Source organism: Ornithorhynchus anatinus, chromosome 6 (genome assembly GCF_004115215.2).
Source record: "Ornithorhynchus anatinus isolate Pmale09 chromosome 6, mOrnAna1.pri.v4, whole genome shotgun sequence".
Taxonomy (NCBI): Eukaryota; Metazoa; Chordata; class Mammalia; order Monotremata; family Ornithorhynchidae; genus Ornithorhynchus; species Ornithorhynchus anatinus.
Window position 1 is genome coordinate 21,053,486 of NC_041733.1, and position 219,316 is coordinate 21,272,801.

General features: G+C 48.0%; 5 protein-coding genes, 1 long non-coding RNA gene and 2 other non-coding genes across 18 annotated transcripts in view; 7 read left to right on the forward strand and 1 right to left on the reverse strand.

The window, feature by feature from the left end:
• Positions 1-5,464: 5,464 nt before the first annotated feature.
• Positions 5,465-38,093, forward strand: PHF8 (PHD finger protein 8). Of its 3 annotated transcripts, none has more exons than XM_001508479.4 (21): positions 5,465-6,180; positions 13,748-13,833; positions 17,551-17,671; positions 18,100-18,260; positions 19,670-19,811; positions 20,518-20,704; positions 21,362-21,524; positions 22,313-22,400; positions 23,047-23,153; positions 23,906-23,997; positions 24,363-24,452; positions 25,950-26,255; positions 27,378-27,493; positions 28,032-28,219; positions 28,607-28,692; positions 29,027-29,160; positions 30,273-30,577; positions 31,163-31,258; positions 32,941-33,050; positions 33,977-34,286; positions 34,631-38,093. In XM_001508479.4, the coding sequence occupies exons 1-21, from the start codon at positions 6,083-6,085 to the stop codon at positions 34,717-34,719; spliced, it is 3,075 nt and encodes a 1,024-aa protein (XP_001508529.2). In that variant the 5' UTR covers positions 5,465-6,082; the 3' UTR covers positions 34,720-38,093. The 3 variants fall into 3 exon arrangements, with proteins under 3 accessions (XP_001508529.2, XP_007667876.2, XP_028923194.1); XM_007669686.3 differs by having other exon boundaries at positions 5,466-6,180; positions 28,029-28,219; XM_029067361.1 differs by lacking the exons at positions 5,465-6,180; positions 13,748-13,833; positions 17,551-17,671; positions 18,100-18,260 and adding an exon at positions 20,154-20,277 and having other exon boundaries at positions 19,697-19,811; positions 28,029-28,219.
• An 11,326-nt stretch (positions 38,094-49,419) lies between these two features.
• On the forward strand, positions 49,420-174,786 carry HUWE1 (HECT, UBA and WWE domain containing E3 ubiquitin protein ligase 1). Of its 7 annotated transcripts, XM_029068096.2 has the most exons (84): positions 49,772-49,888; positions 53,203-53,343; positions 81,143-81,212; positions 82,153-82,251; positions 82,481-82,687; positions 82,796-82,948; positions 88,035-88,097; positions 89,992-90,069; positions 91,103-91,150; positions 91,231-91,299; positions 92,633-92,732; positions 97,578-97,678; positions 97,994-98,144; positions 98,240-98,367; positions 98,636-98,776; positions 99,367-99,472; positions 99,792-99,920; positions 101,307-101,408; positions 102,412-102,492; positions 102,775-102,881; positions 103,785-103,962; positions 104,855-104,946; positions 105,700-105,911; positions 109,274-109,331; positions 112,920-113,096; positions 113,877-114,122; positions 117,777-117,910; positions 118,058-118,158; positions 118,362-118,553; positions 119,960-120,176; positions 120,558-120,680; positions 121,273-121,507; positions 121,933-122,163; positions 129,502-129,624; positions 130,171-130,266; positions 130,489-130,758; positions 131,373-131,525; positions 132,418-132,545; positions 132,772-132,853; positions 133,490-133,666; positions 134,718-134,877; positions 135,512-135,870; positions 136,374-136,569; positions 137,852-138,019; positions 138,390-138,535; positions 140,163-140,229; positions 140,645-140,859; positions 141,462-141,673; positions 142,211-142,393; positions 143,351-143,523; positions 144,128-144,276; positions 145,883-145,958; positions 147,385-147,483; positions 148,040-148,173; positions 148,791-148,959; positions 150,121-150,349; positions 150,789-150,967; positions 151,437-151,526; positions 152,181-152,335; positions 152,989-153,034; positions 154,404-154,676; positions 154,948-155,203; positions 155,596-155,729; positions 155,911-156,125; positions 156,244-156,532; positions 156,727-156,829; positions 157,396-157,942; positions 158,553-159,159; positions 159,478-159,596; positions 159,699-159,855; positions 160,759-160,891; positions 161,331-161,533; positions 162,483-162,610; positions 164,053-164,149; positions 165,025-165,180; positions 165,317-165,562; positions 166,276-166,393; positions 168,025-168,165; positions 168,885-169,172; positions 169,712-169,817; positions 170,364-170,481; positions 171,952-172,133; positions 173,035-173,225; positions 173,535-174,786. In XM_029068096.2, the coding sequence occupies exons 3-84, from the start codon at positions 81,168-81,170 to the stop codon at positions 173,635-173,637; spliced, it is 13,248 nt and encodes a 4,415-aa protein (XP_028923929.1). In that variant the 5' UTR covers positions 49,772-49,888; positions 53,203-53,343; positions 81,143-81,167; the 3' UTR covers positions 173,638-174,786. The 7 variants fall into 7 exon arrangements, with proteins under 7 accessions (XP_028923931.1, XP_028923929.1, XP_028923928.1 ...); XM_029068098.2 differs by lacking the exons at positions 49,772-49,888; positions 53,203-53,343 and adding an exon at positions 49,420-49,486; XM_029068095.2 differs by lacking the exon at positions 53,203-53,343.
• LOC120638439 lies at positions 147,879-150,123 on the reverse strand. The gene is made up of 2 exons (XR_005660095.1): positions 150,039-150,123; positions 147,879-149,095 (listed from the first exon to the last, which is right to left on the reverse strand). It is a non-coding gene; the product is annotated as an uncharacterized LOC120638439 (long non-coding RNA).
• Positions 153,129-153,258, forward strand: MIRLET7F-2 (microRNA let-7f-2). The gene has a single exon (NR_034852.1). It is a non-coding gene; the product is annotated as a microRNA let-7f-2 (primary transcript).
• MIR98 (microRNA mir-98) lies at positions 153,866-154,014 on the forward strand. Its single transcript, NR_034851.1, has one exon. It is a non-coding gene; the product is annotated as a microRNA mir-98 (primary transcript).
• An 8,722-nt stretch (positions 174,787-183,508) lies between the features above and the next one.
• LOC103170676 (protein FAM71A-like) lies at positions 183,509-193,489 on the forward strand. Of its 2 annotated transcripts, XM_007669685.4 has the most exons (8): positions 183,513-183,589; positions 185,867-185,988; positions 186,705-186,888; positions 187,600-187,793; positions 188,336-188,606; positions 189,174-189,964; positions 192,414-192,457; positions 193,120-193,489. In XM_007669685.4, exons 3-8 carry the CDS (start codon positions 186,733-186,735, stop codon positions 193,260-193,262), a joined length of 1,599 nt encoding a protein of 532 aa, XP_007667875.2. In that variant the 5' UTR covers positions 183,513-183,589; positions 185,867-185,988; positions 186,705-186,732; the 3' UTR covers positions 193,263-193,489. The 2 variants fall into 2 exon arrangements, with proteins under 2 accessions (XP_007667874.2, XP_007667875.2); XM_007669684.4 differs by lacking the exon at positions 185,867-185,988 and having other exon boundaries at positions 183,509-183,589.
• An 85-nt stretch (positions 193,490-193,574) lies between these two features.
• LOC100078881 lies at positions 193,575-209,734 on the forward strand. 2 transcript variants are annotated; one of them, XM_039912329.1, is made up of 13 exons: positions 193,575-193,805; positions 194,132-194,294; positions 194,563-194,828; positions 198,270-198,415; positions 199,046-200,603; positions 201,274-201,442; positions 202,019-202,278; positions 202,630-202,760; positions 203,363-203,585; positions 204,250-204,385; positions 205,706-205,950; positions 207,589-207,719; positions 209,194-209,734. In XM_039912329.1, exons 1-13 carry the CDS (start codon positions 193,748-193,750, stop codon positions 209,470-209,472), a joined length of 3,765 nt encoding a protein of 1,254 aa, XP_039768263.1. In that variant the 5' UTR covers positions 193,575-193,747; the 3' UTR covers positions 209,473-209,734. The 2 variants fall into 2 exon arrangements, with proteins under 2 accessions (XP_039768263.1, XP_039768264.1); XM_039912330.1 differs by lacking the exon at positions 209,194-209,734 and adding an exon at positions 208,972-209,147.
• A 4,848-nt stretch (positions 209,735-214,582) lies between these two features.
• LOC100088910 (protein Wnt-7a-like) overlaps positions 214,583-219,316 on the forward strand; it is a 9,102-nt gene continuing 4,368 nt past the window's right edge. The window contains exons 1-2 of the mRNA XM_029068108.2: positions 214,583-214,783; positions 215,100-215,237. Of these exons, the coding sequence (XP_028923941.1) occupies positions 215,164-215,237 (74 nt within the window). The 5' untranslated portion in view covers positions 214,583-214,783; positions 215,100-215,163. The remainder of the gene's footprint in view (positions 214,784-215,099; positions 215,238-219,316) is intronic.

A 219,316-nucleotide genomic window follows, 5' to 3' on the forward strand; every position in this document is an offset into this window, starting at 1 on the left:
ACCAGAGTGGAGAAACCACAGCCGGAGCAGACGAGGCACTGGGTTCCACCTCTTCCCGCGGGTTGGTCCTCTAATGTGGGAATGGCAAGAATCAGCCCCTCAACCCTGGAGGCACAAATTAGTGGCCGCTTCTTGTCTCACCTTCCAGGTGCTGCTTCTCTTCCTTGACCCTGGCGTGCTTTCCTCCTCTGGATGTATGCGGGTGGAGGGAATGAAGACTGTGAGCCCCACGTGGGACAACCTGATCACCTTGTATCCCCCAGCAATTAGAACAGTGATTTGCACATAGTAAGCGCCAAATACCAGCATTATTATCATTATTATTAGGAGTGGGGTGGGGCTGGATTGGCCTCTTCCAGTTTGGCCTCTTCCAGTTTGGCCACTTTGGGGAATAGACTAAACTCGTTGTGGGCAGGGAATGTGTCTCTCAACTGTGGTGTACTGTACTCTCCCAAGGTGGTCCGCACACGGGAAGCGCTCGGTGGGCACCATCGATTGATTGAATGGAGCTGCGGCCAAAATGCCCCTGAAGGTGGGTCACTGAACACGGTCTTCTATCTTGCAACGGTCGCCCTGCTTGTGAAAAGGAAATCAGTGGACTACCTCCCCGGGAGAGGGCTCAGATAGAGAAGCAGTGTGGCTCCAGGCCTTGGGAGTCAGAGGTCGCGGGTTCTAATCCCGCCTCCGCCACTTAGCTGTGTGACTTTGGGCAAGTCATTTACCTTCTCGGGGCCTCAGTGACCTCATTGGTAAAATGGGAATTAAGACTGTGAGCCTATGTGAGACAACTTACCCTCTATCTACCCCCGTGTTTAGAACAGTGCTTGGCAAATAGTAAGCGCGTGGCTTAGTGGAAAGAGGATGGGCTGGGGAGTCAGAGATCATGGGTTCAAATCCAGGCTCTGCTGCTTGTCGGCTGTGTGACTTTGAGCAAGTCACCTAACTTCTCTCTGCCTCAGTTCCCTCAATTGTAAAATGGGGATTAAGGCCGTGAGCCCACGTGAGACAACCTGATCACCTTGTATCCTCCCCGGCGATTAGAAGATGGATTTGAACCCATGACCTCTGACTCCCAAGCCCGGGGTCTTTCCACTGAGGCACGCTGCTTCTCTCTTTATCCTTTAAAGCCTGCCTGAGCCCCCGCAAACCTTAATCAATCAATCAGTCACTGGTGGCCGAGCGCTTACTGTGGCCAGAGTACAATACAACAAACCTGTATTAACCCATTGAATGCTTAAATACCTTAAATAATAATGTTGGTATTTGTTAAGCGCTTGCTATGTGCAGAGCACTGTCCTAAGCACTGGGGGAGATACGGGGTGATCAGGTTGTCCCACGTGAGGCTCGTGGTTAATCCCCATTTTACAGATGAGGGAACTGAGGCACAGAGAAGGTAAGTCACTTGCCCACAGTCACACAGCTGACAAGTGACAGAGTCAGAATTCAAACCCATGACGTCTGACTCCCAAGCCCAGGCTCTTTCCATTGAGCCATGCTGCTTCTCCAAGGAACATCAGTGGTATTTACTAAGCGCTCACTTGTGTACGCAGCACTTTACCAGAGAAGCAACGTGGTTTAGTGGTAAAAGCCCGGGCTTGGGAGTCAGAGGTCACGGGTTCGAATCCCCGCTCCCTCACATGTCAGCTGTGTGACTTTGGGCGAATCAGTTCCCTTGTCTGTACAATGGGCATTAAGACTGTGAGCCCCACGTGGAATTACCTTGTATCTACCCCAGCGCTTAGAACAGTGCTTAGCACAGAGTAAGCGCTTAACAAATACCAAGGTTATTATTACAACTAAGTGCTTGGAAGAATACAGTATAACAAAGTTGGGAGACATGTTCCCTGCCCACAATGAATTTAGGATCTACAGGGGATATATATATAGATATATAGAGAGATATATATGTATATGTGCATAGATATATATATACATATATATATAACCGATTTTATAAAATATTTTTAAAAATACATATTGATCGGAAGTGTCCAAATAGGTGTGGTTTTGTAAGCACGGTTAAGGGTTTGATTGATGTGGGTTATGTGCATATGGGGTGGGGAAAGGAGAATAATGTAGATAAAGAATAATAATAATAAGGCAATTATGGTACTATGTGCCAAGCATTGTTCTAAGCACTAAGGTAGATACAAATCAATTAGGTTGGACATGGTGCCCGTCCCACAGGGGCTCCCACTCTTAATCCCCATTTTCCAGATGAGGTAGAGAAGCAGCGGGGCTCCGTGGAAAAAGCCTGGGCTTGGGAATCAGAGGTCATGGGTTCTAATCCCGGCTCCGCCACTTATCAGCTGTGTGACTCTGGGCAAGTCACTTGACTTCTCTGGGCCTCAGTTACCTCATCTGTAAAATGGGGATGAAGATTGTGAGCCCCACGTGGACAACCTAATTACCTTTTATCTCCCCAGCACTTAAAAGAGTGCTTGGCACATAGTAAGCGCTTAACAAATACCAAAATTATTATTATTATTATTATTCTAATCTCGGCTCTGCTCCTGGTCTGCTGGTGACCTTGGGCAAGTCACTTCACTTTTCTGGGCCTCAGTTCCCTCATCTGTAAAATGGGGATGAAGACTGTGAGCCCCACGTGGGACAACCTGATGAACTGGTATCCACCCCAGCGCTTAAAGCAGTGCTTGGCACAGAGTAAGCGCTTAACAAATAGCACCATTATTATTGTTTGAGAAGCAGCGTGGCTCAGTGGAAACAGCACGGACTTTGGAGTCAGAGGTCATGGGTTCGAATCCCGGCTCTGCCACGTGTCAGCTGTGTGACTGTGGGCAAGTCACTTCACTTCTCGGTGCCTCAGTTACCTCATCTGTAAAATGGGGATCAAGACTGTGAGCCCCAGGTGGGACAATCTGATTCCCCTGTGTCTACCCCAATGCTTAGAACAGTGCTCTGCACATAGTAAGCGCTTAACAAATACCAACATTATTATTAACTGAGGCCCAGAGCAGTGAAGTGACTTAACCAAGGTCACACAGTGGGACACACGTGATGGAGCGGGATTAGAACCCAAGTCCTTCTCCCAGGCCCGTGCTCTGTCCACTGAGCCACACTGCTTCGCAGAGTGTAAAGGTGTCTATTGGGGGATGGCAGGGGGTGCTGAGGACCAAGAAAGATTGAGAGATCCCGCTTTGTCAGGAGATTCGTTTCTCCAGGAGACTAATCTGGTGACTGTTCCCGTTACTGGAGAAGCAGCGGGGCTCAGTGGTAAGAAAGAGCTCGGGTTTAGGAGTCAGAGGTCATGGGTTCTAATCCCGCCTCCGCCACGTGTCAGCTGGGTGACTTTGGGCAAGTCACTTCACTTCTTGGGGCCTCAGTGACCTCATCTGGAAAACAGGAATGAAAAGTGTGAGCCCCACATGAGACCACCTGATGACCCTGTTTCTAACCTGGTGCTTAGAACAGTGCTCGGCACATAGTAAGCGCTTAACAAAATACCAACATTATTATTACTGTTGTATTTCCCTCTCCCAAGCTCTTAGTTCTGCACTCCGCACCTAGCTCAGTAAAGCGCTCAGTAAATAGGACCGATTGATCCCTAATCTCAGGTAATAATAGTTTATAATATATAATTGTTACACTGCAACAATAATTTATAATAAAATAATAATTCAATATTATTTAAATTCATGCACTGTTATTAAAGTATTATAATATCAATATTATCATTATATTATATCGTACCTATTTATATTATGATATGCACATAGTATACAACTATTATAACAATGATATATAATGAAATAATAATTCGATATTATTCATATTCACATAGTTATATGCTTAATAATAATAGTAATTATTATACTAATAATGCCATTCTATTATATATTTTTTCTAATATTTATATTATTCATAATACACTTATAATATTATATTATAGCAATACTTTATAATGCAATAATTCAATATTATTTATATTCATACATTATGTTACTAAATTATTATATCAATAATACGGTTAATATATATTTATATTATTTATGGCACGCTTATAATATATAACGGTTATAACAATAATTTATAATAAAATCGTAATTCAATATCATTTATATTTATACATTGTTATTAAATTATTATAATATCAATACTACATTTCCTAATACTTCTTTTCTATATAATTTATAATACACTTATAATGTAATCATATCATAACAATAATTTATAATAAAATAACAATTCAATAACTGATATTTGTGCATTCATTATTAAATTATCATAATATTAATGATACGATTATATTATTCATTCAGTAGTACTTATTGAGCTCTTACTATGTGCAGACCGCTGTACCAAGCGCTTGAATTATTATGATCTATCACATCTATTATTTACATTACTTACAACACGCTTATAATTCTTATATTGTAACAATAATTTATATTATAATTCAATATTGTTTCTATTCATATAGCATTATGTTATTACAATATTAATGATAGTATATTATAATGTTTATCTGTTATGGCTCAGTGGAAAGAGCCCGGGCTTGGGAGTCAGAGGTCATGGGTTCGAATCCCAGCTCTACCACTTGGCAGTTGGGGGACTGTGGGCAGGTCACTTCCCTACTCTGGGCCTCAGTTCCCTCATCTGTAAAATGGGGATGAAGACTGTGAGTCTCACGGGGGACAACCTGATGACCCTGGATCTCCCCCAGCGCTTAGAACAGGCGCTTAACAAATACCCACATTATTACTATAGAGAAGCAGCGTGGCTCAGTAGAAAGAGCCTGGGCTTGGGAGTCAGAGGTCATGGGTTCGAATCCCGGCTCTGCCACTGGTCAGCTGCGTGACTTGGGGCAAGTCACTTCACTTCTCTGGGCCTCAGTGACCTCATCTGTCAAATGGGGATGAAGACCGGGAGCCTCACGGGGGACAACCTGATGACCCTGTCTCTCCCCCAGCGCTTAGAACAGCCCTCGGCATATAGTAAGCGCTTAACAAATACCAACATTATCATTTATTAATTCCGGCCCCGCCACTTGTCAGCTGTGTGACTTTGGGCCGGTCACTTGACTTCTCTGGGCCTCGGTGACCTCATCTGTCAAATGGGGCTGAAGCCAGGGAGCCTCAACCTGATGACCCTGGATCTCCCCCCGGCGCTTAGAACAGTGGTCGGCACAGAGTAAGCGCTTAACAAACACCCACATTATCATTTATATTTAATGCAATCATTATCATCGTCATTTGCTGCGCGCTTAGACGGCGCCAAGCAGGGTCGTCGGGGCCCGTCGAGGCCGGTCCTGCCCCTCCCAAGATGGCGTCCCCGTCCTCCCTCTCGACGCCCCTCTCAAGATGGCGCCCGCGCATGCGCGCTTCCACAAATGGGGGATCCGCCACACCTAAGATGGCAGCCACGCCCCCCCCCCCGAGCCCCGGGGCCGCCCATAGGGGCCACTCTCAAGATGGCGCCCGCTCGGCCTCCCCCCTCCCCCCGGGCCTCTTATTTTGAATAAACTTTATTGGGCCCCCGGAGCAGCGGCCGCCGCGTCCCCCGGGGCTTCTCCGCGGACTTTTCGGTTGGTGTCACCCCCCCCCCCCCGAGAGGAGCGGGAGAGGGGCAGACCTTCCCTCCGCTTCCCGCTTTTCCCCTCACCGCTTCAGGGCGTCGGGGCGCCGAGGCCTTCGCCGCCGAGTAGGCCTCAGCCCCGGCCTCGCGTAGCGGCGCGCGGGGCCTCGAAGGGCCCAACTCCCCTTCCCGGCCTTCGGGGGACGCCCAGAGGAAGGGCGGGATTGGGAGAGGAAGGGAGGGAGGGAGCGCCGAGGGACGGTGGCGGGGGGGGAAAGAGGACCGTCACCCCGTCCCTCAACTTTGGGTGAGCGTGGGGGTCGTCGTCGGTCCCGGGGGAGCGGGGGAAGGGGCGTCCCGTCGAGGGGCCCTTCCAGCATATAGGCCGCCGTCCGAGGAGGCGTCTCCCCCACAGCCCCCGAGGCTGAATGCGGCCCCCGCGGCGGCCAGGGGCTCGGCCCCCTGAGGCGGGCGGACCCTCGCTGCCCTGAACGGCCGGACTTTTTCGGGCGGCCCGCCAAGGCCCCCGCCGCCCCCGCCCCCGAAGATGGCCTCCGTCCCCGTCTATTGTCTCTGCCGCCTGCCCTACGATGTCACCCGCTTCATGATCGAGTGCGACGTCTGCCAGGACTGGTTCCACGGCAGGTAAGCGGGGGGACGGGGGAACAAGCGCCCCTGCCTGCCTGCCTTCCTACTGATGGACCGCTTACTCTGCGCGGCCCACCCTAATCGTCAGCGTGATACCGATGTGGGTATTTCTTAGGCGCTGATAATGCACGGCCCACTCTAATCATCAGCGTGATACTGATGTGGGTATTTCTTAGGCGCTTACAATGCACGGCCCACTCTAATCATCAGGGTAATACTGAGGTGGGCATTTGTTAAGCGCTTACTCTGCGCGGCCCACTCTAATCATCAGGGTAATACAGAGGTGGGCATTTCTTAAGCGCTTACTCTGGGCAGGTCACTCGAATCATCAGGGTAATACTGACGTGGGCATTTCTTAAGCGCTTACTCTGGGCAGGTCACTCTGATCACCAGCGTGATACTGATGAGGGTATTTCTTAAGCGCTCACAATGCACGGCCCACTCTAATCATCAGGGTAATACTGATGTGGGCATTTCTTAAGCGCTTACTCTGTGCAGGTCACTCGAGTCACCAACGTGATACTGATGAGGGTATTTCTTAAGCGCTCACAATGCACGGCCCACTGTAATCATCAGGGTAATACTGATGTGGGTATTTGTTAAGCGCTTACTCTGCGCAGCCCACTGTAATCCACAGCGGGATACTGATGTGGGTATTTCTTAAGCGCTTACAATGCACGGCCCACTCTAATCATCAGCATGATAGTGATGTGGGTATTTGCTAAGTGCTTACTCTGCGCGGCCCACTGTAATCATCAGGGTAATACTGATGTGGGCATTTCTTAAGCGCTTACTCTGCGCGGTCCACTGTAATCACCTTGTTTTTGTCTGTCCGTCTCCCCCGATTAGACTGAGCCTGTCATTGGGCAGGGATTGTCTCTATCTGTTGCCCAATTGTACATTCCAAGCGCTTAGTACGGTGCTCTGCACATAGTAAGGTCTCAATAAATACAATTGAATGAATGAGTCAGCGTGATACTCATGTGGGAATTTCTTAAGCGCTTACAATGTGCAGCCCACTCTAATCATCAGCGTGATACTGATGTGGGCATTTCTGAAGGACATACTCTGCACGGCCCACTAATCCTCAGCATGATACTGATGTGGGCATTTCTTAAGCGCTTACTCTGTGCAGGTCACTCTGATCATCAGTGTGATACTGATGTAGGCATTTCTTAAGCGCTTACTCTACGCAGCCCACTCTAATCATCAGCGTGATACTGATGTGGATATTTCTTAAGCGCTTACTATGCGCCGGGCACCGTTCTAAGCACTGGGAGAGATACAAGGTCATCAGGTGTTCCCACGTGGGGCTCACAGTCGTCATCCCCATTTGGCAGAGGAGCTCACTGAGGTTCAGAGAAGTTAATAATAATGTTGGTATTTAAGCGCTTACTATATGCCGAGCACCGTTCTAAGCGCCGAGGGAGATAGAGGGTCATTAGGTGTTCCCACGTGGGGCTCACAGTCATCATCCCCATTTGGCAGAGGAGGGAACTGAGGCACAGAAAAGTTAATAGTTATGTCGGAAGATGAGGTAACTGACCCATAGAGAATAATAATGATGGTATTTGGTAAGCCCTTATTATGTTCAAAGCAGTGTTCTATACCCTGGGGGGGATACAAGGTGATCAGGTTGTCCCACGTGGGGCTCACAGTCTTCATCCCTGTTTGACAGTTGAGGGAACTGAGGCACAGAGAAAAATAATAATGTTGGTATTTGTTAAGCGCTTACTATGTGCCGAGCGCCATTCTCAGCGCTGGGGTAGGTACAGGGTCATCAGGTGGTCCCACATGGGGCTCACAGTCTTCATCACCATTTTACAGATGAGGTCACTGAAGAACAGAGAAGTTAATAGTAGTGTTGGTATTTGTGAAGCACTTACTATGTGCCGAGCACTGTTGCTGGGGGACATACAAGGTGATCAGATTGTCCCATGTGGGGCTCACAGTCTTTATCCCCATTTGACAGATGAGGGAACTGAGGCCCAGAGAAGTGAAATGACTTGCCCAAGGTCATACCGCAGATGAGTGGTGGAGCCGGGATTAGAACCCATGACCTCTGACTCCCAAGCCCGGGCTCTTAACACTAAGCCACGTTTCTTCTTAATTATAATGTTGGTATTTGTTAAGCGCTTACTATGTGCCCAGCACTGTTCTAAGCAGTGAGGTAGATACATTCCCTCATATTTAGTGAGCGCTTACTGTGTGCAGAGCTCTGTACTGAGCGCTTGGAAAGTACAGTTCGGCAACAGGGACAGCCATTCCCCAACATCAGGCTCACAGCCTCCCTCTACGCACAGTATTGTCCATCGTTGTTCCCCCAATAACTGCAGCCTAACCTCCAACTTCTCCCCCGCCCCTTAATAATAATAATAATTATTATTATTGTTATGGTATTTGTTAATAACGATAATAATGATGGTATCTATTAAGCGCTTACTGTGTGCCAAACACTGTTCTAAGCACTGGGGAAGACACAAGGAAATCGGGTCGTCCCACGTGGAGCTCACAGTCGTAATCCCCAGTTTACAGAGGAGGGAACTGAGGCCCAGAGAAGTTAAGGGACTTGCCCGAATTCACACAGCTGACCGGTGGTGGAGCCGGGATTAGAACCCACAACCTCTGTCTCCCAAACCCCGGGCTCTTTCCCCTAAGCCACGCTGCTGCAGCCTCTTGTTTCATATCAGAATCCTTATTGAAAGTTTTATGATTCTAAAATTCTCCCACACCACGCAGGTGCCGTCTTTTCTCTCCCCATAGCCCATCCCGCAGCTCCAATTAATCAATCGTATTCACTGAGTGCTTACTATGTGCGGAGCCCTGTACTAAGTGCTTGGGAGAGTACAATATAACAGTACAGCTCCCTTGTACCTCCAGAGGTCAGGTCTCCTTTATAAACCTCTTATTTCTCAACCTCTGGTTGAGTTTTCATTCTCTTCCTCATCTCCACTCAAATCTCTCTCTGCCGTGGTTTTGCCGTGACTTTGAAATGTGGAGAGTGGAGATGGGATCCAACTGCTGCTGCTGAGGTAAATTCCTTGCAGAGACATCGTCGTTGGCCTGCAGAGTCCAATTATGAGTTATTCAGAGTTAAACGAGGAAGCAAAATTAACTGAAACCCTGAGGTTAAATCAATACGCGTCTTTAAAAAATCTGAATCTAAGCCAATCATCCTTAAGTAGGAGTAGAGTACGCTTATCCAAAGCTGGGAGACTGAAGAAATAAATGTTATTCTGTTACTGCATTCATCATTTTTAACTCAGGAAAAAGTCCCAGATCAGTGGATTGCACAGGTTCCAACTCTTGCCTGCTGGGGGACGTTGGGCAAGTCATTTAATTTCTCTGCACTTCAGTTTCCTCCTCTGTAAAATGGGGATTAAATACCCGTTTGCCCTCCCCTTTAGACTGTGGGACAGGCACTCTGTCCAACCTGATGATCTGGTGTCTGCTCTTAGTTTGGTGCTTGGCACAGGGTAAGTAATTATAGGTACTGTAATCATTACTATTAATAATATTAATAATTTCATGAGACCATCTGGCAGTCAGTGGCAGAAGTAGTTCAAAGCCTGATCCTGTGGTCTAGTATTTTGTGCCTCAAAGACAATCAGCAGCTTCTAAGAGAGTCATGATTTGGAGACCATGTTCACATTAAAATTGGGAATGGTTGAACAAATTCTGTTTTGAGCAACAGCCATCATCATCGCCATCCTCCCCACAGTATTTTTTGTGTACTGAATATTCCTCCTCTGAATGGTTGAAAGTAGAGGCAATGGGAATAGATGGGAATAAAAGAAAGAGTGAAAGTTTTTCCAGACTTCAGCCTGCCACTCTGACTCCATGGGCACTGATCCCGGCAGGATTTTCTCAGTGTCCTGCTGATTCGCCCCGGAGGAATTTACAGTCTAACCGAGAAAGGCCGGGCTACGGTACATTAATGGAAAAACATGACACGTAATAAATACCGGGGAAAGAGGAGTATATTAGTAGGAGAGTCATCAGGGAATTCCTCTTGGGGAAGGTGGATTTTTAGAAGGATTTTGAAGATGGGAGGGAAATGGTTTGACAAAACTAAATGGAGATTTTTTTCATTTGTGGCAGAATGTCATGAACAGTGGATTGAAGGTGGAAAAGTTAGGAATGAGGAGATTTGCTGGGAAGAAGAGGAGGGCAGAGAGTGGAATGTAGTGGGAGAAAGAGGGGCTAGCTGGGTCAGCCGTAAATTCAGTGGTCAGGAGTTATTGTTTTATGCAGTGGAGAATTCTTGGAGGTTCTGAAGCGGGGAAGGATGGGCTCCTATTGGTGGGTGACTCGTATGTTTGTAAGAGAAAGTGAAGACTGTAAGATCCCTGGAGGCCGGGGTTGTCTATTCGTCTTCTGTTTCTGTATTTATTAAGCGCTTACTTTGTGCCGATCACTGTGCAGGGAGAGAGATTCAGATGTAACAGATGAGAGACAGTCCCTTTCCCACATGGGACTTGCAGCGTCAGTTAGGGTAGAGGAGGGTTGCAGTGTGTTGCTATGGCAACAGGAGCCCGTCAACAAGCCAAGAAAGGATCTTGGAGGTGAGAATCTTCACACTCAACAGTCCTTCGTTTGTCTACTTTCCCGAGTGCCCAGTACATTGGTTTGCATCTAGTAGGTGCTCAATAAATCCCACTGATTGACTGCAGGTAGATGAATGAGGCTGTTATATGTAAGGAGGCGAGTAGGTCCTTAATATGGTCGCGACAGACAGGGTGGAGATAATGGTGATGGTATTTGTTAAGGGCTTACTATGTGCCAAGCACTGCTCTAAGCACTGGGGTAGATACAAGGTAAGCAGGTTGTCCCTCGTGGGGCTCCCAGTCTTCATCCCCGTTTCACAGATGAGGTAACTGAGGCACAGAGAAGTTAAGTGGCTCGCCCAAAGCCCCACAGCATGATGGTGTTCGTTAAGTGCTTACTACGTGCCAGATACTGTACTAAGCGCTGGGGTGGATACAAGCAAATCGAGTCGGACACAGTCCCAGTCCCATGTGGGGGCTCACAGTCTCAGTACCCACTTTACAGATGAGGTCACCGAGGCCCAGAGAAGTGAAGTGGCTTGCCCAGGGTCCCACAGCAGCCATGTGGCACAACTGGGATTATGAAATGTTACTGAAGAATTATCAGCAGGGCTTTAGAGATTGACTGTGGAAATATATCAGGAGGGGGGGGTCAGAGATGATGCTGAAAATTGCAGGTTCATGGGCCTGAGAGGAATGGTAATAGTAGTGGGAAGGTTAGGAAGTGCGGTGGCTTTAGGACAGAAAAAGAAAATTTCAGTTTTAGCTGTGCTGCGGTTGTCTAGATAGAAATGCCCTGGAGGGAGAAGTGGTGTGGCCTAGTGGATAGCCCGGGCTTGGAAGTCAGTGGACCTGTGTTCTAATTCTGGCTCTTCCACTTCTCTGCTGTGTGACCTTGGGCAAGTCATGTACCTTCCCAGCGCCGCAGTTTCCTCATCTGTAAAGTGATGATTAAAACCGTGAGCTCCATGGAGGACATCGGACTTTGTCCAACCAGGTTAGCTTGTATCCATCTCAGTGATTAGTACAGTGCCTGGCACATATCAAGCACTTAAATACCATAAAACAAAAACAAAAAAAGGGAAACACGAGATCAGGGCTGGAAATAGAGAGTTGGGAATCATTTGAATAGTTGAAACCATGCGAGCTGATGAGCTCCCCTTTCGAGAGATCCCCAGAGTTGGAGGGTGAGAGGTAGAGCAGCCAGGAAAAAAAAGAAAAAAGACGGGTTGGAGAGTTAGTGTGAGGACCAGGTTTTCCTGTGTCCGTGAAACTCAAGCAGAACGTTGCTTCTTCCCTGCCTAAGGTGCCAACTTGGGGCTCAGGTCCATGGTTCGCCCTGCCAAGGGGATGAAACCAGAATGGGATGTGACTCTTCTTGGCGTGGGGTGAAGTCAGCCTGGTTCTTTCATTTTTCAAGATAAAAAGGGGCTGTGGGGTTTGGCTTTCTGCAGTACAGGAAGTGAGGGGAGGCCGTGGCCTGATGAGGCTTCTCACTCAAGTAGCAGATCAGGAGTTAGTTTATACATTGGTCGAGTCCGATTTAAACTTCAGTGTCGAGCGGCATATTTAGCTGGATTGGATTGGGTGGTTTCCTCTTCCACCTCGAAGCTTCAGATTTCCATTCAGGTCAGCGATGACGACAGAGTTGTTTCTACCTGCCTAGGGTTAAGGTTACCTATTAGAAATGGCTAGGGCTTCTGCTCCGGAGAGTGCAGGAGCACAGTCAACCAATTAACAGAATTTACTAAGTACCTACTCTATGCAGAGCATAGAAGGACTAACTGCTTGAGAGAATAAAGAAGAATAGGCACAGACCCTTGCCTTCTATTTAATAATAGGGGCTCCAGGCAGACCTTATTAAGTCCAGATAGTTGGAGCAGGTAAAAGACCGGGGGCAACTGGCAAGGGAAAGGGACTAGAAAGATAAATAGATGAATAAATGTGTGTGTCACCCAATATGCTCATAATTGCTGAGGATAACTGTATATGCATTAAGTGCTGCTATTGGCTTTGGGAACAACCTGACCTCGGGTAGAGGAAATTAATCGGAGAAATCTCCCTGGAGGAGGCCTAGAAGGTGGAAGAGCCAGAGTCTGGTGGGTTTGAAGAGGTGGGAGAAGCAACATGGAGCAGCAATGAGGCTTGGGAGTCAGAGGTCGTGGGTTCTAATCCCGGCTATGTGGCACTGGACAAGTCACTTCACTTCTCTGGGCCTCAGGTACCTCATCCGTAAAATGGGGATTAAAAGTGTGAGCCCCATGTGAGACAGGGACTGTGTCCACCCTGATTGACTTGTATCTACCCCAGTGCTTAGAGTAGTGCTTGGCACAGAGTAATCACTTAGCAAGTACCATTATAATTATTATTGTTATAATGGCAGTCCAAATCACAGAATCCTTTCTGGACTTCAATGAGAAGCAGTGTTGCTTAGTGGATAGGGCCTGGCCTTGGGACTCAGAGGAGCTGGGTTCTAATCTCGGCTCCCCCCCCCCCCCCCCGCTGTGTGACCTTGGGCAAGTCGCCGAACTTTTCAGTGCCTCAGTTTCCTCATCTGTAAAATGGGAATTAAATACTAGTCCCCCCCTCCTACATAGGCTGCAAGCCCCATGTAGGATAGGGACTCTGTCCAACCTGATTATCTCGTATCTACCCCAGTGCTTATTACAGTGCTTGGCACATAATGAGTGCTTAATGAATACTATGGTTCTTCTCCTTATTAATATTATTATTGCTTCTACCCTTCCTTAAAAGGAAGACTGATGGCTCAAATGAATACCGGAGGGGATTCCATAAATACTGACTGCTTCCTGATCTAATGTAGCTCTCAGGACAGTTATAAGGATAAGTATCTTCCAGGCAAATGCTTGAACAGAGTGCTAGGTGAAGAGAAAAGGGATGAGGGATTGCAAAAGACTTTGAGAGAAGAGTTAGAGAAAAGGGCTTGTTACTGTTGCATCTTACTGGCCAGAAGCAACTTTTAACCTTGAGCACAAATTGTTTCACTTTTCCCCCAGTTGTGTTGGAGTGGAAGAGGAGAAGGCGGCTGACATCGACCTCTACCACTGTCCCAATTGTGAGATCCTTCATGGACCATCTGTCAGTAAGTAACTCTTTTCCAAAAGTGGGTCAGGGTAGGGCTAGAGGACCCTACTGATTACTCCCCAGCCTATCCCAATAATCCTTTATATTTCCAAGACAAGGATGAGGCGGCGACCTCATCCCCATCGCCAACCACAATTGAATGGCTATCGGCTATAGGGCATCGAGGACACTGACCAGAGAAGAATAAGGCCCCAGTAGCTTACAAAGTAAAGGGGGAAGAGAAGCGCACGTACATTGATGCCTAGAATATAGTTGAAAAAAACATGATAGAGATAAAAATTATAACTACAAGCAGATAAACGAACACCAGAATCAGTAGGTGACCCAAGCACGATTAAGTGACTGAAGTGAAAGCATGATAAGGATAATGGGGAATTAATCAAGATATACCTCATGGAGGCAATAGTTTTTTAAGAAGGGTTTTGAAGGAAGGGAGGGGTACGGTTTGGTGAATTTGAATTGGAAGGGTGTTTCGGTCAGGGAGAAATGGGCATCTCTGCCCAAGAGGATTTCTCAAGCAACCAGGCAATTCCAGTTGACTGGTTAGGTCTTAGTTTCCTTCTTCATAAAAAAAATGCCTGTGGGGACTTGGGGGACCAGCAATCCACAGAAATATTTGGCAGTTGGATAGAGTGAATGGTGTGTAATTCCTAGCCCCAGATCATCATTTTGCCTTCCAGCCAAGGATATCCCATGGGCCTCAGTCCTGGGGGAATCTTTGACAGTTTGTTACCTGGGGAGTGGCACCTTATGTTGATTCTCCTCCTTGCTAAGTAAGTTCTTCCAACTAGAGTTGGCATATCCATGTACAGTTGTCTGTATGCCATTTTGTCTACCATGGTACGTCATTTTGAGTAACCACAGTTTTCCATGTCTGTGGAGAGCAGTGCATTGAGGTTTTCACTCTATGTTTGGTTAGAATTTGGCAGCAAATTAGGGCATGGTCTTCCTGCAACATGCTTCCACCTGGACATGGGGTGATGCAGTAGTAGAAACTACAAGGTGAATTTCCCTGAACATAGAATCGTGCAAGCATGCAACTGTGTTAGTACAGGAGAATGGGACACACCTGTCATTTCAAGCCAGCGGGGCTCTTCTGTGCAATCTTCTGCACCAAGGTCACGTTATATTTCTCCACGATTGTATCAGTCGTTGGCTGTTGTTACCCAGAGAACTTAAGGGTGTTCAGGTTCTTGAGAGCTTACAACAGAAGCAAAACATACGTTCCTTGACTTTTATTCTCATGGGGCAGTTAGTTTTCTACAATTAATAAGAAGAGGAGGAAGAACAAATATATATATTGGGTAATAGTATGAATCTGCCACGATGAAATAAGTGAATAAACAATTGAATATACATTAAGTGCTGAAAGTGAGCATAAAATACAGAAGTGCTCAGGGCAGCTGTTGCATTGGTGGACTATTTATCAGTCGATTTTATTTACTGAGCCCTTACCATGAGCAGAGCATTTTACTAAGTACTTGGGAGAGTACAGTATAGCAGAGTTGGTAGATGTGTTCTCTGTCCACAAAGAGCTTACAGTAGAGAAGGGAAGATAGACATTGACTTCACTCCTCTAATGCTAAACTCACTGTACCTCAATTTCATCTATCTTGCTGCTGACCTCTTGCCCACTCTCTGCCTCTGGGCTGGAACGCCCTCCCACTTCTTATTCAACAGACTTTCTCCAACTTTAACGCCGTATTGAGGGCACGTCTCCTCCAAGAGGCCTTCCCTGACTAAGTCCTCCTTTCCTCTTCTCCCATTCCCTTCTGTGTCACTCTGATTTGCTCCCTTTATTCATCCCCACTCCCAGTCCCTTCAGCATGTATTGTGTGCAGAGCATTATACTAAGTGGTTGGAAGAGCACAGTATAACAGAGTTGGTAGACGTATTCCCTGCCCATAACGAGCAACCTGGAGAAAAGCAAAAAAAAACAAGAATGAAAAAGCACCAGCAGGAGAAAAAGACGTGCAAGCCACTAGATAGGCTGGACTCTGAAAGCAGCAGGAGAATCAGAGCGGAGCATGTGCAGACGAGGCTGGTTGTTTCAGGGGACAGTGTAGGATCACCAGACCATCACTTCCATCTCCAGACAGATTGGGAAGGACTGCTCCCAACCAGGATCTGACAGCAGAATCCTCCTACCCACCAAGCCACTGCTCCAGTGAGGAGAGACCTTTTCCTAGGAGGGTGTGTTCAACACCAGTGTTTGAAAGCCTCCCTTCATCACACGGTGAAGCTTTGCCTCTCCCTCACCAGGAACAAGTTATTGTCTCGCTCTCCTTTCCTCCTCTTTCATTCATTCACTGTCGTACTAAGCGCTTACTATGTGCCTTCTTTCCTCCTCTCCTTCCCTTATTCTTCCTCCTGTTTATTTAAATTGTACAGTTGGTTCTTTGCACCCCAGCTGCTCAAAGATTTCATTTTTGCTTGTCTCTTATGCATGAAAAGGTTACAAGACCTTTGGAGCAGAGGAAGGCCTTCCATCAGAAGCCTCCCTTTTCAGAATTAGGCTGCTTGCTGCCCTCCTGCTATCTGGTCTTCCTGTAGACTCCGAGCTCCTTGTTGGCAGGGGACGCGTCTACCAACTTTGTTGTATCGTATTTCCCTAAATTGCTGATTGATTGGTCCCGGAACTGGCACTCATAAATAGGCATATTTACTGTATGTATATACATATATATCCATATAATTATAGCAGTATACTAATGTATAGCCCAGTGCTGGTGACAGCACATGAGAGTTCAGGCAGCTTGAAACAAGCATAAAAAGATTTTTTGTTCTCCTCTGACAAATGTCATTTAATTGTACCTGGCATAATAGAAACCAGGGAAACACTGTGGCCTAAAAAGAGAACAAGGGCCTGGGAGTCAGAGGACCCAAGTTCTAATCCCGCCTCTGCCACTTGCCTGCTGTGTGACCCTGCGCATGTTACTTAACTTCTCTTGGCCTCAGTTTCCGCTTCAGTAGAATGGGAGTGATATCTTACTCTCTCCTGGTACTGTGAGCCCTATGTAGGACAGGGACTGTGTCCAACCTTATTGTCTTGTATCTTCTCCAGTACTTAATACTTGGCATATAGTAAGCTCTTAATACTGTAATTATAATTAATTATCATTGACCTCATTTCTCCCACGACTTTGGTCTTACCAGCTATGGTTTTGCCGACTGTAGGTTTTTCTGTATTATTTGTTAATGTTATCATTACCATTTCTTACCATTATCAAGTGCTTTCTTTGTGCAAAACACTGTACTAAGGGCTGGGAAAATGATCAGCGAGCTTAATCTTTGTGGATGGCAAGGAAAATCTGAACTCCATTATCTCGGGGAATTGGAGAACTTGTTTGTGGGGCGTGGTTTAGGGTAAGGGCATTATTTGTTTATATGTGTAAATTACCTCACAGAACCACCACCTGGGAAAAACCCGCTTTGCTTGTATCCACCCCAGTGTTTAGTACAGTGCCTGGTACACAGTAAGTGCTTAAACACCAGAATTATTATTATGAATAAAACCAGAGGTCAATATGTGAGAAAAGTTCCTAAGAGGCAACGTTAGTTCAGCACTCTCCAAGAAAAAAGCCTTCAGAAAGTCACAAGGGTCTCTTCCCGACCCTGCTGTTCCTTTCCAAATTCACTGCTGCTCCCCAAAGACCAAATACTGCCCGTCATCTGCCCAACCTCATACGTATGTCTGTCTCTCTTCCCAATTCAGTGAAAAGGCGAAGAGGGGCTCAGAAGGTGCAAGACCTGTTGGTGAATAAAGAAGTGGGGAAGACGATCCAAACTGGGAGCCCCATATTCATTCAGGAACTGCGGAGCAGAACATTCCATAGGTGAGAGCCGTGGATCTCATGGATCTTCCCTTCGAACTTGGGAAGGGTCCGAAATCTGCCTTTACTTGCAGGCTCCTTTGAGTTGTCCTACTGGTCCTCTTTTTACAGTTTACTTTATTCTTTTTCTTCTTTCATTCTTGCTCTCCCTTCCCCTTCATCCACTCCCCCTACTTTTAATCTCCATGTGATTCTCCTCTTTTTTGAGGAACCTCCCCACTCCACCCCACCAATATCAAACAACTACAGGGCAGATTGCTGGTTTTGACATTGACTTGCTCCCTCATTTTACGGTTTTCTCTCGTGGTTGGCTTTGTTCTCTCCTAAGAGATTCTGGCCTGATTGGATTGATGAGGCTTTTTGGTTTGGAAGCCATAGGAGTTTGGTAGTCATTTTCTCTTATGACTTGAATTTTTCTTTTGGGATTTCAGTGCAGATGAGGTGATCTTGAAGCCCACGGGGACCCAGCTGACTGTGGAGTACTTGGAGGAGAACAGCTTCAGTGTGCCCATCCTTGTACTGAAGAAGGATGGGCTGGGGATGACCCTGCCTTCACCAACATTCACCGTGAGAGATGTGGAATACTATGTTGGTGAGTCAGAAGGACCTGCGTTCTCATCCCAGCTCTGCCACATTTCTGCCTTGAAAAAGTCACTTAACTTTTCTGGGCCTTAGTTACCTCATCTGTAAAAATGGGGATTAAAAGTGTGAACCTCATGTGGGACAGGGATTGAGTCGGGACCTTATTGACTTGTATCTACTCCAGCACTTAGAACAGTGCTTGACACATAGGAAGCACTTAAGTACCATGATAATAATAACTACTACTATTATTACTAATAGTAATAAGACAGGGGTTCTAATACCCCCCATCACCCTTCACACGTGCTTTCCTAACTGTCCCTCGCTGTTGTGTCAGATAAAGGTCAGACGTAGCCCTTCCTACCCCTCATGTCACCTTAGAAGCTGTACAGCGACTCTTATAAAAACACCTTGATTTTATATAGCATTTTTATTCCCAAAGCACTTTTAATGTGTGTATCACATTTTTGTCCTCACAACATTGTGAAGTTTGAAGAAGTAGGTATGATTATTGTTATTATTATTTTTATCTATAGACTCTAAGATCCTTGTGGGCAGGGATTGCATCTGCTAACTCTATAGTGTACTTTCCCAAGCGCTTAGTACAGTGCTCTTCACACAGAGAGCAGCATGGCCTAGTGGATAGATCACAGGCCTGGGAGTCAGAAAGACCTGGGTTCTAATCCTGGCTCCACCACTTATCTACTGTGTGACCTTGGGCAGGGCACTTCAATTCTCTGGGCCTCATTTAGAGAAGCAGCGTGGCTTAGTGGAAAGAGCCCGGGCTTGGGAGTCAGAGGTCATGGGTTCGAATCCCGGCGCTGCCACTTGTCAGCTGTGTGACTGTGGGCAAGTCACTTAACTTCTCTGTGCCTCAGTTATCTCATCTGTAAAATGGGGATTAAGACTGTGAGCCTCACATGGGACAACCTGATTACCCTGTATCTATCCCAGCGCTTAGAACAGTGCTTTGCACAGAGTAAGCACTTAACAAATACCAATATTATTATTATTATTATTTTCCTCCTCTGTAAAATGAGAATGAAAACCGTGAGCCCCATGTGGGACGTGGACTGTGTCCAACCTGATTAGCTGGTATCTAATCAGTGCCTAGTCTGTAGTAAGTGCTTCACAAATACCATTTAAAAAAAAGTAAGCACTCAAATGCCATTGACCATTGATATTATTCTCCCCATTTTACAGTTGAGGAATTGAAGCCTAGAGAAGTTAAAGGATTTGCACAAAATCACCAGCAGGCCCCCAATCCTCCAACTCCCCAGACCCGTACTCTTCCCATCCCACCATGCTGTCTCCATAAAGAGTGAATAAGAGGGTCCACTCTGTGGTCTGGGAAGGCATCTTGGATTCTGCCTTGTCGTAATGAACCTCTCCGATCCAGATGTGATATCTCTGCCCCAGGTTCCGACAAAGAGATCGACGTGATTGACGTGACCCGACAAGCCGACTGTAAGATGAAACTTGGGGATTTTGTGAAGTATTACTGCAGTGGAAAAAGGGAGAAAGTTCTCAATGTCATCAGCTTGGAGTTCTCCGAGACCAGGTGAGGAGAGTCTGGCAGAGGCCTTCAGGCAGCCAAGCCGATATTTTTTTTCCGCCCATTGGGTCCACATTACTGGAGGATTGTCAAGAAGGACAGTCGTCATACTGCTCCTCTAAGTAACCTTTATTGCCATTGTCGGGGATGGGATTCTCTCATTTCTTGTGTTCTTACAGTTTGGCAGTTCAGACCTGGCGTGCTGCCAGCTTTGTCAGTTTTCTGTAGCCAGCAACTGGGGGAAAATCCAGTGGTGAGATTGGGGCTCAGGCCAAGGCAGTGGTCTAGGAGCTCTGTCAACAAATCATTCCACTGACTGAACCTCTCCTGTTGCCCTCTGCCCGTCAGAAGTGGCCCTGGTTGAAACCCGGAAGGGAGGCCGCAAACCGAGGGGCTGCCCGGGCTTGCCAGACCTCTTCAGCGCCAGTCCTGGGTACCCCAGGTTGCCAGACCTCTTCAGTGCCAGCCCTGGGTACGTTCTAGGGGGGCTGGCCCATTTTCCCTCTTCCTGGTGTAGGGCACCACTATTACTAGACCCGGTGGATAAATGCTACAAATTAATATTTCTACTGTTACAACTGCCTCTGGTCTTACTCCTCCTTCTATGTCTACGTTCACCTGGGGAGTCCCCGAAGGTGATTGAGGTAAATGCTCTGATTGCAGAAGGGCTCTCCCACCGTGGTTCACCTTGGTCTCTCTCCTCCTCCTCCAGACTCTCTAACCTAGTGGAGACCCCCAAGATTGTGCGGAAGCTCTCCTGGGTGGAGAACCTGTGGCCGGAGGAGTCTGTGTTTGAAAGGCCCAACGTCCAGAAGTACTGCCTGATGGGGGTGAGAGACAGCTACACCGATTTCCACATTGACTTCGGGGGAACCTCTGTCTGGTATCACGTCCTCAAGGTAGGTGGCAGAGGCATCACCCCGCAGGGCTGGCAGGCGTTCGGGCTTCTTACTCTGGCTGCCACGGGAGGACCCCTTTCGGAAGCCCCCCCCACCCTAGGTTAGAAACTTCCTGAGAACAGGCCCTGGTCTCCTCTGGCCTTTTTTCACAGACTTAGGTCAGTGCCTCCTCATTTGACGAATTTGTAGGTTTAGGAAGGGCTAGTAACCCACAGCCACCAGACTGTAACTGGGTGTACCACAGGGTCGTCTTATTGCTAGGGCCAAAGGGACCCTTGCCTCAGACTGGTTTCCCTGATAGGGAATTCACAGGTGGCCCCTGAGAGCCACGTCACAATCCTGCTGGCACCGTTTCCTCTAGTACTTCTGCTGCGGTTGCCCATCTGGGCTAGAAAATAGCCACAGCAGGGTTGTGGTGGGCGGTGTGAGCCTGGAAGTCGAGAGCTGTGCATAGGGAGAGCTGAATGTTCGCCCCAAGGATAAATTCTGCCACCCTCCAGCCCAGGATTCTGCACTTGCTCCGGTCCTTAATTTGGCCCATGTAAAACTTGTGGCAAACCACGCTACGTACAAATCACCGTCAAACTAAAAGCCTCGGCTTGAATCATTTGTTCATAGGCCTTTGGTTCCCCAATCTCTCATCCATCTTTCTTCCAGGGCGAGAAGATCTTCTACCTGGTCCGCCCTAGCAGTGCCAACCTGGCCCTGTTTGAATGCTGGAGCAGCTCCTCCAACCAGAACGAGATGTTTTTTGGAGACCAGGTGGACAAGTGCTACAAATGTTCTGTGAAGCAGGGACAGACCCTCTTCATCCCCACAGGTGTCCCTCAAGCTCCACCTGGGAAGGGTGGAGGGAGGGGAGGACTGGAGGGAGTCAGTGTGAGAGTCGGTGTGGTTCTGCATAAATAGGCGTCCTTACCCACCCACTTCACATTGGGCCAGGAGTGAGATGGGAATGTGTTCAAACCTGGGGAGCAGCGTGGCCTTGTGGAAAGAGCAAGGGCGCGGGAGTCAGAGAACTGATTTCTAATCCCAGCTCCATCACTTGTCTGCTGTGTGGCCTTGAGCAAGTTCCTTAACTTTTCTGTGCCCCAATTCCCTCATCTGTAAAATGGGGATTAAAACCTACTCCCTCCTGCTTATACTGTGAGCCCTGCTGGGGCAACTCACTGTGTATGGCCTGATTGTTTTGCGTCTTAGTACACTGCTTGGCACAGAGCAAGACTTAACAAATACCATTATCAGTATCATAGTAAATGCTTAACCAGTACCAACAACAACAACAAAAAAAACCCAACAGCAAGAAATCCTGATCCGTCTTCATGTGGAGCTGGGTTTAAGATCAGATCAATAGATCAATCAACCAATCAGTGGTATTTATTGAGTGCTTACTGTGTGCAGAGCACTATTCTAAGCACTTGGGATGGAACAGTTTAACAGTTGATAGACATATTTCCTGCCCTCAGTGAGCTTATAGTTAATTCTTCCAGTGATGAGGGAGCAGGATGATTTAGGTTTCCCCAGTGGTCTCCCTCCCCAGCTGTCCTGCTGAAGCACCTTACGGCTCTGGACCCCTGACTGGAAATGCCTCGCCTTGTTTTCCCGTAGGCTGGATCCACGCTGTCCTGACATCCGTTGATTGCCTTGCCTTTGGAGGAAACTTCCTCCACAGCCTCAACATCGAAATGCAGCTCAAGTGAGTCTCAGTTATCCAAGGTCAGGTTTTAAACCAGTAACGCAAAGGAACACGGCCAAACTTGCCATGTATGGATCCCTAGGCTGAGACCAAACACTTGGCCACAATCGAACAGAGATTTCTGTTGGATGTGAGGAAGAACTGCTTGCATGGTAAAGCACTGAAACAGACTTCCAAGAGAGATCTCGAGCAAAGGAAAGACAACCATTGGACTGGATGATTTTAGTTATTTGCCCGGCTAATGACGGGCTGGTTGGATGATGCCCTCTTCATGTTCCTTACTTTTTAAGATTGGATTCTCTGATTTCATGAGGCCCAGCAGGATGCTTTAGGAGTACGGCCGGGTCTTCTGCCGGTTTTTTTTTCCTTTTTCCTTTGCCTTATGTGCCCATCTGTTTTCTCTACCCTCTCCTTTGTTTGTCCTGTACTCGATTTATGGTTAATTCAGAGTGGGGAGAAGGAGATTCTGGGAAACGCTTTGGGTTTCCAGTCATGATATTCCTGCTGGGTAGGAAATCCCTTAGCTAGAGGATAATGGGAATAGCTCTACCATGGATCTTGATGATCTTTCTCCAGATTTCTAAAAGATCCAGGTGCCTTTCGTATAGTGAACCAGTGATCTCTTGCTCTCTCTCACTCTCCCCAGGGCCTATGAGATTGAGAAGAGGCTGAGCACCGCTGACCTCTTTAAGTTCCCCAACTTTGAAACCATCTGTTGGTACGTGGGGAAGCACATCCTGGACATCTTCCGAGGTGGGGAGCCCTTCGCCGCCATTGTCGTCAGTTCTTCCTGCCCATGCTGCATCATTTCCCCCCCACCCCCCTGCCCCCAATTCTTCTAATAGTAATTTCCGAGTTGCCCCATCTTCCACTAGCTTTTGATGTAATTACAAAGGAGGACTTGATGTCTGAGCGGGTTTGGTGTATCAAGTATAGGGGAGTGGGTGGTAGAATTTGTGGCATGAAGTTTTTGTTTGTTTCCATTTGGCTGAGGGTGTGGGATGACTCTCATGGAGTGAAGTGATCCTTTTGCTCTTTTATTCGGAGAACCCTGCAGGGCTAGAAGAATAAAGCCCCCATTATTTTTTCCTTATCTGTTGGATTTCACCTTAGAGCCATTAAGGAAGTCCTCTCACTGCATTCAGTTTTCCTTGAGCTGGTACATCACCTCTGCATGCCCCATGTTGACTCTTCAAGCAGCATCTGGATGGAAAGCAGTTTGACCAGTCAGTCAGGCAGTTAGTCGTATTTATTGAGTGCTTACTGCATGCAGGGCACTGTACTAAACGCTTGGGAGAGTACAATATGGCAGTATAACAGACACATTCCCTGCCCACAACGATCTCGCAGTCTAGAGAATGGTCACCATAAAGCGAACTTCCAGGAGGAAGGAATGGGGAATCAGAGGAGGGAAAGTCAGGCGGCATGAGGAGTCGGAAGGCGGGATCTGGTAACTGTTTTCACAAGTCAGTCGTCATCGCTCTGCCTTTCCGTCCCCCATTTAGGTTTACGGGAGAATAGAAGACACCCTGCCTCTTACCTCGTCCATGGAGCCAAAGCCTTGAACACGGCCTTCAGGTCTTGGACCAAGAAAGAAGTAATGTACTTGTTTATAATACCTTGTCTCCTTATTCTGTAGCTCTCCCCTTTAAGGCGATGGAGGCAGAGGGCCTTGAAGGGAAGGCGAAAAACACTCAAGGAGAATTGTGGAATCAAAAGATACGGCAGACCTGGGGTGCCGGGACTAGTCTCCTCCATCTTCTTCCTGAATCTCCTGCTGATTTATAGTCTGGCCTGTGCATGAAATCTAAAAGATTTGCCCTGACTTGCCAGAGTAGAGTTGAGAGGCCAGCCCTTCACAGGAAGCACCTGCTTCTGTCTCCAAGGAGGGTCTCGGGCGGTGAGCGGCCCTTGGGCTTCAGGACGGGGGTGCTGAGGAACGTCTCCCTTCTGGTTTGGCAGGCGCTCCCGGAGCATGAAGATGAGATCCCCGAAACGGTGCGGACGGTACAGCTCATCAAAGACTTGGCCAAGGAGATCCGCCTAGTGGAAGTAAGAGATGACTCGGGGATATTACCCATTGCAGCGCTCTCCCCCGGGGCTACTGACTTTACTAACGGTGTGGTAGTTGTGAAATACGCCGCGCCAGTCACCGTACTAAGTGCTGGGGTAGATGCAGTCAGATCGGACATTGCCCCTCTCCCACGTGGGGCTCGCAGCTCGAGGATTGTATACTTGCAGCGAGCCTCGTGCGAGGGCCCTGAGAGCACTGTGGTTGAGTAGCTCCTCTGAGGACATGTCTGCTTCCCCTTAAAAGTTCTGGATTGGTTTACATTGGCACACCATTCTTAATGAATTGAATTTACACAACTATGTATAGACCAGAAGCATTGGGCTGGCATTCGCCTCCCAATAAGACTACTGACCCAGCTGGGTGATCTGAAACAAATCATGGAGAAAAATAGAGATGTCAGGTGCCGTTTTTTCCCCAGATGGGATCACAAGATCCATTTTTCCAGGCTAGTGTTCTCAAAATTTGTTTCTTCTAACCTGTTTCATTTTGTATCCCATTCTCATCCCACCACCCGTAAGGCCCATGTGGGGGGAAAAAAAAGGATTTTATGTCCTTTGTTTGCTCCCAGAAAGAGGGGCATAGGGATGGTTTTGATAATAGGAGGTGGGGGAAGAGCTCAACTGGGGAGCAGCATAGTCTAGTGGAAAGAGCATGGGCCTAGGAGTCAGAGGAGTTGAGTTCTAATCGTGGCTCTGCCACTTGCCTAAAGTGTGACCTTGGGCGAATCACCTCACTTCTCTGTGCCTCGGTTTCCTGATCACTAAAGTGCGGATTCAGTATCCCGTCATTGGGCAGGGATTGTCTCTATCTGTTGCCAAATTGTACATTCCAAGCACTTAGTACAGTGCTCTGCACCTAGTAAGTGCTCAATAAATACTATTGAATGAATGAATGAGTGAATGTTCTCCCTCCTACGTGAACCCCAAGGGGAATGGGACTGTGCCCGACTTGATTAACTTGTATTTACGCCAGTGCTTAGAACAATGCTTGGCACATAGTAATCAATCAATCAGTCGCATTTATTAAGACCTTACTGTGTGCAGAGCACTGTTCTAAGCGCTTAACAGATACCATAATAATAACAGCTAAACTTCCTAGGTTAAAGAGATCAATGGTGGTTGAGAAGATTGAACCAGGGTCAAAACAGTAGTTTTAAATTCTGCGTCAGACCTTTCCTCAACTCCTTAGAGAGATAGAACTCCAGTTTAAAAGCCTCAGGGCCACAGTGCCTCAGTCCTGGCAACTTGTAGGGGACTATAGCAGAGAAAAGTGGAGGAGCAATCAATCACTCAGTGGTATTTACTGAGTACCTACTGTGTGCGGAGCATCATACTAAGCACTTAGGAGTACAGTAGAGTTGGTAGACACGATCCCTGCCCTCAAGGAGCTTACAAATCTAGGGAACTTATTTCCTTGAGGTTAACCACTAGGGAAATTCTTGCCCTCCTAGTGATAAAGCACGGACTTTTTTGCAGGATATCTTCCATCAGAACATAGGAAAGACTGGCAGCCCCTTTGGGCTGCAGAGAAGCACCCCAGCCACAACCACCATGCCCCCAACTAAACCAACTTCCACACCTTCAGTGCCCACACCCAAACTGTCACCAGCCTCCAAAGGGGGAGCCAAGAAGAAAAGTCTAAAGCCCAAAGAAGCAACAAAGAAGGCAGAGCGCAGGGGAAAAGAGAGCTTGCCTACTGCAGTCAGAGAGCTGGACCTCGATCTGCTAGACAAATACACACAGCAAACACTGAAGAAGATGAGCGGCTCCCAGAAAGGGAAGGTTGGTGATATCTCCATGACAACCCTAAACGCTTCTTTTCTCCACCATTCGTGGGAATGGGGCCATCACCCCCTGCTTTCATCTTCCAGCCCCCGGGTTTGATTGCCTTATATCTCCATCCCCAAGCCTGCCCTTGAAGGGGGGCGGGGGGAGGGAATCCGACCGGCCGCGCCTCTGGGTTTGGGGAAGGCCCGTTCTGCTCGAGCTCACCCTCCTGCTGCCGCCTCTGGATGGGGTGTGGGACTGGCCAGTGGTTAAGAAAGGGTGAGGGAGAATCATGGTTAGTGGTATCCCCTCCCGGCAGCCAGTCTCTGTCCCTCACCTAACCAGGAGGCCTGCATTTTCACCCTTGGCCCAGACCTCAAGCACAACCTTAAAACAGCGTCACGGAAGCTGCCTGCGTATAAACATTTGCCTCTAGCTCTCCACCTGTTTTGTGATGTCAAGGACCATGATTTTCCAGAAGAGAAAAGTACTATTTGCAAAGGTCATCATTTCAATTTCTGTTGAAATCCCTGGATGCCTGAATGTAGCCCGATTTGTGTCGTCTGATTGCTTTTAGGCCCAGTACGACTTTGCAGTTGATTTGAGTCATTAAAGAACAGAGGGCTTTAATTTGCAGAATTTCTGTTTATTGGAGACAGTTTTGGAATATTTCCAGCGTCAGGCTTGAACAGAGACCAGAATCTGGCTAGTTTGGAAATTCCTAATGAGTTAGAGGATTTTCACTTTAGGGGGGAGAAATACTCAAAGATTCTTCAGTTAGAGGGCTCCTTGAGTGCTAGATACCTGCTCATGTGACACTTGCTGATTCCTACGCACGACCCAGCTGCCGAGGAAAGGTTCTTGGCATCTTCAGTGTGTGCGGGCTTCCTTCTGGCTGAGACACTGGCTTCTGCCGCTGTGGGCCGTAGGCTGGCAGCTGGAGGAAATGTGGGCCTAGGTGCATCCTTCCCCTCAGATGCCGAATTCCTAATGCCAAAGCAGTCCACAGCCTCAGCCCAAGTTCAGATGTTCCACCCTTCAGGCCAGGGCTCTAAAACTCGCAGGTTCAGCAAAGCCCGCATGGGCCCCTGCGAAGAATCCCCAGCCATCGCCCAGTTGAATCATTTTATGTTCCAGGTCAGTGTCCCCGCCTCCTTAACCGACACCGAGGAAGACTCACCGGACCCAAGCCCGAAAGATGAGCTGGATGAGAGCAAACTGAAGCTGGGGCTGTCCAATGGCAAATCTGCTGGGTGAGGAAGGAGGGGGCACGGGGCGAGTGAAGGGGTCAAGTCCCCAACAATCGGTGGAACTTTACAGCCGAGAGATCGGGAAATAGAGTTCCCCTTTTGTTTTGGAGAATCAAATCACTGATGCTAGTAGAGCACTGCCCCAGTGGAGCTTTGTAAGCCCAGCCCTTGAGGAAATGAGAATTTGATGGGATCCAAAAAGGGAGAGTTTTCATTCTATGGTTTCTTTCCCCCTTGTCCGCTTCAGACAGTTTCTCATCATAACTGGCCCAGTGCTTCCTCTTAGCATATCGTATCCCAGAGGCAAAACGGAAATTGCCGGGAACTGGCAGGAGACAGAATCAAGATGATAGTGTGAAAGGGGAAGGGATGGAACAGCTCAAAGGTAGAAAACTGCCTGGGCAGGGAATGGTTTTCTGAGGCCAGATGGTTCAAACGAGCCCTGTTGACTGTCACCAAGAGTCGAGGAGCCGGGATAAATAGGGTACGTGTTGTCCCTGTTGTAAATCTGGGGCACAGCTATGTGTTTTCTTCTCAGTAGCAAGAAGGTCAAGGCCTCTACCAGGTCCCGTAGTTCCAAAGCCACAGCGAGGAAAGCCGCCAAGGCCAAGCTTCATCCGGAACTTGTGATCAAGGAAGAGTTTGACCTGGATTCTGAGGAGGATCTGCAGATTGATGAAACCCCACGCAAGGAGAAAAAGATCCTAGCACCCCGGAAAAAGTTACCAAGTGCGTTTCATCCTCTTTTCCTCTTGTTCTGCCCCGGCAACTGTCACAAGCCTCTGTCTCAGGTAGAGGTATGTGGCAGCCCTCAGTTTCTAGGGTGCGAGGTTTCTTGATGCTTCCATTTAGAGAGAGCCTTCCCAGCTAGGAGAAGCCATTAAGCAAGGTATTGAAAAATGAAAGGCATGTACAGTTTCTCAGTGCACGCCTAAGACCGCAGCCTCATCATCCCTATAGTTTGATTCTCCTTCCGGCCTTTGTTACCAGGTGGTCGGTGATCACCTTTAACCGATTTCTCATCTGTCCAAGCAGACGGGGTTTATCCTCCGTTCCGAGGTCGTGTCTCCTTCGATGCCCCCGGTTCATGCCAGGAATTTTATGTTTGCTTTGTAGAATTTCCCCGGAAGTTGCCCCGGGCCAAGCCCTGCTCTGATCCCAACCGAGTGCGTGAGCCAGGAGAGGTGGAGTTTGACATCGAGGTAAGAGCTGCCTTTTTTCTGGGCAGCCGAGCTCAACGAACGGATTCTCTCTTTTCCTCCCATTGCTTTCCCAGATTGTAAGGCCCTTAGGGGTCAGTTTTCCAAGGGTCAGTTGGGTCGGTTTTGCTTGTGAAGCCCCTGGGAGCCTGCCGTTATGGGCTGGTGGGAAAGGGTGCCCTTTCTCCTAAGGGTGGGAGGTTGAGGTGGGTGAGTATGGAGAGCTGCCTGGGAAGTCAACTAGCTTCCCAGCAGCTCTCTGTGTCTGGATCGGCCAGACCCCAAAGGACACATGTCCCTCTCCTAAGTGAAGCCAATATTTCCTTTCCCAAAACAGGAAGATTACACGACGGATGAGGAAATGGTGGAAGGGGCCAAGGACAAGCTGGGGGTCAGCAGTGGGGCGGGCGGGATTCTTGACCTTCTCAAGGCCAGCAGACAGGTGGGGGGACCAGACTACGCGACCCTGAAGTAAGTACTAGATTTGGCGTCTGTTTCCTGAATGGCCTTTCTTTATCCTAACTTGGGGCTGTGAAACAACCACTGTCTCCCCTCCCCCTCTCACCTTAGGCAATGCATTCTAACATGGGATTGTCCATTGAAACTGGTCAGCTGGGAACTGGGGTGGACGGAGGTGGGGCTTGAGGACTGGGTGGTCAGGCTCAACAAAGTGTTTTGTGGCTGGAATTTGTATCTGAAAGTACAGTGCCCTCTCTTGCCTGCTCAGAAAGTGGCCTTCAGTTGGCTAACACATCCTGGGCCATAAAGGGAGGGTCTCTGAACTGAAATAATAATAATAATAATGTTGGTATTTGTTAAGCGCTTACTATATGCAGAGCACTGTTCTAAGTTCTGGGGTAGACACAGGGTAATCAGATTGTCCCATGTGAAGCTCACAGTCTTACCCATTTTACAGATGAGGTAACTGAGGCACAGAGAAGTGAAGTGACTTGCCCACAGTCACACAGCTGACTAGTGGCAGAGCCGGAATTCGAATCCATGACCCCTGACTCCCAAGCCCATGCTCTTTCCACAGAGCCATGCTGCTTCCCGTCCAACAGGGCTCCCCCAGAGAGAGGCCATAGAGAGACTCTCCCTTGGCAGAGTGGCCAAGCCATGGGTGAGCGGCCTTTCTCAGTGGAAAATGGAGCCCTGGACATTTTTTGATCTTCATCTGAATTATGTTGGCATTTATTAAGCGCTTACTATGTGCAAAGCACTGTTCTAAGCACTGGGAAGAATACAAGGTGATCAGGTTGTCCCACGTGGGGCTGACAGTCTTAATCCCCATTTTCCAGATGAGGAAACAGAGGCACAGAGAAGTGACTTGCCCAAAGTCACACAGCTGACAAGCGGCAGAGCCGGGATTTGAACTCATGATCTCTGACTCCCTAGCCCGGCTCTTTCCACTGAGCCAAGCTGCTTTTTCACTTGAGGTGGGGGTGTTATCCGGTCTCCCAGTCAGACTTCATCTTGTCTCTCTTCCTCTCACCCTAAGCATTATTCTTCGCTGGTCTTGCTGGGTGGCAGATACCCCTGACCCAGGAGGACTCCCTTCAGTGATTCTCCCTTGTCCCCTGCAGTGAAGCCCCTGCCTCGCCCAGCACCCAGGAAGCCATCCAGGGGATGTTGTGCATGGCCAACCTGCAGTCCTCCTCATCCTCCCCTGCCACCTCCAGTCTCCAGGCTTGGTGGGCCGCGGGCCAGGAACGGAGCAGTGGGGGCTCTGTTAGCAGTAAAGGTGGAGGAGCCAGCGGGCCGGCCAGTCAGAGGTCTCCAGGGAAGCGACCGGCGAAGCGGCCTGCCCACCACAGCACAGAGAGTGAGGAGGAGGCCAGCATGGATGAACAGGAGAGCCTGGGGACCTGCTTCAAAGATGCAGAGTACAGTAAGGATCCCTCTTCTGTTGCCGCTTCGTTTCCGCAACCCAGGACCCTCTATTTCCCAGTCTTAGCCGAGGTCTGACCGAAGGCCTCCGGGGCCAGCGCGGGATGCTTGTCCTTTGACCGGAAGGGAGAACGCGTGGAGTGATTGTGATTTCCCCCAGAGGCCGCTCAACGGGTGGGGCTAAGGAATCTGGTCTCCTGGCCAGGCTCAGAAATGAACGGCTGCTTCTGGGTGTCCTGTTACAGTCGCCAGCAGCAACGTAACTCGAAAGCCTCTCGGTGGACCGGTCTTTCCTGGGTCCAGCTGGGCAGCGAGCATACCTTTTGGCTTTCATTTGAGGTTCTTTAGTTGCCCTTTCACCTCAGGGAAAGTTACTCAAGGAAGGAGAGAGCCCGGGGCTCCCTGTCCCAGGGTGTCTGGAGTGTCTCCCTGCCCGCTGCTTCAGGCTACCTCTCAAGGCTGGGGAAACATCTACACCTTTCCAAGTGGATCACTTTCATCCCGTGAAGTCCGGGAGTGGGTGAATGTCTTAATGCGTAGGTGCGTGTGAGTTGTGCCCTCAGCTGGCTGTTCCTCCTTTCTGCAGTATACCCATCCCTGGAGTCAGACGAAGATGACCCCGCTTTGAAATCTCGACCAAAGAAAAAGAAGAACACGGACGATGCACCATGGAGTCCTAAAGGTGTTCCCACCCTTGCCCCCAGGTTGCCAGGTTCTCAGGGGTGAGGGTTCCCCGGTACCCCAGTCAGAGGTGTGATTTTCATAAGCAGATTCTATTGGCATCAGGAGCCCTGATATAATTTTTTTTCAAGGCTCACTGTCCTGCCTTACAGGCTTCTTTCTGCCCCCAGATCATGCTTGGTGCTGTTCATTTATTTTTGAGATTATCTAATTAAGGACTCATAGAAAGCAAAGAGAGGGAGAAATGCGGCTTGGCATTTAATAATAATAACTGTGGTATTTAAGCACTTACTATGTGCCAAGCACTGTACTAAGCTTTAGGGTCATTACAAGATAATCAGGCCCCAGAAGATCTCACTGCCTGAGTAGGAGGGAGAACAGGTATTGAAATCCCCATTTGGCAGATGAGAGAACAGAGGCACAGAGAAGTTAAGTGACTTGTCTGCAGTCACACAGCAGGCAAGTGGAGGAGCCAGGCTTAGAACCCACGTCCTGTGACTCACAAGCCTGTGCTATTTCCACTAAACCACATTGCTTCTCACAATGTAGCGGATTGTAGGACCTCATATACCTCGTAGCTAAGAGAGACCATGTCATTGGGCTGAAAAGTGGAGAGAGTATTTTCTCTTCTCACTCCAGTTGATTTTTTACCTGGAGGGAGTTGTGTAATGTCAGTCACTCAGTGTCCCTCAAGCTTTGTAGTGTAATGTTAAAATATGAGCGAGCTGGCTGTGTGAAGGGATGGGAGAAGTTCTTTTTAAGAAAGAGACTGGGGACTCACTCCTGGGCTCCTCCTCCTCCTTGTCATTAATATTAATATAACAGTGGCATTCGATATTTACTATTTGCTACGCACTGTACTAAATGTGCTGGTAAATATAAGATAATCACACCAGTCCTTATTCCACATGGCCTCTCACCCCAAGAGGGAGGGAGAACAGGTATTTTATTTCCCTTTTATAGGTGAGGAAACTGTGAGAGAGAAGATAAGGGGCTTGTCTGAGGTCCCATAGCAGGCGTGTAAGCAGAATCAGGATTAGAACCCACATCTCCTGACTCTCAGTACCGTGTTCTTTCCACTGGGCTAGTCTGCTGCTCTGGCAGAGGTCTGCACAGACCCAGGCCACTGATTAACTAGCCTAAGTCAGACAGATGTCTCTAATTTCCTCACGGGTGGGCTGATGCTGAACCTTTTTTTCTTTTTTTTTTTTTTTAAACCTAAGCAAACTTTACAATTTCAGCTCCCTTCCACCCCTCAGGATGTCCTAGAGTTCTCTCTCACAAAAGGCCCCCAGTGGCACGGCCACACACCGCACAAGCCTAAGTGGATTTTTTCCCTGAGTTTCCTGCAGGATGGGTTCTCCTTTTGTTGTAAAATGATGGTGGTGCGTGCCAGGCCAAAAGCCTTAGAAGGCCCAAAGTAGACCCCGTAGCCAGGCCCGGGCCGAACCCAAACCTGCCTGTTTCTGTGTTAGCGGCCCCAAGCCTTGTCCAAGGATGTATTTCTGCTTCCTGGAGTTTGTGTTGTAGTCTCCTGGTCTTTAAGGTTGGTGTCAGTTTTAGTCATCTGAATCCCAGCCTGGGAGGGGGCGGCGGGAGGCGGTGCTCAGTCATGGGCAAAAGTTGAACTCCTCGCCTTCTTATCAGTCAGTAAAAAAATGACACCCCCCCTTTCCCTTACAGCCCGTGTGACCCCAACCCTCCCGAAACAGGACCGCCCTGTGAGAGAGGGAACCCGCGTGGCCTCCATAGAGACGGGGCTAGCTGCAGCAGCAGCCAAACTGGCTCAACAGGTATGTGACCGATGGTCTACAAAGCCACTTCGGCTTCACGTTTCTAATCCCACCCATCTCCAGCAATTGCCAGTCTCACCGGGGAAAGGGAAGACCTATAGGTTTTGGATACCCCCAGTATCTCGTAAATGGGTTCAGAGTGCTAACACTTATCTCAGCCCATTTGGTGAAGAGGAAAGCTGGCCTGGCAAGCCTTGCATTGGGAGTGGAGAAGGCAGAAGGACCTTGGAGGTCAGAATAAGTTCCAGGACCCCCTTCCATTACCTTGGGAAGTTGTTTTCAACTTCTCGATAAGTTTCCAGGAAGCCTGTTCGGGTATTCTTTAAGGGAAAAAAGGCGTTAGAAAAATATACTAAGGTAGTAGAAGTCTTGGAGCATCTTGAATATCACAGTGGCCTGGATCAGCCCCTCCTTCTCTGCCTCCTGGCCCACTGGCTTTGTCAAGTTTCAAGAGCTCAGCAAAGTTAGAATTGGTGAGTCATCCGTGGAAGACTCCCAAAGACAAACCATTCAGGCTGCAAGGCGTGGTGGAGGGTGGGAACCCTCAGACCTGAGCCCCATCCCAGTATCCCTGGGCATTACCGGTGGCTTTGGACTGAAGAAGGCAAAAAACCAAAGTCCCAACAGTCAGAGTCAGAAGGGTTCTTCTGCTTCTCTTCTTACGAACCTGGTTTGTGTGTTGGCTGTTCCTACCATCTAGTCCCTAGATGATGATTATTACATGGATCTCTTCATTTCTGATCCTGAAGTTATGTGAACAGGGCCACGTGAATGGATCCTGGGTACCGTCCTGAGAGAGCGGCATTTAACGGTTAAGATTATCCCTTCGGATTCCCAAACTAGTGTACTCTGCCTCCCTGTTCTCTCTGTAGACATTCCCTCCTTTTTTACTCTGAATTTGCTCTTTCGCACGGCCTGTGTTTCAGGAGCATCAGAAGATACAGAAACGGAAATATTTCAAGAAGAAATCATCCCCGAAAGATGTGGAGCCCGCGCCTTCCTCACAGGACAGCGAGCCCAGTGAGCCCAGTGTGCCAGTGCCTCCCAGCCCCCCACCTCCCGCTGAGCCAAAGCAGGAGCCCTTTGCCGGCAGCCTGGCCGATCACGAGTACACAGCGCGGCCCAGTGTCTTCGGGATGGCCCAGATGAACCGGGGCACCACACCCATGGCCCCCGGCGTCTTCTTGTCCCAGCGGCGCCCTTCCGCCGGCTCCCAGGGCTGTCAGTCGGCACAAGGTAAAGGACACTGGTCTCCACCAGCCCTCCGGTGTTTGCTGGCCACACGTGATGGGGAGAGTGTCCAAAGTGTCCTGTTGGGAACTCTCCAGAAATGGGAGGGGATAAAGAGGGGGAACTCTGGGGCTCATGTGGCAGTGGGGAGCGTGGGCTTCCCGTAAACTCCCTCAGGGTACTAGTGCTGTGGGGAAAGAAACACTGACCCCGGTTACGAGCTTTAGGGCTGTAATGCTGTTATCTCTGGAAGCGGGAGATCGGGCTGGACGGAAGCAAAGTGGCCGGAGCCCCCTGTCCAGAGAGGGAGGTGCGCTCCACTCATTTCTCTCCTCTTCTTCCCCCATCAGGAAAACGGCCCAAGAAAGGCTTGGCCACCGCAAAGCAGCGGTTGGGGCGGATCCTGAAAATCCACAGAAATGGCAAACTCCTGCTGTGAGCTCATCTTCCCCATCCCTGCCCCTCCCCGCACCCCGCTTGGTCTCCCCACCAGCTTCTGAGACAATATTCTTTATCTGGGGTGGTTGTTTTTTGGGAGACTACCAAGGGGCCTCCTCAGTTCCAGTTCACTCCCCCTCTGCAGGACAGACTAGGGCTTCGGTGCTCCCTCCTGCGTGGGGATTTCAGTTTGGAGCAGTGTTAGAAGTGACCTCCTAAAGTCCGGGCAGCTGGGGCCGAAGCAGACTGTGCCGGACAGGTGTGGCACCTGGTCTGTGCTTTCCCAGAGCAGCCAGCCGGCTGGCATCCAGCAATACGACTCCCTCAAGATAAAGGGGAGCAGAGCTCCAGCCTCCCCTGAAACCTCCTCGTCACCCGTTGCGGCAGTGGAGATGCCCAGGCCCCAGGCGTCTCCCTGTCGTCCCTTCGGACTCCGGTTGGGAGATGGAAAGCCCCAAGAAGCGGTCGGAGCGAGCAGCTAAAACTATTCAGGGAGTTCGTCAGTTATTCACTGTCGGTTTACAGGGAAGCAGTAACAGAGGGTTTCTTGTGTTCAGTCCTTACTCCTTTTCCTCCCACCCCACCTTGTTTTCCAGCAGCAGAGCGATATCAGGGGAGGGTGTGGTGACATTGCAGACAGCTTGGCTTGTTGAAGGGACAGGCCCTGTTCGCTCCCGAAAAGAGAGGTACGGCGAGATCAGACTCGGCGTTGGTAGTCCCGACCAGAACCAGTGACAAAAGGCTCTGAGGGGAATTAGGATCTGGAGCGGCGTCTCTTAACCAGATGCCAGGCATTAGCTACACCCCGAGCCCTTCGTTCGCTGGGTGTGTACGTGCATCGCAGCTACAGAGGCCTTCCTAGGTCCATCCCCTATGACGGAAGCTGCAGGCACTTGTAATTCCTGCCTCCCTGGCCTTTGCCGTATTTAGGATTGTAGAAGCTGGTGGCTTTTGCCAAATTAATCTGGGAAGTGAGATCGGGTTCTGGCATACTTTCCTCCCAGTCCTTGGGCTTTCTCTAGCAGGACGAGGGGAACGGAGAGGGCCAGGCCATAACCGCAAGTTGGGGTGGAAGACGAATAACCATCTAGAGCTTTAGCCGAAGACGTTGCTGCCTTGCCTGGCTCTTTCCGGGCTCAGTTTCTGGAGGGACCAGGCGGTTAGCTGTAAATAAGGGACGGCCATTCTAGAAGTACTAATAGCACAGTTCTTCCCGATCCCTTCCAATCCTCCCACCCCATTCCTGGCTCTGGGTTTGTCCTGGGGGGGTACGATGACTCTGATATCCTGGTGAAGACCTTCCCGAAAAGGCCTGTGGAAACTCTTGCTCCAGGAGGCGAGGAACACTCTCCCAAGCAAACACAGAACCATCCAAAACGGGAAACTGCAGCAGTACCTCCACACTTGAACCTTTATCCACCCTGAACCCTCACCTCTGTCTCTCGATCACCCAAGAGTTCCGAGAGGGTCAGAAAAGACATTTTCTAAGGACGAAGGGCCGTCAAGCTGAATATTTCGGCAGCATCGGGTCTTTGGGTGTCAGCTCCAGCAGAACGGGTCTGTCAATTGCTGCTCACTTAGACTTTTCCCTTTAGGGAAAGGTGGGTGTTAGTGTGGGGGGAAAAAAACCTACTCTCTAACTCTGAAGGAAATGAGGCCAATGAAGGGATTATCAAAGCCGCATCTGGAAGAGGCCCCTCTCCTAATCTGCTGACCAGATAAGAGGAGACCAAAAGGCAAGTTCTGGGCTCAGCAACCTCCCTTCACTGCCCTCTTTCCTTGTTGCTGCCTTCCTAGATCCTTCTTCACTAAATGGGAGATTCTGGACGCTAGAATGGAGAAGGGCTCCTTTCTCCTTGGCTCTAAGCTGTTTGACTGAATTGCCCGTATCGCTATCACAGTGACTTTAGGGGCATCTTGGTGTTTTCTAGCACAGGGTTTAAAATCAGAGGAGGAGAGGCCTGAGTTTCACCCTGATCTGACTGGCAAGTGGCAAGTCCTACTCCTCGAAGTGAACTGCTCCATGGAGTCCTGTCTCTACAGTTTCAGGAGAGCAGTTCATGAATGTAGTGCTGTGTGTGGAAGGGGAAAAATGTCCAGGAAAAGGTCCCAAATGGGCTTACTGATCCTTTACCTTTACCTCTTCTCCCTAAAATGGGACCAGTGCTTAGGTAGGGGGAGCACATAGGGTCTCTGCTCCCTATAGGTTTGTTCTTCGCTCCCACATCATTGGTTTCATTGTTTGGCTTTTTCCCTGGCCTCTCCAGTGACAGATTTTTGTTCCTTCCCACCTCCATCCCCTTCCCCTTTAGGGAACCGTAGCCACAGCTGTGGTACTCTGGCGGGACAGAGCTGGCCCTGGCCTCTTGAGTTCCGGAAAGGCTCATCCCTCCCGCCTACCCAAATTTTCAATTGGCTTCCTTCTCCTTGGGAGAGGCCTTCTGTCCAGTGACTGTCCAGTGATCCAAGCAAGGAGCTATGTTCCTCCCAAATGTTTTTCCCATCCCGCCCCTCCTTCACGTGTTTGGTGAAGGGGCTCTGAGTGATTCGGGCTTTGGTCCCCTTAGGTCCTGGTTTATAGTTTTTATCGGTAGTCGAGGGAGAGAACCGACGTCCAGACTCAGCAAAACTAAGTTTCCAACTACCGTACGCGTTTCTCCTGAAGCCTTTTTGAACAGTGATTTCTGTTGTTAACAGGCCCAAGGCTCTTCTAATCGTCCTTCCCCATCACCTCATCTTGCTTTTCCAAAGGCAGCTAATTGTTAGCAGAACCCCGCCTGGTTTGGGGGGCTGTCTCTCTGGCCCCATTTCTCTTTGAAGTAAGGGTTCAGGGAACCAAAACCCAACATTAATCGGACTGTTTTGTTTATTTTCCCTCCTCTGGTTTTGTGTCGTTTTTAATGAAGGAAAGAATTTCACCCTCAGAGCCTTTGAGCTTCTTGAAGAGGCTTGTGTGGATTTGACTTTTCAGGTTATTAATGTTTTAGGAAAGCTGGGAGGGAGGAAAGGGCATTGGTTCAGAGCAAAGTGAGGAATGCGTCTGTTCTCTGTTGCCCCAGGGATGGGGAAGCGGGTTGAGGGTGGGCTCGGAAGAAAGGATTTCTACTCATCTGTAATATATTTTTACAAAAACAAACTTTAAAAACAAAAACCCACCATGCTTCTGTACATGTTTAAATATATTTTTAGAAGTGGGTAGAATTGTGTATTTCCAATGCAGAGACTTTTTATATGCAGGTTAAGAGTGACACCAGACTTCTCTGTGGTTGGTTTTTGGGTTTTTTCTGTTTTTTTTCTATTTTGTGTTACTAATGTAATTTATATTTTTTTTAGATCCTCCCTTTCCTAGAAAGATAAAGTGATATATTGTTGGAATCTTCTTTCCCTGGCTTTTTTTTTGATGGGGGGGAGTGGCGTGGGAGGGGAGGGTGTTCCACCCTCTCACTGACTTGCCCCAGGATTCGACTACTTGTATAACTTGGTTTCATTTTTCATTTTATCCTCTTCAAGCCCCTGGTTCGTGGTACATTCTACACTTAATTTTCCACATGCATTTGAGTTTGGGAGATTAAAATTGGAAAGCTTGTGGGGAGGTGAATCAGGTGTCCTATGAGTCAAAACCATCACTGCTCTGATCCCAGAATGATTCCGTGCCAGGCAGCCTCTGCCCCGCACGTTACCCACTTCCCTACAAGTCGAGGGCAGTCTCACTTGTCATAATTATTGCTTTGCATCATCCCATAGAAAATGAAGTGCAAGGCAGGCCGGGGTTTGGAAGCAGGTTTCCAAGCTCAGGCCTCTGATGTTGACTTTCCCCATCATCCAGCGGCCGAGAGACTCTCATCCGCCCAGTGTCTCATTCTCCTCAGTGTTGAAGAGAATCACATACTCCTCGGGCTGGAAGGAAATGCAATAGGTATCAAGCGGCAGTGTACCCAGCCAGCTTGTACTGTGTGTCCCAGAGAAACTCCTTAGCCCAGGATGCCCAGGATGCAGAGGCTCCTTCGATACTGGGCGTTGCAGACAAGATGGAACGGGCACAAGGGGAAATATTTGCAGGATTTGGGGGGTGCGGGACTTAACAAATTTCCACATGAAACCAGGATTCGCTTCTTGCCTAACACAATGGAAAGCACTCAGGGGCCAAGGGCCACTTCAAGGCCATCCTGGTGCTGGGTTTCAGGATTCCCTTTTTTCTTTGGTGAAATGCACCGATTTGAGCTTTGTTAGGTCCCACTGAGAGAAAACTATTCCATCGGCCTCTCTAGAGTGCACCCACTCTACAAGAAGCAGCGTGGCCTAGTGGATAGAGCACGGGCCTGGGATTTAGAAGGACCGGGGTTCTACTCTGGGATCTGCTACTTGGGTACTGTGTGGATTTGGGCAAGTCACTTCACTTCTGTGTCCCTCGGTCCCTCATCTGTAAAATGGGGAATAAGGAACTGTGTCCAACTCATCTTATATCTACCCCAGTGCTTAGGCACAGAGTCAGCACTTAACAAATACCACAATTATTATCAGTTAGACATAATCCTATCGACTTCTGTCTTGGAACAGGCCTCCTACTGGGGTTTTCACATTCCCTCCAAGCCTGTTGGACCAACATTCATTCGATCGTATTTATTGAGCGCTTACTGTGTGCAGAGCTCTGTACTAAGCACTTGGAAAGTTCAATTCGGCAACAGATGGAGACAATCCCTACCCGACGACGGGCTCACGGTCTAGAAGGGGGAGACGGACAACAAAACCAAACAAGTAGACAGGCATCAATAGCATCAAAACATTTTACATTGGGCTGCTGATGATCATTACTTCGTGTTTTGATCTGTGGTGGTCTGTGGACAAAGGAGTGCTTTGAGATTGCCCTCTCTAGAGGCTTTTCAGTGTTGCAGTGCTTCAGATATCAAGTCTGGATAGAGGCCCCAAGGAACAGAGCCAATCATGGGGGTCACCAAGAGGAAACTGCCAACTGAGAGGTTAAAATGCAGCACCACGTTCTGTTCCCCAAAGGACCACTCCGGGTGTACTCGCAGACACGGACGGGATACCGGCAGGACTCGAGTGATGGGATGGGCTGTAAGAAATGAGGGAAAAGTTAAAGACGGTGCTGAAATCACAAAAGAGTCATGATGCTGACAGGGCTCAATTTCAGCCAGCAGGAGAGATGCAAATGGTGATGTCCTAAAGATAGGAAGAAATGCAGAACTGGAGATGCCAGAGGCTAACATAATCTGGAAATCATTCGTATAAAGGTGGAAATAATTAAATCCACGCGGGGAGAAAAGCTCAAAGGGGTAAGTGTGGAATGAAGAAATACTGCTGGGCGGCTTTCACTACCGTTAACAGTCTGATTGGGTTCCCGGATAATCTACTCACCTAGAAACTGGCCTGTAAACACAGGCACGGTAGCAACCGGCCAGGATACACAACAGCTGAAATTTAAGCCACTGTTGATACTGCCTGCTCCTCCAAGTGCAGTGGAGGTCTCAGGGAATGGTAAGATGATACCCGTGTCGAAGGTAGGACCGAGGGAGCTCCAGGAAACTTTGTTTCAGGCTCCAGCTGCCCTCTAAAATCTGGCCCCTGGGCAAGTCGTTCAGAGAAGGTCAAGGTGGGACCATTGGGCTTAGGGTTGTAGGGAGGGGGACCTGGGGAGAACCTGGAGCCCCACCTTCCGGTACCTTCCTCATGACACCGAATTTGAAACCGGCCCACGGCGTGCCTTCCAGAGCTGCCCGGGGTTCAGTGCAAACTCCTTAGGGCGATCTTGGGGTCCCGAAGCACTCGGGGATCTCTGAGTACCTGGAGGCAAACTCGCTGACTGCCTCTTTTTTGTAGCTTTGGCTGCAGAAAACCCACTCAGCTGGCTGACGCTGCAGATTGGGAATTTCAAGAAGACTATGCCAAAATGTGACATATAAACATCATCCAAGTGCAGAGGAGGAATGCCAGGGGTGATTAACTATTGTGCCCTGTTTGGTCCTCGGTGCGGGGGCGGGGAAGAAGGGGTTGGCAGTATCCCTTATAGTCTTCCCCTACCGCCCCTGGAAAAAGCTACTTGCGGAATTGTATATAACCCAGCTAAAGCAGTTTACAATGACCTTCTTTACCAGTATACACTAATGCTTTTGTGATCCCAAAGAATAGGTCTTAGCAGTCAAGTTTTAGGTCTCAAAACTATCTGTCAATTTGGGACGGAGGCCCACATTTTAGCAATGGAAACAAAGAGGTTTGTGCAAAAAAAAAAAAAAATCACATTTTTAATAGTCAACTTCAGATTATTTAGGGACCAATTGCCCAGATGCTTTTTCTGGTTCTCTTTCTTTTGGGACATTTCACTGCTTGGGGAAAAAGAAATGGAAAACAGTTTGTCTTAGGGAGGTGGATGAAACTTTTGGCAAAAATGAAAGTTTTGAATTATTCATGGGTTTCAGTTATCCAAGCTACCCTTCTTTCCTCCTCCTCGGGTAATTGGGTGTTCACTGCATGGCTTTTGTGCTACCCAGGCCAGGATTTTGCAGACATCCAAGCTGAAGCTGGGTCACTGAATTATGACTAGCTTTAGGGGAGTTCTGATTCATTGTTTTGGAGCTTGTCTAAAATTATCATCACAGAAATAGTCTCCTTGATCCACTTTTTCCCTCTTGGTGATAATGTACGTCCTATAGGGCCACTTCCTCTAGTAACCTGTTTTTCAGTCATCCTGTTGCAGCATGATGGGTGTAATGGAGTAGTTGATTCATCAGTGGTATTTACTGAGTGCCTAACCGCTTGGGAGAGCAGAACAGAGATGGGAGACACATTCCCTACCCACAACGAGCTTACAGCCAAGAGCGGGAGACGGAGGCTGATATAAATGGCTGTCTCTTATCCATATCTCACCCCAGGTCCACTCAGGCTGGAAACAGAACCTCAGCATATTGTGTGCCATACCCGGGAGACCATTTGATAGGGGTGACTCTTCCTATTTTGGCCTTAGACTGCCTCAGTCATAGGTAATGCAGTTTTTGTAATTGTCTCAAGGAGAAGGTACCGAATGAGCTAAAACTTCCTACAGGCTGTATAAAAGCAAGGTTGATATTAGCTGATCCCAAGAACAATTCCCAGTCCTAGGGGAGTCCTCTGGTTGAATCTTAGGCACAAGGGCACCACAGTGCTACCAGTTTAGAGAAGACAGTCTAAGCACTTTGTAAAAACATAGACACTTTGAGAAAGTAGGCAGTTGACACCAAACTCATCCAAAGATAAACAGAAGTTTTCTTCATTTCCCCTGAATAATGCAACTGGACACTTCGCATCTGGATTTCTTCTTCCCAATATCCCCCCAGGTCTTGGTCCGAAGACCATAAATGGCGGTCCTCGCCAGACCCACCCTTTCATTGTGGTTGTGTCTGAACAGATGCCGCTTGTGAATACTTCTCCTTCCATGGTGTATAAAACTGTCAAACTGCTCCTCTTCCAAAGTCATCTCCAAAGCCCCACTATGACTCTGCTCCTCATGGACCAAAGTAATTAATCGGTCATATTTATTGAATGCTCTCAGCAGAGCACTGTACTAAGCGGTTGGGAGAGCACAACATTACAGAGTTGGCAGACACATTCCCAGCCCACAACGACCTTACGGTTCAGAGGATGAGGCTTTAATGGAAGAGGATGAAACTCTTAACTGGTGAATCTCTTCAGTGGTTAAACAGCTGGATCTGGATGAAAGAGAGGAGATCATTATTTATAGTTGTGGTATTTAAAGTACTCACTATGTGCCAAGGACTCTGCTAAGCACTAATAATAATAATACTGGTATTTGTTAAGCGCGTCTTATGTGCCAGGCATAATTCTAAGCGCTGGGGTAGACACAAGATGATCGGGTCGGACACAGTCCCTGGCCCACCTAGGGCTCATAGTCTTAATCCCCATTTTACAGATGAGGTGTTAGGGAATTTATCAGAGAAATGACTCTGATCTCGCAATGGCATAAGAGGGTTTCGTGACCTCGGTGTAGAAATGAAGAGACTCAAGAGAGCGAGCCCAGGGAGCAGGAAAGGGCGGAAAGTGGCTGCCAACCAGTTGACCCCGGGGGGGTACGAGTGACCAACAGCCCCGAGCTGTCCCAACCTGGTACCTTTATTTGCGAGCATTTCCGCCTTCCATTGGACCGCAATCTTCCAGCGCGCCCAAAATCCTACCCAATCCCCTTGCGTTGTCCGTACTCCAGCCTCCGAACAGAACCAGTTCATTCATTCATTCATTAGTATTTACTGAGCGATTACTATGTGCATGCACTATGTGCATACAATTGTACGCTTGGAATGTACAATTCGGCAACAGATAGAGACAGACCCTGCCCAACGACGGGCTCACAGTCGAAATGGGGGAGAGAGACAGCAGAACAAAACAAAAACAAGACATCATCAAGATAAATAGACTCAAGGAGATATACACCTTATTAACAAAATAAATAAGATAATAAGTAATATATACAAATGAGCACATTTCTGAGGGGTGGGGAAGGGGGAAGAGCAGAAGGCGGGGGGGGGGGGAGGAGAGGGGAGGGAGAGCCTATCATGACCCGGCTCTCGTCAATCGTCAAGGCAGTTAAAACAATTTAAATCACAACATTTCCCAAACTGACCCCCTTATCATTCAGGGCAGATGAACAGATATTACTTTCCTTGTACAGACAGTAACAAAGGGGCAAAATGAAGGATACCTGAAAGCCAAAGAAAAACTTTTCCTCACTATTTTGAGGCCTTTAATCGAAGAACTGATGAACAAAAAAAATTTTTTTCTTTATGGTGTTTATTGAATTGAATTGAAATTGAATAAGAAGCTTTCTGAGGAGTGGTCCATATAAGGTAACGTAATTGACACAGCTCACAGTTTTTAATCCCCATTTTGCAGATGAGGTAACTGAGGCACAGAGAAGTTAAGTGACTTGCCCAAAGTCACACGGCTGGCAAGCGGCGAAGCCGGGATTCAAACCCATGACCTCTGACTCCCAAGCCTGGGCTCTTTCCACTGAGCCACGCTGCTTTTCTATTAGATTAGAACCCAGGTCCTTCTGAATCCCAGGCCCATGCTCTATTACAATACAGTATTGGAAGGAAATAGAACAGAGTCAGAAAGGGAAGTCATCTAGAACAATATTGGAAGGAGACAGAACGGTCATTCATCTAGGACAATATGGGAAGGAGACAGAACAAAAACAGGATGGTCAGTTTCACAGCAGACAAGTGGCAGAGCCGCAATTAGAACCCAGGTCCTTCTGACTCCTAGGCCCATGCTCTATCCATTAGGCCATGCTGCTTCTCCTGGGGTAGATATAATACAGATAGATCAAACACGGCACCTGTCCCACACGAGGCTTAGAGTCTGAGGGGGAAGGAGGTCAGGAATTTCATCCCCATTTTCCAGATGAGGAAACTGAGCCCCAGAAAAGTTAAGTAACTTGGTCAAGATCACAGAATAGGGAATTAGCAGAACTGGGATTAGGATTTGGGACACCTGTCTCCAAAGTCCTGAATTCTCTGTCCACTAGACCACATTGCTTTTCCTGGGTTCTGCGGATGATTTGAGTGCTTGCTTTGGTTGGTTGTTTTGCTTTATGCTGTGTGTTAAGTGCTTACTACGCATCAGGCACTGTACCGAGTCCTGGCGAGGATACCAGATAATCAGGTTGGATACAGTCCATGTTCCACCTGGGGCTCACGGTCATAATCCCCAGGAGAACTCATTTTACAGATGAGGTAACTGAGGCACAGAGAAGTTAAGTAACTTGCCCAAGGTCTTACAGCAGAGAAGTGGCAGAAGCAGGATGAGAACCCAGGTCCTCTGACTCCCAGGCCCATACTCTATTCGCTACACCAGAAGCAGTGTGACTCAGTGGAAAGAGCCCGGGCTTGGGAGGCAGAGGCCATGGGTTCGAATGCCAGCTCTGCCACTTGTCAGCTGTGTGACTGTGGGCAAGTCACTTCACTTCTCTCAGTTGCCTCATCTGCAAAATGGGGATTAAGACTGTGAGCCTCACGTGGGACAACCTGATTACCCCGAATCTACCCCAGCACTTAGAACAGTGCTCTGCACATAGTAAGTGCTTAACAAATACCAACATTATTAATTGTTTTCTGCTTATTCATTAACTCACTTGTATCCAAGGAGGGCACACCACCAGACACATGTACGATGGATTCCCTTCGTCTCCAGCTAAAATCTTGCTCTTCTTTTCCGCCCCCAGTTGGATTGTCCTTAGTGGGAGCTTCTTCTCTACTTAGCAAGGATCTGTTGATGGCTGCCTTTATCCTAATCCTATCCCAGCAACACTCAGGCAAGATTGTAGCCAGCTGGGACTCTCAAGGGAAGCTCATCCATGTGGCCCGAGGGCCTGGGAGATCTGAAGGACCTAGGTTCTAATTCCAGCTTCACCACGTCTCTGCCGAGTGACCTTGGGGAAGTCACTTACCTTCTCTACCTAGTCTGCAAAATGGTGATTACGGCCATGAGCCCCATGTGGGACGTGGACTGTAACCAACCTGATGGGCTTGTATCTAACCCAGAGCTCAGTAAGTTCCCAAATGCTTAGTAAGCACTTAGATGCTCCCCCAAGCACTTAGCACAGTGTCCTGCACATTGTAAGTGCTCAATACCATTAACTGATCGATTGATTTTTTAAAAAGGCGAATAATAATAATAATGGTATTTGTTAAGTGCTTACTATGTGCAAAGCTAAGTGTTGGGGCGATACAAGGTGATCAGGTTGTCCCACGTGGGGCTCAAAGTCTTATCCCCATTTTACAGATGAGGGAACTGAGGTACAGAGAAGCTAAGTGACTACTAACAAGGACCTAAACCACCCGAAGGGCAGAAGTTCCACACAGCTGCTTCCTGGGGGGAAGAAGGGGAAGAAAAAGTCAAGAGAAGCAGTGTGGCCCAATGAAAAGAACCGGGCTTGGGAGTCGGAAAACCTGAGTTCTAATCCTGTCTGCTATGTGACCGAAGGCAAGTCCCTGACTTTTTCTGTGCCTGTTACCCCCTCTGTAAAATGGGGATTAAGAGCGTGAGCCCTCTGTGGGACAAGGACTGTGGCCCATCTGATTACCTTTTACCTACTCCAGTGCTCAACAAATACCATAAAAAAAACCCAAACCGAAAGGGAGTAGTCCTACAGGAGTGAGGGGGAAGGTATATGGAGATCAAAAGTTATCGAAGATAGCTCCTGGCTCCCTGCACTGATGACAGGCCCCAGGTATCCAACACGGGGGAGGAGCCCAGCTGGGCCCCCTCCAACAGAAGCATTCCGGACCATAGAGGAGAAAACTGTAGCAACTACTCTGTTAGGCTTACACACCGGTTCAGGAAGCAAACCAGAAAAGGAATTTGGCTATAATCCACATGACTCCCAGAGAAGAGGAAGACACAAGCATCTTGCTTCATCTGAGGAAGAGATTTACTCCTAATTGTTTACTTAAAGCAGTGATTCCCGATGGATATCATTCACCACAATGATTTCATCTCCCCTACCCAAGAAAACTCCTTTAATTAAACAAAATGGGCAACATCTAACAAAGGTGGTCCCACAAACCTGGATTTGGCTACCTGAACACGATTACAGGAACTAGTTTTGGCCCCAGTTAGTTCAGATTGGTTTTCTATTCTATTTTTTCCCCTCAGACTGTCACCGATTCTGTAAACTGAACCAGAACCAGTTGGCAGTAGTAATTGCATACAACTAAACAGGCACCATCACTCCTCTGAAACGCTGTTTGTACCTGTATGATGGGGTCAGTATTTAACTGGTGCACGTTATAGTTTATTACTTTTTCACCAATCCTTCTGCGGACTTCACGGCCCTTGGTAGCCCCACATTCCTTCTCATTTCAAATGGTCTTCAAATACTTGGGCAGGAGGGCAGCATTTCTCCAACATTACTGAAAACCCAGCTACAGGAATAGCCTCTCGTCAGTAATATTAATAGTGAGTACCTACCGGCGTTTGGGAGCATGGCCTAATGGCAAGAGCACGGGCTTGGAAGTCAGAGGTCGTGGGTCCTAATCCCAGTTTCGCCACTTGTTAGCTGTGTGACCTTGGACAAGTCACTTTACTTCTCTGTGCCTCAGTGACCTCCTCTGTAAAATGGGGATTGAGACTATGAGCCCCATGTGGGACAATCTGATTACCTTGTATTTGCTCCAGTGCTTAGAACAGCGCTTGGCACATTGTAAATGCTTAACAGATACCATAATTATTATTATTAATATTATTATAATAGTAGTCAAGGAGTTTATAGCCAGAAGCTGAAGTGAGATTTTTACACAAAAGAAGGATAAGCTTCCTAATAGGATGCATAAACATTGTAATAGGGAGGTTGTGAATTTTCTATAGAGTTTCACCAGTGCAAAAGATTCACCAGTAATCTAGTATGTTGAGGCACCACACGTGTCAGACTGAGCCCACTGTGGGCAGGGACTGTCATTATCTGTTGCCCAATTGTACTTTCCAAGCGCTTAGTACAGAGCTCTGCACATTGTAAGCGCTCAATAAATACTATTGAGTGAATGAATGAATGAACACCTCTGGGAGAGTCGCTAAAATCCTCTCTGGATTGTGTGCAAGAGCTCAGGCCTGTTGTGGAGTGAGCGGAGCTAGTCCATTCAGCCACAAAAAGCCACGGGTACCCCAGCATCAAGAAAGCACCCCCAACGGTTCATCCATTCAGTCCTCTTTATTGAGCTCTTACTGTGTGCAGACTCCTGTACTAAGCGCTTGGGAAGTACAATTCGGGAACAGAGAAAATCCCTACCCAACAACGGGCTCACAGCGGTTCTGCAGAGGCTGTTGGTGACCACAAGATGATCTGAGATTAATGCCCACTTAAGGATGATATCCCGTATTACCTCTAAGACCTGAATTTTGGGGATCGTCTATCTTTCTCTCTCCCCCACCCAGGCATTTCCAGTCAGCATCGTGTGGAAAGGCTCTGAGTAAAATGTGCCCTGGCCTGAGAATGGAGGTTCTCGTTCCCCAGGCCCCTTGTGAAAGGCATTCAATAGTATTTTATGTATTCAATAGTATTTATTGAGCGCTTACTATGTGCAGAGCACTGTACTAAGTGCTTGGAATGAACAAGTCGGCAACAGATAGAGACAGTCCCTGCCGTTTGACGGGCTTACAGTCTAATCGGGGGAGACGGACAGACAAGAACAATGGCAATAGAGTCAAGGGGAAGAACATCCGTAAAAACAATGGCAACTAAATAGAATCAAGGCGATGTACATTTCATTAACAAAATAAATAGGGTAATGAAAATATATACAGATGAGCTGACGAAAGGCGTGCTTGGACTGCAGGACCCAACTCCCCACAGAGCCGAGTTCATGCCCGAGGCTTGGGGAATCAGGGGACGGCCTCAAACTCAGATGATGATGGTATTTGTGCATGGCTTAGTGGAAAGAACCCGGGCTTGGGAGTCAGAGGTCGCGGGTTCTAATCATGGATCTGCCACTTGTCAGCTGTGTGACTTTGGGCAAGTCACTTAACTGCTCTGTGCCTCAGTTACCTCATCTGTAAATGGGGATTAAGACTGTGAGCCCCACGTGGGATAACTTTGTATCTACCCCAGTGCTTAAGAACAGTGCTTGGCATATAGTAAGCGCTTAACAAATACCAGCATTATTATTATTATTAAGGTAATCAGGTTGTCCCATGTGGGGCTCACAGTCTTAATCCCCATTTTACGGATGAGGGGACCGAGGCACAGAGAAGTGACTTGCCCAAAGTCACACAGCCGACAGGTGGGGGATGCGGGATTAGAACCCATGACCTCCGACTCCCCAGCCCAGGCTTTTCCACCGAGCCAAGCTGCTTCCCTCAGATGTCCCGGCCTTGGAGGACACGCTAAAGTACATTGAGAAGCAGCGTGGCTCAGTGGAAAGAGCCCAGGCTGGGGAGTCGGAGGTCATGGGTTCGAATCCCGCTCTGCCCCTTGTCAGCTGGGTGACTTTGGGCAAATCACTTCACTTCTCTGGGCTCAGCTCCCTCATCTGTCAAATGGGGATGAAGGCTGTGAGCCTCACGAGGGCCAATCTGATGACCCTGTATCTACCCCAGCGCTTAGAACACTGCTCTGCACATAGGAAGCGCTTAACATACACCAACATTATTATTTATTAATCCCGGCCCCGCCACTTGTCAACTGTGTGACTTGGGGCAAATCACTTCACTTCTCTGGGCCTCAGTGACCTCATCTGTAGAATGGGAATGAAGACTGTGAGCCCCACGTGGGACAACCTGATCACTTTGTATCCCCCCAGCGCTTAGAACAGTGCTTTGGACATAGGAAGCACTTAACAAATGCCATTATTATTATTATTATTTTAGGTGCAGGGTGGCAGGGAATGCTGCAAGGCGACCACTTATCGCGAGACTTGGGGAAGCGTCTGCGCTTGCAGGAGAGCGTGAGAGAGCAGATTTCCCTTCCGCAAAAGGGGGGGAGGGGCCAATTCATTCTCGCGAGATTTGCCTGGCGTAGGGCGGAAAACCGAAGGCTAGAATCTCGCAGCGGTTTTCCGGTTTAGGAAGGAAACGATCTTGTGAGAAGGCTAGGTATATCGTTTGTGGGAAAGTTTATAGTAGGCCCTCGTTCGGGCTCCTTTGGGGGGTGTCCTATTTCCGTCACGCGAGACTTCGGGGAGCTCTAAGGAGGAGGATGGCTCTTACCTAGCGAAGTCTCGCGGTATCTCAGTGGTGGAGGGGGCTACTTTCAGCCACCGACAAAGGTAAAAACAAAATCTCGCGATATCTCCACGGGGCGCCATCCCGGGAGTCAAGAGCTGCGGTTGCCCGTCCGGCGAAGTCTCGCGCGACGTCATTTGAGATCCCGTGGCGGGGGGGGGGGGAAACCCCAGCGGTGGTCTCGCGGGAGCTGGCGGCGAGAGGGAGTGGGGGGAGGAGTCGCGGAGGGGGGAGCGAGTTCTCGCGGGAACAGGCGGCCCGCTAGCTCCAGTTAGCTCTCGCGGGAACGCGGCGGAAATCTCGCGGGATCTGGCGGCGGCGGCGGCTCCTCTGGCTCGGGGCAGTGACTGGGGTCCGGCTGGTGTTAAGATGGCGGCAGCGGTCGGTGCCTCCGGGGCCGGAGCCCGCAACTAACCTCCTCCCTTGCGGCGGCCGCGGTTCCCAAGGTACCGGCGGGGCGGCCGATTTAAGAGGGACTTGGGGCGGAGGCGGGGCCGGGCCGGGGGCGGCCTCCCGAAGAGAGGGACGGCGGCGGGGGGGAGCGGGAACCGCCATTTCGCCCCTGTGGGTCCCGGGGGAAGGAGAGTCGTCGTCGTCCCCCCCGCGGCCTTCTCGGCGTCGTGGAGCCCGTCGGCCCGCGACGAGGGAGAAGGAGAAGCCGGCGGGGACGGCGGGTTTGGGCGCCGGGACGGCCTCCCCGCCCTCGGCCCCCTCTCGGGCCTAGGACCGGCCTCCCCCGGCCTCCCCCAGCCTCGGGCGCTCAAACAATAGGCCCGGGGCCGTGGCCCGCTGGGGCTGGGGCGGCAGGGACCGGCCCTCCGCAAGCCCGACGCCTCCCCGGCCCCAATTCATCGTCCTCCCTCCTCCCCTCGCACCTTTTCCTTCCTCATTCCCCGGGATCCAATTGGGTTTCATTCAGTCGGATTTAGGGAGCGCTTACTGTGTGCACAACACTGTACTGAGCGCTCGGGATGGACAATTTGGCAGCTGATAGAGACCATCCCGGCCCACTAACGGGCTCACGGTCTAAACGATCAGGCTTCCCCGGTCCTCCAGGAGACGCACACTTAACTACCATGTGCTCTGTGTCTTCATTTTTTCCTCTTTTTCCTGCCGCCTCACGAAACTCCTCTTTTTAAAAAAAATCATTTATGATGGTATTTCTTAACCCCTTAACCAAAGGGCCAGGAGGTATCCAAGGTGATGAGGTGGTCCCACGTGGGCCCCCCCCCCCCAGTCTCCATCCCCGTTTTACAGACGAGGCCCAGAGGAGTGACTCCCCCCAAGTCACCCAGGTGACAAGCGGCGGGGGGCGGGATTCGAACCCATGACCTCTGACTTCCAAGGCCGGGCCACGGAGTCACGTTTGATCTTTTCGGCCGCGGGTCGAAGCTTCCCTTAGTGGCCCGGTCCTCCCGCCGCCTGTCTGCCCCGTATCCCACTTAGATCATTTAGCAGATATTTCTCCCTCCAACTGGAGAAGTATCTTGGCTCAGTGGAAAGAGGTCGGGCTTGGGAGTCAGAGGTCATGGGTTCGAATCCCGGCTCTGCCGCCTGTCAGGTGTGTGACTGTGGCCAAGTCACTTCGCTTCTCGATGCCTCGGTACTCTCATCTGGAAAATGGGGATTAAGATTGTGAGCCTCACGTGGGACAACCTGATTACCCTCTATCTCCCCCATCACTTAGAACAGTGTTCTGCACATCGTTGGCGTTTAACAAATACCAATTTAACTTTTCTGTGCCTGTTACCTCATCTGCAAAATGGGGATTAAGACTGAGGCCCATGTGGGAAAACCTAATTACCTTGTATCCCCCCACTGTTTAGAATAGTCCTTTCCACATACTAACCACTTAACAAATGCCAACGTTATTATTCCCCCCCCCCCCCCCCCCGTAAAGAGAGACCTGTGTTTCCCATTCTCCCCCTTTAATCAAACACCACCTATACCCTTATTTATTTTCCATTTCCGGGTGGACAATAGTTTGCCAGTGTGTTTGAAGATTAAATGGTTTTGTAAAACTACTTAAGGCCCCGAAGACTTGGGAGCCTTTGACATCTTCCTGCTCCTGGCCGGGCGGCAGGTACCTGGGTTTCTCCCCGCGTTTGGACGTGCACCACCAAAAAAATCACACATATTCAGCTCCCCCCCCCCCCCCCCGTAGAAATGGCAGGAGTCCCATTCCACCTTATTCAAATATTAAATCACTTTTTTTCAGAGATTTTTTTTTTCCATTAACATCTCTTTGACCTTATTAGGCCAAGTTATCTGTTGCTGCTGTTAAATGACAGTCATACGTTAATTCAGTCGTATTTATTGAGCGCTTACTGTGTGTAAACTACTGAGCGCTTGGGAATCACAATTCGACAACAGATAGAAACAATCCCTGCCCAACAACGGGCTCCCAGACTAGAAGGCATTTGACAGGGACGATCATCGGTGCCACCTAATAGTCTAAAGAATTTTAGTCCTAAATCAGTGTCCCAGGATGACCTCGTGGGCCATCTTGTTCCCCCAAGAACCACACCCAAGTTGCCTGTCCCCACCCTGTGACAGGTGTTTTTTGGCCTTCCAATCCTATGAGTGGCCTCCTCTGATGATGGAATATTTTGCTCTACAAACACTTCCCTCGGCAAATTTCCTTCCCTGATAATTCGGAGCAAAGAAATCAGCCTCCTTGTCAATTTCAGAGCAAAGAAATCTGCGTCCTTGTCAATTTCACAGCATAGAAATCTGCCTCCTTGTCAATTTCAGTCTGCTGGAGCCTACTTCTTGTTCTAAAAAACGGAATGGGATCATTCGGTCTCAGTCCACGGATTGAGAACGAACAACGCGGATGAGCTATAGTTATTTGTCTTTCAAAAAGTACAAAGCAGATTGGAAACCAAGGCAGGAGTGGAAATTCATCTCGTAAACTGCTGTGCTCTTACCCACTTTTCGGAGGTTGCTGAATACTTGGTATTACCCGAGGTTCGTTAAGGATCTTCCAACTTTCTATAAAAAGAGTTTCAGACTTAGTTCTCCCAGTCTGTATTCGTGGTTTACCTTTTATCAGTCCCTAATAGGTAAACTCTTTGGCTAAAATGATAACGTTAAGTAGTATTTATCTTCAAGAAGTGTTTTGGTTTTTTTTTTGGTCAAAAGGAATTATTTTTCAGTTGACTCCCAAAAGTAAAATGGCATTGGAAAAATGAAGATCTTGTAATTGGTTGGTTAAACAACAAATTCATTGATGGTCTAGTAGGGAGAGGAAAGGAGTGGAGGAACCAAAACTTGGGAAGTATTCAAAATTAAAATGAAATGTAGAAATAAGGGAGACCGTAGGTGTGGTCTGAAAGTTTTTCAAACGAATTTTTGATTATCTGATCAGGTGTTATTCTGGAGTTTTATTCATTTGAATGAATTTAGGATGGCAGTATTTTGTTTCGAGGGTGACTCGGTCCTAAAAAGTGGGGGCCACCACATTGGGCGATGAGGTTGAAAAAAGTTCGTTATCTTTTAAATATAAAATTTTTTCTGTAATTAGGACTCACCACACAGATTTGGAAATGGAGTTTGAAGGCATTTGCGCCTTGGTGGTTATTTTAATTTTTATGGAAAAACCTTTTTTTTTCCTGGCCTAATACGTTGACACTAAATTGCCTGCATTATTGCCCTGATACGACTTCTAAAAAATGGAAATTGATGAAAAAAATCAGTAATCTTAAAACTGTTGACTTTCTACTCTATAGTCTGGTAATTTGTGAAACTTTTTTTTTAGGCCCTGAGGTAGTGTGCCTTGACTGGATTAGACCTACAGGAGACCCAGGAGACATTTCACTGGGTCGGGAAGGCACGAAAGTTGGTGAAACAGGGATTTGACATTCAGACCAGGGCGAGTATGGATTGGCTGTAATTCTAGGTTAGTTTCTGGAGTTAAGAGGGTGGGTGATTCTGATCTTTAATTGAATCGTTTTCATGTTTGCCATGACTTGATCTGAAAGCAGAGGCAAATTCAGGAGGCTCGCTTTTTGAGTGGGTTCATTCTGGCATATTCAGTTTGATCTTGGATTGTATTTAATCATAATCTTGGGGAGTTGTCCCCTTCCCTAATCATCAGACTTCATTCTCCGTATCTATCTCCCTGACATTAACCCAACAATTTTTATTTTGCGGGAGGGACGATGACACTCAAAATGGACAGATATTACTGGTAGTAACCATTCTTTTAAACCTACGTTGTTTAAAAAGTTTAGTTAAAGTGAAATACTGGTCTTGCTCTATGTCTTTTCAGTGGCTCGTGTTTCCGGCTTAACTGTCAGGCTGGATAGTCAAAATGTTCTTTGGTTTGTAGTTTGAAAAGTGTTAATTGGTACATTTTAATTCCTTATATGTACCGTCCATATAAGTAACACTCCCTCCCCAAAATGAATAATAGATTTTCTGAGGTTCCAGTTGATGCCTTTCATTACACGGGACCAAACCCAAATTAAACAAATTCATAATGGAAAAAGACTGTTCATTATGGTTTTGTTCTTTGTGGTGGGGGCTTCCTGCTGATTGAGATTTGCCTAGCACCTCTTTCAACTTCTTTTTAAGTAAGATGGTCTTGGTTTTGTCCTTTCTTGTTTGTTTTTTGGTTTCTTTTTATGGCCATTTTCTTTTTTCAGCAGCCCCTGATTTGGGTAATTTAGCTTTAATAAGGCTTACAGAATAGTTCTTCAAGATATTTCAGTTTTTGAAACATCAATATTCCAACAGAAACTGCTGATCTTCCATTGCCATCTTGCCATATCCCACTCTGAACTTACCAGAAATAATTCAGAAGTCAGAGCAGGTAACCAACTCTAATGCTGAACACAGAATTTTGCCAGCTAATTAAAATCTAGATGTTTCATGGCTTACTTAACGTTCACGTCTCTGAGCATGAAACTGCTGAGCTTTTGTTAGAAGTTGGCTTTATACCTCGCAGGGCCACCCTGGTTATGATACAAAGATTCAGATCTCTTTGATTTGAGTGTACATAAGGTATTGCATGTTATCCCTGAATGTGAGTTGGGCCCATAGGGTTCATGATACACCCCCCCAAATGCACACAAATTTGACTGATTATATGACTTGAAGATAATTCACTTGAACCTTGGTATAAAATGAAAATATTATCAAGTTGAAATTTTGGAAAGCGTGACTTCATTAGCCAGACCTTGAGATCCTCTGGTGAGAGATGGTAGGGCTTTGTTCAAACTCAGTGGATCTGATTTCTGTAACAAAAAAAAAAAATCACTGACACCTGTTCCAGGCTAGTGATGTCATTTTTCCATTGTGTTGGCTGGTTGCAGTGCAGAGGTTCATTTGGAATTGACAGTTTGGGGAACTCATAATTTGAAGACCCGAGTGGTATTTCTCGAGGAGTCATGTGAATTCCGATGGTGTGATTTTTTTTTTCTTCATCCATTATACAAGTTTTGTGTGCAGGGGGGCAACCACTGTAATGTATTTCAGAAAACAAACTACTATCAAAGTCATGAATAAGAAAAGAGAAACTCTACCACTTAGAGAAGCAGCATGGTGTAGTGGAGGGAGCACAGGCCCGGGAGTCAGGAGGTCATGGATTCTAATCCTGGCTCCACCATTTGTTAACATGACCTTGGGCAAGTCACTTGATTTGTCTGTGCCTCAGTTACCTCATATGAAAAATGGTTCGGAGACTGTGAGCCCCATGTGGGACGGACTATGTCCAACTCGATTTGCTTGTATCTACCCCTAGCGCTTAGTACAGTGCCTGGCATGTAGTAAATGCTTATCAAATACACTCATTATTATCTAAGATAGACTTCAGTCTCGCTGTTTACCCCTTCATAATTCTAAAAATTATGGTTTTAATTCCTCTCCACTTGCAACAAACTTTGTACTTAAGTGCACAGAACAGTGCCCTGCACACAGTAAACACTCAAATACCATTGATTAGTACTAGATTCACCCTCTTTCAGCTTGTTTTTCTGTGCTCTCCATTTTGAGGAGTCAATGAAATGGCAGTTTATGCTGTCAGTCAGCAGATAATTTGGAAGACTTGAGCAAATAGGATGACAATAGAGATGACATTTTTAAGAAATATTAAACTGTAACTACTCTCTCTAAATTTTTTAAGGAGGTGTCGTACTTGATTGTGATGCTTAGAGGCCTAAAAGGTTAATATTTATTTCATTCCAAGATCATTCCCGATGCTTTCCCTATTCTTAAAATGTATGTGTGTCTGTATTTTATCAATAGCCTAAGGTTTTTTATAGTGACCTCTTAACCATATGAAGTATTGGTAGGTGATAAGAACCTGGTATTTTATGGTAATTCTGTTTGCTTTCTTATGATCAGACAAGTTGCATCAGTAGCTAGTGACCAGGTGTTTATATGTATCACTGTCAGGGTTAATTCAGTCTTGATTCTTTGGAGGCTTTTAATTTGATGTGTCATAATGGCCGAGTTGCTAAAAACTTGATGTACTTGTTGGCCTGCTTGGTCAGTTGGGTGTTAAAATGGACACAGCCTATAAACAAACAACTGGATGTACACCGAATAGCAAAGACTTTTTTTAGCCATTCACTTTAAAAGCTTGCACATTTTGTCAGTTACCTTAGTTTCTGAGTGTTCGGCAGTTTGCTTTGCAACTCCCAAAATACTGGGACACCAACTCCCAAACTGTGGTTCCTTGAGAACCTGAATTTCTGTTTTGACATTTCTATGCCACTTGAGGTGCAAAGTGTAGATAGGGAGTAGTTTGTTTTTCCAAGTGGGCTGAAAAAGATTAGGTGAACAGCACTGAGCTTGTCCTGGAATGATTTCTAAACCCATTTATATGTGAAATAGTTGGACTGGCTGTAATCATTCCAGTTAATAGAAAAGTTGCCCATCTTTCAAATTGCGAATAAAGATTAAAAAATAGTGATGAGTGCTTGCTTTGCAACTATTTTTGTAAATAAAACAGCCAATGATCCAAATCTTGATGACCTGAATGATAGAGTGTTGATCCATATGAAGGGTAGTTTGGTTAATTGGGGTTGGTGGGTGGGGAAGGGAGAGATTATAGCCCTGAATTAAGTGAAGGCACACTTGTGTAAATGCCAAGTCCAGTTGTTTGACTTACCCTGTTGAGTTAAATACACTGTTTTTTCATTTGATTAGGATTAACCTCCTCTTAGGTTTGCTGTGTTTCCATTCCAGTGATAAGAATTGTTGGAATTTTCTTCCTGAAATGTTGTTCAACCTGTCATCCCCTAATGACTTATCTGGTTAATAGCCACTGTGAAAACGCATAGTGCTTTTTTAAGTTCCAGAGTCTTACTTTTTCCCCCCACATTACCTACCTGATCTTGGCATTCACAATTTTCCTGTTAGGAACAGGTGGGATTGTCCACATTTTACATAGGGGAACAGAGACCTAGAGAGATGAAGTGACTTGTCCAAGGCCCACACTAGTCCGGTGACAAAAGCGGGCAGTAGAAGCCCTGCCCTCTGACTCTGACTTGTGTTCTTTCCACTCGCTCCCGCTGAGCAAAACTCGTGCTCATTGACATCAAGGTCTCCACCAGTTCTCTCTTTACCTCTCTACTCTCTTCACCTCTCTACTCTCTTCACCTGTTACTCTGCAGCCTAATCTTTCCACCCCACCTAGGCCAATGTTCTCATTGTTCTTCACTTTCCCTTCTCTAATCCCTGTGAATACTCTTCCTCTTTGCCTGAAACTCCTTCCTCCTTCAAGTTTGCCCTACTCCAACACTCCCCAGCTTCAAAGCCTTCCTGAAATCCCACCTCCACCAGGAGGCCTTTCTTGATGCATATCCAGTTATGATGGAGGACTGGGAGCCCCCCACAACCCCCTACTGATCTTTGTCTTTATCTTTTTGTTTGCATTTCTCCAGGTATATCTGTCACCAATCTCTTCTCCCCCTCTTTATTTTTAGATCCTGAAGGCCCCCTGCGCCCCAGCACCAAGGACCATGTCTAATTTGCACCTGTGTATTATCCAGTGTTTAGTACGGGGCTCTGCGTACATCAAACTCCTCACCCTTGGTTTTTAAACCACTCAATTACCTTGCCGCCTCCTACCTCACCTCAGTACTCTCCTAATACAACCCAGCCTGCACACTTCGCTCCTTGAATGCTAACCACCTCACTGTACCTCGATCTCGTCTCTCTCACTGCTGACCTCTTGCCCACGTCGTGCCCTTGGCTTGGAACTCCCTCCCTCCTCGTCCAAAAGACAATTAAGTTACCCCCCCCCCCCAAAAGCCTTATTGAAGGCATATATTGTCCAAGAGGTCTTCCCTGACTAAGTGCTCCTTTGCTCTTCTCCTATTCCCTTCTGTCTTGACCTGACTTGCTTGCTTTATTCACCACCACTCCCCCCCGCCCAGCCCCACAGTACTCATGTATATATCTGTAATTGATGTATTTAGATTATGTCTCCACCTCTAGACTGTAAGCTCATTTGAACAGGGCGTATGTCTGTTTATTCTACTCTCCCCAGTGCTTAGTACAATGCCTTGCACGCAGTAAGTGCTTAATAAATACAATTGTTACCCTTATTACGGAAATAAAATCTCAGAAGCCACTTCAGTGCTTTTCCATATTGATATTTGCAGCATCCCATAGTGCTCATTGATTTTGAGTCTGCTACTGTTTGCACATCTGTTCATGTATCTATTTTTCCATTTTCCTGTTAAAGCAGTTAATATTTCTCTCCTTTCTAAAACTGTAAATAATTTTGTCTCCTGTCCCCAGTAGATTGTGAGGGCAAGAGTTGTGTCTTTCAATACCACACTTTTCCAACTGCTTAGTTCAGTGCTCTGCGGTGGCCTTCCGTTGAGAGCAACGGATGAGAACCTGCTGTAAAGAAATGGACCAGAGTGATAATGTTTTCTCTTCATTCTCAGTCTCTTTTGTGCTTCTTCCTCCCTAACTCTGGGTGTCCCACAAGGCTCTGTGGCAGTTCCTTCCCTCCTTTGGGGACCACTTCCACTCCCACCACTTTTTAAGTATCGCCTTGGTGTGGATGGCTTCAAAATCTGCCTTGCTAACCCTGCCCCTTCTGGCAATTTCACAGTTTCTCCTGCCTCCGGAATATTTCACGCCTTGCTGCCTTTCCAAGCTCAGGATGTCTCAAACTAAACTCATTTTTCCTCCCAAATCATTTCCATTACATTTGACAACACCTCCAATCTGCCTTCTCTCAAGCATGTAACCTTGGCATTAACCTTGACTTGATTCTTCCTTCTTTCAATCCCCACCCCAAAAAAAAAGTTTTCTTTTCCCCTTCCACAACATGCTCAGGATCCACTCGTTCTTCGCCACCGCACTGATCCGTCAACTTGTCATATATCCTGGCTTGACTACTTCATCACCCTCCGTGCTGGAGTCTCTGCCTCTACTCTCTCCAGTCAGTGCTTAATTTTGCTGCTTGTCTCACTTTTCCCCAGGCTTCAAAAACCTTTAATAGTTGTCCGTTCCTCTCATCAAGAAGAAACTCCCAACCGTTGGCTTCTGAGGCACTTAATGCCATCTCCCCCTTCTAGATCTTAAGTGCTTTCTCCTCCTACACCCCGAAGTGTGCTTTTGGTTTCTCCCAGGCTCACTTCACTGCCTACCTAGTTCTCAGCACTCATCCCTTGCCCCTGCCTGGCACAACGTCTCCCTTCACATCTGGCAGACCACTGCTCTCCCTAACTTAAATGGCCCTTTTGAAATCACATCTCTTACAGGAGGCCTTCCATCTCCATATGCGATATTTTGTGTCTCCAGTAGCCCCTGATCCCGTACCATTTTACACCTTCCTGCCTGTGACTTAGCTCTGTCTTCCTTGCTAGATTATGAGTTTTTTGAGAGCAGGGGCCATACCTACTAATGCTTTTGTGTTAATACACACAGGTGCTCAAGCGATTGGCTTGCACAGTGCCCCTTGTGCTCTTATTCCTGCCAGTAATGTGTCTGCTAGGATCCTGAGTGCAGTGAGTGCCCATAATCAGGGCTTAACAAATATTTATTTGAAATATCTGAATAAATATAACTAGTTTTTTGACTAGTGGAGTTTTCAAATTGCTGATTGTTGTTGTAATTGTTCATTAAACTTACTGCTTAACTGTCCAGCAACCTCTTCTGAGAGTCTGTTTTACTAGGGAGTATGTCCGACCTTCATAGAGAAGATTGGACTCTGAGTATTGTTTATCTAAAAGCCTGTTTTTGGTTTTTTTTTTGTTTTTTTTTTTGCCTTGCTAGTTTCCCCTCTCCAGGACCTATTTTGCTGCACTGCCCCAGGAACATTTTCTAAAATGTTTCTTTTTGTATCTCCACTCGTCAGAGACCTTCAGTTACTCATTCTTCTCTGCATCAAGCAGAAACTCCTGACCATTTGCTCCATCCTACCTTTCTCTTTCTATCTTCCTCTCCCTCTTTTTCTCTCTTTCTCTCCTCTCTTTCTCTGCCTCTGTGTCTCAATCTCAATAATAGCTCTTCTCCAAGTTCACACATGCTCGCACTCTTTCTCCCTACCTAACTTTCTGTTTGCCACTCTCCTCTGACCCTACCCCCTCCCTGAAACCTTTCCCTGCTACAAACCCACCTGATCCAAGGGTTCCCCATTTTCAAAGCCTTACTGAAATCCCATTTCCTCCCAGGAGTCTTTCCCCAATGAAGTTTTCTTCTCCTCAAGTCATCTCCTCCCAACAGTCACTTCAGCTCTTATGCAGTCTCATCCTCTTTTGTAGCTATTCGTTTTCATACTCTACTATCCATCCTCCATTCTTTTCCTCCTATCAATGAGTTATTTTGTGTTGCTTTCCCCCATTAGATTGTAACCTTCTTGAGGACAGGAACTTTGTCTATTATTCTCTTCCAAGCATTCATTCCAGCCCTGCTGAACGGAGAGGCTTAAAAGATGCTATTGATTGAAATGAAGACAGTTAACCATATCACCCCTGCCAAAACTCCCTAGAGTTCTTTGTTGATTCAGTTACTGGTACTTTTGAAATCAGTCATCTTCTTCTTTACTAAGAGCTTGGGAGAGTACAATGTAACAGTTGGTAGTCACATTGCCTGCCCATAAGGAGTTTTACAGTCTAGAGGAGGAGCTTACGATATAGAAAGAAGTAGAAATTTTCATGATTTGCTCTTGATGACATGCAGGAATGAGGGGATAATTTTTGAATGTGAAATTTTACTGAGGAAACCAGAGAAATAGGATATGCTGAGAACACTGCAGAGTCTTGTGAACCGCGGAAGATCAAAAGATAGTTTTCAGAGCTTATTACAAGGATCTCTAATGGTTTAAACAACTGACTACAGGGCAAGTAGGTATCTTTTTTTAAAATCAGCCTTGTTTATCGCCGTTTTGCATTTAAGGAGATGTCTTCTAAATATAATGGAGTTGATATTCCACCTAAACTTTACTGACTGAGAATTGAGGACCAGAGTAGATAGGTAGCTAACCTAAATAAGAAATCTGGAAAATGTGGAAAAAAATTAAGTGGTAGAAGCCACATGAAAGCAGTCATTGAAACTCTGCAATTTGAAAGGCCTCACCAGCTCATAATGATAAGTTTGTAAGGGCTGTATGTTTGAAATGTAATTATGTAAAATATACACCACCTCCCCCTTGAAATTTGAGAACTCTTCTCCTCAAAACTCATACCTACATAGTTATGTCTCTTGTCTTATCTATTTCAGGTCTGTTTTCAATCCCACACTTCCTACTGTATTCAGCTCCTCTACAGTGCAGGGTATATGCTTGAAAAACCTTGTATTACAGAAAACCTGTGCCATGATAATAAAACTTTAATGCTTCTCACTTGCTCAGGATATTGTATCCAGACAGACAACACTGTGGAAAGAACATTCCCAAATTCCCTAAATAGCAATCTATCCCAAACGCACAGAGTAGAATTAGGCTTTACCTCTGTGGCAGTGGAGTTCTTTCCATTCTGCTCACCGCTTCCCATTTATGAAGGAACCTTCTTTTGGGTAAGCCCAAGTACATGTCTCTCCTTCAAAGCACAATTACAAGCTCACCTCCAAGGAGTTTCCTGACAGACAAAATTATTCCAAAGACAAAGACTTTTTAGATTTACACTCTGCTTATGGAAGTGTAAAATTTAAAGTAGTCAGCTTAGATAGTAACCTCTCCATGAGTGCAAGTGTCTTTTTTTTCCCCCATACCTTCACTCCAATTGAGTTTGTTGTCATCCTGTGGACACTAAGCTCTTTATGGACAAGTGTTGTGTTGACCAACTCTACTGCATTATGCTCTCCCAAGTGCATATTATGATGCTTTGCATATCGTAAATGCTCAGTAAATGTCATTGATTCTGTGAGCTCTGTAAATACCCATAAGACTTGGTTGAAATTAAAATTTTTGCTCAGGTTATGCTGCCTCTATTTCCACATTAATTGATCCTCAAAATGGGAAACATTTCACCTTGCCTATATACTGGAGGTTTGGAAGTACATTATGTGGTTTCAAAGAAGATATTGACAGGGAAAATTCATCCCCTTTTTTCTTTTTCTTTTTTTTTAAAATTCCCCCCCCAAATGCTCTTCCCAGATCACGGAATGCAGGGGTTTGGTTTCATTGTGTGTTTGAAGTAGGCCAAGTATTTTATGTACCAGCAGAGTCTTAAATTGATACGTGCCCTTGAGGTCAGATTAAATTGGTGCTAGTCACTCAGAAAAGGAAAGCGTGAGCATGTGAGAAATGAGGCCCAAGAAGTCATCTAGGTTTTATGTCGTGTTCCTTTCTTCCCCAGATCATGGGAAAGGTATGGTGGAGTCCCCTGTCAGAAACAGCAGGAAAGCCTTGGTCCTGTCTGTACAAAAAAATTGGTTACAGTGATGGTTTGCACCTTACGTTGTCTCATTCCATCCAGCTGTAAAAAAGGATTAATTTGGAAAGTTTTTTTGTTTTCAAGTAAAATATTTGATTTTGCCATCCTGGCATGATTGTATATGGTTTTGATCATTTTTCTTATTAAAGTCTGAAGTTGGTTTTGGCTTAATACTCAATGGGAGTTTTACAAAATCTTGGAAAAAGGGTGAACAGCCAATGGAATTAATTAAAGGCTTATTGTGTGCAGAGCACTGTGCTACTGTTCAGGAGAATGCAACAGAGTTGGTAGATGTGTGCCCTCCCCACGAGGAACTTTTGAGAAATTTTCACATTGGGAAATACGTGTGTCTGTAATTTCATTTGGAGACAAGTGATTTGTTCCTGCATACTTGGTGTGTGTGTGTTTTTCTTAAATTAAGTTCAAACTAATTTTAAAATTTAGGTGATAGAGTTCAATTTTTTTTGAAACCAAGAGATGTTCAGAGATGAAGTTCTGCTTTTGGGCAAAAACTTATAGATGAAAGACGTGCCTTAAGCAAAGAAATAGTTTTCTAATGTACTTTCACTAAGGGTGTTTCACAGAACCCAATAGCCAAGTTAAGAAGGTTTTTCCAAAAATGCATGTCTGCCTGGGTACAGTGCATTGTGGTATTGGAAGAAACGGTTACACGAATGCACTTTCGGGGTGAGTACTGTGATGCACCTTAACGATGCATCAATCATGGTATTTATTGAAGTCTTACTGTGTACAGAGGACTGTACTAAGCACTTGGGAACATGTAATGGTAGACAAGATCCCTGGTTTCGAGAACCTTAGATCTAACGGGGGAGATAGACATGAAAATCTGTGAGAATTCAACTCTCATGATGTTGAAAAACTGTACTTTTGGTACCTGGCCCTGACTTGTCCTAGAATCTGCTGGAATTTTGAAAATACTACGTTCCAGGGGCTGTTCCAACCTCCTGTGGTTTGTAATACATTGTGAGGTTAAAATTGTAATGAGAAAAAATGGATAACTGAACATGGTAGTTATAGTAACCAATCATATTTGAGCACTTTCTGCATGCAGAGCATTGTTCTAGGTGCTTGGGAGAGTACAGTTAGTAGACACATTCTCCGTCCATAATTGAATTTAAATCTTAGCTGTATTTAACAGAAGAGGAAACTGAGCCATAGAGAGATGAAGTGGCCTGCTCACAGCCACCCGGCAGGCCAGTGGCAGGCATGAAAATAATCAGCCTCCCACATGTCACTAATAAGTGGCTTTGCCTGTGTTGTGTCGGCGCAGCAGAAGTGGTGTCAATTGTCTTCAGAGGAGGGGTGGTTGAGATGGAGGAGACACACTAGTATATCGGGTACGACTTCATTTTCCTTTACTTTGACCTGTTTCAGTGGCACTTTCGGGTTGCCATTTTTGAAGACAGGAATCTAGGAATTGGCTAGAAGATTTTTTGGAGGGGGGCGGGGGTGTTTTTTAAATTGCCCTAAAATGAGTGAAAGCATTCTTTATCCCTTCTACTTTAGAAATGTGCTTAGTTGAATCTGTGTTTGTGGAATCCCTGTTTTCCTCACCTGGGGCCATTAAAGTCTAGAATACTTCAGAGCTTTTTTTTATTATTTTGAATGAAATCTCGCTTTCTTCTGGTATATAGATATCGTTCAGTTGATTCTCCTTGAAGAACCGTTTATTACAGTACATATGGCTTCATTGACGCCATGCACCTTGCAGAGCAGTGTCTTCCGTCGATGCATTGTGTCCTCTTGATATAGATGCATTGTGAGAAGAACATTCCCTAACTCCCCAATGGCGTTCTATCCAAAATGTGTAATGAAACTATTCATCGAGGAAGAACTGGATGTACTGTCTTGACAGAGAAACATAATGAACTTAAAGCCCTTGGGAGTATAAATTGCAAAGTAAAATGAGTTATTTAGTCCATCAGTGGTATTTACTGAGTGCTTATGGTGTGCTTATGGTGTACTGAACACTTAGGAGAATACAGTAGAGTTAATTGGTAGACCCGATTACTGCCCTCAAGAAGCTTACAGTCTAGTGAAAGAGACAGACTCTAAAATTGAATTCCACATAGGGGAAGGGACGGTATAAGGATGTGAACACGGGTTGGATGGGGATGGAGCGAGTATCGAAATGCCAGGTTGGGGAGAGAATCAAAGCGCTTAAGGGGAATGGACCCAACCAAGTGCCTAAGTGGCAGAAGGGAGGGCGAATAGTAGGAGAAGTGAGGGGTTAGTTGAGAAAGGCCTCTTGGAAGTTATTGAAAATCTTGGTCTCCCAAGTGCATGTTTTTCCCCCCTTTTCTTTTCCTCCATATTTACTCTGACTTCGCCCAGCATATCCCAGCCCACTCATTCTCTGCTCCTCAAAAACCGACATACTCGAGGCAGCTGATCCCTTGCTCCTGGAACTCTAACCTCACAATTATGAGGTCCCTACTCTCCCCCTCTTCGAAGCTCTGCGAAGATCACATCTCCAGGAAGCCTTTGCCGACTAATCTGTCATCTGCCCACCCCATTTCCTTTTCTACTCTGTCACCCATGCCCTTGAAGCCATTCCCTCTAAACACTTAGCTACCCCCTCCCTCCCCACATATATATCCTTTCATTCATTCAATAGTATTTATTGAGCGCTTACTATGTGCAGAGCACTGTACTAAGCGCTTGGGATGAACAAGTCGGCAACAGATAGAGACGGTCCCTGCCGTTTGACGGGCTTACAGTCTAATCGGGGGAGACGGACAGACAAGAACAATGGCACTAAACAGCGTCAAGGGGAAGAACATCTCGTAAAAACAATGGCAACTAAATAGAATCGAGGCGATGTACGATTCATTAACAAAATAAATAGGGTAACGAAAATATATACAGTTGAGCGGACGGGTACAGTGCTGTGGGGGTGGGAAGGGAGAGGTGGAGGAGCAGAGGGAAAAGGGGAAAATGAGGCTTTAGCTGCGGAGAGGTAAAGGGGGGATGGCAGAGGGAGTAGAGGGGGAAGAGGAGCTCAGTCTGGGAACGCCTCTTGGAGGAGGTGATTTTTAAGTAAGGTTTTGAAGAGGGAAAGAGAATCAGTTTGGCGGAGGTGAGGAGGGAGGGCGTTCCAGGACCGCGGGAGGACGTGACCCAGGGGTCGACGGCAGGATAGGCGAGACCGAGGGACGGCGAGGAGCTGGGTGGCAGAGGAGCGGAGCGTGCGGGGTGGGCGGTAGAAAGAGAGAAGGGAGGAGAGGTAGGAAGGGGCAAGGTGATGGAGAGCCTTGAAGCCTAGAGTGAGGAGTTTTTGTTTGGAGCGGAGGTCGATAGGCAACCACTGGAGTTGTTTAAGAAGGGGAGTGACATGCCCAGATCGTTTCTGCAGGAAGATGAGCCGGGCAGCGGAGTGAAGAATAGACCGGAGCGGGGCGAGAGAGGAGGAAGGGAGGTCAGAGAGAAGGCTGACACAGTAGTCTAGCCGGGATATAACGAGAGCCCGTAATAGTAAGGTAGCCATTTGGGTGGAGAGGAAAGGGCGGATCTTGGCGATATTGTAGAGGTGAAACCAGCAGGTCTTGGTAACGGATAGGATGCGTGGGGTGAACGAGAGGGACGAGTCAAGGATGACACCGAGATTGCGGGCCTGCGGGACGGGAAGGATGGTCGTGCCATCCACGGTGATGGAGAAGTCTGGGAGCGGACCGGGCTTGGGAGGGAAGATGAGGAGCTCAGTCTTGCTCATGTTGAGTTTTAGGTGGCGGGCCGACATCCAGGTGGAGACGTCCCGGAGGCAGGAGGAGATGCGAGCCTGAAGGGAGGGGGAGAGGACAGGGGCGGAGATGTAGATCTGCGTGTCATCTGCGTAGAGATGGTAGTCAAAGCCGTGAGAGCGGATGAGTTCACCGAGGGAGTGAGTGTAAATGGAGAACAGAAGAGGGCCAAGAACTGACCCTTGAGGAACTCCAACAGTTAAAGGATGGGAGGGGGAGGAGGCTCCAGCGTAGGAGACCGAGAATGATCGGCCAGAGAGGTAAGAGGAGAACCGGGAGAGGACAGAGTCCGTGAAGCCAAGGTGAGATAAGGTATGGAGGAGGAGGGGATGGTCGACAGTGTCAAAGGCAGCAGAGAGGTCAAGGAGGATCAGAATGGAGTAGGAGCCATTGGATTTGGCAAGAAGGAGGTCACGGGTGACCTTAGAGAGAGCAGTCTCGGTAGAGTGGAGGGGACGGAAGCCAGATTGGAGGGGGTCTAGGAGAGAATGGGAGTTAAGGAATTCTAGGCATCGATTGTAGACGACTCGTTCTAGGATTTTGGAAAGGAAGGGTAGTAGGGAGATAGGACGATAACTGGAGGGGGAAGTGGGGTCAAGAGCGGGTTTTTTTAGGATGGGGGAGACGTGGGCGTTTTTGAAGGCAGAGGGGAAGGAGCCCTTGGAGATTGAGTGGTTAAAAATAGAAGTTAAGGAAGGGAGGAGGGCAGGGGCGATGGTTTTAAGAAGGTGAGAGGGAATGGGGTCCGAGGCGCAGGTGGAGGGGGTGGCACTTGCGAGGAGGGAGGAGATCTCCTCTGAGGATACTGCAGGGAAGGATGGGAAAGTAGGGGAGGGGGTTGTTGGGGGGGAGGGGTGACTTTGGGGAGCTCAGACCTGATCGTGTTGATATCCTAATGCTCATTTGCTTCCCCTACTGTTTCCCATTCTAGACCGTAAACTCCTAGGGATTCTATTTACTTAATTACCTCAGCTCGCTGCTTTCCCACCACTTCCCAGCCTGCACACTTTGCTTCTCTAGTTCCACAACGAGACTACACCTTGATATCGTCTACCTTGCTGAAGACTCCCTGCCCATTTCATCCCTCTGGCCTGGAACTCTCTCTCCTCCCTTCCATATCACAGACCAAACCCTTCTCCCTTCCATCAAAGCCATACTGAAATCACATCTCATCCAAGAGGCTGTCCCTCACCAAGCCCCTATTTCCCAAACTCCCTTTCCGGTCTGCATCACCTATGTGCTTGTATCTGTACCCTTTAAGCACTTAATATTCACCCCACCCTAAGCCCCATAACACTTGTATACATATATGCAGTGTATTTTAATGTCTTCCTCCCCTTCTAGACTGTAAGCACCTTGGTTGTACTCTTCCAAGTGTTTAGTGTGTGCTCTCCACACAGCACTCAGGAAGCACCATTGATTGATTACTCAGTTGTACTCTCCCAAGCGTTTAGTACAGAATAAGCACTCAGTAAATAACGTTGATTATCATTAGGTCTTGGTTATTTTGAAATGCTTCAAAAAGGGAACATGCTCAAATTTAAACGTCCAAATGGCAAAGCAGAAATTTACTTCAAGGCGCTTCGAGTTCTTATGGAGACAAGAGGCCATCTTTACCTGCGTGCTTACTGATTGCTTCTGGGATAGCCAGCATGTCTTGTTTCTTCCTTTTAAGTCCTGGGTGTATATGAAATTAATTTGGAAATGGCAGATAAAGCATCTACCAGAGGTTCTAACTGGACAAAAGCCTTAAGTATGATATTCCATTTGTATCAGTGTTCCCAGGAAGTGTAAATGAGCACAACTGGTAGGTTTCAGATTCTCTGTGCTACTTGAAGACAAGAAGTTGATGTCAGATTATAAAATCTAAATGTTTGTTCGGGTCTGACACAAGTAACTGGGGTGTCGTGGCCTAGTGGATAGTAGGTCTGGGTTCTGATCCCCGCTCCACCGCTTGGGCTGAGTAACCTTGGACAAGTAATTAATTTCTGTGCCTCACGCCATCTGAAATATGGGGATTAAGACTAGGAGCCCCATGTGGGTGATGGATGATGTCTAGCCTGATTATCTTGTATCTACTACAGTACCTGGCAAGGAGTAAGTGCTTAACAAATGCTGTAAAAAAAAAAAAGTGTCATACCTGGAGAAACATAGCTGTGTTAGGCACTTCTGGAATTATAGAAGACAAATCCTAAAACAGGCCAAAGTGGCAACCTTCCTACGTCTGGCAGTAGGTAACTTGGCTGGTGGAGCCGGTGAGATGGAGTTTTCCTTACTGTTAGTAAGGGAGATGGCCCCGCATGTTTGAGTCAAGGACGCAAGAAGATATTTGTTTGCTTTTTGATATTTGTGTTTACTTAAAGCGGATAAAGGTCATGTCAAAATTTAGCAGCCCTGAAATGGCAGATGTTTTACTATCGGTTTAACATTCTGATGCTTTCCAAGATGTAGTTTGAGGAGGTAAACAGTCGAGAAAGTATTTCATGTTCTCACAGAATGACGTGTGCAGGCTTCAGAGTGAACTTGTCCTATTTCTGAATGAAGCTTGCATATTGCTAGAGAAGAGTCCTTCTGTAGGCATTTCAACACGGGTAACTGTTTGTTTTTTTTACTAGGGTTTGGCAAGTTCAGAAATGGTCACCAGTTTCTGTCTGTCCAGTTGGGCCAACAGACAGGATTGACTGGTCCAACTTTTTTTGTTTTGACTGAGAGTCAAGGCTAGCCATAGCGTAACGAAGGATGGAACCTTCAGAGTGGGCTTCTGGGCATTAATGAAAAATTCACAATTTGGTCATCATCCCCCTACTTTCTTTAATTTGTGTAATTCAGGGATTTTTATTTGTTGTCAAGGATGCTGAGCGATTCCTTGGCTTGATGCCACTTCCTCTCTGACGTACTGAATGGGAATAATTACTCTTAAATGTGGTGAGACCCATTTTGTAGTATTCCGTGTCCCAGTTCCCCCCACTCCCCCGCCCCATAAATGGTTACAGACGAGCTCATATCCTTTATTCTTGCATTCTTAATTGTTGTGATCATCAATTTGTACAAAGCTTGTGTCGCTTCTTTTGAATATCTACACCTTCATAATTTTCCAGTGCTAACAAATGAAGCAGCATTTGAAAGAATGCAGTGAAAGAATGCAGGCCTGGGAGTTAGTGGACCTGTGTTATAATCCTTGACCCAGCCCTTGTCTGCTGTTGGGGAAATCACTTAAATGCTCTGTTTCCTCATCTGTTAAATGGGGGGGTTCAAAGCCTGGTCTCCCTCCTATGAATTTGAGTCTCATGGGGACAGGGACAGTGTCTTATCTGATTATCTTCTTGTATTAAGAATAATAATAATAATAAGTGCTTACTCTGTGCAGAGCACTGTAGAGAGAATACTCAGGTGGGAATTAGGTTGGTCCCTATCCCTTGTTCACATAATAAATCCCTAATATCCAGCTTATTGTGGACAGGGGACATGTCTACCAACTCTGTTATATTGTTATTATGTACTCTGTAGAGAAGCAGCGTGGCTCAGTGGAAAGAGCACGGGCTTTGGAGTCAGAGGTCATGGGTTCGAATCCTGGCTCGGCCACTTGTCAGCTGTGTGACTTTGGGCAAGTCACTTAACTTCTCGGTGCCTCAGTTACTTCGTCTGTAAAATGGGGATTAAGACTGTGAGCCCCACGTGGGACAACCTGATTCCCTTGTGTCTACCCCAGCGCTTAGAACAGTGCTTGGCACATAGTAAGCGCTTAACAAATACCAACATTATTATTATTACTCTCCCCAGCTGGTCAGTTGTATTTATTGAGCGCTTACTGTGTGCCGAGCACTGTACTGAGTGCCTGGGAGAGTCCAATATAACAATCACATTCCCTGCCCACAGTGAGTTCAAAATCTACTGTGTGCCCTGCCCACACAGTAAGTGCTCTATCAACACAATTGATTAAGACAGATGGTTGTGCCAGCTGGTTAAGAATGTGTAAGTATTGTGGGGAACTGGTTATCAAAGATTTTTTTTCACCCTTCCTAGTGAAAAACTGATTAGGTGTCCTGTGTTCTACAGGTAGCTCACCCCATCATGCCCAGTACAACTCAAGATCTTGTACAATCCAATTTTGCTTTTCCATGTCCATCACATTTTACTGACCTGAAGCCCCATACGTTTAATCAGGCTTCTATCAAGTTTATCCTGTGTGTGTGTAGTGTATATATGGTATTTATGTGCACGCATGCGCACACAGTATGTGGCTAATCTGGGCCAGTGGATGCTTGAGTATCAGGTGCAGTGAATAGACATCATTGTGAGGGTAACCTTGTAACAAATGAAAATAATTGAAACTAGAGCAGTACTTCTGATGTGACCCTCAAATCAAGTAACGAAAGGGCGGCCTTTCTAGGTTAGACTGGTCGCTTCATCGTGATTGGTAGGGTTAGTTTTTACTCGAATTTGGAAAGTCTCTACGTGTTCTTCTGTCTTGCTGCTTTCCAATTCTTTTCTTAGGAAACGATCCTTAAATCTCTTGTGAATCTTAATACGAAGTGCAGTCGACTTTTTGACATCCTGGGTATTTAAATCTACTGAGTAATCATGACCCTCCTGTGCAAAGGGAAAAGATAGTAGTAATCCCATGCCGCCTTGGCAAGGGGATTTGTGGGAAAACGGGATGTTCCTTAATTGCAGTGTCCAAACGAGGAACCATAGAGGTTTCTTTAAAAATAATAATAATTATGTTGGTATTTGTTAAGCGCTTATATGCGCAGAGCACTGTTCTAAGCGCTGGGGTAGATACAGGGTAATCAGGTTGTCCCACGTGAGGCTCACAGTTAATCCCCATTTTTCAGATGAGGTAACTGAGGCACAGAGAAGTGAAGTGACTTGCCCACAATCACACAGCTGACAAGTGGCAGAGCTGGGATGGGAATAATGGGAATAATGGGAAAGTTTTGCTAAACGTGTCTATTTTGGGTATCTTGTTTGAACAGTAATGTGAGTTCTTTTACCTGATGGCCTATTCTAGAAAGTTAGCAAATGAACAATATTTCGCTAATTCCTGCTGACAGGTTTTTATTCTACTTTAGAATGACTTAAATGATATATTACAATTTTTTTGCACATTCATTGCCCTAGCAATCCTGCCTGTGGCCATCTTGTGATCAACTGAAGGGGAAATGAATAATATGCAGTGCATTTTGGGAGTTGTAGTTTGAAGCCCATGTCAGTCAGTAGTCTGAAAGGAGGAGAATAAACTGAATGATTGCTTGGTTCAAGGTTCAGTTTTTAGTTAATTTCTCTGAATATCTCCATTGGAAATTTCATTTGAATGTAAAATGATACCAGTAGTCTAGTAAGAAGTTGTGCGTATGTGTTTAAAATGCGTATTTGTCGTTTTACTAAGTTGTAAGATTCCCCACTCCGTCTCTGAAAGGCTAATCTATTAGTGAGATCAGCCTAAATCTGGTGATAACAGCTTTCTGTAATTAATAATAATTATATTAAGCACTTACTGTGCACCAAGCACTGTTTTAAGCGCAGGGGTAGATACAAGGTAATCAGACTGGCCCACGTGGGGCTCACAGTCGTAATCCCCATTTTACAGATGAGGTGACAGGCACAGAGAAGTTAAATGACTTGCCCAAAGTCACACAGCTGACAAGTGGCGGAGCTGAGATTTGAACCCATGACCTTTGACACCCAAGCCCCTGTTCTTTCCGAGAAGCCATGCTGCTTCCCGTCCTTACGACGCTAATTCTGTTCTAAGACTTTCTAAGTAGAAACATATTCTCTCCGATGGTTGGTGCGCCCAGTAGTGTTCTTGCTTTGCGGGATATTTACCTCCCTATGCATTATGATTAGCATTTAGTGAGCTGACATGTAAGTTGGCTGTGGGCAGGGAATGGATCTGTTGTTATATTGTACTCTTCCAAGTGCTTAATACAGTGCTTTGCGCTTGGTAAATACAATTGAATGAATAAGGAAACGAGCATGTGCAAAACACTGTATTGAGCATTTTGAAGAGTACAGTGAAAGGGAGGAGGCCATTTTGAGACTACCTGGATTGCATAAAGTACTTATTATTCAATAGTATTTATTGAGCGCTTATTATGTGCAGAGCACTGTACTAAGCGCTTGGAATGTACAATTCGGCAACAGAGACAATCTCTGCCCATTGATGGGCTTACAGTCTATGTATTGGTAATGTCAAACTGCACATAATTAACTGAAAAAAAACCCCAACCAACATGGCCTAACTTGGATATGTGGCCTTTTCGGTTTACCTTTCTAATTCAGTGTTTCGTTTTTGCCATATAACACCCTCTCTCCTCCCACCCTCCGCCCCCCAGACTGCCTTCCACTTTCTTAATTAAAAGTTCAAACTTTGATGTCCAGTTAAGCCAACACAACAAATCCATTTTAACATTTTAGTTTAGTGAAGGTCAGTTGAATTGCTTTAGTTTTCTAGGTCTGGGATTTGTCCAGTGCCTTCTATTTAACAGTCTTCTGGGATATCAGGAAAAAAAAACTTCAGAAAAACCCCGAAACCTTGCAATTATGTTGAACTTATTGTTGGAGCTTTAGCTTGATTAGTAAAAGACATTCCTGGAGGAAAGAGCATGGGACTAGGAGTCGCAGAGATTCAGGATCTATTCCCAGCTCCACCACTTGCCTGCTGGGTGCTCTTGGACATTTCACTTAATAATAATGTTGGTATTTGTTAAGCACTTATATGTACAGAACACTGTTCTAAGCGCTGGGGTAGATAAAGGGTAATCAGGTTGTCTCATGTGAGGCTCACAGTTAATCCCCATTTTACAGATGAGGTGACTGAGGCACAGAGAAGTTAAATGACTTGCCCACTGTCACGCAGCTGACAAGTGGCAGAGCCGGTATTCAAACCCATGACCTCTGACTCCGAAGCCCAGGCTCTTTCCACTGACCCACGCTGCTTGGCACCTCAGTTCCCTCATCTGTAAAATGGCTGTTCTCTCTAATTATTCTGTATCTGGAACCTAACTCAGTGCTTTGCACATAGTAAGTATTTAATAAATATTGCAATCCTCCGGTGTCGGGTAGATTCTGAAATCCTCGAGGGTAGAGACTGTGTTTACCCACTATATTGTACTCCCCTAAGCCCTTAATAGAGTGCTTTTTACACAGTAAGCTTTTAGTAATTGATTAGTGCACCAAATTGGGAGTTCGTCAGCTTTTCAACCTCTTGTCCTCGTGGATTTAGCATGCAGATAGTTTTATGTAGATAGGTTTGTATTGCAGGCTGTTTTTTAAAATTCAGAGTTGTATGGATTTACAATCTGAATGAAACCCGAGGTTCCTTCCAGCTTTTCTCCCTTCCTTTGACAACTCTACGGGAGAGAGGAAGGCGTAGGGAGCGCTTTAGGATATCTGGCTTCTGGGAATCCTAAACCGAGCATGCTCCAGCCCTTAAAATGTGCAAGAGAAGGTAGGTGGAAGATGGAAACCATCTAAATTCATGTCAGCTGACCAGTTAGCCAGAAAAGTCCCAATTCTAGGGTATTTATATCTGTACAGTCTCCAGGAGCTGCAGGATGGTCCCAGCTATATTATGGCGAATGGTGAGCTTTTATATAAGACTCTGAATGGGAGGTAGTTTAATGCTCTCCCTGGATTTTGCTCTCTGGGCTGCATTTATTCCAAAAATGCAGGGAAAGGCTTAATACAAAACCATGAAGCTTAAACTTCTGTAAGCCTAAAAGATCTAAACTCAATACAGATGTCACCTCCAATTTTAGGAGTTCTGTCAGCGTTAGTCCGTCACACGGTACAAACAGTGAAATCCTGCAGTTCAACTGGGATTGAAAGAGTGGAAAAAGGCACAGGCCTGGGAGTCAGGATTGGATTCTAATCCCGGTTCTGCCATTTGCCTGTTGGGTGACCTTGGACAAGTCACTTAGCCTCTCTGTGTATGTTTCCTTAACTGTAAAATGGGGATTTAAATATCTGTTCTTCCTCTCTCCATTTTAGGCTGTGAACCCCATTAAGTACAGGGACTCTGATCTGATTCTTATGTGTCTTCCGCAGGGCTTAGTACAGTGCTTTGCCCAGGGTGGCCTGGTGGAAAAAGCCCAGGCCTGGGGAGTCAGAGGACCATGGTTGTAGTCCAAGGTTGGCCACTTGAGTCCCTTAATTAAGTTTTCTGGGCCTCAGTTTCTTCATCTGTGAAATGGGAATGAAATATCTGTTCGTATCCTACCTAGAAGGTGAATCTCATGTGGAACAGGGACTCAGTCTGACCTGATTGTCTTGTCTCTGCCCCAGTACTGAGTACAGTGCTTGTCACATAGTAAGCACTTAGCAATAATAATTGTGGTATTCTTATGATGAAGCAGTGTCTTAGAGCATCACAATTTAGCCGAGTGATGCATGTGTGGAGTACAGAAATCAAGACTTTATCCTAGTGGAGCGGAGGAACCGAAGTGCATTTTCTCTGACCTCTTGGTTAAAGAGAGGATGGAGCAAACCCTCAGCAGGTGGCTTATCTGTGGAGAACTGGAAGACTGAAATGACAGTTGGACTACCCCAGCAAGCCTCAGTTAAGAATAATGTGAATCTTTTAGGGCAGACACTTCAGGAAAACTGGGATCCCACAAGGCAGAATTGAAAACTGTCAGGCTTGTCTGCTAACAAATGTGATAACCTAACAAAGAATGGTCTTTGCAGGCATGTGATGTGGAAGGGATTGCTCGTGGGAGGTCTCTTGACCCACACTTGCACCTATGTTTAAATTGTTACTGTCAATAATAGAATGTCCGATCCTGAAGGGCGGCTATAGATGGGTATTTACAACTTGCCACCTTAGAGCAAGCCCCAGAATACTATCTTCCTTACCAGATTTGAAGTTCCTTAATGTGTTGACAGCATTTGTTAAGCACTTACTGCCAACTAAGTGCTGCGGTGGATAAGCGTTCTGAGATTGGACATGGTCTCCGTCCTACATGGGGCTCCCTTATAGATCCCTATTTTTCAGATGAATTAACTGCGGCCCAAAGAAGTTTTGACTTGGCCCAGATCACACAGAAGGCCAGAGACTGAGCTGGAATTGAAACCCAGGTTTCCTGACTCCTAATTCTGTGCTGTTTCTACTGGGCCACATTTGTCCTCGTTTTCTACTTTAACTCTCTATGGCCGGTACAATCCCTTGTACCGAGTACTTCAGTAAATTTAGAATCGGAAGCATATACTCTGGATGAGGATTGAGGACGAGGGGTTTTTTTTTTCTTGCAATCGCTGAATATAAAGATCTGGAATAACCCTATGTTCATACAGGTTCAAAGCTCTTTCAAAATGTTTCCACCCCGAGGCATTCTCTGATTAACTTCTGTTCTCCCAAACTAATGGTTCCAACTATGTACTTCTGTGCTTATAAGTACATAGCATTTGTGTACGTAGCCACTTTTCCCTCCAATAGGAATATCTTTGCTTTAGTGTCCGCCTCCCCTACTAGATTGTAAGCTCCTTGAGGGAAGGGATCGTGTCTGTTAACTCTTGTACTCTCCCAAGTGTTTAGTTTGGTGCTCGTTGTAAGTGAGCAATAAATACTACTGATTTTATTCAGATATTGCAGTGATGATTGCCTTGGTTTGGTGCATTTGCCCTAGATGTATGCCATGTCAGCTGTGGATTTTAAGGTCTAATTGAGTGGTTCTTCCATCCTGCCGAAAGGATTAATAAGTGATAAGGAAAGAAAAGGAAAAAATAGTACGTGAAAAAGATGCCGTTCTTTTAAGCAGAAGTACATTCTTTTGCCACATGATGGTGCTCCCATTCAGTTATAGAGATCTAAAAAACTTACACTAGTGTGGTGTGTTCTGAAGATGAAACTAGCGGTGTTTCAAAATTATACTTTGACCTAAATTTAAAAAGATTCGTCTTTAAAGGTAATTTTGCTCAAAGATAATTTAGGACAACACTTAAAAGCAAATGTTTTCGGTTAATAAGAGGCTTCCATAGATTTCCTAGAACCCTTACCAGAAACTTATCATCTCTGGTTCTCCAAAGGGAGATGTTTCAAAATTCAGCTTTATCATATTTTATATTTTACCTTCTGCATTTCTGGTGCTTTTTTAAGAGGAAGTCAATTTTTATGTAGTTGCTTGTTAAATCTCAACTCATCCCTATGGAGTGTTACTTTTTTTTTTAAACTACAGGCAAGCAGACTCTGTAGGCTCCTGTCATCAGAATCTTCTCCCTTTTTTATAGATTGGAAGCCTCCCCAAGGGATGGGGAGTGGATCCAGTTTCTACCTGGGTATTCTCTGCCAGGGTTTGGTAGGGTGCTGTGCCTACTTACTACTTGGGCTCAGTAATGTGCCCCAAAATAAAACATCACTCATAAGATTGGAATGTCACATAGGGCAAGAAGTTATTTGTTCACTCGGGGTGAATTTTTCAGAATGTTTCTGCCTCTAATAACCTCTTGAAAAGCAAGGAGGACCCCATTATTAATGGTTTTATCGTTTTTATTACCTAGTAGGTCTGACAGGTTTTTAATACCGCGTTGTTTTTAAACGGGGATCACAGGAAACGAGTGATGGACTATGAGCTTGTGATTTCAGCCGGTCGATGGTGTTGAACACTTTGAGTGCAAAGCACTGTACTAAATGCTTGGGAGAGTGCAATGCAAAAGAGTTGGTAGACATGGTCTCTGCCCACAAAGAGCTTATGGGGGACACCGACATTACAGTGAATTACAGATGGATGGGTAGGGTGACAAAGTGCTGAAGAAGTAGGGACCCAAATACATAGGCCACACCAAAGGGAGGGTCAAGTGGGAAGGTGAGGGCTTAGTCAAGGAAGCCCTCTTGGAGATACAGTCTTAGTGGGGCTTTGGTGGGAGTGCGAGGAGTGGTGGCCTGTTGGACATAAACGAGGAAACCAGAGTGAGGACGTGTGGGCATGGGGTTGATAGCCAAAGTCAAGATCTCAGTACACTAGTTAGTTGGCATTAGTGGAGCTGAGTACACATTGGGTTATAGTAGGAGATCCTCAAGGAGGGTAGGTTTTGGGGAGAGCTGATCATCTTCATCCTCATCAATGCTAAACATTTATTAGGTGCTTGGGAACATACAATAAAAGTTCCCGTTTTTGGAGTTTACTGTCTAAGGGAGGTGAGAGAGCCACGCAGGCATGTTGCTATATATAAATTGTTAGGTATATTTTACAAGGTCGGTGAATAGATACATGAAGCACACAGGTATACACATCAGTGCTACAGAAAGTTGGTTATGAATAGGGATTTGAGACATAGTTTTGAGGAATGCTCCTGGGAGGAACTGGGGGTTTTGGGGTTTTTTTTTGGTTTTAGTGCTTTTGAGGGTGAGAGACTTGATTTGAATTGGCTGATTTGAATGGGGGAGGGAAGGCATATTAGAACAGAGACAGGAAAGCAGTTGTCCCAGTAAGTTAGAATTCTTTTATTAGAATAAAATCCTAGTGGCTGTTTTAATAACAGTGTTGGTATTTAAGTGCTTACTGTGTGCAGAACACTGTTCTAAGCGCTGGGGTAGATACAAGGTAATCAGGTTGTCCCACATGAGGCTCACAGTTAATCCCCATTTTACAGATCAGGTAATTGAGGCACAGAGAAGTGAAGTGACTTGCCCACAGTCACACAGCTAAGTGGCAGAGCCGGGTTTCGAACTCATGACCTCTGACTTGCAAGCCCGGGCTCTTTACACTGAGCCATGCTGCTTCTAAAAATCTGCATTTTGAAGAATAGATTCTGTTCTGCTTTAACACATGTTCATTATTTGAAATGATTTTTATACAGTGGGGGTTTAGGGTAACATACTTTGCACAATATTAGTCTGTTCTGGGATTATTATTGCTACAGTATTTTTTAAATGCTTGCTGTATGTCAAGCACTACTGTAAGCATTGGGGTAGATGAAAGTTAACCAGATGGACAGAGTCCATGTCCCACATAAGGCTGTCTGATTAGGAGGAAAAATAGGCATCGAACCCCCATTTTACCGCCAAGGAAAAGGGTCCAGAGAAGTTAAGTGAATTGCCCAAGGTCACACAGCAGCTGGGCAGAGGTAGGTTTAGAACCTGGGTCATCAGTCCCTAGCATGTGCTCTTTTCCACTAGATCTCAGAGAGATAATCTGCAACACTCTCCCATTTCCCCAATAATCTATTCACAATCTGAAATTTGATGTCTGTCCTCCCCCAAGATTGTAAGCTCTTTGAGAGCAGGAACTGTTTCCATCAAATCTCCTGACCAGTGCTCTCCCAAGGGCTTAGGACAGTGGTCTGCCCACAGTAAACACTTGGTAAATACCTTTGAATAAGAAAAGGTTGTATGCATGGCGTTGATCAAAAAGAGATCCAGCTCCACTCCCCAGCTTCTGCCTCAGTTTTTCCCAACTGCCCCCTCTTGCCTCTTCACTCCTTAAACTGTCCCAGCAGGAACAGGATGGGCAAGAGTGGAAGAGCATAAATGGGGCTGCGCAAAGCCCTCTCCCGAGAATGCTATTTAATTGCACAGGTTCTCAGTCCAGAAATCTCAAGACCAAGGCTAGCCCACTGTCCCTGTTAAGAGACTCCATCACTGTACTGCTCAGAACTATATATTTTCGGCTGCTGAGTTTGGTACAGTAAATAAGAATGAGTGGGAAAGATATATGAAACTACTAATGGTAGATGTAGTCATGGTGGGTCTTAAAAGCACTTGCACCCCAACTCATTAATTGCCATTTACTCAGTGGTAAATATAATTGAACTTTTTTTTCAAGAACACACCTATACATTGTAGCAGAAATGACTACACCTTGTGTTCTCTTGGTATCATTGGTCATTCTTCAGGTATATTAGCTGTTGAGTCCTATTTTCTCGGTGATTGGGAACATGAGTGAGTCATTTGGGATTCACAGCGTGCATTTTTCTCCCTTCCTGCTGAGCCTAGATTGTGAAATTAAGGAGGGTTGCTGTTTGTCGGAGATGATGAGGCAGTGTAAAAGATGTAATCTGGATTACAATTAGCAAATCTAAATGTATATCAATTGGTGATTTGGGAAAGAATGGAACCTTAAATATGATAAAGATCAGATTTAGGCTCCCTGTGGATCGTTTGTTTAGACAGAGCTATAAAATACATTATAGGCAAACTTGTATCATCTTGAAGATATTTAACTGAGAAACAATATCCCAGGAAAGGAACCTAGCAAAATGTCAATGTCTTTGCCATTTGTAGCTGTGAATTTATGTAGATGAATTGAGTACTTAATTATCCTTTTGGCATAATTCCTGTTGTAGTGATGCTTTTTTTAGCCTTTTTTTTAGCGCAAGGGGGCGGGGTGTGTGTGCACAAAACAGCTGCTTTTTGGTTACTATGATGAATTTTGCCCCTGGAGTAGGTTTTAATAAACTTCCAATTCATGTAGCCAATTTAAAGCATTGGTCAGAGAACAGTCATTGCACATTAAAGTTATTTTCTGGCTTTCCCTTTTCATCTTTGGATCTGCTCCAAAAGGCCTGCAGTAGAGTAATTAGTTAATCTAAGTGTAGCCTCCCATGTGCTCATTTCCAAATTTGTCTCTTGGTGACAGTTTTTCTTTTGTATTTTCCTAGATTAATTGTGTAAGCAAACCTCTCAACGCATGCTCATGGGCTTACTCTTTTCATCTCCATTCTTAAAATACCATTTTTAATACCTCTTGCTTAGATTTAAAAATTATTGCTTGCATCTTTGAGTTAGCCACAGCCATGCAGGTGTTTAATTTTTGTACAAAATATGCACCTCAAAACTTGGGGGTGTTTTGGGTTTTTTTCATTTTAATTTCTAGAGTTGAAGGGCATTTCCCACATGAAAATTCAAATCAATAGGAAAAGCTTCTTTACTTGTAAACCTTTAAGGATGGTGTTCGTTAAAGTGTGGCTGGAGATGGCCCTGTAGATGTCTCGTGGCCAGAGCAGAGGAAGATGTGCATGTCCAAAAGGGATTTCTTCCTTCCCTCCTGAGTGTACGCGCCTCCTAGTACACTTTTTTCGAAGTTGTCATTAGAGTGGGACTCCTACCTTTCATTCATTCCTTCGGTTGTATTTACTGAGCACTTATTGTCTGAGGAGCACTGTGCTGAGCACTTAGAAAGTACAATTCAGCAATAAAGAGGCAATCCCCCACACCGGGGTTAGAGTCTAGAAGGGGGGAGTCAGACATCAAAACAAGTAAACAGGCATCAATATATTTATATATTTATATATAATTTATATATTTATAGTATATATTTATATAATGTTTATATTAAATAGAAGTATAGATACATACACATCAAAACAAGTAGACAAACATTACTATAAATAGAATACTATAAATAAAAATATATGTATATATGCCCAAGTGCTGTGGGGCAGGTAGAGGGGGGTAGAGCAAAGGAAGCAAGTCGGCAACGTGGAGAAGAGGGGAAGCTGAGGAAAAAGGGGGCTTAGTCTGGGAAGGCCTCTGGGAGGAGGTGAGCCTTCAGTAGGGTTTTGAATTATTGTGAAGTGCCGAAAGAAATAGAGGAGGATTATAAAATACAGTCACATTCTTCCACCTACAGTCCCGCAGAAGTCAAGTTTGGCCCTAAGGTCCCAAGTTTAGTTGGTCAGTGAACTCTGGGTAGGGTTGGTATTCCCTTCTCCAATCTGATTGGGATTGGGCATGTCTGAAAGCTCCCCAGTGCCCGAGCACATTCCTCCTCCATTTTGCATTGAGTACATCTTGCTTGATACTACAAACTGCAGGCCTTGAGATGGGTCGTCATGATCTCCTAGAAAATTCGGTATCGAGTAGTTGGTTACACTTGTGCTCAGGAGTTTCACCGTCATATTCGGGACGTGTGTTTTCCCTTTGATTTGCACCTTGCAATCTCAGATGTTGGCATGAAATGATGTGGCATTCTGTTGCTGGATTCTTTGATATCTGGTAACACGGGATGTGGGGCAGAGTTGGCAGAATTAATTTCAGGATTTTAATCATTTGTCTAACTTTAAGTACTTTCTCGGCCTCTGTTCCAGATCCTTGCTAGTGATGTGCAGATTGTGTCGACTTGCATTTGTGTTCTAACTTGATGTCCTTTTCTTGCAGGGTCCCGAAGTAAAAAATTATAAAAATGAAAGTGGACAGGACTAAACTGAAGAAAACGCCTACTGAGGCTGTAAGTACTTAGAAGCTTTTAATTTTTTAAAAGCTCTTATAAAAGTGTGGAGAGAGGCCAACTGCAACCTGTTCCGAGTTCTGAATTTCCACTTCAGCTGGGCTATGGAGAAGAAAACATGAAACCAGTTATGAGCATTACACATCCTTAATTGTAATAGAGGTGGCTTAAGATGATGTGGAATGCCAAAAGCAAAATGTTATATTCAATTGTCAATTTACATTGATATCCCAACATGTTGTTAATTACAGATAACTTTAAAACAACTCGAAGCTAGTATCTAAGGTTCAGTTATGCCACAACCTAATTGGAATAGATGCATCATGATTATAAGATAGTGGGCATGTTGCGATTACAGATATTTACTGTTGTTTCTTCCTCAGGCACTTTCTAAGAAATAAACTGACATAGAAATCACACTGAATACGTAGAAAGATATATCATCAGTTGCCACATTCAAGCCATTCTCTAAGGATGGCACATGGTAGAGTCTTACATGGACACTAGAGAAGCAGCAGAGTCTAGTGGAAAGAGCATAGGCCTGGAAGTCAGAGAAGCTGGTTTCTACCCCATGTCTGCGTTGTGACTTTGGGCAAGTCACTTAACTTTCCTGTTTCTCTCACTTGTCTCATCTGAAAAAACGGGGATTAAGACTGTGAGCCCTGTGTGGGGCATGGACTGTGTCCACCCTGATTAGCTTGGATCTACCCTAGTGCTTAGTACAGTGCCTGGCACATAGTAAGCACTTCACAAATACCCCATTTAAAAAAACAGAAAAGGGCTGTTTCCTTTAACCCTTTACATCAGCACATTCCTCCCTTGCCCTTTGTGTGGAGGTCCACCTTCTACTTTCTCTCCTTTGGTTAGAAATCTCATGTTCAGATAGTAGCCTTCTGCAGAAACGTACCCACAGTGTAAGACCATTTTTGTTTTCTTTCAGCCTGCGGACTGCAGGGCATTGATAGACAAACTTAAGGTTTGCAATGATGAGCAGCTTCTTCTGGAACTCCAGCAGATCAAAACATGGAACATTGGGAAGGTGTGTAAAGGAGGATGTACACTTTGTAAGAGGGAGGGCAAGGCCACGGGACTCTGCAAAGTTTTTGGCTAAAGGTGGTGGTATATTAGAGGAAGATGTCGTTGGCTCCTTCCTTGAGCTGAAGCTGTTGCTCATAGACAACAGGGCCATTTTTTTAAAAGCCCTTTAGTGAAATATGTACAGTGAGGTTGGTACGTGTCTCAGCATTCTTTTTGCCTCCCTCTTTCAGTGCGAGCTGTACCACTGGGTGGACCTGTTGGACCGCTTCGATGGCATTCTGGCAGATGCTGGGCAGACAGTGGAGAACATGTCTTGGATGTTGGTGTGCGACAGGCCAGAAAAAGAACAGCTGAAATCCCTCCTATTGGCTGTATTAAATTTCACAGCCTTGCTCATAGAATACAGCTTTTCTCGTCATCTATACAGTTCCATAGAGGTAGGCAAGAGACCGAGCCAGAAGAGTGTGTTTTCACGAATTGAGTTATATGCGTATAAGTATGGGAAACACTTGCCGCTTCAAGTTGTCCTCCTTTTTTGGTTGTAGCACTTAACGACATTACTGGCATCCTCTGACATGCAAGTTGTGCTGGCTGTGCTTAACCTTCTGTATGTGTTCAGCAAAAGATCAAACTACATCACCCGACTGGGCTCCGACAAGAGGACACCACTGCTCTCCCGGCTTCAGCATTTAGCCGAGGTGAGTCTGGAGCACTTTTCTAAGAAGCCGTAAATCGGTATGAATGCAGACTGCGTTACCAGTCGGTAGTTGTGGCTTTACTCTCCTGCCATAATCACGCAGTTGTCCGGGATTTTTAACGCTAGGGTTGTTCAGGTAGGAGTTTAAGCGGGCTTTATCACAGCACCTTTGCTCACAAGTTCTGAACTGAAATGTTTCAGATGAGTGAGTTTCAGGAGAGAGCAATACTGTAACCTCAGTAATTAAAAAGTACACTGAGTGAGGAATCTAAGTGTAGGAACCCCTCTACTAAAAGTCTAACCTGAACCACTTGCAAAAAGCATCTTGGTGTCAGATTCTCCGAAGAGCAGGTGTATTTTAAGTGGTATGAAGGTCAGTTGACTTGAACATTTCTAAAATACAAAGGCTATTTCTGTTTTCCCGCTGTTTGTTTCCCTCGCTTTCTCCAACTCTAGCCCTTTCAAATAGCTGTGGTTATTATGAGGTTATGGTATCGTTTAGCATTAAGTCTAGAATGTCATCTGCATTATTCATTACCACATCACCTCCCCCTTCCCTACTTCCAAACCCATCTCCTCACGGAAGCATTCCTTGACGTCCTTTCTGTTACTGTGGTCCCAGCTCCCACTATTATCTGACAGGTCCCCCCGTTCCGGAGCTAGATTCTGAAATCTGGGTTGACTTGTGTAACTTTCCTCTTATGCCAATTCCAGCTTGCAAAGCCTATCGGGTTCCCTCCCCCCCCCCACCCAACTCTCTGCACCTTGACGATAGCAACACTCTCCAAAAAGATGAAATATCTCTCAGTAAACTTTGTTTAGTAACAAGCCCACGGAAGCCATGCAGTCATTTGGTAAAGCCTGCGTAACTTCTTATCTCCCAAATCAAGGTGCTTCTTGATTAACTGCTATTGTAGTTTGTCCCCAGATGAGTGCCATCATTATTATGAATGGTACTTATGCCTTCTGTGCATTTCACAGGTTTGAATAAATGAGAAAGTGTAGTGTAATTATGAGTCCCTTGTCGGAGAGCGTAGAAGTCTGTTCTGCCGACCCTGGTAGTTTGTCAGCTCAAATGAAGAAGTCCAACTTCAGTTGAAGAGCAGCCACCTCTTTCAGTCAGTCGAAGGTAATTGAGTGCTTACTGTGTGCAGAGCACTTTACCAAAAGCTTAGATGGGAGGGTACAGTCCAACAGAATTGGTAGATAGCTTCCCTGCCTACAACGAGCTCACATTCTAGAGGGGGAGGCAGACATAAATAGCTTCCAGAAGCAGGCCAGCTCTTTCTGACCATCCATGTGTATAGATGTTCTTCCGTTGAGGTTTTCAGTCCTACCTATAACGTCATTTACTCTTTTGAAAATTGATGCTTGACTTCAGTCCCAAGATTTTAGCTGGTAATGGAGAAACCATAATTGCTTCATCTCTTCTGGCATTTTGCAGTTATATATTGTATTGACAGTTTGATGAGATCCTTGGATAATGATTCCCGACTGATATTCCATTAAGTCATTGACATCTGCACCATCCATTTCTATATTAAGTTGCCTTTCTCTCTCTTCCTCCCCCTACAACCTCCCAACCCAACTTCTGGTTATCTGCTCGAGATCTCTTCAGTGCCTTGGAAATTTGCACTAGCTGGAGCAGAGCTGGTTCCGAGATCCATTCATTGGGAATTGCTTAAATCGGGTCATGTGGGGAGAGGGTAGGAAAAGACATGGATGGTGCTTGACTGTAGTGTTGGGCTCAGATATCAAACAGTGACCTGGCTATATGTCAGTAATTCAAAGATTCAGTAAATACTAAGCAGTAGGAAGCTGTTTAATTGGCATCCGTTAGTCAAATTTATGTATATTTTGAGTACAGCTTTTCTGCTAAGCTTTGTCAACGTACAAGGTAGATTTGATGCGATTAGTGCATCTTTCTATTCTCTCTCCTTGAAGACCCATATATTCTATCACAGTATATATGGAACTGTTCATGCAAATTATACATCTTTCTTTCTAATTGCTATTTTGGAGTCCAACCAAACCCCTCTTTCGTGAATTCTAGGGTTTGTTTTGACTCTCTGTATTTCCCTAAGTTTCTAGCACAAAGTGCAGATGCCAATCCAAATAAGGAGTTTCTGGCTCTCTCAACCTCTTTTCTCCTGTCAAGCTCCGCATTTCTGGCCCATTTCTTTTCACGCCACAGATTACTGGATTCTTTATTTTAGGACTTTGATACTATCAAATCCAGGAAGTTGTAGAGAGATGATGTTTGAGGTGAGCCTGCACACATCCTGTTAAGTTTAAGTTTTGAATTTTTTTTTTCCTATTTTAGAACTGGACCCTCAGACAGTCATGTTAGGGGCAGTGGATGAGCAATCTCAAGAACCCAGCAGGTGTTCTCCCACAGTCTAGGCTAGTTCTGAGATCGTGGTAGGCGTTAAATGCATTTTCTCTGATTGGGAGGTCAAGTATGCTGCAGATTACTAGCCACATGGTGCCTGGGAAGTGAATTGCCTGAGCAGTTGGTAGAAAGGGGGAATTGAGCAGGACCTTAAAACTAAAGTGTTGGCTTGGTTGAAAGCACCGATCTATTAAATCTTCGTAGTGATCATGTACTTAAGTTTTCAGTGGTCATTCTTACTGGGAGCATCTTGAGATGACCGTTGAGGTGTACTTTCCAATGACTTTAAGGCTGTTGAAACTGACCATTGTCCTGAGTGGGACATTTCCTTCCGTTTAGACATTTACTGGTATTGCAGCAGCTTGCATGCAATTTGTATCTGGTCCTGAAAAGTTGACTGTCATCTCTATCCAGACAGCATTAGGCCACATTTCTCCCATCCGTCAGACCATTGTGTGAAGAAAATAACTGGTTACAGAGGGAGCCTTTAGCATCCACGTATCTGAATTCCCATTTGTCCCACCTTTCTTAATTCCCATTTGTCGGAATCTTAGAGGCTGAGGAATAGGACCCGCGTCTTGATCCCGTTGGCTGAGTAAATGTTTCTAAATCCTTGTTTCTCTTTTCTCTTATAATTACTCTGTTTTTGTGGGCCCAAATAATTTAGATTAGTGGTTGACTGAGGCCAGTCTTTGTTCAATGAAGTCATTTTGGGGTACTACAACTCAGAATACTTGGAGACCAAAAGAAACACCCTGTCTGGTGTAATGTATTTCTAGTTCAGTGCTTGTAGAAATGATACAGTGAGTTAATCAATGACAACTTAGCTTCTTTTTGGAGCCGAAGAAACAGCATGGCCTTGTAGTTAAAGCACAGGCCTGGGAGGCCGAGGATCTGGATTCTAATCCTGTCTCTACTACTTCTCTCCTGTGTAGCCTTAGGCGGGTCAGTAATCTTATCTGTACAATGGGAGCATATGACTGTGGGACATGGCCCCTGTCCAACTTGATGAGTTTGTATCTAACCTAACCCAGTGCTTAGTAAAGTGTGCGGCACATAGAAAAAGCTTCACAAAATACCATTTAAAAAAAAAAAAAACCCCGCAGCCTACCCTCATATTTGAGCTTGATTGCTTAGATTGTTTAGGACACATAGCAATAGGTGAAATAGGGGGACCGATTGGATATTATGATGGAGCTTGGGTTGCAGGAAGGCCAGTAGGGAAATAAATTCCCAATATTTATCCAGCTTTATCTCGCTAATTGGAGAAAGTGGATATCTCTCTGGTCACATAATAAGTGAGCACTTAGTACAATGCTCTGTACACAGTAAGCGCTCAGTAAATATGACTGAAGGAATTTGTGGTGAGACTGAAATGTACGTTTTCCCATCCCTTAAAAAAACAACAAAAACGCACACACACACTTTCAGTTCTCCAGAAATTCCCTAGCGATTCAAACCTGCCCACTGCATCTTAGGGGGTTTAGAGTGGCCCATTTTCTGTCATGGGAGTCGTCACCTCCGTGTTGGTTTTTCTTTGTTCAATTTGCTCTCCCACCTCCCTTCTCTTCATTGCCCCCATCTTTTTCTAGTGGTGTATGTTAATGCCATTGTTTTCCTTGCTCTTCTAAACTCCAAACTTCTCACTGGTTGTCATAGTATAAATCATTTCCTGGCTCTGGGTGGGGATGGTTTAGCTGTTACACATGTCTGTGCCTGCAAAATTCAAAAGAAATTTTGTGCATTTTGGCTCTGAGGTCTGACCCAGATGGTCCCAGCTGTACAGTGTAGAAAGATCAGAGTAATTAAGCTGAGCAAGCAATAACAGAGCTCATTCAAGACTACTAGAATGCTCAATAATCAGTGCCCAAGTAATTGGGAGTTAGATGGGGGGCTGGGGGCAGGTATCAACTGTATTTCTCCCCCAAAACTTGGTTTCAGTTTTAGGAACTATACACTCTTAGATGTATGATCAACTTTTATGGCATTTTCTGCTCTGTCACTTGGTGGGCAAAGAGAGAATGGTGGACCCATCGGGTGCCTCGGTTTCTGATAGGTTTCATTAAAGTATCGTTATTCATAAATATAAATAATTTGCATACCGTTAAGCACCTCTTGCTTTTAGTCTTGTGGAGCAAACAAATCAAGTGCCTACACAATTATATAGGCCAAGGAGTTCATGCTCCCTCCTCTGACCCTTCCTCCTCTGTTCTCGTTGCGCATGCAGTTGGTGGACTTTTCTGGGAAGGAGATTTGTTTTTAATTTCAATTAGGCGTTGTCACATTTTTGGAGTTAGAATCAAAAAGCCATCCCATATGTGAGATTTTCTCCCCGCCTCCCTCCCCCCCATATATTCTTTAAGCAGTAATAGAAAGTTTTTGACATATTCTTGCTCATATATTTAAACTTCAGGGTGGGTAAATTTAAGCTCCAGGACGCAGGATAGCTAAATTAGAGTGGGGGAAAAAAATCCCACCAGAACAAAAGAATGCAATAAATAAAATCCTTGTAGACTTTTGGTCTGTATAAGTATTCACCTGGAATAGGGGCCGCTAATTGACAAGGGTATTTACGTGAAACTACGTTCCCTGTTGATTTGCATTGATATGTATGGGTAGCTTAAGTGAATGTAATGCTAGCATTTTTCAAACTGGGCATCAGGCTGAACAGTAACACTTACTTATTCTTCCACAGAGCTGGGGTGGAAAAGAGAACGGTTTTGGACTAGCAGAGTGTTGTAGAGACTTGCACATGTTGGTAAGTATTGCCTTATGAGTCTGGGCTCTTTTTTTATTTCCTTCTTTTGGTATTTTTGACTTTTCACTAATTGTGGGTCATTAGTGTCACTATCGTTCCCAGCGCCTAAAGGAAAGGCCTTGATAGCTGACATGGGGGCTTTTTCTCATGGAGTGAGGTAGTTGTGATAAAATGAGGCCTCTTGATTCTTTTAATGTGGTTTTTGAAATGGTTGGGTTTGGGTCTCCTTCAACTCGCTCAATCATTGAAAAGAAATCAGGATCTAGCCACGTGTTATTTTGGCAAAACTCAGCTTCCAGTTCAGTGTGTTTCACTGAATGTCTCAAATGCATTAACAAACCCGGGAACGTACACTGACTCTGTACTGTCCAGAGGGGATGTATTCTGGCATTGGACGAGAAGCGGCAAATTTAGTGCTAGAGCTGTGACCCTAAGAAATGGGATGAAGGTTGGGGTGAAGTTTATGAATTGAAGGCAGCCGTGGTGTTTGAGCCAGATGGAGGATCGTGATGGGTGAGATGCATGCTGTCGTTATGCTGCCTCTTCCCCCCTAAACCCTTTTAAATGCCTACAACAGTTTTGGCTGCTGCCTGGCTTGCCTTACCTGGAGGTATTCCTTGTGTTAGGTAAGGTAGGTCATCCGAGGGCCCAGTGACTGTTGAATATGACCTTTGGGCGTTAAGGGTATCAGTGTTTATACTGAGGTGTGAAAACGTGGGACAGATTTTTTTAATAGAGTTGCTCTCCCATCTTGCTTGATGCTCACGTACTTTTAGTGGAGTCATGTCCAGGTTGACATGGGATCTGCATCTCAGTATCTGTCTCAGGTAAGTTTGACTGAAATGTGCCATTTGACCTGAGAAATACATATATTTTTTTTAAAAATGCCCCGACTTCCTCGGGACAGAAGCTGTGAGCTCCCAATGTGATCCGTTAGTGCCAAAAATTCGTAATGTAAATTCTTGGTTCTGGGGAAGCACCTTGGCTACTCAGGACCGATCGATTATATCGTGATGTAGGGCACTTTGTGTTTTCGAAGTAGGGGAGCCAACTTTACTTGTCCTTAGGTCCCACTCTAGTTAGATGATTATAGTATACTCAGAAATCTGAACTCCCATTGAGTGGAATTGAAGCTTGGTGCCTCAAGGCACACCCAGGAGGTAGTCGTTCAGTTTTCTTTTTCATTCCTATGTCGGTTGCCATTTTTCATTTTGAGATGAAAAGGAGGAAGTGAAATCTGGCCAAGTCAGTCTTTACTCCAGGCCGGCCAGTATGCGCAGACTAGCGAGTCAGGTGATGTGTGAATTGATAAAAGGTGATGGATTGCAAATTCAATGTGGCTTGGAGTGCAGTAGGCTTTGTTCAGAGACAGGAGTGATGCTTTTGGACGGACGAATGGATTTCATGTCAGCATTAGAAAAAGCTTGAACAAGCTTCACAAGTCGCTTGGCTGGACCACTGGAACACTTTACTCTCCTTCCTCTGACACGAAGATGCTATCCTCGGGCTTAATTCTTGTCCTTCGTCGTTCACCCGTGTTCCCCAAAGCAGATTTTTATCTGTTTTCCCCCTTGTAATTGGCTAAGATCTCCCGGTAGGCAAGGCATATCCCCAAGAGAGAAATCTGCCCTCAGATGAAGTCACCTCATTTCTCAGTCCCGTCTGTAGTTAGATGGAGCCCTTAAAGCCTAGGGGATGCGAGATCAAAGGCTTCTGACCCCGGTTTTCATGGTTCTGCCGCCCCCGTCATACACAAAATTGTCAGGAAAGCTTGAAGGGAGGCTAGGACTCCAGGGGGAATGTGTAGAGTTTAGGGGGGGTCTCTGTGGCGTCTGCTTTGTTCCGAATTCAGTTCAAACTCAATATCTGATTCCGTGCTGTGCTTTATACACAGAAATACCCACCCAGTGCAACTACACTACACTTTGAATTCTATGCAGAGCCAGGGGCCGAGGTCAAAGTCGAGAAAAGGGTGAGTCTCATACAGACTTGTTCTAGTAGGGTCTGCAGCCTAATGTAATGGGGGTTGATTTCCTAGGAAACTTCAGTTAAATGGAGGAAGTGTTCCTTAGCTGTTCTGCTCTCCCCTGAGCTCATATCCCAGTGGGGGAACGGACCAACCTTGTCGCACAGACCCAGCTCTTCTGGAGGAATTTTGATCTAGCTTAAAGCTGGGGGCTGTCTGTAGACCCGGAAAGGGTAGGCGATCATTCGTTAGCGCTGTGGTGCAAAGGCCCTGGGATGTCTCGTGTGTGAATGGCATTCTCAGCAGTGAGGCCCAACAAGCAGTGTGGTGGTCTGGATAGCAATGTGCCTTTGAGTTATTAGAGCTGAAACTTTTGAGAGGCTTTAGCCAGTCTGAGAAGAGTCACTATCCACACAAGCCACTGCCTGTAGGGTCCTGCTTCAATCATTTGGTGCTTAACTACTTTGAGGAGGCGTCTAAAACAAAATTGGTGCTGAACTATTTTAGTATTCGCAAGCCGTTGGTGTCGTCCTCTCTATAAAATAACATCTGTTTGATTTTTAGGTTGTACTGGCACCCGAAAGCCACCCTGATGGATTTTTAGGGAGGGGGGGATAAACCCCAAACACATTTCTTTTCTGTAGTTCCAATTTTCCCACAAATATGCCAATTGAAGAAATAATCTATATGATATTAAGTTTGCGTTGAAAGGGGCTAAGAGCTTTGGGTGGTCACCTTTATCTTCTGGAAAGATACAATGTGGCATTTCTCCCCCCGCCCCGCCCCTTCCAGAGAAGTTACCTCAAGAATCACTTCCCTTACTGCTCTAGCCCTTGTTTTGGGCCTGTCTTTGCCAAGTATTGGTGGACTTTATGGCTCCATAGAAAAGCAGTAATTTCTGGGTCAGTAATTTTCATCAAAGCCCCATCCCTGAGTGGCACATTTATATTATCCGCCAGCTCGTGCCAGGTTGAATTAGAAGCAACCAGTGTACACGCAAGATTTCCTAACAGTTCTTTTTCCTCTTTTTCCCTTGCAGACAACCAGTAATACACTACATTATATTCATATAGAACAACTTGACAAGGTAAGAAGAACGTTTACCATTAGTCTGATGTTTACACTCTGTCCAGTTCTTGGGTCTAACGGTTTTGTCTTTACTTACAGATTTCAGAAAGTCCTTCTGAAATCATGGAATCTCTCACCAAAATGTATAGCATCCCAAAGGACAAGCAGGTATGAGTTAAGTTTACGTAAAATTATCTTATATGCAAGATATTTATTTGCTCACTGTGTGTTGAACACTATTCTAAGTGCTGGGTAGATAGAGATTAAGTAGGTCCGACACAGTCCCGGCCCCGCATGGGGCTCACAGTCCCAGTAGGTTATAATCAGACTGGCTTGGCAAACTTATTATAGGACACTGATTGTGGTAAAAGGTTTTGTCTTAACCCTGAAGGTGCCAGGATTCAAATTCTTGTCAGGCACGAATCACTTTTGGTAGAACTAACTCAGCAGGTTCGGCATCAGGCTCTTGGCACGTATTTTCTTGTTCTGCCGCTACTTTGAATCAGCTGGCTTTATGGCCGGTATTCCAGTTCTTACTGTTGGAAGGGAGGAGAACCAGAGACCAAAAGCGAGAGGGGAGATAGGATCTAAAGGGCAAAACAAGAGAAGATAGGCTAGAAGAAAACAAAAAGACCAGGTGGAGTAGTTTAGGGCTGGGCTAAGGGAAAGAAAAATTAGCTGTGTGCGAACTAGGGGATGATGATGCAATCTAAACAAACTCATTAGAGATGTTGGGACAAAGTTCACCCTTCATTCCACCCCCGCAAGAGGTGATCTTGACTGGATACAGAACATAGACCAACAAAGGAGTCATAAAAGGGAAATGATGAGGGGAGGAGCTTGGATGATGGCAAAGGGACCCTGGGAAGACTGAGCACCAGAGGGGGCCAAAAAGACAAATGGGGCTGGAATGCAGTTTAAAACATTGGAGTCATTTGCCTGCTCTTCAGGAGAGCTCTCTGAGTAATCAGCCTTCGATCCAGAATTGTGGGTGATGAGGCGTGGAGTGTGAGCGGCATTGGTGGGAGACTGGCTAACTCTGGGAACAAGCTCAGTGTCTTCGCTTCAGGTAGCTTCACAGGCCAGTGAGTCACAGAGAGGCTCTCTGGCTAAGAGCTGGCCAAAAATGAGTTCAGTGTCCTCATCTTGGGTAGTTCATGGGCAAGAAAGGCAGCAGAACACATTGATGGTTTCCAGGCCAATACTTATAGTTGGGAAATGTGCAGAAGCAGGGGCTATTAAAAAAAAAAAAATCTGTTTTAGTTGCTTGTGTGTCTCAGATATAGTAACTTAAGGTTTCAGCTACCACCTCCCCCCCTTTTATTTTGAGGGGAGGGGGTGGTGCACAAATGTGGTCTGGTTCTTATAAAAGGTGGTCAGCTTTTATGTTTGGCTCAGCTACTTCATATCTGTTCAACAAGCAGTCAGACAGGTAAGAAACCGCCGGAAGGATTTTCAATTTTGGTAACCAAGTGAAAATTTGTATTTCCCCATTCTGCAGATGCTGCTATTCACCCACATACGGCTGGCCCATGGCTTTTCTAATCACAAAAAGAGGTTGCAAGCTGTTCAAGCCAGACTTCATGCCATATCTATATTGGGTAAGAGAAGGAAAAAAAAGCATGTAACACAGATAGTGATTTTTACCTTTTGAGGGCGGGATTCTCCCCCAAGAACTGCTTTACTCCATTTTGGCTCCTGCTGCGGAATTTACTTTTCTAGGGTTGCATTGTGTTTTTCTTCTAAATTTGTAAAGTCCTCTTACTACAGGCGCACCTGCCAATCTCTTTAGCTCCCAATGAGGATCATATAAAGGATAATTTTTGGTTCGTCCTTTGATGAGCTTTTGTATGTGGGTCATTGTTAGTGGGTATCATCATCCTCCAATCATTCTTCCCTTGTTACTTGTCCTTGAAAAGCATAAAGGCTTTCAAAGAGAACAGGCAGTATAACCAGAGAGAGGTCAAGCTCCGGCCCCTCCCCTCGCCCATAGTCTTAGGGAAGTCAAGTCTGTTTCCCTTGAGTTTTTTTTTCCTTTCTGACTCCTAGCAGCTCAGATTCTAATTCATCTTGAGCTAGAGAATATCACACCCTGAACCCTCCCAACCCTTCAGCATGATAAGAGGAGCGTTGATTCTTTCCAACACCGGTCTCCAAGTTCGCCATTGGATACTCTTTGTAACTGCAAATCGAGACAGTTTGGAGACTCAGGTGGCAACATTTTATTTTGTTTCTTTGAGGGCCAGCTAATCAGAAGGAAATTGGCCATGCCTATGGAAATTTTCTTCTCCTATAGGCAAATCTTTTTCCATCTTCCCTGGAAATGTCAGGGAGACTTGCTGAGGAAGCGCGGGCATATGATCCAACAGCTACTCCCTTCCAGGTGCAACATCTGAATTTCAGGACAATTTGCCTATCTTCTCATCTTCAAATGTTCTGGAAAACATGGCCCTTCTGATTGCGGGCCACGAGACATCGACGTTGTCCGAAACAGTGATGCCACCCACACAGAAAAGGTTGGAAGCCATACAGTCATTTGTCTCTTGCTTTAAGCTCCACAAGCCGCTGCCTACCAGCATTCCCCAGAACAATTCTGTGAAGTCTTCCATCTCATGAGACACAACTTGGTCTCGGGGAAGGGGAGCCATTCCAGCAGGATGACTATACAGTTGAGGAGCCACTTCCCATTAGGAATCTTTTCAGTTTTCTGGACTTCATTTTTAAAACTGACCGGACAGAAATGGGAAATCCACATGCTGAAAGTTGTATTGGTATCTCCCCTGGCCCCGCTCCTGGAGCCTGCTTACCCAAGAAGAAGTACGTGGTAGTCTCTTATCACGCAGGGAAGCTGCCATTCGTGTTTTTGTAAAGCCAGCCTCATCCATAGAGCAGAGTAGCAGTACATTCTGTATTGCAAGTCCTTTCCTCCCTAAGTGGCTCCAGGTTTTGAGCCTACTTGAACCGTGGCTAGCAAGCAGTTGGACTTTCACTTAGCAGTCAACTCACCCAACCTCTCGAGGGCATCAAAGCTGGGGGCATGAGAGCCCATTCCACACTCAGTTGGACAGCGTAAAAGACCAATATGCAACAAGAATGTGGAATGCCATCGTGCATCGTATATTCTTTCCACCAGAGAGGCCATTTGGGGTCTGTAAGACTTAGCCAACACTCATGAGTCCCAACACAGGTAGCCAAACACTACAACTAAACCCATGCTGATCAGCTGCCATTATACCTGAAACAGACCTGCCCAACGTAACCTTAGCTGTAAGTAGAAAAATCTGAGTTTTTCGTGGCAGAGGTATTTTGGGAGAAGACATTGATCCTTGATGAGGATGAGCAAATGAAAACACCGGTAGTTACCTGGGCCTTTCCTTGAAGTCACAAAGTAGAGCACCTGGGAAGTAGAAGACAGGGTATGTCCCTTAAATGCATATGCAGTGTATCTCGGGATATTCTAGAAGAGCTCCCTTAATTTTCAACTTGGTAGTGGACTGTTTCTCTGCGCAAGAAATGGACTTCTGCCTCTTCCTTTAGCTGCCTTCTAGACCAACCTGTCCCGTGCAAAGCTCTCTGGAAGACATTGATCCTAGTGGCTCTTGGACGTAGATGAGACTATCTTCTAATTATCGTGGAATTCAGTAGAAAAGATCCAGTGGACATGGGGCTTGATCCATGGTCATGCAGGACCGGGGTTAGGATCCTCAAACTCTGGAATTGTTGGCCTAGTTTCTAAGTAGAGCAGGGGCCAGCAGCTTTTAATTTTTCCAGAATAAGAGGGCTGAGCAGTTGGAGTGCAAAAAGCCACACAACCTCCAGTCCTCCATACGACTGATGAATCTCACCACCGTGCACCTGACGCAATGGGATAAAACTGCCTTGCAGCTGTTCTTAGTAACAGCTGTTGTTGCCTGTGATGATGGGAAATGAAAGAAGGGTGTAGAGGAGGAGAGAGGTCAGGGGGAAAGGAGCGTGGTTTAGTAGATAAAACATAGGATTTGGAGCCAGAGGACTTAGGTTTGAATCCCAGGTCCACCACTTGTCTGGCGTGTTGACCTCATGTAAGTCACTTAACTTTAGTGTCTGTTTCCTCCATTGCAAAATGGGAATTCAGTACTTTTCCTTCCTCGTGGGATAGGGGCTGTATCCAGCCTGATTAACTTGTATCTTCCCCAGTGCTTAGATCAATGCTTGGCAGTGCTAGGGAGCCCTCCGGAGCTTTTGTCAGCAACGGGCATCCTACCCAGGTTCCTCCACTGTATGGGGCAGGTGACCATCAGCCCCAGAGTGGATCCTTGCGTCCAGACTCACACCCCCTTGATCAAGGAATCCTCACCCTGGTCTGTCCATGGAAGGAGCTCCCACTTCTCATCTCAGTCAGGGATCAGATAGTTTCCACCCAACATAGGTACTCTTGTGTACTTGGCTGTTTTCCAGATCCTGCCCCCTTTCCCGCTTTTCCTCCCACCCCTCTCTGTAGCTCTTCAACTTGCTTCCCCTCTGTGGGGAGTGGTGCTCCAAGAAGCTGCTGGGAAGGAAGGAGGTCAGGCAGTTGGGAGCGGGGCACTTTTTGCGCGTAGCCACTTGCTCCTACTCATATTAGTGCCAGCAGGAGAAACTGGGTGAGGTGGGGATGTGCGGATTTGGTAAGGTTGGTATTTGTTCTCCCTTACTGACTAGAGAGAAGCGAGGTGAGGGAGAAAGAAAACTAAACTCATATCTGGTGGTTTTCTTCCTGCTCTGTTGCTTAACTCAGCCTCTACTGGACCTGGTGTGTGTCGCAGCCTGCAATAAATGCTTGTGACACACATGGCCACCCCTCCCCCCGGCATCCCTTGAACCCTGCCCCAGCATGTTACAGCACTCTGCCTACCCACCTGTGACCACTATCAGTGAGCACCATGTGTGGGATGAAGCTCTCTCCTGGGATTGAGAGATCTCCTTCCCCACCTGGCTTGCCTCAGTGTGGTAACTATTTACTGTGAGTGGGAGAGGATGAGAGAAGCTTGAGCTCAGTGTACCATCTTGCCCCCCCCCCCCCCTTTTTCCTCAAAATCTTCACAGCAAAGATTAAGAGTACATATTGAGCCCCTTCTCTGTGTAGAATAATGTCTTATATTTTGGGGAGAGTGCGGTATAAGTAGGCACAACCCCTGCAAACACAAATTTACAATCTAGCCAGGAGCTAACATTGCACATTGAGCCACACTTTCCCAAAATGGTGTCTGATTTCTGCACCGTTTCCTATTCTGCAGTCATAGGGATGCTGCTGTCCATACCCTGGACACCAAAATTTGGTCCTCTATAACCTGGATGGCTCATAAAACTTTGGGATAAGCCAGCTTGAAATAAACTGGGGTGAAATGAAATGGTTGACTACATCTATCCTGGTAGAAGTTAGGGGGCTTATCCTTGGGGTATCTTTCTTAGTTCACTCCATATAAGATCAAGTGATGGCTCCACAGAGGAGATTTGCATCTCTTCTGTTTCCTTTTAGTTTCTATCTCCCCTTTAGTGTCACACAATCTGTGTGATCATTTGGTCTGTCCCCTACCTATCTTTAAGGAAATATGGATTATTGAAACTGTATGTAAACATGCCAAGGAATCACACCTGCATTTTCTCCCCCGTACCCCAAAAGACACACCAAAATGCCCTCTCTCCTCTCTCCTTTCTTTTTCCTGGAGCTAAGGCTCTATTTGGAAGCTGGAATGATGAGTTCAAACCTTTCTGCCCATGTTGCCAGCTCTCCAGTATTATTTTGATAACTCCTTAACTCTCCCGTCTGGTTTTTCCAAGCATACTTTGCTGTATCGACTCTTTCTACCATTTCGATTACTCTTACCTATAATTTTGAATGTCGTCATGGGTTTCTGCGGTCATGCATTGCGCTAGATGCCATTTCAGGCCAGCTGCTTTCAGGCGCTACCCCCATTGTGCCAATCTTAAATGCAAGTCAGTAGACACAAGGGAGCTCAGTAGTAGACGTTCCGGCCAGTAGGTTGTGAATACTATACTTGGGCATCTTTTCTATAAGGCAATGATGTACTCCAATTACAGCCTTCAAAATATTAATTTCTTTTTGAGATCCAATTATATTTGGAAAATATCTTCCCCTATAACCTGCCCTAAATTAGTACGTGAGAAAAGCAATTTAAAATTCGTACAGCAAAAGGATTTCAAGAGGAACTTCTCCCCAGCTGGTGATCTCTACTCTCTAAACCTTTAATTTGGAGGGTAGCGCAGTAGCTGTTTAAGGGAAAAGCCACCAAGTTGGTGTTTTTCTAGGGACTTTTTTTTTTTAAGGCCAAATCTCTGACTGATTAGAGACGTGAGGAAATTGAAATGAAAACACTTGGAGATTGTTTTTAACTGGAATCTTTCTCCTTATTCTTGGTTTTGGCATCAATGTGTGCATCTATTTTTTTTAATATTTATTTCTTCAGTGTATTCCAATGCCTTGCAAGAGTCAGCAAACAGTATCCTGTATAATGGTTTGATAGAGGAGCTGGTAGATGTTCTTCAGATAACAGACAAGCAGCTGATGGTGAGTTTTTATTCTTTCATTTTAGGCTAAAGCTACCTCATGTAGATACAGAGCAGTTTCCTCCACCGCTTTACCAAGGGTATCTAAAATGGGAAGAAACCTGCTCAATTATTATCATTTCCATCTAAGCCATCTTGATATTTGGGGGCCAGGGGGACGACGACTCTTTCCCGCCCTTTCGTATTTCATTCTCACCGAACATTCGTTAATCAGTGGTGTTTAAGTGCTTACTTTGAGTAGAGCACTGCTCAGTAAGATTTGGGAGGGAAGAAGGGAAAGGATCGACTTACTGTCCCTTTTATTCTGCCCTCATAGGACATTAAGGCAGCGTCTTTGAGGACTTTAACATCAATTGTCCATTTGGAGAGAACGCCAAAACTGAGCAGTATTATCGACTGCACTGGAACTGCCTCCTACCATGGTTTCTTACCAGTTCTTGTCCGGAACTGTATTCAAGCCATGATTGGTAAGCTTGAGAATCTGGGATGAGGGCGGAAATGCTTCCCTTTATTTCACAGTCGCAGTATCCAAAGCATCAAATTCTGGCTTTATTCTCTTCAGATCCTACCATGGAACCATATCCTCATCAGTTTGCCACTGCTCTCTTCTCTTTCCTATACCATTTGGCCAGTTATGATGCAGGTGGAGAGGCCCTGGTATCATGTGGAATGATGGAAGCCTTACTTAAGGTATGCTACCGGTTGGTTTTTTTCACCCAGCGAGGAAGGAAAAATCATTTGAATTGCAAAGCTAACACCAAAGAAAGAGGAGGAATGCCTCCAGGCAACTCACTTCTAAAAATGTTCTTTGTAATCGGATATATTCACCATTATTAGAGCTTTAGGCACCTGATTTTAAGTTGACTTTATCCAGTTGAATAAAGCTTGTACGTTTTATGTCATGTAAATCACAATGTGTGTGGCGGGGTCTTCCATTTTCTGCCTTTTCTCTGCGTAGGTAATAAAATTCCTTGGAGATGAACAGGACCAGATAACATTTGTTACCAGAGCAGTCCGAGTGGTAGACCTCATCACCAACCTGGATATGGCAGCTTTTCAGTCTCACAGTGGATTATCCATCTTCATTTATAGATTAGAGGTATTTAAATGCATACCTCTTTTTTTTTATTTCTTTCATTATGGGATCCAAAAAAGCATCTTAAGTGCTAAAGTTAGGTTGCGGATCTTGCGTATGCTATATTTGCAGTTTGAGATGCTATGAAGCATGGATTCTCTGCATCCATCAAAACTGCTTTTAATACTCTGTTGTGTGGGAGAGAAACTGCTCTCTGCTCCGCAGCGCCTCCCCACTCCCCCAAACCAAGCTATCAAAATTGCCACCAGCCCGGGGACTAGCAGCATGAGAGTCTCATAACTTGTAGAACTTTTGGGAGACGGTGGCTGTGCTGTAGTTGGAATTTATGTGGGCTGTCGGACCGAGCAGCGGGAAACCTAAAACCCGTTCCTCGAGCTTCTTTGCCCTACTGCATTCGTCGTACCTGTTGCCGACCCCGTTTCCAGTAGTTCTGTGTTTTCATCTCTTGTGTGGCGCCATCCTCCTCCCCGCCTCTACTCTTGTCTACTTTGCGTTTGGGTATTTTTTTTTTCCCCACCAGACTGCTTAGGACTCCTAGTAGACAGTAAGTTCGATTACTCCTACTCATCAGTTTCTTGTCTCTTTTTATGCAGCATGAAGTGGACTTGTGCCGAAAGGAGTGCCCTTTTGTTATCAAGCCAAAGATTCAGAGACCTAGTACAACCCAGGAAGGAGAAGAGATGGAAACTGATATGGATGGTATTTGAATACCCTGTAAAATTTGACCACACGGTGTATATTTTGCTTTAACATTTTCCGCTCCGGGCGTATGTGTGGACTCTAAAGGCTTTTGTCCTCCCGTATAGCAGGGTAGGTCATTGGGTTTGAAATACTTGTCCTTAGGAACGCTTGCCCTAACACCCAGTCTCGAAAGATCATGGGTCCATTATAGATGTCTTGGATGACTACCTTCTGTGGTCCACGAGATGACTTGCCTAACTTCCTCATATTCCTTTTTCAGTGGGTATCCAGATCTCGCGCCCTATCACCTAACCTTATTTTTCTGTGTGCCCTCTAGTTTCCGACGTAGCCATGGAAAGCAGTCCCGGCCCGTCCACCTCTACGGATCACCGGGCTGCCGATGCGGAAACGAGGGGACAACAGAGTGCCATCGGCAGCAGTAGCGTTCTTGTTACACCCCGAACTGGTGTGTAGGAGAGTGTGTCTGAATATAAATTCCACCCACAGCTCTGAGTCGGCGGGCGCCTCCTGGGTGGGGGTGATGAGGGAAGTAGGGTCTTCACGTTCCAAGCAGAGTAATTCACCCCTGGAGGAGAGCCGGCTTCTGATTCGTCACCAGCCCCTAATGAAGCCACTGTCTCAGTAGCTAGACCAAGTGCATTTACACAGGTTGAGAAATCAGCAGGGAAAAGCTCACTGCTGCCCACCTCTCCCGTAATTCAGCTTTTCCATTTGGATGTACTTTTGGGTGAGAAGATCCTCTCTAGAGGAAGTGGGTCTTGAGTCAGGGTGTGGAATAATAATAATAGCACTATTTGATAAGCGCTTACTATGTACCAAGCACAGTTCTAAGCACTGGGGGAGATACAAGGTAATCAGGCTGTCCCACGTGGGGCTCCCATTCTTAATCACCGTATTACAGATGAGGTCACTGAGGCACAGAGAAGTGAAGTGGACTTGCCCAAAGTCACACAGCTGACAAGTGCCAGAGCCGGGATTAGAACCCACGATCTCTGACTCCCAAGCCCGGCTCTTTCCACGGAGCCACACTGTTTGAAACCTGTTAGATACCTTTCCAAAGCTGTTAGTAAATTTGGTTAAAAGCTGGAGGTGGACTTACCTAGGGTATAGATATTTCTGTCAGAGGTGCAGTCAGTTCTAGAAAGTGAGTTCTCAGTATACATGTAGACTGCAGTCTGAAGAAAGTGTTTGGGAACAGTCTGAAAAGAAGCAATTAAACACATTCGTGTGGCGGACACCGTGTGGGAATAATTCAAGTTTTTTTCCTTAATGCAGGTCAGGAATATTAAGTACTGCAATCTACAATGGACTGTATTCCATAGTTAAGTTGTGTATGCGGCCCTGAAACTAAATAGCACCTTTCTAGGCTCTCCTTTTTTGTTGGTGCCAAAGTTCCTGATTCACTGTCATTTAGGGAGATTTCTTGGAGAAAAGATCCGAGTCACCCAGGAAACACTGGCCTCTAACCTCTGCTTTATTGACATTTAGTTTCAAGGCTTTTCTCCAGACTTCACTTTTAATTACGTTATCTTCTCTGTCCATTTCCACTCGTCAGAAATTAAAAAAAAATCCCCACTTAACCTCCAACCTTCTCCTTAACTTCTGTGCCTTCTTTCTCAGCTGAAAATTCTCCCCTCCAAATCACCTCGATCCTATTTTTCCCATTTTTTTTTAAATGAAAGCTGTATGAGGATGTAAGCCACTTAAAACCTAGGAGATCTGTTCTGGTATGTCATAAGGTACCCAACATACCATGGACACGTCAACTTCATAGTCAAACGAACTCCCTTATGATTTATGTGTTTTTTTTTGTTTTTCTCCTCTATTCCAGGAGTACAGTGTATTCCACAGCGAGCAGCACTTCTGAAATCAATGCTGAATTTCCTTAAGAAGGCCATTCAGGATCCAGCTTTCTCTGATGGAATACGACATGGTAATATGCCAAATCAGTGTTGTCCTTTTGAGCCATTTAGTTTAGGAAGTAAAGACCAATCTAGGAGTTCCACCCACAGACTGGGCCTAGGAGACTTTCTTTGCATTTGAAAATATTGCTTTTCTGTACTATTCTGATGGAGGATGGTGATGATTATGGAAAGAAATCTATATTGTTACCAGTAGCCCCAAGACATTTTTTTCTTCAGGTATTTGTTGAGCACCTGCTGTGTGTCGAGCCCTGTTCAAAGTGCTGGGGTAGAGATATGTTAATCAGGCTGGATATGGCCCCTGCCCCACCTGGGGCTAACAGTCTTAAGTAGGTTGGAGAACAGATGTTGAATCCCCCCAAGGAGCAACATTACTATTATTTGGAAGCCCACTTGGTGCACTACATTGTTGTAAATAATGGAGAAGCAGCCAAGAGCCCCGTCCCCTGCCTACATGGCTCTTGACATGATGATGATGATAATTGTGGTATTTAAGCACGTGTGGTATCTGTGAAGCACTTAATACGTGCCAAATGCTATACTTAAGCGCTGAGATAGATAAAAGATAATTAGAGCCTCCATGGGGCTCTTAAGGAAGTCTTAAGAAGGGGCGCAGGTATCAAATCCAAATTTTGAAGATGAGGAAACTGAGGCACTGAGAAGTTGAGTGACTTGTCCAAGATCACCCAGCAGGCAAGTGGCAGAGCTGGGGTTAGAACCTAGGTCCTCTGACTCCCAGGCCTGGGCTTTTTCCTTTAGGCCACGCTGCACGCGTGAATGTTGATGGGTCAGAGCCAAATGAAGGCTTTGTTCTGGTCAGCCATTTAATTTTTTTTTATGGACCAATAATGCCAGAACTCTGTTCATTGAACATTTCGCCTAAATAAAAACTGCCCACAAACCTGTTTTTCAACATGCTCTTCAGAAAACGAGCAATTTGGAGTGTCCTTATGCATACCTAACTTGTGCGAGTGTCTGGATTCATACCTAAACTATGCATTCTCGCTTTTCTAGTCATGGACGGCTCCTTGCCTACCTCGCTAAAACACATCATCAGCAATGCAGAGTATTATGGACCATCCCTCTTCCTCTTGGGTAAGTTAATTCAAAGTTAAACTGAGCCTGTACCTGCGCTTCCTCAGAGATTGATTTCTGTGCGGTTGTGGACCGATACTGTCTCGCCTGGGTTATCCAGGCTGTTTAAGCATAGAAGCTAGGGAATTTTGGTAAAAGCGGCTAGGGTCTTGAGGTAGGAATTAACGGTATTGGCTTATGAAGCAGGGGAGGGTTTTTTGAAGAGTTTGGATAGGTCATGAGGGGAAGCAGATTTGTTAAAGGCTGGCGCGTGCAATTATACTCTTCCCCTTTTATCCGCAGCAACTGAAGTGGTGACAGTTTTCGTGTTCCAAGAGCCATCACTGTTGTCCTCACTGCAGGACAATGGTCTAACGGACGTAATGCTGCATGCCCTCCTCATCAAAGATGTAAGTTCTGTGTCGGGTTGAAAGAGCAGGTTTAGAGATTTGGGTTGCCGTAATTTATCCGTGCCGCCTTTCTGTAGGTATTTCTGCAGTGTACCCTGAAACAAATGTAAATTGGATGGCTTTTGTTCTGAATTTCCCTGAGATTTTTGACCTCTGCATGGGCAAGCTTGGCCTACGAGGCCTGCAATCCTGAATTCCCGGGGCTCAGTTGAGGTTGCTTTCTGCAGCGCCCGGTTGTAATGAGGTCGAGGGCCACTGTGCAAGATGTGCCTCTGAATTCACCTCCCACAGGCACCTTATGGCATAGGGCAGTTGTCTCTTGGATTGGTGGTCCATGAGGCAACTGTGTATGAGCAGAAATGCCATCGTTAATACTGACCGGCCTTATGGTTAGGCGCTTTTGGAACTTAACTAGCCTGTATCATGACAGGGCTCTGAGATAAAAGGGGAAGAACCAAAAGGAACTTTCACAGTGCCCCTCCACTGTCCCCTTTCTTGTCCTCCCTGCTGTGCAGTCTTCCTCTCAACCCCACCCTGCAGGCTTGTGAGGACCTGAAATGTGACTGCAGCGGCTTCATTATCCCTTGCCCACTGGCAGGGCATGAGAGGTGGAGCTGACATTTTGACTCCCCCCCTGATTCCTTTCCTACTCCAGGGGCCCCGCTAGTCTAGCTTTCAACTGCCTACCTTGACCGAAAAGCTATGGGGACAGAGCGACTCACCCCCGCGCCCTCACATTATTGCCACCTGTGCCTTTAAGAGTCCCTAACAAGAGTTCTCTACAGACAAAATCAGTTACTTTGGTGGAGAGTGAATTAAAGACAGTAGGAGTTACTCTAGTCTCTTTTCAGTTGATTGCAGTGCATTCGATTCGTTTGATTGATTTGGTTGCTTTTCCTCCAGGTCCCTGCAACCAGAGAAGTTCTAGGATCGCTTCCAAATGTGTTTAGTGCTCTGTGTTTAAATGCACGTGGCCTTCAGTCATTTGTGCAGTGTCAGCCTTTCGAGCGTCTCTTCAAGGTCCTGCTTTCCCCAGACTATCTACCCGCCATGCGGAGGAGAAGAAGCTCTGATCCACTGGGTAAGTCCCCCAGCTTGTTTGGGGCCAGATTTTGAATCTCTGTTTCCACCAGGCAGCATATGTAGGTTACAGAATTTGAAATCTGCCAGAATAGCCTCCTCATACTAATTCCCCTGGCTACTTCCCAGACTGAGTGCTCTGTACTAAAAATGCATTCTGCTAGGTTAACCGAAACACTCGACTCAAAGCCTCTATGATCAGAGGCTTTCCGGGCATTTTAGTTGAGCCGTCTCTAATGTCAAGTTAACGCCGCCTGCATCGACTCCCTGTGTAATAGGCCCAGTGGTTAGCAGTGGAAAACGAACCCCTTGATCCTAACACCACCCTAGTCCAATCCCACGGCACCGTGGCCTATTGTGGAATTGTTCAGAATTTGCCCCTTCTCCCCCATTGGAGAGACCAGATCATCAGTGCCTTTTTCACAGATGTAGGCAGGCAAAACGGTACATTCCAGTTCTTGCAAATGCATTTCCTGCTTCTAGGCCTCCGTTGTAGAATGCACCGGCACTCGTCGCCTGGGCATCTGAAGGGTTGGTGGTTTTTTTGTTTGGGTCGTTTTTTTTTTTTCTCAGGACTCTCCTTCCTCTAAGGAAATCCAGCTAAACTTGTTGGGCGAGATGGGTGCTGAGCTCGGAAGCATAAATCACTAAGGCAGCATGCAGCACACACAGTCACTTTAAAGCCACGTATTGGAATAGATTGGCCTTACCCCGGTGGTGGCTTTTCTTGGTGTGAAATAATGCAGGAGTTCCAGGAACTAGGAGACTCTCCTAGAAACCTCTCTTCCAATCCCACCACCAACAAACTGGAGCTACAGAGCCGGTTTTCAATATTAGGAGGGGTTTACATGGCATTTTTTTTTTCCTGCCTTAATGATATCTCTCTCTTCCAGGCGACACTGCGTCCAACCTGGGCAGTGCTGTGGATGAACTGATGAGACATCAGCCGACACTCAAAACCGATGCCACGACGGCCATCATCAAGGTAGGAAGGGATAAATTAGGAGTGCTACGAAGAGAAACACTTGAGGTGCTAGCTCTAACCGCTTTGACTCTTCATCATATTTCGCTGGGAAGCGTCAGACTTAACGGCGGCCCCCGGAAATGACGAGGGCACTGTGGTTTCTGCTTCTTTTGAAGTCTTGGAGATACGGGGTTCATGACTATAAGCTCACTGTGGGACGGGAACAGGTTACTTTACTCCATTACCAAGTCTGTTCATATCACATTCTCCCAAGCGCTGTACACACAGTAAGCGCTTAATAAATACAGTTGATTGGGGAGCTACCTCTCAGTGCATGTCTCCAGGCCCAGGGGAGCTGGTGAGAGTGAAAACAGTCACTGTTGCTGTAAAAACAACTCCTGTACAGGTCCTGCTGGCCCCGGGGTGTACCTCTCGGCTCAGCCTTTCTCTTGGTGCCTGAGCAGTGCTCACCCTTACTGGCAAGTGGCCAGAAAGAGCACGTGGCTATTTTCAAGGACAGAATTTAAAGAGCTTTTTCTCTCCCACTTTGATGGCTGCAATCTCACGATGAGCAGCATTTTTTCAATTAAAGGAATATGTAATTATTCGACTTTGGAGGGGATAGCTGCCAACATTGCAGTCATCATTTTTCTCCATCCACCTTTAAGTGGGGGGAGTCTATCCTCCTTCCTCTTAGGAGTGGTAGAGTCAGCTTAATTTCTTTTCCCGTCTTGGCCCGACTCGGCCACTGATATCATTTCACATCCCTTTCAGTTACTAGAGGAGATCTGCAATCTTGGAAGAGATCCCAAGTACATTTGTCAGAAGCCATCCATCCAGAAAGCTGACGGGACAGCCACCGCTCCTCCGCCTCGGTCCAATCACGCAGCCGAAGAGGCCTCCAGTGAGGATGAGGAAGAGGAAGAGGTACAGGCCATGCAGAGTTTCAACACCACCCAGCAGAATGAAACGGAACCAAGCCAGCAGTAAGTGTTCACGTGTTGATCGGTGTCATTCTCTCAGGAGCTGAGCGTACGTAGATTCGCGGTGCAGGAAAGCGACTTCAGAATTCAGTAGGTTTTTTTTTTTGGTGGCATCAGTTCCCTGCCACGCCTCAGCACGTCTTTGCAAGACTGAAATAAGACTGAATCAAATTCAGATCGTTCTCCCAAGCAGCTACTGGGTGATGGCTTTTATAGCGTACTTGCTGATGGCCGCTCTGTGCTCATGTTGCATACCTTATCGCCAAGCGTATTTCCAGGAGTAGTTGACGCAGAAATCAGAGTGAGCGGATAGTTAAGATCATCAGACGTTTTAATGCTTTCTTAGGTGCCATTTCTGTCGCCTTAAAGTCTTCTTGTATGGGTTTGTTTCTTCCCTTTAGTTTGGCTTAGTTCTTATAGTTTGAAGCGTTCTTCCAAGGGTGAAGTCATAATCAATAAGGAGTCTACTCTGCTGATCAGATGGCGTGTCTTTCATCTGCTGTGGAGGCAGATGCTTGTTCTTTGTTTTCCTCAAGGTCCACAGATTGCCTTTTCTGGGTGATGGAGATCTCATATTTAGATCCTGTGAATTGCAGTCTAAAGGTTTAGAAGAGTTTGCTCTTCAGCGTCATTACAGAGAATCCAAGTTCTCTAGATGAGATCGTCTCTCTGGACCAGAGCTGTCTAGTTGCCATTCTCCTTCAGGCAGAGTCATTCATATTGAAGAGAGATGCGTAGGGGTCCCCTCAAGGGGCAGGATTCGTATCTAATTCCCACCTGTCTACTCTACAAATGTTTAATATAGTGCTCTGGGCACAGTAAGTGCTTAATAAATACTGTGACTACTAAAAGTAGGGCAGAAAGTCACAGAACTGGAAATTGGGAGCAGTGGACTGTAGCAGTCTAGACTTGCAGAAGGACTGCAAGCTCATTATGTGGGGAATCTGCCCACTCTGTTATATTGCATTCTCCCAAGCCCTTAATACAGTTCTATGCACACAGCAAGCGCTCAGTAAGCACCATTGATTGGAACCACTCACTGAGGCACATCGGTCACACGTGACTTCGGTAGCGTCACTCAGATGCAAGTAGCCGCTACGTAGTTTGGGCTGGGAGGATAGTATAGTCGTGTTAATGTAACTTAAAGGTGGCAGGGAGAGCCGTAGTGTTTCTGCGACTTTGTGGACGAGAGGGGTGAGTAGGTTTGCCAGAACACATGGTTTGAGTATGCGTTCTGGCTGGAATGCAGTAACAGGATTAGGGAACATTGTTCTAACAAAGTAAGCCCAGGCATGGTGCATGCTACAATGTGAATTCTCTTTAATGTGATGTTCTGCTAGAATGCAAGTCCTGCATTTTAGGAGAACTTGGTCTCTCTCTTTTATATAAACAGAATTCTTCTACAGTGTAAAGAATAGGCAGTCCTCTCCAGTGGGAACTGCCGAGAGAGAATCCGCACTGATTTTTTTCCCTGGTACATAGAATTTTTATTAAAGCCCCTTTGAAGCTGACTCTGGTGCCTAAAAATGAAACTGGGGAGAGGGAAGGAAGAAGCAGAAGTTTTAATTTGTGGATATTTAATTTCCCTCCACTCAAAAGAAAGAAATTGTCTCCTGCTTCCAGATTGAGGATTAATAGTCCATCAGACATATTGCTGGAGGGTTTAAATGATAGGCATTCTTCAGAGTGGTCGTTCCTATATCTTGATTAGCAAGGCTTTTAAGTAGATTAGTTTTAGGCTAAAGAATGAAGCTATCCGTTATCTTCACAACCTATGCTCTCAGTTACCAAATACAAAGTCTGGAATTTTTTTCTGTTTTTTAATGGTGTGTAGCTCCTTGCAGACCATGGGTTCATTGTGAGCTTGTGTCGTCCTTTCCCGAGCGCTTAACAGTGCTCTGCACATAGTAAACACCCAATAAATATGATTAATTTAAGCACGTATTGTGTGTTAAGTACTGTTCTAACACTTAGGGTAAATAAAAGTTTATCAAGTTGGACACGGTCTCTGTCCCACGTGGGGCCCACAGTCTAAGTATCTTTGTGCAGCGAGATCCCGTTCGGTAAGTTAGAGATGAATCTTTACTTCATTAGTACTGTGAAATCCTGTTTGGTAAATTAGAGAATGTTTTAGTCGTCTTGAAGATACTCCACTTCTTTGTTCAAATTCCAATATAACCCTCTCTGAAAGGCCCCTCTTTTCCACCTGACTTTTGATCGTGGGCCGTGGCATTGGCAAGTTGGTCAAGTGACATTAGGCTTGAAGTCAGAGGCAGAGGTCTGTAACAATGTTCTTGGTTCCTCGCCTAGATCTTGACAACCTCATAGTAGCTCTTAATCATTGAGTTGTGTCATTTTTGCAGAACTTTTAATCCAGTGAGACCCATATGTTGCTCATCCATTCCATGGCGCATCCTGGTGCCATCCATGGTGGGTTAAACCTAGATGGTTGAGCCTCTGGTCAGTTTATAGAGTGCTCTAAGTGGGTAAGCATGAATCGACCTGAAGCGAATGGCAAATTTTTTCTGAGTTTCAGGTTAGATGTTCCTAGTTTTTGAGGCTTGAACCTATCTGGTCTCTTGTAAAACCTAAAAATGTTGTAAGTCTCAAAAGTTTTTTCATTCGATTGCTCAGTCAACATTTTGATAGGAATGGAAATGCAGCGGTTTAGGGAAAAGAGGGAGTTAAAATGTACAAGGTACCCTCAGCTGCAGTTGACAAGAATCTTTTTTGTATGACCTGGTTCAGGTTTTTACCATCAAGTTAGACTTGTAATCCTTAGTAGGGTTGAAGCCACTCAGATATTCTACGTGACTAAGAAAATCTGGTCATCCTTCTTGGTGTTTAATGAAAATTGGTAGAGAGTAGTTCACGAATGGCAGCACATTTGGAGAAGTGATTGCGGTCTCCCCTCCAAGTTTTAAGCTCCTACCCCAGGACTCCAGTACGCCAGCAGTTTGTGTCCTGTTCTTTGTAAATATGGAGCTAGTGATTTTTTTCCCTTGCACATTGAAAAATACGTTATGTGCTGTATTCAAAGTACGAAAGAAGAATCTGGTAGTCTTATTTTTGAGTTCCTCCTAAAAAAAAGTTTGTGTTTGGGGAATGAAAAATATTCTTAAAATCTTTTTTGTTGGGATGTTAGAAAACTGCTTTCTTTTACCATCTTCCCTTTCCATTATCCAGTTACCCTTCAAGAATTGGTGCTCTATTTGGTATTGGTTACCCTGTTCCTGTTTGCCATTTGTAGTTGCCAAAAACTTTGCATATTTGGCTTGATTATGGTTTGAGGTTTGGCGCTGTCCTATCTGCTTCTGTTTTCTGATTACTGATCAGTATGTAACAATTCTCTTTCTCTTTAATAGGGTTGTTGGGACGGAAGAGCGGATCCCTATCCCACTCATGGATTACATCCTCAATGTGGTAAGTTTTTTTTGATTTGTGGTAGATCCTTTGTTTAAATTTGGATGGGGTAATCTAGGAATAAGAGTGAAGTCCAGCAATCTTTTTTTGTATTTAGAGAAGGAGTGCCTTAAGGGGTGAAAAGAGCACAGCCCCAGGAGTCAGAGGATCTAGGTTCTTATCCCAGCTCCACCACAGGTCTGCTGTGTAACCTTGGTCATCATTTCATTTTTACGTCTGTGAAAGGGAGACTCAACACTTGTTCTCCCCATTACCTAGACTGTAAGCGCCAGGTGGGACAGGGACAGACCAATCTCATTAACTTGTATATACGTCAGTGCTTAGTACAGTGCTCTGCACATATTGTGCACTTAGGTGTATACAATAATTATAGTGATGGGAGGAGCAAGCCTTGGATTAAAAATTCCATTATAATGGCTCCTTTTAAGTGACTAATTTAAGCCCCCTCTTTATCAATCCATGTAAGCTTCCTGTTTAAGCTCTTAAGCCAAATTTAAGCCCAAATGGAAGAATTATTTCTTTTGCTGAGAGCGCCCAAAAATCAGCTTAGTTTCCCGGAGTTTGTGTACATTAGGATGTAAATACACCGTGGATATTTGTCGTGACATTTCCTTTGAGTTCTCTTGTGCCTGACTATTTTAGGTGAGTCTCTTTTAAGACTCTGACCATCTGTTTGCTGACTTCTGACTCTGCTCATGCCTCAGATTCTCGATTCTCGGTGGCTGGATGTTTGCTTGGTTGTAGTCAGTTTGTCGAAGTGCCAAATCAAGTCAATTGGTCGGGGTGGATTCCTGTAACAACTTATTGATCCTCTGGGACTCCCATAGAGTTTCTGAGTTATCTGCTCCTTGCTGTAGATATGCTCAGAGGGCTAAAAGATTGGGTAGAGCTTCTTAGCTAGAGAGCTCAATTCCTTGGGTTACCAGGGAGTCCCCTCTTTCACCTCCGTCCTTTCCCACCTCAAACTTCTTTTACCCCTTAACTTCTGAGGGGATCTCTAGTGACACCGACAGTTGGAGCCTCAGTTCAGTGCCAGAACATTCATTTATAAAGGGTTTGACGCCCTGATAATTTTAGCCCAATGAAACAAGCAGGGTCTGGTACCTTACCTACCCATTGACTATCATAAGAAAAGCAGCATGGCTTAATGAAAAGAGCCTGGGCTTTGGAGTCAGAGGTCATGGGTTTGAATCCCGGTTCTGCCACTTGTCAGCTGTGTGACTGTGGGCAAGTCTCTTAACTTCTCGGTGCCTCAGTTACCTCATCTGTATAATGGGGATAACTGTGTGCCTTATGTGGGACAACCTGATTACCCTGTATCTACCCCAGTGCTTAGAACAGTGCTCTGCACATAGCGCTTAACAGATACCAACATTATTATTATTATTGTAAGCAGAGCATGGTATTGGACACTTGGGGAGCATACAAAAGAAGGTTACTGCCTTCAAAGAGTTATCAGGGAGTAGTTATTTTCCAAAAAAATTCAATATTTAGGAATATTGTCTGTAAAAAAAAATAATTCGGATTGCGTGAGCTTGTAGAGCTCCTTTTAACTTCGCTATTTCGGGTGCTTATCCCTATCACACTTCTCCCTCCAGTCAGACTTTTCTTTCCCTGAGGGCCAGGGAAAAAGAGACATGATTTTTGTTGTCTCACCTCTAACTGTACCCTTACAAATGTATCCCTTACAAATTGTCTTCACATTGGAGGGCGGTGTTCATTTGTGACCCTGTCCTTCCTGGCCAGGGTGACTCTAGAATGTCCACGCCTTTCAGTGGTGTTCTGAGGGAAAAACGTATAGAAACGTCAACAAGCCCTTTTTTGGCATCTCATCTCTCTCGTCTTTCATAATAATGATTATAAAAAGCTCCCCAGAAAGGTGCAGAACCTGTCTGGTGCAGCCGAAGATCCGGAGAATGTGGTTCCCCACTAGGTCTGATAACACATAGATGTGCTGAAAACTCTCCACTGTTTTCACTCAGCAGTATCAAACAAGTTCACTGAAGTTCAGACATTCAGCCAATCCATGGTGCTGTATCAAAACAAACAAAGGCAGCACCGACTTGGAAGCTGTACAGGTGGAAATGGACAGGGGTACCTTGATCCATGAGATCCTTAGGAGCTGTTTAGACACTGGGTAACAACCGTCTTTTTTGATTCTCCAGGGAATGTTGGCCAATTTAACGGTAGTATTCCACTCCAGAACATCAGAGATGAGAGCAGTGATGTTAAATTCTCTAATTCTGGATTGGAAATATTATCACTCACATCTGCTCTTCTTACTCTTGAATAGCAAGGTTTTGCAAGCTTTGGCCCAAGTGAAGAGGAAGAGACAAGGCCTAGTGGAAAGTGTCATACAACTTGTCTGCCCATTGTCTGCTGTGTGATCTTGTTGAAGTCACTTCATTTCTTTTTACATCATTTTCTTCATCTGTATGGGGATTAAATCCCACTCCCCTCTAGTTAGACTGTGAGCTCCATTTGGGACAGGGACTGTGTCCAACCAGATTACTTCAGCCTTTGGAATTGTGTCTGGCACATCGATAAGTGCTTAACAACTATCATAATAATTAATTCTGAGAACAAGTTGCAAGAATGAGCCTGACTCCATTCCCTGACCCTGCCTCAGGCCCTAGAGTCACCTTATTTTTGAGCTTGCCATGGTCAGCACAATTTTGGTTCCTTGCAATCCTTTCCTGTTCACCCTGGGCAGGAACTAAATACAGCAACCAACCTGGGTGTGATTGAAGATCTGTCCAGTATCCCTCTGGCACCCAGAAAGCTTACTTCTGGATTTGTCTATTAAGAAGATGGGCTTGGAGAGGTCAGACTTCTGACCTAAAGCAGTCCCTCAAGCTCTCCGAAAAGCCCAAAAGTGTCTGAAAAGTGTCTGGAAGGAGCAACCAGAGGGTGATCCCCTGATGTATCTATACACGGGTTTCCCCCCCCCCCCCAGTAATCCTCATATCTGAGCTGGTCTTGTACATCATGGGTGATTAGGTAAAATGTACAGTAGGAGCAAGAGCAATTCATTAGCATTGATTGAGGACCTGCCATTTGCAGAGCGCGGTTCTGGCACTTGGGAAAGTATGGTAAAATTGAAAGGTATTGTTTACAATCTGGTGGCGGGGGTAGGGGGGGAACAGGGAGGTGCAAATTATATACCAGCAGTGAGGAGCTGTGCAAAAACATAGTTATAATTGAGCAAGTGTATGGAAAAACAAATGGATTTGTAAATTGCTGGAAGGAATGAATAAATCAGTTTGCACTTCACCAAAGGTGGTGACTGGGGATGGTACGATGTGGGGAATTGGGTTTCCAGAGGCACTTTGAAGATGAGGAGTAAAATGTTTGGCATATTTGAAGTGGAAGGGAGTTCCAGGGAGCGTAAAGACATGAGTAGTGGGAAGGATATGAGACTGAGAGCCGGTAATAGTAATGGTTACTTATGAAGCGCTTACTGTGTACAAAGTCCTGGGAAAAGATACGCAGTTGGGAATTGATCTTTGAGTGGAATGAAGAGCGCAATGCAGATGAGAGAAGATGTAAAAGAGAATGGTAAATTTAAGAAGTCACGTTCTTCTCTAGATGAAGTTTGTGGAGTCTATTCTAAGTAACAACACAACAGATGACCACTGTCAAGAGTTCGTGAATCAGAAAGGTCTCTTACCTCTGGTGACCATCCTGGGCCTTCCGAACCTGCCCATCGACTTTCCCACATCTGCTGCCTGTCAGGCTGTGGCCGGAGTCTGCAAATCCATATTAGTAAGTGTTGAATGAGTTACCTTTTTCACCCCCCCTTTTCTTTTTTTTCCACATCACGCCACGCCATAGTGTTATTGGTGATCCTCCATTTGAGAATTTGGGGAGTGTGATATAGGGTGTGCTTTATTCCTGAAGAAATGTTTCTCTCCCCCTCCACCCCCTTTTCTGTTCTCTTTTTTCCTTTCCAGGTTCAGATCATAGGATTAGAAAGTTCTGGAATCCAAAGCAGATGAATGTCAGCTAGCTACATAATTGACTCATTCTGCTCTGACTTTAGGATGGCGAGGTGCAAAGCTCGAATCATTGAGCTTTGTGTTCATTCCAATATGCTCTCGTTTGGACATATTGTAAAAGTCAGTTGATATAATACAGGACTGATTGAAATGCATAAGAAGAATAATTTCTCTAAACAGCAAAAATTGTCATACTTGTCCTGGAATGACCTTGCCTTTTTCCTCGTGTTCATGAATAGTTTTAAGCTAGTCTTTCAGGTCTTAGCTATATACTTTAAGTGTTCTTTTGAAGGAGGGCACCCAGCTGAGAAACTGCCCGCGAGTTAAGCTCTTTATAACAGCCTCTTCGTAATGGGTGTATGTTCTACTGATTGGGAATAGTAATGTCTGTTTTTTTCTTTTAAGGTGCTAGATATAAGATTGCTTTGCTAGGTGACCTGGAAAGTTCTATTGGGCACTCTGGGAAACGGTTGTATTTTGAAAACGGGTCAGGAATTTTGTAAAAAAAAAAACAAAAACAAAAACACCCTGATTTGTTTGGTTTCAGACTCTATCACATGAGCCAAAAGTTCTTCAGGAAGGGCTTCTTCAGCTGGACTCAATACTCTCCTCTCTGGAACCACTCCATCGACCGATTGAGGCACCCGGAGGATCAGTGTTACTGCGAGAGTTAGCGTGTGCTGGCAATGTAGCCGATGCCACCCTTTCTGCCCAGGCTACCCCTCTGCTGCATGCCCTCACCGCCGCACATGCCTACATCATGATGTTTGTTCACACCTGCAGGGTCGGACAGGTGAGCGGGCTCCGGAAGCTACTACAAAAGATGCCACCCATCTCGTGTATAGGTCCCACTACTCTCTTGGTGGGAGGTGATAAGAATGTTAGCAGAAAACCTAGTGGGCAAAAGACAATTTGGTTTCTAAAGAATGTTCGTGATCTCCTTCCTGGTTAGAGGCGGGGCTGAGTTTCAAAAGCAGTGCCTTTCTTCCCCGTTGGCAAACAGAATAGAACATTCACCTGCGTTGGGACAAATTTTGAGTGGGAGGAGCAGAGAGGGGCAGGCACTTAATTTTTAAAACGTTCTTAGCATTCGAAGGGGTGCCTATGACACTCTTGCCTCAGACCACTTTAATTTCTTCCATCATTTAGTGGTGTTTTTTGAGTACTTACACTGTGCAAGAGTACTGTGCTAAGCACTTGGGGGGGCGGGGGGGCGTGTATAATACACAAGTCGGTAGGCACATTCCCTGACGACAGGCACGTAATCTGCTGTAGCCACCCAAATGTGATCGTAGATATAGCCAATTTTATATATATATATACACACACATATAGTGTGTTTGCATATATATGCACAGTCTGTGGCACACAGTAAGTGCTCGTGAGTGGGGTAGATACTAATCACGTTGGACGCAGATGGGCTTCAGGTGTCTAGGAGGGAGTAGGATGTAATTTCCGCTTTACAGGTGGGAAAACCCTTGACCCCTTTCTCACCTTCCTTCTGTCCTTCTTTCTGCCCACTCTGATCCTTGGAGACTTCAACATCCATACGGATGTACCCGACGACTCCTCTGCCGCCCGCCTGCCATCCCTCCTCGACTCTGCCGACCTCCTCCACCATACCGCGCCCGCTCACCGACTCGGTCACACCCTCGATCTCGTCATCTCCTACCGCTGCACTATCTCCTCCCTCACCAACTCTGAAATCCCTCTCTCTGACCATAACCTTCTCACCTGCCTCATCTCTCACACTCCCTCCCCCTGCAAATCTTCGCTACTGCCCCACAGAGACCTCCGCTCTCTCCATCCCATCCGTCTTTCCAATAGCATCTCTCCTCACCTTGCCGCCCTGTCCTTTCTTCCCACTCTCGACGAGCGGGTCTCCGCTCTCAACTCCACCCTCTCTACTCATCTCGACTCTCTCGCCCCCCTTTCCCTCTGCTGCTCTCGCTCCACTAACCCACAGCCCTGGATCACCTCCTCCGTCCGCCTCCTACGCTCCTATGCTCAAGCTGCTGAGCGCTGCTGGCGAAAGTCCAAGCACCAAGCTGACCTCACACACTTCAAATTTATCCTTTCCTGCCTTAACTCTGCCCTCTCCTCCGCCAGGCAAAGCTTCTTCTCCTCCCTCATCGACACCCATGCCCGTCACCCCCGCCGATTGTTCCGGACCTTTAACTCTCTCCTTAGGCCCCCTGTTCCTCCCCCTCCTCTCACCCCCAATGATCTGGCCACCTATTTCCTCACGAAAATCAACACGATCAGGTCTGAGCTCCCCAAAGTCACCCCTCCGCCTCTCCCCTCCTCCCCACCGACCCCCCCCCACTTTCCCATCCTTCCCTGCAGTATCCTCAGAGGAGATCTCCTCCCTCCTCGCAAGTGCCACCCCCTCCACCTGCGCCTCGGACCCCATTCCCTCTCACCTTCTTAAAACCATCGCCCCTGCCCTCCTCCCTTCCTTAACTTCTATTTTTAACCACTCAATCTCCAAGGGCTCCTTCCCCTCTGCCTTCAAACATGCCCACGTCTCCCCCATCCTAAAAAAACCCGCTCTTGACCCCACTTCCCCCTCCAGTTATCGTCCTATCTCCCTACTACCCTTCCTTTCCAAAATCCTAGAACGAGTCGTCTACAATCGATGCCTAGAATTCCTTAACTCCCATTCTCTCCTAGACCCCCTCCAATCTGGCTTCCGTCCCCTCCACTCTACCGAGACTGCTCTCTCTAAGGTCACCCGTGACCTCCTTCTTGCCAAATCCAATGGCTCCTACTCCATTCTGATCCTCCTTGACCTCTCTGCTGCCTTTGACACTGTCGACCATCCCCTCCTCCTCCATACCTTATCTCACCTTGGCTTCACGGACTCTGTCCTCTCCCGGTTCTCCTCTTACCTCTCTGGCCGATCATTCTCGGTCTCCTACGCTGGAGCCTCCTCCCCCTCCCATCCTTTAACTGTTGGAGTTCCTCAAGGGTCAGTTCTCGGCCCTCTTCTGTTCTCCATTTACACTCACTCCCTCGGTGAACTCATCCGCTCTCACGGCTTTGACTACCATCTCTACGCAGATGACACGCAGATCTACATCTCCGCCCCTGTCCTCTCCCCCTCCCTTCAGGCTCGCATCTCCTCCTGCCTCCGGGACGTCTCCACCTGGATGTCGGCCCGCCACCTAAAACTCAACATGAGCGAGACTGAGCTCCTCATCTTCCCTCCCAAACCCGGTCCGCTCCCAGACTTCTCTATTACCGTGGATGGCACGACCATCCTTCCCGTCCCGCAGGCCCGCAATCTCGGTGTCATCCTTGACTCGTCCCTCTCGTTCACCCCACACATCCTATCCGTTACCAAGACCTGCCGGTTTCACCTCTACAATATCGCCAAGATCCGCCCTTTCCTCTCCACCCAAACGGCTACCTTACTGCTACGGGCTCTCGTTATATCCCGGCTAGACTACTGTGTCAGCCTTCTCTCTGACCTCCCTTCCTCCTCTCTCGCCCCGCTCCGGTCTATTCTTCACTCCGCTGCCCGGCTCATCTTCCCGCAGAAATGATCTGGGCATGTCACTCCCCTTCTTAAACAACTCCAGTGGTTGCCTATCGACCTCCGCTCCAAACAAAAACTCCTCACTCTAGGCTTCAAGGCTCTCCATCACCTTGCCCCTTCCTACCTCTCCTCCCTTCTCTCTTTCTACCGCCCACCCCGCACGCTCCGCTCCTCTGCCGCCCAGCTCCTCGCCGTCCCTCGGTCTCGCCTATCCCGCCGTCGACCCCTGGGTCACGTCCTCCTGCGGTCCTGGAACGCCCTCCCTCCTCACCTCCGCCAAACTGATTCTCTTTCCCTCTTCAAAACCTTACTTAAAAATCACCTCCTCCAAGAGGCGTTCCCAGACTGAGCTCCTCTTCCCCCTCTACTCCCTCTGCCATCCCCCCTTTACCTCTCCGCAGCTAAAGCCTCATTTTCCCCTTTTCCCTCTGCTCCTCCACCTCTCCCTTCCCACCCCCACAGCACTGTACTCGTCCGCTCAACTGTATATATTTTCGTTACCCTATTTATTTTGTTAATGAATTGTACATCGCCTTGATTCTATTTAGTTGCCATTGTTTTTACGAGATGTTCTTCCCCTTGACGCTGTTTAGTGCCATTGTTCTTGTCTGTCCGTCTCCCCCGATTAGACTGTAAGCCCGTCAAACGGCAGGGACCGTCTCTATCTGTTGCCGACTTGTTCATCCCAAGCGCTTAGTACAGTGCTCTGCACATAGTAAGCGCTCAATAAATACTATTGAATGAATGAATGAAAACTAAGGCCCTAAGAAGTGATATGACATGCTCAAGGTCACAGAGCAGGCAAGTGGGAAGCTGGGATTAGAAACCAGGTCTTCCGACTCCCTGGCCCATGCTCTTTTCACTAGGCCATGGCTGCTTCTCATTTTTCTTCATTTTTCTTTGCAGAGCGAGATCCGAGCTATCTCTGTGAACCAGTGGGGCTCCCAGCTGGGCCTAAGTGTCTTGAGTAAACTGAGTCAGTTGTACTGTTCCCTGGTGTGGGAAAGCACAGTATTACTCTCACTCTGCACACCAAACAGGTAAGAATATAGGAGCACCTCCCTTTGTCTCAGGAAACATTCAGGAAATGCTGATTTGGGGGGAGCTGATGGGGCTCCTTTTGGTATGCTAAGGTAGCCGCAGCCAAGAGACAGTCTGTGTCTTAATTAATTGTGTTGTATTTGCAGCCTACCCTCTGGATGTGAATTTGGACAGGCAGACATGCAGAAGCTGGTCCCCAAAGAAGAGAAAGCAACCAGCAATACAGGCCAGGGAGCCAAACGGACAGGTAATCCTAAAAAAGCTAAATGGGCATTTCTGTGGACACTGTGGGATGGTGTCTGATAAATTAGGGGTAAAAGAGCAGAGTCTGAACTACCTCTTGAGCCTTTCTTTATGTGTTTAATACAAGTTGCTAATTAAAGCAATATTAAAGTATTCTATCCTAGGACCCTAAAGTAATTACACTGTTTCCCTTTTTTGAATGTGTAGAAGGTGAAACAGAAGGAACAGCGGGGAGTGTGGAGACTTCTGCCCAGGGATTATTGGAAGGAATCGGCCTGGATGGTGACACCCTGGCCCCTATGGAAACAGATGAACCCAGTACTTCGGACCCCAAAGGGAAATCAAAAATAACCCCAGCTATGGCAGCCAGAATCAAACAGATAAAACCTTTGCTGTCAGGTCAGTTCTCTGTTCTCTTCAACAGCAGCAGCTTCTAACCCTGAAAAAATGATTTCGTTTCAGATTTCACACGTGGAAGATTTAGTTGCCGAAGGGATAGCCGCTTTCTAACTCTGCTTATAATCTATCAGTGGTATTTATTGAGTGCGTAATCTTAGTATGGTATTTAAGTGCTTACTACGTGCCAAGCACTGTTCTGAGCACTACTAGGTGCAGAGCACCGTACTAAGCACTTGGGAGTGTAAAATATGTTAGAATTGGAAGATTCGTTCCAAGCACGTTTAAGCTTACAGTCTAGATGGGGGAGACTGTCGTAAAGATAAATAATATGTAATGTATAATTTCTAGACTTGCATTTTAGTGCTGTGGGGTTGAAGGTGGGGCGAATATCAAAGGTCAAAGATCCAGTTTCCTAGACAACGCAGAAGGTAGAGAAAGCGGGGAAAAGAGGGCTTAAACAGGGAAGGCCTTTTGGAGATGTGATCTAAACTATTTTTTTTTCACCTTTGGTATATTACAATAATGTTCATGCAGTCGTATTTATTGAGCGCTTACTCTGTGTCCAGCACCATACTAAATACTGGGGAGGACAGTCCTTCCCTTGGGATCAGCTTCACCCGATACCCTGTTTTTAGCAGACTGCTGTGGCATGGTTGTTTTGTTGGCTGGGGGGGAGGGGTTTCATTCTCACCCGGCTCCCTGTGAGAGCCAACTGCTTACCTGCCTCAATCCTGATCCCCTTTCCCTGCTCGGGCAGCTGGGGAATATTTGGGATAAGGGTGGGATTGGAGCGCCTGAGGTATGGTGCGGGTTTAAAGCCTGCTGGCCTGCGCTGTACACTGCAGTGCCTATTCGACTGCCGGCTGGGTGGTGTTCCCTGTGCCCCGCGGGACCTGCAGTTCTGTGGTTGCAAACCCACATCTGTATTTCAAGCTTAGTCTCATCCCCGGAGGATTCCCCCACCACCCTCCTGGCTGCCTGGTTTAACTAGTAGTGAGGGGACTGTTTGCTCCCTTGAGCCCTTGCCCCTCTTATGTTCAGTAGCTCACGGTCCAGTTTACTCATTACAGGTCAGCGGGTGCACTCCCTTGAGAGCTTTGGGAGATGGAAACTGAAGGCTCTGATGGGTGAATGATAGTGGAAAAAAGCCTCCAAATGTATTTGAGAGTGAGAGACACATTTGTTCTTTAGGGCCTGCCTGGTGAAAGGCCCTACGACCGAGTGTTGTTAGAGAAGAAAGTATTTCTCTTCTCCCCGGGGAGCCAAAGTGGGGGGAAAGTGAGTTTCACATACAGGGAAATGCCAAATTCAGGCATTTTACAGGCCTCTAGCAGTATTCTGGGCCGAGATTTTCAGTTGGAGAGCCGTGGGCAGATATCAACGTGATTAGCGTTCCCGGTTTTCAGCTTCCTCCAGGTTAGGCCGAGCTCTTGCTGAGCTGTTTGGACTTCTCGTGAAGCTCTGTGTGGGATCTCCTGTGCGTCAGAGAAGGAGCCACCATGCAGCCAGCACCACCACGGCCCCAACGCCCGCAGCTAGATCGACAGCCTCAGCTCTCACCAAACTTCTCACCAAAGGCTTATCCTGGCAGCCACCGCCTTACACACCGACTCCCAGGTTCAGGTGAGTACTTCAGTGGAAATCTCTTTGGTTCTCAGACTTGACCGTTATGAGGTCTGAGTCTAGAACGTACCTCAGAGCCTTAAATTTTGGGACCCAAGAGACGGGAAACAGATTTTTAAATCGGCATTAGAGTGGACCTTTCAGATGCCAGTCCTCAGCGGATAAGCATCTTAATTCGTTTACCTCCCAGATATTAACAGCCCAGACTGCGTGATGACCCCACTATCCCATAAGCGTCATTCCATCGGGAGGTTCGTTTATTTTGCCCCTCTTTCATCCATTCATAGCTTCTACGTGAACCATAGCAATTATAATTATATCTGTAGTTTCTTAGCTACCCAACCATAGAAACGTTAGCTAACTTTCTCTTCCACTCCTCAGGCTGACTTTCTTCATCTGTTCTGTTGGCTTCACATCCCCCATGCTGTTTGATGAGAGAAAGTATCCCTACCACCTCATGCTGCAGAAGTTCCTGTGCTCTGGAGGCCACAATGCTCTTTTTGAGTAAGAACATCAATTGCTATCACTTCACATCTGGATCATTTCCTTGGTTATTTTTGGCCTTAGTATCTGGACTAAAGTCCATCTCGGGACCCTCGGGAACTCATCAATCCTGGGGAAAAACCAGGGAGAGAATAGCAAATAGTCACTTCAGTGCTAAAAAAAGAATTGTCCTATATTTTGCGAGTACACTAACTTCAGAGAAGTCTTGTCTTTCTTTGGCAAGGTGAGAAGGGGGTGCATACTTCTAGCGTAGGAAATCAGCAGTCAATAGAGTAGAAGTTTCCAGGATCTCTGTTTTTACTTCAGATATTCAGAAATCATGCTAGCAAGCACGGGCACCTATCCAGTAAATTCATTTTTTAAAACGGCCGATATCAGATTCTACTTTTAGCCCTGATCTTCCTCTTCCCTTTGGCGATTATGACGATTTAAGTGTCTTGCGAATCTAAGAGGTCAAGACTGGATTTGGGTCATGGACTATAACGCATAGGGCCTTGTAATACCAATACAAATGTTATAGTTGGAGAAACTGGAAGTCGGACCTTCGTGCTGCAATTGTAATTTTGTCTTCCCTCTCCTTGCTACCTCCTAGGACTTTCAACTGGGCTCTGTCTATGGGAGGCAAAGTTCCGGTTTCCGAGGGGCTGGAACACCCAGACCTGCCTGATGGGACAGGAGAGTTCCTGGATGCCTGGCTTATGCTGGTGGAGAAGATGGTGAATCCAACCACGGTGCTCGAGTCCCCACACTCCCTGCCTGCCAAACTGCCCGGAGGCCAGAACTACCCCCAGTTCAGCGCCCTTCGCTTCCTGGTGGTAACTCAGAAGGTGACTAGCCGTTACCGGGGCCAAAGGTGTTTTCAGAAACAGTCTTTAGAAGCGGGAGTACTTGAGTAGCTAGGTATAGCTGTCCAGGTATCGGTAATGGAAATCCCTTGTCTGGGACTAAGAAGGGGAATGAAATATGATGCAAAGGCTTCATAGATGCAATACACCCGACGTGTCCCGCTAGTGATAGGGTCATGATGGGGATGGAAAATTAAATAGGAAACCATTACTCAAGGTGATCGCACTGTTATTTTGATCCCCCTGGGAGTGGACTCTATCAGTGCTTTGGCTGGGCTGCCAGGCCCCCGTTCCTTTTCTAGTGGGCCCAAACCCTCGTTTTAAAGACTTAACCCCCTATGAGACCAGGAGCTTTCAGGAGTGGTTGTGACTAAAGAATATTGGTGTACTCTGCCCTTTCTTTGCAGGCCGCCTTCACTTGTATCAAGAACTTGTGGAATCGGAAGCCTCTGAAAGTATATGGGGGGCGAATGGCTGAATCTATGCTAGCCATCCTTTGCCACATCTTGCGAGGAGAGCCTGTGATTCGAGAGAGACTGAGCAAGGAGAAAGAAGGGGCCAGAGGCGAAGAGGAGTCGGGACAGGAGGAAGGTGGCTCCCGCAGAGAACCTCAAGTCAACCAGCAGCAGTTGCAGCAGGTAGGATGCAGAGGGTAGCATTCTTCCCTCTACCCTTTCCCGTGCCCCCCTGCACACGTAGAACAAGGGTAGGAATGATAAAACAAGCGTCGGCCAAACTCTGACTCTGTGCCCACCCCAAGAAGTAAGTGTCCTTTTCCTTAGTCTAGATTTTTGTTTTGCCAAATTTGGAATTTTCTCACTCCCCATATTAGCTCTCTCTCTCTCTTTTTTCTTTTTCCCCTTTAAGTCTGTGGCTATGTATAGTTGTCTTTCGTACTCGAAGACAATGCTCCGATTAGTGAGATTCATCTCTGGGTGTGTGCGGCTGAAAATACCAGTGCAGTCCCTGCGCCGAAAAGGATGGCCCTCTGTGGTCACGTGCGTTTGTCGGCAGCACCTGGAGCTGTTTTTTGCTTTCGCCTTCTTGTCTCCCGGTTCTGCCCGAGCGTCCGTTCAAAAAGAGCCGTTCCTCTCTTGATTGCAGTGCGCTGTGCCAGTCTGTCTGCTGAAGTCGTCTCCCGGTTTGGGCTGTGATGCCATATTGTCTGAGGCTTGGCTTTACTACCTCCTTAAAATGTTTCCTCTGTCCCCCTTGTTTTCAGTTGCCCAATTTCAGCACATCATACAGCAGCTGTTTGGGTATCCTACTGTCATCCATTCTTCTCACATGTCCCACCCAACGAAGCTGGGTTGAGGTGAGCATCGCTTCAGTGCTAGCAGACTGCCTTGGTTCCAGGACTTTCTTGTTTTTGATCCTATCTTGATTCCTAATAATGAGTACGGTCCATAATCAGTGCCAAAGGACCCACTCCAGGAGGTGGAAGGGGGCATCTGGGGGTCGTTCCAGGCCTGACGACCTTAGACATGATTTGCTACTGCGCTGTCCTGGAGACCTTCCATTTGGTCTGAAGACTGATGCCTCTCTGCCACCCTCACTGACAATCTCCTGAAGGATGTGCTGGCTATCTTGATCCACTTTTGTATTTCTTTATCTCGCTTCACTGTAGGAGATTGTGTTGCCCAGGTAACAAATCTGTGACAGCAGTTAGCCAGTAAAGATCTACGATTGTGTTTAGACCTTGGGACCATGTTGCTTTTTGGGTTTTTAGGTTTTCTTTTGTTGTTGGGTTTTTTCGTTTTTGATGGGGGGTGGGGGGGGTGGTTTTTCAGATCTCTTGTCAGTTCATAGAGCCTGACTCCATAAAGTGGTTTATACTTAATTATGGTACTTGTTGAGCGCTTATTAGTTGCCAAGCACGGTATCAAGCGCTGGGGCAGATAAGATTGTGAAGTCGGGTACAGCCCCGTCCACAGGGGCCTGCCAGTCTAAATATGTGTATGCCTGTCATGTTGGAGGTATGTCTCTAGAGCTAGCAGACCCCTGCCTTTTAAGTGACTCTCTCTAGGACTTCTGAGGTGTTTGTAATGGATTTAGTTGGAAGAATAGCCCAGAGGTTTGGAAATATATTTTTAAAGCCAGCATCCAGGTTTTTTTGTTACATCCTCTGGTGGGAGCGGCCTGACGTACAGCTCCAACCTTTTGGCAGCTAGGGATGGCAGCTGGGCTGCCCTGAAGCAACTGAAGAATCTTGATGAACCTCTCAGCAACTTATTCGACTCTGAAAGTCCACATCTCCTGATGGGCTCAGGTGTTTTCTCAAGCCTATAAAATCTGTTGAGCGGCTTCATCGTCCCTCCTTGAGCCTGATATGCTGCAGCGATCAAATTCTGTGGTCCGAAGCCACTCTAGGCTTCTAGGTGCTTTCAGTAAAAGGCATTTTGCTGTAGCCGATCCATAAGGACTTCAGCTACGATCTTACCGGCAGTAAAGAGGAGCGAGATGCCTCCGTGTTTGCCCCAAACTGATACTTCACCTTTCTCTGGGAATTCGGGGCTGGTATTGGCCACTTTAAGATTCTGCAACATCTCCACATTCTCTGTGTGGAGGAAAAGTGCGCGTTAACTTTTAAACAATGTACATCTCTACTGTTCATGCCTTCAGGTCCAGATTCTTTACCATTTTTCACGGCTCTGACTGCAGGAGACAACTTCCTCAGTAGTTGGGATGATTGCTATGTCTTTGAATGTTAGTAGGTTTTGTAGGTTTTTCAGGGTCTTGTGTTTGAAAGGTGTGCCGCCTTGACTCTATAGAGGTGCTGTGGTAGACGGTATTGACTGAATATTGTTTATAGTGAGTGTATTTGTAGATGAAGTGAAGTGACGTGTCCCGTCGTGCCTATATTAACTTGCTCCCTTTTCCATCCTAAAGTGGGAGGGAAACCTACCACCAAAACCCACCGGCCTGAGGAAGCTCCCTCTTTCCCAGAGAGCCTCCATCCCCTTTTCCAACATGCCTGTGCCCACGTGCGCACAACACTGTCTTTATCCTGGCTTCAGGGAGCTGGGAATTCCTGTTCTTTTCAGTAGATTGTTTTGTCATCCTCAGAGACTTTCCAAAGGCCCTAATGCCATGTTCAGCTTCTTATCCCTGTCTGCTTTGTGAGTTAGGTAATGGGACTTAACCTGGGTCATAGCCTTCCCTCATTCCATCTTTAGAATACTTTTTCTTGATGGGCGTGACATAGTTCAGCCTATGCAGTCCCCTCTTTCAGTGCTGATGACCTACTAAAGGAGTGTCCTGAGAGGAGGGATTGCATCTTATTGTACGTGCTCCTAATATCTGGTACAAGACCCTGCTCACCTTTGTGATAGGATGTGTCCCATTTTCGTCTTCTCCTTTTAGGACCTCTTCCTTGGAAAGGAGAGGATGTCCTTGACAACCATCCCACTCTGGGGATTTTATCCTTAGGAAGAACAGGCATAAATAGTGAATCCACTACCTGAAGCACTTGACGATTAATTCATGTAGGAGACAGTTAGTTGTCTGCCGCTTAGTTATTGGTGAGTTGTGGGCCACGGGATCTGGCACACAAGATGTTTCTGTAACTGTGATATTGCCATCCAATCCACCAGTGGTATTTTATTGAGCTCGGTACTAAATGCTTGGGAGAATTCAGTACAAAGCAGTAGGTAGAGGCAATCCCTGCCCACAAGCTGCTTCCAAAGTAGAGGGGGAGATGGACAGTAAAATATAATTGGGTTGTATTAAAGTGCTGGGGGAAAGTTGAATATCTAAGTGCTTAATGTATGTCCTTAATCCCTTAGTTGAGGGCTTGCTGTCGTCCTAGTCAGCCAGCCAACGGGGAAGTCCCTCAATCCAAATGCATTGAGGCAGGAAGCTTCAACCAATTATTTGTCTTACATGGTTCAATTATTAAGAAAAGGTAGTAGATGGCATCAGGGCATCCCTATGTCTCAACTACCAGAAGAGGCCATTCCAACCAATTTGGGTACCCTCGAAGAGTTAGCTAAAGCCTGCAGATTCCACCTTGCATCAGCCAAAGATGGAGTGGTCACTGGGTCTGCATCACATTGACTGAGTGGCTTACCTAACCTAACTCAAGCCTTGATGAAAAATCGTTAAAACCAGAAACGTTTTCGGATCGGGACTTGGCAAGATCTACTAGGAGGAGCCACCTTGGGTCCTCTCTTTTTTTCTCCCTAAAGAGAAACCTTGGCTGGGTCTTACAGCTGGCCTGGAGCGTGGGTTGGGACTTTTCCATGTGGTTAGCACTGCCTCACCATTCAGATGAGAGCTGAACAGCCCTCTCTGCACATGGTCATTTCATCCCTCTGCCCAGAAGCAGGAAACCTGGATAGCGATCTAGTCACGGCCACCAGAATCTCCAGCCATACCTTTTAATATCTAGCCACACTTGCCCCCAACGAGGTGCCAGGTAGGGAGGTGGCCACTTCGGTCATTTAGGGAGAACAGGTACTAAGGTCACAGAACAGATTGAGACCTCAACCACAGTATATAGAACTTTGCCTTCCAATCTGATCGACTGTCAGTGAGTACGATGCTCACATTAGTTCAGGAGTATGGATGAGTAAACATTTCTGTTTTTCACTTGTCAGAGAGGTTCCACAATAGGGTATCTGGCAATTCATTAGTAGTAAAATGGAAGTGCCGACCGTCCTTAGTGATTCTACCCACTGTAACTTTTCCACCCTTTATCGTCATTTGTTGTTATATTTTAAGGATAACCGTGTGCCAAGCATCATTCTAGGTCCTGGGGTGGCTACAAGCTAATGGGTTGGACATGATCCCTGGCCCACATGGGGCTCACAGTCCTGGGTAGGAAGAGGAGCAGGAAAGCAGTGTGGCCTCATGGATTTATTGTGGGCCTGGAAATCAGAAGAATTCTAATCCCGGCTCTGCCACTTGTCTGTCAAGTGACCTTGGACAAGTCGGTTTCACTTCTCTGGACCTCATGTACGTTGCCTGTAAAATGGGGATTTAGACTGTGAGCCCTGTGTCGGATGGGGACTTTGTCCAAACCCAATTATCTTGTATCTACTCCAGCACTTAATACAGTGTCTGGCTTCATGGCTAAGTGGAAAGAGCACGGGCTTGGGAGTCGGGTCATGGGTTCAAATCCCGGCTCAGCCACTTGTCAGCCGTGTGACTTTGGGCCGGTCACTTCACTTCTCTGTGCCTCAGTTACCCCATCTGTAAAATGGGGATTAAGACTGTGAGCCCCACGTGGGAACCTAATCACCTTTTATCCTCCCCAGCGCTTAGAACAGTATTTTGCACATAGTAAGCGCTTAACAAATGCCATCATTAGTATTACTACTATATAGTAAGCACTTAACAAATACCCCGATTATTATTAATTTTAATTGTTAATATTTTGTCCTAACCCTCGTTTCATTATATAAAATTGGTGCTTTCCCATGCCTCTTGGACCTGGTGATTAATGGCTCAAAATAAGGTGGTAAATTTATTTGCATTGCATGTGCCATTTGTCATAACTCAAACACTTCAGGTCTCTGACTGCCTTTATCTTCTCCAGGGCTGTCTAATTGGAATATCCAGTGGAGGATCTGTGACCTTTGGACATTAGATATTTGCCCCACCTGAATTCCAAGGCACTTATGTACATATCTTTAAATGATATGTTATAACTTACTTATTTAGTCAGTATTGATGTCTGTCCCCCACCCCCTCCAGACACTAAGCTCATTATAGGCAGGAAGTGTTTCTGCCAATTCGGTAGTACCGTACTCTCCCAAATGCTTAGTTCAGTGCTCTGCACATAATAAGCGCTCAATAAATATTATTGATTGGGGAAACTGAGCATCCAAAAACATCCCTGTCAGGCAGACTTAAATTGAAGCCTTGGCTCCCCAAGAATGTCTTCTCTATCTTCAATTTATACAAGGACTGTTTGATCATCGAAGGTCCCCAGAATCTGACTCTTGCGCTTCCTGAAATCATCTCCTCCAGGACACAGGGCAACAGGGATAACCAAGCTGTTGCTCGATTGGAATAGTTGATTTCTGGGCCTCTCCCAGTGCTCCCTAATGTACAAGATTCTGTCAGAGACGGACTGAGGAAGAGTGAACTTAAAGAGGCCCTCTTTGGGTCGGGTAAGCGCAGCTGCTTATGAATGCCAGACTAGTAGTGGAAGGACTCAACCCACTCGGCACGATCCATTCATCTTATTCTACTCAAATGTGGCGTCCAGATCCGCAAACCCTTTGCACTGGTAGCTTGGCTTCTGTTAGATTGGAGGTAGAAGGGCTCCGCCTTGTCTTTGGGGCGTGTTGGCATTCTAGAGACTGACCATCAGCATTTTCTGTCCTCTCATTTGGGCGCTCTGTCCTTTCCATCTTAGTACTGTTTCGTCACAAATGGACCTAGCATATTGATGTCGTCTCCATGTTCCATGTTTGCCTGAGAGAGAGGACACTGGGAAGCTCCCACACAGTTCCCGAAGGACTTATTTACGGTTCTGCCGGCAATTAAGACTACTCAGTCCTCCAGATGCTAACTGGAGATGATAAAGCCCCTGCATATCTGTGGTCTTATATCCTTCACTTCTGATGCCTGTTGCCTCTTCCTTGTCACTGAGGGCCCTGTGCTGCCGCTTAACACCCAAACCTTTCTAATCCCTTTAATAATAGTAGTATTAAGCACTTACTATGTGTAAAGTACTGCTCTGAGCACTGGGGACCGTGCAAGGTAATCATGTCAGACGCAGTCCCTGTCCTACATAGAGCTCACAATCTAAGTAAGAAGAAAAACAGATATTGAACCCCCATTTTACACATTCTTCACCCCAGCCCTCAAGGTACCTTTGATGCTGATCAGAGCTTCCTTCCTTATAGTAGCTTGTAAATTTTCTTGACTGTCAACCCTTCCACATTTTTTCCTGATGGTAAATCTCCCGGATAGACTATCCTTTTCCCTGATTTGAAGAGTTCAATCCATTACTACCTGGTTCACCCCAAACTTTCGGGAGATAAATAGCTAGCTCTTTGACTTTCAGAACGCTGTCTTCCCAGGGTGGGCCACCATGAAGAGGACGAGGGCCAACATAGTGGCCTCGGCTGCATTCCATTCTCTTAAAGGGTGGAGTCCTTTGGAAGGGACAAGTACCTGCTGTGGTGATCCTTAACAGCAGTGGGACGAAATTTCTAGAGTAGCTCTGTGGTCTTTCTTCCGTTTCAGTAGCCATCACTGCTTGGGTATAGGTCTAGTCAAGCATCTCTTTCAGAAGCCCCAGTCTCACCAAGTTCAGAGCCCACCTACTGCATCTTTCAAAGGGATCATCTGGACTCCCTGAGAAAAAGATAGGTGCCTCGTAACCTCAATACTTCGGGTTTGTTCTCTTTCGAAGGCGGTGCTTGCTTCTTGGAGCCAACGAGAGCACTGTCAGGAAACTGGAGGTGGGGAGAGGCTGTCCCCTGTAAGATCAGGGGAGTGGTGGGTCCTGATATCTTTTTTTGGGTTAAGGTGTGTGCTTTCCAGGGAGAGAACCCCTTTAATGCTCTTTAAGTCACCAGAGTGTCATGTAGAGTGCCTACATACTTTTGGAGAATTGAGGTTAGAGTACACGATCCACGTCTCTGTAGAAAAGCAGTTTTTATTTTTGAAGGCTTGAAGCTTCCACCTCCCATTTCTTGTTCTCCTGATTATCTGCGTTCGAGTCCCTGATGCTAAAGAACAGTCCACTTAGGCCTTTGGGAGCCACCAATAAAGTGGAGAACGAGTCCCTTTGATCTAGATCCTTTTCCTCAAATTAAGCGGCTTCAGTGTTGTTGGATAGCTGTGTGCGCCTGAGAGAAACGGACAGAGCATCGCTGCAACTCTGCAGGCAATGAGCTTTGTGGGCCTTCTTCCGCTGTCTGATCATTTTAGCGGTTTCTTCTCGACAAAGACTTACATAATCGGCGCTTGTTATGTCTCCCATTTATGATCCTTGAATTATGCTTTCTCTTTTTCAGTTAATGGACATGGGCTTCACAAGGGAGCATGCTATGGAAGCCCTACTAAATACCAGCACCATGGAACAAGCCACGGAATATTTACTGACGCACCCACCTCCCCTGATGGGTGGAGTTGTGCGGGTGAGTTAACTGCTTCTAGCGGCCCTGCCGAAGCGAGTGATATCCCAGCCTGCCGGAAAGTGTCTCCTTCTCTCACTCCTATCCTCCCTTCCAGTAGTCATTATCTGTTTTTCCGACTTCTCCGTTGCGGCCTTATGGAAACCAGTAGTGAGAGGAATTAAACTCGTTTCTGCACTTTGCCTTCCGTGGGTTATTGTTGGTGCTTATCTGCTGCCGCGTTTCCTCCCCAACAATGCGTGTCTCTGAAAGACTGTGGCCCACTTCATTTCTGAAGGAGAAACTCATATTTGCAGTTGGAAGAAGTTTCCACGGGTGGAAGCTGTGGAAACCTCTCCGCACTCTCCCTTTTAACTGCTTTTGCTGGTCTCTATAAGTGTATATAATGTTGGCTAGTTTTGTATAGGAACTTGATCAGAAGACATCCTGTTCTCAGTGGTTCTGCCTGGAGCAGATCTCAAAGTAAACCCCGCAGTTAGTTTTTTTTCTGGGGGTGGGAGTTTTTAACCTGGCGGCGCAGGTGCTGAATGCTCTGTTATTGCTCTGCAGGATCTGAGCATGTCAGAAGAAGACCAGATGATGAGAGCCATTGCCATGTCTTTGGGACAGGATATTCCTATGGATCAGAGGGCAGAATCACCTGAGGTAATCAAATTCAGAGCACCTCTAGGAGGGGATAGGACAACGTCAATCAATAGCCACGTTGTACTTTCCCGTGCGCTTAGAACAGTGCTCTTCACACAGTAAGCGCTCAGTAAATGACTTAGATGAATGTTAGTGAAAAAAATTATTCAAGGAAACTATACACACATCTAAGGGGGTTTCATCTTTTTGCAACTTTGGCAATCATTTCTCTACTGTTTGCAGGAAGCTGCTTGCAGGAAGGAGGAGGAGGAACGTAAAGCTCGGGAAAAGCAGGAAGAAGAGGAAGCCAAATGCCTGGAGAAATTCCAGGATGCTGAGCCCCTAGAGCAGGAGGAGCTGCATAGTTTCACAGACACCATGCTGCCAGGCTGCTTTCATCTCCTAGACGAGCTGCCAGATACAGTTTACCGGGTGTGTGATCTGGTGATGACAGCCATCAAACGTAATGGAGCTGACTACCGGGACATGATTCTGAAGCAGGTTGTTAATCAGGTGAGAGCCTCTGGAGTCTGGAACAGGGAGAGATGTCCCGTCGAGCCAGATGGATATAGTTCTCAAGCATCTGATCGTTGCTGTTGAGAAGCGAGGTCCACAGTCTTTAAAACAATTCTGAATTGGTAGATCTTGATTTCTAAGGAATATCGATGATGGCTTTATAAATCATTCCGTGGTATTTATTGAGCCCTTACTGTGTGGCAAGCACTGTGCTAAATGCTTGGGAATGTACAGAGGAACAGTTGGTTTTGAGATCTGAAAACCATAATGAGGTCGGTGGGGGGGAGGTGAAGGAATCGATGCTCACCAGGTCAAGAGCATCAAGGAGGCAAGGTTATTGCATTTTTTCCAGATTGCTCATTCTATGGTTGAAAGAGTCCTAAAGAAGCGTTCCCTCGGTGGATTTTATTTTCTCTATCCAATTCCCATCAACAGGGTCAACATTTGAGTTATTGACTGATGGCCTATTGAGTCACAAACCTCCCCACTCTGTGGGGAAGTATTTGAATAAATGCAAGTGGCTTTAGGGAAAACCTATGTCTTTCTGTAGGAAAGCTATAACATTCAAGCTGACACTTGATTACCAGGTTTGTCTGTTTTTTCTCCGTTAGGTGTGGGAAGCGGCTGATGTTCTAATCAAAGCAGCGCTCCCCTTAACAACTAGTGACACAAAAACAGTCTCTGAATGGATCAGTCAAATGGCTACCCTCCCTCAGGCCTCAAATTTGGCTACCAGGATCTTGCTTTTGACGCTGCTCTTTGAGGTAAGGCTTAGCCCCCGTACCTGGCTAATTGTTTTCCCTTTTTGCTTCGTATTCTGTTGGTGAATACTAGTTTTTATCCTTTATACTTATTCAGGAGTGAATAGCTCTAGCAGAAACTTAAGCTGTCTTAACTTTATCGTGGTACATTTTACAAGTTGGTGAAAGAATAAGGCAGCCTCAGACTTGAAGCGACCCAACTATCTTAATTCTGGCCAGTACACTAGAAGAGAGTGCAAGGGGAATCCACAGAAAGCTAACTTTTATTCTAGGTAGCTACTGTTCGGTTGGTAGATGAATTTGAGTAGCTTGCCTAGATGTCTTTGAATCTTTTTGTATTAAACTGAGTTAGGTATTTCTTATTCATTCCACAGTGTGGGTAGTTGGAATTTGTGTATTTGGGGGGGGGTGCTTTTTAGTTTTGTGGGGTGTTTTTGTATTGAGTTTTTTTTCTGGGGGCGGGGGGTGTTGTTCATTGGGGTTTTCCTTGGTGGTTAGGCTCCAGGCTTCAAGGTTTCACTTCCATGGTACTAAAGTTTAGTTGTAAATTCATTGTTAAGGACAGTCTTTTGTTCTACAGAGATGAATACGCTAGGCAGCTAACCACCGTATGGCTAGGAGACACCTGTCACTGCTGGAGGACTTGAGACTTGAAAAATTAATGCCTTCAAAATTAAAAAACCCTTGGAATTTCTTAGAAATGTCCAACTCCATGGGCAGAGTACCTACACGTTTCCGTGATCCTAATTTCTTCTCCCAGAAAACTATCCAGGCAAGATTAGTGGCATCTTGGATCCCCAATAGCTTCATCCTCATCAAATGATTTTCAGTTTATATTAAGTTTTCTATTGCAATCCTCTACACCCCCCTTTTTTGCCCTTGGATGTTCATTTAGGAACTGAAGCTGCCTTGTGCTCGGGTGGTTGAATCCAGTGGAATCCTGAATGTTTTGATTAAACTGTTAGAGGTAGTTCAGCCTTGTCTACAAGCCGCCAAAGAGCAGAAGGAAGTTCAAACACCTAAGTAAGTGATCGTTTTCAGGTGGTCTCTTGTCCGGGTTTAACTAGTCTGCTACTGCGCATCCTCTTGGCAACATAAGGTGCGAAGCTTTAATTAGGTAGTAATTAATTTGCTCTGAGGATCAACTCTGTGAATGCTTCCCGTAATAAGCTAATTTAGATCCCTAAATGTTTCGCTAGTTCCTGTTGTCTTGATGTTAATTGAAACAAGATCAACTGTCGTATTTCAGGTGGATTACCCCTGTACTGCTCCTGATAGATTTTTATGAGAAGACAGCTATTTCCTCTAAAAGAAGAGCACAGATGAACAAGGTTGGTCTCTGGGATCTGTTGTAGAGTCAGAACGGTTGCAAGCCCTAGAGTGAAAAAAATAATAATACCAATTGTGGTATTAAGTGCTTACTGTGTGCCAAGCACTGTTCTAAGCACCGGGGTAGGTACAGGGTGATCAGGTTGTCCCACGTGGGACTCACAGTCTTAATCCCCATTTTACAGATGAGGTCACTGAGGGCACAGAGCAGTTAAGTGACTTGCCCAGAGTCACACAGCTGACAAGTGGCAGAGTTGGGATTAGAACTCATGACCTCTGACTCCCGAGCCCGGGCTCTTCCCACTAAGCCATGCTGCTTCTCAGAGGAGTGGGAGGCCAAGGGATTGGGACCGAGGTTCGGATATCTTGATGGGTGGTGGCCAGTTTTTGTTCAGTGAGTTAAGCCAGAATAATCTTTTAGGCTGATTATCCCACGGAAGGTCTTTGCTGTATTATGGAATTGGCATTTTCACACTGCGTCTCAAGAGAAGAATTAAACCTTTAAGAACATGCCTTTATTTCCACCCCCTCCAAGAAGGACTTTAGTAGCGAATATCCTCAGGGAGAGGAGACATCCTTCCCCGGTCCGAAGTCACCTACAGTCTTGCCGCAGCAGTAACTTGCCATTCTGTGTCTAGTACTTACAGGCCAACAGTAATAATTGGCGCTGGTTCGACGATCGCTCTGGACGCTGGTGCAGCTACAGCGCAAGCAACAACAGCACCATTGACGCAGCCTGGAAGGCCGGAGAGACAAGCGTCCGCTTCACAGCCGGCCGGAGAAGATACACCGTTCAGTTCACGACTATGGTTCAAGTATGACACCCCCAGAGCTGTAACTGAACAGTTAGGATGGTGCTGAGAGTTGCCTTAAATATATCTAGGCAAGGAATTGAATAGAATGGCCAAAGTGTCCAGAAGGCACTTGCAGGGGACAGGCATACTGAATTTTACTGAGAACTCTTGCTCATCTGAACAGCATTATGGTGTTTAGTCCAGCTGAATGTTGCTCTCGCAGGGTAAAGGGCTTCTTCCTATTTGGATTTGTACCCTTTATTTATCTCGCCCTCTGCCCTGCGGCACTCATGGACGTTTCTGTAATTACTTTTGATTTCTGTCTCCCCCACTGGACTGTAAGCTCCTCGTGGGAAGGGGATGTGTTTACCAGCTCTCATGTTGCACCCTCTTAAGCACTTAGAATTGTGCTCTGCACACAGTAAGTGCTCAAATACAATTGATGGAAAGCACCTGGGCCATTTGACATTCACTAAAGTGATGTGCCTTACAAGTCTTCTTGTATTAGGACAATAATAATGATGTTTAAGCACTTACTGTGTTCCAGGCTCTGTACTAAACACTAGGGTAGATACATGCAGATGGGGTTGGACAGAGTCCCTGTCCCACGTGGGGCTCACGGGCTCAATTCCCATTGTACAGATGAGGAAACTGAGGCTCAGAGAAGTGAAGTGACTTGCCCAAGGCCACACAGCAGACAGGTGGCGGAGCCAGGATTAGCACCTATGACCTTCCGACTCACAAACCCGAGCTCTGTCCGCTACACCATGCTGCTTAGTAGGATATGAGGCTGTCCTCTCATGCACCAGAAAAAGGAAGTGTAATCAGACTCTTTGAAATCTATTCTGTGACCACGGCTTTTCTGTGGAGGTCTTAGACCAAATTCACTAACCCTCCTGAAAATCGTCTCTCAGCAGACATTTATCAGTCGTTTTCCTATGTGTTCCATGGCTGGTCTCAGGAGGTTAAAAGGATGATGATGAATCGAGTTCTGTGTTTTGGAAATAAGTGAGTGCGACTATTTTTTCTGAACACAGTGCTCCCAATCCACCTGTCCCTTTCACTTTTCCAGGTCAATGAAGAAACAGGTAACAGACGCCCAGTGATGCTGACTCTCTTGAGAGTGCCCCGGTTAAACAAAAACTCCAAAAATGGCAATGGGCAAGAGCTGGAGAAAACCCTTGAAGAAGGGAAAGAAATGGAAATCAAACCCAAGGAGGAGAAAGCTAATGGTATAGACCGTCCTTTTATGCCTTTGTTTCTGGGGGGTGGTTTGCTCAATGGCTGAAATCATTAGTTAGACTTTTCCAACTTGCTTCAAGATCCCTTGTGTAAAGTCTATAAGTCAGAGTGCCATTGTTTGAAGGTTACTCTGTTGAAGTTGTCACTTGAAGGTTTTGCAGGTCCTGACATTAATTACACTGGCGCTCGTTGTATACAGAGTGTTGTATTGGTTCCTGCGAAACTTAGAAAGGAAAAGGCACGGATCTTGCTCTAAGAACCTGCAGGCATCATCTGACTAAAGTTTTTCTTAGGTTACCAACTAGTTGACCGTATTTTAAAGGAACTTTAATCCTTGGAGAGCAAGATTTATGAAAGCGACTTGGGCTTTTAAACAAATCAGAAGGCGCGTTGGATTCAGTGGCTCTGTTAGGAATGAACTGAGTCACTCTTTCTTTACTGGGCAGTTCACCTAGTTTGTATAATGAAGACTGAGGTAAGGTGTTAAAATAGAGGAGGAAACATTTGCTAACAGTACGAGTTCAAAGTTTCCTTGGATTTCTGAGCTAGGAACCAAAGTGTACGAAAAAGGATTTGGATGGGATCGAGTCCATGCCTTAGACTTGCCTGCCTCCTTTTTTCCAGAAATTCCCTTGCCTCCAGAGAGTGCAAACACCGAGAAGGAACTGACGCCCGAAGACACCAAACTGGGGGACATCACGATCCAGGGTCTGACGGAGGAGATGGTGACCGTCTTGATTCGAGCCTGCGTCAGCATGCTGGGAGTCCCAGTGGACCCAGATACGTTGCACGCCACTTTGCGTCTCTGCCTCCGCCTCACCCGCGACCACAAGTACGCCATGATGTTCGCGGAGCTCAAGAGCACCCGCATGATCCTGAACTTGACGCAGAGCTCAGGCTTCAATGGCTTCACGCCCCTGGTCACCCTCCTCTTCCGACACATCATCGAGGATCCCTGCACTCTGCGGCACACTATGGAAAAGGTGGGTGAACTTGAATTGGGGATTTCCAGACTCGCTACGTTGCGTGGCTTCAATTGGAAGGTGGAACTTGGAGAATAGGAATCCAAAGTTGTAATCTGTACCATGGTCAGGGGAGAATGGGGGGTCACCAAATGGCAAAAGGAGACCTTAGGGTAGAAGATTTTGAAAGCTGGTGAGGCGATGGCTGATGGCGCTATTTGGATACCTCTTCACAGAGGTATTGTACTGTACGGACTAAATGCCCAACCTCACAGTGCCCGGGTGTGGTGGTTGTACATGGGGAATTGGAGTGAGGCGTAGAAAATACGACTACGCAAAATGACTTTTGTAGTTGAGTCAGGGAAGCAAGTGATTGTTCCAGAAGCCTCCCTTGGCTGTATATTGAGCCTAAATGATCCCTTCAATCACTTGAGCACATCCGTCGGGCTTGTATGGTAAGAAGCTTTGGGAATGGGGCCCCTGCCGATGTTGAGCAAATGGCCTTTTCTCTTTTAAATAATTAGGTTGTGCGTTCAGCCGCTACCAGCGGAGCAGGTAGCACCACATCCGGGGTGGTGTCTGGCAGCCTCGGCTCTCGGGAGATCAACTACATACTCCGGGTTCTTGGACCAGCTGCGTGCCGCAACCCGGACATCTTCACCGAGGTGGCCAACGGTTGTATTCGTATCGCCCTGCCGGCTCCTCGGGGATCTGGGACTGGTGAGTGGTGAATGCACTGGAGTGTGTGTAGGTGTTGGCGTAAGCATTGTGTACGTGTGGTGGGGGGAGGGGGGGAGACCATTAGGTAGCCAGAGATTTGGGATTTCCAAGGGCTGACCTGTGCTCAACTATACCTTGGCACAGCTCTTAATTGCCAGTGTAAAGTAACATTTTTGTGTTTGGCCTCTTGGTGGGCCCAAAAACAAACTATGCAAGGACCTCAGTCAGCATCAGCCTAGAGCAATGATTTTTTTATTTAAATGTTATTTAAGAGCTTATTCTGTGCCTGACACTGTACTAAACCGTGGAGTTATAAGATAGTCGGATTGGATGCAGCCCATATCCCAAATGGGGAATGACAGCCTTATCCCCATTTTACAGATGAGGTGACTGAGTCACAGAGAAGTCACATGACCTGCCCAAGATCACAGAGCAGATAAGTGGTAGAACCAGGGTTAGAACCCAGGTCCTCTGACTCCTAGTTTTCTGCTCTTTCCATTAGACCACCCTACTTCCCTGTTTGTTCAGAGACTCAGTCATTTCAACTATTTTTGGCACCTGGCTGCTGAGTATCCCAATTCTTTTTTTAAGCAGTGGATTCAGAGTAGATCAAGAAGGAAAGGTTCATCTTCTAGCAGGACTTCAGGTTCCTTCAATCTAGGATATTGCTATTGCAAAGCCAGCAGGGTTTGGATGATGGGGAATTGGAGGCGGGGAAAGAGAGGGGAGGTGGAGGCTCGACTTGGTATTTTTAGTGGATGGTGATGACTGGCTTCAGACCAGAAAGCGTAACCAAGAATCGTGAGCATAAAGCTTAGAGGTACCGTTGTAGATACTGTGAAACTCTATATAGTTCCCAGGCCATCTTAGCAAACTTCACTTAATGTGAAATTTATGAGTCATTGAGCAAAGGAAAAATTGGAAAGTAGGGTTTGTCGGACTTTTCATAAATTTCTTTAACTTTCTGTCAAACTTGTAAGATCAGTACATAAAATGGAAAGTATTTGCATTAATGTTATTTGGGGTGTGTCTCCAAATATGTGGTCTCTGGGATTCTACCCTATATCTCTACCTGCCTATTTAACAAAAATAGGCGAACAGAAAAAACATTCTTCAAATAGTGGGACTATGTGTGCTTGTGTTTTGTTGAAATCATGTAGTATACATTTGCTATTTACACAATTGGGCCCTACAGATTAAGGAGTGCAATCAGTCATAACTTCTCTGAATGACAGATTCTTTAATATTCATTCGGGAGTCTTGCTCTTCTGTCTTCCCTCAGCTTCAGATGATGAATTTGAGAATCTGAGGATCAAGGGCCCAAATGCTGTGCAGCTGGTAAAGACAACCCCAGTGAAACCCTCTTCTCTCCCCATCATTCCGGACACCATCAAGGAAGTGATTTATGACATGCTGAATGCTCTGGCTGCCTACCATGCCCCAGAGGAAGGTGAGCGTCCCTTTAGAGGCACAGAGGCTGGGATGGCAAGGGAGTTGGCATTAGAGGCTAAAACCACAGTCGATCTGTAACATTATGTTAAGTTGTGTTTTAGTGCTCGGCCCACAGCTCCATGATATGCAACTTCATCTCTCAAAGACTGCTTTTCAAGCAGCGTACAACACCCACCCTTTTCACAGTGGGTTTTTGAGAGAATCTTGCAAATGACGGGCAAGATCTGATTCCTTAGTCTCTAGCATGCGGTAGTGGGTCCTGTCTTTGTAGTTCCGAGAGGACGGGTTTATTCCAGCTGTCCCAACCAATTGAGACCTGAACGTCTGGTGGGAGTTAGCGGAGACCCTAAGCGTGTGTCTTTCTTTAGCAGACAAGTCAGATCCCAAACCAGGGGTGATGACTCAGGAGGTTGGCCAGATCCTGCAAGACATGGGAGATGATGTATATCAACAGTATCGCTCTCTGACACGCCAGGGGAGCGACTTTGAAACCCAGTCCGGGTTTGCCATTAACGTAAGTGCGTAAAAGCTCTTCTGCGTGTCTTACCCACTGTGTTAATTGATTGTATCGAAAAGACTCGACGGTGGGGACTCATAACTCTCAAATCTTCTCTGATGTTATTTTGGTGATTACTATGGTATTTAAGCACTTAGTATGTGTCAGGCACTGGGGTAGGTAAAATTGAATTAAGTTGGACACAGTCCCCGTCATTCATGGGGCTCACAGTAAGTGGGAAAACAGGTCTTTATTTAATCCCCGTTTTACAGTTGACATTGAGGCGTAGAGGAGTTAAGTGACTTGCCCAAGGTCACACAGCAGGCAGAGCCAGCATTAGAATCCACGTCCTCTGGCTTTCAGGCCCATGCTCTTCCCATTAGGCCATGCTCTTAGTATCGTTTAAAGGAGGAGAAACAGTGACTGCCTTAAGTTTCCCAGGGAAAGCCCTTCAGGGCAGGGAACATGTCTGCTAATTCTGTTGCACTCTCCCAAGTGCTCAGTATAGTGCTGTGCACATAGTAAGCACTCAATAAATGTGATTGATTACACTCCCATTTCTCCTAAAAGATGGGGGTTGCAGTCTGCATTGTAGCCCTCACCGTGTTCACAGCGTGCCTGTGCTGTAGCTTTTCTAGCATGGCAAGAGCATTCAACTAGAAATTGGGAGATGTGGTTTCTACTCCCAGCCCCGCCACTGGCCCGCTCTGTGACTGTGGGCAAGTCATTTGACCCCTCTAGGCCTCAGTTTCCTCATTTGTAAAGTGGGATATAGCAGATTTTGGAGCCTCATCGGGGACAGGGAACTATGTTAATCTTAGTATCTACCCCATTTAATATTTAATAAAACATTTAATAAAAGTCTAAATTATTAGCGCTGCAGCCTGCTCTATCCAGACAGACTCTTACGAGTGTACTTATACCGTCCCCAGTCCTCGTGTATATTGTGTATCAAATTATTTTGACCATTTTAGTTGTAAATATTTTTAGGTCTGCCTGCCCTATTAAGAGTGCCAGCTCCTTTGGGGGTAGAGAACGTGTCACTTCTTTATTGTTTCCTTCCCCAAAGCCTAGTGTATGGTGCACTGAGCCAGGTGAGGACAAAGGAAAAAGCAAAATTCTTTAACAAATGTCTCAACCGCAACGTGAAGAATACACATTTCGGCAGCACTGGCTATGAATATTACGTACTGTTTTCTGGTGGACTGACTGATTTGGGATAGATGGCTTCCCAGAGTAGCTTTCGATGAACCAGTGTGGCCTAGTGAAAAGAGTGTGGGCCTGGGAGGGACCTGGGTTCTACGCCGGCTCCACTACTTCTCTGCTGTGTGGGCAAATCCCTTAACTCCTCTGGTTCTGTTACCTCCTTTTGAAATACTTTGAACCCCACATGGGCTATCCAACCTGATTAGCTTTTATCTGACCTAGCATTTAGTAGAGTACCTGACACGTAGTGAATGCTTAAATAAGAACAGTGCTTGGCACGGAGAAAGTGCTTAATAAATACCATCATTATTATTTTTAAAAAAAGAGCTTTGTGGTACTGGAATAAAGCGTGGTGGAAGTGATAACTGATTCCAAAGATTTCACCCCAGAAATCAATTGTACAGCCACTCTTTAACTCTTCCTATCTCTTCCTCTGTAGACTCAAGTTTTTGCTGCTGATGGAGCAGCCACGGAAACACCTCAATCAGGAACCCCCCAAGGAGAAGGTAAACGTGTCTTTCAAGTGACTAAAAGACAATTTAAGGTTTCGGGCATTGGTCTGTGCTGATTCTACAGGCAAGAGAGCCATAAAGTGATAGACTTGGGTTTGAATCCCCGCTCTGCCACTTACCTGCTTGGTTATCTCAAGCAACCACAACTTCTCAGTTTCCTCCTCTCTAAAATGGGGATTGAGTACCTGTTCTCACTCCACTTAAATTGTGGGACAGAGACTGTGTCTGACCTGATTATCTTGTACTCACCTGGTATGGTGCAGACCCATTCCCCACCTACAACGACCTTACAGTCTAGGGGGGAAAGCAGGCACTAATATAAATGAGTAACTTTAACTATGTGATGTAAAGATAGGTACATAGTGGTGTGCAGCAGAGAGTGAATAAACCGGTACTTTTTGTTCAACAGCCTCAACTCCCGAAGAGTCTCGGGAAGGAAAGAAGGACAAGGAGGGGGACCGGGCCTCTGAAGAAGGCAAGCAGAAAGTCAAAGGCAGCAAACCCTTAATGCCCACTTCCACCATCCTTAGGCTGCTGGCAGAATTGGTGAGGTCCTACGTTGGGATTGCCACTCTGATTGCCAACTACAATTACACCGTGGGCCAGTCGGAGCTGATCAAAGAGGTATTTTGAGCAAGAAATATCCTCCCCCCCCCACCCCAACAGAATGGGGATTGAACTCGGAGGTGTGGTTTAAGCTGAGAATCAAAGTTTTAAAAATGCAGTTTTCATGTGAACTCTACTCCAGAAAGCCTTTACATCTCTAATTGCTCATCTAGTCTTTTGACAACCTTATTATTACAATGAGTCAAGTAATCAATCATACTTTGAAAAGGAAGCCTTGCTTTAGAGTAGCGTACCTCAAGTGAAAGGCTATTCTTTGGTAGCCCTGATGTGAGACCTATCCTATGGAAGAATGAAATTTAAAATGGAAGCAGGAGAGAAGCAAGCAGTTATAATTAGTAGACATATGTCACTCCAGTTCAGAGTGAAGCGGAAGACCACAGTATATGTTGACTTGCTAATTTTAGTTCTTTTTACCTCTGGCTTTTTTCTTCCGCCTATTCTCCTCAGTGCCCTCATTATTCAGCTATAACTTTCTTAAAATAATCTTGCTGGGACCCCCTACTTTAAGAAAGGGAGGGATTGTGGCTGTACTTAGTACGGAGATTCTAGATGACTAAATAAATGTTCTTATAGCTAAATGGTGATTAATGACTTTTCAGGATTGTAGCGTACTGGCTTTTGTCTTGGACCACCTCCTCCCTCACACCCAGAACGCGGAAGACAAAGACACCCCAGCGCTGGCTCGTCTCTTCCTCGCCAGTCTGGCAGCTGCAGGGAGCGGCACAGATGCCCAGGTGGCCCTTGTTAATGAAGTGAAAGCTGCTCTCGGCCGGGCCCTGGCAATGGCGGAAAGTACAGAGAAACACGCCAGGTAAAAATGGCTTCGTGATCCAGAAAAGGACCTACGTATATGGGGTTTCTGACCCTCACCGAGCACGGACCCGACTTTAGGTTGGACTTTTCAAGCTCTTGCCGTTCGGATTGGGCCCTTTAAGAAAGGCTAGTCTAGTACGCGCAGCCGTGATTCAATTTCCTGCTTGCTGTAGCTTTTCTTAACTCTGCTGCCTTGTTATTGATTAGGCTAGCCTGTGGGGTTTGGCAGATTCTGATGTAGCTGCCGAAAGACAACTTTGCAAGTTTTTGAAATCTCAGGCAAGCTTTCAACTTAAATGCTAAGATGTCCCCGCGGCCATCTAAAACGCGATTTCGTTTTTGGAGTTGCCGGAACGTAAATTCAGGATTCATCTGAAGCCAGCCCTGTTCCCTCCCTATTACATCTCTTCCTAAGGAAAAATGGAGAGGGGCCTGAGAGGATCCTCTGGGGCGACTTAGGACCAACTGAACGTACGCTGAAAGGCAGTGTGGTGGAGGTTCAAGCAGTTGGCTGATGCCTTGCTCTTTTTTTCAGACTTCAGGCAGTGATGTGCATCATCAGCACCATCATGGAGTCTTGTCCCTCCACCTCTAGCTTCTATAGCAGTGCTACTGCCAAAACCCAGCACAATGGCATGAATAACATCATCCGACTTTTCCTTAAAAAGGGACTGGTGAATGACCTGGCCAGAGTGCCTCACAGCCTTGATCTCTCCAGGTAAGAATTGCAGGACTGGCCTCCGCTTCAGTTTTAAGATCTGCCCTGTGTCGCAAGTTGTGTCTGGGGGCAGGGCGGTGTTTTTGGGGGGTGGGAACAATATTCTCTCATTCTTAATCATACATTTGGCATTTAAGTACCTAAAAATGCTCCCCTGGATTTCTCCTCCTGCAGCCGCTACCTTGTTTCACTCCCAATGTGATGTTCACTAGTCCAGTACCAAGTACTACAGTTTTGAGTGCAGTTACAGAACATTTAGGGGCAGGGTACAGGCCAGGAAGTAAATTTAGCTCTATCGTCTGAATTTGGGCAGCAGGGGTGGGTATGGGTCATTCTGCCCATTCCTCCCAAAGGCTCTTACAGTGATTTAAGGGCTCTATGTCATCTCATCTTCACTCGGTCCCTGTGTGATAGGGATGAAGAAAGACCTGCCTTTCTCATTTTACAGATGGGGAAGCAAAGGCATTGAAGTGAATTACTTGCTCCATAGGCAGGTGGACTTTTGTTCCAGTGGCTCCTGGGTATTGTGCTTTATTTACTAGATCATTTTGCCTCTTTTTGCTCTTAATTTACAACCCTGAAATATTCTCAGTCTTGAGAATCTGAGTAACTGTGATCTTCAGAATTCATGTACCTACAGTTTACTTGTAGGAGCAGTCTGTTTTCATTTTGCTCTGCACTTTCTTGCCTTAATTTTTCTTTTTCTCTCCCAGAGCTAAGAACTCTGTTAGTAATGTGGACCACTACCCCCCTCCACATCGTGACCACCCTAGGCCGCCTCAGTTTCCGTTACCCTGGTGAAAACCGCTTACAGATATTTCGTTCGTCAGCTGAAATATGCTTCATTGGGAAGCTGCTGGATTCAGTTATTTCATGTGATGTAATAGCATCTTGTTCTAGAAGCTGAGAAAGTATTTCCTTTAAACTCACACTCCGCGTCTGCCTCTTGTCTCTCAGTCCCAACATGGCCAACACTGTCAATGCGGCCCTAAAGCCTTTGGAGACGCTCTCACGCATCGTAAACCAGCCCAGCAGCCTCTTTGGCAGCAAAAGTGCTTCCAGCAAGAGCAAATCAGAACAGGATGCACACGGAGCCTCTAGGGATGCTAACAGCAACCAGCAGGATTCAGGTATGAAAGGAGAGCAGAGTGGTTTGAGCCTTGGAGTCAAGCGTGCTGGTGTCAAACCGTAGACCTCAAAGCAGTCTAACAATCCCCCCGAGAACTAACTAGGTTTACGAGGTGCTGTAGGGGGTGGGCTGGTTATGGATGAGGGAATGAAGAGTGATATGGTCTTGCTTTTAAGAATCTCCAGGAGCTAGGGCTGATTTGGTACAAAGTGGAAGTAAGACTCGTCACTTCTGACTACATGAAGCAATCCAGTTTCCCAAGAAAACACTCCATGTGTAGTTCCACGATCTGGAGTAAAGCAGGGCGGAGAACCAGGGTTGGCAAAAGAATGGCCAGGTCCTGGCTGGCGTCTGGCTCCCACGGCTCCGGAGATCACGTAGTGGTTACCGAGAGTATCTAGGGCAGATGTTTACGAAAGATGGAAGTGGTTGTATTTTGTCACTTAATGCTCCCTCTCCCTCCCTGAACCCTTCACAGTTGGCCCAGTGCAGGCAGCTACAAGAAGGAGTGGTGCCGTCTTTTCGAGAAGCAAGATTGCCTTAAAATACTGTCTTTAGAGAGGTGCAGCCTTGAGGTCTGATACTAATCAGCTCTACTGTTTCAGGAGAGACTGGGGAGGCAGAAGTCCACGAGGAGGATCACGATGTCACCCAGACGGAGGTGGCGGATGGAGATATCATGGACGGGGAAGCCGAAAATGACACGGTGGTGATTGCCGGGCAGCCTGAAGTGCTCAGTACACAGGAGATGCAGGTGAGAAGGGAGAACACACCTGTGAACCTTACTGAATTAAAAGGTCTCTGGGATAAGCTGCGTGCTGATGCATGTTCAGGCAGCCCTCAGATGTGCTATACAATTGATTCCACATAACAGTGTTTTAAGTCAGTTTTGTAGGAGTCAGTTTTCTCAGAGGAACAATGTTTTCTAGGGGAATTGGTTACTGAACTAATGTCAAATAGCCTGTTTTGAGCAAGATTACCCAGCACTGAGTAATGTAACCACCCTACTGAATTTAGTTTGAAACATATAAAGATTCCATCAGCTGTTGTTGACTGAATTCGAAGTAAAACAGATGTCAGCCCTCCCTGGTGATGAAGTCTTGCTGGTCTCCCCCAACTTGAGCTTTCCCACTCCGTGTCCTGCTCGTGCCTCCCAGAGCTAGTACCGAAAAAGAAGGCAGCATTGTAAAACTGAGGCAGGGAACTTTTTTTAAAATGTAGGTCACAAGAACTTGAGGACTGCTATGTGGCAGTGCTTGTGCTTTTGTTTATATCTGGCTTGAAAAAATTCAAGCAAGGGAATCTTTATAGAGCGGATTCTTTGGTGGTTCTGACTCTCAGTAAAGGCAAATTCTGCAACAAGTACAAATTATTGAAAAATTTTAACAGACGATAATGGATGAGGCAGAGTCCTCCAGGCACCATTCTAAGTGCTGGGGTAGAGACGAGTTTATTAGGTCAAATGCAGATCTGGTCACACATGAATCTCTCAGCCCAAGTAGGAAGGAGAACTGGGAATTCCCATTTTACAGTTGAGGAACTGAGGCCCAGCAAAGTTAAGTAAGCTGTCTGGGAGCAGGGAATGTGTCTCCCAACTTTGTTATATTGTATTCTCCCAAGCGCTTAGCTCAGTGCCGTGCGCACAGTAAACGCTCAGAAAATGCGATTAATTGAATGACTTGCCTATGGTCACACAGCAGGCAGGTGGCAGAGCCGAAATTAGAACCCACATCCTCTGAGTCCCAGGTCCAAGCTCTTTCCACTAGACCATGCTGCTTCCCTCATCTAGAGAGGCCTCAAAAAGCACAGGCAGTTCAGCTTGGTAAGTCAGGTGATTCAGTAAGAGAAAAACCCCTAGAATCCTTCAGAAGGTGAATCTTGTCATTACCAACATGGTATTTACTGATGTCCACTGTGCACGGGACACTCCTGAGCACTTGAGAGCATACAGTGCAAGTAAGCACCATCCACACCCAGAAGGAGTGATCTTAAATTTACATTCATACAGAAACGAGCAGTATACAGTCGGTTAAAACGAGTGGTTTAAAACAGGATTTTTTAAAAAAATGGAGTACCGAGCATCAGATGTAAATATGAGTGCTAAGATGACTGAGAGGGTGTCCTGGCAAGGAAGGTGGGCGATTAGTCAGGAGCAGTGTGAAAAATAACCAAATGTCAGATGAGTCATGCATGCCTGACCTCGACCAAGCCTGTCATTTATTCTGTGGTTCCATAGCATGTGGTGATTTTCTGTGCTCTAAACATCAAGTAACCGCTATTCATGTGGGCCCAGAACATTCCGTCGCATGACAGGCCGTACTGAAATGAGCTGACTGTATCCCGGTGTATCTTCTTCACAGGTAGAAAATGAACTGGAAGACCTGATTGATGAGTTGCTGGAGAGAGATGGTGGATCTGGGAATAGTACAATCATAGGTAAGTGCTCCAGAGTTGGGTACGAGCTGGTGGATTTCCCTCTGGAAAGATAGAGAAAGAAGAGGGACTTTGGTTCATAGTCTCTGAGCACTTAGGGCAGGTGAGGCCAACGATCAGGAAGAGTCACGGGCCTCATAAGCATAGCATGGCTAAGAGCTAGAGCATTGGGACCGTCCAGCTTGTCATGACCCAGCGGTAAATAAGAAAGCATAGATCGCATAGGCTTTTCACCGCAAGCTGCAGTTTGGCTAACCTTGATTTATATTTTCAAAACCTTTATCTTAATACATAATACTGGTATTCGTTCAGTGCTTTCTATGTGCAAAGCACTGAGGTAGATATAATACAGTCAAATCAGACATTGTCCCTGTCCCTCATGGGGCTCACAGTCTAAGAAGATAGGAGAGCAGGTATTTAATTCCCATTTTAGAGTTGAGGAGACTGAGGCCGGAGAAGGCAAATGACTTGCCTCAGGTCACAAAGCAGGCAAATGGCAGACTGGAAGATTAGAAGTCAGGTCCCCGACTCTCTTGTTCTTTCCATTATGCTGTGCTGTCTTGTCATTAGTCATAGAGAAGGGAGAAGGAAAACAAGGCTCTCAGAAAACCCCTTCATTGCTGTGTGTCATGCTGACGCATGCTGAGGAAAGGCTGTCAAATGATATTCTTTAACCTAATCCCTCTTGGTATCAACAGGGAAATTAGTATTAGTGTTTATTAAATGCCAATTTAGTGCCTTGCACTGTGTTAGATGCTTAGGGCGTGCAGACTTCAGAAATGAAAAGTTCCCTATCCACAAAGAACTCTGTAACAGATGGACATAAAAAATATTTACCGTTGGAGTAGCCAAATATTTCCATATGCAATTCAATAGACATATATAAAAGTTCTAAAGGCGGATAGAACTAAATTCTTAAATCTTAGTTGATTGATGGTTTGTACGCGTATGGGTGCTGCAAAGGTTATCAGAAGAGCCTTCGGAGGTGATGTTTTAGGAGAGCTCTCCATGTAGGAGAGAGCAGTCGTCTTTTGGATTTGGGGAGGATGTCGTTAGCGTGGGAAACAGTGTGAGCCAAGGAATGGAGCAGGGAGATGAAAGTGAGATTCAGCTGGAACAGAGGCTTGAGAGGAGTGAAGGGAATCGTCGTTAAACCTGGTGCGAGATGTGTAACTGCTTAAAAGAAAACCAGGTCTCCTTTCTGTTGAATTAATCAGTTTACACCATAACCTTATGGAAGAAGATTTTTGATGATCACATGGTTTTGTTGAGCAGATTTAGACGGTGGAAAAGGGGCAAGAGAAATGTACAACATTGGAAATTACTGTTAGCCAGGCATTAAAGGAGCAGTGTGGGGCTTGGTAGACGGCCCGATCCTCGGCGAGTGTTGTGGGGAGTTTGTTAAATCAGGAGAGCTTCTCTTCTTCAGTGGGCAGAAGCGGGGAAGACGAATCCCAAGAAGATGTGTTAATGGATGAAGCTCCCTCCAACCTCAGCCAGGCTTCCACCTTGCAGGCCAACAGAGAAGGTCAGTGTAAAGTATATTTGCCAGCCAAGTCCTTCTTCCCTTGTTCCCCATAAGCATGAAGGTCTGTTCTTTTGTTTTGGGGGTGTGTTTTTTCCCTGAGCGCCCTCCCTAATGACATGCAATAGGACCATTTCTGTATGTAGGACTTGCTCATGTAGAATGTACACATTTGTACGTTCTGACAAAGACTGGTTGGTCTATGCTTAGTTTCATTTTGTTGTTCCCTCAAAGCTGCATGGTACTCACTTTTTCATTTCTCAATTGCTTTGACGGTAACTTAAGAGTGTGGCAGATGTGAGAGAAAGAGCCCAGGAGAAAATAAGGTCAGGGTAGTGAGTGGGAGGTTGGCAGAGGCCACACAGTTTAGCAGACACTGAGCCAGAACCAGGCAATCAGTCAGTCAGAGGCATTTATTTGAGCACCGAGATCTTGGACTGGTTGGTATCACTTTTTTGACGAATGCTTCAAGGTTTGGCGTCTTGCCCTTCTCGCTTGCTCACTGCATCCATTGCAGTCCAGTTCTCCCAGTGATTCCTTGTCTTTTTTTTTTTTTTAGATTCAATGAACATCTTGGATCCCGAAGATGAAGAGGAGCACACCCAGGAGGAAGACAGTAGTGGCAGCAATGAAGATGAAGATGATAGTCAAGATGAGGAGGAAGAGGAGGAGGAAGATGAAGAAGATGACCAAGTCAGTTGATGCATTAAATTTTTCTTGGGACAGGCGTAGCCACCCTGCTGCCGGAAAGTAGGAAAGGAGACGGGCAGCCGAGGCCAGTTATCCCCACCCTGCATCTCCCTCAGCAGCTCAAATCCTATTTTTCCAGAGCTGTGGCTGCCCCCGAGTCTCCTAAGCAGGAGAGGAGAGGCTTCCGCTTTTCAAGGCAGAGAACCCTTGAGTAGGGTGGCTGTGTCACCCTCTCCCCTTCTTGCTTTTTGCTCCTCCCTCATCTCGGACAACCTCTCCCAATAGACGCCCTACCCACCCTGACTGTGTTTCAGGGGAAAAAAAGGTGAAAAAATGATTTTAAGGATAGCTCACTTAAAATATGCCTAGTTCACTTAAAATATGCCACTTAGCCCCTCAACTTATATGTCCTTGTATAAAAAGCCACCCAAAGGTGTGTGTGTATCTTCAAGGAATTACCTCTAAACTAAGAGATGACACCGAGAAAATGACACCCAGAAAAAACAAAAATGCCAAGACCCAGGTTATGCCTTCACCTACTCATGATACATAAACGTTTTGCAGGTTTCCGTTGGGATTACCCTAAAAATCCTAATTCTACCTTCTATTTTTCCATCAAGGATGATGAAGAGGGTGAAGAAGGAGATGAGGACGATGATGACGATGGTTCTGAAATGGAACTGGACGAAGATTATCCAGATATGAATGCTTCTCCCCTGGTTCGGTTTGAGCGCTTCGACCGAGATGATGATCTCATCATTGAGTTTGACAACATGTTCTCTAGTGCCAGTAAGACCCAAGCTCTCTACTCACTGAAATTTTCGTAGCATTTGGTAGGATGAGGAGACCGGAAGATATTCGCAGCTGTTCAGGTTACAGAAGTGTATGACGTTCTTCCCCGCCAGTCTCTCAGCCCATCCTTATTCTTTTGGGGAAGGAATGTCTCTAGTTAGTTTTAAAAAGTAGAAGCTATGCCCTTCAATCCCCTCTTGCCAGATCTGTTGTGCCCTCCCACCCCTTTTCCCCCAGCAGGCAGGCAGAACTCTGGAGAGCTTCTGCAGCCCAGAGAAAAAGAGCGATGGGCCAGGGTGCTAGTAATTTAGGCACCCAATCACACCTTCCCTCCCTTCACTGCCCTACGCAGCAGCGTCTTTCTGGAGTTCCACTTGCTGGAAGAGGCAAGGCTTTTCTAGTAATGGCCCTGTTTTTAGGATCCTAGAATCTGAGAGAGATGGTGGTTCTCATGCCTGGTACTGCAGTGGGAATCAGCTAATCCATCAGGGAAATATCCGGAACGACTCCTCATGCCACTGTTATCCAATCCGCGGGCAGTGGGGAGCCTGGTCTCTGTTTCAGATTGCCAAATTAGCTCAAGATGTGTTTTACACATCACTGTATAGGGAGATGCAGAAATCATTTCCTCTGACTGAAAGGCAAGACATTATATTCAGAAGATATATAATTGTTCTCCCCCACCAGAGTGGTAACTTGTCACAGAGAAGAGACTATGTCTTCTGTTCCCAGGTACCTAGTACAATTTTCGGGAACAGAGGACACTCAAGTACTGTTGATTCACAATTACCCGGGCACGAACTGAAAATGCAGCAGGAGAATTGCATTGCTTCTTAATTTGCTTTTAGCCTACTTTAGGAAGGTCAGGCTGGAATTATGTGAGAAGCTAATAAGCGTAAGAACATTGCATTGCTGAACTTTCTCAGGGGTCCTAGGCAGAGCTAAGACAATTTACACCTCCTGCCTATGGAGTTTAACCCTTCTTTAAATAAGAGTTGCCTGGGTGGTCTAGTGCTCATGACACCAAGCCGGCGAGGTGTTCTGACACGGGATTACCAGTTCCTCGGTGTCCTCACCAGAAAAGAGCTGTAGGAAAACCAATCCTGCGGTAATTAGTACCGTACCGCCAGTGACCTTTATGTTTTTCCTTTCTTCCAGCGGACATACCCCCATCTCCAGGCAACATTCCTGCCACCCACCCTCTAATGGTGCGGCATGCAGATCATAGCTCCCTGACACTTGGCAGTGGCTCTTCAACCACCCGCCTCGCCCAGGGCATTGGACGCAGCCAGAGAACACTGCGGCAGCTGACTGCCAACACGGGTCACACCATTCACGTCCATTACCCCGGGAACCGCCAGCCCAACCCTCCATTGATTCTGCAGAGGTACGTTGAGGGGCGGGCCCTTCGGGGCTCCAGAAACCCGTGACTTTTGGTAGCGTTGTTGATCCCAAGCATTGTCTTGGCCCATTGGATGATATCTATCAATCATATTTATTGAGCGCTTCCTGTGTGCAATCACTTGAGAGTGTATAGTACAGCGTTGATGGACATATTTGCTGTCCACAACGAGCTTACAGTCTCGAGCTGTTGTTATAGCCCAGTCTGTAATAGCATTAACCAGACTGGTAACCAGTTCATTCCAGTTTTTCATGATCTCAAGCGAAACAATTTCTTTTCCTTTACTCTCCTTCTCTTGGAACACTGTTGGGTTTCTCCCTCATTCTGTCGTAAATTACACAGCATTAGGGTTGGTAGTAATGGGGCAGGTTGCATTAGGGTCTCGTGGTTTCCACTGTGACGATAGGATTTTGCGGCCCTGCAGGTTGCTAGGCCCCTCGGCCGCTGCCGACATCCTTCAGCTGAGCAGCAGCCTCCCCCTCCAGAGCCGGGGCCGGGCACGTCTCCTGGTGGGTAACGACGACGTCCACATCATTGCCCGTTCGGACGATGAGCTTCTGGACGACTTCTTCCACGACCAGGGCACGGCCACCAGCCAAGCAGGCAAGTGTGTGAGGAAGGGTTGGTGATTCGGGCCGTGGAACCAGGAGACGGCATTATTGCATCATCCCCGCGGGAAGAATGGGTGTCGAAGTTAAGATTCCAAAGACAGTGGGGGACAAAGGTAATGAGGATTCAGAGGCCCAACAAGTCAGTGCAGAAAACCTTTTTGTGCTCAAGATGCGTGTTCGTTACGTTCACCCTGGTAAGCTTTGGATGCTCAGTTAAAATGAAGCCTAATAGTTGCCAGGCCCTGCAGAGTATTAACCCATGACTAGAAGCGTTAGGGATGTTTGCGACGGATGTTTGCTTTTCGATTCCCCACGGCCTTCCAGATTTAACCCGCTCCCTCAGACATGACATCCTTTTCAGGCAGTCTTCTGTGGCATCTGGAGTTTTGTCTAACTGAACTGGAAATGGAGGGACAGAGGGCGCTGGCTGGTAGTTTCATATTCTTTCGCTTGGTTTGCAGGAACCCTTTCCAGTATTCCAACAGCTCTGACCCGATGGACAGAGGAATGCAAAGTTCTTGACGCAGAGAGCATGCATGACTGCGTTTCAGGTAAGACAGTGAGTGCCTTTCCCCCAACAGTGTTGTAAGAGGTTTCAAGCAAGACTAGGCATCGAAAGTTAGGCGTTAGAGAAGCAGCATGGCTTAGTGGAAGGAGCCCGAGCCTGGGAGTCAGGTTGTGGGTTCTAATCCCGCCTCCACCACTTGTCAGCTGTGTGACTTTGGGGAAGTCGCTTCACTTCTCTGGGCCTCAGTTAAGTCATCTGTAAAATGGGGATTAAGACTGTGAGCCCCACGTGGGACAATGTGATTACCTTGTGTCTTCCCCAGCACTTAGAACAGTACTTAGTAAGTACTTAACAAATACCATTATTATTATTATTAAGGGCAGTGCCAGATGGGCTGATGTCGTCTAATCAAGTGGTGCCAGTTACCAGATCTGTGTCTGAAATGTCCATTTCCCTCTTCCTGCCCCTCCAGTTCCTCTTTCCCCTTCTCTTCTCCACCACCACCAACCAGATCTTCATTTCTTGGAGCCTTCACCAGCTGTCAACTCAAGTAAATGTTCCTGGAGCAAGTGCTTTTAGGGTCCTTTCTGTCATCCCGTTTTCTAAAAAACTAATAAGACCGTCAAAGCTATTGCGTTGCCGAGGTAGCTTAAACCAATCTCTCGAGGGCCGTCCTTGATCGATGTTTTCTTTTTAGTGGTGAAAGTGCCTATCATCAATCACCTGGAATCTCTTCGAGATGAGGAGCTGGAGGAGCGGAGGGAGAAACGCAGGAAGCAGCTAGCTGAAGAAGAAGCCAAGATGGCTGATAAGGCAAAAGAAGAGAAGGAAAACAAAGATCAGAATTCCCAGGTTACTACGCATAGGCTTCCTTCCCTTTGGAGGACTTGTTCAGTATGCCTGCGGATGGGCTTTGGGCTTGCTTTCAGCGGGTGTGCGTATCTCTCGTCAAGACAGTGTAGCTGTGCTTGTCCACGTAGTCTTGAGCTTGTTTACAACATTTTGAAGAAGTGGGTCCAACAGGAACCTGCCTTCGCCACTCGTTGAATGGACTGGTTAGGGGAAGACATTCTCTTACCCTCGGAGCGAAGTGAATGTAGAACCAGAGAAAGGAGTCCAGTGAGGCAACCATGTCTTTATCCCCTTAGTAAGCAGAGCCTTGTACAGAGGACTCCTAGCTCCTGGAATCCTCAATATTGGCCCGATTTGACTTCCCAGGTCAGGGGTAGGGATAGAGGCCAATTTTCTTCTCCTCTTCCAGAATCCGGGATGAATCACTCAGGTTGAGCACAAGGCTTCTACCACGTGGAAATGTACAGGGTCCTAAAGATTCTATCCACACATCTCTCGTCGAGAGGGCTTGGAGTTGTCCTATAAGATGTTTTCCTGTCCCGCTTCCCAAATCTCCTGCGTTCCCCACCTCCTCTTCCCTAACCCCCATGTTTGTAATGGTCTCAAATAATTTGGATATTTAAATGCCACCGGCTTGTTTCTCACCTCTGCAGGGTGCCACGTCCAAAACGAATAGTTCGGCTGAGCAGAATCTCTCAGGTAATTCTACTCCTGTCCGTTGACCTTTCTAATTGATTCTTTTTTCCATCCCTTATTCCTTCCTTCAAATCTCTCTTCCTGGACTGGGTGTGCAGAATATGAAGACTTGCTGTGCTCTTTGGGATGAGGTAGTAGATTGTATAGTTTTAGGGTCATACCCGATCTTGGAGATAACTATACAGTCTACTGTCTTTCCCACGGTGTTGCTGTTCTCGTCCGATATCAGCCGACCCAGGCTCATTTTGTGCAAGTGACCCAAAAAACCCAAAGTTTCCAAAGATACACTGTAAACATATGAGAGAATGGGCAGTTGGGACCCTTTCTGTGTGGACTTGTAAACCTTGCCTGCTTCTGGGGAAAAATGTTCACTTCCTAGTCTCTTGGATGCGATTCTTCTGTGATATTTAGAGGAATCGTCTATCACTTTGAAAATGTGCGGTTTCGTTCTTTCTGTCCTTTGCTTTCTGGAACCATTAAAAGATTCCCATCGATGTTCCCTTTCCTTCTGGCAGCTTCCCAAGTAGGTAGCTTATTTACAAGATGGAGAACAAGTGGTTTGCCATTACTGATGTATACTGCTAAAACATTCTTAGCTGCATTTGCCCCGCAGATCCCTTGGCTCTCTGAACCCGGAGTAGAGAGCGTCCTATGAATACAGAACACCGCTCTCTATCCTGGTTGGATTCTGTAATTCCTCACATTGATCTCTAGGAGGCTTTACAGAATCGGCCTAACTTCTTAATACTGGCCTCTCTTCATCAGGTTCTTGTGGTTCTGATGAGACCAGTCTATCCAGGACTTGCTTGCAAGCCCCTCGCCCCTGCTTTACTATCGTAAGCTGTCAGTGTGCCCATGCTGGGATGAGGTAGTAAGTTGTATTGTTGTGGGGTAGGGATTTCTTTTGCCCCAATTAGCGATAACTATACAATTTACTACTTTCCCCAGTGTGTGGAACGATCACTGGGTCCTAGTGTAACCGAGTGACCTAGAGACGCAATCCGGTAGAAACCGCGAGGGTCCTCTCTCCTTTCTCCCAAGTTGTCCGGAAGGGTTTAGGACTCAGTAATTGCTCTGGACTCCAGGAGCGAGTGACCAGAGGGAATTGCTGATCAGAGAGAAACAGATGGGGTTCCGCTGGTGGCCCAAGCTACCCTTTATCCCTGCAGCCAGGCTCCTTGGGAGAGAGGCGATAGAAAAGTCGGCCCATCTGTGGGTGGGTTGAGTAACGGCCCCTCTCCCCCGGGAAGGTGGAGCGATAGGTGGTTGTATCTTCTGCCGGACTGCGGTGTGGCCAGACCGTTTGCCGCCCAGTCGTGACCGACGCCTTAGCCGATTTCGGTCTGACACGCTTTCCGTCTCTCCGGTTAAGATCGAACTCCCCGGCCCGACAACTACCCGTCGGCCGCATCTTCGGCCGAAGGCACCTCGGCCGGTCCCAAGCAGACCCACGTCACCCTGGAAACCTCTCAGCAGCAACCACCGCCGTCCATGGGTGAGCTTCCCCAAGAGCTACAGGTTCCCCCGGGAGCGGAAGCCTCTACGCAACTGCTGATGCCCGTGGAGCAAGAGGATCTGGGACCCGGGAGACCAAGCGGAGAGACAGAGGCCACGCAGATGGAGCTGTCACCAGCGCCCACTATAAGTAAGTGGAATTTTTTTCAGGGGGCACAGCTGCCGCAGCTGTTCCGAAGTTTCTGTGGCGTTAAATTTTCCAACGTTACTGAACCTTCAGAAACTCAGGAAATGACTTTCGTGCGGAAAGTCGAAGTTGGCCGTATCTTTCCGTAGTGTGCGGCTCTCTTTGAAAGGCACCCTGCCGGTTCTGCCGAGATTTCCTCACTCTCGAATTTTCACGTAACCTACCAAAATGTTTCTGATGTTGGCCTGACGGATCTTCCTCGGATTTTCCCCAGCCTCCTTATCCCCAGAGAGAGCCGAGGACTCGGATGCTCTGACCGCCGTGAGCAGCCAGCTGGAGGGTTCACCCATGGACACTAGCAGCTTGGCGTCTTGCAACCTAGAGGAGGGGGTCGGGGACGGCGCGGGGGCCGGCAGCGTGGAACAGCCTGGGGTGGACACCACCGCTCCGGTGGACCCCGCCCAGGCAGGTGCCGAGCCTCAGGGAAGCAACGATGGGCCTGTGGATTCCACCCAGCCAGGAGAGGACAGGTCAGTCCAAAAAGAAAGCGTTGGCCAAGTGGAAAGAGCCGGGCCTGAGAGTCAGAGGACTTGGGTTCTAATCCCGGCTCTGCCACGTATCTGCTGGGTGACCTTGGGCAAGTCACTAGACCTCTCTGTGCCTCGGTTACCTCATTCTAAAACACAGGGATTCAGTTCCACTCCCTCCCACTTAAATTGTGATTCTAATGTGGGACAGGGACCGTGTCCCATCTGCTTAACTCGTATCTACCCCAGCACTTAGAACAGTGCTGGGGAGATAGTAAGCGCTGAATAAGTACCGTAAGAAGCACCACGGGGTGCGGAAGGCTGTTTTTCAGTCTCTGCTGGGGAGCCCCCTGCTAGAACCATTGTGACCCATTTTCTTTTTCTTTTTCTCCAAGCTCTCCCCCAGCCTCTTCCTCTGAGAGCTCCTCCACCAGGGATTCTGCCGTAGCCATTTCTGGAGCAGATTCCAGAGGGATCCTGGAGGAACCTTTGCCCTCAACAAGCAGTGAAGAAGATGACCCTCTCGCAGGTGTGATTCATAGCCAGGTCTGCTACCCAGCCAAGCTTCGTGCCTGGTTGGGGTCGATTCATGGAGGTCGTGTTCTGGCCTTGGACAGTGGGGGCTTCCAGCATCTGTTGTCAATGCTAATCTCTGCCCTTGGGGCAAACTTTTTTTCTATCTCTTCCTTTCTTTCCCCGCCCCCCGGTAGGCATCAACCTCCCCGAGGGAGTAGACCCGTCCTTTCTGGCCGCGCTGCCTGACGACATCCGCCGGGAAGTCCTGCAGAACCAGCTGGGGATCCGCCCACCGGCACGGGCTGCTCCCACGACCCCTACCCCGGCTCCCCCAGTGGTGGGTAACCCTGGGGTGACCGAAGTGAGCCCCGAGTTCTTAGCGGCCCTTCCCCCGGCAATTCAAGAGGAGGTAGGTTTGGGTGTCGAGGCGGTCCTGGGGGCCTTAGTCTTCGCCGCAGGGCTCTCCTGGGGCCGCCGGAGTGTCCCGGCCGCTTCCCGGTCATCTCGTCGTCGTATCTCTCCACCAGGTGTTGGCCCAGCAGAGAGCGGAACAGCAAAGGAGAGAGCTGGCCCAGAGTGCCAGCTCTGACACTCCCATGGACCCAGTGACCTTCATCCAGACCCTGCCCTCGGATCTGCGGCGCAGCGTGCTGGAGGACATGGAGGACAGCGTTCTGGCAGTTATGCCCCCGGATATCGCTGCCGAGGCCCAGGCTCTTAGGCGGGAGCAGGAAGCCAGGCAAAGACAGCTCATGCACGAGAGGTTGTTCGGGCACAGCAGCACCTCCGCGCTCTCGGCCATCCTTCGGAGCCCGGGTACGTGAATCCGCTTGGATCGAAGAGACCACGCACACGTACTCGCTCACGCTCGTTTCCGTGGTCCACGGGGTAGGAATATTCTCTGAGGCCTAGTTTTGTGAGCGAGGCCCCGGGCCCATCTGCCTTGGCCCAGCCGAACGACCCTGCCCCTCGCCCTTGACTCTTCTCTGTCCTCTTCTCGTTCCTTGCAGCCTTCACGAGTCGCCTGAGTGGCAATCGAGGAGTCCAGTACACACGTCTTGCCGTGCAAAGGGGTGGCACTTTCCAGATGGGCGGGAGCAGCAGCCACAACAGGTACCACCCTCAGCTTTTGACTTCGGAGCAGGGCGGGGAGACTAGGAGCATAAGCAAAGCCCGTTCCCGTTTCTTGATCGAGACCCTCGAGTTCGACGTCGAACCCTTTTCCCCCCACCGGTAACGGAGACGCAGATCCGCCTTCCTCTAAAATCGCGGTAGAAGGAACCGTTAATCCTGGGCAGCTAAAAGTAAGATGGGAAGCGACAGGGGAGGAGGAGCTCCAGGAAATAATAAAGGAACACCAGTCTGTAGGAGAGAAAGTTCACGATGCTAGGCACCGCTTCCCCTCATACTAGTCATTCTCTCCTGAAGCGTGGGAGTTGCATTCTTGAAAAATCTTGGGTGAGGTAGAAACGACGCAGACGGACGCCATGTGCGTCTGTAGAACCGACTTCTGATTTGACTCGCCCATTGTCCAGGAGCATTCCTTCCCAGATTTCCCGGCAATCTTCCACCCCGCGAGGAAATGGAGGGTGGGTTGGGGGTTTTTTCCCTTTTTTTGGTTTAGCTCTAGACGGTTACCGTGTCAAAGAACAGGCTTACTGATTCTGCTCTGCCCGCAGGCCCTCTGGCAGCAACGTGGACAGCCTCCTGCGTCTCAGGGGGCGGCTGCTTCTGGACCACGAGGCCTTGTCGTGTCTCCTGGTTCTTCTCTTCGTGGACGAACCCAAGCTCAACACCAGCCGCCTGCATAGGGTCCTGCGCAACCTCTGCTACCATGCCCAGACCCGCCACTGGGTCATCCGGAGCCTGCTGTCCATCCTGCAGCGCAGCAGTGAGAGCGAGCTCTGCATCGAGACCCCCAAGTCCTCGGTGGCCGAGGAGAAGGGCAAGCGTTCGGCCAAAGGCTGCGCCGCGGGCGGCCACGAGAACAGGCCCCTCGATTTGCTGCACAAGATGGAGTCCAAGAGCTCCAACCAACTCTCTTGGCTCTCCGTGTCCATGGATGCCGCCCTCGGCTGCCGGACTAACATTTTCCAGATCCAGCGATCTGGGGGGCGCAAGCACACGGAGAAGCACGCCGGTTGTGGCGCCACCGTTCACATCCACCCTCAGGCAGCCCCCGTTGTCTGCCGACACGTCCTAGATACGTTAATACAGTTAGCCAAGGTGAGGATCCAGGGGCTGGGGGCCCAAACGCAGTTCTTGCCTCCCTTACGGCTCCCAGCTGGAGCCGGGAGGTGTAAGGTAGGTGCCGGTGGTACGCGCGCGTTCTGGCCGAGGGTCATGCCGTCGCAGCTTTCTGGCCTGCTGCCTCCACTTCCGCCTCCGTACTTACCCGGCCCGGCCGCCCGCCGCACCTTGGCCGGATGTGAGGCGGGGATGCTTTAGGGGGGCACCTGAGAGATGTTATCTTCCCCGGAGGATCTCTCCGTCAAGCGACCTCAACGTGGTTTCAAGGGAAATGGTCCTGGGCGTTGCCCTTCGTCGAGGTTCTCCTTACGGGCCGATCCACCCACTTTCGTGTTCTTTCAAAGCTCCCGGAACTCTCAGTAGAGAATGCCTTTGCATTGTGCCCGGTTTACGGGGCGGAGGTGAGGGGGGAGGGCAGGGAGGGTCAACCGCCCCAGGTGCCGCCAGTCCTAAATTTTAAGACTCCCCGGCCCTCGTGAAGTCAGGGCCCGGCTCAGCGTCGGGGCGTGGGCCGCGTCAGCTCTTCCGGGGAGCGGAGCTCGGGGCGACGGCTGGCCCGGGGCTCACTCCTTGCTTCCTCCCGCAGGTGTTCCCCAGCCACTTCACCCAGCAGCGGACCAAAGAAACAAACTGTGAGAGCGACCGGGAGAGGAGCACCAAACAGTCGTGTAGCCCCTGCCCTGGGCAGTCCACGAGCAGTGGCATCTCCACTGACTTCTGGGACTTGTTAGTCAAACTGGACAACATGAACGTCAGCCGGAAAGGCAAGAACTCCATTAAATCGGTGCCGGTGAGCGCCAGCGGCGAAGGGGAGAGCTCCCAGTACAGCCTCGAGGCGTCGCCGCTGGGGCAGCTCATGAACATGTTGTCTCACCCCGTCATCCGGCGCAGCTCCCTCCTGACGGAGAAGCTCCTAAGACTCCTCTCGCTCATCTCCATCGCTCTGCCGGAGAACAAAGGGACGGAAGCGCCGGCCAATCACGGCGCCGCCGCCCCCGCTCCCGCCGCTGCTCCCTCTGTCGCCTCTGCCGCCGCCCCCGCCCCCTCCTCGGCCACCACCCCCGCTCCCGCTCCCGTCCTGGCAGCGGCGACCGCCGTTGCGGCCATCGCGACGACCGCCGTCGCGGCCATCGCCACGGCCGCCGCTTCTACCGCGGTGACGACCACCGTCAACGCCACTGCTACTTTACCGAGTAAGTCGGGATTGGAGGCTCCCGGGCGGCGGATTATCGAGGGGGCCGGGGAGGTTCCTGGTCTCTCCCTTCGTCCAGGGTGAAGAGGACCATCCAGTTAGGCCTTCTTTTTGGAGGTGGAGAATTCTGCTTAAGCTCTTACGTCCCTCCTCCTCCTCTTGCTGCCCGCACCCCCTCCTGCAGTGTTTCTCCAGTGGAGGAAAGGCGCTACGTATATCCCGGGTAGAAGGGGTCCTTGGCCTTACCCTCTTCTCTTCCAACTCGAGGTTTCGGTCTGACTCGCTTTCGGCGACACCGCTTTCTGTGTCTTTTTTCCAGCTTCCACCAAGAGCAGTAAATCTCCAGCGAAAGCCAGCGAAGGTGGAGGTGGTGGTGGAGCGGACAACAAGATGGTGGCTTCGGGCCTGACCGAAAACCAGCTGCAGCTGTCTGTGGAGGTGAGGCTTTGCTCTTCGCGGGTCCCGCCTGAAGCACGCCTCGCCCCCACCGCCGCTTCTAAGATTGGAACCAACCTCATTATTTCTTCTCTTCCTCCCAAGGTGTTGACCTCTCACTCTTGTTCAGAAGAAGGTCTGGAAGATGCAGCCAATGTTTTACTGCAGCTTTCTAGGGGTGATCCGGGAACCCGGGACACTGTACTCAAGCTGCTATTGAATGGAGCCCGGCAGCTGGGATACACCCTCTGCAAGCAGATAGGTAATGAAGGTTGGGGGGTCCGGGGCTACCTTCCCTCCTGCTCCCGACCCCACCTCTAAAAATCCAGAGTAGATTCGACGGCAGGAGAGGTGCTACGGGGTCGGCCGCTTGGATTTCAGGCTCGAGGGTGGTTCTGCTTAGTCTTACGGCTTTGGTGCGCCAGGGTTACAAAGTGGCTCCTGCCCCACTTTGTATTTGGGGAAGCCGTAACCTTATCTTTGGTTTAGTAGACCAAAGCTTCTTGCGGGGATGGGATCTCCTCCCTCCCCTGTAGCCTCCCAAGTGTTCAGTACAGTCCTCCACACATGGTGGTGCTCGGTAAATCCTCCTGGCTGGTTCACTGTCCCTCTGTAAATTTGTGCGCCTATTTGTAATTTATGTGTAATATTGCTATTTTCCCCCCTCGAGACTGTAAGCTCGTTGTGGGCAGGGAATGTGCCTGCTATATCGTACTTTCCCCAGTGCTCGGCGCACTGTTCTGCACACAGTAAGTGTTGAGTAAATACGACTGACTAAATGCAGAGCCAACCGTTTATCACATCAGTGTGGATTGGATGCCTAGAGGCCTGCAGCATTAGTGACTTCCAGTTTCACCTTGAGTTTTTGAACTTTGAACAGACAACCTGGTGAACTTGTGGCAGCTGGAGAACCCTGGAGGAAAGCAAGATAAATCTGTCCTGTATTCCTGTTTTTCTAAGAGTGCCCTGCCTATGCCCGCAGTCCGGGTTGGAGGCACACCAGCGGGCTAAGCGCGTGTGAGCCAGTTTGATCGTGAACAGGGCAGCTGTTTCCATTTTACAGTCAGCCTCTTCCGTTTTCAGGTTTCACAGGCATTTTGCCCCTCTCTTTACACCTAGTGAGTAGAGTTTGAAGTGTCTTCTGGTTCCTTTGCCTTGCCCCCAGGTACCCTTTTAGCTGAGCTTCGTGAGTACAACCTGGAACAGCAGAGGCGGGCTCAGTGTGAGACTCTGTCTCCAGATGGCCTGCCAGAGGAACAGCCACAGACCACCAAGTTGAAAGGCAAAATGCAGAGCAGGTGGGTGGCTTGGTTGCTCGGGAGACGGCCAAGGGGAACGCTACGGAACCTATCCTCGGAATAACCATTGAGAAGGGTCCTTTCTAGGAGCCCGATCCACTGAAAGACAACTCTTCCACAGAGCACTTTCTCGCATCCGGTTTGCTAACTTGACTAAAAAATTAACTCAGTCAACTCAGTGACCTATGTTTCTCAGGAGAAGAAAACCTTCTGCATCTTCTGTTTCCTTTCCCTTCCTCTCCCCCCCCCCCCAAAATATGGTGGGCAGTGCTGTCAGTTGAGGGCTGCTGTTTTTGCATTGTTTTCCCCTTCACTAGAAGCACCCACAAGCTCACATATACTCGCCCTCTGTAGCGTCATGTCAGTGGCCGAAGGCTTTGCATTGTTTGCTTGTGATTCGAAGCGACAGTCTTACCTGAGTTCTCGCTCCGCGGTCCAGGTTCGACACAGCTGAGAACGTGGTGATCGTGGCATCTCAGAAACGCCCGCTTGGCGGCCGGGAGCTGCAGTTGCCCTCCATGTCGATGCTGACGTCCAAGACCTCGACCCAGAAGTTCTTCCTGAGGGTCTTACAAGTTATCATCCAGCTCCGAGATGACACTCGCAGAGCGAACAAGAAGGCCAAGCAGACAGGCAGGCTAGGTATGGAGCGGTTCGTTCTTGGGAGCCAAGTAGCTCCTTGTCTCGATGAATCGGTGGGGCAGCCGGTTTTGTCTCTCTCAAAACTGAATTTCTCACCCTGAGAAATTAGTTTTTGTCGAGTCCTGTGCTAAACTAAGCACCGGGGTTAGATGTACGCTAACCAGGCCCTGCACAGTCCTACATGGGCCTTACCACCCAACATTACCAACTAAAATGTTGGTAGTTACTGTGCAGTTTCCTTGCCCACACTGGGTTGGGGCTGGGGATCCTTGGTTGTGTTGGGGGAGTGAGTGAAATTTCTCCATATGGTCAGCCTTACTGAACGAGGAGTGGACCTCCAGAAAGGAATTTGGCTATATGAGAACCCTGGATCGCCCCTGGTTGGAAAATAGCTATTACCTCGAATCAGTTCAGCTCCCAAGTACACTCTTAAAGCGATTAGAATAATGTGGCTAAATTCTCCCTAACAGCATCCCCTGGCCTCCCGCTTGGAGTCCGAGAGCTCCATCGGCTTCCCCTGTCCAAGTCGATGCCCAGAGCTTCAACCCGGCCCCCGTGACTCCGTATCCCCCGTGATGGTTTTCTTCTGAAAATGTTTTTTGGGGTAGAACTTGGTTATAGAGCTCTACTAACCTTACTGAACCCTTAAGTGATGCACACTGGGACTGGTGAGCGCCTAAGGCCCCCAGGCTAAAAATCTTTGCGGTCCTGGGAGCCGCACAGGTGGAGTTGAGTGACTTCAGCATAGACTCCCGTGCACGCTCATCCTTCGAAACCGTTGTCCGACCCGGAGCTGGCTGTGACCGCTCGGCGGAGGCTGGCACAGAGATGGCGCGTGCTCCGAGGGGAAGAGGGGAGTGAGTCGGAAAAAAACCCCATCTCTAACGCAGAAGGCGATTGAATACCAGCCTGCCTTACCTTTTATTTCCATCCCCTTTCCTCCTTCCAGGTACTTCCAGTCTGGGCTCGGCTAGCAGCATCCAGGCAGCTGTTCGGCAGCTGGAGGCTGAGGCTGATGCCATTATACAAATGGTACGTGAGGGTCAAAGGGCGCGGAGACAGCAGCAAGCAGCAACGGTTAGCATGATGCCTGTGGCGCTTGCAGGCCACTCATTCATTTATTTACTTTAATTTCCTCATTCACATGTTTTTCTTTTTCACATTGCGCGCTTGACCGAAGGATTTGGAATTTGTTTCTGGGGAGTCGGGCGGGGGTGTCTGTCTGCATTTGTTCTGGTGGAAAAAAACACCTCGATCCTTTAGCTGTCATTTTGCGAGCCGCTCTATTCTGAGTCGTGAGAGCCTGGCCCCGTTAGTCTGTTGGAGAAGGGAAGTGCGTTGTGATCTGTTAAGGCGGTTGTGTGTGGGACACGAAAAGGTAAGCTGGAGTTCGAGGGAGACAGAACAGAGTTGCCAGTGTCGGAATTGGGCCGGTGTCCCGAAAGAAGCACCTCGACGCAGTATGCACAGGATCAGATTGCCAGGGGATTTCTTTGCAGTGCGGTTGGAGGTCAGGACCTCAGTTTTTCTTATCAACAGAAACCATCCTCTTTTTAATGGAGCGTGAGAGCCAAAGAAGAAAGCGTAGGCCTTGTTCCCCATCCGGGGATTTGCCTGCATTTCGAGATAATGATCTCGGTTGAGCTTCCGGAAGCAGCTTACTAGTCAGCCCCGTGACTTGGGGGGTAGAGACAGCTTTCTGGAAGAACCCTCCTACGCTCTCATCTAAATCAGAGACATCGTGGAGATGGAAGGGAAGAAGCCTGTGATCGAGACCCGTCAACCTCCCAAACTGATTTCCTTCGATCTTCCTACTGTCCTGTCCTTTCCTTTTTATCTTCTCATTATTCTCGAGAACGTGTTGTCGTACTGCATGATCTTTCTCATTTCACCGAATGAGAAAGGCGAGCTGATCCAAAAGTCATATACATTGAGCTTCTGGCTGGCTTCACTGTGCGTCCATCTCTGTGCCTCTTTGTCTCTTTCTCTCCTTCCTTTTTTTTTTTAAAAAAAAAAAGAAGAAACAGACCATGATTTCATCAAGTTTCCGCTTTCACTAAGTTGCATGTCTAACGGTTGGCAGAATTAAACGTGCTTGTTGTTCAGTAGTGCTTTGGTAGAAGAGGACTTGATGCCTGTGACCTGACACAGAAGGAAACGGAGAGGGCCCTGCATCACGGTTGCTTGCCGGGCCATTTCCCCGATGCAGCATGTGGATAAGCTTTTCCTTAGAAAGAGGTCGGGGTGGGCTCTTGAGAACTCCAGGAAATGGTTTTGGCAAAACATAGGAAAGATAGGAGAGAGCATCCCACTTCTCCGCTTTTTGTCCGTCTTCTCCGAGGGCGATGGAACTGTGGGGATTTTCAAACTCGGCTTGAGATTACCCGTCAGCACTGTCGAGCTGATGCCTTTCCGGGGAGGAAAGTAAATTTTTCTTTGTCAGCTTGCCCCCACCGGAGAGAGTGCTTGGGAGAAGCAGAGAACAGACGTTCCTTTGACCATGTCTCTGTTTTGTCCAGACGGAGTCAGGCCAGTCGGAAGCTTCCGCGCGGAGAGATGAGTCCCCCATGGACGTGGATCAGCCGTCGCCAGCCACGCAGGATACCCAGTCGGTCGGTCAGTACCAAACCGTGTTCTCCGTGGTGACTGTACCGTGGTCCACCTTAGCTAGGAGGAAAGAACCGGAGCAGTTCAGAAGTGAGGAGTTGGAGATGGACCCGTTAGGACTCCACAGGCTGCTTTTATGGGAGAGCCCACGGGGGTGTTTTAACAGTGAGCGTCGATTTAAAAACCGGGCTGTCATATAACAACTGGCCACCTCCCCGGCTACCCCCTTGGCTTGTCCCGGAGCCCTAGGTGAAGCACTACGGCGATAAAAGCCATGGCGTGTAAGCTTTAGAGGAGCAGCCTAGCTCAGTGGAAAAGGCCTGGGCTTGGGAGTCAGAGGTTATGGGTTCAAATCCCCACTCTGCCACTTATCAGCCGTGTGACTGTGGGCAAGTCACTTAACTTCTCTGTGCCTCAGTGACCTTATCTGTAAAATGGGGATTAAGACTGTGAGCCTCATGTGGGACAACCTGATTACCCTGTATCTACTCCAGGGCTTAGAACAGTGCGCTGCACATAATAAGCGCTTAACAAATACCAATAATTATTATTATTAAGCTCGTAGCAGGCAGGGACCATGTCTCCCAACTCTTACTGTACTCCAGCAATTAGTACAGTGCGGTGCGCACGGTAAGCCTTCAGTAGATACATTTAAAAATTCCCCCTTCATTCTTGCTGGGGATAGGCTAAAGTTCCGACGTCCTCTGCAGGTGGACCCAGCTCTCAGATGCCACGCTGTCTGAGAGCCTGTTGAGTCTGGGGAAGGAGACAGGTCGTGCGGAGTGATGGTGGTGTGGCTTTAGGTGGAGACCGTGAGTCAAATCCCGAGTTCTGGAAGAGGAGCCGAGACAGGCGATGACTACATTCATTCTTCTCCCCCCCAGGCTCGGAAGGATCTCAACAAGGTGAAAAGGAAAAGGAGGAGAGGCCGCCAGACCTCCCTCTGCTGAGTGAACAGTTAAGCCTGGATGAGCTGTGGGACATGTTGGGCGAGTGCTTGAAGGAACTGGAGGAGTCGCATGACCAGCATGCCGTGTTAGGTGAGTGGTAGCCAAAGAGCTGCAGGCCCCCCTGGCCAGTCTGAAGGACCCCTCTCCCCTCAACCCCTCCAGCAGACACCAGTTGGACTGACTGATTTCTGACGGTGGTTTTTTTTCTCCCCTCTCCTTCATTCAGTGCTGCAGCCCGCTGTCGAGGCCTTCTTTTTGGTCCATGCCACGGAACGGGAGAGCAAGCCGCCTATCCGGGACACACGGGAGAGCCAGTTGGCCCACATCAAGGATGAACCCCCTCCGCTCTCTCCTGCTCCCTTAACCCCGGCCACCCCTTCCTCTCTGGACCCGTTCTTCTCGCGGGAACCCTCTTCTATGCATATCTCCTCCAGCCTGCCTCCTGATACACAGAAGTTCCTTCGCTTTGCAGGTGAGGGTTTTTTCTAGGCTAGCTGCCCATCCAGAGCCGTGCTGTTTCTCTATATCAAGAGCCGGGTTCTGACAAAGGGGAAGCATCCTCCTGGTCAGAGTGGTTTTTCTGTAGTCTTTCGTTCCCCTAGCGAATGCGAGGTGATTGGGGGCTTTACCGATATTTGAGGGGGGTTTTGGTGGGAACGCTACTGTAAGAAGATAGTGAAGAGGGATGTATAAAGGGAAGGGACAAAAAGAGGTGTCTGAGGTATTCCAGCTCTGTGGTGATTGGCCCTAGAACACCTGTAGGCCTAAGAGAATCAGTCAATTAGTGGTATATACTAGCGTTTAATGTATTAAGCGTTTGGGAGGGTACAATACAATAGAGCTGATACGTGAGCACAGAATCCTTGCCGTAGAAAAGCTTACAATTTAAAAGAGGCCTGGAATGGAGACGAACCTGGCAGTGATCACATTCTGGATGTTTAAACCTGCAGCTGAATTGAATGAATTTCACCAGAGGGTTAGAGCAAGTGGAAAAGAAAAAAATTAGTTCCCAAAGACCAGGTCAGAGTCACAAATCCTCTAAACTCAACCAATCACCCCCCTTTTTTGTATGTGTACGCCTTGGGAGCTGTTTCAGGAGATGTTACCCAGGGAGGCAGGTCATTGTCAGTAAACCGAAGGAACAATGAACGATGCTCACTTCCCACCTTCCTCTTCTGCCCACAGAGACTCATCGCACTGTGTTAAATCAGATCCTGCGTCAGTCCACCACCCACTTGGCAGATGGGCCCTTCGCCGTCCTTGTGGACTACATCCGGGTCCTCGACTTCGATGTCAAGCGCAAGTACGTTCCCGGGGAGGAGGCTGCGTCGTAATATCGATGGCAATGGTAGTAATGATGATAATAGTATGCGTTAAGCGCTTACTGTGTGCCAAGCTCTGTACTGAGGACTGGGGAGTACTCGGGTACAGCGGTAAAGTCCCCGTCCCTCATGGGGCTCGCAGTCTGAGTAGGAGAAAGAAAACAGGTATTTAAGCCCCGTTGTGCGGGTGAGGAAACTCAGGCCCAGGGAAGTTGTGACCTGCCCGTAGGCAGTGCACAGAACCAGAATTAGAACCCAGGCCCTCTAAGAGAGTCGCCCAAGTGAGCAGATGTGGATTGGCCTCCAGTTGTCTCTAGGTCAAGGAACTTGCAGAAGGAGGCTTAGGCTTAAGGTCAGAGGATAAGTTGGCTTCTTTCAGACTCCAGCTTCACTTTCAGAAAGGAGTATATGACCGTTTGGAGGATGTCCTGATGAGAAGAGCTTGGGTTGGTAGGTGTGGAAGAACACAAAGAACTAGCCATCTTTGTCTCATCTCATTATTGCAAGGAGGTCTGCTTTAAGAGGAGGTCCCAAATGTACCCTCAGGTTGTAACCTGACTGGGACGGTGCTGTCGTCTTCATCTTTCCTCCCACCTCAGATCTACTTAACCAGATCCGAAGGCTTCCTTTGAAGGAAACTTCGGCACTGAGGTGTATTAAACTCTCCAGATGGGAAAAGGAGTGTGCTAAGGTGATGGCTTTGGTAGCCCCTCCTTGGACTCCTCCTCCGAAAGCTAGAGGGGCTTCCTCCAAGGTTTTCCTCCCGATCTGTGGTGGCGATCCCAAATGGAAAAAGGCCACCCTTTTGTCAGCACACCCTTGCCCCACCTACAGGGCCTGAGAGCCCAGTTTGATTCCCGAGTGGGTAAAGATAAACAGATTTTAGGTGTCAGACATATCCAGGATTTTGGCCTCGGGGAAGCCTGCCCCTGGCTTGCTTGATCCCAGAAGTAGATGTGGTTTTCTCTTTGATCAGTCATCTCTTCCGTGTCCCTGTCATCTCTTCTATGACAGTCAGTGAGTCATCTCTTCCCTGTCCCTCCTAGAATACTCAGTTTCCACTCACCGGGAGGGTCCTCAAAGTGGCCCATGGTGACCGTCTCTGCCTTCCATGTTCCTCCTAGGGTTGGCCAACAGCGTGAAAGCGTCGTTCAGCGTTGGCCTGCCGGTTTATATCAGTGGGATGACTTCAGTAGGTGGAGGTTCTCAGACAAGGACTGACTGAGAAGCCAGAGAAGCAGTGTGGCTCAGTGGCAAGAGCCTGGCCTTGGGAGTCAGGTCATGGATTCGAATCCCTACTCTGCAACTTGTCAGCTGTGTGACTGTGGGCAAGTCACTTCACTTCTCTGTGCCTCAGTTACCTCATCTGTAAAATGGAGATTAAAACTGTGAGCCCCACGTGGGACAACCTGATGACCCTGTATCTCCCCCAGCACTTAGAACCGTGCTCTGCACATAGTAAGCGCATAACAAATACCAGCATTATCATTATTATTAAGGCTGACTTTCTCTTACAAACTACTGAGAACTGCAGAAGTCTTCCTCATGCTCCCAGAGACACCGCTTTCTTCTATCGAGTGTAATTTCTCCCTTTTCCTGTCCTTCCCTGCAGATATTTCCGCCAAGAGCTAGAACGTCTGGATGAGGGCCTCCGGAAAGAGGATATGGCCGTGCACGTCCGCCGGGATCACGTGTTCGAAGACTCCTACCGTGAGCTGCACCGCAAATCCCCCGAGGAAATGAAGAATCGATTGTAAGGGTCTGACGGGCCGTGAGTCTAAAATGGGAGGTTGGATGCTATCGGGGGTCATCGGTGGTTAGGCACGTTTGCCACGCGGGCTCATTCGAACAGTGAGATGACGTAGCTCCGTGCAGCGTGGGCCTCCCTTGGTGTCTTTAACCTCAGGAAAAGAGTCTGTGCAAAGTGCGATTTGTATTTCTTCAGTATTTGGAATTTTCTGATTGCTAGAGCACTGGCTTTGTACTTTAGCTCTACAGAGTATTTGACACCTATGTCTAACGGGCAGGCCAGGAACGGTTAGAAAAGCTTATCGAGCCTCTGAGATGACCTTAAGGAGATCCTTGTTTTGGCATCTGGTCGTGTTGTGTGTTCCCCCCCCCCCCCCCCCCGCAATAGCTCCCTCGCAACTGCCTAAGCACTAGGATAGAAGCGGACACAGTCTCAAGTGGGGTTGGGGAGGAGTTCTGTTGGAGAGTGACGTGGGTTACCGAAACGGATAGAGTTGCTAAAATCTTCCCTTGGAAGTTTTTTTTGTTTTTGTCTGTTTTTTCAGTTTGTCAGGGCAGCCATAACAGTGAACTAACTGGCTGGCTTGGCCCCGAAGGGAAGTAAATGCCCGTCGCCGGTCTTTTTGACCAGCAGAGCTAACCGTGTGTGAATTTGCCAGTAAAGTCTCTGGAAGCCCCCAGATAGTTCCTTAGATTGAGATTTCACTCTTTCTTCCCTCATAGGTATATAGTATTTGAAGGAGAAGAAGGTCAAGATGCTGGGGGGCTGCTGCGTGAGTGGTACATGATCATCTCACGGGAAATGTTTAACCCCATGTACGCCTTGTTCCGTACCTCGCCTGGTGACCGGGTCACCTACACCATCAACCCCTCCTCCCACTGCAACCCTAACCACCTCAGCTACTTCAAATTCGTTGGCCGCATCGTTGCTAAGGCAGTCTACGATAACCGGCTCCTGGAATGTTACTTCACCCGATCCTTTTACAAGCATATCTTGGGCAAATCAGTCAGGTGAGGATTTAGTCATTTCCCCCGTCCCCTTAAGTGAGGAAGGCTCCGGCTGAACTCTCGGCTCTTAAAGACGCCTGCTGGAAGGGACCGCGGGCACACGCTCTGCCAGCGCTGAGCATCTGGCTTGTCATCGCCAAACTCCCTTTCCCTCTTCAGAGCCCTACTGAGAGCTCACCTCCAAGAGGCCTTCCCAGACCGAGCTCCCTCCTTTTCCCTCTGCTCCCCCTCCGCCCTCTGCTCCTCCCCCTTCCCCTCTCCTCAGCCCCATTTCCCTCTGCTCCTCCCCTTCCCCTCATTCCTGGGCTCATTTGTATATATTTTTATTACCCTATTTATTTTGTTAATGAGGTGTCCATCCCCTTGATTCTACTTATCGTGATTATGTTGTCTTGTTTTTGTCCACCCGTCTCCCCCGATTAGACTGTGAGCCCGTCATTGGGCAGGGATTGTCTCTATCTGTTGCCCGATTGTCCATTCCAAGTGTGTAGTCCAGTGCTCTGCACATAGTAAGCTCTCAATAAATACTATTGAATCTGCAGGTACACAGATATGGAGAGTGAAGACTACCACTTTTACCAGGGCCTGGTTTACCTGTTGGAAAATGACGTTTCCACTCTTGGCTACGACCTCACTTTCAGCACAGAGGTATGACGGGCAGTTCTCCGAACACCATTTGACCGAACTCTAAGGGAATAGCTTGTGTCTCCTTTTATTTAGAGGGCCTTTATGGGGATGCTCAAGGTTGACATGACAGTTGGGCCAGCCCAGCCCGGCAGTTAGTTTTCCGGGGATGCCTGCTTCCCTACAAAGCATTGATCTTGGCCGCCTAAACGTGCCGTAGGTCGTGTAGACCAGATTTGGCATTCCGTATCTGAGAGTGTCCTCCCTTGGCGGTCTCATCAGCTTGGCCATGCTGAGTCCTTACACCTCATTTGTCGTCACGGGCTGAAAAGTAACTTCTTTATGATCCCTTCACCTTCGAAGTTTTCCTTGTGGAATTTGGAACGGGGAAAGGAACGTTGGGGTTTTTCTCGGCCGTCCGATGGGTTTTTTGAGGCGCGTTGGGTAGCCGATGAAGAAGGGGACTGGACCCATGTGGGTGAGAGTTTAGGCCTACAGAGGCAGTGCGCCTGCGGTGTTACCCCTTGGCTGTATGCACTCTCCTCAGTCTAGCTGCTTCAATTTACCTAGGTTCAGGAATTTGGAGTCTGTGAAGTTCGTGACCTCAAACCAAATGGAGCCAATATCTTGGTAACAGAAGAGAACAAGAAGGAGTACGTGCATCTGGTTTGCCAGATGAGAATGACAGGTATGCATAACCTTCCGGAATCTTTCCAAACAGGCTTTGAGGTAGCAAATCAACCGCAGGCACCTACTAACTCGGCCCACGCATCCTTTGCGTTTATTTTTATTAATGATAATAGTGCTTCTTTATGTCTTTCCTCAGTGTTTGTAGATCTGTAAATAGTTATTTCTGGATTCTATCATATTTCTCTGAAGCTCCTGATGAGCAGGGAAACATGTCTTGTGCTTCTCTTGCATTTCCCAAGTGCTTAGTACAGTGACCTGCACTCAGGCATTTAATAAATGCCATTAGTATTATTAGTGTTGGTATTTTTAAGTGCTTAATGTGTGCTGAGCGCTGGGCACAAACATTGGGTAGTTTTTACTGAACACTTTCTGTGCGCAGAGCCTTTTAGTAAGCACTTGGGAGAGAGTACAGTATAATAAAGCATTACAAATCGTTCATTAGTGCCCTGGCAGTTGTGTAAGGTGGTCTGACCCAAGCAGAAGGGGATTATCAGGAATGGCTTCAGGAGGAAGGTGTGGGGTTTGGAAACTGGGAGCGGCGGCTTGCAGGAAGGGTTGAGGTCATTATCGTTGTTGTTGGGAATTGGGGAGCGGAAGAAAGGATCAAAGATGTCCTCGACCTTGTGAGTTTAGATGGAAGGAATGGTGATGGTGCTGTGTAGTGATATGGATGCGTAGAAGGAGGGAGTTTTTTTTAAGTAAGTAAGATTCCCTTTTAGACTTAGGATGAAGGGGCAGAGGTTCATCCAAAGGGCGCTATCTCAGATGAGTACGAATTGTAGAGCAGGTGAGAATTTACAGATCTAGATCTGGGAATTATGCACAGAGAGCGGGTAGTTGAAGGCATAAAGGATAAAGAGAAAAGAGCAGGCAGGGCCTTTTACAGTTAAAGGGTGAGGAAAACAGCCAGCAGAGACCCGAAAGAATTTTGAGGAGGCAGTAATTGCTACTGTCACAGGCAGCTGAGCAATCAAAGTGGTCTAGATTGGATAGGGCGGCTTTAGATTTATGTAGTAAGCAGTCATTTGAGGCCCTAATGCTAGGCGTCTCCACAGAATGAGGAGGATCAAATCTGTGGGCGGTCACAGGAGCGGCAGCCCCCTCAAGGAGCTGCGGCAGGCAGGATAGGGGAAAAGAGCTGTGGGTCAGCATAGTTGATGGGGAGGTAGGGTGCTCTGGGTCAAGAAATAAGATGTGCTTTTAATCCTTACGAACTGTCGTCCCCTCCTCATTTTAAGATGTCATTGGTATTTGTGCTCCATGGTCATTTAAAGGGATGGGTGTTGTCACGGAAATAGGGAAAGAAAACCAAGCCGAAGGAGAAACTCCACTAGCTAGATCAGAGATGGTAAGATGATGTGTGGCTGCCGGTCCCTACAACTGGACTCCACGCTGCTGGGGACGCTAAAGAGAACAGCCAGGAACAGAGGAGAAAATTATGGTCTCCATTGTGCCTCCCTTCCCGCAGGAGCAATCCGCAAACAGCTAGCCGCCTTTTTGGAGGGCTTCTACGAGATCATTCCGAAGCGCCTCATCTCCATCTTCACGGAACAGGAACTGGAGCTGCTCATTTCAGGACTGCCTACGATTGACATTGATGACCTGAAATCTAACACGGAATATCACAAGTATCAGTCCAACTCCATCCAGGTGAGCTGCCCTCTTCCATTTCTCGATCCCTGTCTCTGCCCACCTCCTTTTCGAGCCGCGAAGCAACACGGATTGGAGCCGGATTCTCCGGTAGGATCGAAGGCCGCAGTAAGGTGCCCGGAAAAGGGAAGCTTGTAATATTTTAGTGTGCCACATGCGTATTGCTAGTTTTAGATCAGACAGTCTTCATTTTGGTCTCTCTGTGTATCTCTTGGTTTCTTCCTTCTTCTCACCCGCTCACTGTCAGTGATTCTCTTAGGGCCATGAGGAGGGAAGAGGGGAAGGGCGCTGAGTGAGGACACCAGACTCTTTACTGAGCAACAGATGGAAAAGATTTCCGCCTTAGAAAATGACAGTTGACTGAAAGCTTGTGGGAAACGTTTCCTCCTAAATCCTGGGCATTCTGGAGTGCAAAGGAGAAATTAAGGTTTACCCTTGGATGAGAAGGATGTTTTAGGAGCCCTCTCTGTGTTTTCACAACAAGTAATAATAATTACGGTATCCTTGTTAAGCGCTTAATGTGTGCCACGCACTGTACCGAGCACTAGGGTAAGATCATCAGATTGGTCACAGTCCCTGTCCCTCATGAGGCTCCTAGTCTAAGTAGGAGGGAGAAGAGAGGCCCAGAGAAGCGAAGTGACTTGCCCAAGGTCACCCAGCAGGCAGGTAGCAGAGGCGGGATTGGAACCCAGGCCCTCCGGCTTCCGGACCTGCACTCTTTCTACTAGACCCAAACTGCTCTTAACGCGTATTGAGAAAGTTGCTAAGGAATTAGGGAACGGCAACACAATCCCGTTGGGATACAGCATTGCATGCTGTCAGGAGAAATAGCTTGGGTTTCTGGCGGCCCCGGAATAGGCTAGTCTGCCCTAACGCGGGGTTGTGCTTTCCCTCCTACCAGATCCAGTGGTTCTGGAGAGCCCTGCGTTCCTTCGATCAGGCGGACCGCGCCAAATTCCTCCAGTTCGTCACCGGCACCTCCAAAGTGCCCCTCCAAGGTTTTGCTGCGCTAGAGGGGATGAATGGCATTCAGAAGTTCCAGATTCACCGTGACGATAGGTCTACAGACAGGTTGCCTTCAGCTCACACATGGTAAAGGCAGTCAGTGGCTCCTCTGGGCGGCCGGGCCCGACCCCGGCCGTCCTCCGGTGGTTTCAGCCCAGGGGCGGGGGTGCCGATGAGTCCCAGAACACGCACACCCTGGCCCCTGAGAGCCCCCCGGGGCGGTTCCGCCTTCCAGGTCTTTTTCCGGACGGAACCGGATTTCCTAGATGGGGGAGCGTGTGCGGGTGTTGGGGTCGGGTTGAGGTTTCAGTCGATGGGGATGAGAGGCCAGGGGAAGAACCGTTGCGGGGCGAAGGGAGGGTCATTCACTTTTCATCCTATGTTCCTTCTCCCTAGTTTTAACCAGCTGGACCTGCCGGCCTACGAGAGCTACGAGAAACTACGCCACATGCTGCTGTTGGCTATCCAAGAGTGCTCGGAGGGCTTTGGCCTGGCTTAAAAGAGCCACTGCCCCTTGTTATTTTTCTACTGTTGAACCTGGGGAGGGGGAAAAACAAAACAAAAAAAAAAAAGGAAGAAAACTCAAATAAATAAAGTAAACCAACCATGTGTGTGTCCCGCTGCCCTGCCCCTCCCCAGCGCGTCCACCCTGCCCCCACGTGAGAGAGGAGGAACCAGCCTTCACCAGGACCTGCCTGAATGAACAGTGTGCACCACAGATCCTCTTCTCAGAAGGATTTGCTGTATTGAGACTTGAAACATTTGGATAGGGGAAAAATTATATATATATACATATATATATATTTTTTTGTTCTGTTTGCATTTCTTAATTTGTGCTTGGAATGTGTTGATGTGCACATCTAATGATTCAATGAGAGGAAAATTTGGCACCGGTGTCATGGAGATGAGGTTTAAAATAAAGAGCACTCTTGATAAGAACTCATTTTTCACAATGCTATTTTTTCCAGCTTGAGTAAAACCTTGTAAATAATAATAATTAAAAAAAAACCCAGATATCTGGGGAAAAAAAAAATCAGAAAACCACTCCCCCCTGCAACAGAGGGAGTTCTCACTTGAAGGCGGTTTTCCAAGGGGACGTGGGGACTCCTAGGAGGGGCAAGATGGCCAACTCGTCTCCAGAAATCATGGGAAAATCTATCCGATAAACAGGGCATCTGCTCGTGGACAATGAAACGATTTTTAAGATTGCAGATGGGAACGGAACCAACAGAGGGAAGCAACACCTTGTATCGAAGAAAACAAAAAATGTACAAAATGTGCAGAACAAACAGCCAAGTTTTTTAGTTTGTTTTTTTGCTCTTCTATTTATTCAGTAAACCTTTTTTTTAAAAAATTGAAAATTTGGGGATTAATCAAACTGTTTGGATTTCGTGTTTTAGATTGGAAAATCATTAAAACGTTTTTTAAAAAACAAAAAGGAATTTTTGCAAGTTCTCCAACAGAAGAGCCTTCTGAAAGCCTGGGAGTGTGTGTGGATCCAATTTAACTCTCTTTTCTCTGAGCCGGTCACCTAATCAGCCTGTCTTGGCTTTTACTACTTCCAGTGCTCCTCCAGCTGAACAGGGGCTTTGTCAGTTTAGTCCTTCAAAGGAAAAAAAAATTCAATAAAGGTTTAGTTTGAAAGATACATTGATGTGTTTGGGTTTTTCTTGCGTGTGTATGTGTGTGGAGGGTTGGGGGGTGCCTATGGCTATCTTCTAATTTTGAAATGTCTTAACTCTCCCGCTCCGGTTTTAAAACGCACGCTCGTCTCTCCCTGTGAGGTGCAGATCTGAAAGAACAAGTGACATAAAGATGTACCCCAGGGTACAGCCTCGATCTGCTCCTCAAATTTGGGGGGGACGGCTGTATTTTGAGATCCCTTTCCCATAGACCTTTGTGTTATAAATTGGAATCCATTCCAAAACCTAAGGGAGAGTACTATGAAATGTCTTTATCCTCGCTAGAATATTTTGAATTAATTCAAAATTTAACTTGACAACACTGAGGAGTTATAATAGGCTGCTTAGTTGTTGCAGGACTCTGACTTTTCGGCCTTCGTGAAAAATCTGCCCAATTTAGATTATTTTCTACAGTCACTTGTATGTACTGAGTGCTTACTGTGGGCAGAGCATTGTGCTTGGGAGGGTATGACACATTTTCTGACCACAATGAGTTTATGATCTAGAAGGGGAGATGGACATCAATGTCAATAAATTTCAGATATTTATGTAGGTGCTGTGGGGATGAATAAAGGATGATGCAGAAGAGTGAGAGGAAGAAAGGGCTTAGGGGAGGCTTTTTGGAAGAGATGTGCCCCTCAAAAAGGCTTTAAAAGTGGGGAGCATCATTGTTGGATAAGAGGGAGGGTGTTCCAGGCCAGGGGCAGGATTCATTCATTCATTCAATAGTATTTACTGAGCGCTTACTATGTGCAGAGCACTGTACTAAGCGCTTGGAATGAACAAGTCGGCAACAGAGACAGTCCCTGCCGTTTGACGGGCTTACAGTCTAAGCGGGGGAGACAGACAAGAACAATGGCAATAAATAGAGTCAAGGGGAAGAACATATCGTAAAAATGGCAACTAAATAGAATCAAGGCGATGTACAATTCATTAAAATAAATAGGGTAAAGAAAATATATACAGTTGAGCAGATGAGTACAGTGCTGAGGGGACAGGAAGGGAGGGAGAAGGAGCAGAGGGAAATGGGAAAAGAGGGTTAAGCTGCGGAGAGGTGAAGGGGGTGGGTAGAGGGAGAAGGGGAGCTCAGTCTGGCAAGGCCTCTTGGAGGAGGTGAGTTTTAAGTAGGGTTTTGAAGAGGGGAAGAGAATGAGTTTGGCGGAGGTGAGGAGGGAGGGCATTCCAGGACCGCGGGAGGACGTGGCCCGGGGGTCGGCGGCGGGATAGGCGAGACCGAGGGACGGTGAGGAGGTGGGAGGCAGAGGAGCGGAGCGTGCGGGGTGGGCGGTAGAAAGAGAGAAGGGAGGAGAGGTAGGAAGGGGTAAGGTGATGTAGAGCCTTGAAGCTTAGAGTGAGGAGTTTTTGTTTGGAGCGGAGGTTGATAGGCAACCACTGGAGGTGTTTAAGAAGGGGAGTGACATGCCCAGATCGTTTCTGCGGGAAGATGAGCCGGGCAGCGGAGTGAAGAATAGACCGGAGCGGGGTGAGACAGGAGGAAGGGAGATAAGAGAGAAGGCTGACACAGTAGTCTAGCCGGGATATAACGAGAGCCCGTAGCAGTAAGGTAGCCGTTTGGGTGGAGAGGAAAGGGGGGTGAGGTCGGGGGTGAGGTAGGCTAGATGGAGGCCGAGTGAGAAGGTTGGCATTAGAGAAGCGAAGCGCGTGGACTGGGTTGCAGTAGGAGAGTCATCTTGAAAAGCCAGTAAAGCACTTCTGTAGTAGTAAAGTCCTGGGCCTCCATGCACGCCTGGGAACTGTTCTCTATCAGGGTCACCTTCAGTCATCTTTGGCATCTGTTCCCTTGAAACTGGAAAGACTTTTTGGTCCCAAAATCTCACTGAAGACTCTAACCTTAGCAGCAGCCACTGACAACCCCATCATCTACCACCAAGGAGCGTGGATTTCTCCGCTGGATTCTTAAAGCGACCCAGAACTGAGGTGAGCTAGAAGAGCAGAGATTGTCCTTTTTTCCTTTTTTTCCTTGCTTGATTCTCTTTTGCCTTCGGGTAGAGCAGGAAGTCTGGCTTCCAGTTTGCAGTGGGGAGAGAGGGAAGCACTTTGCTTCCTTCTACTCTAAATAGTGGCCAAGAATCTGGTGAGGTAGAAGAGCAGAGTTCCTCTGAGTTTAGAAAGTCTTTCTACCCTGCTAATAATTTGCCCTTTTTGGATAAAGTAGAGAAGCTGGCCTTCAGTGTGTACACGCGGAGGCCGTAGGAGAATTTAATTCTCTGCAATAATTGGGCGTAGTTCTGGGTGGGCTTTATGAATCCTAAACAATGTCAGTAGTTAGTGGATGACATTAGGTTTTACTTGTGATTTACACCTACATTGGCACTTGCAGGAAAAGGCAGTTTTGACTGTGACTGCAGGTGTACCTGACGCAGCATGGCTTAGTGGCTCAGGCTTGGGAGTCAGAGCTCGTGGGTTCGAATCCCATCTCCGCCACTTGTCAGCAGTGTGACTTCGGGCAGGTCGCTTCACTTCTCTGTGCCTCGGTTCCCTCGGTAAAATGGGGACTAAGACTGTGAGCCCCACGTGGGACAACCTCATTACCTTGGATCTACCCCAGCCCTTAGAACACCATTAGTAAGTGTTTAACGAATACTAATATTATTATTAAAGTGTGGTTACACTTTCAAATGTATGCTGCACTACATGGAAAGTCAATTCTTTGTGAAATTACTAGCAAGGCAGTTCATTTCCCAGCAGTCTTAAATTGGACATGCCTCATGACAGGGCTGTATTGCAGGGTAACCTGAATGTGCCTAAACACCTGCAAATCTTTGCAGGTACAGCTAACGTTTAGGAAGTAATGAGAGGTGGTGCTCCAGATGTCAATTAATAATGTTGGTATTTGTTAAGCGCTATGTGCAGAGCACTGTTCTAAGCGCTGGGGTCGATACAGGCTCATCAGGTTGCCCCACGTGAGGCTCACAGTCTTCATCCTCATTTGACAGATGAGGTCACTGAGGCCCAGAGAAGTGAAGTGACTTGCCCACAGTCACACAGCTGCCGAGTGGCAGAGTCGGGATTCGAACCCATGACCTCTGACTCCCAAGCCCAGGCTCTTTCCAGTGAGACACGCTAATTACTCTGCTGTCTCCTCAGACTCTCCCTAAATTGTTCCTGACTCAAGATAACTTCTTCTTCTTCGCTAACTCACTGATTCCCTAGTCCAGAATGATTATTGCTGGTTGGGGTTTGGGTTTTATAGATGGGCCTCTGCACGGAATTTGCGTGAGTGACAATCATTCATTCATTCAAACGTGTCTACTGAGCGCTTTCGGTAGGCGGGTACTTCATCTTGGGAAAGGTAACCAACTTGTCCTGAGACCATTCTCTACTGGGAAAAGTTCGGCCTGAACTTACCCCCTGGGGGTTGGAGGGATAGTAGCTTGTGAGTGAACTGACCCCCCAAACTGAAGGGAATGCTATTTCGAAGTTAGGAAAAAATACCAAACGTTGTTAGGGCCAAGTCAAATAGAAGCCCCTTTGAAGGAGCTGAAATCTCTCTAAGAAATGGGACCGTTGAACTCCGCCTGAATTCGTTTGGCTTTCTCCCTCGGATGGAGGGGTCACGTAGAAGGGCGGCTGCCTTACGTGGGAGGAGCTATCACTCCCTCCTTGAAGATCACCTGCTACTGCATTAGTCCAGTGTTTTGGTTAGTTTTGATTCTTTTTAATGGTCCTCGTTAAGCTCTATGTGCCCGACACTGTACTAAGCACAGGAGTAGATTAGACACAGTCTCTGTCCCACTTGGGGTTCGTTAGCCATCCGACCCAGAATGTGGGGGTTTAATAGTGATAATGTCGCGCTTGATGGAACCATGGTTGCCCTCCTTAATGCGACAACCAGTTTTTAAGAACGCATCATCTAACGTCCTTAGTTTTTCCTCTACATCTCTACCTTCACCTCTCTCAACTCATTATTGTCCACCTGTCTGAATTTATCCAAACCTCTCAAATCTACCATCCTCAAGGGTCAGTGGAAACTTCTGCCCTATCACTGTGGGATTTAGTGAATAATCCTGCCTGCGATGACTCGACGGACTCGAGGGGGAGACAGATATTAAAATAAATTACAGATCAATCCATCAATGGCATTTATCGAGTGCTTACTCTACGTAGAGCTCTGTACTAAGCGCGTTAGAGAATAAAATACAAGAGTTGGTAGACACATTCCCTGCCCACTGTGAGTTTACCATCTAGGGGGGAGGCAGACATTTCATTACAGACTTATTACAAATAAAATACAAGAGTCGGTAGACGCATTCCCTGCCCACTGTGAGTTTACTGTCTAGAGAGGCAGACAGACATTAAAACAAATTACAAGGGAAATGGGAGAGTATTAGGATATGTACCTATGTGCTGGGGGGCTGGGATAGATATTAAGTGTTTAGAGAAGCAGCGTGGCTCAGTGGAAAGAGTTTGGGCTTGGGAGTCAGAGTTCATGGGTTCGAATCCCAGCTCTGCCCCTCTTGCGCGACTGTGGGCAAGTCACAACTTCTCTGTGCCTCAGTTACCTCATCTGTAAAATGGGGATGAAGACTGTGAGCCCCACATGGGACAACCTGATTACCCTGTATCTACCCCAATGCTCTGCACATAGTAAGCGCTTAACAAATACCAACATTATTATTATTTAAGGGGTACAGATCTAAATGCAGAAGCAGGGCAGAAGGGAGGATGAATGGGGGAAATGAGGGCTCAGGAAAGCCTCTTGGAGAAGATGTGATTTTAGTTGGGTTTGGAAGGTGGGGAGTGTGGTGGTCTGTCAGATATGAAGGGGGAGGGAGTTTCAGGCCAGAGAAGGGCCGTGGTCAAGGGATCGACGGTGAGAAAGACAAGATCTAAGACTTTAAAAACAAACTGGTGGTGGCAATGATCTCTACAGATCCCACTATTTTCACTTCTCCATCCTAAAACACGACCATTTATCGCTATCTTTTGTCTCCCATCTTAGAGCCATCTACCTTTGACATAACAATTCTTCCAGTCCCATTACTATTCATATATTTTTAAAAGTTTTCATTTGGAGCCTCATGAAAGGCCTTTTGAAAAGCTAAATTTTCCCCTCTATTCATTTGCTTGTTGACCCCATCAGAGAATAAGGATAATAATAAAATAGCATAAAGAATTTACTGTGTCCCAATCACTGTTTGCAGTACTGGGGGAGATACAGGATAAAAAGTCAGATGGGCCGTGTCCCAGTTGGGGCTGGCAATCTAAGTAAGAGGGAGGAAAGGTATTTAGGCCCAGTTTTACAGATGAGGAAAGCGAGGCACAGAGAAGTTAAGTGACTCGCCTGAAGTCACACAGCAGGCAAGTGGTGTGGACCCAGGATAAGAACCCAGGTACCCTGACTCCCAATTCTGTGCTCTTTCCACTAGGTCATGCTGCTTTTCCAACAGATTGATGATGATATCTTCCCTTTTTAGAAAGGATTTTACCTTTCTTCCAGCAGGTTGTTTTTCTAAGTGACCTCCGATCCTAAACTACTACATTCTAGCAATTTATCTTGTCATCCCTCAAATTTGAATACCAAAGATTATGTTTTCAGATGGTAATTAGAGTGGGAAAGATGTTGAAGACCAGAAATGTGGAATGAAGTTTGGGAAAATGTAATCTACCAGGCTGCTTGAGAAAAAGGGCTGAGGTGTAATCTGTGACCTTTCAATGGTTTCACTTCTAGCTAGAGGGACAGGACATGACCCCTCAATTGATGTCCCCACCTTTCTCTTCCAGGTGAGGAATGGGAATTTCCAGATTAGTCAGAAAAGCAAGTGCAGCCCCAAAGGGCCAGTTTTGAAGTGGCCGTGGAGAAGGACAGAAGGCAGAGAAGGATGGAGTAGAAGATGGAGATAATCAGACGTTCCATGTGCTTATCTCCCACCTCATCTCATTTTCCCTGTGGGAGATACAGCCAGGACAGGCCAGATGCACACAAATGGGGCACACATTCTACGGGAGAGGGAGAACCGGTGCTGAATCCCCATTTTACAGTTGAGAAAACTGAGGCACCAAGAAGTTCAGTCGTATTTACTGAGTGCTTACTGTGAACAGAGCACTGTCCTACATGTTTGGGAGCACACAGAGCTGGTAGACATGTTCCCTGCCCACAATGAGCTTATAGTCTAGAGAGACATAATAATAATAATAATAATTGAGGTATTTGTTAAGCGTCTGCTGTGTCGGGCACTACTAAGCGCTGGATCACACAGCAGGCAAGTGTTAGAACTGGGATTAAAACCCAGGTCCCTTAACTCCCAGGCCCGTGCTCTTGCTACTGGGCCAAGTTGTTTCTGATCCAATTCTGGTAACTTGAAACAGGAGAGTTGAAGGCAGGCTCGAAAAAACTCAGGCTCCACGCTGGTCTTGGGAGGCCTCTCTTTTCTCATCAATAATATTGGTCCAGTGCTAGATTGTAAACTCACTGTGGGCGGGGACTGGGTTTATCATTTATCTACCAAGCGATTAGTCCAGTGCTCTGCACATAATAGGTACTCAATAAATAGAAATAAATGAATGAATGTATGGAGGGTGCTGTAGTAGGTCCTTCCTCCAGCTTGGAGGGGACCAAAACACTATGCTCCTGGCTCTCATCCCACTTAACTGGGCTTCTGTTTTAATTACTGATTCATCTCCATCCCCATATGTCTTCTGACGTTACTAAGTTTCTCTACTCTAGGCCTGCTTGGGGACCTCACCGGTTAACACGGTTTTAACATTATTATTATCAATTATATTTAATGAACGCTTACTGTGTGAAAGAACTGTACTAGGCGCTTGGGAGAGCACAATAGAACATCAAATAGTGTGGCGGGAGAAGCAGCGTGGCTCAGTGGAAAGAGCACGGGCTTTGGAGTCAGAGGTCATGGGTTCGAATCCCTGCTCGGCCACATGTCAGCTGTGTGACTTTGGGCAAGTCCCTTAACTTCTCGGTGCCTCAGTTACCTCATCTGTAAAATGGGGATTAAGACTGTGAGCCCCACGTGGGACAACCTGATTCCCCTGTGTCTACCCCAGCGCTTAGAACAGTGCTCGGCACATAGTAAGCGCTTAACAAATACCAACATTATTATTATTATTAATTGTACTTATTGAATGCTTACTATGTGAAAGCACTGTACAAAGCACTTGGGAGAGCACAATATGACATCAAACAATGTGGCGTGAGAAGGAGCGGGGCCCAGTGGAAAGAGCCCGGACTTGGGAGTCAGAGGACATGGGTTCTAATCCCAGGTCCAACACTTGCCTGCTGTGTGATCCAGCGCTTAGTAGTGCCCGACACAGCATGCGCTTAACAAATATCACAATTATTAGAGAAGCAGCGGGGCTCAGTGGAAAGAGCACGGGCTTTGGAGTCAGAGGTCATGGGTTCGAATCCCAGCTTGGCCGCTTGTCAGCTGTGTGACTTTGGGCAAGTCTCTAGAGAAGCAGCGTGGAGTCAGGGCTCATGAGTTCGAATCCCAGCTCTGCCACTTGTCAGCTGTGTGACTGTGGGCAAGTCACTTAACTTCTCTGTGCCTCAGTTCCCTCATCTGTAAAATGGGGATTAAGACTGTGAGCCCCACGTGGGACAACCTGATTCCCCTGTGTTTACCCCGGCGCTTAGAACAGTGCTCTGCACATAGTAAGTGCTTAACAAATACCAACATTATTCTCTGAGCCTCAGTGACCTCATCTGTAAAATGGGGATTAAGACTGTGAGCCCCACGTGGGACAACCTGATTCCCCGTGTCTTCCCCAACGCTTAGAACAGTGCTCGGCACATAGTAAGCGCTTAACAAATACCAACATTATTATTATTATTGGTTCCCCTCTATCTAATAATATTATTATTATCAAGCACATTCCCTACCCACCTCACTCCCTGTGATCCAAGCCTCCTTCACGTAGAAAGGCAGAGCGCGCATGCGCGCCCCCGGAGGGCGACAAGGACGGGCTCGCGCCTCCCGCCCTTGGAAGGGCGTAGCGCATGCGCGCTCCAGAAGGGGACAAGAGGGGGGTCTCGCGCTTCCCGCCCGTAGAAGGTTATAGCGCGCACGCGCGCCCCCAGAAGGCGACAAGGGCGGGCTCGCGCCTGCAGCCCGTGGAAGGGTGTAGCGCGCACGCGCGCCCCCAGAAGGCGACAAGGAGGGTCTCGAGCCTCCCGCCCGTAGAAGGTTATAGCGCACGCGCACACTCCCAGAAGGCGACAAGGGCGGGCTCGCGCCTGCAGCCCGTGGAAGGGCGTAGCGCACGCGCGCCCCCAGAAGGCGACAAGGAGGGTCTCGAGCCTCCCGCCCGTAGAAGGTTATAGCGCGCACGCGCGCACTCCCAGAAGGCGACAAGGAGGGTCTCGCGCCTCCCGCCCGTGGAAGGGCGTAGCGCATGCGCGCTCTAAGGGGCGACAAGGACGGGCTCGCGCCTCCGGCCCGTGGAAGGGCATCGCGCATGCGCGCTCCAGGGGGCGACCAGGGCGGCCTCGCGCCCGTGGGAGGAGGTAGCGCGCATGCGCGCCCTCAAGGGCGGGAAGGGCGGCCTGGGGCCTAGCAGTCGTCGAAGGGCGGTGCTTGGCGGGCCTTGGACCCGACAGGGAGGCCCCGACCCACCCGGGGGCCCGGCCGGGGTCGGCGGACAATGCCCGAGCCGCGCACACAGGTCACAGAGGGTCGGGGATGACAGCATAAAATGCCCCGCGCCGGGGCCGGGGAGGCCGGGGGGCAAGGCGGCCGCAGCTGCCCCGGCGCCTCAGCCGCCCGCCGCCTCAGGGGACGAGAGGTTGAGGTGAGTGTCCGCCCCGCGATCGAGCGCCGCACTGTGTGCGGGGCACTGGGCGAGGGGATGGGGACGAGCCCCGCCCAAACAAGGTTTTCCCTCCTCAAAACCCGTGGCTCAGTGGAAAGAGCATGGGCTTTGGAGTCGGGGCTCCTGAGTTCGAATCCCAGCTCCGCCACTTGTCGGCTGTGTGACTGTGGGCAAGTCACTTCACTTCTCTGGGCCTCAGTTCCCTCATCTGTAAAATGGGGATGAAGACAGGGAGCCCCACGTGGGACAACCTGATTCCCCTTTGTCTACCCCAGCGCTTAGAACAGTGCTCGGCACATAGTAAGCGCTTAACAAATTCCAACATTATTATTAAAACCCTACTTAAAACTCACCTCCTCCAAGAGGGCTTCCCAGACCGAGCTCCCCTTTTCCCTCTCCTCCCTCTACCACCCCCCCTTCACCTCTCCGCAGCTTAACCCTCTTTTCCCCCCATTTCCCTCTGCTCCTCCCCCTCTCCCTTCCCATCCCCTCAGCACTGTACTCGTCTGCTCAACTGTATATATTTTCATTCCCCTATTTATTTTGCTAATGAAATGTACATCGCCTCGATTCTATTTAGTTGCCATTGTTTTTACGAGATGTTCTTCCTCTCGACTCTATTTATTGCCATTGTTCTCGTCCGTCCGTCTCCCCCGATTAGACCGTAAGCCCGTCAAAAGGCAGGGACTGTCTCTATCTGTTGCCAGTTTGTCCATTCCAAGCGCTTAGTCCAGTGCTCTGCACAGAGTAAGCGCTCAATAAATACTATTGAATGGATGAATGAATGAAACACGGGCTCAGGGGCCAGAAGGGGGGGAGGCGGGCAGCCAGAGGAAAGAAAGACGGGCATCAAAATCAACAAGAGCCTCCCCTTCTCTGTGCAGCCCCAAATTGGAAAGAATAATTGTTCCCCATTCGGTGCATCTGTTAGAGAAGCAGCGTGGCTCAGTGGAAAGAACCCGGGCTTGGCAGTCAGAGGTCATGGATTCCAATCCCGCCTCTGCCACCTGGCAGCTGTGGGACTGTGGGCCAGTCACTTCACTTCTCTGGGCCTCAGTGACCTCATCTGGAAAATGGGGATTAACTGTGAGGCTCACGTGGGACAACCTGATGACCCTGTCTCTCCCCCAGCGCTTAGAACAGTGCTCTGCACATAGTAAGTGCTTAACAAATGCCATCATTATTATTATTCTTTGGGCCTCAGTTCCCTCATCTGTAAAATGGGGATGAAGACTGGGAGCCCCACGGGGGACAACCTGATGACCTTGTATTCCCCCCCAGCGCTTAGAACAGTGCTTTGCACATAGTAAGCGCTTAACAAATGCCATCATCATCATTATTATTATAAGAAGTATCCCCATTTTTACAGATGAGGATCCCGAAGCACAGAGAACTTGCCCAAGATCACAAAACAGCCAGGATTAGAATCCTGGACTTTTGACTTCCACTGGCTTGTTCCGTCCAACAGGCCATAACACTTTTATAAACACTTAAGTATTCATAATCTCTAGTACATACCTTACATAGCCTATTTATTAAGCAAAAGCTCATGTATATGTCCCTTTTTCTTTCTTCCTCCTATGTGGAATACATTTTATTGTCTGTATCTCCCACTAGATTGTGAGCTTTTTGAGGGCAGGGATTTTATTTATTAAAATTTAATTAATTTAATTAATTTGATTGTACTCTCCTAAAGTGTTTAGAATTCATTCAATCATATTTATTGAGCACTTATTGTGTGCAGAGCACTGTACTAAGCGCTTGGAATGTACAATTTGGTGTGAGCCCATTCTTGGGCAGGGATTGTCACTATCTGTTGCCGAATTGTACATCCCAAGCGCTTAGTACAGTGCTCAATAAAAACGACTGAATGGAGACAATCCCTGCCCAACAACGGGCTCACAGTCTAAAGGGGGGAGACAGACAGCAAAACAAAACAAGTTGTTATGCATCAATTCTATCAAAATAGATAAATTGATTCATTCAATAGTATTTATTGCGAGCATTTACTATGTGCAGAGCACTGTACTAAGTGCTTGCACTGTACAATTCGGCAAGAGATAGAGACAATCCCTGCCCAATGACGGGCTTACAGTCTAATCGGGGGAGGGAGACGGACAAAAATAAGACATCATCATAGATATATATACACATCATTAATAAAATAGAGTAATAAATAATATATACACAAGTGCCCAGTACGCTGTAGGATCTCAAATAAATCTAACTAATGGTAAAAATCATCTGTTTTTCGAGGCACCTGGCACATGTAAACAAGCAAACACCTAAAAATCATCCTACCGCTCTGTTTCCTACACCGTGTACTTCCCTCTGCTCTACCGCCTCTTGCTGAGAGTGCCTTCTCTAAACTTCCTGGGGTAGGTTACCTCTCTGACCCTTTCTTTTGCACCCGTAGCCCATCAAGTACTTGATGCAGCAGGTGGTAAGCACTTGGAACTGGTTACTGCTGGGAGTTGTGCTGGCCCAAAGAAACGTAACAGACAATTGCCTGATCTGTTAAATTTGAACTTAACCGAGTCCTTTGCACAGTGCTTGGCACATACTAAACCCTCAAATACCATCATTATTATGACTAGGAGGAGAGTTAGGGATGTCAGATTACATATCCTCCACCATTAGGATTTTCTAGAGGAGTGAAACTCGTTTCCGAGTTTCTATACGAGTAATCGCTCTCGTTCGAGGAGCAGCGTGGCCTAGAGGAGCAAGGGCCTTGGAGTTTGGGGACCTGGCTTCTAATCCCAGCTCTGCCAGTTGTCTGCTGCGTGACCTGGAGCAAGTCACTTAACTCTTCTGGGCCTCAGTTTCCTGCTCTGTAAAATGGAGATTCAGTGCCTCTTCTCCCTCCTACTTAGACTGTGTGGGGCAGGGGCTGTGTCTGACCTGATTAACTCGGTGTTTAGAACAGCGCTTGACGCACAGTAAGCACTTGACAAATACAGTAATAGTAATCATTCTGGGAAAAGTTTCTGGGGTTGGAAAAGCTTAAAGGTACGGGTGTCCCGCTTCTTGGAATCCGGTTCAAGAAGGGACCATCCAACCTCCGGGGGTACTGTAACCATCTTCTCCTTTCCAGTTTTCTTTGAAGAGAAAAGAAACAGAACATGAGCAATGAATCGATGCTGCCTTACTACACAGCTGCTAGCGGCCGGGCGACAGGCATGTTCAACACCTCCATGGGGGAGCTGCAGCGACAACTGTACAAGGGAGAATATGATCCGTTCAAATATGCCCCCATGTTTGAAAGTGATTTTATTCAGGTAACCTGGCTGCATCCACACCAGACTCAGCTGCAGTGGGAGTCCGGTTGGGAGACCTGGGCGCTGATAGAGTAGAAACCTAGTGCCACGTATTAGCCATAGAGAGAAATCTGAGCCAATGAGGGTGGTTGGGGAATTCTGACTGGCTCTTTGTGAATAAGGCAGGCTTGGACCTAGTGCAAAATCTAGTTTCCCACTACCAGGACTACTAAGGGAAAGGAGGTAAGCGATGTGATGTAAGGTTGTCCTGGAAGGAAAATTATTACCATTAAGTGGTTTGAGAGCCTTGCAGAGTGAGACGCAATCAATATCCATCGGGTGAGGAGAGGAGAATCAGTTGTGAAAGGATCACGAGTGAAAGAATAAAGTGAAGGGATGGGTGAGAAACTTAATAGAAAAATGTCCATTTTAAAGAGAGCGTAAGACCGTAGACCGGTTTGAAGCGCAGAGCCTCCCTCCTAGAAAGCTGTAATTGGAATGGCCGAAGAAGTAGCGTGGACAGGGGATGTAGAGATGAGGATCCTCAGGGGAGCTAAAGACTGTATAATTACACCTCCTCTCTTCCTGCCCCCATGTAGGGTGTTCTTGTCTTGAGCCATAAGGGGAGAAGGCCGTAGAGGCACCTGGTCAAGAGGTCAGGGAACGGCCGAGCTGTGGAATGTGGGTGGTTCGTGATCTCCGGGTACTTCTCTTTCCCTGTCCTGGCTGCAGATCAGCAAGAGGGGGGAAGTGATTGACGTGCACAACCGCGTTCGCATGGTGACGGTGGGCATCGCCTCCACCAGTCCTGTTCTTCCGTTACCGAACGTCATGCTCCTGGCCCGGCCCATCGCAGCCTCAGATGATCCACAACCCCCTAGCCGCTTCAAACACCGCAAGTCTGCCAAGACCCTGGAGCTCACCAGGTAATGAGTCCCCCTACCTGTCCCCTTACCAATCTTTTGACAAAATAGAGGGCACAAGGAAAAGTGCTCTTCTTTCTCCTGTCCTCTCCTCTAACCCTATGTAGTCACCTATTTTGCCGTGCCGTGCTTTCCAGTGGGGTGCTCTTTCGCTGCGGTACCCGGGAATGAATGAGGGGGGTTCTAGGCACCCCATTTGCCCTTAGGACATTGGTTCCCCTCCTTAGGAGCAGAATCTGCTTGAGGGCGTGAGAAGTCAAAGGTAGGTAGACCACGTTCAGACAGACTGGGTATTTCCACCCTTAAACAGCATTTCATGAGGCACCAAACTGACCTCTTTATAGCACCCCCCAGGAAGAGAAGCTCTGACTCCCAAACTGATCCTAGAAGTAAGGGAATGCCCTTGAGGCAGAGGAGAAAACCAGCTTCTGTACCCACTTGCTTCCGACTTCCTGAAGACGTGATAGGCCAAGGGATGGTTCCCAGTTGATTGGTGAGACCGCCTTTTTCTTTCCCTCCCCCGCCACCCCGGGTGCTCCTTGCAGACTGCTTCCGTTAAAGTTTGTGAAGATCTCCATCCATGACAGTGATAAGCAGCAACTGCGTCTGAAGCTTGCCAGTGGTCGGTCCTTCTATCTGCAGCTGTGCCCCCCATCAGATGCCCGGGAGGATCTCTTTGCCTACTGGGTGAAGCTCATTTACCTCCTGAGACCTCCCCTGGAGGCGTACAGCAGCACCCAGGACGGCCCGGTCGGTGATACTATCGAGGTGCCCATGCTTACCACGGAGGAAAAGAGGAACGAGGAGATCATGGCGGTGAGAGAACGAAGCCAGGTGGAGTAGGGTGTGGGGATTTGAATCACCACCAAGAACATTCTCTGGGCCTTAAATTGGCAACCGTGGCAAAAAGAGGCTACTGATAGGCTTTTCTGATTTTTCTCTTCTTTGACAAAGGCACAGGGCAGTCAGTAGGGGCAGGGGCCACTCCTCTTAACCCAGAGAAGGAATTTCTATGGGACGTTCCCTGTAACTCAGATGAAGGGATATCTGCTACTTAGTTCTGCTCCTTGCGGGCAAGGAAAATATCAACCAACTCTGTTGTATTGTACTCTCCCAAGCGGCTAGTAGAGTGCTCCGCCCTCGGTAAGCACTCGGTAAATGCCACTGATTGTTTCTGGGTGGGAAGGGATCCAAAGTTCTGGGTGTGTGTTTCTAGGAAGTGATGTTGCCCCCCATTTTGGGTCAGCTTAGGAACAAGCGAATTGTGGTTCTTGTACCAAGAGGTTACAGAAAAAGGATGGCGCTGGACGGGAGGGGGGCCATTTTTGATAACATGTGAACTAACGGCCTCTTGCTTTTTTGTTGCTCTCTCCTTCTCCCCAGCCTCTGGTCGACGATTTAAGCTACGGACCAGGGAACGAGGATAGGGTGAGCCTCAAGAGCCTCCACATGTTCCCAGAGGCCATCATCAGGGATGAGGTGCACGAGCTAGACATAGTAAGTTCAGCTGCCCCCAGTGTGGCTGGAGAGGAAGGTTCCCTGCGTCACCCGTTTGAAGAGCCAAGTGAGAAGTATCCCTCACTACAAAGGAGCACTACCCTGAGCAGCCCGAAGGAGGAGGGAGAAGCAGAGGATCCGAGGCAGGAAACGTGGGCCGAGCCACCCTCCGATCTGCACCTTGGTCCAGAGAGGGATCTGGGTGAAACCCTGGAATACAAGAAGTCCTCTGTGCTCCAGCAGAGTGATGTGTATAGCCTGGAGGAGGATGGAGCAATCAAGAAACCTCCATCCTTGAAGAGCCAAGGGTACGGGAGCGAGAAGGAGAGGCCCCTGGTGTCATCTTTGAAGAGTGACGGCTACATGAGCGAAAGGGATGGAAGCCAGAAACGCTCCCCCCATCAGAGCCGAAGGTTCAGAAGCGATGAACGATCCTCTGTCCGTAGCCAGGGCTCCAAAGGCCAGAAGGAAACCAGTCAAAAATCCTCCAGGACGAGTGAGAAGAAACTAAGCAAGAGGTCTTCCTCTCGTTCGAAACGGAGCCAGAAGAGAGAGACCAGCCGCACCCCCTCTTCCCACAAGGGCGGTAGCCGCAGCCCCTCGGCCCACAAGAGCGGCAGCCGCAACCCTTCGACCCACAAGAGCAGGAGCCACGATCCCTCCTCCAAGGAGTCCAAGTACGTGACCTAGGAGGGGAGGATTTTCCTGTGGCGAGAGATCATCAAATACGTCGTGAAAAATATTCCTCTGACTGGGAAAGACCATTTCCCAATAGGAGAGAGCACCTTTCAGGAACAGAAAGACTTCGGGAAAAGTAGGGCAGTTATGTACTGCTGGTTTTGCTCTTCTCTGCTCATCCTGAATCCAGAAGGATTCTGGTGAAGCGGGAAAGGGGGCAGGGGAGAACTGAGAGCAGACAGGCAGCGAGGGGAACACCCCACAAGCTAACATCTTGGGCTTTTCTCCTCGTTCTCGATTTCACCAAGGGGGTCCAGAAAGAATAGTAGAGTAACAGATCTGCCCAAGTTTCCCCAGCCTAGCTGCTCCTGTTCAACGGGGTAGAAGCAAAGAGGAGAGGGGAAAGAAGGAAGAGAGAGACAGCAATGTCTGGGATGGGTGATGTTGGGGGTTAGAAGGTTGGGATCAGAAAGGGGTAAGTTGGAGATGGTGAGGTTAGCGAGGGGTGGGGATGAGGAGCTGCCGACTTGAGGCAGCGCGGATACTGTTGGAAGCAGGAACTACGGGGATATCTATGTTAGGTTCGTCAGGTCCTTGGGCAGCGAGGCCGAGTGAGGGCTGGGATCGGAGGATCTGGCTTCTAATTCCATTTCTACTGCTTGCCAGCTGCGTGACCTTGGTCAGGGCACTTCACTTCTCTGGGCCCCAGTTTCCTTCTCTGTAAAGTGGAGATTCAGTACGTGCTCTCCCTTCTACTTGGCCATGTGAGCCCTATGTGATGACCTGGTATCTACCTCAACGCTTAGTACGGGGAGAAGCGGCGTGACATAGTGGCTAGAGCACGGGCCTGGGAGTCGGAAGGTCATGTGTTCTAATCCCAGCTCCGCCACTTGTCTGCTTTGTGACCTTAAACAAGTCACTAGACTTCTCTGTGCCTAGTTCCCTCATCTCTAAAATGGGGATTGAGACTGAGCCCCATGTGGGACAGGGACTGTGTCCAACCCGATATGCTTGTGCCAATCCAGTCCCTGGCACATAGTAAGCGCTTAACAAATACCATAATTATTATTATAATTATTACAGTCCTTGAAACCAGTAAGTGTTTAACAAATATTAAAACTAGTGGTATAAAATCAAGGGTTAATACTGATATAATAGTCAATGTCCACGGAAAGGGAGGAGCACCTGGATTTCTTATTAATTCTAAAATTACTGGTGAGGGGCAGGGTCACAGCAAAAGTTGTCATTTACTAGTAATGGGCAAATCTGATTAGGCACTGAAAGATGACCCAACACAAAAAAATATGCATTTTCTTTTTTGACCCCAGACCTCAGATAAAAATCAGTGGCCTAAAATAGCTTTTGGAACCTATTGGCTCTTTTCAAACATACATCAGCCACCTTCCTGGAGACCATAAAGAGAAGAGAATTCCTTCCTGTTTCTTTATCCTAAACCTCTCCCAAACTGCTTATCACCTGCAGCTTCCTTTAGACCCTTACCTGCAGATTTAGAGAAAGTGGAGATACCCCGAATCTGTCCCCTCTCCATCATCAATCAGTTGTATTTATTGAACGCTTACTATGTGCAGAACACGGTACTAAGTGCTTATCATGCAGGAAGTGATGCCTGAGAATACATGCTTTCCCTTCTGCCCCGAGCCCCATAGTCCTTCGAGATAAATTCCTTCCTAAAACTTAACACAGAGAAAATTTGTTTCTGGTTGCCGAAGATGCCTCTTTTATTAGCTCTCAGAGGTGGAGCTGCTGTTGTCTAAGAAAACCAGAGAAGGTGACTTTCAGGGTCAAAAGATGACTCTTTTAGGCTATGCAAAGCTGAAGCAGCGTGGCTCAGTGGAAAGAGCACGGGCTTTGGAGTCAGAGGTCATGAGTTCAAATCCCAGCTCTGCCACTTGTCAGGTGTGTGACTGTGGGCAAGTCACTTAACTTCTCTGTGCCTCAGTTACCTCATCTGTAAAATGGGGATTAAGACTGTGAGCCCCACGTGGGACAACCTGATTCCCTTGTGTCTACCCCAGCGCTTAGAACAGTGCTCTGCACATAGTAAGCGCTTAACAAATACCAACATTATTATTACTATAATTGACTACGGGAGCAGCCTGGTTTTTCCAACTACGTATTTTCTTATTGGAAACTCTGAGTGAAAGAGATGATGATGGATACCTGATCCCCAGCACCTTCCATAAATTCCTGCTGACCTAGAATGTATATTTAGAAGGCTTGGCTTCAAGAAGGTTACTAACCTCACAGAGTTGCTTAATCCTCACTTAACCTTTTCCTGAACTAGAGACATCTCCAGGCACACACTTCCCGTTTTACACAAGTGTTCCTGGCTCAAGAACACTTGGTCTTTAAATCTGATGAGAATGCCATAATATTGCTAGAAAGAAGTCATTTTACCTGATGTCGTTTGCTACATTTATTTTTCAGGAGCTCTCACAAATCAGGGAAGAACAAATCAACAAAAAGTTCAGGTAAGGGAGCCAAATTTCTGTTCTTCTCAGTTCCCATTACACCTTTTTTCTGAGTGGTGGTAGAAATCCAGTTACCATTAGCTCCCCTAAGGTATGCCTCTGCCTCTGACACCCTAAATCTGGTGTGATTTGTAGTCCAAAGCCCCCAGGCTGTTCCTGAGATTTTACCCCCTTAAGGAGGGATTCAGTGCTGGTGCTCGGCCCCATTTAGCCCCGTCCCCAAGTTTCCAATCCAGGCAGGCAGTGGGAGGGAGGAGGAGAGGGAAGAGGGCGTGGGACTCCTGAGTGTTCCTAGGACTTTTGTCCTCAGAATTCATTCTGTCTGTCCTAGAGTCCAGAACATTTCTAGGAATGGGACAGATGGAAACACCAAAAATACAAAAATGGAGGATGCTCCCAGTGTCATCCGAGTATCTTTGGCCACCTTTCACCCTCACCTCCCCATGTTGCCAGCTGTTTTGCTTACTCTGGAGTACCCATGGTGTGAATTTCTGGATTAGGTGCTGATGATAAGAGCCAATAGGGTGTTTACTGAGATATAGAGAAAAAGTTCTTGTTAAGGAAAAAATACAGAAACACAGCTTGGATTGCCTATTGGTCTCTCTCTCTCCCTTTTTTTTCCTTCTCTTCCCTCTTGCTCTTGGGCCTGCCCCACCTCCCAGATCGCCTCAGTAAGAAGCCCAGCAAGATCGGATCCCTCATTCGATCCTTCTCCAAAAGCAGTCAGTCTTCGAGGAAGGAGAGCCAGCTGTCTAGCCGTAAAAGCAGAAATCTACAAAAGGAGACATCCAGAAGCCAAAATTAGGGCACCAAGACCAAGGATGTGGGGAGATTCTAATTGGAGCCGACACCAGCTGACCTAAGCACCCTGACAAATGGGGAAATTACAAGAGCTCAGAGTTCAAGAGTAAAATGTGGAAACATGGGGAAAATCACAAGATTTCCGAGTTGAAGAATAGAAATGTGGGATCGTGGGGGAAACTTCTGAGAGCTTAGAGTTTAAAAATAAAATATGGGACCCTGTTTAAACCATTCTGCTGTTAGTAGGACCTTCAATCCCACCCCCCTTCCTGGGTTTTCATTCCCAATCTCCAGCTGCAGGTTGTCCTGGGAGACACCCTCAGAACAAAGGTGGGAGTGACCTCACTGTTGCCTCAGTGACATCAGACATTCCTGGAGACCTGTAAGAACGCAGACGCTCTGCTGAGCTGAGGTCTCCCATTATCCCAGAGCGGCGCACCATCCTACGATGACTTGGTGCGCCCTCCCTTGCCTGCCACCTGAGCAAGGATGAGATCCCTCCTTTGCCTGTGCCATCTTCTGTGGTTGGTGTTCTGTTGCGGTGGCTGTAAGTCACAGAGTGGGTGGAAAAACGGGAAATTGGGGGAACCGAAGGGAAAGGCTCCTCGCTCTTCCTCTGCGAACTCATAGCTGTAGCACGTTTCGGGGATTGAATGGGAGAATTTCGGGAAGAGTCCACGATGGGAGCAGGGGAAATGGCTGCTGTGGGCGAGGTGGACCACGGAAGGCTGGGAAAGGCCCTAACCAGAAGACCACCTCTCCCCGCCCCACCGCCAAGGGGAAACAGGTCAGAACTGCAACAGAAAGTTGAATGAAGACTGAAATAAGAGAAGTGTTAATGCTTTGTTTGCCTCCTCCCTATACCCTTTACAGTCTACAACGTCCACAAGCAATGGCTGAACCGGCCTGCCCTGAGAAAGTCCAAAGGGGCAGGTACCAGTGAGCTTCCTTGGCTGGTGACAGTGGCTGGGACCTGCCAGGGAATCAGCCTTGGCCGCTGGTGGATCCTGACCACCACCAGCTGCCTGCTGAAGATGTGAGTGAGACTGAACCGGTTCTTGGGAGCTGGAAGGCATGGTGTCTAATAGGGTCTAGGGTTTCCCCACTCCCCTTTCCCTGCTAGCCCCGTAGTCCACCGAACCCCTGCCTCCCGTCGATAACCCTGGTTCAGCGGGGAACGGAGTGGGGCGAGATCTCTGAGGAAAGGAGAGGGGTTGGAGAGGAAGGGGAGACGGGAGAGGATTTTGAAGCTCTCCATAACACAGGAGGAGTTATGGAGTATGTTTCTCTTTCCCATCTCTCAGGAAGTTCCCGCATCTGGAGGTTATGGGGGGTCCCGGCCCAAGAAGCAGCTTTCAGGGGAGCCAAGTCTGCCTGCACCCCAGTTTTAACCCCCAATCCTGGGAAGGGCCAGCAGTAGCTGCCCTAGGACTACTCCTCCTGAAGGAGCCCACAGAAATGCATAGGGACAAGGTGTGGCTCTCCAGGACTCCAGGCAACCTCCAAAGGAAGTGCCTTCATTGCAAGCAAAGGCAGTGTCAGGTCTACCAGCGCCAGAAAACAGCTTCAGGTAAGCTCCAGGCGTGCTGAGACCAAGAAGTAAGAAAGGGGGTGATCTTTGCTTTCTCTCCTCCTTTGACTTGGTCATTCTGAGGAAGCCATGCGGGTCTTATTTGGAATTGAAACTTGGAAGGAGGCCAAGAGTTCAAAGGGGTGAGGGAACAACCGAGGTGCTTAGACCTCATGGGAAATGTCAGATTAGGGGGAAACGCTCAGGAAAGAAAATTCAGGCACCGAAAGGATCTCTGAGAGAGCAGGTTGGTTGCGGGACAGTCCCCTGGGAGTCTGGGTTTTTTCGAGTAACTGGAAAGCCAGGTCAGCGGATGAGGATTGGTTTGACGTGACGTGATCCAGCATCAATTCATCAGTGGCCTTTATTGAGAGCCATCCTGATGATAGGGAGAGGACAGTGGCGGGACGCGTGGTCCCAGCTCTCATTTGAGGCCAGAGATGCCCCCAAACCTTTCCAGACTTGTGCTCCAGCCCAATTCAGTCATGCCCATCCACCTCCAATTCAAACAAACTCCGCACCATCGGCTGTAAAGCATTCAGTCACCTTGACCCCTCCTTCCTCACCTCACTACCCTCTTACTACAAGCCAGCTGGCACGCTTCACGCCTGGAATGCCAACCCACTCACTGTACCTCGATCTCGTCTCTCTCACCGCCAACCTCTCGCCCACATCCTGCGTCTGGCCCGAAACGCCCTCCGTTTTCATGTCTGACTGACCATTTTTCTCACCACCTTCAAAGCCTTATCGAAGGCACATCTCCTCCAAGAAGCCTTCCCTGTCTAAGCCCTAATTCCCTCTTTTCCCACTCCCTCTATGTCACCCCGACTTGCTCCCTTTATTCATCATCCCGCCTTCCTGACGCCACAGCACTTTTGTACGTATCAGTAATTTACTTCTATTAATGTCTGCCTCCCCCTCCAGACTGTAAACTCATTTGGGGCAGGAAATGTGTCTGCTATATCATTGCATTGTACTTTCCCAATCATTGTACTTTCCCAATCACTTAGCACAGTGCTCTGCCCACAGCAAGTGCTCAGTAAATACAATTGATTGATCTGAACCCCAGGGTTTTTGCAACATTCATTCATTCAGTCGTATTTATTGAGCACTTACTGTGTGCAGAATGCTTGAAAAGAACAATTCAGCAATAAAGAGCAACAATCCCTGCCCCAACCGGGCTTACAGTTTAGAACGGGGGAGACAGACATCAAAACAAGTAAACAGGCATTGATATAAATAGAATTTTAGATACATATACCAAAACAAGTAGTCACTAATGTAAGTAAATATAATTGTAGCTATGTACATATAGACATAAGTGCTGTGGGGTGGGGAGTGGGAGTCAGACACCACGTTAGGTCATGAAGCTCAGAGGCAGTTGACACATTAATGTCTGTCTCCCCTTCTAGACTGTAAGCTCCTTGTGGGCAAGGAATGTGTCTGTTTATTGGTATAGTGTACTCTCCCAAACGCTTAGCACGGTGCTCTGCACACAGTAACTGCTCATTAAATTTGACCGACTGACAGACTGACTCAGAAACCTTACCCGGGAGGGAATCAATCTCCCTGGCTTAGGTCCCGTGGGACTTTTGGATTAATAGCAACAGTAATAATTATGGTATTTGTTAAGCTCTTACTATGTCCACGCACTTTTCTCAGCACTGGGGTAGATACAAGGTCATCAGGTTGTTCCTTCTGGGGCTCACGGTCTTCACCCCCATTTTACAGATGAGGTGACTGAGGCACAGAGAAGTTAAGCGGCTTGCCCAAGGTCACACAGCAGACAGGTGGCAGAGCCAGGATTAGAACCCACATCCTCTGACTCCCAAGCTCGGGCTGTTTCCACTGAGCCATGCTGTTTCTCGGACCAAGTCCGAGACCAAAACCCAGTTGGGTTTGGGAGGCTGACCTCTGGCTTCCTCAGAGTGACCAAGTCGAGGGAGGAGAGAAAGGAAGCTAAATGTTCCACCCTGTTTTAATTTGAAGCGTGAATTTCCGCTGCACCGCCTCTTCCCAGAAACACTTAGCTACGTCTAGGCACGGCATCTACAGTTTTTTATAAAACGGAGGGCTATGTGTATTTACATTTACTCAGCTATTTCATCTCGATGTAGTTTAACCACTTACTATTACAGTCTCTTCCTCCTCCGGCTATTTATAAATGAGTTTGGTCTTTTCCCCCATTAGATTGCAGACTTTGATGGCAGGGAATGAGAGAAGGCTTCGGTTGTCAGCCCTCTGTGGATAGGGTTCACGTCTGACTTTTGTGGTGGTCTCACAAGCATTTAGTAGAGTCCTGTCCATCCCCACAGTGGGCACTCAGTAAATACTCCCGATTGACTACTGTACTCTCTCAAGGGATTAGTAGAGGCTTCACGTTCACTAGGTAATTCTAATCATTATGGTCCTTGTTAAACCGCTTTACTATGTGCCGAGCAAGTGCTGTACTAAACCCTGAGGTAGACTCAAGATAATCAGGTTAGACACAGTTCCGTCCCACGTGGGGCTTCCGGTCTACGTCGGAGGGTGTAGGATTTAATCCCCATTTTACAGGTGAGGAAGCTGTGGGTACAGAGAAGTTAAAGTGATTTGCCCAGCAGAGAAGTGGCGGAGTCAGAATTAGAACCCAGGTCCTTTGACTCCCAGACCCAAGCCCTGCCCACTAAGCCATGCTGCTTCTCTGAAATGAAATACTATTCATTGATGAGTTGGTTTGAGTAGGCCAGACCTCGCTTGGCTTTTTTAACTGTTGGGCTTGGACCGTGGAGGACCCGGGAAGGGTTGTGTACCAAAGAACCAGTCCATTCATTCATTCCTTCAATCGTATTTACTGAGGGCTTACTGTGTGCAGAGCACTGTACTAAGCATTTGGAAAGTACAGTTTATATGTGGGCATTTGCATCTGAGGTAGGAGGCCAGAACTGAGGGGCAAGAGGAAGGGGAATGACGACCAAGATAAAAAGAGCATCCGAAAGAAGGAAAGATCACGGCCTACTCTTCTAATCCCAGCTCCGCCACTTGTCTGCTGTGTGACCGTGGGCAAGTCACTTCACTTCTCCGTGCCGCAGTTACCTCATCTGTAAAGTGGGGATTAAGACTGTAAACTCCATTTGGGACATGGACTGTGTCCAATCTGATTACTTTGTATCTGCCCCAGTGCTTAGAACAGGGCCCGGTACATAGTAAGCACTTAGCAAGTACCATTAAAAAAAGGCTCCAAGGAATAATCTCTGTAAATTATTTTGCTTTTGATCCTAAGGCAGTGTTAAGGAAGTGAAGTGGGGAAATCATCTCATTTTAGGATGCCAAAGAGTTGGGGATGAAGCAAGGCTCCTCTGTGATGGGTTGCGCTCTCTGTGGTAAGGGAGTTTTTAGCCTCAGAGCTGCTAGTGAGGGAAATGGGGGGAAGGGATTGTGATCCCTGTCTCTGCACCTCAGATAATCTGCGACATCCGGGTGAGGAGATCACGATGATCCCCGTGAGGCTGCTGCATTCCTCGGCGTGCCACCGATACGGAGCCCGTGTGGAGGAGGACAAAAACCTCTGCATCAAGAGCAGAGACCATCATAAGTCTGACTGCCAGGTATGCAGGACCTGCCCAAGGGCACCCAGCTGCCTCCCCTGGGGAAGAGGCCCTGACGGGGCGGGGACGTCGGAGGGGAAGAGGCCCAGCTCGGATTCTGGGCCGTAGTGGGCAGAAGCAGCTTCATTTAAGTAGTTCCCCGGGAGAGGGCAAGATTTTCACGGAGGAGAAGAGCCAGAGGAACCTAAGCCCAGGTTACCCCCCGGCAGCCCCGACCTGGCCAGACCCGACTCCCAGGGATTACATGGCAAATATCACCTCCCCGTCCCTCCAAGGTGACTGACAGCTGACCCCGAGGCAGTGTGGCCTAGCGGAGAGAGCAAGGGCTGGGGAATCGGAAGGTTCTAATCCCTGCTCTGCCAGTTGCTTGCTGTGTGACCTCGGGCAATTCACTTCTCTGTGCTTCAGTTTCCTCGACTAAAATGGGGAAACCTGATCTCCCTCCTACTTAGACCATGAACCTCATGTGGGACAGGGACTTTGTGCGACCTACTTAACGTGTACCCATCACAGCGCTGTAGAACGGTGTTCTTGCACAGTAAGTGATTAACAAAGAGCACAGCAAGAAAAAAAACAAGCGTCCTTGCAGAGTTCCAGTAACTTTCCCGATTTCTCGGTCTCCATTTTCAGATGCAGCCGGGCAGCCCACTCCTCTGCCTCTTCGGGAGCCGCTGGGAGCTCGTAGGCCTCGTCGACGCAAGCCCCGGGAGCTGCTACGGCCCGACCCTCTCCATCAGGACCGCTCCCTATTCCTCCTGGCTGAGGCAGCACGTCAAGGCAGCCACACCGCTCCACTGCAGCCCTTACCCGCTGATGGAGCCGGCCACCCCCGGAGACTCCACTCTCAACTTCTCAGAACTAGCCTCCAAGTTCCAGCCGACGCACCCTTGGCAATTTAGGAATGGAAACACGGACATCTCACAAGTGACCTGGTTTCCCCGACGTTCCCCTCCGACGCCGTCGGCTCCTCCGTCCCCTCTGCCTACTGATGCCCCAGCTTCGTCTCTCCTCAGGCCCGGGGGCGGCCTTTCTTTTCTTCCAGCCAGCCACCTGCCCTCTGGCGACAGTTTGCCCATGGTAACCAACTGGGCTCCCCTTGTCACGCAGACAGCAGGAGCCAGGTCTCCCTTCACCGGCTCGACGGTCGTACACTCGGTTCTGTCCACGGGTCAGGCGGCTGCACTTTGGACTCCCTCTGGCGCGCAGCCAGTCAGATCTTCGGTGACCTTTCCCTCACGGTCAGGTGAACCGTGGACTTCGGCTAGACCCCCGGTTTCTATCCCTGCCCTGGGGCTGGCCCCGCTGGCTTCCCGTGCCCCTGGAATGGCCGAACTCTCCCCACCCTCAGCAACCCAGATCGTCGCACCGCCCTTGGCCGGCTGGACTCCTGCCAAGGCTCCAACGATGGGAACCCCTCTGGCCTCGACAGCCAAGACCCCCCAGTACCACTTCCCTAAAGTCTGGCCCGCTGCGCATGCTTCCTACGGATTCCATGCAGACGTCCAAGCCCCAAGCAGCAGACCTATTTTGCCCTGGACAATCCGCCCTGGCGGAACATGGCCTACTGAGCCCGGGACATCCGACGTGGCTTTCCCCCAGCCCCCTCCCAGCCCCTTCGTTACGGAGAGGTCCGGGGTTATTTCCCGTCTCCTGCCTTCCGAAAGTCCCCTGTATAATATGTGGACCAGGGGTTTGGCTAAGCCTAAAGCCTACTCTGGTGACTACTTTCACGTGGCCTCCTCTTTCCCCACGGCTAAGCCCAGGACCCTGGGTGACCTGCCTGCCTTTCCCCCACCTTTTAGCACTCCCGAGCCCCATTCCTTTCCTAGGCTTCTCCAGCAGGTGATGAAGCCAACTCCTCAAGATGCCATTTCTTATGGCAGTTCCTTTCTAAGGGAGCCGGGCTCCTCCCTGAAACCCCTCGTTTTGGTCACCCCTCGAACCAGACCCCTGTCTCCCGTGCACTTCCCATGGGTCTCGGAAGTTGGACCGGCATTCTATCATCACTCTCCTTTCTCAACGCCCTTCAGTCAAAACTTCCAGTCCGATTTGTCCCCCTTATACCAGCTTCAAGTGAAACAGAAAGCTGGGACCACCCTGGCCCAGTGCAGGCTAGCCCTGGCCTGGGAGATCAAGACAAAGGCCTTCAGCCTTTATCAAACCGCTGTGCCCATCAAGAAGTCCTTTGGTGAGTTTCCTCTGGGACCGTCCGAGTCCCCTCACTGGGCAGTGACCGAGGGAGAGGAGGGGAGGCAATGAAGAGGTGGGGAAGGGGCGCCCTAAATCGTCCTTCGGAGAGCCCGGGTTCCGATTCCGATCCTACACAGGAGGAGAGGCTGAGATGAGCCCTTGAGATGGCTCGTAAGCGTAGCTCCCTGAGGGTTCCCATTGAGTCAGGGTGGAGGGGGTTGGAAGTGGGATGGTCATTGAGCCCGTTTTACCTTCCACACCAATCATGACATAGTTCTACTGCCAACTGTAAGCATCTCGGGGGGCAAGGGCCGCTTTCTGTTCCTTTTTTGAAGAAAGCTCCTCGGGACCTAGTGAAGCGCTCTGCATATAGTGGGCACCCAGTACCTAACGAAGGCAACGATGATTGAATTGAACCGTCTCTCTAGGTAGCGAAGGTGGGAGCGTTTCTCCCGCCAGTGGCTCCCATTTCTGGGTAGAGAGGCTGACTGGGGATAGTTTCTGCCAAACAAAGCCCCAGCCCTTTTTTCTCCTCGGTCTGGACTCAACGAGACTCGCCCTCTCTCTGTCTTCTCCCTCCCCCACGTACCTCCCCCAGCCTCCCTACTCCCTCTCCCTCCCTCCCTCCCCCCGCTGGCCTTACCTACTCTCTTGTGCTCCCTTTGCAGAGTGTGGAATGCGCCCAGGCTTTACCCACCGCTGCTCAGGTTGCTCGGAGGCAGATAGGGGCGAGTTCCCCTGGATGGCCTCCATCCAGCTCACCCTTTATCACTTCTGTGCGGGCTCTATCCTGAACGAGTGGTGGATTCTGACCACGGCCAAATGTGCCAGTTTAATGTAAGTCCATCTTCAATCTGGGGCCCGGTTGCTTCATTTTTCCATGGCCTCTGTTGTCTCTCCTCCTGAAGTGCCTTAGGCAATCAGTGATATTCATTGAGCGCTTCCTATGTTCAGAGCACCGTACTAAGCGGTTGGGGAGTCCAATACCAAAGAGTTGATAGACATGTTTCCTGCCCACATGAAACTGGAAGTCACTAAGTAAGAGAGGCTCCCTGAGGCTGTTCTCTTTTCCACTTTCCTCCCGTGGAATCTATTGCTTACATCGTACCGCGACTCCCTGAAAGGAGCAGAAGGAATCTAGCTCACGATCTGGTTTGAGAAGTTGTGCTAATGCATTCATCCACTCATTCGTTCAATTGTATTTATTGAGCGCTTAGTGTGTGCGAAGCACTGTGCTGAATGCTTGGGAGAGCACAACAGTGGACGGAAACATCCCCTACCCACAGCAAGCTCACGGTCTAGAGGGAGAGGCCGACATTAACAGAAATAAGTCAGGACATTAGAGATACGGACGTCGTGTGATGGTGTTAAGGCAGTAATGCCTTCGTTTCTCTCCCTCTCCCCGGTCTCTAGAAAGAACTCCGAGGCTCTCGCTGTTGCTCAGGTGGGTGTCGTCAATCTCCAGGATCACGTCCAAGCCCAGGTGGTAAGCATTCACCATGCAATCCATCACCACAGCCCCCAGGGGCCCGTCGGCCTAGGCCTCATCCTCTTGCAGCAGCCGTTGCACTTCCAGCCCCTGGTCCTCCCCATCTGCCTGGAGGACAGCGAGAAGCAGGAGGAACATTTGAAAATCGCGGATTGCTACCTGCCCGGCTGGAGTCTCTTGAGGGGTGAGCTCGGGAAAGGGAGTCAATCAGTCATTCGATTGTATTTTTGAGCGCCCACCGTGTGCGGAACACTCAACTGAGCGCTTGGGAGAGTACGACAAAACAATACGACCGACACGTTCCCTGCCCGCAGCGAGCTTAGAGTCTAGAGGGTTCTGGCTCCTTTCCTCTGGCGGAGGGAATGCTCAGTGCTTGAGGAGCGGCGATAAAGGATCCTCGGCGAAGCACAAGGAAGGGTTGGAACTTGGTTGGCTAGAGTCCAGGAGACTCTCCTTCGGTGGGCATGGAAGGTCCGACCGGCTCTCCCCTCCCTCCTCTCCGCCCCATCCTCAAAGATCTGCCCTCTTCTCCCAGGGGGGCCTGTAGCACTCCAGAAACGTCAACTCAGCATGCTCCGTCTCAGCGCCTGCTCTCGGTTCTGGCCCAAGCTCAATGAATTCACCTTCTGTATAGAGGCGAAGAAAGTTGGCATGGCAAGATGCCAGGTGATGGCTCGGGAGAGTCGGGGGACGGGGAGGGCCCCTTCCCTGCCCTGTAGGAAGTCAACTCCCCCAGAGGCACCAGAAGCCCCCCTGCCAGACTGTCGGGTCAAGGTGAGGCACGTTGCCTTCGGGTCAACTCGAGTCCCACAGACGAGGGCCGGGCAGTCACTGTGACTGGGCACAAAGCTTTATGGTGGGAAGGGGACGGGGCAAAGCGTGGACACGCCTGTGCCGTCCCTTAGAACCCTACTAACAGACTCTGTTGATGCTGCAGGTTCATTCATGCAGGGGGCGGTGGACTACTCCTGCAGCCGGCTCGGGCCGGCGGCTGAAATTGTAGCCGGGGCTTGTATCCGACCCACTGTCTGAAGCAAACCAGTGGGCGAGCCGGCCCTGTCCCCTCCCCGTCATAAACCATTCCCTCGGGAGCTCCGTGAATGCAGTGGGTCCTTCGCTAGACTCCGGGATGGAGTGGCTGAAATAAGAGTTACGTGGAAGGGAGAGGATGCCTTGGGAGGAACACTGGGCCGAGCACGGCCCTCTGCCGGCATCAAAGACTTAACCCTCTCCCGCTTTCTTCCCTCCCGGCCATTTTTTTCTTGCAGGGAGATCTGGGAGCACCCCTAATCTGCAAAGAGAAGCAGAAAGAAGTGTGGGTGCAGGTGGGGGTGCTCAGCAACTTCGACGAGCACTGCGTGAAGCCGTATGTCTTCATTCGGATAGCCCCTTACTTGTCGTGGCTAGAAAGTGTCACTCAGGATGACCCCCATGCTCCCTGGGGGGCTCAGACTGACACTTCCCTCCTCGTCTCCCTGCCGCACCCACGGAGTGAGTCTGGGGGAAACGGCCGAGGCCTAGAGTAATGGGGGAGTCGCAGGGAGACGAACGGAGATCACTGGAAGCATGTCATTCCTTCAGCCATTCTTAGCGCTAGGGTCTCTGTGGGTTTATTGAATTTATTTTGTGGCTTACTCTGTTTTTCTCACTCGTAGCTCCGCTCCAACTCTTGTTCCTATTGTAGGTTTGGAATTTGTGTCCGCCTGCCTCCCCTAGAAGCTCCTAAGCCCCTTACAACCTTTTACTTTTGGCATTGTTCCCAGACATTGTTCCCTAATAAATTTGGGTATCAGGAACAGGTATTTGTTCAGGTATCGCACAGGTATTTCTTCCCTGCCCACAAGGAGCTTACAGTCTAGTCCACTCATTGGAGTCAACCTCCCAATCTCCTTGCTTTAACCAACACCTCTGAACTGCAAATCCCCAATTTCCCCCAGTGTATAGGGAGAAGACTTGGTGGAATAAACATCTCCCCTCTCAGAACATCTTCCATTCTTGAGGGGTGGAGTCAAGAAGGGAGAATCGCAGGGGCTCGACAAGAGCCAGAGCTGGCAAAAGCCTTTCTGAGCAGAAAGTGGGAAACAGAAGGGCAGGGGGGTTGAGTTGTGCGGCTCAGGGAGCTTGACACCCTGCCTACCACTTTTGCTCTCCGCAGCCCTCGTGAACCGAATCTCCGTGAGATTTGCCATGCCGTGGCAGGCCTTGATCGTTACGTGTGGCAGCCAGATCTGTGGCGGCTCGCTCCTGAATAACTCCTGGGTGTTGACCACCGCCGACTGTGTCAGAAATATGTGAGTAGTGCAGCCTGATCTCTTCGTGCTCCCTCAGCCCTGGCGGTTTTGCCCTCCGACAGTTGGACTGTCCCTGGAGGGAGACCGTTGCAGTAAGAGGTGATTTTTTGCTTCCGTGACTGCTTAGGCCCACTGCAGAGGTGCCGTTTACTTTGTTCGTTGGCCTGGCGTTTATTGCCATGGGCTGGGCCCTGAGGGAACCTCTGTCCTCTCTTGGGAGGAGCCCCTGAAGGGGACTTTCCAGGAAGCACGGCCCCGTTTGCCTCTGTGGCCCTCCTGGGCTTTGGCCGGTTGGCTAGTATGGCAACACAATCCTTTATCACTGCAGCCAGAGTAGAAAGAGCCCCTGTCCTCAGACACCCGTAATGAACCCATCAGATTTCCTAGGCAAACATGGCTGAACCTATATTGGGTTTCCTTCAGGGCATGCCAGGAGGTTATGCACTGGGCTGAGGGACAGCTCAACAGCCTGGAATATTGAGCTAAGATTTCCCTGATGGGAAAAGCAAGGCTCCTAAAATGGTGACCCACTGGCGGACCCGTATCCTCCAAGATCTTGGAAAAGCCTAGCCCGGCCCCTTCCTTATGCTTTCCTTAGCGCTTCCCCCGCGGTGTAGAAGAAACCCCTTTACCCTCTGGCTGAGGGAGTCTCCCTAAAGAACGATGGTGGGGCGGATGTCAATCCTTAGTCATCAGCCCCGAGCACTTCCCTGCAGGACTTGCTGGATAACGATTGCGGTTTACCCGGCACTACTTGCACTCTCTGTTCCTTGCCGTTTGTCATTCGTTCATTCAGTCGCATTTACTGATCACTTACTCTGTGCAGAGCACTGTACTAAGCACTTGGGAGAGGACAGCATAACAATTAGCAGACACATTCCCTGCCCACAACGAGCAGTCGTGCTCCCACCGGGGCACAGGGTGTAACAGATGACTAAGTGGGCCGTGGGGCAGCACATTGCAAATTGCAGGCAAAGGATTCTTCTGGGCAAGACCCATTAATGATGACAACATAGCGGGCCACGGCGTGTGATCCAGAAGGCAGCTGCTGGGGTCTTCGCCACCCACATTAGCCAGCTGGTTTTCGGGATTCCTCCTGGGCCTGACTGCCTTCGTGGAAGGCCCTAGCCGGGTTTTCGGTCAGAAACTTCTCACCATAATAGCCGTCACCAGAGCCCCTGCAGCCCCTGCCAGGACTAGACTCCGGGTCTCCCCATTCCCAGAGCCGTGCTCTTTCCGATGGGCCAAGAACTGGTCGCCCTCTCCTTGGCAGCCCCTCTCATACGTGCAAACGACGCCTGTCCCCTCTCGCCTCTGCAGGAAGCCAGAGAACATGGCTGTGTTTCTGGGCCTGAACCAGCACGGCTCCTCCTTGAGAGCCATCCGAGTTGCCAACATCTTCCTGCACGACGATTATTTCTCCAACAGCCCCAACAACAACCTGGCCCTGGTCCTCCTTCGGGGCCCCATCATGTCCGGCCAGGCCTTCGCCCCCATAAAGCGCCGGTGGACCAGGAACGATGGGGATGAGTGCTGGTTCTCGGGACCCCGGCTTCTCAGACCAGGTGAGGAGCACAAGTCTGGAGGAGACCCAGATGCCGTCGGGTTCCCTGTGGTTAGAAGAATGATTCCATTCCAGTCCGGGTCTAGGGCTTGCACCTTTCTGTGTGACAGTCCTAGGTTTGAGGGCTGACTGACCCTAGGCCGGAGAAGGAAGGAAGCGGGAAACCTGAGGAGTTGTGGCCACATTTTGCTCTCGGAACCCTCTTCTGAATGGGGGGAAATAATCAAAACCAAAAGCTGCCACAGCCTGCCCTCGACAAATCTTTAGGACCTTTCTAATTGGATGGTCTTGTCGCCACATTAAGTAAACTGAAGACAGAATTCTGTGACTTCCATACACCCAGCAAGTCTCTGGCCCAGTACCAGAATTCTTCTTATCTCCCAAGCCCTGAAACTTGGGAGATCATCGAGGCAGCACCCCACTCCTCAGTACAGTGCTTCTCATACAGTAAGCGCTGAACAAATACCATAAGCAACAACGAGGTAATCTCTGTCTGCCTCTGTCTTTTACCCCCCAGATGTAATCAGTAGCCAAGGCCGATGCTCTCTTTTTCCATACATTCACTAAAACCTGCCCATTCCTCTCTCCGTTTCCACCACCGACCCTCTAGTTCAGGCCTCAATCCTTTTATTCACCGGTTACGATAAGCCTCTTGATGGCTTTCCAGCCTCCAGCTTTCTTCAACTCTAAAACATCTTGCAGACTGCCACTAAAATAATCTCCCTCGCTCCGTTCTTTGTCCACGATACCCTGGTACCCCCTGATACCCAGTGACTTATCCTTGTCCTTTGGCTCAAATATAAGCAGCTTTGAAGATGCATCTATGGGGCTCTAAAGGAAGGGCCTAAGAAGAAAACCCTGCCGGAGAATCCACCTCTTTAATTAGGATTTGGTGAACAGGTCTGGTGGTTAGAACAAGGGAATGGATGTCCAGATGGCTGAGTTACACACAAAGGGTGGTCCCACCTACAGAATAAGGGTATGGCACTGCCCTTCAGGTAAGGGATAGAAGAAAGTCGAGGTTTCTGAACTGCCGGTTGATGTTTTGAGCCCTGGAATCTAGTGAAGCTTAAATAGAAAGGCAGAGGGAGGGTTTAGTGATGTTTGAGACTTTTAGTCATCATTAATCATCAATTGACATTTACTGAGCAAAGCGTACGTACGATGCCCTCGAGCGGCCTAATGTATAAATCAGGTAAGATTAAAAAAACTTTCAGCCGAGACAGTCATTCTGTGCCCACCCCACATGTAAATGCATCATGGGTTCGGGAAAGAAGCTCTGGTCAAGTTGGGTTGGTATGGGGCAAATCCCTACCTCCTCTTGCACAGTCAGGGACTTCGAGCTATGCATAAAGTGTCACCAGCTGATAGAGCGCTTGAAGGCTTGTTGACGGGATGGAGTTGGAGGATCCATCTTAATGGAGAAAACAGAGAGAGAGAAAATATGAAAATGAATATCCTACCCAGGGTTGAGAAAAAAGTGATTCAGGCCAGGATTAAGAAGACCCAGTGCCTTAGTTTTCAGTCGACAGCTTCCCTGTTACTGCGGGATGTGATCACATGCAATGCATGACCGTTAACCGAGAACCACCAAAGAGCTTAAATGTCACGCTCGTTTTGCTCATGCTCATTTTGGCAGGAGAGGCCGAGGGCTACCCCAAGATGTTCCAAGTGCGGATACTGAATGACTCTTCCTGCTCCGAATTCTACCAGGAACCCAATACCGTCCTCTGTGTTGTTCCTAAACGGTCAAACCTCCCCAAGGCGAAGGTAAGATGCTTTAAGGGGAGCAGGAGTTCCATCAGCGGTTATCAGTCCCGTCCTTCAGGTGTGGGCTTTTAAGGTCAGTGAAGTAAGCGGGCGCACAGGCGGGGCTCCCCTCGTCGTAACTCTCCCTACCACTGTGGAGATTGGGAATTTTGGGGGGGGTTCTAAGGCTGTCATCAGGTGGGCCTAATTGTCAAGGTGAGGTGCCAAAGCAAGGAACTTTCACTAGGTTTGAGATCCATCAAGTCACGACACCCAAAAGGCACGAAGAGCCCTCAGATATGGCCCAACCCAAACCACTTGAACTCCCATTGTGTACCGCCCCCCTGCCGCCCAGTAAACAACCCCCACCACCAGAGGGCACTCTGCAGCTTTGCAGGGCTCACGTTAGACCCCAGCTGCTCTGATTTTTCCTCCATTTTTTAAAAATTGTATTTATTATTAATAATAATAATAATGTTGGTATTTGTTAAGGGCTTACTCTATGCAGAGCACTGTTCTAAGCGCTGGGGTAAATACAGGGCAATCAGGTTGTCCCACCTGAGGCTCACAGTCTTCATCCCCATTTTACAGATGAGGGAACTGAGGCCCAGAGAGGTTAAGTGACTTGCCCACAGTCACTCAGCTGACAAGTGGCAGGGCTGGGATTAGAATCCATGACCTCTGACTCCCAAGCCCGGGCTCTTTCCACTGAGAGCGACGCTAAAGGCTTACTGTGTGCCAGGCATTTCACGAAGCTCTGGGGTAGATACAAGCTTATCAGGTTGGACACAATCCCTGTCCCACGTGAGGCTCGCAGTCTTCATCCTCATTTTCAGATGAGGTAACCGAGGCACAGAGAAGTTAAGTGACTCCCTCAACGTCACACAGCAGATGAGGCGCGGAGCCAGAATTAGAATCTGGGTCCTCTGACTTCCGGGCCTGTGCTCTATCCACTAGGCCTTGCTGCTTTTGCATTATTAATAATGATAATAATCACAACAATGGTATTTTTAAGCACTTACTATGTTCCAGTCCCCGAACCAAGTGTTGGGGTTGGGGGTGTCCAAGCACATTGAGTTGGACACAGTCCCTTTCCTACATGGGCTCACAGTCTCAATCCCCATCTTACAGATGAGGTAACTGAGGCCCAGAAAAGTGACATGACTTGCCTAAGGTCAAACAGCAGTCAAGCGGCGGAACTGGGATTAGAACCCAGGTCCTTCTGACTCCCAGGCTCGTGCTCTATCCACTGGGCCTTGCTGTTTCATTGCAGAATCCAGACAGGGCCTGATCTGCTTGACGCTTTCCGTCGTTCCAGTGTTCTCCAATTTTCTATGACTCAAATTGGAGCTGACGTCCACCCAGGGCAACCCCACTTCCCCTGTCACCGGCCTCAGGTTGTCAAAATGATCCTCTCCCTGGGCTGGGGCCAACGGGCGACACTCTCCCTGGCCCCCCCCCCCACAACAGGTGACCCTTGTTTCGTGTATTTCAGGTGAGTTCAGGCGGTGCCTTGCTGTGCAGGCTGGGAGCAGCTAATGGTAGTTGGGCCCAGACCGGCCTCGTGGGACCGTCCTACTTCTCCACCAACATCATTCCATTCTTGCGCTGGATGGAACTGACCGCCGCTGAGGCCGGCCGGCCCATTACCTTCTCTAAAGCCACTTCCTCCACAGTCTTTGGCTCCTGGGTCCCTGGGGTCCCGCTCTTTCTGCCCCTGCTGCTAGGGATGGTCGTGGGCCACGTCCCACCCCAGTTACTTTTCCCACCCTGACGCCTGCCTGTCTCACCCAGCTAGAGCCTCTGCGGAGGCAACAAACTGGCAAGACCAGCGTACCCCGGGGAGCTGGTAGTGTCGAACTGGTCGGGAGGAGGGCCTGTGAGTCACCCGGAGAGCCTGGGACAGCAGTGCGAAGGATGGGGGAGGAAAATAACCTTTTGTGCTTTCCCGGTTTGACCTCCCTCCCCGCAGTCCCTCCCTGCACCCCTTCCTACATCCCTCCCCGTCAACGCAATAAACAATCAGTGCCCTAGAGCCCTACCTGTCTTCTACCTCCTTACTCACTTCTCTCAACTCAGCTCAATCCTTCCCCCCCATCCTCACCAAGTCAGAAGGCTTTCCCATCCATAGGGGATCTCAAGTCAGTCAGTCAATCATAATTATTCATCGCCTCTGTGTGCAGAGCACTGTCCTGAGCGCTTGGGAGAATACTAAATAACAATGTAACAGACATTCCCTGCCCACAACAAGCTTACAGGGGAGAGGGACATTAATATAAATGACTAAAATTACAAGTAGATACGTATCTGCTGTGGGGCTGGGAGAGGGGTTGAATAAAGGGAACAAGTTAAGGCGGCGCAGAAGGGAGTGAGGGTAGAGGAAAGGGGCTTAGTCAGGGAAGGCCTCTTGGAGGAGATGTGCCTTCATTAAGGCTTTGAAGGAGGGGAGTCATTGTCTGGTGGCTATGAAGAGGGAAGGGATTCCAGGCCAGAGGCAGGACGTGGGCAAGGGGACGGCAGCGAGATAGATGAAATTGAGGTATAGTGAGAAGGTTGGCTTCAGAGGAGCGAAGCGTTTGGTCTTAGTTGTAGTAGGAGAGGAGCAACGTGAGGTAGGAGGAGCCAAAGTGATTAAGTGCTTTAAAGCCGATGGTAAAGAGTTTCTGTGTGTTGCAGAGGTGAATGACCAGAGGGCAATGCCTGGAGGTACTTGAGGAGTAGGGAAACTGTGGCATGAATGTTTTTGTAGAGAGGCAGCAAGTATGGACTGGAGTGGGGAGAGATAGGAGGCAGGGACGTCATTAAGGAGGCTGATAGGGCAACCGAGGAAGGCTAAAATAAGTACTTGGATTAACAAGCAATCTCCCCCACTCCAATCTTCCAATCTAGTCTCTGGCCCTTTCTGTCTCAGCTCTGGGACCACTTTATCCCAAGGAAATTGATCTCAGCTCCACAGGACGTGGGGAGTGCTTGGTGAGTTCCCTATCCTACACTGCTTAGAAAAGCAGTGTGGCTTAGTGGAAAGAGCACGAGCTTGGGAGTCAGGGGTCATGGGTTCTAATCCCAGCTCCGCCACTGATCAGCTGTGCGACTTTGGACAAGTCACTTGACTCCTCTGTGCTTCAGTTCCCTCATCTGCCAAATGGGGATTAAGACTGAGCCCCACGTGGGACAACCTGATTACCTTGAATCTACCTCAGCGCTTAGAACAGTACTCTAAGCACTTGCAGCACATAGTAAGCCCTTAACAAACGCCATCGTCACTTTTATTATTATTATTATTATTACCCTGAAGGGAACCGGAGCATCCCTCTATGGGGCCAGAGGTTAGGAGTGGTGAATGACTTTGAAACATTTGAAGACGTCTCTGGGTGGGGCTGGATTTGGATCTTTTAAGAACAAAAATCCCAGAGGGAGGGGAGAGAAACAGTTCAATGAGATTGAGCACAGACCAGCTTCGGGAATTTCAGAGGATGAAGCAGAGGGGAGTGGAGAGAGACTAGAGGAAGCGAGGCGGAGGGGTTGTTGGTCCGGGAGAGCTGGATTCTTGGTCTAGAGGTGAGGAATTGGTTCCCGGACAGTTTCTCCCCTGGCTTCAACCCAGTCCCTCCCCAGGATCCCCACCCCATTCCACACCCCTTCCCCCAGCCACCACAAGGTGCCCCACCCCCTTCCTCGCTTCCCAAGCCACAAATGGGACAGAACTGGGACCGACCCCATCCTCCTGGGGCGGAACTGCCAACGCGGACGGATCGGTCACTTTCACAGCTGTGGCAGCCGCTCAGCAGAAGCCCCAGGGACGGCTACAGCAACAGAGTGTAGTCCAGATGACCGGGGGGTGGGGAGCAGGGGACGTATTTGGGGAGACTTCTAGGCCCCAGCTAAGAGGCTGCAGTCATCACGGGCCCTTAGCCTGAGTTTCCGGGTTGATCCCCCTTCCGGCTTGCTGTGGGGAGGGTTCAGCCCTGGGAATTTTCCAGGACCGGAGTCGGCAAGAGTTCGACAAGACCACCCCCTAGCTGGGACGGTCTTGGCCTCCCCCTCTCCCAACGTTCTCCTACACTCCATCGACCTGGCTCCGGGCTTCTCCGAAATACTGACCCTTAGCCCCAGATTTCGAGAGACTCTGCTAAGCCTTGCCGACGGATCGTTCCTGGGTGCCCCGCTTGGGTCCTGGAAGAAGTGGGTTTTTTTGCAGCTCATCCCCAGCTTCCCCGCTGACTTTCCTTTCCTGGGAGTAGCAGTGGTGTCCAGGTGCCACCTGGGAGAAGAATCGTTGTTATCGTTTACCGGAAGCAGGAAGGACAAAGACCAGGGGGAAGTTCAGCAGAACTCCTGTCCACTTTGTTCCTAGTAGCTCCTGGCCCAGGCCTCGATGCAGCTGAACACAGGGTTGGGTCATCCCTCGTCCATCCCCTGCGAGCTTTGGGTTAGCCTGCTAAGCCTCCACCTTGGGGCTGCAGCCTGCTGGCAGAAGTGCAGAGGAGCCGCTTGCAGGTGCTCTTGTCGGGGGGTTCTCAGTCGCCCCCCGCCCTCTCCCTCAGATGCGCACAGGGCATCAACTGAAGGTTAAGGGGGAGAGCAAACACACAACCTGCAGCTCTTAACAATAACGATAATAACTGGTTTTTGTTGAGCACTTACTAAGCACTGGTGTGAATACAAGCCAAACAGGTTGGACACAGTCCCGTCCCATATGGGGCTCACGGTCTTAATCCCCATTTTGCAGATCAGGTAACTGAGGCCCAGAGAAGAGAGTCAACTTGCCCAAAGTCACACAGCAGACAAGTGGCAGAGCTGGGATTCGTACCCGGGTCCTTCTGACTCCCAGCCCGGGACTCTATCCACTAGGCCATGCTGCTGCTCAGCTCTTACTGACCAGCTCCTGAGCCCCTCTCACCCTTCCACCCTGCTTCCTCCACACCCCCATCCCCCAGGGCGTTTGTCCATCTGCATTCTTCTTTTTTTTGATGGTATTAAGTGCTTACTAGGTGCCGGGCGCCATACTCATCGCTGTGGTTGATACAAACCAGTCAGATTGGACATAGTCCATGCCCCTCGTAAGGCTCACGGTCTTAATCCTCATTTTATAGATGAGGTAACTGTGGCACGTGGCGGAGCCAGGATTAGGACCTTCCGACTCCCAGGCCCGTGCTCTATCTGCTGGGCCACACCGCTTCTCATTCCGACCACATGCCCAGAGCTCCGGCTCTTCTTCACCCTTGGAAAGATTATTTTCTAAGATTCCAGCCAACTGGAGAGAGGAAACAATGAGCCTGTGTCTGGAGGAATGCAATAGCGATAAATCCCTTCTCTCCTCCCCCATTTCTCCAGCCCCGCCCCCACCCCTTCCTCAATGCCCGGGCTTCCCCGTGCCCCAGGAGGAAGGTACTGGGCAGCGCTGAGCGGTCCACCCGGGCTGGGTGCCTGAGCTGAGCTCTGAGGCAAGTGGTTCCAGCGACTATCTCGGTGGCTTGGCAGCTGTCGTGGGAATTCATACCACCGGGCTGGGGAGAGGTGAGGAGAAGAGGGATCGGGGCCTCAGGCCCAGCCCGGTTTTGTAGGTCTATGAGGATGCCTAGAGGGAACGCTGTGGGGAAGGTTCAGCCCCGGGAATTTGCCAAGACCGGAGTCGGCAAGAGTCGACAAGGCCACCCCCTAGCTGGGACGGTCTTGGCCTCCCCCTCTCCCAACGTTCTCCTACACTCCATCGACCTGGCTCCGGGCTTCTCCGAAATACTGACCCTTAGCCCCAGATTTCGAGAGACTCTGCTAAGCCTTGCCGACGGTACGCTCCTGGGTGCCCCGCTTGGGTCCTGGAAGAAGTGGTTTTTTGCAGCTCATCCCCGGCTTCCCAGCTGCCTTTGCCCTGAATGAAAGAGGGTGGGCCCAGCTCCCCGTTTCTTTTAACGGAAGCCTTCGGAGGTGCTCAGCTCCGCTCCTCTGTCCTTTCTGACCACCTCGAGGGAAGAACCAGGAAACAAAACTGGCTGGAAATAGAAAGTGAAACCTGCCAGGTAAATTCCTCTGGGTTCAAGGGAAACAAAGGGGTGAAACTACAAACTGGCTTGTGTGGGTGGAAAGTTGGCAGTGTTTGGGGCCCCAGGAGCGTCAGGTGTGGCAAGCGGTCTTGGGAAGGGGCTGCCCCTCTCTGGGTGTCCGAAGCTGGCTGGGATTGTCACGTGTTCGGCTGGATTCCAGAAGCAGGCCGGGAAACCGGTTGGCACCGTGGAAGCTTAGAGGGACCTGGCAGGATCCAGGGCCCCCAGGAGAGCCGGGAAATGCTTGAAAGACAGAGTGTGTGCTTGCCCTCTAGCTCATCTCCTTACTCCTGCCCAGAATTCCTCAGTCAACTGCACAGTATGTCAGAGGGGGATGAGAAGTGGGAGTGGCTGCCCAGGGCTCAAGCCCTGGTCTGCGTCCTTACACGGCCCCACACGGAGGTATCGGGGGTGAAGCACCAGGAAAGAACCCATCCTTCTTGCTCTTGAGAACCTATCCTGAGCCATAGACCTCCCTCCCCCTCCCTCTCTCTTCCCTACCCTTCCTCCCTCCGTTCCGTCTCTCTCTCCCTCCTCCTCCCTCCCAGAGGGGAACTGTGGAGGGGAACTTCCCTCCCCCTTTCCTCCTCTCTTCCTTCCACCAGCACCACCCCCACTTCCACTGGCTGTGAATAAGAAATTCCAGCAGATCCACCTCAGGGGATTGGTTCAGTTCAGACCCCCCCCCCCCCCCCAGGCCCAGTTCTGCCGCAAACCACCGGAGCTGAGTGGGGGCCATCTAGTGCTCTTCCACCTCTTCCGCGTCCATCTGCTCCGAGAAGTCCTCCTTTCTGGGCCAGCCTTGAGGATGCCACCCGCCCCACCAAGCGGCAGCAACGAACCCTGAGCCACCAGGTACTTAGGCCTACCGGATGATCTTCAGTATCCGATGTAGGGCAAGAAAGGCGCAAGGGCCAGGTTCCCTCTTGGAGGGCTCCCCTGGCAGGTGGGATAAAGTTTAGGAGGACTCTACACTTGATGGTCCTTGGAGAGCAGACATAAGCTGTTGCGAAGAACTCAACTCCTCCATTCGGGGCATTCCAGGTATTGTGGGAGTGGGCGTGGGATCCCCAGAAGTCACCGTCCGCCCCGGGGAACCAGGTGGTGACTCGCAGCTCCCCTCCACGGTCGCCTCTGTCGACCACCGTGCCCCCCGCTCTCTGTCAAAGTGGGAGTACGTGGCTCTGTTCTGCTCGGAGGGTTGGCTTCCCCTGCTGTGACGGGACAATTTTGGGGTGGGGGCGATTTCCCCTCCCCGTCCCGCCCTGTCGATCCAGGTGGCCCCTAGTATCGGGAAATGAAGCCGGGCCCCCGGACCCTTCCCCACCAACAGCTGCCACACCACGTTCTCTCTCCGCAGTCCAGCCGCTGAGCACGCCGGCCCGCGGAGGACGAGACGGCGGTCCGGGTGCGGGAGCAGCAGGATGAGGTTGGCACTGAGGACTCTCAACCCAGGCCTCTCTGTGATCTGTGCGGGCTTGATGCTGGTTGGGGATGGGTGAGTGTCTTTCCTGGGGCCCGAGGAGGCGGCCAGGAGAGACCGGCTCCAGGCGGTTCACCGAAAAGGAGGAATTCTGGTGGTGTGGGGTGCGGTGCCCTGCTCCAGCCCAGCCAGGATAGAAACAGAGCCTTTTCCTCCCACTCAGCTGCTCAAATCTGGGCTGGGAAGAGTGGGACTTGAGGGCTCCCCATTTGCCCTGTGGAGGCTCGGCGATGCAACAGAACCCCTCCCTCCCTAGAAGGGTTGTCACAGCCACTGGGGGCCAGAATCGCCGAGGGGCCGGACCAGAGCAAGGCAGCAGCAGGGCGGGCACCCTTCCACCACCCCCTCCCTACCCGGGCATCCGCAAAGCATCCTGATGGTCTCTTACGGAGACTGCGGGCCACGTGGCACAGGGACTGTGTCCAACCCAATTTGCTCGTATCCACCCCAGCGCTTATTACAGTGCCTGGCACCGTAATTGTCATTATTATTCACTTCAGGGCTTTGTAAGGAGGAGCCCTCCTGCCATCTTACACTAAAAGGTATGAAGGCAATCTGGGGTTAGAGCAGGGTTAGGCGATTGTATGGATTGGCGAGCTACTGGCTGAATTTTTGAAACCTTGTAGTGGATCTCACAGGAACTTCTCTGGCCGTCATAAGGAAGAGAAGCAGTGTAGCCTAGTGGAAAGAGCATGGGCCTGGGAGTCAGGGATTTCTAATTCTGCTTCTGCCACTTGCCTGCTGTGTGACCATGGGCAATTCACTCCTCTTCTCTGTGCCTCAGTTTCCTCGAATGAAAAGTGGAGATACAATACTCTGCCCGACGTGATTATCGGATATTTAGCCCAGCGCTTAGAACGGTGTTTGACGCATAGTAAGTGCTTAACAGATATACCATAATTATACTCTCGTGGGGGAGACAGACATAAACATACTTCTAAGTAGAGGAATGAGAATAAATAATTGAAGGTTCAATCGAAGAAACATATAAGTGCTGAGGATGGGTATATATAAGTATAAAGTGCTTAAAGACAGATGATAGGTTCACTGGGGTCCTGGGAATTATTCGAGGAAGCCTTGTTGAAGTAGATGAGATAATCAAGTGAGGGCTGTTGTCGGTCTGATCTGGGGAAGGAGAGGGCTGTAAGCCGGGGGAACGGTGTGAACGAGGGGATGGAGGCGGCAGAGTCGAAGGCGAGGTTTATGTCAGAGGGATCGATAGGGAGGAGCGCAGGGAAAGAGCAGGTGCGTTAAGGGGAAGTGAGTCGGTGGGCGTCTAGAAGCCATTGGTGTAGGACGCGGGAAACCGGTGGAGGTTTTTGAGGAGAAGAGAGATGAGTGCTGAGCGACACTTCCAGAGGAGCAACCACAGGAGGTTTAGGGGCTCCAGGGGGACGGTGGATCCCCAAAAGACACCCTGCCCTCTTCCTTTCTCTCCTTCCACCCATCCAGAGCAGACGGGTGGGCAAAGCTGCCAGGCGCTGGCTCTCTGCCAGCTGCTCTCACTGCCGCTCCTGTACCCACTTACGTGATGGAAATCGATCAATCAGTCAGTGGTGTTTACTGAATGCTTACTATATGCAGAGCTCTGGACGAAACACTTGGGAGAGGGTGATCCAATGGGGTCGGCGGACAGACATTAAAATAAATCACAGTTTGGGAGAATATAAGGATATGGATATAAGTGCTGAGGGACTGGGGATCAGTTTCAAAGTGCTTTAGGGGTGCAGATCCGAGTGCATAGGAGACGCAGAAGGGTTGGCGAATCGGGGAGGGGAGGGCTTAGGCGGGGGAGGCTGCTCGGAAGAGATGCGTAAGCATTTAGTACAGTGCAAGCGCTTAGTACAATGCTCTGCACACAGTAAGCGCTCAATAAATACGATTGAATGAATGCCTAGGGCCTTTAAGGTAGGGAGAGTGCTGGTCTGCTGGATATGAAGGGGGAGGGAGTTCCAGACCAGAGAGGGGACGGGACAAGACGTTGGCAGCGAGGAAGACAGAATCGAGGTACGGTGAGGAGGTTGGTGGGAGAGAAGCAAAGTGTGCGAGTTGGGCTGTGATAGGAAATCAGTGAGGGAAGGTAGGAGGATGAGAGCTGCTCGACTGTTTTCAAGCCTTAAAGCTTTCATCTTCCCACCCAATTCTTGGCAGACTCGAGGGTCCCCACCCCCGGCCTGGCTCCCACGGTTGTGCAATTCCGCGCCCCAAATATTTTCTTATCATGATCCCTGCTGTCCTTGAGCAGGTAGTTAGGTCACTGGTGGGTAAGTCACGCTTACAGGCCAGTGGGGTCAGGGGTTGGGGGGTTGCCAGCCGGGGTGGGGTGGAACTGAAAGCTTCCAGCCTCCCTGGAGACTTAGAACAGGAAGGGTTACGTTTGAGTTTCAAGGTCTCCCTCCACCTCAGTGGCGTCATCTAATAATGTTGGTATTTGTTAAGCGCTTACTATGTGCAGAGCACTGTTCTAAACGCTGGGGTAGATACAGGGTCATCACGTCGTCCCATGTGAGGCTCACAGTCTCCATTCCCATTTTGCAGATGAGGTAACTGAGGCAATGAGAAGTGAAGTGACTTGGCCACAGTCACACAGCTGACAAGTGGCAGAGCTTGAACCCATGAACACTGACTCCCAAGCCCGGGCTCTTTCCACTGAGCCACGCTGCTTCTCAGCTTCCTGAGCCCCCGACCTCTGGGCTTCCCCCACAAATCCCGACTCTACACTCTGGTGGAAGAGAAGCAGCGGAGCCTAGTGGAAAGAGCATGGACCCGGAGGTTTAAGAAGGCCTCTTTCCTAATTCCGCCATGTATCTGCTGTGTATGTGTGTTTGCGTATGTGACCTTGGACAATTCATTTAACTCTTTGTGCCTCGGTTGCCTCATCTGTAAAATGGAGATTGAATTCTATCCCTTATTACTTAGACAAGTGGGCCAGAGACTGTGTCCAACCTGATGATCTTCTCTCTACCCCAGCACTTAGTGCGGGGCGTATAGTGAGCGCTTAACAAAGACTATAAAATAAAATTAAAAAGTGATAGAGGAGGACACTATGGAAGGCGGGGATTGGAAGAAGCCCAGAGGAAGGGGCTGAGTCGAGGGTTTCGGGGAGCCGAGTGAATGAAGCAGAGTAGCTGAGAGAGCCTTGGGGCTGAGTCCCCGCTTCCTCCTCTTCCCCCCATATCAGAGCCAGTGTCCCACGGCACAGAGCCCACCCTCTCTAAATCCAGCAGTGCAGGTGGGGCCTTATGGCAGCTGCCCCGACCCCCTCCCCAGCTCCCCAAGATGCATATAGCTGTTTCCTGGTAATCAGGACATCCTAGGCTCTCCCACCTCCACCTCCCTGCAGACATTTTTCTCATTCCTTCACTCATTTCCTTCCTCCTCCCCTCCACCCTTCACCCCCAGACTGTGGGGAGCCCTATCTTCCCACAGGAATGTATGTGTGATTGGGGCGGGGGGGGGGGGGGCACCCCGGCCCCTGCTCCTCCTGGCACCATTTGGCTCCCAACCCTTACCCCCAGCCCCTCTCCCAGGGGTGTTTCTTCCCGTAGCCGGTCCCTCTCAATGGTCCACTTAGCTGCCAGAGGCCAAGAGGATCCGGATCTTCCCCAGATTTTCCCCACCAGAATAAGAGATGTCCTTCGCCTTCGACGTCCACCTTGCCCTCTCCCCACCCACCTGGAGAGAAGGAATCGCAGGTTTGGGGGCACTTAGGTAGATAGAAGAGTCTTTTCCTGGACATCCTCTGCCACCAGGCACTTTCCAGCACCACCTCCAAGTCTTTTTTCCTTTCTGCCGGAATCCTCGGCTTCCTGCACCTCGTGCAGCACTGCCAGGCTTAAAGCCCTTGGCAGAAATGTGGAGTGGGAGATGGGCAGCTAACGTTGGTGGAGAGGCACCGCCCTACTACCAAAGGACTCGGGGTCTGCCCCCCGTGGTTCCCATTTCTCTCAACCCTCAGTTTACCCTGTAGCTCGCGGGGAGTGGTCGGGTAACGAATCAGTCCCGTGCCACAGAGTGAACAGGGTCTGGGCATTGGGATTTTTTCAATCCATCAGTGGGAGGTTTTTGGGGAAGGGAGAGATGTGAACAGAACA

Bases quoted from the DNA above. Each gene is read 5' to 3' on its own strand.
- PHF8 (XM_007669686.3), top strand. From the start codon at position 6,083: ATGGCCTCCGTCCCCGTCTATTGTCTCTGCCGCCTGCCCTACGATGTC. The intron at 23,998-24,362 runs GTAATGTACTTG...CTGGTTTGGCAG, and splicing joins GGTCTTGGACCAAGAAAGAA to GCGCTCCCGGAGCATGAAGA. The intron at 30,578-31,162 runs GTAAGGATCCCT...TCCTTTCTGCAG, and splicing joins CTTCAAAGATGCAGAGTACA to TATACCCATCCCTGGAGTCA.
- HUWE1 (XM_029068098.2), top strand. From the start codon at position 81,168: ATGAAAGTGGACAGGACTAAACTGAAGAAAACGCCTACTGAGGCT. The intron at 82,688-82,795 runs GTAGGCAAGAGA...TTTTGGTTGTAG, and splicing joins ATCTATACAGTTCCATAGAG to CACTTAACGACATTACTGGC. The intron at 170,482-171,951 runs GTATGCATAACC...CCCTTCCCGCAG, and splicing joins TTGCCAGATGAGAATGACAG to GAGCAATCCGCAAACAGCTA.
- LOC103170676 (XM_007669684.4), top strand. From the start codon at position 186,733: ATGAGCAATGAATCGATGCTGCCTTACTACACAGCTGCTAGCGGCCGG. The intron at 186,889-187,599 runs GTAACCTGGCTG...TCCTGGCTGCAG, and splicing joins TTGAAAGTGATTTTATTCAG to ATCAGCAAGAGGGGGGAAGT. The intron at 192,458-193,119 runs GTAAGGGAGCCA...CCCACCTCCCAG, and splicing joins CAAATCAACAAAAAGTTCAG to ATCGCCTCAGTAAGAAGCCC.
- LOC100078881 (XM_039912329.1), top strand. From the start codon at position 193,748: ATGAGATCCCTCCTTTGCCTGTGCCATCTTCTGTGGTTGGTGTTCTGT. The intron at 202,761-203,362 runs GTGATGGCTCGG...TTTTTCTTGCAG, and splicing joins TTGGCATGGCAAGATGCCAG to GGAGATCTGGGAGCACCCCT. The intron at 204,386-205,705 runs GTGAGTAGTGCA...TCGCCTCTGCAG, and splicing joins GCCGACTGTGTCAGAAATAT to GAAGCCAGAGAACATGGCTG.